We start from the raw sequence: 257817 nt of genomic DNA, 5'->3' as shown, positions 1-257817 counted from the left end.
ATCTAGGTTGGTTCCATAATTTAGCTATTGTGAATTGGGCTGCTATAAACGTTGATGTGGTTGTGTCCCTATAGTATTCTGTTTTTAAATCTTTTGGGTATAGACCTAAGAGAGGGATTGCTGGGTCAAATGGTGGTTCCATTCCCAATTTTCTAAGAAATCTCCATACTGCTTTCCATATTGGCTGCACCAATTTGCAGTCCCACCAGCAGTCTCTGAGTGTACCTTTTTCCCCACATCTTCATCAACACTTATTGTTGTTGGTAAGGAGTTATAGAAGATAATGCTAAGTGAAGTTAGCTAATCCCCAAAAAACAAATGCCAAATGTTTTCTTTGATATAAGGAAGCTGATTCATAGTGGGATAGGGGGAAGCATGGGAGGAATACAGGAACTCTAGATAGGGCAGAGGGGTGAGAGGGAAAGGGAGGGGGCATGGGATAATTAATGATGGTTGAATGGGATGATCATTATTATCCAATGTACATGTATGAGGACACAAATTGGTGTGAGTATACTATGTATACAACCAGAGATATGAAAAATTGAGCTCTATATATGTAATAAGAGTTGTAATGCATTCTGCTGTTATATAAAAATAAAAAAATAAAAAAATCCACAATTAGAAGAGAAAATGTAAATCTTTGTGAGTATGGAATAAAAGCTACTAGACAGTTTTATGTTTGTCATTTCAAATGAATTCAGAATTATGCATTTGGTAAAAATAAATTCAATGGTTTGAGTTTTCAAGCAAAGTCATGTTTAAGCACAAAGTATGTTAAGAAAACACAAAATTCATAAAATGAAATTTTAGTTTTTTAATTTAAAAAAAGTATATATGCAAAATTCCCCAAAAAATGAGTAAGCCAAGTTGTCAATATATTAAACTTTTTTATGGCCAAGTAGGATTTATTCCAGAATTATAAGAATATCTTAATTTTTAAAAACATCAATATGGCTCACATTGATAGATTGAAAGAGAAATGTAGAATGTTTATCTCAATAGTTGTTACAAATTCTAATAATAATTAACACATATTTAAAGTAAAAAACACTTTAAAAAAATTAAAAAGATTAAGGCAGTTTCAAGAACTGATAGATTTCTACCTAAAACCTATAGCAATAAGATTTAGGGGGAAAGCTGTATAGGACTTTGTTTTATATTCAAAAGCAGAGTATGAATCCCCATTATCACTGATTCCATTAAAATAAATTAGTAATATAATAAAAGGTACAAAAATTGTAAAGAAATAAATTAAACACTCATTATTAACAGACATATGATTATACACATAAAAAAACTGAGAGTATCTACAAATAGGAAAAATAACCCGTAGACAGACCCAAGTTCAAAAACTGAACAAAATTAAACCACAATTAGGTCATCATATTGAAATTCCTGAAAACAATAAATAAATAAAATCATTTCTTTCAAATGAAAGAATCAAATCATAAAATGGAATAAGAAAAATTTCCTTAAACTTTCTTCAGAAATAATGCAAACAATAAGAAAATGAAAAGGTTTTCTTCGAAGCTTACTCCTCTGAATTCTACATCCAGTGCAAATAATCTTTAAAAAGAAAGGAAATGCTAAGGCAAGTTTGTATAAACGAAATTTAAGGACATTCTTCACCAACACACCTGCACTGTAAGAAACATTATAGGTTGTTTATCACATAGAAGGGGGAAAAAAACTAAGCTAAAAACGCATCTCTCACAGAATGAAGAGATTCTGAAATGGTAAATCTGTAGGTACATGTAGAAGACATGTTTAATGATGAGTTTTCTTCAAAAACAAGTGGTTGTTAAAAGCAGATAGAATAACAGTACCTTGTGGGGATGATGTAAAATGAGATGCCAAAGGATAAATGGAAATGTTTCATTGTTAAGTTCTGAGATATATTAGTTGTGCAAAATTAATTCAAAGAAAACTAATATGTCAAGAGTTGTGTTGAAATCCCAAGATTAACAACTAAAAAACAAAACAAACATAAAAGATATACCATTAAAAATATATAGATGAGAAGCAAACAGAAATAAAAATATAACAAGGATGTAGCTCAGTGGTAGAACACTTGCTTTGCATGCACAATACCTGGATTCCATGCCCAGTAACCACAAAAATAAAAACACAATTAAATGGACAAACAAACAAACAACACACAAAACCAAGATGGTAAATTTAAAGGTTACCACATAAATTACTTTGAATTTAAATTAAAAAAATTTAGTTAAAAGAGATTTTCAGAGTAGAAGGAGAAGCATAACTCAATTAAGATGCAGTTATCTCAAAATGTTTAAGAAAATATATGCTATATGTTATATTTGAGATGTGAGGCGTCTCCCAAAAGCTCATGTATGAGACAATGCAAAAAGATTAAGAGGAGAAATAATTGGGTTATGAAAGCCTTAGCCCAATCACTGAATTAATCACCTGTTGGGATTAAATGAGTGGCAACTGAAGGCAGGTAGGGTGTGGCTGGTGAAGGTGGGGTGTTGGGCTATGTCTTCAGGGTACATATTTGTATCTGGCAAGTGGAGATGTCTCTCTTTCTGGTACCTGATCATCATCTGAGCTGCTTCCCTCCACCACACTCTTGTGCCATAATGTTCAGTCTAACCTCAAGCCCTGAGAAACAGAGCCCGCTGCCTATGGACCAAGACCTCTGAAACCATGAGTGCCCAAATAAACTTTTCCTACTCTATAATTGTTTTGATTGGGTTTTTTAGACACAACAGCAAAAAATCTGATTAAAACACTATATAATACCATAGTAGTGCCACCTTATCCACAGGGGAACTCTTGTAAGATGTATGAAATCAGACAGTACCAAAATTTCGGTGAATGTTTCACAGGCGATTGAAAAGAATGTGTGCTATATAGTCATTGGATGTAGTGTTTCATAAATATCATTAAGAGATTAATAATGATATCTAAAAATAAAATAGAACAATTACAATATTATGCTGGAATAAAACTGCCCGTGTTGCTACTCTTGTGCTTTGGGGCCATTATTAAGTAAAATAAGAGTTACTAAAACTCAAGCATTACAACACATGACCATCAGTCTGATAATTGAGATATATCTTAAGTGACTAACAGGCAGGTAGTGAATATAGCATGGATGGGTAAAAGGGATATTTCATGTGGAACAGAATATGATGGTAGAAAAGTGTATTGTGCTACTCAAAACAGCACACAATTTCAAATTCATGTATTATTTATTTCTGAATATTTACAAACCATGATTTCTTACAGGTAACTAAAACAGTAGAAGGTGAAAACATGGGTAAGGGTTGGGGTGCTATACTAATGATAAAGCTCATCAGTACTAATAATAGAAAAAGCTGACTTCTTAACAAGGATTATTATTAGTTGTAAGGATCTTTTTCATAATTACAAAAGTGATAGTTCTTTAAAAAATAATAATTTCAACATGTATGCATCAATCACCACTTAGAAATCCAGAAAGCCAAAATTTACAGGAATATTGGGAGAAATAAACAAATCCATAACTGCAGTTGAGGACTTTGATATATTTAAAAATTAATTTATGAAACAGTAAGGTTATTGAAGATTTGATCAACACTGACAGTCAACTTACTCTAATTGATATTTATGAAACACTACATCCAATGACTATATAACACACATTCTTTTCAATTGCCTGTGAAACATTCACTGAGTTTCACTCTATCCTATGTCAGAAAACATGACCCAACACATTTCAAAAGATTGAAATGGTAACAAAATATATTCTCTGACTATCATGAATTTATATTAGAAATCTATATTACAAGTCAAGAAAATTTTAAGATATTTGAAAGTTAAGCAACAAATGTCCAAATAACTCATAAGTAAAATAAATTTACAAGAGATTTTTGTAAATGTTGTGAGCTGAGTGATACTTAAAACAAAACATATTAATATTTATAAATGAATATAATGCCTAGAAGATATTTACCACTTTAAATTATACATTAGAAATATCTTTAAGCAGTGATTATCTAATTTTTTCATCCACACAGATAAATAAGAGAAATAATGCAAAGCATGCACAAAGGTAAGGAAGGATTTCTTAGATCATATTCATTCATAAAATATGAACCATAAAATTTATATTTTTGCTTTATGTTATAACTGGTACATTTTCTTAATCAAAATACACATTCCACGGAAACTGCATGCAGTACATAAGCTCTTAAAGATTTTGGGTCATTTAAAAAAAGAAACATGACCCAATAGAAGAGAGAGTATGAACAGTTTAGATAACTCACAGAAATAGAAGCTTAAGAAATGAGAAGTTTTTAAAAAAGGCTCTCAACTTTACAAATAATCAGAGATAATTATATCTATATCATTGGAAACTGCAACCCTGCTTCAAAATGAAGCAATTGGATCAATTATGTACTGCCAATGGAGATAACTTGATAACTTAGTTTTGAATAACACTTTGGCAATAGCTGGTAACACTCAAGAGATGCATGTTTTACAACACAGGTAGGAATGCCTGTATATATAACTGTATTTGTCCCTGACTCTCTTTCTGTCTTCTGGTTTTCACCCATGAAAGAGTTTCACTATAAAAAGTGTTACAGAAGAAAATTATAGCATGATTATTTGCTACATCAATAATTTTTAAAACCATTTAAAAGTACAACAACAAAAAATGCATAAAACAAAATATGGTAAATTTACAAAATGGAATACTATACAGTACTCAAAATTAATAAACTAGAGCTATACTTAAAGAAATGTTCACTGGAAAATTCCCAAAATACAACTGCTCTGATATCACCTATGAAATATTTAAGAATATGTAACATTCCACATGCTACTTGGGGGTACAGACGTATGTGGTAAAAATTTAAAGCCATAAACCAGACAGTATTCTCAACAAATTCAAAGCAGCAGGTAATTCTGATCTGGGGAGAAAGAGTGTCAGTAAACTATAATTTCTTAAACTGGTGAATAAATGATTACTTTGTGTGGACTTAATTTTTAAAGATTTTTATGTTTTAAATTTTGGAAAATGAATTGTTATTTTTAGTATCCTGACTATATAGGGACTCCCAAAACTGTAAACTTGATTGAAATTTAGATATTAATATTCATAGATCCTGAACATTTTTTTGCTTGTTTGGCACCAGAAATTGAACTCAGGAGCACTCAACCACTGAGCCACATCCCCGTCCCTATTTTGTATTTTATTTAGAGACAGGGTCTCACTGGGCTGCTTAGCGCCTCGCCTTGCTGAGGCTGGCTTTGAATTTGCGATCCTCCTGTCTCAGCCTCCTGAGCCTCTGGGATTACAGGAGTACACAACCACACCCAGCTGATCCTGAACTTTTTTACATGAGAACTATTATAATAGATTCTGCTATTGATATTTATGGAGAAAATTCATAGTCAATATGGACCTGAATTAATTCAACGTTTAAAAATATTCTTTATTTGATTAATCAAAATTGTACTCACTTGAGTTATTGATCCTTTACAATTGGGGAAGCCAAATTAAAATATCAAGTTTCTCAAGCCTCTACACTATCTAGATGTCATCTATTTCTCCTTTGTTCCCCCTCCCTACCCCACTATCAGAGAAAACATTCAGCATTTGGTTTTTTAGGATTGGCTAACTTCACTTAGCATTATCTTCTGCAACTCCATTCATTTACCTGCAAATGCCATGATTTTATTCTCTTTTATTGCTGAGTAATATTCCATTGTGTATATATACCATATTTTTTTTGTTATCCATTCATCTAATGAAGGGCATCTAGGTTGGTTCCATAGTTTAGCTATTGTGAATTGTGCTCCTATAAACTTTGATGTGGCTGTGTCTCTGAGGTGAATAGACAGCCTACTTCTTGGGAGCAAATCTTTACCCCTCACGCATCAAATAGAGCACTAATTTCTAGGATATATAAAGAACTTAAGAAGCTAAACACCAAAAATAAATAAATAAATAACCCAATCAATACATGGGCCAAGGACCTGAACAGACACTTCTCAGAAGACAATATATGATGAAAAAACAAATATATGAAAAAATGTTCACCATCTCTAGCAATTAGAGAAATGCAAATCAAAACTACTCTAACATTTCATGTCACTCCAGTCAGAATGGCAGCTATTATGAATAAAAAACAACAGTAAGTGTTGGTGAGGATGTGGGGAAAAAGGTACAGTGGGACTGCAAATTGGTGCAGCCAATATGGAAAACAGTTTAGAGATTCCTTGGAAAACTGGGAGTGGAACCATCATTTGATCCTGCTAACCTCAATATTTATGATGGCAATGTGTGCACTTAAAAGATACCTCCTCAGTATCCTTATAACGGGATGTTCAATTGACCGTTCTGGATTACAAGTTTAAGCAGGTAAACAAAGTCATTGGGTGGTTGTTTTTTTTTTAAACTTCATTTTATTTATTTTTATGTGATGCTGAGGATCTAACCCAGTGCCTCCCACATGTAAGGTGATTTCTTTCTCATGTTTGTCTTTGGCTCTTCTCTTTTCTCCCTTTTTTTTTCTGCCGGGTATGAGAACACACTGGCTGGAGTGTTTATCTTTAGGCCATGACAAGGGAGTGAAATATTTGGGATGGCAGGGCAGGAAGATAGAAGGAAACTGAGTACTTATTTCTGTGAGTCTTTATGCTCACCCAAAGCTGTCTACTCAACACATTCTGCTTGTGAGGAAAATGAATCCCATTTTACATTGTTCCTCTAGGACATTTTTGTTCTATGATCATATACAATCTATTTATCTTTAGTGAAATTGCATTTATACAAAATTGACTCCTGCCTTAGCTCCCAGCTGGGTCAATTAGTTTATAGAATAGCCAGTTTGTGCTTAGCAGCTGTTCTAAGAGTCACAGTTCACAAATTCTTGTCTTAGACTGATATACCAAGGACATTCATAATGCTTAAGAGAAGGTGAGAGGATTTAGGAACCCTGTAGTAGACTGCTGCCCATTCTCATACCTACTCTTTTCCAGTTAGAACCCTCTCCTTCCCCTCTTAATTCAGATATGTGGAGATTAAGTTGTAGTTAATATAATGACATCTTGTTGGACATGGTGGTTCAGGGCTGAAATCCCAGCAGCTGGGGAAGCTGTGGCAAGAGGATTATGAGTTCAAAACCAGCCTCAGCAAAAGCAAGAGACTAAGCAACTCAGTGAGACCCTGTATATAAATAAAATACAAAATAGGGCTGGGAATTTGGCTCAGTGGTTGAGTGCTCCAGAGTTCAATCCCTGGTGTCCCCCTCCAAAAAAAAAAAAAAAAAAGACATCTTGAATTGACCACCAAATTCTGATTCCTGTTTGCTCCTTGGACATTTGTAGTTCCATTTGAACTTCAGTTTTTGTTCGTGGTGCATGACATAATTGTCCTGTGGATTGCAGAACATTGAATTATTTACTGTGTTTATTCTCTAATCAGACTGAGTATTTGAAAACTCCATTTGAACATATGTACTTATTAATGTAAAGGATGAGAATCAATTCAGTTTCTCATGAGTGGATGACAGTAAGAGAAGAAAATACTTGTCAAGTTCTGTGGAGAGAGTTGAACTTCTAGGAGTTGGGCTGATCAGTTGAGACAAGTTAAATTGAAGTAACTGTCAAGATTTGAATCAATTACTATGATAGTATAAGCTAAAGAGGAGAAAGTGGTGGATATTCTCATCTTCAAAGGATCAGGTTAGATCAGTGCAGATTTGGGAATTGTCTCACTGCTTCAAGATCCCTGCCGTATTATGGATTGGATGAAGGTAAAGAAGATATAGAAAGGATCAATAAAGTTCTGAATACTGAGCTGGAAGAGAGAAAAATATCTTCAAGAAAAAAATATCTTCTGATAATGCAATTTCAGCAGAGGCACCTGAGAGAGGCCTTTGGACCTCTGGTACTAAGGCCTCTGATACAAGGCATCCAGAGTAAAGTATTTGTACTAGGAATGCAAGTATGCATAAGAGTCAGGGCTAGCTGGGTGCCAGACTAAATCCTTATCTGCAACTCTTCTGGTTTGCATACCACATCTGGTGTGGGAAAAGCAGATTTCTCCTGTCTTTTAATCTATTAAGATATTTTCTCAATCAATTTTTTATTACTGTAGCAAAATTCTTGAGGTCAGCAAACTTCAAAAAGTAAAGAGGTTTTATTTAGCTCATGGCTTTAGTGGCTCAAGGAAGTGATGTCAATATTAGCTCAGCTTTTAAAGAGGACTTCATGGTAGATGGGGCACATCTTGTAATAAAAAGTCAGAGAGATTTAGGAATCAGGGTTTTATAAGAACTTGCTCTGGAAAGAACTTACCTCAAAAGATCAGCATTCCCTTCTGAGGGCAGCACCCACAGTGACTGATCAACCTCTCACTAAGTCATACCTCCTGAAGATTCTATCACCTGCTACTTCACGTTATTGAGTATCAAGCCTCCAGTACATGAATAATTGGGGAACACACTAAAGCATGTCCAAAACATGGCCACTGTCTTTAATAACTATCTATATAATTACAAATTTACCATTATTCTCTTTCTTCAAGTGAACTAAAGTTACTGCCTACTGTCACTTGCTTTCAAATTAAAGAACTTCCATCAGTATTTCTCATAAGATTTGTCTGATGCAGTAAGTTATTCCAGTCCTTGTTTTTGAAAATGTCATTATTTTGCTTTCATTCCTAGCCTCTGAATCTATTCACATAATAGCTTTTTTGGAAATAAATGTCTTGAATGGCAGTTTTTCTTTCTGCTTAAAAATGAAATGACATGGGGAATGAGATTGACCAAATTATATTGTTATATTGTATGCATGTATGAATATGTAACAACAAACCCCACCATTATGTATAACTATAATGCACCAATAAAAAATGAATAGCACAAAAAGGAAAACCAATAATCCTATAAAAATAATTTTAAATTTGAACATTAACTGAGTATTAGAATATATTAAGTCATCATTACTTTTTTAAAGTTGCTGAATGTGCTTACACCAAAAAGTGAATCCTCTCCATATTAGATATATATGAAAAAACATTTATGTAGGATATATGACATGATAATGTGGGAGAACAGATGCAAATGTAGATAGGGCAGGATTGGTCACAAATTGATTTTGGCAAGTGACACAAAGGCATATAAAAACATTATAATCTGTACATTTTTTTGTATGCTAACATTCCCTCTAATAAAATGCTAAAGAAAAGCTGCCTAAAATTAAAAATGAAATAATAGAAAATACACTGTAGCAAATCTGGATTCTGATTCCCCCACTCTTTTATTGTTGCTATTTGTTTAGGAATTTGCCTTAAATCTTTGGACTCTGTATGCTTTGCACTGTGTGGCGTCTGATGACCACACTTGTCTTTATTTTTAAGCCTCCCTTTCTAAAGATTCTCCTTAGTATAGCTTAATGATCAGTCAGTGATTGATGGAATATTGTGCTTATACCTCTGGAGGCACTAATGTTTCCACACTTTGCTGATGGATCTGTGTGTGGATTGGGAGTGCTTTCAAAGTTCAGGGAGTTTATAAGTTTATAAATCTGTGACAGTAATTACCTGTCTGCAGCCACCAGGCTTCGTGTTCAGGAAGGCTTTTGTTTTCTAATGAGCCTTGTATATTAGAGCAGACTCCCAAACAACCAGAGAAAGCATATTAGTAAGACCCTCTTTAACTACCTCATTCTCTAGAAACTCCTTTTAATTTTCTGGAGGATGTATTGTTTTGTTGCTGGCCCCAACCATAACTGCAACTTTAGATTATTTCTAATATTATCCTTCCCTGAGATCACAACTGCTTTGCTGTTTTTTTTCTTTTCTTTTCTTCCTGTTTGTTTGTTTGTTTGTTTATTTATTTATTGTAGCAGGGATTGAGCTCAGGGGCACTTATCGACTGAGCTACATCCCCAGATCATTTTATGTTTTATTTAGAGACAGGATTTCACTAAATTGCTTAGGGCCTTGCTAAATTGCTGAGTCTGACTTTGAACTTGGAATCCTCCTGCCCCAGCCCCCAAAGCCGCTGGGATTACAGGACTGTACAATGGTATCTGGCTCACAACTGCTTTTGACAATGCCTCTGAAAATTATTATTTTTTCTGTGATCTTCAATTAATCTACCAGTAAGATAGAAGAGATGTTAGTCTTCATTGAACTCCTGCTCTGCTTAGGTTGAAATTCTACAACATAATCTGGAGGTAGCATGGAATCACCCCTTGAATAAAATCACACAGACTTCCACTATTCTTGTCAAGTTTCACATTTTCTTGAATAAATTTATCTATTTGTTATCTGTCTTTGGTCAGTTTCCAGTCTGTATGTGGTCATTTTTAATAACTCTATCTGCTTTTTTGATATGCCAACATCCTCAGTCACTTATTCCCAAAGTTTCCTAACTTTATTTTTTTTACAAATGTTTCCGTAATCTTAAATTTATAACTTTTGTATATTTAATTGAACATCTGTCCTCAGATTCTGGCTATAACTTTTATTTTCTTATGGACATATTAAATATACCAATTGAGTATGTGCATATATTTGATGTTATCAAACTATTTTTCGAACAAATAGTGAATAACTTGTGCAAAATATGAAGTTACATATTTACTTAGAAATTGTGATAATAGTAAAAATAATCTCAAATCATTTTTTTACTAAAATATATATTTCTTCCCTTTAATTTCCTAGGCTTAAATCATGGGATTTTGTTTTTGTTGACTGTTCTTTGTTTGCATCCCATGGTTTACCCACTTACAAATTCTTTTGTCTCTACCTTCAAAGTTCATGCAGATTGTGACCACTGCCTTTCCCTACACAGCTACCACCCAGGTTCCCATCATGATCAGGTTTTGCCTAGATTTCAAAAACTTCCCAAGTGATCTCTATTGTGGCCATCCTTGCTTCACTTTATTCTCTTCTCAATGAAGGCTCAGTGAGTCTTTTACGACATAAGCCTGATCATGACACTGCTCAGATCTTCCAGATGTTTGCATCTTACTACAAGTTAAAAGTTAAAATCTTGACAAAGGTCTTCGAGGTTGACAAGGTGTTACTTTTCAGTTATCCCAGCTATTCTCATGACGTTTGCTGTTTCACAAGAACTCTCTTGACACTGGGCCTTTGCAGTTGTTCCTCTTATTTAAATGTTCTTTCATTGAACATAATACACTTCCTCATGTCCTTCAAGAGGTGAGGATTTTGCTGGTCATTCTGCAAAGCAGCACTAACCCTTATTTCTCTCCAACACACTAATTATTATTTGACATATTACATACATTACTTGTATTTTTTTTCATCATCTGCTTCCCCCTAGGACGTGGATTACTTGAAAGCTGGTGTTTTTTTTTAATTTTTTTTGCTGTTTTCTCAATATCTATAGCAGTACCAGTCATAACATGAGCTCAGCAAACACTTGTTAAATGTCTTAATGAATGAATGTGCACATATTGAAAACAAACTGTTTGTTCCTGCACAGAACTTCCTCAAACTTATTTAAGTTTCTTCTGTTCTAGTGTTTATTTTTAGACTCTAGTCTAAATGATATCTCCTCTTTCAGTTCTGTATCTTTTGCTTATAGCTTTCCCATAACTTAACTATTTTTTAAGCTTGCAATTTATAGTGTTTTAGATATTACTGGGGGAAAAGTAACTTAGAACTGTTAATGTCTAAATGAAGAGTAAATATTCTCAGCAATATCCAAAGTATTGGGCTGGGGTTGTGGCTTAGTGGTAGAGCACTTGCCTCACACATATGAGGCACTGGGTTTGATTCTCAGCACCACATATAAGTAAATGAATAAAATAAAGGTTCATCAACAACTAAAAAATATATATTTAAAAAATTCCAAAGTATCTATTCTAAACAAATTTTAAAGTTATACTAGTGGAACTTAGTATAACTTTAAAATTTCAAAATACCTAATTTATCCACTACTGGCTATTTTTACAGAGAACAAATTAAGTATGCTCCATGATGGCCTATAAATAAGTACAAAATCACCACATGTTATTGACAATGTGGGTTGTTACTATTATTTGTAAACTATCCTTTCAGTTGCAAAGTGTCATAGGAAAATTAAAATATTTGATGACTTAAAGAATTGTCATTTCTTTTTTAAATGCCATCTGGCTAAGACAACAAACAAATGGTGACATCACTAAATGTTAAAGCTGGTATAATTTTACCCACCAACCAAACCAATAAGCATTTTTTACAAGTTTGAGACTCAAAAATTTTAAGTGAATTGTCCAAACTCATTCAAACTACATTACACCAAGTGATTTCCCTGTCCACTTGTTATTCCACTATATCAGTCTCTTTACTGTACCTCAATTCTCTTTAGTAGAATTCTGAACTTAGCTAGCTATAGCCAGCTTGTCCTTGGAAACCATTCACAAGAAGAAAAGCAAAATCTTAGTGTTCCAAATAAAGCTTAGGTAATATTTAATTGTAGGTGTCAATTTGAATACACAGGATTAAGAATACACAGGTAGGGGGTAAAACATTATCACCAGGCGTGTCCATGAGGACGTTTCTGAATGGACTGAGTAAGGAAGATCTGCCCTGCATGTTGTTGGGCCCCATCCAATTGGCTGAGTGCTTGGCAAGAACAAAAGTTCAGAGGAAAGGTAAATTTGCTTTCTCCCTGGTGCGCAATGCATTTCTCCTACTTTTGAACCTCAGTACTTGACGTTCCTGGCCTTTGGACTTTACTACTTTCATAAGTGGTTCCCCTGGTTCTCAGGCCTTTGGACTTCCACTGAACCGTGGTACCAGCCAGATTAAGTGTGTGCCATTAAGTGTGCTCCACAATTCTCCAGCTTGCAACTATCATATTATGGGACTTCCCAGCCACTGTAGTTGCATCAGCCAATTCCGTATCTCCTATTGGTTCTGTCTTTCTGGAGAGGCTTCAATACGGCAGCTTATAACTCACTTTATTTCTACATATTAGTTAAATCATTTCTGCAAAGAAACTACTTATAAATGGGAAAATTATGCTATTTATAATGAATCAACATTATACTTATATATTCTATCTAACAGTATAATTTTTTAAAAATTTCCTTTTTACCTATGGAAATCTGTCTCAATTACTGAGAAACCTATTTGTTAATTATCTTCTTGGAGAGTAGATTTGAATGGAAATTTTATAACCTGTAGTTATAAAAAATGTCAAATGTTATATAGTCCTATCAATGAGTAGGACATTTGATTTATCACAAAACCAATGTTCTTTAGTTCCACAACTATCAGTATGTCAAAAGGCACAATAAGTATCTATTGCAAAGTAAAAAATAATTGATCCAGAAATAGTTCTTAAGAAAAATACATTTCAATGCTAGTCCCCAATTCTTTGTACACAAATTGAGATAATATTTTGTTCAATTTAAATATAGATGTTAAATAAAATATAGATCAGCTTCATTCAACCAAATATGCCATTTTATTTTATTTTTTTAAATATTTATTTTTTAGTTTTTTAGGTGGACACAATGTATATATATTTTTAATGTGGTGCTGAGGACCGAACCCAGTGCCCTGAGCATGCCAGGCGAGCTCGCTACCACTTGAGCCATATCCCCAGCCCGATGCCATTTTAAATAATAACATTAGAACATAAACATGAGGGCAAGAATGTTTGACACATAGTGGGTACTTCATTCATGTTATAAAACAAATAATAGATTTCTAGCAGCAGGAGTTACTAAGCAATGGAAAAGATTATTATGAGTGGCAGGAAAAATCAGCTCCCCTGGAGGCTCATGTAGGATAATGGTTATTTGAAGAAATAATGCTATTGAACACTTACTAGACAACAATATACTGTAAATATAACATTTATATATACTAGGAATAGAAAAATTTTATGAGTTTTCTTTTACTGCAATATTCACTTTATTTCAATGGGCTGGAAACAAATACATAATATCTGCAAGTGTGCTTGTACTAAAATTCCATCCCTGCTTATTTACCAAGATAAATATTGTTTCTAAAAGTAAATACATTTAATGTCTAATCTAGGATTCCAAAAATATACATCTCCTTCTTTACAGAGGAAAGCAAGGATTCTTTCCATAGTTGTTGCCCCAGGGTGGGTTTCCTGTGCATTAAGCTAGGAAAGACACATTTTGTGTGTGTAAGAAAATATGTATTTATGTACTTACGAGGTTAGGGAGGAAAGTGATGTTTTAGGTCAGTAGTACTGCATCTGGGAACTTCATAGGCAATAAGGGGAACACCAAAGCAATTTATAGAATTTTAGAAAGACAATAAAAGTACTCCCAACAAAACTATATAATATTTTCTTTCATAAATACAATTTGTTTTTTAGGACACAAGTCATTGAAAATCATAGGTCATGAGAAGAGGAAGAGAAAAATTTATGATGGACTTCTTGGTGAAATTGTTTGGAAGTATCATAATCAGTTAGTACATGAATATTCTAGGAAAGGGACCATTAAAAATTCCATTTCTATAAATAATTAATAATCATAATCTGTCTTGTCAAATATATTACCAGCCAATAACTTATATTTGTAGATGATCTTAAGATATATTTTCTTTACAATGTGGGAAAACTATATTATATATTTTCTTCTAAGACTAATTTTTCCAAAACAGCTACTTCCTAAACATACATCTTTTTTTAATTTACATTCTTATTATTTATTTCTAAGCATACATATAGTTAAATAGAGATGTTAAAAATAATAATAGTCACTGAAGCACCATACTCAATAATCAAATAAAAATAGTGGCTGTAGCTCAACGGTAGCACACTTGCCTGGCATGTTAGAGGCACTGGGTTCCATTTTCTGCACTGCATGTAATAAAAATAAAGGTCTAACAACAACTGAAAAAAAAATTGCATGCCCAGGGCTAGAGAATGCTTCAGATATGCACCTATAAGCAAAGAACCAGGATGTAGCGGATGCCTTGGCAATAGGTAAAACATTCCTAGTTGTTTTTCCTGATGGCAGATGACCAATAATTTAGACCACACAAATTTAAGGTCATAACCCATGCCTCTCCTCTTCTTCCCTCCCACATCTTCCCAATATGCAAACTGCGCTATGATTTATGCGTGTGTGTGTGTGGGGGGGGTGGAATGTATGGACAGAAGTGACTCCTGTAGTCTTCTGCTTTTCCACAAGAAATTAACCACTAGCATTTTCTCTCTCCTTATCCCTGAGCTAAAGGAAACACAAAGTTATTTTCCCAAAATAATACTGAAAATCCCTGGGTTGACCTTGTTTAAGCAAAGCAGAATCACATATTAAACATAGTAAAATAACAACCAAGATGTTAGGTAACTTAGCACCATGTAATGAATCAACCATATATAAAACGAAAAAGAAATTAATTTGTTATATTTAATATTAAAAGAAAAAATAGACTATGTCTCAAATGTATTAATGTTGATATCTTCAATTCATATTAAATGACCAATTAAATATTAGTATCATCTGTCAGCTCATGACACAAACATTCTATTTAGAAACACTCTTTTGAAATAATTTTCCATAACTTGAGATTAATGTGCTATTGCAATCTATTAAAAACCATATTTACTCTAATACCATTCTAATGTTTGCTACTGGAAATATCCATATTTTTACCAGATATAAGATGATAAAAAATGTTTTAAAGAAAAGAGATCTTGAATTTATTGTTGTCTCCATGTTCAACATGTAGGGAAAGAGGTGTGAGCTCTCTTTTTGAAAAGAGTGAGGCAAGTTTAGATTTCAGTTTTTATATATTTTTGAGATCTTTCTGAAATAATTTAGTGTGGAGATTTTTCCCTGTGAAATTTCTTATGTGCAGTCCTTAACTGGTGCCAAATCTTTTCTACCACTTACATAGTTATTGTTGTCTTCTAAGTTATTACTCATAGAAACATAAACAGATTAACGTCATTTAGAATCTTTCTTCTTCATCAAACAGCAACAATGAAGTGAAAAAGAAAAACAAAATGTCATAGAGGAAATAAAAACAAAACATAACAAAAACCAAAGCTATGGGATAAGTGAAGTTTTGTTCTAAAGGTCATAATCAAAGTTAGGATAAGGTGGTGTAATCACACATGGTAATTAAAAAGCAATTTCCTGGATGAGTAAAAGTGAAAACATTTTAAGTAAAACTTTCTTTAAAGTAAAACTTTAAAGAAATGAGTTTGTCAAAAGTTGTAAGTTTGATAATATTCTTGGAATCAGTCTAAGCAAGCAAACAACACACACACACAGAGACACACAGACACAAACACACACACACACACACACACACACACATTTCCTAGGGCTGTCAACAAAATACCATTAACTGTCTTATTTGTAACAAATCCAAGTAGTTCTCTCACAGTTCTGGAGGCTAGCAGTCTTAAATTAAGGTACTAGCAGAGCCAAGTTTCCTCTGAAGGCTACTTGAAAACTCTCCCTTTTCCTTTCTTAGTTTCTGGTAGTTGCCTACAATCTTTGGTGCTTCTTCCTTGGTTGAGAGTCGCATTACTCCCATCTGTCTCCATCTTCACACTGTGTTCTCCTCTGTTGGTCTGTGTCCAAGTTCACTTCTTTTTATAAGTATTCTAGTTACTGAAGCAGGATCCACCCTAATTCCAAATTATCTTATCTTTATTTGATTACACATTCACTGTTTCCTGGACATATAAATCCTACCAAAACTGAATCCTTAAAAAATACCAAATATTTCAAAACCAAGAATGAAATGAATTGGTGATAAAAAACTTTAAACAAAGAAAAGTCCAAGGCCCAATGACATCACTGCTGAATTCAACTAAATGTTCAAAAATAAGTAATACAAATTATTTTATAATTGTTCCAAAAGATTGAAGACAAATTAGGTACCCCAAACTCATTCTATGAGGCAAGCATTATACTGATAAGGACACTACAAAAATAGAAAGCTATAGAAAAATATGTTTAAAAACAAGGATTAAAAAAAACATATGCAATAGCACATTATGAACACTTTGTACATGATCAAGTGAAATTCATCTGAGTGATACAAAAATGGTTGGACATACACAAATCTATAATTGTGATACAGCTCATCACCACAATGAAGGAAAGAAACAATATGATCATCTCAACAGATAAATGAAAGGTATTTAACAGAATTCAACATTCTTTCATGATAAAACTCTGAACATATTTGATGCATAAGTAATGTTTTTTTTTCCATTTAATAAAGGTCATATATGATAAGTCATTCATTGACATAATACTGAATGTGAAAAAGCTGAAATCTTTTTCTCTACAATCTATAATATAATTACATCCTATAATAAGACAAGGATGCTCATTTTTAGCAATTTTATTCAACAAACACTGAAGATCCTAGCCAAAACAATCAGGCAAGAGAAAAAATAGAAAAAGGGAAGTGAAATTTTCACTATTTGCAAATGACATTATCTTACATGTAGAAGACACCAAAGACCCCACTCCCCCCAAAAAAAACTATTAGAAGTAATAAATTCAGCAAAGTTTCAGAATGCAAAATCAAAATGTAAAAATCAGTAGCATTGCTATACACTAATACCAAATTATCTGAAAAAGATATCAAGAAAGCAATCACATTACAATAACTAAAATAATACTTAGGGATAAAAGTAACCAAGAATATGAAATATTTCTACAATTAAAATTATAAAATATTGATTAACCAAATTAAACACACATACACAAATGGAAAGATGTGCAATTTTCATGGATTAAAAGAATCAATATTGCAAAAATGTGCACACTATCAAAAGTGATCTACAGGTTCAATATTATCATTCAAAATGTCAATGACATTTTTCATAGTATTCTTCACAGAACTGAAAAGGCAGTCCCAAAATTCATACAGAAGCATAAAAGACCCCAAACTGCCAAAGCCATCTTAAATAAAAAGAATAAAGCAGAAGGCATTATACTACCTGACCTAAAAATATAGTACTAAAGTGCGCTAGTAATCAAAATAGCATGGTATTGGCACAAAACAGACACATAGACAAAAGGAACATATCAGAGCAACTAAAAGTAAATCCACAAATCTGTGACAAATTAATCTTCCACAAAAGTGCAAAGAACAGCATTGAAGAAAGGAAATGAATGGTGTTAGGAAAACTGTGTGTCCACATTAGAAAAATAAACTCGATCCCTGTTATAAAAAGTCAACTCAAAATGGATGTTGGAGACTTAAATCTAAGACTTGTAACAGTAAAAATAAGTACCACCTAAAAGTATGATTTATTAACACTCCACAACCAAAACCAAGAATCTGCTTTAGATTAAAGCTACTGGACATTCCAAAAGAATAGGTAAGTACAAGACTTTATCACACTTTTCTGAGGTTGCATCCCTCTAAAAGCAGAACCAAGGTCAAGATTTGAGTACAGTGCTTGATTAGGGAAGATGCACCAGAGGAGAAATTAACACGGACATAAAGAATGATAGGAAACTAAAAGATGGTGCATTAATGAACAAATAATTATTGAAAGTACATGGGGATTGAATGTTCTGAGAAGTTCTAGACTATTATATAGAACATGCTTTAGAGTTTTCCACTTTCATAAGCCCTAAGTATAATTATAGAGTCAATAATTCTAGAACAACTTGCACACAACTCCTTAGAACTTAAGTAGGAAAAATGTATCCTGTTCTACTATATAGTATCTCTGCTCTGATCAGCAACTGTCTCTTCTGATAAAAGAGACATTTTTAGTATTTTTCCTTTCATTGGCATATTATAAATAAATATAAGGCTCATTTTAATTTTTCAACTACTCTATCCCCCAGTTTAATTTTGTGCAAGACAAGAAATTTCTCTGTCTTCTACCTTTGAAACAGACACATGTACACATTGAAAATCACACACTTTCTGTTTTCACTCTTCTTGTTTCTCTGAGAATGAGTGACTAGAAATTAAAAGGCAATTCATACATAAATATAATTTTATTTTTGCTGTTTTTAATGTAAGATTTATTTCATCATACTTTCAAATAGCAGTGTTAATAGTTACTTCAATTAACAGATAAATATTGTGACTACAGGTTTTCATAATAATAAGATTGTAATATCCTCCTGTGCGTTTACTATCATGTAAGTAATTTCTCTGTGTGTAAAAAAAAAAATGGAAAGTGTTATCTGATCACAAGGAAAAAGGAAAACAACACATATTGTTCTACTAGGTACTGTTATGTTTTTAAGAATAGAATAGTTTATAGAGAAAAATAAGTTAGTTTACCCCTATTACAAATATGAAATACAGAAGTTTTAATTTCAAATGCTTACTTAAATACAACATTTTGTGTGATATGTGCCTTGCTTTCCGATAAAAACAGGGATACATTCTCCACTGTTTTCTTAACTAGACCTTTCAAGTTGAAATAATAGGTAAACATTTAGAAGTTAGCATGGTTATTAAACTGGTAAACTGGTATTTTATAGAAAAGTGCTATAATCAATGGTATATAGAAAACCTTTTATGCAAGGCACTATTTAGTGAAACTTCCTTGTCAATAATCAGTAATAGATCTACACAATAATTCAGACCCTCAATAAGTACTCTTAGATTGAAGATATTAAAACCAATATTGTACTATATGCAAATTAAATATTATAATAGAGAATATTAAAAACATAAGGAGTGCTTTTATATTTTGTCTTTTTAGTTATACATATTTGTACATGCATGGAGTGTAACTTAGTCTAATTAGGATCCCAGTCTGTGGTTGTACATGATATAGAGTTTCACTGTGGAATTCATATATGAACGTAGGAAAGTTATGTCAGATTCATTCCACTGTTTTTCCTATTCTTGTCTACCTTCTCTTTCTCTCCTTCCCCTTTGTCTAATCCACTGAACTTTCATTCTACCTCCTCACCCTTATTGTGTATTAGCATCCACATATCAGAAAAAAACATTCCACCTTTGTTTTTTTGGAGGGGGATTGCTTTTTTCACTTAGCATAAGAGTCTATAAGAAGTGCTTTTAAATTGAAATTGGGAATAAGATAACTGATTAAAAGCATGTCTTTATTTCTCCATGACTGTATACTAAAATAAGTAATCAAGAGTAAATTCTTAGCAGTGCAATGAAATGGAAAGTAAACTGTTAGTAAACCCCAAATTGAACTGTTCTAGGATACATATAAAAGATTGAATACTAAATGCTATAAGCACAAAATCTTAAACAAATATGAAAGAATTCAGGAAAAACAAAACCAAAAAAAACAAAACTACTGAGGGACTGGGGATGTAGCTCAGTAGTAGAGACCAGGCCTAGCATGCACAAGACCGTGGGTTCAATCCCCAGCACCACCAAAAGAAAGAGAAACAAATAGAAAGAAAGAAAAAGACTGATAAACTAGGATTTTCATTTTCATAGCAGCTACATTAAGACTTGATCCAAGTACATTAGAAAACAGAAATTCTCACTGATTTCAAAACATAAGGATTTCCACCAAAATATTTTTGTGCATTAATTTACAATATTTCTTTAGGCAAAATAAAGCATCAGAAAAAAGTGAATTTATGGAGAAAATACTATTGATGTAAATCACTCAAAAAGATATGCAATTTTACAAACAGAAACCTAACAAAATAATTACTGTTTCAATTAAAATTAACACAGTTCAATGTCTACTAGCATTTTTATCCAATATCATAGTCAGGCTTTTGTAGATTTAAATGCTCAGGTCATCATCTGCCTTTAAGATGTAGGTGAGGTGAAGGATATGTTTAAGTAGCATGATTTAGTTATGCCACATTGTATTCATAAATTATAACATCACAGTGGATCCTGTAAAGCTTTACAACTCTAAGTAGTCAATTTATAATCAAAAAGATAGTGATCTTCCAAGGTATGAATTTCCAAAAGACATCAGTTTCATCAAATTTTTTTAGTTTTATCAAATTAAAAAATATGATATTTAAAAACATCTATGAAACATCTTCATATGTAGCTTCATTAGATACATTGCCAAAAAGCACAATTCTTAAATGAATTAAATTATTACAAACTGATTCCAAAGGAATTCACTTGATGTATTTTTTTGCACTTTTAAAACTTTTGCTGATCTTCTCCTCCCCAATACTGAGAAACTTTGTTCTATTTTAAAAGCACTTACATTGGTTTTAACCAAAGGAACTGATGGGTTATATTTACATCACTTTCCTCTTTACCAATGCCTTATATATAATGTTTTTGTTAATTTTTAAAAATATTTATTATATTTTAGTTGTAGTTGGACACATTATTTTTATTTCATTCTATGTGGTGCTGAGGATCGAACTCAGGGTCTCACATGTGCTAGGCAAGTGCTCTACAGCTGTGTCACAATCCCGGCCCCTATATAATGGTTTTTGATACAGAAACACAGTTTTGTAGTAGTCTTAGCACTACTACCCAACTGACTATAATTTTGTTAAAACAAACCTTGCTTCATTTGTTTTCTGAAGAGAAAGAAAGATATTGACAACATGTACCTACACGTACACACAAAGAAGCAGACATATTACAAGTACCTTCAAAGTTGACCTAAATCTTATTATCTTTATCTCATTTTCTATTTGTATTACATTTGTGTGTGTGTGTGTGTGTGTGTGTGAGAGAGAGAGAGAGAGAGAGAGAGAGACTCAGGATTGAACCCAGGGCCTTGTGCATGTGAGGCAAGCACTCTACCAACTGAGCGATATAGCCTATTTGTATACATTTTCAGACAGAGAAATATTAAGAAAATAATTTTAAAATTTAAAACTTTACTTCTTAATTTTTACTTGTGCTTATTTTTATGTTTTTATTAGTGTATTATACACAATATTGGGACTCACTGTGACATAATCATACAGGCATGAAGTACAATTTGTTCCACTTCAGTTCCCAGTACTTCCTCTCACCCTCACCTTCTCCCTCCCCCTGTTCCCTTCTCCACTCAATTGGTCTTCCTTCAATTTATTTATAGTTTTTTAAATTGGTACTTCATAAGTATAAATAAAAGGTGGAATTCACTTGGTACATTCATACGTGTACATATCATAATTTGGCTTTTTTATTCCATAGTTCATCCCTTTTCTTGTCCGTCCTCCCTCCCCCTGTCTCCCCTTTCTCTACTTCACTGACACTGATCTTCCTTCTGTTTTCATGGGATACCCTCCTATTTCCCCTTATTTTCCTTTAATTTCTTAATAACATCTATATTATGAGCTGACATGTAAAAATCTTACATCGATAAAAACATTATCAAAAATGTTTCACAAGAAGTTACTTTATTATGAAAATACAAATCATCATAAATTCTTTTCTCCAACTAGATAAATATCATGTGTGATTTTTCTCTTCTGAGAATAGGGCACAGCAGCAAATTGTGTAGATTCTTTAAAGGAGAAACTCCTGTTTTCAAACTCTGAGCCTCAGATATTAGCAATCCTGCTGGTTCAAAGAGAGATGAATCAGGCAGTCAAGTAGAGTTTAATATAAAAACGAGACTACAAATTTTCATAAATGTATGTTGATTAAAAAAAACAAATAGCAAAATATGAATATTCCTTGCTCTACATTTGTTTCTGCTTTACATATGACTACAAACAGAATCATCCTTTCACACAGTCATGGATTAATGTAACTAAAAAAGGAGAATTTTTGTCAGTTATAGCTTCTCCGAGGAGAATGAGGTAACATTGTTGAGAACATTTTTTGACAACAATCCAATATTTGAAAAGTATAATTTAATTAAAATGATATATAACAAAAGTATCACAAAATCTTTCTTCAGAAACACATATTAGCTCACAACAGAGTCCATAAACGATTGACAGATTTTCTTCAGATGTTAATATTTTCTCATATGGAATATTATTGATAATAAAATGAAGTATAAAAGCACAAAAACAATGTCAATTCAGCTTATCAGGTATTCTTCATCAATAAAATTCAAGTGAAGGTAAAAATGTAGAAGTTACCACATGATCATATTGAATTTTACGGCTACCAAAATAAAAGGAACAGGAAAATACATATTGTAAACTGGTCAGTTGACCACAGAAATTTTATGGAGAAACCTCTCTATATCAAATCATCAATAAATACAATTTTAACTTTCAAAAGGATTAAAATATAGTCTTTTCTTAGAAAATAAATATGACTTTAGCTTAAATTTACATAATGTTAACTGCATTGGAAAATCTAATTTTATTTAGAAAAAATATTGGGAAATCAACATTATTAACTCAGATACGAAGTAACAAAAATAGACTATAAGAAATACAGTTAATCCTACAATTCTACACATAGCCAAAGTCCAGTAACTAACAGAATATCACAGCAGTCAGAATTAGCCTATGTATATTTTCCCATTTCCATTTCAACCTTCTCTTTCAAAGTATAATTTTTTATTAAAAGTATTAAATGTGAATCTCATATCTTCTAAAATTTGAAACACCCAGACTATATTATTATATTTGTTATTAAAATATAATACAAAATTTGTGATTATATAAAACATTTGTTAAGCATATAACTGTATTATTATTAAAACTTTATTACTATAATATTACTTTGATAGATTAAAATGTTAAATACTTACTCAGTGAAGATCCAGTTACAAGTTATTCCTTTCCTGTTTTTTTAGGGTTTATATATTTCACAGGTATAGGCTGGACAACTTCAGTATTTTCCTTTTTAAAATACTTGAAAAAGTAAAATCCAATAGTAGTTAAGCAGATAGTGAATACTTTGCACAAAAAACCTGAAATTTTAGAAATGAAGGATCATATTATGAGTTTATTTAGAATAAAATACTTGTGGAAATAATGTCATTTACCAAGGAAAAGTATAGTTCATCTCTAAAGGTATAAATTCTTCAAATGTAGAATGTAATGTTATAAACTCATAAAAAGTTACTTAAAGGAGATAAAAAATATGCTTCTAAAACATTTCAGATGGTTTATGCATGTACTTCCCCCAAATGCAAAGTGTATTATTAGTACTAGAATGTGTTAAGATTAAAACAAAACAAATTGTACTTTCAGAACTTAACTATCAATATGAACTGGAACCTGCTTATATCACTTCATGTAGCTTTAGTCTTTGAAATATTTACAGTTTTCCAAATATGAATAGAAATACTATGGAAAATGTAAGTGATTTTGTAGGTATTTGTCCTTCATTTTTATGCCTTAAATTTTCAGAAAGTTAATAGTTATTCATAATATTATATAAAAGCATTAAGTTTTGGATGCAAAAACCCTGTCAGTTAAAGTATTAACTAATGTATGGCAGCAAAATAGGAAACATTCATGAGTCTGTACCACTTATAATGACAATAATATTTCATGTATTTTAAGGGAAGAATGCCATTTTTTAAAAAATTGATACAGTTCGTATGCATTATTATTTAGTATATTTTATGTGGTACCGGGGATCGAACCCAGTGCCTCACACATGGTAAGCAAGCACTCTACCACTGAGCCACAACACCAGCCCAGAAATACCATTTTTGTTTTTTATTTATAATTATTTATTTTTATGTGGTGCTGAGGATTGAACCCAGTTGCTTCACACATGCTAGGCAAGCTCTCTACCGCTGTGCCACAACCCCAGCCCCTGGGAATACCAATTGTAGAGAGTTATCTCTGAAATAGTTGTGACAATACTAAGATTACAAAGCAGTAATTAACTGTATAACATTCTCCTGTAGGTACAGTTTTGGAGGATAAATTGAGAAATTATGCTTGTTGTGCTTCCAAGAAGAGAATAAATGTAGCAGGCAAATTATCTGAGGACATTAGGTAAGGCCAGACAACATCAAAATCTTCTGTTAAAAATACTTGACAGAGCTAATGAAAAACAAGGAATAGACAGATTAATATTCAAAGGAAGGGAGAAGATAGTGGGGGTGATCTGACATCTGCACCTGCTTTTGTTTTGAGAACACTTTTTATACTGGATGGGGAGAATGAAAAACGAATTTCTACTCTGAAGCTGGAAATGGTGGTGTACATTTATAATCCAAGTTATCTGGAAGCTGAGACAGGAGAATCACAAATCTGAGGCTCACCTGGGAAACTTAGCAAGAAACTGTCTAAAAAAAAAATCACACACATGCAAAGAAACACAAAAACTACACTCTGCAAGAAACTGCTGCTGAGGAATAGTGCTTCTCATGGTCTAACAAAGAGTGAAAAAGCTGGAGAGAACAAAGACTTCAAACTAAAAGCAAGACATTACTGAAAGCAGAGAGAGCGTAGAACTTTAATACAGCAAAATATTCAGGTTATGGTATGGGTATTATTGGTTTCTTTTAGTCAAAATTAAAGTGGGAGCAAAAGGAAACAAAGTAGATGTCGAAGATTCATAGAATGACTAGGAAAAGAGCAAAAGAGGATGTTTGGGAGAACTGAGAGACCCACATGCTAAGGAGATCAGAGTGGTTAAAGGAAGCCAGTTGCTACATGTGGACAATGAGAAAACTGTCTCCAGTACCCCTCAGAAATGCTTGAAACTGCCCTGTATATCACAGACCCAGAGAAAGAATTTCCCAGGCAGAGTATTCTCAGGGACTGAGCTACAGCACTCTGTAGGACTGATGTTAATGGCAACCTCCAAATTCATCTCTCTGATTTTAGAACAGAGTTCCATAACTATAGTAATGGTTCATATGGGAACAGACTGCTCATGCTGGCAGCAGCATTTGGTGTCTATGTGTTGGTTTTGTTATTTGGTTTTCGTACAAGGGATTGAACCCAGGAGCACTTAACCCCTGAGCCACATCACCAGTGCCTTTTTTTTTTTTTTTTGAGACAGGGCCTCGCTAAGTTGCTGAGGCTATCTTTGAACCTGTGGTCCCCCTGCCTCAGCCTCCTGAGCTGGCAGGATTCCAGGTGTGCACCACCATGCTCATCCATGTGTTGATAGTTTCGCAGGTGTGAGAAATGCAAGTTATAAGATTATGGCAGCTTTGACCAAGATGCAAAGGAAAACCTGGGAAGCTACTCAGAAATTTGCTATAGTGTAAGAGCCCATGCAGAAAGGTCACTATGGAGTAATGCCTACTGGACCCATGAGAGCAAAACCATAGAGGGGACATAGGAAAGGCAGAGTAAGCAGCAGCATAGAGCACCACCAGGAAAACCTGCAATACCAGACTGAAAGAGAAACCGTTTGTGACCCATATTCACCATTGAAGAGCAAAGCATAGGGCAGGGCTGCCTTGGGAACCCAGCCCTCACCACTGTGCTCCCAGAATGCCAGACTTGGATTTTTAAGATTTAATGTCTGCCCCACCCCCTGGTCTCAGTCTTCACAGGGCTGATTTGTTTTTTCTCTCTGCTTCATTATTTCTTCCTTTTGGAGTTGGAATATTTAAAATATGATTTCATGATTGTATTTTAGAAGTACATAATTTTTCCCCATTTGTATTTTATAAAGGCTACAGCTGAAAGAGTTGTCACAAATCTCAAAAGAGACTGTGGGCTTGGGAGTTTTGAGAGATGCTAGAATGAGCTAAGACTGTAACTATGGGGATGGAATGATTGTATTTTTAGTAGGAGAAGGGCAAAAGCCTTGGAGGCCTCCAGTGACTTGCTGTGTATTGAATCTGTTTTGTCCTCCCAGGGTTCATGTGTTAGAAGCTTGGTCCACAAGGTAGCAATGACAGAAGTAAGGAATAGCAGGAGATCCTTAGGACATAGGGGTTACTGTTATCAGAAGGAAATGAGAGAGTTCTCATGAGATACCAATTAATTCTCAAGAGCACATTGTTATAAAGAATAAGTGTGACCCCTGAATGGCTCTCCAACTTCCTGCTTTGACATGCAATCCTCTCCCTCTCATAATACTCCCTTGCCCTGCCATGATTTGATGCAGATCAAGGAACCCTTGCAGGAGCTGGCCCAGTGCTTTTTGAAATTTCAGAATCCAAAATCTTTTTTTCTTTATAAAATTCCAAGCCTCAAGTATTTTTGTTATAGTAATAGAACATGCTCTATAGACATAATGCCTCCAGATTCATCCATATTGTCACAACGGAGGTTTTCCTTCTTTTTTTTTAGGAGCAAATAGTATTCCATGGTATACACATACCACATTGTTGATATCCATTCATCTGTTAGTGGAGCTTAGGTTTGATTCCATGTCTTGATTATTGTGAATAGAGTTGAAATAAACATGTGAGTACAGATATTTCTTCAACATTCTAATTTCATTTCCTTTGTATATACATCCAGGGGTGGAATTGCTGTGACTTATAGTAGTTCTATTGCTAATTTTTTGAAAGCTTCATAACAGCTATACTAATTGACATTTCCACCAGCAATGTTCAGTAACTCCCTTTACTCAATATCCTCAATAGCACTTATCTTCAGTCTTTTGATAATAGTCATTCTAACTTAGATTATATGATTTCTCATTGTGGTTTTAATTTGTATATCCATGATGATTAGTGATGTTGATAATTTTTTTTTCATATACAGATTTGCCATTTTTATATCTTCTTTTTAAAAATGTCTATTCAGATCTGCTTTGGTTTAGATATAGTTTAATTGGACCCCTCACAACCCCCCAAAAAACGTTTCATGTAATTGGAGGCTTCATATTCAGTGTAGTGGTATTTGGAGGTGTCATGGAAAGTGAGGTCTAATGGGAAGCATCTCATAAAAGGACAGCGTGGAAGTAGGGTAGGCAGACTTCCTCCTTTTATAACAACTTTCTCATGAGAACTTCGAAGGGGTTGTACAAGAATTACTTTATGCCTTACCCTCATGACCCAAGGACCTCCCACCAATCTTTACCTCTTAAATGCTCCACAGCACCTCCAAGTACTACTTCCCTGGGAACTAAGCCTTCAATCACATAAACCTTTGAGGGGCTACAATTAAACCATATTTAAACTAGGGCACTGTTATTGTTGACACTACTGTAAATGGGATGCTTTTGTTATTTTTTTAAATAGCTATTTTTAGTCTATAGAATACCACTAATTTTTGTATGTTGAGTTGTGTCTTATAACTTTACTGAATTCATTTACTAGTTAAATCATGTCTTTAGTGAGATAAAAGGGTTTTCTCCATATAAGACCTTTTCATTTGCAAATGGGTAATTTTATTTCTCCCTTCTAGTGTGTATTATATTTTTCTTGTCTAATTTTTCTGGCTTGAACTTCCCATATTAAATAGAATAGGGATGGAGAAAGTGACAGTCCTTTCTTTTTTCCTGACTTTACAGGAAAAGTTTTCAGGTTATCACAGTTATGATGGTAGCTATGGGCTGGTCAAATATGGCCTTTATTATGTTGTGGTACATTTTTTTCTAAATCTAATTTCTGAGTTTTTAATCATGAAATGAAATTGAATTTTGTCAGGTATCTTTTCTATCTATATTGAGTTTATTGTGATTTTTAACCTTAATTCTGTGAAAGCTATTTTCATATTTCAGACTATTTTCAGAGTGACCTGGCACTGAGGAGGCTGTGAATCTGATCCAGGTCCTGGATCCTGGATCTGTGGGTGCCAGCTAATACCAAAGTCTACTAGGGTTATCCTGAACCCAGAAATAACAGGAGCCAGCTTGGGGGCTCTTTAGGCCTAAAATATGTATCTTAAGGATCAACCCTTGAGGTTGGGGCTATAAATGCCAACCTGGCATCTGAAGCTGCAGGTACAAGTCTGATACATGGTATGTACTGAAGGAACTAAACTGGAGTTTACACTTACAGAGGTAATCCCACAGTTGGCATAGGCCTGAGGGCTTGGTCCATGGAGTATTGTTGGACTGGGACCCAGTTCTTTGGGGCTAATCTGGAGTTATTTTTCAATAAGGTAGGCTTGATTTGGGGTCCTCAGCAAAAATAAGTGTTTTCCTAGTGTTCATTTACCCAATGCAGGGTGTTCCAAAGAGCATATGTTGGGGAAAAGGTGATGTGAGTAATGTGAAACTTACACCCGATAGTCTTCAATGTGCATTTTGTTATGTATATGTTACACCTAGGTGCTGTGTTCTTTTACCTGGATTCCTTAACCCTTGCAAAGACATTTTCATGTGTGGAAAATTAGACAAATTGTTTCTATGAAGGAACAAGTATTAGAAAGTTGTATTCTCTCATTTTGGTGATATCCTCCACAACTGTGAATTTTTAACTTAATGATTCAGAATTTATATTTTTAAATCAGAATTATTTAGAATTCTTATAATAATTCTGATTCAAAGAAACTTTGTGTATGATTCCAATGCCCTTAAAGTTTGTGTGTTGGAAATTTAATTCTCAATGTAACCATATTGGGAAGTAGCCTAATAAGAGATGATAGGCTCATGAGAGTTCCATCCTCGTGGATAGAATAATGCATGTGAGTCATTGTAGGATTAAGTTGGTTATTAAAAGTGTGGGTTAGTGATAAATACTCATGAGTTTCAGCTCCCTCCTATGCCCACCTACTCTCTTGCTCACTTCCGCCCTCTCTTCCATGCATACTTTCTCACCATGTGATACTTTCATCATGTTTTAACCCAGTAAGAAGGCCCACATCAGGTGCAGAATTCAATTTTGGACTTCTAGCCTCCAAAACTATGAGATATAATTTTTTTTTAATAATTGATCTACTCTCTGGTAGTCTCTTATAAAAGTATCATAAAATAGACAAAGATATACATAGAGTACAATTTTTAAATGTATTGGTTCTGTTAGTCCATTTAACATTGCTATAATTAAAAGAGGCTCATAATTAAAAGTAATAGTTTATTTAGCTGAGAGTTTCGGATGTTAAAGGGCCAACGGTCCCCCTCTTTGCCTGTATTATAGGCAAACAGCATCATGGAGGGAGTGCATGTGAGAGGGAAAGACTGGAAGTCAAAGTAAGGTCAGACCAATCTCACTCTTTTATAACAATCCTATTGTGAGAATTAATCAAAGTCCCAGGAGAAGTACCTGAATTCTAGGGCAGAGACCCTAGGGACCTAGTGACCTCCAATGAGGTCACTTTTCTCAAAAGTTCTATCCCTCATCACATTGCTGCACTGGGTACCAACCTCCAACACATTAACCTCTGGGAGACATATTCAAACTATTTTAAAATCATAAATAAGATTACATAAAATTGTCACAGTACATATTTTTCTGGCATTTTCCTGTCTTTGTACCTTCTATCTGACTATAATTATGTGCTTTACATTTTATATCTTCTTTTAATAGGTCCATAGTGGGTTCTCCAGTAGTTCATTAACTTTCTCAATTGTGTGTTGTGTTTGAAAAGAGCTAACTATATTATGTCTATCATAAAAATTAAAAATCTCAGCAATGTTTTAAGAATACTTAAGAATAATCCCTAGTTTTATTGAATTCTGACCAAAATTAATTTCTACACATTAAATGTCAAGTGGCTTTTTGATTTAGTTTTCTTGTTTTACCCAGTATTCAGTATGGGTCAAACTTGCTGGGTAACTGAATTTTAAATTCCAAGGCATTACTCTATACTGTCTATCAAACATATATTTATTTGTTTTAAATATTAGAATCTGTAATTATGTGGCTCCTTGAATTACTGGTCCTATACAGTAAAAACACAAAACATATAAATACTTTGAATATTTATTACATAAAAGTATTTATATATTAAGACATACTTTGATTATTTATTAAAATTTTAGAAATTATGTAGCACCATATCATGGTTAAATGACTAAATTAAGATCCAGAATCACTCAGTGAATTTTCCAAATACTAACATATGTAGACTTTCCTAACCACGACCATAGCTTCCACCCACACAACATCCCAGTTCCCTATTTATTCAAGAAATATTGAATGCTTGCTATGTTCCAAGCATTCATACTTAATAAACAAAAGAGAAAATGTGAAGTTATTTAAGTGTGATAACAGTATCTTGATGATCTTTCATGGTATAATTTTTTTTTTTTTGCTCAAATTTATTTAATCATTTACAGTGAAACTGGAAAAGGTCACAAGGTCAAGAAATGTGGTTGTGGATGCCTATACAGGCAGAATTACTTCCTAAATTTAATTTTTACTGATTATAACCCTTTCTTCTGGAATAACTGTGTTAATCATCCTTTTGTTTCTGTGTCAAATGCCTATAGAAAACCTATAGAAATACCTATAGAAACTTTAAGGAGGAACAGGTTTTTTGGTGCACTGTTTCCAGGATTTCAGTCCATGGTTTATTGGCTACATTGTTTCTGGGTCTATGATGAGGGAGAATATTATGTCAGAAGGGTGTAGCAAAACACTTTTTCACTTCATGGAGATAAGAAACAGAGAGATTGGGAGGAAGAGGCCAGGAACAAGATATACTGCCTCAGGGCACACCTACAAGGAACCACTTCCTTCATCTAGGTCACTTCTGAAGTTTCTACCACTTCCCACTAATGCCATCAAATGATGAATCCACTGATGAGGTCAGAACCCTCATGATCCAATTACTTCCCCAATATTCTTAATATTATTGCATTGGGGACCAAGCCTTCAACACTTGAAACTAGGGGGGACATACCAGATCCAAACCATAAAAATAACATAAAACTATTGTGTATTTAACACACTGATCAAATATTTATATAAATTCTATAGTATTTGTTTCCAAAATATTTTCTATACAATCATATAAGCCTACTTTAAATATCAAACTATTAGTTTGTGGTTTATTATTACTCTACTATAAACAAACATAAGTGTTTAAAACAATTTTATTTTTCTAAGTTTCTATAATATATGCCACTTACATATTCCTACCAATAGGTAGGCCATTTTTGTCCTGTTATAGATCCAACAACGTCCTTTGCGTCCACAATGATTAATATCCCGAAAGGTACAAGAAGTTTCTCCTACCATTTTAAAAATGACTGGTCCAGGAATTGTTCCTGTAAAATATTTAATGATTGTAAATTCTCCATAAAACACCATTGATCAGGATCATAATAATTTCCTTTAGAATTTCTACACATACCACTATCATCATCATCATCATCATCATCATCATCATTATCATCATCATCATTTTAAATATATCACTTAAATCATCAAAGAATCACTTCTGGTTAGGATTGTTAACTACTGGAAATAATATGAGTTTTTAAAAACTTCTTATCCCTAAATGTACAAATATATTTGTACATTGCAATCTTTTTTAGAATTTTTGTACATGTTTTTGTTTCAAAGCCATCTCAAAATATTTGTTGGTTTTTACTTGAAAAGTTTAGAATAAAATATTTTGAATAGAGATACCAAATACTGTTTTTTGTGAACTCAGTATATCTTCAAAGATATGTAACTGCAAAATTTTGAATGACCGAAAAATGAGTTGGCAGTGTATATCTTTTATCAAGATACTTAGAAAAATAAATGAAAATGAAAACATTTTGATAAGCTTATGGTAGTCCCAGATTCAGATGGCCTGAGATCCTGAAGGACAGCTGTGCTGCCAAAGGGAAATTTTTACATAATTTCAGAGACAACAGCTCTTCACCAACAACACTTTTTCCTTTCATCAAAAAGTGAATGAGCAGTCACATGCACAGTTTTCCCATAGTCACCAGAATTGTGTTCTCAGAGTTAAACATTGGTAATGGTTGATCAACTTTCTTAAGAAATTATTACGGTGTTGGTGCCCCATGACTCTTGATGTCTGCCAGTTTCCCCATCTCAGTCTTTTTATAGTTGCTCAACGTGAAAAACCTACATCTACCACATATTATTTTTCACTTCTCATCATCTTTTTCCAATACATCATAAATGTTGTAACACAGATTCCAAACATATCTTGGATATACTGATTTCTTTCTTTAGCTACCAACACCCAGATTTCCAATTTAATATGATTCTTAAACTCACCAAAAGCCTCCTTTTTCTTTTCCTCTACATTTTTCTCATAATAATTATTTGCCTTTCTACCAGCAGAGTTCTTAAAATGTACATAAGCTAATATCTATCTTCTGTTTGTTTATATCTACAATATAATCTTTCCAATTCAAAAATACATCAGCCTCACTGACTTCTTTTTGCGGCAGCAAACTGGCCTATGCACTGCTGTTCCCTGTGCTATTTCTTTGGTTACAGATATTTTCTGATCTGTTGTGTCACTGTCCAGCATTAAACTCATGTTCTAATTTTTCCATGTTAAAATGCTAATTTGAATCACACCTATTGAACTAAAATTATTTCTCTGCTCCATATCAGAACCCAACATACAATTTCTACATTTTTGTACTGCGTACTTTACAGCCTTTAATCCAGTCCAATCTTGTTTCTTTACTCTGATGATATTTTTAATCAACTTCTTAAATCAGGAGTTATAATACAGTCATAATGTGGTTTGAAATATAGATCTTGTTATTTAAGAAAGCCTGAAGAAAGGAGCTCATTACTCCCAGAAAAAAAAAAATTAAAAAAAACAATTTATTCTTGAGAATAAGCAAATCTGTAAAAACAACAGATTCAGTATCTTTGGTGATGAAAATATTCAAAAGGACTACTCTAGTTTAGTGACTTCCCTAAAGTGCAAGAAATATAAAGTTAATACAAGTATTTTGTATGAGCTCCTCAACCCACTTTTATGAGATGATGAATATACTCTAGAGCAAAATTCTCAGGTACTCCTCAGATCCAATATAGTGGGTGCATGTTTTGTATAAAAGAACTGGCATTACATTAGGTATTCTGTCTTTACATTAATTGCCTCCTGAATTTTTCAAAACACCTCTCCTATTAACTTGTTTTGTGTCATTTTAAATTATTTAATTATAAATACATATATAAACACATACATATCAAAACTCAAACAACTGGATGTAATAAAAAATAGCTGCTTAAAGTCCATACCAAGTAATCTTAGAATGACATAAGATATCCCCAAGGCCAAAGAATGGAGTTTCCCTGGTACAACCCTGAAAGAAAATAATGAAGATATTATTACCAATGCATAATGTATGCTAGGTTCAATGTTAATTTCTTTTTCTTGTGTATCAGTTGTACTAAGAACCTATGGCCAGTTGGCAGAATTTGATCTGACACATTAAAGGACTGCAGCTCCTCCCATTTCTCCATTTCTTGCCTGTTGCCAACAAATTACAAAGCTCTTTGTGCTTCACAATGAGAAAGAACTTTATGACCAAAATTTTCTGTCTCAGATTCTGTTTGCTTTCTTGAAATAACTAGCTTCCATGCTTTTATGTTATTCATTTGGTCATGTATGTCATTGTCTTAGATTCCTTTCATTTTCTATTTTATTTTCCTATTTATTTATTCAGTGGCACTGGGGACTGAACTTGGGGGTACTCTACCACTGAGCTGCATTTCCAGCTTCTTCTGTATTTTGAGGCAATTTTTTTCACTAATTTGCTGAGGCTGGCCTTGAACTTGCAATCCTCCTGCCTCAGCCTCCACAGTCCCTGGGATGACAATCTTGGGCTACCATGTCCAGCAGCTATGCAGTTTTTATTGTTTTGGTTTTTTGTTTGTTTGTTTGTCTGATTGGTTGGTTGGTTTGGTTTGTTTTTTGATGGCATTAGGGATTGAACCCCTACTAGGCAAGTGCTCTACCACTATGCTACATCTCCAGTCTTTAGACTCCCTTTATGTGGGCATTTTAAATAAACTCTGCTTACTGTTTGCTTCTTTGTATTAAAATCTGAACAATACAGTATGATCAATATTTTCATCTGCAATAACTTATTTAAAAAGATGTAGTATATGCATAGTATTTTGTAATACTTCATTGATATGGGTAGAATACAAATGTAATTCTACCCATATCAATTAAGTATAAATATATATTTATATCTCAAATGCTTACTAACAGGAAAATGAAAACAAATTAACCAACTCTTTGCTAATAATTATATTATTACATAAAAATTAATACTTTTATTACAAGTACATTGCTTAAAAAGAAGTTATAAAAAGCAAAGTGTGACATTTTAGGACCAAACTTTAGTATAAAGCTTTTTATATATAGTAGAAATATTGATTACTTGCTTAACTATGATTCTCTGCATCTTTTATTATATGCAGTTTGGTTAAATATGTAACATGGCTGTGGTTCTCTCTGAAGCATATGTATACCCTCATATAAAGTCAATAAGAAGTATTTATAGTTTGATTTGAGCCATCAGCATCTTTCTGATACAGAAAATAACGTTTAAATGTTTGGTGATTCCCAGGAGTGTCCAATATCAATTTAATGAACTTAAAGATGAAAATTATATACATAAAAATCAAAATTTTAATGAGACATAACTATGTTATAACATAAAGGTGAATAATTCTTTAAAAAAATTTTTCTAAGTTTTGATATTGTGGTTTAAGAATTTCATGGAGTAAACAGAACATTTGTAGGTACTCTTCAAAGATAAAAGGAAGCTTTCATCATCTCTTATGTGACAGCTACCTTTTTTTTTTTCTTTTTAGGCCATATATTTCCTGTAAGACATCAATACTAGACATAGGTTTCTGTCTTACACAACATTTTGTTCTTCCCTTAGTGCTCCCTATCTTAAGAAGTGGACCATCAGTAGATACTCACTTCACATACACACATCCTAGAAAGGGGTCATTATGGACATGATCCTTTTCCTCATCACCACAATCAGCAATCAAATGTTGTGATTGAAACAAAATAGAAAATATCATTTTTTTCATCTATCTCTCCTGTCACCTCTTTCCTCCCTCTCCCCATAACCTCTCTCTTTTGATACTGGGGATTGAACCCAAGGGCACTTAGCCACCAAGCCACATCCCCAGCTCTTTTTTGTATTTAATTATTTAGAGACAGGGTCTCCTTGAGTTGCTCAGGACCTCATTAAGTTACTAAGGCTGGCTTTGAATTCACGATCCTCTTCAGCCTCTTGAGCCACTGGAATTACGTTTTGAAAAGCAAAACAATGTAAAGAGGGTGTACTGGACAAACTAGGGTTCCTAGACCTATGTCCTCATTTTCCCCCATTTCTATCTCATGTCTTAAAGGCCAACATCTTAATTACCTTTTTATTTATATCTCCAGTGTTTCTTTATGTGAGTACAAGTAACTAAAACTGCATATCAGTACTACCCCTTTCTTCACAGAATTTAACATACTATGTTCACTGCTTTGCATTCTGACTTTTTCATGGAACACAGAGATTCTCCTTAACTCATTTTTTTTCAGTCATACAATATTGCATTACTCAGAAATGCTCTAATTTATTCAACCAATCTGTTGTTTTTAGTTTTTTCTCAATGTTTAGGTTATCTGTATCATATATCTTTTTATGTAATATGATTTGTATGTGATATAGATAACCATATTGATGAAAATGTATTTGTTTGCAGAATATTTGCAATAAGGATTACAAGAAGTACAATGCTACCTATCAGTAGATGAATAGATTAATAAATTATGCTATATGGTATGATATATATATATACATATATATACACATATGTAATGGAATTCTATATATAATATATATAATATATAATATTCTTTTCTGTATATAATATTCTTTATATATGATATATAATATATATTGAATATATATATTAGAATTAATATATATATTAGAATTAATATATATATTAATATATTATATAATATATAATATAATGTATATTATATATTATTATTATATTATATATTATATATTATATATTATTATATTATATATATTAATATTAGAATTTATATATATATATACATATATATATATATATATATATATATATATATATATATGAATTCTACTCAGCAATAAAAAGGATGAAGCTATGGTATTTGCCAGTAAATGGATGGAAATGTAGAATATCATGCTAAGTGAAAAAAGCCAAACTCAGAGGTCAAATGTTTTCTATCATATGTGGAAACCCAACTAAAATAAAGGAAAGGGGGGAAAAAGTGTAAGATAATATAAAGAACCAATTAAATATAAATTAATAGGTGAACAAAATGAAGTCAAGTAGAGTACAGGAAGGAGAATAGGAGAAGGGAGGGAATATGGCAGGAAAAAGCCTGGGCGGGGGGGCGGTCATGGACTAAAATCAATTTCCATGCATGTGTAAGTTTGTAAGGATGAACCCATCCACTGTGTGTTACTCTAAAGCTCTGAAAAAAAAAAGTTACCCAGATTTAAAAAAGTAGAAGTACAGTCAGTGTTAGCATAAGACTTATGGCATAACACATTGTAATTTTGTTTTTGTAGATAGTCCTTTATAAGGACTGTACCATTTTGTACTCTCTCAAGCAACATATGAGTATTTGTTTTTATAAACATTCATGCAAATTCTATTATTAAAGTTTTACTCCTATCAACTGGATATATAAGAAAAATAATCACATTATATTTTTAATTTCTATTTCCCCAGAAACTTCTATTATTGGTGTGTCTAAGCATATTTTCATATTTTTATTTATATTTTATTTTATACTTTGTTAATTTTAGGTGCTTTATATATTAGAATGATTAATCCTTTTTACAGAATATGGCTTTCTAATGATAATTTTTGCTCAACTTTTGACTTTTTTTATTTTTTTATTTTATGGAATAAAATTTATCAATATTTAGCCTCTTCTAGATTTTGAGTCATGTTTTAAGTTACCTATTTTTAAAGATAAATAGAAATTAACCAGTTTTCTTTGTTTTCTTCTAGCATTTTCTTTTTTCATATTTAAGTCTTTGTTCTTCTATATGATTTTTTCAGGGCTATGGCATGAGATCTGGATAAGATTTCCCCACAAGTCTATTCAATTAGTTTGAAACCTCTTCCCTAACAGTCTTTTTTTCCCCTGCTATTGAGGGGAAATTTATATATAAAATTTCCATGTGATTAGGGATTTATTGCTATACTTACTATCAGTTTGTTCCTAAATCTGTACTGTTTTTAAATTATTAAGGTTTTATGTTATATTTAGTTTATGAGTCTGATCATTATTTTACTTAATGTTACTTTTGTTTTTTCATAAAAACTTTAGAATCAGATTGAGTAACTTGTAAAGTCTCTTCATATATTCACTGTCAAATTGAAATTACTGATACTTTAAGAAGAATTGAGATAGTTATAGTGTTCAGTCTTCCTACTTTTTTTTTTTTTTTTTTTTGGTATTGGTGATTGAACTGAGGGACACTTGGCCACTGAGCCATATCCCCAGCCCTATTTTTGTATTTTATTTAGAGACAGGGTCCGCCTGAGTTGTTCAGTGCCTCGCTGGCTTTGAACTCTTGATCCTCCTGTCTCAGACTCCCAAGCCACTGGGATTACAGTGCCTGGATGAGCTCTAGCCTTCTTATTTGTTCAAGTCAAATAAGACTTGAACTACTTTGTTCCTGCTTTGGGTACATTCAGGGGTGTATTTATGCATGTTTTCTTTTTCTTTTTTTCTTTTTTTTTTTTTTACTTTTTATTTTAAAAGTATGATAGCCACAGGAAGTTATAAAAATGCTATCTTTATCCAGCTCACCCCCCCATGATGACACCTTAATACAATACAATACAATAACACAACATCAAAATCAAGCAACTGACATTGGAAAATTAGTGCTAACTAGACTATAGACCTTATTCTGTTTTCATTTGTAGCTAATATAGATTTTTTTAAATATTTAAATTAAAATTGTGTGTATGTATGCAGGTAGTTCTATGTGATTTTCTTCTATGCATAGAGACATATAATCAGCATCATTAACAAAATATCTGACATCCCATCTATTCAGTGCTATCTATTTTTGTTTGCAAGTCCCGTGCTCCATCCCTCAATCTCCATTCATGTACTACCCTAGTAACTGATGTTCTCAACTCTGACCCTATAGGGTGCCTTCAGAAATATTTTCATTTTTTTCTCATACAGGCTTTGAACATTTCTTGTTAATTTATAGGTTTTTCTTCTACTTCTCTTCCATTTTCTCCTCCTTCATTTTCTTCTAAAAGAAGACACAAATGGTATGACTCTACTTTGTGTACAACCAGATATATGAAAAATTGTGCTCTATATGTGTAATACGAATTGTAATACATTATGCTGTCATACATAACAAATTAGAATAAAAAAAATTAAAAAGAGCTCTTTTCTCCCATTTTCCTTTTTATCTGATTTTTACAAGAAAATTAAAAAGTGTATTGATTTATATGTTGTCTTACTGAATTTTTATCTAAATGTATTGGTCATTTTTCTTGTGTGATGTAAAGTGGTAATATTGATCTTCAAAGTTTTATTATTATAACTGAAAAGATAATTATGGAATTCAAATCTCACAAAATTTAAGATTTTTATATTTAATATACATTATTTTCAATCAAATCTCCTAGACAGACTGTATCTAAGGATAAATAGGGAATTGGCTTCTGATAAAGCCTTTTAAAGGCCTTTTAAAGACTTAAATGCAAAGTGTCATCCATTTGTCTGCAAATGGTACAACTTCATTCCTCTTTATTATTGAATAATATTTTGTTGTGCATATATTTTTATTTTATTTTTGTGGTGCTGGGGATTGAACCCAGGGCCTTGTGCATACGAGGCAAACAAGCTACCAACTGAGTTATATCCCCTTATTGTGTATATACACCATATTTTTTATTCATTCATCTGCTGATGTATACCTATACTGGTTCTTTATTTTGGCAATAGTTACTACTGTGATGTATATGGGTATTTCTTTTGTATGCTGGCTTCATTTCTTTGGGTTATATACCAAAAGTGGTATAGCCGGATCACTTTGTAGTTACATTTTTAATTTTCTGAGGAGCCTCTATAGTAGTTTCCATAGTAGCTGCACTAATTTACATTCTTACCAGTAGTCTATAAGGGTTTCTTTTACTCAATATTGTTAACGGGCATATATATATTAATAATAGCCATTCTAACAAATGCCGAATGTCTTCTCTGATATAAGGGGGATGTCTCAAAATGGGGTAGGGAGGAAGAGCATGAGAAGAAGATTACCACTAAATAGGGAAGAGAAGTGGGAGGGAAAAGAAGGGAGAAGGGGAATTGCAAGGAAGATGGAAGGAGACTCTCATTATTATACAGAATACATGTATGATGTTGTGAGAAGAAAAAGGAAAAAAAAAAGTGTGTCACATTAGATTGGATAGAGAGAAGTGGTGGGAGGGGAGGGGAGGGGAAGGGGGGATAGGAAGGGCAGCAGAATAGAATAGACATTATGATTGCTGTATGTATATAGGTGACTCTATGACCAATGTGATTCTGCAATCTGTACCATCAGAAAAATGAGAAATTATATCCCAATTGATTCAAATGTATGAATTGCCAAGATCATTGTAATGTCATGTAGCTAATAAAAAAAATAATAGCCATTCTGAATGGCATAAGAGGGAATTTCAGAGTAGCTTAGATTTGCAATTCCCTGGTAGCTAAAGCCATTGAAAATCTTTTCATATATTTATTGGCCATGTGTATTTGGTCTTTTGAGAAATATCTGTTCAGATCTTTAGTCCACTGGTTGATAGACTTTTGTTGTTGTTGTTGTTGTTGTTGACTAATGTCATTATGTAGGTGAAAGAAGTCAGATATATAAAGGCAAGTATTGCATGTTTTCTCTCATTTGTGGAAACATGAAAAACAATGACTGAAAAGTAGAAACAGATAAGGAGAGGGGAGGGTGAAAGAGGAGAAGGTGCATTTTCAAACAAGGCATGATATATGCATGTATAGGCATGTCAAAAAACCCATTAACCTGTACAACTAATGAATTTATAATTATAATTGAAATTAAAAATAAAAATGAAAAAATCCTAAATCTATCACCAGGGAACTATCCTTATTCTAGCTGCCTGATTAAAATTACATTTAATTTTTGGGAGTTATGTAATACCCAGAGCCTCCATTGTTTTTGAAACGCAAAATACAACATATGATCTTTAAAATATTATTTGTAAATTTTATGAGGCAGGACCAAGAAATAAAATGGAGTTTAAACAATAATGTGGAAAAAAATAAATATAAATAAACTTGCAGAATCTTCAGATATTATATATCTGGCATGTATCTTAAATTTCTGGGCTTAATATATTCAAAAAATAAAAGATAGAGAATTTTTACCAGAGAATTAAATTCAGTTAAAAAGCAAGAAGCGAAATTCCATAATGAAAATACCATAACTAGAATTAAGAACTTAATTACTCAACAGGTCAATTTAACAAAGAATTAAACATATATGAAGATAGAATTTAACTTACAGAGCAGAAATGGTTAATAATCACCATACTGTTCAGCGCAACTCTGTAGTAGTCCATTGTATGAAGATGCCAAAATTTATTCATTAATTGTACAGTTAGTATTATTTCCAAATAAGGACTATTATGATTAGTATAGCAACAAATCCTCTGCCTCTTCAAATCTGTCCTACTTCAAAAGAACTTCCACCGCCAATCCTATGTTTCTGAGCTCTCATTACACATTTTTGCATTTGAAGCTTATGCATTAATTTAGTTTATATTGCTGGCACTTTTTGTTTGCCAGGCCTGGACCTCCTAGGAACTCTTCAAGTTTCCCTCTTATTGTTGATCCAGAGAGACTCTACCTTTACTTATCTACCTAGGCCTGACTCTGATTCCTGAACATCCATCTCAATGTGTGTCCCTCTGTTTCTGAGCAGAAATATGTGCCAGACAAATCTGAGATCTGTCAATTCAGAGGTCCTCTCAACACTTCCTATTCTTCATAAAAATTTTTGTGAATCCACAAGCTGACTTTCAGTCCCACTTCAACTTTAGCAACACTTAAACATAATTTCAACTTTACTATTTTTTTGTTTATCTCATAGCTGTATTGGAATTATAGTGTGTGTTTATGTGTTATTTTCCTTATTGTGCTGCCTGATTTTCAAGGGAAGTGAGAAGATTCAGAACTGAGCCTTTGGAATATTATGATCATTTCTTTCATCTTACTGCTGAGAACAATTGCTTGGATATTTCACATCAACTTTAAATAAGGCATATTCAACACTGCAATAATCACCTTCAATCTGAGTTTTCTATTCTCCTTGACTTTACAATCTTAATTAATGGAGTAATCATTCATTCAGTTCTCTAAACTTGAAGTCTAAATATGATCATCTATTTCTGTATATTCCATACTTGGCACATCAAATTAATAACACTCATTATTTTATTTATTATTTTTTTGGTTCTGAAAAAATGGTTTTTATTGTTGTTTTACAATGTACCATGAACATCTCTTCCATGCACATGGGTGAAAATCCTCTACTAAAAGTACTATAGTTAGGTCAAAAGTGTGCTGGTAACAAAAGTGACACCTAAAGGTAAATATCAGCATAAGGTTAAAGTGCCGCATAGCCTTGCAAATGCTTGCTAGGGAAAGCAGGGTTGGGAAGATTCCCATCAGAGAAATCATAATTAAACATCTAGAACATCTTCTAAATCTTTCTGGCTTCTACCTCTGTGCCCCTCACTCCCCTGATACCCATGCTCATCATTTTAACCAAACTAGATAATTCCCAAATATGTTCTGAATCTATCTCTAAACAATACTACTAAATTCTAATTACTTTTCTTTCTTTAAATTTTTTATTTTTTCTTTTTAGTTCTAATTTCTTTTTCTCCATTTCTCTGCTCAGCTCCATCTTCCACACTATCTTCGATGTATCACATCTAAGACATACATTTGATTATTTATACCCTTGAGGTTTACTATTTTCAGTGGCTCCCAGCTATGTGCATAGGATAACACCATTCACAATAAGATTACATAAATGGTTTCCCATGACCAGCCCTTAAATGGCTTAGATGTTTTTGTCTCCCATCATGCTATTCCTGTCTTAATAAACTCCTTGCCACATTTCATACATTTTTGCCTCTACTTTTTCTGCTCATTTTCCCTGTGAAGTTCTTGTCCCGTGTGCTTACACTATAAAAAAATCACTTATGTTCTGAACCAAGTACAAGTCATGCTCTATACTATTTCCCAATGATCCCAGATAGAAACTATTACTTTCCACACTTTGTTACCTGGTCAACCTGTACAGGTACTTTATGACTCAAAGGTTCCTGTTAACCTCTTAAAAAAATAATTATAAAATAATGCCTAATTAGGATAAAAATGAGTATTAAATGGGTATCATATACATGGGAAGAAAACATGGAGAACAAATGTTGGTTGTATTTAGAATAATATATTTATGTATGGAAATTTTAAAAGTTATGTTCCTTTATTGATGACACAGATATTTTCTCATAATTTAATTGGCTAAAATAGAATTAGTCAATAAATAATTATAACCAACAAATTAACTTTAAACTCACAACTGTGTTACAATTAAGAATTTTCTGATTTATTAATTTTCCATGCGTTAGATTAAGTATAATTCTATTGGGTTGTTTATTCAAGGTTTTTTTTTTTTTGTACCTGATGCATAAAAACCTAAAATTTTATATATGTAAGGAGTACTATTTCAATACATGTATACTCTTAATTTTAGGTAAAAATTAAACTAAATGTTACATTTGTATATTTTATGCAAATAAATTAAAAGAATTAAACATATACATAAATTTTGACAATGTAACAATTTCTCCTCTGTTATCATACAATACAGAGAAAATAATTTACTATGATAATCTGAAATATTTCTAAATTCATATTTCTTACGTATTATATTAAAGATAATTGCAAATACTATATACTTACCGGAAGATGATTAGTGTAAGTGGCACATCAGAAAAACTAGCAAAAACAACTGCAGAAAAAACCAAAGCGAAAAACACAGGTAATGTAAGACACTTGGTATCACATTTCCCAGGCCTGGCATCAATAAAATCACCTTCTACATCTGGAGTTGTTAATCCCGCTTTAATGCAAGAACAATTGTAGTACGTCTATGAATATTAAAGATTAAAAACAATGTTTCAGAAATATAGTCATAAAATAAACTTTTGTTATTGAAATAAAAATTGAATCAATAAATGTAGGGCTACTGCAGTTTTACTAATAAATGCCTTACGTTAAATTTGCATTCCTTATTTAGAAACAAAACACTAAGGATAAATCCAAGGTCTTTTACCTAATGAATTATTTTCTTTGTGTGTGTTTGTATGATTATAGTAACTTAGGAAAAGTTTAGCCAGTTTAAGAAATTTTATCCAAAATACTTAAGGTAATTAAAGATATGGTAATGAATAAAATTAAATTTTAACTGGGATATGAAATGTGGTTAGTTACCCAACAGTAAAAATTTTAGAACTATGTTTAAAAGATAACATTTGTCTTTGTATGCAATGATGTCAGGGCTTTTATTTATTAGACACAGTGCATACAGTGACTGAGGCCCAAAAGACTTCCAGGACCAAATAAAAATATTTTAATGTTTGTTTCTTTTAAAAGCAAAGAAAAAATTGAATATGAGTATGTTAGTAAGAAAAGTAATTAATAATAAACCAAGAATAGATCACATATGTTATATATCAACACATTTGTAAAAAAAAATTTTTTGTAAGTGAAGAAATGGGAGCACAAAAACAAACGTATCCAGGGCCAAACAAAGTCATAATGTGGCACTGAATAAGGAACCAATGAAAATATAAATTTTTGATATTTCAAGGTTAATAATTCATGGACGGTAAGTCAGTCATGTTTTCTAAGACCTAATGGAGATCAGAGATGACAGAAATAAGCATTTTATCAATCAACTAAATATATTCTAAGTTACAAAATAATAAGAAAAATAGCAAATTTAATAAATATATGGAACTAAGTTACTATTGAAAGAATAAGAGGAATTAAAGATAATTTCAGTCCAAATGATGCAGAAAATTTTAGTATGAAAATTATATCAGTATTGTGGAGGAAGCTGTTAAGATATTGCTTTTTTTAAAATTAGAACATTATACAAAGTATTTGGATTCATTTTGAAAATATCATACATGTAAAGAGTTTGATTTTAATTCCCATCCTCCCCTTTTCCTTCTTCCCCCCTCCCCATATTCTTCTTTCTATCCTCTACTGATCTTCCTTTCACTCCCTGATTTATTTATTTTTGATTGGCATTTACTACATATGCTTAAAGGTGAAAATTCCTTTTGTACATTTATATATGTATACCACAGGATTTTGGTAAATTCATTCCAGTTTTCTTTCCCTTTCCCTTCCTTCCTTCCTCCTTCATTTTCCTTCTATTGCAATGATCTCCTTTTCTTATGACCTTCTTTATTTTGCTCTAGCTTCCACATTCACTCTTGAATTTCTTGGTCTGGCTTACTTCACTTAGCATGATTTTTTTTTTCATTTCTATCCATTTATAGGCAAATACCATTATTTCAGAAGATTGAAAGGACTAAAACTCCATTGTGGATATATGCCACATGTTCTTGTTCCATTCATCTATTGATAGGTCTCCAGGTTGATTCCATAATTTGGCTATTGTGAATTGTGCTGCTATTAAGCACTTAAGTGGCTATAGCTATACCATGCTGATTTTGGTTCTTTCAGATAAATACTGAGGAGTGGGACAATTGACTCATATGGTGGTTCCATTCCTGGTTTTTTGAGAAATCACCACAATGCTTTCCATAATGGTTGTATTAATCTGATCCTAATACCATGCTGTTTTTGTTATTAGAATTCTGTAGTATAGGGCTGGGGATGTGGCTCAAACAGTAGCGTGCTCACCTGGCATGCGCAGGGGGCTGGGTTCGATCCTCAGCACTACATAAAAATAAAATAAAGATGTTGTGTCCACTGAAAACTAAAAAATAAATATTAAAAAAATGTTCTCTCTCTCTCTAAAAAAAATAATTCTGTAGTATAATTTGAGATCATGTACTGTGGTGCCTCCTACATCACTTTTCTTGTTCAGAATTGCTTTGGCTATTTTAAATCTCTTATTCTTCCACCTGCATTTAAGGACTGTTTTTCTTTTCTAGTTACGGTAAGGATGTCATTGAAATTTTTATGGAGATTGCATTAAATGTGTTTATATCTTTTGTTAGTATGGCGATTTTAATGATATTAATTCTGTTTATCCAGGAATGTGGGAGTCCTTTCAATCTTCTGAAGTCTTTAATTTCTTTTGTCAGTTTTCTACATTTTTTTTTTGATGGACCTTTATTTATTTATTTATATGTGGTGCTGAGAATCGAAACCAGTGCCTCACACATGCCAGGCAAGTTTTCTATATTTTTAAATATGTAGAGATTTTTCATCTCTGTGGTTATATTAATTCCCAAATGTTTCTCTTTTTTTATGAAGTTATTATAAAAAAGGTAGTTTTCTTGATTTCTTTTTCAGATGAATCCCTGTTAGAGTACTGGAAAGCTATTGTTGAGTGTTTATTGTGTATCCTGCTACTTTGCTAGATTCATTTATCAGCTCTAGAAGTCACCTGGTGGAATTTTTGGGCTCTTCTGAATATAGAATGATATCATCAGCAAACAATTACTGGACGTTTTAAATCAGCTTTTTGTTGCTGTGACCAAAATGACAAACAAGAACAACTTGGAGAACAAAGTTATTTTGGCTCATGATTTTACAGATTTAGTCTATGATCAGGCATCTCGACAGCTCTGGGCCTGAGCTGAGGCAGAGCATATGGAGGAAAGGGTTGGCAGAGGAAAGCAGCTCAAGACATGTTAACCAGGAAGGAGTGTGTGTGTGTGTGTGTGTGTGTGTGTAGATTGAAACAGATATATCTTCTCAACAAGGACAAAATGTAAGTCCCAAAGGCATACCCACAGTGACTGACTTCCTCCAGCCACACCCTATCTTCCTACAGTTACCAACCAGTTAATACATATCAGTGGATTAATTCATGGATTAGGCTATACCCCTTATAATCTAATCATTTCACCTCTGAACATTCTTACATTGCATCACACATAAGCTTTTTGGGGAAACCATATATCTGAAACACAATATTCTACTATGGCCCCATCAAGTTCATGCCTATATCACAAGTTAAGATATGTTTAATCCATTTTCAAGATTCCCCATAGTCTCAATGGTTCCAGCATTGCCACAAAGTTTAAATCAGCAATGTATCTGAGACTCAAGGTAAACTCTTAACTGTGAGAATAAAGATCAAAAGATATATATATATCTCCAAGATACAATGGCACAGAATAAACATTTCCATTCCATAAAGGAGAAATAGGGGCATAAAAAGAAGAAATGGAAGTGTGTGAATATGTGAAAAAAATTTGAAGCTGCGTTGGAGATCTCTCAAGGTTAAGAGATGCCAGTACCATGGAACATCTGCAAAGGAAAACTGCATGAATTGAGAAGAAACAAGGCTAAAGAGAGGCCATATGTGATGTAACATTCAAAGGCCATAGAGGTGGAGCGATACAAGCACATTGGGGAGAACATCAAAATGCCAGGCACCCTGATGCTGGATGTGAACTATAGAACTTGTTTATCTAGCTGGATTTCAGTCTTTATTTGGTCCCATTTCTTCTTTTTATGCTTATAGCAGCTCAATTCACAATAGCTAAACTATAGAACCAGCCTATGTGCCCTTCAATAGATTAATGGATAAAGAAAATATACACATGGAATATTATCAGCCTAAAGAAGAATGAAAGTATGGCATTTGCTGGTATATGAATAGAGCTGGAGAATATTATGCTAAGTGAAATAAGCCAAATCCCCTAAAACCAAAAGCCAAATGTTTTTTCTGTTATGTGGATGCTAATTCACAATAAGGGGGTGGGGTGGGAGGCAGCTAGGGAAGAATAGAGATACTTTAGATTAGACAGAGGGGAATGAAAGAAGGGGAGGAAGGATAATAGAATTAACTGGACATTATTACCCTATGTTGCATGTATGATTACACCACTGGTGTAACTACATCATGTACAATCAGAAGAATAAGAAGTTATACTGCATTTATGTAGGATATGTCAAAATGCATTCTAATCTTATGTGTAACTAATCAGAACAAATTTAAAAATTTTGGTCTTTTATTCTTAAGGATGAGAAGCCATTAAAGGGATGTGAATATAAATGACATATTTTAAAGCATCACTCTGGTCACTATGAAATACACAATGAAGGAACCACGAAGACAAGGATAAAAACTGACAAATCGTTAATAAGCAATTGAAATAAGGTACAACACAATAGTTCTCAGGTCTAAGATAATGTAAGATAAAATAATAATTGTCAGACACATCATTTAGTTAGAAAATGAATTTGAAAGGAATTACCAACAGGTTTTAGAGTGGGAATTGTAACCAAAAGGAGGCAGTCATGCAGTGAGGGCCTCCCTGAGATAAACTCTGTCAGTCCAGGGAGGCGCCAGTCCACAGCTCAGGGAGGGAACCAAGAAAAACATAATAGCATAAATGAGCATAAGATGATTAGTCTTTTTCTAACTTACACCCCAAAGCTCCATCTTCCATTAACAGAAAGATCCTTTTGTATGCATGCATTTGGCTTTAAATCAGATCAGGATAACTGTAATGATCATTTATGCCAAAAAATAATCTAGTTAATAAAAATTACAGACTCAAGTTATAGGATCATAATCTGCAGAGAAATTATGGTCAGATTAATGCACAAAAATTCTTAATGATAATATATTTAGTATTCCTATTCATTAATTTTTCCTTGTTTTTTTTTACAAAAAATAGTATTTACACCATGTATAGAATCATGTACCCCCATATAAATGTTACACATCCAAAAATGTTATCATTAATGCATAAGTGAAAAACCAACAAAGTGAATACCCAAGCAAAAATGACCAAAAAACACCAAACCAAAAGCACTTTAGAAAGGTAGCTCATCCTATATATTAAACTATCTCAATAAAGAAAAATGAAAATAAAAGGCCTAGTAAACAAGTTATTTAAGGAAAAACCAATTTTGTCATTTACAAATTAGCCTATATTTAGGTTTATCTGGATAATAGCTAAATTTTATAGTTGAAGACGAGGGGGAAAAACTATATAAGTTCTCTTGAATAGGCTGTGCGTTTTGTTTTGATACTCCAGTGAATTGCTGGAGTACATGTCAAGAACAAAGCATCTGAAAATTCCAAACTATAATTTACAGAATATTCATACCATCAGTTAAGTGATGACCTGATATTAGGAAGATGAACAATCATATATAGCTGCTGATTTAAGCAGCATCTACCCAGAAATGTGCTTTTTTTTCAATGAAATCTGAAGGAACTGATTTTAAAAATGAAAAATTAAAAATGAATAGCAGTTATCAAATGCAATTGTTTCACATTTCATTCCGTCGAAGTCAAACAGTAACAACAATACCATCTTCCTTACTCATCTAACAAATCATTTATCTTTAGAAAAATATAAACAGTCAATGTGAAGCCGAACAGGGATGAAATCCAACAATCTCTGATTATTGAGGTATCAAATGCTTGCAGTTGTATTTACAGGAATCCTGCTATTGTGTCACAGATTATCAGCAATTCTAAAATTTCCTATTCCAACTTTACTGGTTAAACTCTCAGGTGAAGCAAAATGACTTCTCTTTACCTATCTGTTTTTGAATAGGCATGGTAGTTGAATTGTTAACATTTCACTTCTTGGTCCTCTCTTTCCTACTCATGTTCTTTCTATTCTTCTTCTGCAGGCTTCAGTTTCCACAGTGAAATCACTCCAGCTTTGCTCTAAACAGCAAAGGTGATTGCAATGGTACCGTTTTCTTCCTTTGTCTCTTCCTAACACTGTTCATATTCACTCCAGATTGCCACACACTTGTCTCTGTATCCTACTTTTCATAAATGAGCTGGCTGAGCAGAAGCAAAACTGTCTGAAATTCCAGAGTTTTTGAAGACTACATTAACAGGAGGTACTTAGTTAATTTCGTAATTTCTTGTAAGTCTGTTTTCAATTTTAGCAAATTTCATTTCCAGGTAATGCTGCTTCTACTTTCTGAACTTGAGCTTGTAGTATGCCAGTTGCTTTGCCAGATTCTCTGACATGTAGGATTGGGGATTGTGCAATGGGAAAGGGTTGAGGCAAATGAACTCAGTGGCAGTTGTGGCTGCACAGGCAGCAGCTGTAGAAAAAAATCTCCTCAACAACAGAAAGGTGACCCAGTCTTACAGAGAAAAATTCTACTGGCCATATGATTAGTCTTAATGGTCTCAAAGAAAGAAAGCCACCATTTACGAAAATTCAAAGAAATACATGACATATTTTTATAAAAAGCCACTGAAATTAAATAGTAAAATATATCTAATTGAAATAAATAGTAAAAATTGAAATAGTAACTTATATCTAACTCTAACAATAAAAAGGAAGACAGATCTAAATCCGACCATATCAGCTATTATATTAAATGTTATTAGTCTAAAAACTACACATAAAAGACAGATGAATAGCAATGGAGATAAAAGCAAAACCATACCACATGCTGGCTATAGAAAACACATTAAATATAAAGGAAGAAATAAAGAATAGAAATAAGATATACCATGGAAGCAGTTATCAAAGAAAAAGTAGAGTTAACTATGTCCCATCATATGAAATAGACTTGAAGACACAGAACAGTATTACCAGAAATTGAAAGGAATACTCTACAAAGACAAAAGAAATAACCCCTTAAGAAGATACAACAATTATCAATGTGGATGCAAATAGCAGAATCTCAAATACATGAAGCAAAAAGCAAAGAAATAGAAAATTATGCAATTATACTAGGCAACTTTTTTCACATGCATTGTTTATCACTTCATATAATATTATGAGCAAATCAAAGTGACAAGAAAACTGGCTTAAAATTATGATATAAGTAAAAAATTTAAGTAGACTCTTAAATGACATAGTTAGTGGATTTAATATCAAGAAAACAGTAATGATCAATATGTTTCAGAAAATACAAGGATAATAAAATAGCTTAAAGTATGCAGAATTTAACCAGAGGTTTTTAGTCTATAAAAATATAAATGCTAGAATTGGAAAATAGAAGTGAAATTAAAATCTCAAAAAATAGGTTTAATGACAAAGGGAACACTGAATAATGGCAGATTAGTAGCTGGAAAATCGATCAGTGGAAAATATCTACATTTCAACAACTTAAACACATAAAAAGAGATGGAAAACAGAAAGTATCTAAATAATTGGAGATAACTCTATTTAGTCTGTGTGAGGCAAAATTCTAAGATGGAACAAAGATACTCTCCCTCTATTGTGCATAGCTGCATAATCACAAGGTCTGTGAACTGATAGACTTTGCTCCCTTACTGTCATAGTTGATTTAAAGAAAGATAAATTGTCTTGGGTAACCTGAGTAAATGAGCCTGAAAATGAACAAGGTTCTTCCTGAAGTGAAACATTCAAAGTATACCACATAAGGGAAATTGTTTGTGGCTGAACTTGGTGATAGAGGCAGTCATTTGCTAAAAAATGTGAGTAGCTTGTAAAAACGAAGACTGTACCCCAGCAGACAACTAGCAAGGAAAAACAGACTTCATTTTTTCGCAACCAACAGGAACTGGATTTGGCAATAATCTGGATGAATTTAGATGTAAATTATTTGCCAGAGCTTCCCGAAAGAACATAGTCTGAATAACACCTGATTTCTGTCTGTGAGACTCTGGGCGAAGGACTCAGTAATGCTAGGTGTGAACTTCTGACGTTAGAAATGTGAGCTAATAACTGGGTGTTATTTAAACCCACCAAGGCACTGGTAATTTGTTATGTATTTATTAATAGTAGACTAATAAATGGTCCCAAAAAGAACAGGAGAGAGAAAGAGAGAAGAAGCTAATAGCTGAGAATTTTCCAACTGATAGACATTAATCACACACTCAAAGATATTTCATGAAACCCAAGTAATATAAATAAAATGAAAACCACAACCAGGCTCACCAAAGTAAAGCTGCTGAAAACAACAAATGAAGAGAAAAATCTTAAAAGCAGCCAGAGACTGAAGACAATATACTGCTTTGGGGGAAATAATTACTACTCTAGAACTCCATACCCAGTGAAGTTTTCAGAAATCAAGGTGAAATAAAATTCTTCAGGCAGAAAGAAGTATTTCTAAACAAAAGTATGGAAATGTGAGATAGAGGGCAAATATAAGTGAATATTGACTGCTGGAAGGAACAATTGACAATAGCATGCATCATTTAAGATATGTGAAAAAATATGACAAAACAACACAAAGATAGGAGGTTAGTAAATTAAATCCAATATTCTATGGATGTTTCAACGTAAAGAGACCCGAAGGCTTGTTTCTTGTCATCCTTAATGATTTGAATGAGACTAACTTCCCTTCCATGGAAAATGAGTACGGTGCCCCTTGGACTACAAAAGCATGTGACAGAAGCTCCCAACCCGCTATTTTATAATGAAAGTGCTGAAAAGAACCAGAGCCAGTGAGATCATAAAGAAAAGCCCAATGTATCACAAAATCTATATGAGGAAACTTGAGGATTTGGGGAAGCATGGAGTAAATGTGGGTTTCAGAGAGGCAAAACTGCCCAGGATTATTACCATACTAATATCAGATATCTATTTTCAGTTTCAATGAAGCTACAATTTTCTACAGAAACTTTAAAATCTTCAGAGTCACAATATTTCCTACTGCTCTTCCTGCAAACTTCTGTAAAATTTTCAATGAAGAGTATCCAATTCTAGCATTTTAGCCTTGCTCATATATTGAATATGAATATTCACAGAATGATTTCAAAGCTGACATATTTTCTTTCAGAAAACATTTTCCAGAAGGAATTCCACTACTGTCATATCAGTACTTGATTATTTTAAGTATATTGTATTTCTTTTAATTTTCATTTTGTTGACATTACTTTTTGTGGTGTCAACTTTTTCCCATTTGAGATTAATGATAATTCTGCCTATTAATGAATTCTATTCATACCTCATGTCAATAATCATAGTCCATTATTGTCAGTTTTACTTCAGAGCTGTTTTTCTATCAAATATCATTGTCACATGGTGCAGTGACACACACCTGTAATCCCAGTGGCTTGGGAGGCTGAGGCAGGAGGATCTTGAGTTCAAAGCCAGCCTCAGCAATTTAGCAAGGCCCTAAGTAATTAAGTGAGACCCTGACTCTAAAGAAAATACAAAATAGGGCTGAGGATGTGGCTCTGTGGTACAGTCATATGGAAATCTGACTGTGGCTCAGTGGTACAGTCATATGGAAGTTTCTCAAAAAACTAAAAATGGAGCTCTTATACGATCTGGCTATACCACTCTTTAGTATCCATCCAAAAGATTGAAAGACAACATACTTTAGAGGTACATGCATCCCCATGTTTATAGCAGCACATTTCACAATGGCCTAAGTTATGGAATAATCCTAGATGTCTGTCATCAGATGAATGGATAAAGAAAATATTGTATAAACACACAATGTAATTTTATGTAGTTATAAAGAAGAATGAAATAAAGTCTTTTGGGGAAAATGAAGGCAACTGAAAAGCATTATGTTATATCTAGACAATATAAAGAACTAAAAATACTCAACATCAGGAAGAAAATAACACATTCCATTAGTAAAATATTAAGAACAAAAATTAAAACTTTCAGAAATTCTACAGTAGTACATCAGAGTGTTTTTTGTTTGTTTGTTTTTGTTTTTTTGGTACCAGAGATTGAACACCAACAGTGTATTAAGGTTTCCTTTCCCCCATATCCTTGACAGCAATTATTGTTACTTGTATTTTTATTGATCACCCTTCTGACTGGAGTGAGATGGAATCTCAATGTAGTTTTAACTTTCATTTCCCTGATGTTTAAATGTTTGAATAGGTTTTCATATATAGAAGGCCATTTGTACTTTTTGTTTTGAGAAGGATCTGTTTAGTTCAATTGCCCATTAATGGAATGGGTTATTTTCTTTCTGGTGTTGCGTATTTTTAGTTCTTTATATAGTCTAGATATCCTGCATCAGAAAAGTAGTAGCTTGCAAAGATTTTCTCCCATTCTGTGGGTTCTCTTTTCATGCTTTTAATTGTTTCCTTTGCTGTGCAGAAGTGTTTTTTTTTAGTTTGATACCATCCTATTTGTTGAGTCTTTGTATTATTTTCTGAGTTTTAGGAGTCCCAGGGAGAAAGTCATTATTTACCCCTATAGGTTGGAACTTTCCCCTGTATTCTGTTCTAGAAGTTGCTCATGTTCTGGTCTTATTCCTAGCTATTTAACCATTTTCAGTTGACTTTTGTGCAGTTTGAGAGATACGGATTAAGTTTCAATTGTTTGCATGTGGATATCCAGTTTCTCTAGCACCATCTAAAAGACTGTCTTTTCTTTAATGTTTTGGGCACCTTTGTCAAGAATCAGATAAATGTAGCTGTGTAGGTTTGTTTCTACGTCCCCCATTCTCCTCCACTGCTGGGTGTGTCTATTTTGATGCCAGTATCAAGCTGTTTTTATTACTGTAATTATCAATTTAAAACTTGAAATCAATATTGTAATGCCTCTAGCTTTATTGTTTTTCCTCATAATTGCTTTGGCAATGGTGGATCTTTTGTTCTTCCATATGAATTAGGATTTTTTTTTCTTAGTTTGGGGAAGATTATCATTGGAATTTTGATGGGATTACCTGGAATCTGTAGATATTTTTGTTTGTATGTCTGTTTTGACAAAATTAATTCTTCATAGTCATAAACATTGAAGGTGTTTTCAAATATTTTGTTTCCTCAGTTTTCTGTAATTTTCATTGATGAAGGCTTTCATGTTTTTGGTTAGTCTTATTCTTAAGCATGTTCTTTTTAAAAAATGTGTTAGTGCACAATATTGGGTTCATTTGACATAGTTAAAAGAGCAATATAATTGGCTCCAACACAGTCTCTCATACTTCCTCTTTCCCAACCATCCTCCCCGCACTGTTCCCTTTCCTGTTCTTCTACCGGTCTTTCTTCTATTTATTTATAGTTTTTCTTTTTCATTAGTGCATTGTAGATATACATAAAGGTGAAATTCACTGTGAATTCATATATGTACATAGGATAGTTTGGTCAGTCTCATTCTACCATTCTTCCCTTCCCTTATGCCTCCTCTCTCCCTCTCATAACCTCTTCCTCTGCTTCACTGATTTCTTTCCTATTTTCATGTGATGTTCTTTCCCTTTATTTCCTCCTTATTTTTGTTTAACTTCTGCATATGAGAGAAAACATTGAACTCTTAATCTTCTAGGCCTGGCTCATTTCATTTAGCAAGATGTTTTCCAGCTGCATCCATTTACCACAAAACACCATAATTTCATTCCTCTTATTGGCTAAGTAAAACTCCACTATGTATATATACCACATTTTATTTATCCATTCATTTTTTTATACTTTTATTTTATTTATTTGTTTTTATGTGGTGCCGCAGATCGAACCCAGTGCTTTATGTGTGCTAGGCAAGCACTCTACCACTGAGTTACACCCCCAGCCCCTCTATTCATCTTTGATGGGCACCTAGGTTGGTTCCATAGGTTAGTTTTTTTCTTTTTAATGAAAAATATGTTTGTATTATTTAAATGTCTTTAAAATAATGGCACGTTTGAATAAAATGTTAACAATATAAAATTTAATACATGAAGTAGTAAATTGTACGAGATAAGAACAAAGACTAAGAAATATACGTAAAGAGAAGAGTTCTTAGATTCTTTTTCATCCTCTTTTTCTTTTTTTAAATTTATGAACATGGGAAAGTTATGAAGTAGGCTATTGCGAATTGCATTACTATTCAAAATGGTTGCATCTCTAATATGCAATGGTTCCATCCCTATAGAATACAAGATAAAACTAATTCCAAAATCAGTGGAAAACAGGAAATAATTAAAATCAGAGCCAAAATTAATGAATCTGAAAATTTAACAAAAGGATCAATGCAGCAAAGAATTGGTTCCTTAAATAAAAAGATAAGCAAGATTGATAAACATATAGCCAAACTAATCAAAAGAAAATGAGAGAAAACCCAAATTAACAAAAAATAGTAACACCATAGACACCACTGAAATTCAGTGGATCATAAAAATCTATCTGAAAATTTATACTCCAGTAAACTAGACACTCAGGGATAATTACAGATACCTAGAGACATATGACCTAATTAAATTATGAGAATATAGAAAACATAAACAGCAATGAAGTTGAAGCAGCTATTAAAAGTCTCCAAACAAAAAAAAGCCCAGGACCAGATGGATTCTCAGTTGAGTTCTACCAGAACTTTAACAAAGAACCAATGTCAATCCTTCTCAAATTACTCCATGAAATAGAAAAGAAGAGAACACTGCCAAATTCATTGTCCGAAAACATTATCACCCTGATATCAAAACGAGATGAAGACACATGAAGGAAAGAGAGTTTTTGTCCAATATCACTGATCATATAAAAAAATTCTTCATAAAATATTGACAAACCACATTTAAAAACACATTAAGAAGATAGTATACCATAATAAGTGGGTTTAATCCCAGGGATGCAAGGTTGGTTCAACATACACAAACCTATAAATGTACACCACATAAACAAAGTTAAAGACAAAAATCACACAATTAACTCAATAAATGCAGAAAAGCACTTGACAAAGTCCAGCACCCATTCATGTTTAAAACACTACAGAAACTAGGGAGAGAAGGAACTTATTTCTGCATTGCAAAAATGACTTATGACAAACCCAAGGCCGACATCATACTTAGTCAAGAAAAACTGAAAGCATTTCCTCTAAAAACAGGAATAAGACAAGGATGCCCACTCTTGCCACTCCTTCTCTACATAGTCCTTGATACTCTAGCCCTAGAGTATCAGGTAAGAGAAGGAAATTGAAGCAATGCCAATAGAAAAAGAAGAAGTAAAATGATCTCTGTTTGCTGATGACATGATCCTATATTTAGAAGGCACCAACCCCTCTCAGAAAGAAACCTCCACCATAAGACTTCTAGAACTTATAAATAAATTTAACAAAGTACAGGCTACAAGATCAACATAAATAAAGTGATTGCTTTCCTATGCTGCAATAACAAATCTGCTGAAACTGAAATTAGGAAAACTATCTCATTCATAACAACCTCAAAAAAAATTTGCAATTGTACTAGACAGCAGAGCCTGCTTTTCTGAAACTCACTGGGAAATCTACAGATCGCAGGAGGAGAATGACTTGTCCTCACCAAGCCACGATGCACTTGGCACTGGTGCAAACTATTCCTTTTCTTAATTCTTTTTTCTCTTCTAAAAATCAGTATTTCTGGTCTTTTCATCATTACTGGCTCTTCCTACCTCACTTATCATATAGCTATGAAAGTTATTTTGTTTCAGTCTTGGAAGGTAGCTATTAAAGGGATTCTTCTAGTGCAGCATTTTTCTCAATCTCCCAATTCTGTGACATTTAAAAGGTGAAAATTGAAAAAGCTTTTTATGCAATTTTGGATTAAAAACAAATTAATCCACAAATAGGCGGTAGTCACCTGCTCTTCATGAGAGTGTAAGACCTGGGTGGGGGATGGCTCAGACAATAGTAAGTTTGAAGTTAATACAGCAAAGATTAGCAAATATGGAAGTTTTAAAATGGTTTTACTTCATGAAATGCCAGAGGACAGGAAGGAAAACATCTAGTAAATTTGAAGTCACTTACATTTCTGCCATATGAACATTTTCTAACTCAAATATACTTCTGGGATGTCTGATAGGTTTTATAAAATTTCTCATGTGTATGGTGAATTCTGGTAAACAATTAAAGGACTAGTTTCCAAATGTGAGTTAGTGTTATGCAAAATTAGACAAATAGCAAAAATGTATACAGTAGGAATTTTGAATTCCTAGGCAGAAACAAAATCTGAGCAAAAGGTCATCAAAAGGAAGCACTGGTTAACCCCTTGGTATAATAAAGATTGTATTTGAGGGTTTTGGGGGCTGGGTGGTGTTCGGTTGGTGGTGGCAACTTGGTGGCAACTTAGAACAAAGCAACTCGTGCGGGAAAGGAACATCAATCAGATGCCAGTGAAAACGCCTGGCAATCAAGGAGACCTCCTGACTAATGCCTGTCAATCATCAGGACCCGCTGCCCGATCCTGGAGTTCAGCCAACTCCCCTGACCAACTCCAGCAGGACAAGAGACCCTAAAAACACCTTTTTCTGTCCCAACCCCTTCCTTTCCTGCTGTAAGCCCCATAAAAGTCCAATCTGGTCAAGCTTCCATGCGGTTTCTCCTCAGACCCTTCTCCTGTCCATTCTGTGGGTCTGATGGAGTTCCGCCAGGGAGTGATATCTCAATAAAGCCTAGTTAGTCGGCCCTTTTTAAATCGGCCTCCTTTGGTTGCTGCCCACCTCGCCTGATCTGACAAGGTGGGACTAATGTGTAGCATATCACTGAGGCAAACTGTGAAATTTGAAGACAAAATGCTCTTCTTCTTGGGTGGTTTCTTCCCACTTTGCTATCATGGAGGTAAATGGCAATCACTCACTGCTTTAAATGCACAAAATTAGGATGTATAGAGGCAGAGTGTAGCACAGGAATATCTCTTCCACACTCAATTCCCATAAGACTTTTGAGTTTATGGAAATAAAAAACAGATTTTTTTTTACTTCTTTTTAAAATTTAAAAATGAGGAAAACAAGAAACCAGAAAGTTTATAGAGTCAGGAGTACAATATAAAGACTATCTAAAATTTGAACATGTTACTGGAGAAGAAGAAATTTTTAAAAAATTACCTTTGTGTTTTTAAACATTTTAGAATCAGTACAGCCTGCAAAGCAGGGAGAAAAATATTCAATATCATCTCTTCCACAGACAGAAGAATATAATGAAGATGAACATCTACAATTTTCATTGCACGGAGCTGTGAGGTTTCCCAACTGACCTGTTCTATAAAAATGAGATTTAATATAATTATAATACTGTTGTTTTATAATTAATGCATATATCAAGATATAAATGAGATCCATAAAATATACTTACTGAAATAATTTCTTTCTTAAGAATTGTACTAAGGTAAAAATCATATATCATAAAAAGCAAATTTTACAATGTACCATTTGTAATTTTTTGATAGATACATATGCTTGTGAAACCATCATTGTAGTCATATTGACAAACATAATTATCACTCCCAAAAGTTTCCTTATGCCCATTTATAATTACTTTACACATGACTTTGGCTGGCCAACCTTCTGTTATTACTCATTAGTTTGGATTTTCTAAGATTTTATGAAATGGGATCACACAATATGAATAAATTCCTAGGCTTCATTCACACAGTGGTTCTTTATTCCCATTAAATTGGGTTTTTATTTTTTTCATATTTTATTTTTTTAAATTTTTTATTGCTGGCTGTTCAAAACATTACATAGTTCTTGATATATCATATTTCACACTTTGATTCAATTGGGTTATGAGCTCCCATTTTTACCCCATATACAGATTGCAGAATCACATCAGTTACACATCCATTGATTTACATATTGCCATACTAGTGTTTGTTGTGTTCTGCTGCCTTTCCTATCCTCTACTATCCCCCCTCCCCTCCCCTCCCCTCCCCTCTTCTCTCTCTGCCCCCTCTACTGACATTCATTTGTCCCCCTTGTTTTATTTTTCCCTTTCCCCTCACTTCCTCTTGTATGTACTTTTGTATAACTCTGAGGGTCTCCTTCCATATCCATGCAATTTCCCTTCTCTCTCCCTTTCCCTCCCACCTCTCATCCCTGTTTAATGTTAATCTTCTTCTCATGCTCTTCGACCCTACTCTGTTCTTAGTTACTCTCCTCATATCAAAGAAGACATTTGGCATTTGTTTTTTAGGGATTGGCTAGTTTCACTTAGCATAATCTGCTCTAATGCCATCCATTTCCCTGTAAATTCTATGATTTTGTCATTTTTTAATGCAGAGTAATACTCCATTGTGTATAAATGCCACATTTTTTTTATCCATTCATCTATTGAAGGGCATCTAGGTTGGTTCCACAGTCTTGCTGTTGTGAATTGTGCTGCTATGAACATCGATGTAGCAGTGTCCCTGTAGCATGCTCTTTTTAGGTCTTTAGGGAATAGACCGAGAAGGGGAATAGCTGGGTCAAATGGTGGCTCCATTCCCAGCTTTCCAAGAAATCTCCATACTGCTTTCCAAATTGGCTGCACCAATTTGCAGTCCCACCAGCAATGTACAAGTGTACCCTTTTCCCAACATCCTCGCCAGTACTTGTTGTTGTATGACTTCATAATGGCTGCCAATCTAACTGGAGTGAGATGGTATCTTAGGGTGGTTTTGATTTGCATTTCTCTGACTGCTAGAGATGGTGAGCATTTTTTCATGTACTTGTTGATTGATTGTATGTCCTCCCCTGAGAAGTGTCTGTTCAGGTCCTTGGCCCATTTGTTGATTGGGTTGTTTGTTCTCTTATTGTCTAATTTTTGGAGTTCTTTGTATACTCTGGATATTAGGGCTCTATCTGAAGTGTGAGGAGTAAAGATTTGTTCCCAGGATGTAGGCTCTCTATTTACCTCTCTTATTGTTTCTTTTGCTGAGAAAAAACTTTTTAGTTTGAGTAAGTCCCATTTGTTGATTCTAGTTATTAACTTTTGTGCTATGGGTGTCCTATTGAGGAATTTGGATCCCAACCCCACAGTATGTAGATCGTAGCCAACTTTTTCTTCTATCAGACGGCGTGTCTCTGATTTGATATCAAGCTCCTTGATCCATTTTGAATTCACTTTTGTGCATGGCGAGAGAAAGGGATTCAGTTTCATTTTGTTGCATATGGATTTCCAGTTTTCCCAGCACCATTTGTTGAAGATGCTATCCTTCCTCCATTGCATGCTTTTAGCCCCTTTATCAAATATAAGGTAGTTGTAGTTTTGTGGATTGGTTTCTGTGTCCTCTATTCTGTACCATTGGTCCACCCGCCTGTTTTGGTACCAGTACCATGCTGTTTTTGTTACTATTGCTCTGTAGTATAGTTTGAAGTCTGGTATCGCTATACCGCCTGATTCACACTTCCTGCTTAGCATTGTTTTTGCTATTCTGGGTCATTTATTTTTCCATATGAATTTCATGATTGCTTTCTCTATTTCTACAAGAAATGCCATTGGGATTTTGATTGGCATTGCATTAAACCTATAGAGAACTTTTGGTAATATGGCCATTTTGATGATGTTAGTTCTGCCTATCCATGAACAGGGTATATTTTTCCATCTTCTAAGATCTTCTTCTATTTCTCTCTTTAGGGTTCTGTAGTTTTCATTGTATAAGTCTTTCACCTCTTTTGTTAGGTTGATTCCCAAGTATTTTATTTTTTTTGAGGATATTGTGAATGGAGTGGTTGTCCTCATTTCCATTTCAGAGGATTTGTTGCTGATATACAGGAAAGCCTTTGATTTTTGCGTGTTGATTTTATATCCTGCCACTTTGCTGAATTCATTTATTAGCTCTAATAGTTTCTCTGTAGACCCTTTTGGGTCTGCTAGGTATAGAATCATGTCATCTGCAAATAGTGATAATTTAAGTTCTTCTTTTCCTATTTTGATGCCTTTAATTTCTTTCGTCTGTCTAATTGCTCTGGCCAGTGTTTCGAGAACTATGTTGAACAGAAGTGGTGAGAAAGGGCATCCCTGTCTTGTTCCAGATTTTAGAGGGAATGCCTTCAATTTTTCTCCATTCAGAATGATGCTACCCTGAGGCTTAGCATAGATTGCTTTTACAATATTGAGGTATGTTCCTGTTATCCCTAGTTTTTCTAGAGTTTTGAACATAAAGGGATGCTGTACTTTGTCGAATGCTTTTTCCGCATCTATCGAGATGATCATATGGTTCTTATTTTTAAGTCTATTGATGTGGTGAATAACATTTATTGATTTCCGTATATTGAACCAGCCTTGCATCCCAGGGATGAATCCTACTTGATCATGGTGCACAATTTTTTTGATATGTTTTTGTATCCGATTCGCCAGAATTTTGTTGAGGATTTTTGCATCTAGGTTCATTAGAGATATTGGTCTGTAGTTTTCTTTCTTTGAAGTGTCTTTGTCTGGTTTAGGTATCAGGGTGATGTTGGCCTCGTAGAATGAATTTGGAAGTTCTCCCTCTTTTTCTATTCCCTGAAGTAGCTTGAAAAGTATTGGTATTAGTTCCTCTTTAAAGGTTTTGTAAAACTCTGCTGTATACCCATCCGGTCCTGGGCTTTTCTTAGTTGGTAGTCTTTTGATGGTTTCTTCTATTTCCTCAATTGATATTGGTCTGTTTAGGTTGTCTATATCCTCCTGACTCAATCTGGGCAGATCATATGACTTAAGAAATTTATCTATGCCTTCACTATCTTCTAATTTATTGGAGTATAAGGATTCAAAATAATTTTTGATTATCTTCTGTATATCTGAAGTGTCTGTTGTGATATTCCCTTTTTCATCCCGTATGCTAGTAATTTGAGTTCTCTCTCTTCTTCTCTTCGCTAGCATGGCTAAGGGTCTGTCAATTTTGTTTAGTTTTTCAAAGAACCAACTTTTAGTTTTGTCAATTTTTTCAATTGTTTCTTTTGTTTCAATTTCATTAATTTCAGCTCTGATTTTAATTATTTCTTGCCTTGTACTTCTTTTGCTGTTGTTTTGCTCTTCTTTTTCTAGGATTTTGAGATGAAGTATGAGATCATTTATTTGTTGGTTTTTTCTTTTTTTAAGGAATGAACTCCAAGCAATGAATTTTCCTCTTAGAACTGCTTTCAATGTGTCCCATAGATTCCGATATGTTGTGTCTGTGTTTTCATTAATCTCTAAGAATTTTTAAATTTCCTCCTTGATGTCTTCTATAACCCATTGATCATTCAGTAACCTATTGTTCATTCTCCAAGTGATGTATTCTTTTTCCTTCCTTCTTTTATCGTTGATTTTCAGTTCCATTCCATTATGATCAGATAGGATGCATGGTATTCTCTCTACTCCTTTATATTGTCTAAGAGTTTCCCTGTGACATAATATATGATCTATTTTTGAGAAGGATCCATGGGCTGCTGAGAAAAAAGTGTAACTGCTTGATGTTGGGTGGTATATTCTATATATGTCAATTAAGTCTAGGTTATTAATTGTGTTATTGAGCTCTATAGTTTCCTTATTCAACTTTTGTTTGGAAGATCTGTCCCGTGGCGAGAGAGGTGTGTTGAAGTCTCCCATGATTATTGTATGGTGGTCTATTAGACTCTTGAACTTGAGAAGAGTTTGTTTGATGAACATAGCTGCACCATTGTTTGGGGCATATATATTTATGATTGTTATGTCTTGTTGGTGTATGGTTCCCTTGAGCAGTATGTAGTGTCCCTCTTCATCCCTTTTGATTAACTTGGGCTTGAAATCTATTTTATTTGATATGAGTATGGACACTCCTGCTTGTTTCCGAAGTCCATATGAGTGATATGATTTTTCCCAACCTTTCACCTTCAGCCTATGTATGTCTTTTCCTATCAAATGCATCTCCTGTAGGCAGCATATTGTTGGGTCTTGTTTTGTGATCCATTCTACTAGGCTGTGTCTCTTGATTGGTGAGTTTAAGCCATTAACATTTAGGGTTATTATTGAGATATAGGTTGTTCTTCCAGCCATATTTGTTTATTTATGTTACTAAACATGGTTTGTTTTCCTCTTTGATTATTTTTCCCCCCTTTACTGTCCTACCTCCCACTGTTGGTTTTCATTGTTATTTTCCATTTCCTCTTCCTGTAATGTTTTGCCAAGGATGTTTTGAAGAGATGGTTTTCTAGCTGCAAATTCTTTTAACTTTTGTTTATCGTGGAAGGTTTTAATTTCATCTTCCATCCTGAAGCTTAATTTTGCTAGAAACACAATTCTTGGTTGAAACCCATTTTCTTTCAGTGTCTGAAATATGTTATTCCAGGATCTTCCAGCTTTCAGAGTCTGTGTTGAAAGATCAGCTGTTATCCTGATTGGCTTACCCCTAAATGTGATCTGCTTCCTTTCTCTTGTAGCTTTTAAAATTCTCTCCTTATTCTGTATGTTGGGCATCTTCATTATAATGTGTCTAGGTGTGGGTCTCTTATGATTTTGCACATTCGGCGTCCTGTAGGCTTCTAGGATTTGGGATTCTGTCTCATTCTTCAAGTCTGGGAAGTTTTCTCGTATTATTTCATTGAATAGATTGCTCATTCCTTTGGTTTGAAACTCTGTCCCTTCCTGTATCCCAATGACTCTTAAATTTGGTCTCTTGATGTTATCCCATATTTCTTGGATGTTCTGCTCATGGTTTCTTAACAGTCTTGCTGAGCTGTCTATGTTCTTTTCAAGTTGAAATACTTTATCTTCATTGTCTGATGTTCTATCTTCTAAGTGTTCTACTCTGCTGGTAGTATTCTCAATTGAGTTTTTAAGTTGGTTTATTGCTTCCTGCATTTCTAGGATTTCTTTTTGTTTGTTTTTTATAACCTCTATCTCCCTGTATAGTTGATCTTTTGCTTCTTGGATTTGTTTATGTAATTCATTGTTGAAGTGATCTTTCATTGTCTGATTTTGCTGTCTGATGTCTTCCTTGAGACTCCAGATCATCTGAAGCATGTATATCCTGAATTCTTTATCTGACATTCCATCTGCTGCAGCTATTACCTCTTCTAACGTTGAGTTGACCTGCATTGCTTTGGGTCCTTTCTTTCCTTGTCTCTTCATACTGTTCGCGTTCCTTTCTACTTGGTGAAACTGTTGTGCTATTGGATTTTCCCCCTATATATTTATATTGGTCTTGTATAGTTGCAAAGTCTCCCTTGCAGGCGTGGGCGGCGGCTCTGCCCCTCCTCCAACTGGGGCAATGTGCCTACCACGCCGGCAGGCCCTGGGCCTGCTCTGCCGGTCGGTAGCAGGTCTGCCTACCTTGCAGGCGCGGGCGGCAGCTCTGTTCCTCTGCGGGCCGCTAGGCTTGTTCTGTCGGTGGTCGCAGTTCTGCCTACTTTGCAGGCGCAGGCAGCGGCACTGCCCCTCTTCAGGCCTCTGGGGCTGTTCTGCCAGTGGGTCGCAGGTCCGCCTACCTTGCAGGCGTGGGGTGGGGGGCGGCTCTACCCTTCCTCAGGCCACTGGGCCTGTTCTGTCTGTCGTTTGCAGGTCTGGCCTGTTCTGATGGTGGTCACAGTTCCGTCTACCTTGCAGGTGCGGGGGGAGGGGGCGGCACTGCCTCTCAGCAGGCCGCTGCTCCTCTTCTGCCGGTGGGTCGCAGGCCCGCCTACCTTGCAGGAGTGATTGGAAGCTCTGTCCAGCTGCGGGCCACTGGGCCTTTTCTGTCGGTGGTCACAGTTCCGCCTACCTGGCAGGCGCAGGGGTTGCGGGGCGGCTCTGCCCCTCAGCAGGCCGCTGGGCCTGCTCTGTGGGTGGTCACAGTTCTGTCTACCTTGCCGGCGCCTGGATACTTTCTTGAGTGAGCTCAACCAAGAGGTGTCAACATATCACTTCTGCTCCTCCCCAGGGGCCAGAACTTGGTCATGTAAATTGGGTTTTTAAAAAATTATTTATTTTAATTAGTTACAATGGGTCTTTATTTCATCATTTTATGGTAAAATACCTCCGTGGTTCTTGGGCAAATATTAAGGAGTAAAATATTTGGATCATGTTATAGGTGTTTGGCTTTTTAAGAAACTATCAATTTCCAAAGTGGTGTGCTATTTTACAGTTCTACCAGCAATATTCAAGAAATTTGATTGCTCTCCATATTTTTCTTCAGCATTTCATATGATCTTCTATTACCTTGAGACACTTTAATAGGGTTATAACATTTTCCTTTTAGCATATTAAAAATGTGTTTTTAATACACATTTTTCTAGTAACTAATGATATTGATTTTATTCTCATCTGGTTATTTTCCATCTGTGTATATCATTTGATGAAATATCTGTTTGATTCTTTTGTCCATTTTGACTAGTTCTTTTCTTTATTTCTAAGCAATGATAGTGCTTCATATATTCTGAAAACAAATCTTTTGTTAGATATCTGAATTTCAAATGTCCTTTTGAAGTCTATGGCTTGCTTTTTTGTTCCCTAAAGAAGGTCTTTCAAAAAGCAGGCTTTAATTTTCATCAAGTCCAATTTATTAATTTATTTCTTTCTGGATTATGTATTTGGTATCATATATAAAAACTCTATGTCAGATTTTATTGAATACTTTCTCTGCATCTACTGAGAAGAACATTTTGTTTGTCCTTCATTCTGTTAATGTAATATATTGCACTTATTGATGTATATGCACCAGACTCTCATTGAATTCCTATAATAAATCCCATTTGATCATATTGAATGATCTTTTTTCTGTGCTATTGCACTCAATTTTTTATTTTGTTCAGAATTTCTATAGTTTTCTGTTGTATCCATGTCTGGTTTGGGCATATGGGTAGTTTGTCCTCATGGTATAGTTTCTCTTTCAATTTTTTGGAACAATTTAAGAAGACTGGCATTAGTTCTTAATAAAAAGTTTGGTAAAATTCAGCAGTGAAGTCTTCTCATCCTGGACTTGTCTGTTTTGAGAAAATATTATTAACTGATTTAATCTCATTACTTGTTATTTTTTGTATCCTCATGGCTCAATTTTATTGTAATATGTGTCCAGGAATTTATTCATTTTTTTCTGGAACTTTAAAAAATAGTTGGTGCATAGTTGTTTATAATAGTTACTAATAATATTTGTATTTCTATGATATCTGTTCCAATGTCTCCTTTGGATATCTAATTTTATTTATTTGCATGTCTCTCTCTCTCTTTCTCTCTTTGTCTCTCTCTCTCTCTCTCTCTCTCTCTCTCTCTCTCTCTCTATCAGTATACTGAAAGTTCTGGCAGTTTCTTTTCAAAATCTTTTTGTTTCTTTGATTTTTTTTTTAGTCTCATTTTCATTTTTTTGTGCTCTGATCTTTATTATTTATTTCTACCAATTTTTAAATATATTTTTAGTTATAGATTAACACCGTACCTTTTTTCATTTATTTTTATTTTTTACGTAATGCTGAGGATCACACCCAGTGCCTCACATGTGCTAGGCGAGCACTCTACCAACTGAGCTATAGGCCCAGCCCTATTTCTACCAATTTTGTTCACATTTGTTGGTTTATTCCTGCTATTCTAGGTCATTCTATTGGAATGTTAGATTGTTTATTTGAAATCTATGTTTTTGATACTTATTGCTTTAGACTTCTCTCAGTACCATTTTTACTCTATCCTATAGGTTTTGGAATTGTTTTTCATTGGTTTCAAGAAACTTTTAATTTCCCTTATAATTTCTTTATTGTCCATTAATTGTTCAGAACAATGTAATTTACTTCCCATGTATTTGGACATTGACTATATTTTTTATTATTGATTTCCAGTTTTATTTCATGTACTTAAAGAAGATATATATAATTTCAATTTTTAAAATTAATATAAAATTTCTTGAGCTGTATTTTGTGACATAACAAAATACATGGGGTCTATCCTAAATAGTGTTCTCTCTGATAAGAAGAATGCATGTTCTGTATATGTTAGATGAAATGTTCTACAATGTCTGTGGTATATAGTATAGCTTATTTCAATTTTAATTTTTAAAAATATTTCTATATTTTATTCCAATTTGCTATATGGTTTACTAGAATTTCTGTTGATTTTCTGTCTATAGGATCTGTCCACTGGTGAGCATAGGTTATTGAAGTCCCCAACTATTATTATATTGGAGTGCATCACTCCCTTTATATCTAATAATATTTGGTTTACAGAGTTAGGTGGTACAGTATTGTATGTATATACATTTCAGTTGATATAACCTTTTACTCAGTTGATCCATTTTCATTACATAGTAACATTTATATTTTATAGTCTTTTCCTTAAAGGTTGTTTTATCTGATATGAGTAGGGCTACTCCTATTTGTTTCTGGTTTTCATTTGTGTGGAAACCAAATGTGACTTTCCCAGAAAGATGAGTTTCTTGAAGGCAGACTATAGTTGGGACTCCATTCTAATCTTTTTTTAAAAATTTTTATTATTAGTTGTTCAAAACATTACATAGCTCTTGACATATCATATTTCATACATTTGATTCAAGTGGATTATGAACTCCCATTTTTACCCCATATACAGATTGCAGAATCACATCAGTTACACATCCATGTTTTTACATACTGCCATACTAGTGTCTGTTGTATTCTGTTGCCTTTCCTATCCCCTACTATCCCCCCTCCCCTCCACTCCCCTCCCATCTTCTCTCTCTACCCCATCTACTGTAATTCATTTCTCTCCCTTGTTTTTTTTCCCTTTCCACTCACTTGCTCTTATATGTAATTTTGTATAACAATAAGGGTCTCCTTCCATTTCCATACAATTTCCCTTCTCTCTCCCTTTCCCTCCCACCTCTTGTCCCTGTTTAATGTTAATCTTCTTCTCATGCTCTTCCTCCCTGCTCTGTTCTTAGTTGCTCTCCTTATATCAAAGAAGACATTTGGCATTTGTTTTTTAGGGACTGGCTAGCTTCACTTAGCATAATCTGCTCTAATGCCATCCATTTCCCTGCAAATGCCATGATTTTGTCATTTTTTAGTGCTCCATTGTGTATAAATGCCACATTTTTTATCCATTCATCTATTGAAGTTTTTCTTCTATCAGATGCATCCATTCTATTCTTTTAATAAGATGTTTAAACCCATTTACATTCAATAATTACTGATAGTTAACAATATAACATAAATATTTTCTGTACTGTTAATAACTGTTTGTATATCCATTTTTTTATTGTTGTGAATCTTTGTGGTTTGGTGGTTTTCTGTAATGATAGGTTTTTATTTTTTTCCTGTTCTCATTTATATATCTACAGTGAATTTTATACTTCCTTCTGTTGGAAGTTAATATTCTTTCACTTCTAGATATAGAACTCCTTTAATAATTTCTTGTGAGACAATTCTAGTGATGAATTCACTTGGTTTTTACTTGCTTGAGAAAGACTTTATTTCTTCTTCATTTCTGAAAAATACTTTTGCTGGGTACATAATTCTTGTCTGACAGGATTTTTTTCTTTAAATTCTCTCAATATATCATCCCATTCTCTGGCCTACAAGGTTCTATGGAGAAATCTGCTGCTATTCTAATAGGGATTCCTTATTATATGACTTGACATTTTCTCTTGATGTTTTTGAAATCTTTGTCTTTGACTTTTGACAGCTTAAATTATATTGTGCTTTGCAGAAGACTTTCTAGGTTGGATCTATTTGGGATTCTTTTGCGCTTCCCAGACTGAATGTTCATATTACTCACAAAGCTCGGAACGTTTTCAATCATCACTCTGTGATATACGGTTTCTGTGCATTTTTCTCTTTCTCTCCTCCCTTGGAACTCTGACAATGCAGATATTTGTATGCCTAACAGGGTACCATTCATCCTGTAAAACTTTTTTGGTTTTTCCTTTTTTATTCTTTTTTTTCCTCTCAAAATGGGTTAATTCACTTTATCTCAATGAAGTTAGTTAGGCTGTCTTCTCCTCTATTACAAGTTTTGTGAATATTGCCCATTGTATTTATGGATTATAAACATTTTTTTAATATTTATTTTTTAGGTGTAGATGGAAACAACACAATACCTTTATTTCTATGTGGTGCTGAGGATCAAACCTGGATCCCACCCATGCAAGGAAAGCGCTCTACTGCTGAGCCACAATCCCAGCCCAATAAACAATTTTAATGAAAAGCAATGAGTAAAATAAAATTGCTGATCATTTTGCTTTGTCCAAAAGGACAGAATAAAAAGATTGATCAATGGGTACAACATTGGATTTTCATAAAATTAAGAAGTTGTAGTATGCTATTTTATGATGGGTGACTACAGGTAGTGATCCTGTACTATATATCTAAAATATCTAAAAGAAAGGATTCTACAGTCTGAGAAGAGGAATATCTGTGTCAAATGGTGGTTCTATTCCAAGCTTTCCAAGGAATCTCCATACTGCTTTCCAAATTGGCTGCACCAATTTGCAGTCCCACCAGCAGTGTATGAGTGTACCTTTTCCCCCACATCCTCACCAGCACTTGTTGTTGTTTGTCTTCATAACAGTGGTAGTCATTCTTACTGGAGTGAGATGGTATCTTAGAGTAGTTTTAATTTGCATTTCTCTGATTGCTAGAGATGATGAGCATTTTTTCATTTATTTGTTGATTGACTGTATATCCTCTTCTGAGAAGTGTCTGTTCAGGTCCTTAGCCCATTTATTGATTGGATTGTTTGATGTTTTTTGGTGCTTATCTTGTTGAGCTCTTTATATACCCTGGAGATTAGAGCTCTATCTGATGTGCGAGGGGGAAAAATTTGTTCCCAGGATGTAGGCTCCCTATTCACCTCACATGTTACTTCTTTTGCTGAGAAAAAAAACTTTTTAGTTTGAATCCATCCCATTTGTTGATTCTTGGTTTTAGTTCTTGTGCTATAGGCATCTTATTAAGGAAGGTGAGGACTAGCCCCATGTGATAGAGATTAGGGCCTATTTTTTCTTCTTTGGTGCCACAAAGCACAAATCCAACCTTTTCTTAATTTCATAAAGATTTCTTGAAGTGAAATCAAAGCAAAATGAAATTCAATATTTTTCAATACTCCCCTTTTGGGAAGTGTATAATCTATTCTTTCTATTTTCCTCTTTTGACAATAATAATAATTTTAAAAAGGCTTTTCATGGTTTGTAAAAATTCTATCAAGATTTTTAGTAGAGGGCTGGGGTTGTACCTCAGTGGTAGAGCGCTCACTAGCATGTGTGAGGCACCGGGTTTGATCCTTAGCACCATATAAAAATAAATAAATAAAAATAAAGTCATTGTGTCCATTTACAGCTAAGAAAAATTTTTAAAAAAAGATTTTTAGTAGAATTACAAGGAACTGATGTTAATTTGTGGGATACTGATATTTTTATATTTCTTCTTCAAATATATTAACATTCTGTAGTCTTCCTTTTGTTTTGATATCATATCATACATGTCAGCAAAGTTTTTCTTTATCAAGGTTTTGCACATCTTTGATAGATTTATATCTAGATATCTTAATATGATAATTTATGAACAAAAATTTTCCATAAAAATTGTATATTTTTCCATTTGTTTCTTGATAGAATAATGAAATTTAATTCTTTCTGTTCTTGTATTCAGGAAATTTCAACCAACATTAATTCTCTACTTGTAAATGCCCATGAATTTTCAGTTTTCAAATACTGTCTTCACTCTATAGCATATCTTCTCACCTTGTTAGCATGCAGCCTCTGCACAGCAAAACTATTTCATTTTGATAAAGTCTAATTTGTTATTTTTTTATTTTATGGATCATACTCTTATGGTTATGTCTAACAACATTTCACCTAGTTCTACATTCTAGGAATTTTCTACTTTGTTTCTAAAAGTTTAATAGTTTTTCATTGAAATATATGATACACATTAATCTATGATTCAGAAACTTGTATAATGAGTGAAGCTTAAGTCATGCTTTATGACCTGTGACTATCCAATAGCACTGGTAATATTTGTTGAGCATTGGTCTGTCCTTAGCTACTCTTGTTATAGCTTGAAGTAGATGTTTTATTCTCCTTGCTTATTTATTTTCCCAATCCTTTGCTTTTCAATTCTGGTTTTTGTATCCTAATATTAATATCAACCTATGCCAAGTTCTTTGAATTTGTGCATATTTGGCTTAAAAGAGATACTCTCTTTGCATACATTCTCTGATATCCATAAGAAGGCAGACAATCCAATTCAAGAACTCAAGGTAAAATTACCATGTAAAGAAGTTAGTACAATCCCCTAATTGTTATCAATCCTAACACAAAATTTTACTTTTATGTTCTGTGATTTCAATGTGAATTTTCTCTATTAATTTATAACTAAATGAGCAGTCATCACTAGATCTCATAATATTTGTGACCTTAAAATGAAAATTAAAACTGTGACTTATAATTCTTTTACATACCTAATAATTATAAGAGTGATATAAACATGTAAGCATTACTGGATGTAAAATTAATTGCCTGAGAAATAGGCTTATGGTTTCTTATTTAAAAATATAATATACAAAATTGTATTTACCCATCATAATCTTCGTTGATTCCAGCAAATTGGACTGGATGGCAGTGTACAAAAATTATAAGTACAAGAAATATAATTGACAAAAGAGATGTAATGATGATAAATCTCATAAGGGCTTTACAAGACATTTGTAACTTGGACACAATGATACCTCCCAGAAGCTGGCCAAGTGCACATCCTGGAATTAATATAACACCTAAAAAGAGGAGGAGAAAAATACCATTAAAAAATAGTCAGCTGATATCATAGAAAATTCACACATTGATAAATTCCCACCTGTTCTAACATACATCAAGAATAGTTTTAAATTAAAAGAGAAAAAGTTAAAGTTATGATAAATACCTTAACAAACCTGAACCTTATGAAAAATACAAACTTGTGATAGGGTTAAAGCATGGGTGTAACGGGCTCTTGAACAATATGGTAATATTTTACTTCTATACACTAATGGCACTTAAGATATACCAGAAACTTAACTCATGCCAAACTTAAGTGGGGAGCTGTCCTATTGAAAACTATTATTAGCTACTCTCTGTGTTTATGCATTATTTCAAGAGGCATGACTAAAGTGACAGGAGATCTCAAACAGAGATTTGTGAACAAAAATTTCACCAAGCTACCATTGTATTTATAAATTGATTCAATATTGACAATGAAAGTGGGACTCCAGAATAGCCACCATAAGATATGGTTTTCCATTTAAACATAACAATTAGATAAATGAAAACACAGAAAGAGGAGAAAAAAAGAAGGAAATGAAGAAAGAGAAATACAGTTAGAAAATTATCCATGAGGACAGCACAGTAAATGCATACATTGATGCAATCCCTCTGCTACAAATATATAGCAATTAAATTGGAATATAGTAAGAGAAAATTAATACCAAAAATTCAAAACCATCCGATAAAAGTTATGTCATAGAAGGTCTAATAATGACCAGAAAATAGTAAACAACTTCAGAATGTTCAAAAAGATATAACAATGGAGAAGTAAATGACATAAAAATGAAGAATGGGGAAGAATAAATCAGGTGGGTAAAGAAAGAACAAATAAAAAACCTGGACATTAAGAAACAATATTTGTTCAAATAAAAATTCAGGTGGAGACAGAAGGTGGTATATAGAGACACCAGCAATGGTTTGCTCCTCCACAGGATGGAACTTCTCATGGAGATAAGGGGCTGTGGGTTAGCACTGGGAAATGATGGCACAGGAAATGAAACTTGGTAGATTCCAAGACTAAAGAGAGTAACAAAACAAGAAAAGTGGAATATCCCAGCTCCTGGCAACATTTCTAGGTTGGGGAAAGGGGACTCTTCCCTTAATGGGGGCAGAGGTAAAAGAGAAAGAATATAGCCCAGAACACTGCACCCTACAAATAAATAAATTGGCAACATGAAGTCTACACAACAAACAATCTTTAAAGAAGAAATTGCTTCTCTCAGAGTGCTATAGCCAGGAATCATCTTAAGGAAGTTTCTGCTGTTAAGGACTAAACTGCTTTGGGGATCGTAAAACAGCATAATCACATCTCAGGAACCACTTTGACACATGGCCACTTTGGGTAGATGAGAGGCATACAGGACAGTTATAGCTTGGGGGAGATTCCTTGACACAAATTCACTGAGAGCTTTATTTTATAAGGGAGCACGGGCTGCAAGGGAAAGGGGAGTGGAGAGGAGGGCATAGCTGTTCAGCAATGGTGTTGCTTCAAGCAGGGGACAAGTCTGAAAGTGCCACAATCAGGGCTGGCAAATCACTCAAACACAGCCTCCCCCAAACACAGAACTTGGTGGGGTTCAATTGCCCTTGCAATCCTGGGAGACATTCTGGGGATTGGCCATGTCTCATTCATTTGCCACGCCCCCAGGTGCACTTACTAAAATCCTTCAGGGCTAATATATGCCCACCCAGTGCAGTCACATTCTACCACATCTCAACTGGTGAAAAAGGTTTTGCTATAATCATGAAATTGGCCATGCCTCTGGGTGCATGCACAGACTAAAATCACCCAGAGCAAATATATATCCAGTGGGTTTCATATTCATCAAAACTCGGTCAGTGATATGGGCTCACAGCAGCTTGGACCTCAGCCATGCCCCAGGTGCACAGACTAAAAGCGTCTGGAGAGAAAATACCCTGGGCTGAGTCAACATTATCATAACATGTAATTTCAGGATACAGCCCTCATTCTGCCTCAGCTAGTTTGGCAAGACCAGAGTGGAAGGAAAATGAGCTGCAGCTACAACCCATTACCCACCTTCATACCTAGCAGATTACACTCTTAGGAGACCCAGAGAAAGGTATTCAAAGTACCTCCATTAGAAGAATTTTTTTTTACTTGCTTTTCCCTCTGACTGTTCTATCTTTTGTTATGATTGCTTTTTTATTTCTCAGTTTTATTTTATCTTATTTTTCATTCTTTAGTTGGATTTTTCTTTTCTTTCCCACTTTCCTTTTTTTCTTTTACTTTTGATTTCTATTATTTTCCCTCTTCATTCTCTTTCTTATATATTTTTATTTTTAAATTGTATGTGTGTGTGTTTCCAGTGCTAGGTATTGAGTCTAGGGCTTCATGCCACTGGGTAGGTGTTCTGTCTTTGAGCTTCCTCACAGATCAGATGAGAAGAATTAAACCCTGCTTCAGCCAAAATCAGTCCCACTGAAACCCTAAAGGACAATTCTATTTAAAGAAAATGGGATACATGAGCTTCTAGTGGTCAACCTGCCCCAGATGGGTATACATAGATGGAAGCTACTTCCACAGCAGCAGCATAAAGGGAAAACAAAGTGGTGTATGACACTGATGGATGTGGATACTCTACATTGGTTGCATCTGCACCAGGTCAGATTGCCTAGAGCTGATAAGTCTGAAGGTGAGTCCCCCAGAGGGGGAGATAGATTTCTAACACTTGCTTCTCCCATAAAGCAACTAGATCTATAAAAGACTCCAGTCATAGGACAAGAGTTCTGGACCATTCAATGCAACTGAACCAGTATCAGAATCACTTTCAAGTACTAGAGCTATTGTAAGCAGGACCTATGTAAACTTCTAACCCATGATAGGGGCTACCCATAATAGGAGTAATCACAGAGGGTACAACCAATATACTTTGCTGCCAACACCGTATCTTCTGAAGAACCAGAGGGTCCCCATTCCTTCAAGAGATGCAGAGACAGGAGGTCTCTGCAACCTCAATTAAATATATTCTGAACTATAAAACAACAAACAAACAAACAAGCAAAAATCACAAAGAAGCTACAGGGATATTAAACTAGGGAATCTAGTATGAAATTTAACTGAAGATACTCAACAAAACAACAACAAACAGTACCCAAGCTTAAAAAAAAAAAAAAACAAGAAAACAAGGGAATACGTCATCACCTAAAGTTCAGAATTACCACAGTAAGTATGAAAGTGACTGAAATTCTTGATAAAGAATTAAAAGCAATGATTTTTTTTTTAAGTTCAATGTACCTTTGCACCCTTGAATGCAAGATGGGTTACCAACAGCTCTATTGGAGCCACCAGTGAAAATTCAGCTAGGGAGCTCTCTCTTGTTGCGGATGCTCGAACCCGCCAGTCTGATCTGGAAATACAGCCTCAATATGTGCTGACAGTGTTTCTGTCAGTATGCAAAAGATTCAGACTTCGTTAAATTGGACTAAGTGGTCTTCCTCGAATGGATTTCCCAATGAAAGAGAACATGATCGTTCTTTACACATAAAATAAAGTTCTAAAAAACTTTAAAAAAAAGTTCAATGTATTCCAAGAGAATACAGATAGACAACTGAATGAATCAAGTAACATAATTCAGGATGTGAATGAAATTTTTAATAAAATGAAAGACTATAAAAAAGAGTCACAGAAATCTTGGAAATGTAAAGTTTAATTATTCAAATTTAAAAAAACAAACTCAGTTGAAAGCCTCACAAATAGACTAGAGTGAATTGAAGGAAGAATATCAAAACTTGAAGACATGTCTAATGAAATATCATATCCAGACGGTAGTAAAGAAAAAAATAAGAAAGAATAAACAGAGCATACATATTCTCTGGGATATCATTAAAAGACCAAAATATACGTAATCCGAATAGACAAGAGAGAAGAGTTGCAGAATGATAGCAAAGAAAATCTACTCAATGAAATACTGGCAGAAAGTTTCACAAATCTTGGGAAAGACAAGGACATTAAAGTACAGGAGGCATTTAGAAACCCAAGTGCTCATGAAAAGAAAAGTATCTTTCTGTGGATACTATAGTTATAGTGCCAAAAGTGCAGGACAAGAAAAGAACAACAAAATTTTCAGGGGAGAAGCATCAAGTTGTCTTTAAAGGCAGACATTAGACTAAAATCAGATTTTGAGGCAAAAACTCTAAAGGTATGTATTTAAAGTTTTTGAAGGAAAAAAAAAACCCTGAAAGAAAAAAGATCTTTCCAGAAGAACATAAATAAAGGAATTCATGAACACTAGCAGGTAAAAAGATATTTAAGAAACTTCTACACCCAGAAGAGGAAGAAAGAAGGGCACAATTATGACAGCATATGAAAGAACAAATTCTACTAGAAGACTAGACACACAAATGAAAAATAGGAAAGAATCAAATATTATCAGTACATTCAACCATCCATCTTCTGAGATGAATAAGTGAAAAAATAAATGAACACAGAATATTCAAAACAACCTTAAGAAAAGCAATAAGTTGGCAACAAGAATAACCCTGAATGTAAATGATCTTAATTTCTTTAGTGGAAGACACAATCGGGCTGGGTAAATTAAGAAGCAGGATCCAACAATATGTTACCTACAAGTAATTTACCTCACCTGCAAAGACAAACATAGATTTAAAGTAAAAGGAGGGAAATTATATTACAAGTAAATGACGGTGGTAGTAATAATTATACTTACATCTGAGAAAATGGGCTTTAAAATATTGATCAAGGGAAAAGTTCATCAAAAATGTATAATGATAATAAACACTAAATGTTGGAGCACACAATTTTGTAAAACAAACATTACCAGGTACAAGGGGAGAGATAGGCCCCAATACAATAATACTCTCACCAACAGATTCTCACCAGACCCCCCCCCAAAAAAAATCAACAAAGGCATATAAAATTACAAGATAGATCAAAGGAAATTAACAGGCATCTCCAGAATTTTCCATCTAACAGCAATATAATACACATACTTTTCCTCAACCCATGGAAAAATTTCCAAAATAGACCATGTGTTAGGCCACAAATTGAAATAATTTCTTGCATATTTTCATATCACAAAAAAGTGAAACAAGTAACAAAAAGCAAGAGAAACAGAAATTGTATGAACTCAAGAGACTGAAAAACACACAGTGGATAATTAAAAACTCAGAAACCTAAAATTCATTGAATCAAGGGAAAATAGAGCAACATACTAAAACATGTGGAATACAGCAAAAGCAATCATTAGAAGGAATTATTTTAGCATTAAGAGCCTACATCAAAAAATAGAAAGATCTCAAATAAATAATGCAATGATACATCTTTGAAAAATAAAACAAAATCAATACAGGAAAGAAATAATAAAGAGCAAAAATAAATAAAAGATCGTAGCCAACTTTTTCTTCTATCAGACGGCGAGTCTCTGATTTGATATCAAGCTCCTTGATCCATTTTGAATTCACTTTTGTGCATGGCGAGAGAAAGGGATTCAGTTTCATTTTGTTGCATATGGATTTCCAGTTTTCCCAGCACCATTTGTTGAAGATGCTATCCTTCCTCCATTGCATGCTTTTAGCCCCTTTATCAAATATAAGGTAGTTGTAGTTTTGTGGATTGGTTTCTGTGTCCTCTATTCTGTACCATTGGTCCACCCGCCTGTTTTGGTACCAGTACCATGCTGTTTTTGTTACTATTGCTCTGTAGTATAGTTTGAAGTCTGGTATCGCTATACCGCCTGATTCACACTTCCTGCTTAGCATTGTTTTTGCTATTCTGGGTCATTTATTTTTCCATATGAATTTCATGATTGCTTTCTCTATTTCTACAAGAAATGCCATTGGGATTTTGATTGGCATTGCATTAAACCTATAGAGAACTTTTGGTAATATGGCCATTTTGATGATGTTAGTTCTGCCTATCCATGAACAGGGTATATTTTTCCATCTTCTAAGATCTTCTTCTATTTCTCTCTTTAGGGTTCTGTAGTTTTCATTGTATAAGTCTTTCACCTCTTTTGTTAGGTTGATTCCCAAGTATTTTATTTTTTTTGAAGATATTTTGAATGGAGTGGTTGTCCTCACTTCCATTTCAGAGGATTTGTCGCTGATATACAGGAATGCCTTTGATTTATGCGTGTTGATTACGATCTACAGTCGGTGGGGTCGGGCTCCAAATTCCTCAATAGGACACCCATAGCACAAAAGTTAATAACTAGAATCAACAAATGGGACTTACTCAAACTAAAAAGTTTTTTTCTCAGCAAAAGAAACAATAAGAGAGGTAAATAGGGAGCCTACACCCTGGGAACAAATCTTTACTCCTCACACTTCAGATAGAGCCCTAATATCCAGAGTATACAAAGAACTCCAAAAATTAGACAATAAGAGAACAAACAACCCAATCAACAAATGGGCCAAGGACCTGAACAGACACTTCTCAGAGGAGGACATACAATCAATCAACAAGTACATGAAAAAATGCTCACCATCTCTAGCTGTCAGAGAAATGCAAATCAAAACCACCCTAAGATACCATCTCACTCCAGTAAGATTGGCAGCCATTATGAAGTCAAACAACAACAAGTACTGGCGAGGATGTGGGGAAAAGGGTACACTTGTACATTGCTGGTGGGACTGCAAATTGGTGCAGCCAATTTGGAAAGCAGTATGGAGATTTCTTGGAAAGCTGGGAATGGAGCCACCATTTGACCCAGCTATTCCCCTTCTCGGTCTATTCCCTAAAGACCTAAAAAGAGCATGCTACAGGGACACTGCTACATTGATGTTCATAGCAGCACAGTTCACAATAGCAAGACTGTGGAACCAACCTAGATGCCCTTCAATAGATGAATGGATAAAAAAAATGTGGCATTTATACACAATGGAGTATTACTCTGCATTAAAAAATGACAAAATCATAGAATTTACAGGGAAATGGATGGCATTAGAGCAGATTATGCTAAGTGAAGCTAGCCAATCCCTAAAAAACAAATGCCAAATGTCTTCTTTGATATAAGGAGAGTAACTAAGATCAGAGTAGGGACGAAGAGCAGGAGAAGAAGATTAACATTTAACAGGGATGAGAGGTGGGAGGGAAAGGGAGAGAGAAGGGAAATTGCATGGTAATGGAAGGAGACCCTCAGGGTTATACAGTGGAGGGGGTAGAGAGAGAGGAGGGGAGGGAAGGGGAGAGGTGGGGAGGGGGGAGGGTGGAGGATGGGAAAGGCAGAGGAGCACAACAGACACTAGTATGGCAATATGTAAATCAATGGATGTGTAACTGATGTGATTCTGCAATCTGTGTATGGGGTGAAGGTGGGAGTTCATAACCCACTTGAATCAAAGTGTGGAATATGATATGTCAAGAAATTTGTAATGTTTTGAACAACCCACAATAAAAAATTAAAAATAAATAAATAAATAAATAAATAAATAAAAGACAGACTAAAGGAAGAATACAAAAGATAATGAAACAAAGAGATGTTTCTTGGAAAAGAGAAACACAATTTGCAAACATTAATTAAACTAGTCAAATGAAAAAGAGAGAAGACCCAGATTCAGGGACAAAAAAAGATGACATTACAACACATACCAATGAAATTCAAAGAGTAAATAGGGAGTATTTTGAAAACTATATGCCAATTAGTTAGAAAATACAGAAGAAATGGACAAATTTCTAACCACATATGGCCAACCAAAATTGAACCAAGAAGATACAAAAAAACTGAAATAGAGCAATAACAAGTACTAAGATTGAATCAGTAATAAAATATTTCCCATCAAAGAAGAGCCCTTAACTGGATATCATTACTGCTGAATTTTACTAGACTTTTAAGGAAGAACTAACACCAACGTTCCTCAAACTATTCCATAAAATAGAAAGAGAAAGAACCCTTCCAAAATTATTTTATGAAGCCAGTATTACTGTGCTATGAAAACCTGATAAGGACACAACAAAAAAGACAATTATAGATTAATATTCCTGATGAACATAGGTGCAAAAATTATCAATAATACTTAAAAAACAAATTCAATAGCACAACATTGTATGACATGATTAAGTTTGTTGCACTCCAGGCATACAAGTATGGTTCAACATACGTAGGTCAATAAATATAATACAGCTTATAAATACTATCAAAGCAAAAAAAATGTGATCACTTCAGTAGATGCATAGGGCGGGGGGGGGGGGAGGAGTAGAGTCCAGGGACAGTCTTCAAAGCCACACCCCCAATGGCCTTCTTCCTTCAGCCATGTATCACCTGTTATAGTTACTACCTAGTAGCCAATTCCAATTATTAATAAATAAAATGGGTTAATTCACTGTCAGAGCTCTCATAATTCAGTCTTCTCATCTCTGAACATTGCTTCATCACCTAACACATGAGCTTTATTGGGCAGGGAAGGGGGGGGGGACACCCAGACCAATGCCATAACAAAAACCAAAGAGTTGAAAATTCAGTAATCCACATAACTTCAGATTACATTTTAAATTAAATATTTTCATGATGCATATAAAAGTACATAAATAATAACTGTACACAATGGTGAATTCCCAAAGTGAACATACCTATATAATCAGCATATAATAAAAATAGAACATTATCATATGCCCAGAGGATCTTTATTACAGTCTTCTTAAAAACTGGTTTATGTGGTATGCATACTCTTTTGTTTTATTCAGTCAACATCATGTTTGAAATTTTATTGCTTTTTATATTTTTGGTACTGGAGATTGAACCCTGGGATGCCACTACTGAACTACATCCCTCCCCCTCCCTTTTTTATTGTTCTTTTGAGATATGTTCTCACCAAGCTACTGAAGTTGGCCTTAAATTTGTGATTATCCTGCCTCAGTGCCTCTTGAGCAGCTAGGATTATAGGCTTGAATCACTGCCCCCAGCATAATCCATTTTATTTATTTATTTATTTTTATTTATGGTATCAGGAATTGAACTCAGGGGCACTCAACCACTGAGCCACATCCCCAGCCCTATTTTGTATTTTTAGAGACGGGTTCTCACTGAGTTGCTTAGCATCTCACTTTTGCTGAGGCTGCCTTTGAACTCGAAATCCTCCTATCTCAACCTCCCTAGCCATTGGGATTACAGGCAGTTGTCTCTGCGCCCAGCAATCATTTATTTTTATGTAACATAGATAAAGATGTTAGAGTGGAAATAGGCAGAAAATCTCAAGTACTCCAGAGTCTAGAATCAAAGCAGTGAGTGAACAGATGAGCAGAGAGGTGGGTGACAGAGGAAATCCATTAAGACACAAAGTTAGACAGTCAGAGATTTTGAGGGACTTGGAAATTCTGCTTTCTGGTATAGAAAACAGGAAAGAATTTGCTAATCCCAAATCCAGACCAGGGCAGTCAGTGGAGTAGAGTAACAAAGTGAGAAAAAGGAAGGGCAAAGCTTACAAACTTACTTTGGCAACAATGGTAGAAACTCACACTATGTTTAGCTAGGGCAAGGACTACAAGGACACTTTGTGAGATGTGCACAGATTATCTCAAATTGCTGATGAAACCTATGCCATGTAGTCATTTTGAAGAGACCACACCTAAACAACTTCACTAGAAGCAATTATATTTAATCAGTTTTATCCCATTTACAGACAGCATCAAACACTACCATAGGGTGTACCACTGAAATGGGCTGTCTGAGCAATATGTGTAGAAGGATCACTCATAGCTGCAGGTTGCCATTTTCCCTCCCTTCACTTACAAGGGCATAGGGGTGCAGTAGAACAGAGAGCAATTCACTCTCAGGGAGTGTAGCACCTTGGGAGCAGCAACAGCCCCAGTAGTTAGCCATAATTGTACAAGCCACAGTAGATGGCAGAAGCTGCCTGTGCCAGAGCAGTACTATGTGCACCACAGAAATGTCCTAAAGATGTATGCCTTAGAGGTGCTAGCCTCTGTCCAGTGTACTCAGAGGAGGGCCAACAATGGTGTGCCCTGACAGGTGGGAGAAGTCCACCTCCAACCCCTATGTCCTGGTAGTGGCCCATGCATCACAGAAGTGGCCTGCAGATGAACATCCCATAGACATGGCTACTACCAAGAGCACTCACAAGTGAGCTTGCCATTGTGCATTCCACAGCAGCTGGCAGAAGTCACACATACCTAGGCAGCCCACAGCTACATGCCCTTCAGACACCAGCCACCTTTGAACACTCCCAGATGCATGCCCACCAATGCACCTGCCCCCACCAGAGGCAGACACCCCACACCTCCCAGAGGCAACTGAGAGCCACTACCACTGACTACCACATCTCTATTATATTCACATACTCTGAAATCTACTCAGGCAAGTTCACACCTGAACTGACAGCTCTGGGAAGAAGAAACATTTCTACATGAAGTGATACCACAAGACTGCATATCCAACCAGGGAGAGACCTGGCTGCTAGGCCACAGAAAATTAGGGGTTACTCCCTCTGATCCATTCCCACCAGAAAGCTATTTGGTGCACAGACACACCAAAGAATGGAGGGAGCCTCCTAGATTTGCGTCAGAAGTGTGTTGATTAGGTTATTACTTCCCAGTCCACAGAAACTTAGAGGTAAAGCTGAGGTGTGGACAATTACAAAGGCTCACAAACCTCATGAAATCTAAACCAGAAAGGACCAACAAGTCTCTTCATCTCAAATAGCTCAGCACAGAATAACTTACATATCTTTAGAATTTGTGTTTGATATTACAGTTATTACTTTCAGTATTGATTTAATACATTTATCCTTATTATTTCATTTTATATCCCTTAATCCTATTCTATGTGTTTCTTTTAATGTTTTGAAGCATTAATTGAAATTATTCCTTCTTTTTTCATATTTTTCCTTTGTCTGTTTTCTTTTTACAGCAGCTGGTCCTCTTTATACCCCCCGTTTTTTTTTTCTCCCTTTTCATGCCCTATATAGTATAATAATATATTTTTTTCTTTAATACCTAATTTATCAGCTGGTTTTAGAGCATGATTCCCATTTTCCAGTTAGATTAGTAAAGTCAAGAAGAATATTTTCAGGAAGTTTTTTAAGGTCCGTTAGTATATAGCTTCATTCTGAAGTGGTTGCAGTTACTAGAGATTATTAGATCTCACAGTGGTGCTAAAGACTGAACATCACAGCATAATCATGTTGAGAAGTACTGACACTTAGATATATACCGAGGCCAGGGCATGTAGCAAAAAAGAAAGGAGCTCACTAAAAAGTCCCTTGTTTGACAGTAGAAGAGATTAAAACATATAATACTTCCAGTGCACATACAAAAATTGACATAGAGATAAATACACGTTACATGAGAAAACAAGGTGCACTGAAAAGTTCATAACTCTCCAATACTTGATCACATAACTGTCAAAGTGGAGGAAATGATGGGTAAAGAATTTTAAAAGTTAATTGTTAAAAAGATTAATTAATTGAAGAAAGATCTAAGGAATGAACTGAGGGAGAAAATGCAGGATATGAAAATGCACTTCAAAAGGTGAGATTCTGAAAAATCACCAAAAGAAATCCTGGAAACCAAAAAAAAAAAAAATCAAAATTTCCTTTGTTATATTGTTCTTGATAGGGTTGTCTATCAAATTTATGGTAGATTTACAAAACAGAAAGAAAGTGTTTGCTATGTATTTAATTATCTGGAGGGCACTGTGTAAAGTGTGTGTTGATTTTTTTTTTCTTAAAGGTTAAAATGAATCACTGGTGAGGCTATTTTACATTTGGGTTGACGATAAAAAAAGCTCTGTAATGATGGATGTCACCTCACTAAAAATTTAACATCATTTATACTTTCTATTTTCTTAAATTGTGTTTCTATGTAAGTTTTCCATTCCCCTGATACTATTAGACTTACACATGAAATATTTTTCAAAGATGGTCTTATTCTACTAACATTTGTAGTGTGCATTACCATCTAATCTTCTCAGTTATTTTATGCTGTATGTGTTTCTTGCTCAATTTTATTAATGCTTTGTCAATTTTATTAATCTTTTCAAAGAAGTAACTTTTATTCTTATTTTTTTCTAGTGTTTGGAAGCTTTGTATGTCTTCTACTTTGGTTCTTATGACACTATTTTCTTCCATTGTTCCCTTCCTTTTTTTCTTTCCACAGAAGATGCTGTGTTATTATTAAAATAACGAAAGACAGACAGAAGCACTTCCTTGTCAATCTGACCATAACCTGAGGTCTGACCCCATTGTAACCACTATTATTAACATTCATTGTGATTACACAAAAGATTCCTTTTGCTTTCACACAACATTTAACAAAGTTGTGCAACCACACTGAGTGTAAAACAGAAAAGAAAAGAAATTTACAGTCACTATGTGCAGTGACTAGGAGATCCATCAGAACTTTAGTTGATTTGCTTAGAGTACGGAGGGAATGGAGTGTATAATTTCTTGTTAAAATTAAATTTCAATGTATCTTATGGTCATTTCAACCATTGATCTATTATAAGATAGTAATAAACTATCTCAGAGTTTTATGCCATGTATCCTGTGTGCTACAAGTATTCATTGATCCTCTTAGGAAGATTTCCATAAAATAAACAAACTCCTACGTGAAGTCATAGATTACACATTGAATAGAATTTAGATTCTTACTGCACCTGAAAAGAAGGGGCACCCATCTTATAGGTGGTTCTTTAGAAAATTTCAATGTACTTTTCTTGTGGTTTTAGTACACTGATGTTAACTGGTATTTCTATTTTAAAAGCTTCTGATACTCCAAATGATATCAGAACTCATTAATTGCTACTCAAAGTGCCTTCCTTGTGTATTTCTATGAAAAACAACTTAAAATAACTAAAAAGGGAAGTTGCAGATTTTCATACTAACTAAAATGCAGCAAGAGTAGGAAGACATGAAATATATTAATTTAATAGTTTCTATGTTCAATTAAAAATGGTAAGAGGAACATGAGGTTTGAGGAAATTGACAACCTACTGAATTCAGGGGTTGCTCCTTACAGCCCTGGTTATTTGAGACATAGTGACAAGACTAAATGTAGTTCACCAACTGATGGCACTTTATATGCTATCTTGGACATTGCCAAAGCCTGCTTTTGGATCCCACTCCTACCCGAAGATAAAGATCAATTATCATTCATGCTATAAGGCCTCAAATACATGTTTCAGTACACCCTCAGAGGTACCTAAACTGTCTGTAGCCGTTTGCTACAAGGGAGCAGGTCAGATTTAGTCTGAGTACCCCTATATGCTGGTTTGGACCTTACACTAACAGATTGGTTGGCTAGAGGATCAGAAGCCTCAGACTCAATAACACTGACTTAATTATTTTTACACCTTTACTAGAAAAGGTAACTGATAATGTTCAACAAAATCTGTGTAGAGCAGTGACTTGAATCTCTCTGATTGCCTCGAGGCTGCTTTGAACTGGGAACTTCCTATGCAAAGGTGCAGGTCAAGATGGCCCAGTTGCAATGGTGACACCCAGCCTGAGGAGGCTCTGTGCAAAGGTGCACAGATGTTATCACTCTGGACCTTGAGCTCAGACACCAATTTTTGGGGATGGAGAATTCTGAACATAATAAGATAAATAATCCTAATGTCTTGCCAGTCCTATGCCCTTCAGATTGCCTGCTTTGCTGAAACTTTCCCCAAAATAGCCTTTTGATGAAACCTATATAATAAATTTGCCAAGCTAGCTCTGGGGCATTATACCTTTATCAAAGGATACTGTCCCACCTGACCCCAGCTTTCTTTCTAAATGTTTATCTGTTTGTCTTCTCTCAATCCCCCATTGCCCCCTTGCCAGTGATTTCCTGAATTAATGGCTTCAGCTGAGAGATGGGGCTGTGGCAAAAATCCACAAGGCTTCTCATCACATTTTTTCAAAGACTATCCTGAAAGATTCACAATATTCTATCTCTCTGGCAGTCACGAAGAAACTGATGTTTTTTCTTTTCTCCAAACAAAAGGTTGAGAGCATTTTTTCAGGCGCTAGAAATTAAGAGATTTTAGATGTCTTACTTTAGCATTCCACTTGGTCTTTTATTACCTAACCAACAGTGTGTATAACCCACAAATCTACATTAAAGCCAATCAACAAGCTATAGCATACTATTTACCCTGAGGTGCTACAAGTCAAATGAACCCTTTGAGCTACAAGTCCTAATGACTGATGATATTGTGAAGAGGGAAGGAGAGGAAGTTTCCACTTGATGTTTAGGACTAACTGACACGCTAAAACAGTTATTCTGTAAAACAACTATTAACTTATTACTGGCCTCCTGTTGAAACTGAAGCCTTGAAATCTAGAAACCCAATAGCTCTGGGGACTAATATTCTCATTTGGGATAGACCAAATCAGACTCAAAATTATTTGACAATATTTACTTGCCCAATGAAAATTATTTAATCAAGAACACAGGGGTAGTCATAAGAGATGATCTAGCATTCAAATAAACACACAAGTAGATCATGTAGTCTCAGAAGTCCATGGAAATCTCTTTGAAAGGAAGTTGCCCTTGCTTACCCAGGGGAATTATTGTCATAGGAATTAATGACACATTATTTGTATTAATTCTGAGAGAAATTATCTTACAATTGGAGTTATCCAATTAGAAAAGGTGGTACAAAATTTGTCTTTGATTTTATTTGAAATAATCAATGACGCCATCTCAGCCCTGGAAAGGACTCTGGTAAACCTCACTCACTGATCAACATTACAAATTACAGAATTACCCAAAACTTCTTCATTGTAGGCCAACATGGAATGTGCTATTGTTAATGTATTTTGTTATACTTGAACCAGCACCTCAGGCTACATGAAAAGGTTAATAATAGAATATTAAGGGGAAGCCTAGTGCTAAAGGATTTGTTCAGCTGACTGGGTCCAGAATCTTGAAGGTCAATGGATGAGGTCAATATAGTAGGTGGTCTCATTCTATGTCTTTGAAACTTTTAGGTTGAATTAAATACTATAAGAAACAAATTGAATGTATTTAGTTCCAATTTCTGTTGGTTAGGTTAATCAAATCAATAATGTGGTATACTCATGGAAAAATTTTTCATAATGGCCATGGAAACAGAGTTGCATCATGTTTAGGCTTTTTGGAAAATATGTAATTCAACAATGCTAGTCTTTTAATAGAAAAATCTACTGAAATTTTTAATTTAAAAAAGTTTTCTCCACAGGTTAAAATTTGCTTTTTATTTAGCCAAATATTTTATGTCTTTTTTCTTTCTTTTCTAGTTTTGATTTTAACCAAATTTTAATAACAAATACCTTGTTATTTTTCTTTTATTTGTTACACTAAAAGTTACAGCCTGAAACAACTGATTATCTTTACCACTTTCCCATTATTTCTAGACCCTTATAATAATGAATTCCATTAGCAATCTCTTTTGGAGAGCCAAATTCTCAATAACGAGTAAAATTTATGATGTATACAATAGTGATTGTTCTTTAATGTTGAAACATAGAACAACATTGATAAATGAGCATATATCAACAAACCTATTATTACATTGGTTAAAAGGTAAGAAATTAAAGGACACTTCATATTTGTTAATATGGTAATGCAAAAAGTGATGTATTCATAGAATAGAATCCCATAGCACAATTGAGATGCATTAAATAGCTACAGATCAACATGATTCTGAAGAACATAATTTCTGATGAAAAAAGTAGAAGAGTTTGTATAAATTATATAAAAATTTTAGAAATATACTGAATATATATTTTCTGACAAGCAGAAAATGTGAGCAAACATGTATAAAAGTACACACTGTAACTTTAATAGAGTGGTTATCTAAGGGAAAGGAGCAGGAGAAATGGATTAGACAGTGATGTAATGATGTCCTTAAAATTTGATGTGTTAAAAATTATTGGTGATAGCAAAGAATTCAAATTCTTAAATTTTGGCAAATGGTGCTTTTGCAACATTTGCATACATTGCTCTTTTTATTTTCTAATTACATTAAATATTTCATATATGTATATATATATACACACATGTATATATATATGTAAAGTTCATATAATTTTTTTTTAAATCAGCACAGTGAGAAGGAAAATTTACCTGTAAGTGTTGCTGCCATCCTGGGTGTTATTATGAACTGATTTTCTAAATATATAGGTATAAATTCAGAAGCTCCAATCAAAACTAAGAATTCTGAGGCTTTGGACACAGCTTTGCATAAAAACACTGGATTCTTCAGTAGGATCTGAAGTAGAAATAAGTTATATAGTAATTATTACATTTTGTTAGTTAAGACAAATAGATATGCCCATGCATGTTAAAGATCTATAAAAATTTACCTCCCTCAATATAAAGGGAAATAGATATATGTAATTATCAAAAATATATATATGCGGGCTGGGATGTAGCTCAGTGGTAAAGCGTCTGCCTTGCATTCGCAAAGCCCTGGGTTCAACCTCCAGTTCCAAAAAAAACAAAAAAAGAACCCCACCAAAAAAAAAAGATTAATATATATATATACATATATATATGTAATTATACAATGTACAATTAACCCATATACCCATTCTATAAAATGTACACTTTCATTTTTATGTGTTCTCCATACCACCTATAAGTTTTATTTGTGGGCCTAGTAGCTAGTTGCAAAGATTTGGGAAAAACTCTGCTCACTGATATATTTTGCATATTTGTCTAGTTCAGCTTCTGAGTACTATCTTAATTGGGATAGTGTGATATCACTATATTTATCCATCCCCATAAGACTGAATATTTATATTGCCTTTAATTTCCTACTCTAATAAGCGTGGCTATCTTAAAAACTCCTGTGCATGTACTTTCAGTGTAGTATCTGACGGAGGGAATATCTTTGGAATTATGTATCCATGAATGGAGTTACTAGGATATTAGGACTTAGAATAAATACTTCATTTCTCTAATATCCAGATCATTCTGCTGAGGTATCTGTTTGTGTTAGCATTTCAGTATAAACAAGATCCAATTTCTTCATGTATCAACTTACACTATCCAAAATTTTTAGAGCAATTTTTTGGGTTCTGCAAGTCCTTCCAGAACTATTCTATCACTAACAGTCATTGATCTTGGAAAGGCCTATGACTGTCTCAACCAGGTAAACAAGGCTACATGACTTCTGACTTGGTCATAAATTTTGTGTAGATTTTCCAAGAATTCCATATTCATTCTAGAAAATCTCTTGGATTTAGTTTTCTATTACTAATCTATTAATCTTGTCTAGTTTTCTTCTTAGAACAGAAATCTTCAACTTGATATTATCTAATCTGTAAAATTTGAATGTACATTTTACATTATTTAAATCTTGTCTAACAAATATTTTCGCACTTCTATGTTATAAAATAGTCTTTCTTTTTTAATATTGCTTTTTTAAATCTAAGGTATTTAATATGAGGGAGACCAGGTTTCATGGTACACACCTATAATCCCAGCAACTTGGAAGGCTGAGGTAAGAGGTTTGCAAGTTCAAAGCCAGCCTCAGAAACTTAGTGATGGCTTTAGCAACTTAGATCTTATCTTAAAAAAAAAATTAAAGAAGCCTGAGGATGTGGCCCAGTTATTAAATATCCCATTACAAAAAACAAAAACAAAAGCATTCTTTTAAAAAGGAAAAAAAACTTAAAACACTTATGCTCAAATTTTAAGTGCACTTTAATTATTGTATTTTATTTTTTTAAAAAAATGAAAGAGGTTGTGACTAATTGTTGGCTTCTAATATATTGTTAAAGTAGGTACATGTAGTGTTCTGATGAAATTAAAATTTGATAAAATCTTAATGAAATATCATCAATTATAGAAATTATTTATGGTTTGACAAAATAACACTTAGCAAATAGAAACAAGTTAAAATGTTCTTATTTTATACAACTATAGCCATTTATCTTAGGAAGAACTAGACTAATATAAAAATTAAAACAAATATATATGTATATGTGTTAAATATGTGTGTGTGTGTGTATGAACACATTCTACTAAAATAGTGTTGTCCTAAAAAACATTGTTTGTGTGTGTGTGTGCATGTGTGTGTACACATGTGTGTGTTTTTTTTTTTTCTGGAGCATTAAGGAGACAGTCATTTTGCCTAGAAAAATAAGACAAGAAGTGAAAAAGGGATTTTTGTTTGTTTTGGAATGAAGAAAAGAGATAAGGACAGTTTAAATAAATAGTTTAGCATGCACAAATAAGCAGTATAATAACATACTTGATATGATCAGGACCAAGAAAGTGATTAGAATGTGGAGAACATAGGAATAAAATCTGAAAAAAATTAGGTAAGAAAAATCAGTTAATGTTTATTATGAAGGGAGAATAAAACTACCAATGAGCGCTACAAAGAATACTCAAAGATACACTGCACACAGAAGATCCCAAAACTAATCCCAAAGCTCCCAAATATATGAAGATCAATAATAATCAACTGCATTAGAATCAGGACAGAATTGAATAAAGCAAAAAAATCAAAATGGCAGGAAACCACAAACACATATTCATAATAACACTGAATGTAAGTGATCTCAACTCCCCAATTAAAAGATACAGATTAGCAGAATGGGTCAAAAACAAGATCTAATTAAAAACCATTTTCAAGAGACTCATCTCATAGGCAAAGGCACTCATAAGCTGAAGGTAAAAGGATGGGAAAAAATAGTCCAGGCAAAAGGAGTTCAAAAATAAAGCAGAAGAATCTCATATGTAACTAAGAAGATTTCAAGCAAAAAAAATATATTCAGAAGAAGAAAAGAAGGCTGCTGCTGGTAAAGAGATCCATCCAACAAAAGAAGATATAATGATAGTAATTACATATGCCATGGATGTCAGTGTGTACTATTGTATAAAAAAAATACTTCTTGATACTACATCTCAGAGATATCTTACTACAACAATACTAACTGATTTAAATGTACCTTTATCACCAATAGGTCATCAAAACATAAAAGCAATATAGATATTTCTAACCTAAATAATACTATAAATCAAATAGTCCTAATAAAAACTTGAGAATATGTCACCCCAAACAGCTGAATTTACCTTCTTAGCAGCTTATGAAACATTTTTCACAATGAATAATATTCTAGGTCACAATATAAATCTTAGAAAATACAAAAAATAAGAGAGAGAGAGAGAGAGAGAGATATTTAATGCCCATGCATTCTATCAGATGATAATTGAATGAAACTAGAAATCAACAACAAGAAAAAGAATGGAAACCACATAAACACATAGAGATTGAAAAACACTCTTTTAAATGAAGAATGGATCAAAGAAGAAATGAGAGAAGAAATCAAATTCTTAGAAACAAGTGAGAATGGAGATACAACATATCAAAATCTCTGGGACAGTATGAACACCGTTTTAAGAGGAAAATTGATAAAACATTGAGTGTCATCATTTAAAAAAAAATAAAAAGATTCCAAATAAGTAACTTTATGTTCCATCTCCAGACCTTAAAAAGAAATAACTAACTATAAAATAAGTAAAATACATAAAATAATAAAGATCATAGCCAAAATTAATAAAATCGAGAATAAAATAACAATACACAGGATCAATACAACAAAGACTTGGCTCTTTGGAAGATAAACAAGATTAATAGACTCTTAGCCAAACTAACAAAAATAAATATAGAGGACCCAAATAAACAAAATTAGAGATGGAAAGGAAAATATCACCACAGACACTACTGAAATCAGAGAATCATTAGAAACTATTTTGAAAATTTATACTCCAATAAACTGGAAATCTAAAATACACTGACAAATTTCTAGACACATATAATCTGCTTAAATTGAATCAGAAAGATAGAGAAAACATAAACAGACCAATATCAAAATAACAAATTTGAAGCAACAATTAAAAGCCTTTCAACAAATAAAAGTCCAAGACAAGATGGATTCTTATCTGAGTTCTACCAGACGTTTAAAGAACTAACACCAGTCTTTCTCAAATTATTCTATGAAACTGAAAGGGAAAGAACACTCCCAAGTGCATTCTGTAAAGTCAGTATAACCCTGATTCCAAAACCATACAAAGACACATCAAGGAAATAAAACTACAGACCAATATTCCTGATAAATATCAATGCAAAAATCCTTAATGAAATACTACAAACCATAGTAAAAACACATCAAGAATATAAAACACCATAAGCAAGTGGGCTTCATCCCTGGGATACAAGGTTGGTTTATCATACAAAAATACTCTATTTGGGGTAAAATTGGGAGTTCATAACCAACTTGAATCTAATATATGAAATATGATATGTCAAGAGCTTTATAATGTTTTGAACAACCAATAAAAAAATTTTTTTTAAAAATAAATAAATAAATGGAATTCACCAATTAAATATAATTAAGAATAAGAATCAGTTCATCATCCCAATAAACAAAAGTCCTTTGACAAAATCTGGCATCCATTCATGTTAAGAATTCTAGAGAAACTGGTGATAGAAGAAATTACCTCAATATTTTAAATACTATATGTTACAAACCCAAAACTAATATCATACTAAACAGAGAAAAACTGAAAGCATTTCCTTTAAAATCAGAAACAAGACAAGGATATTCACTCTCATCACTTCTATTTAATATAGGCCCTTGAAACTCTAGCCAGAGGAATAAAGCAAGAGAAGAAAATTAAAGTGATACAAATAGGAAAAGAAAACATCAAATTACTTTTATTTTTTGATGACATGATCCTATATCAAGAAGACCCTAAAAGTTCCACCAGAAGATTTCTAGAGCTAACAAATGAATTCATAAAGGTATAGAAGATCACCACTCATAAATGAATAGCTTTTTTATACTCCAAAAGTGACTCATCTGAGAAATAAATCAGGAAAACCATCCTTTTCACAATAATCTCAAAAAAATACGGTAAAATAAAATAAAATACCTGGGAATTAATCTAACCAATGATGTGAAAAACTTCTACAATGAAAACTACAGAATACTGAAGAAAGAAATTACAGAAAACATTTGAAGATAGAAAGACCTCCCATGAACTTGGATAGGCAGAATTAATAACATGTCCATGCAACCAAAAGCAATATATAGATTTAGTGTAATCCCCATGAAAATACCAAAGGCATTCTTCACATAACTAGAAGAAACAGTCCATAAATCATTTGAAAGAATAGAGACATAGAATAGCCAAAGCAGTTCTAAGCAAGAAAAGTGATGTAGGAGACGTCACAATACCCAATCGTAAATTACACTACAGAGTTATAGTAACAGAAACAACATGGTATTAGCATCAAAATAGACATGAAGTATAATAGAATAGAGGAGAAGACACAGAAACAAACCCACATACTTAAGTCATCTGATACTTGAAAATCGTGCCAAAAACATATGTTGGAAAGGAGATAGCCTTTTAAACAAATGGTGCTGAGAAAACTGAATATCCAGATGTAGAAAAATGAAAATAAGTCCCTATCTCTCACCCTGCACAAAAGTTAAAACAAAATGGATTGAAGACTTAAAATTTAGACTATAAAACTTGCAACTTCTAGAAGAAAACATAAGGTCAACTCTTCATCATATGGTGTTGGCACTGACTTCCTCAATAAGATGCCTAAAGCTCAAGAAATAAAACAATGAATCAATAAGTGGAATGTTATCAAATTTAAAAAGTTAGTGCAGCAAAGGAAATTGATTAAAAGTGGGAAAAGAGAGCCTATAGAATGGGAGAAAATATTTGCTAGTTGCTCCTCTGATAGAGGATTAATATCCAGAATACATAGAGAACTCAAAAAACTCAATGCCAAAAAAATCAATAAATAAGCAAAATAACTAATTAGAGATTTCTCAAAAGAGGAAAACAAGTAGCCAAGACATATACGAAAAAAATTTCAACATCTCCAGCAATCAGAGAAATGCAAATCAAAACTACACTAAGATTTCATATCGCTCTAGTCAAAATGGCAATTACCAAGAACACAAATAAATAAATGCTGTCAAGCATTAGGGCAAAAAGTTACACTGATATATTGTTGGTGTGACACTGATATATTTCATGGGGATTACACTGAATCTATATATTGCTTTATATTGATCCACTTTGAGTTGAGTTTAATGCAGAGGTTTAATTTCATTTGGTTGGAAAGCAGTATGGAGATTCCTCAAAAAAGTAAGAAAGGAACAAGCATGTGGCCCAGCTACCCCACTCCTCAGGATTTATCTAAAAGAACTAAAATCAGTATACTGTTGTGATACAGCCACTTCAATGTTTATAGAAACCCAATTCACAATAGCCAAATTATAAAACCAGTCAAAATGCCCATCAATAGATGAATGGATCAAGAAAATGTGGTATATATACACAACAAAGTTTTACTCAACTATAAATAAAGAAAAATAAAATTATGGCATTTGCTGGTAAATGGGTGAAAATGTAGAGCATCATGCTACATGAAATAAGCCAGAGTCAGAAAGTCAAGGATTGAATGTGTTCTCTCATATGTGGAAAGTAGAGCAAAATAAGGGAAAGAAAGCAGGGTAGGGAGATTGGATGTCATAAATACATAGAGAAGATCAGTGAAGTAGAAAAGGAAAACGAGGAGGAGTGGGGAGGACTTGAAAGGGAAAGAAATTTAACCAAATCATTTTATCTGCATATATAAATATGCCAAAGGGAATTTCACCTTTATTTAAAAGTAGAAAGAAAGTACCACTAGAAAATTAATAGATAATTGCTAGAGAAGCTGAACATCTTTTTACATATTTGTTAATTGATTGTATTTCCTCTTCTGTGAAGAGTCTGTTCAGTTTCTTAGCCCAATTATTGACTGGGTTGCTTTTTTGTTTTTTTTGTTTTTTTTTTGGGGGGGGGGTTGGTGTTAAGTTTTTTGAGTTCTTTATATATCCTAGAAAGTAATGCTTATCTGAGGTGCATGTGGTAAAGATTTTCTCTCAGTCTGTAGGCTCTCTCTTCACATTATTGATTCTTTCACTGAGAAGAGCTTTTTAGTTTGAATCTGTCCCAATTATTGATTCCTGATTTTACTTCTTGCACTTTACAGTCTTGTTAAGGAAGTCAGAACCTAGGCAGACATGGTAAAGATTTGGGACTACTTTTTCTTCTATTAGGTGCTCTATTTTCTTCTATTAGGGTCTCTATTCTAGGACCTAAGTCCACTTTGAGTTGAGTTTAATGCAGAGGTTTAATTTCATTTTGTTATATGGCCTTCCATTTTTCCCAGCATAATTTATTGAATAAACTATCTTTTCTCCAGTGAATGTTTTTGATGCCTTTGTATAGTAAGAGATAACTGTATTTATATGGGTTTGTCTCTGTGTTCTTCTATTCTGTACCATTGGTCTATGTGTCTGTTTTTGGTGCAAATACCATGCCATTTTTGTTACTATAGCTCTGCAGTATAATTTATGGTCTGATATTGTGATGCTTCCTGCTTCACTTTTCTTGCAGGATTGCTTTGGCTCTTCTGGGTCTCCTATTTTGCCAAATGAATTTCATGACTGTTTTTTTTTTTTCTAGTTCTATGAAGAGTGACATTGGGATTTTAATAGAAATTGCATTAAATCTGCATAATGCTTTGGTGTATGGGCATTTTGACAATATTAATTCTGCCTATCCAAGAGCATGGAGATGTTTCCATCTTAATGTCTTCTTCAATTTCTTTCTTTAGTATTCTGTAGTTTTTTGTTGTTGTTGTTGTTTGTTTGTTTGTTTGAGAGAGAGAGAGATTTTTTTTAAATGTATTTTTTTTAGTTTTCAGTGGACACAACATCTTTATTTTTATATGGTGCTGAGGATCGAACCCAGCACCCCGCGCATGCTAGGCAAGCACACTACTGATTAAGCCACATCCCCAGCCCCTGGTTCTGTAGTTTTCATTATACAGTTCTTTCACCACTTTTGTTAGATTGATTTCCAAGCATTTTATTATTTTAATGGGGTAGCTTTACAAATTACTCTTTCAGTGGATTCACCACAGATGTATAAGAACATATTTGATTTATGGGTTTTGATTTTATATCCTGCTACTTTGCTGAATTCATTTATTAGTTATAGAAGTTTTCCAGTGGAATTTTTTGGATCTTCTAAATTTAGAATCACATCAGCAAATAGTGATAATCTAGGTTCTTCTTTACCTATTTGTATCCCTTTAGTTTCTTTCTTCTAATTGTTCTGGCTATAGTTTCAAGGACAATGTTGAATAAAAGTGGTGAAAGAGGGCATCCTTGTCTTGTTCCAGCTTTTAGAGAAAATGCTTTCAATTTTTTACATTTAGAACTGTATTGGCCTTGGGTTTAGCCTTCTAGCAATTGGAGAAATACAAATCAAAACTAAGACTTCTTCTCACTCCAGTCAAAATGGCAATCATCAAGAATATAGTCAACAATAACTGTTGCTGAGGATGTGGGGGGAAAGGTACACTCATACATTACTGGTGGTACTATAAATTGGTGCAACCATTCTGGAGAGCAGTATGGAGATTCCTCTGAAAACTGGGAATGGAACCACCATTTGACCCAGTTATCCAACTCCTCAGTCTATAATGAAAGGACTTAAAATCAGCATGCTATAGTGATGCAGCCACATCAATGTTTATAGCAGCTCAATTCACATCAGCTGAACTAGGAACCAACCTAGATGCCTTTCAATAGATGAATGGATAAAGAAAATGTGGTATATATATATATATATACAATGGAATGTTACTAAGCTATAGAGAATGAAACTATGGCATTTGCTGGTAAATGAATGGAATTGAAGAATATCATGCTAAGTAAAATAAGCCAATCCCCCCCAAAACAAAAGCCAAATGTTTTGGTTTTTTTTTTTCTGATATTCAGATGCTAATTCACAATAGGGGAGGGCACTATGAAAGAATAGTGTTACTTTAGATTAGGTAGAAGAGAGTGAGAGAAGAGGAGGGGTATGAGGATAGAAAGGATAGCAGAATGAAACAGACAGCATTACCTTATGTACATATATGACTCAGGAACACTGATTCTACAACATGTACAATCAGAAAAATGAGAAATCATACCCCATTTATGTATAATATATCAAAGTGCATAAATGTATTCTGTCATGTATAAATAACTAGAACAAATAAAATTTATTAAAAATAGTTAAAGAAATCAATAGATAAGTGAACACAAAGAAGAACAGTATAGTAGAGGAATTAAAATAAGGGGAGTGAAAGCAAGGCAGTGGGGAATTGAAGCCAAATTCCTTGAATGTATGATTCTGTTAAAATGAACCCAACTACAATGTATAAATGTAATGCTCTAATTTAGAGAGAGAGAGAGAGAGAGAGAATGAATTTTTTCTACAGAATAATCTGAGGTAGGACTTGATATAATATAAATGTATAATAAAATTATGCAAGTGCCTTAAAATATAAAATTATAAGAATAGAAAAGTAGAATCTCACTATTTGAAAGTTGGCATGTTTTATGCCATCATGATGACTGTATGATAGGTGTGAGTGCTCCATTTCACATCATGATGAGACATTTTCCATGGAATATGGTACTTGTGGTATTATGTGTTAACTTTCAGATTTGTTCTCACTGAATTAAACATAATAAAATATAATGTTGATGACTACTTGTCATCTCATTAAATGCCATATTTATTTCTTCAGGGAAAAATAAACACAAAATCATATAAAAACAAAATTAAAAGAAATAGAATATACCTGATATCAGTTTCTCACACCAACATACTCTTGGTAATGACAGTTGAGTGCGATGGGTCCTGGTTCCCATTATATGAAAATGGAATATTTTAATAAAAAGACTCCAAAAGTTTCATCCAGACTTAAGTTGAACAATTTATGGCTACTTTCTTAAGTCCACTATTAGAAAATTGCAAAGATCAACTTAATTCATTTTTCATATAAAGTAATTTACTTTACCCCAATAGCAGCAAACAAGTCCTTAATACCAGGTCCAAATTTCTTATTTTTAAGCTTGTCACCAAACAAATGAGTCTGTTGTTTACGTTTTATAGCTTTTATTTTTGCTGTACCTATATGTTAACAAGCAACAGGATTTTATGACATGTTCAAATAAGTTAAATACATATATAACACATACATACACACACAGATAAATCCAGTTTGTAATGAAAAGGGACATGAATTATTTTTAAACAATCTAAAGTTAATCCTATTAAGTAAAAGACACATCTTCTAAAACAGTGCTGTTCTAAAGACCATTTTGTGATAATGAAAATTTTCCATATTAACACTGTCCAATACTATAACTACTAGTTATATAAATGCCTAATAAATACTTGAAATATAGTTCCTATTATCAAGTAAATTATTTTTTAATTTAATTTGTTTTAAAATTTAAATGGGCACATTTAACAAATGGCTAACATGTTTGAAAGCACAGTCATAAAACATGAAAAAAATAATATTTGATGTTTCTAAAAACATGTTGTGCCCATGAAATGCACAATCAAGAATCAGATTTCTCTGATGTTACAGGTTTTTTTAGTGCTTCCACATCACTTTACTAGTAATTTAATCTTAAAAACATTCTATGACATAGTGCATATATTGAATCATGCTAGGTAAACAGATCTATATATACTTCATGTTTGAAATTATGAACTCTAGACATAAAGCATTTGTAAAATGAAATAATGAGAAGCAAAAATATTTATTACTCAAATTGTGGTAGACAAATAAAATATTTGGCTGTAGGGTTGTTTCATTTGTTCAAAAAATGCTATCACAAGACACTATATCTCAATGGAGAGACCACTACCAGTAGGAGATGTAGCTCAGCCATGCTCCGAACTCTTGGGAGCTAAGGGGTGGGAAGTACTAAACTTTAATTAATGAATTATATTTTTACATTCACCTGGTATGTCATGTGGAAAGCATAACAATGGTATTACAGCAGACCATGCAAGAAGACCGGCAGCAAAAAAATCAATCGACCAAATAAACTGCCATTTTCTATCACTGTCATCTTCCGCAATGCTTTAATAAAGAAAATTTAATAAAAAATTAAAATGCTTTAATTTTCAGCTTTGGGCATTTTATTAAAAATAAAACCATGCACAAACACACGGAGAAAAATTTCTATTAATTTGTAATTAATTAATTTGTAATCTGTCACTATTGTTTGTTAATTTTTGTTAGCAGGGAGTAGTTGGTAGTCTCCCAATTAAATGATTCTTTTTTGATTTCCAGGATCCTAATTTTTTTCATTGTCCTACAGCAATTAGGAAGGGAAAGGTTCTTGTTTGTCCCTATTTAATTGTTTTCTCCATCAGAAACTATGCATTTAGAAGAGAATCCCTTTAATTCTCATCTGTCCTTAAAACTCATTCCTACCCCTTTAAATTTTGCACTTAGACCTTTATGATAAGCCTCCCTTTTAAGTTGCCCAATTGATTTTTTATGTAGCATTTGACCCTTTAAATCCCATGTACTTTAAAATCACTTACTTCTGCAGTCCCTTCTCTGAACTTTCATATTTGGTATGATTTTATCTTTCCAGTGGTTTGAACAAATCCTCTTTGGACCACCTGTTAGTCAATCTGTCTCTTGCTTTCCCCGTGGTTGTTCTTGCTCTCTCTTTGCTTCTCACAGATCTTGCAGCGGACAGGGTGGGAATGGAATGAGAAAGATCCTGCGTGGGATTTGTTGGCTTTCTCTTGTTTCCCACAGTGATTTTGAGGTTTGAACATTTATTGTCTTCAATTATTGCTAAAGCCATGATTTTAACGAGAATTTTCATAGTTGTGATTTTTTTTTTTTTATCACTTAGGGAGATTAGAGGAAGTTGATTGATATACAACCACCAATGTTTTCAACTCCTCATACATTCAAGACCTTCTGTTCAACCAGTCATTGGTGGAAAATGCTCATGTCTACAGGAACCCCAGTTTGGGAGGAGCTGGTGTCTCACAGGTTACTCTACTGCCGACCAAAACCTGGTCAGTCCTAGTTCATAGAAACTCGCTTTCCATTAAATATGGAAAATGCTGACTCTCTTGTCAAATGCTAACAATATTCCTGAATACAAATTCCAGCAAGAAATAACATGGGATTATTCAATCCTTAGTTCCATTATCTTCTTTTCATTTCTATTTGAATATGCTACATCCAGGGAATTTTAACTCCAGATCACCATTGGAGTTGTATGTTCCCTTGTTGTTTATAATATTCATAATCTTTTTTTCCACTTTTGAACCCAGCTATGTACTCCAACTGTATATAGTATATTATATGTAATATGATTATTACTTTTGTGTTTGATTAGTATACCTAAAAGAATCTGGGCCATAACTTAAAAAATAATATAACGTATAAGCAAAACATGATAGGATGACTGTGTCTATCAGATAAATTTAGAAATCAAGAGATTTTTCTTCTGCCAGAACTAATTGATTGGAAAATGAAATAATATAATGACTCCATACATAAAACTGACAAAATATACAAAATGCTTAGAAATAAGGTTAATGGGATAAGTTCAGTAAAAATATAATAAAACTTTACTGAATGGCATAAAACAAAAGCAGAGATAATAGCATAACATGTCATTTTATTGCATGGAAAAGATAATTATTCCCAACTTGATACATTAATTCAATTCAAATAAAAGTGTTTTAGTTGTAGTCTGAGATTATCGTCTTTACCTAGAAGATAATTTTGAAAGAAAAAAGTCCCTGATATTTGATTAAAAACAATAATTGGGAGTATATTCAAATACTAAATTAAAAATAAAATTTTAGAAATTATAAAAACCTGTAGTTTGACATGAAAAATTGAAAACTATATTGGGCTTACAGACTGGAGAGAGAGGACGGAAACCCATATATACAATGAGGTTTAATTTCTGATAAAGGTGATTTCTAGTATCAGTTAAGAAACAGAATGGTTTATGAATATCAGTGCAATTTGCCCTTTGAAAGAAAAATAGAAGCCTGGACTATGTATCATGTCATATACATAAATATATAAGTAAGTTGCAACTGAATATGGAATTTAAGCATAATTACAAAAGTACTGAAGAAAATATAATCAATTATTTAATGATTCTGTAAAGGAAGAACTTTTTAAGCAAGATGAAAATACTAAAACTTTATAAAAGAACAAATAAATAGCTGAATTTGACTATGTAAGAGCTTTTAATGTTTACATAATAAAAGACTCTATATAACAAGCATAAAGACAGATTGAGGGAAAAAAAGTTCTGTCTTTTATCATATCTATGACTCTTGAAGAACTTTTTTATAAATTAACGAATTAATTGGACCTGGGCATTGAATCCAGGGTCACTTTATCACTAAGCTACATCGCCAGTCCTTTTTATTTTTTATTTTGAGACAGGTTCTTATTAAGTTGTCCAGGCTGACCTCAAATTTGAGATCCTTCTGTTTTAGCCTGCTGAGTTGCTGAGATTATAACTGTCCGTCACCATGTCTGGCTATAAAGAACTTTTATAAATCTATATAAACAATGAGAAAATATAAAGCCAAGAAAGGAAATAAGTATTAAATTAAAACAAAATTAAAAATTATAAAAAAGTATGAAATTAAAAATTTGTGTTTACTGACATACAAAAATGTAAAAATAACATATTTATGGCATCACAAGTGATATTTTGATGCATATATACCTTGTGTAATGTTTAAATCAGGGTAAAAATATTTATCATCTAAAATGTTTATCATTTCTTTAAGGTGAATACATTCAAAATCATTTCTTCTAGTTTTTTTGATATATGCAGTCCATTTTCATTATCTGCAGTTACCAGAATATCTAAGTCCTAGGACTTAGTATCTATTGTTCAAACTTTTGCCATCACTTCCTCTCTGCTATGTTTCCCAACTTCTGGTAACCAATATGATACACTTAATTTCTATGAGGTCGAGTTTTTATATTACACATAAGTGCAATCATATGGTACATGTCTTTCTGGGTCTGGTTTATTTCAACAACATGATTTCTAGTTCTATTCATGTAATTGAAAATGCCAGAATTTCATCCCCTGTAAAGGCTAAATAGTATTGCATTCTATATGGTCCACATTTTCTTTATTCATTCAATAGGTGATGGGCATTTTCATTGTTTCCATTTTTTGCATATTGCAAATTGGCACTGCCATAATCATGTGAGTGCAAATGTCCCTTTGACATGCCGATTTCATTTCTTTCAGACATATACCCAGTTATGGGATTGCAGAATCACATGGTAATTATTTTTTTTTTGAGAAAACTCCAAGTAGTTTTCCATAATAACTATATTGATTTACATTCTGCTTTAGTCAGCTTTTTCATTGCTGTGAATAAAAGACCCAACTAGAACAATGTTGGTGGAGGAAGTTTTGGGGGGCTCATAGTTTCAAAGATCTCAGTCCATAGAAGAGGCTCCATTCCTCAGAGATCGAGGTGAGACAGGACATTATGCAGCTCATATGATGATCAGAAAGCAAAGAGAGACTCCATTCACCAGATACAAAATATATACCCCAAAAGCATGACCTCAATGATCCACTTCCTCTAAGCACACCCTACCTTCCTTCAGTTTCCACTCAATTAATCCCATTAAGGGATTAATTCACTGATTGGTTAAGGCTCTCATAAACCATCATTTCTCTTCTAAACCTCTGAGTCACATACCTGAGATTTTGGAGGACACCTCACATTCAAAACATAACATTCCACACCTGGCCCCAAAATTCATAACCATCTCACAATGCAAAATACATTTTATCCATTTCCAAGAGTCTCTGTAGTCTCAACCATTCCAAGATTGCCCAAAAGTTCAAGCCCAAAGTCTCCTCTGAGACTCAGGGCAAACTTGTATTGGGAGTTCCTGTAAAAATCAAAGGTGATTTGCAAGTATCCAATATATGAAGTACAGAGTACATATTTCCATTCACAAAAATAGGGACATAGAGGGCTGTGGCTGTAGCTCAGTGGCAGAGCATTTGCCTCATGTGTATGAGGCACTGGGTTTGATCCTTAGCACCCCATAAAAACAAAGAAATTTTAAAAAGACATTCTTTCCATCTACAACTACAAAAAATTAAAAAACAAAAATAGGAGCATAGAAAGAAGGGATGGGACCAAAGCAAGGCTGAAATACCCCTGGGCAAACAAGTCCTGTAGTTATGTGTCCAGCATCTAGAAAAGAGCTTATATACTCCACCCCTCTGGCCTTGTTGGTTTTACCCTTTCTGTTGGGTTGTCTCCAATTCCTGCAGCTTTCCTAGGACAATGTTCCACATTACTGACACTTCTTAATCTAGGGGGGTCTCTATTGCAGCTTTCAGCTTCTCCTCACATTTCCATACTTTGCCCTCTCAGGGGTTACGCACAAGTACTTCAATCCTGGGGTACAGCCCCCTAAGCCTTCCTTTGAAATCTTGGTAGAAGCCTCCAGGACCCTCTAACTCCAGCATCCTGCATTCCTGCAGAACTAGCACCACATTGTGGATGCCAAGGTCTGCTGCCATCTCAAGCCTTCAGGGACCCTGGTTGCAGCAGCCTCTGAGTGTCTGGGTGGCTAAACATATTGAAAAACTTCCTAGGCCACCTTGTGCAAAAAAAAAAAAAATTCCTCAAAAGAATTTTTACTTTTATTTTCTTGAATCTGAGATGGATATGATCTTGCCAATTCCTGAGATGCCCTCAAGCCATCTTTCTTAATATCTCTGGGCAAAGTCTTTTGCATTTCTTTAGTGTCAGTAATGTATTCAATGACTGAAAATTCCTTAGCCCCAGTTTTACTGAGGTTTCTGCTCCTGAATATCATAACAAAATTGGCTAAAAGCTGCCAGCAATAGCTATGCTACCACCTGAATGCTATGCTGTCTAGAAATTTCTTCTGCCAGATTAAGAATCCATCACTTTTAAAATCAACCTCATAAAAGGTCTCAGGACACAGGAAAAATGCAGACAACTTCTCAGCCAGAATGTAAGGCCTCTAGCTCAATTACTGATAGTATTCTCCCTTTCCTCTAAATCCTCTTGAGCTCTGTCTTCACTGTTCACAGTCCTATTGGTATTCTGGTCTTCTGAGCTCCCACCATAATCAGCCATTAACCTCTGTTTACTATAATCCAAACATTCCCAGCTTGCACTACTACATTCCTTGGGAATTGAGGTGAGGTGGAACATGGTTATGGAAGAGTGCAAAGGAAGGCAGCTTACATGATGATCAGGAAGGAGAGAGAGAGAGAGAGAGAGAGAGAGAGAGAGAGAGAGAGAGAGAGAGAGAAAGAAAGAGAGAGAGACCCCATTCACCATATACAAAATATATACCCCAAAGGCATGTCCCCAATGACCCACCTCCTCCAGCCATATGCTACCTGCCTTCAGTTTCCACTCAATCACATCAGAGTTAACCAGTCATTTCTCCTCTAAAGCTTCTTGCATTGTCCCACACATGAGCTTCTGGGGGACACCTCACATCCAAACCATAACATAAAGGTTCACTCTTCTCCACATCTTTAGCAGTTGTTATCTTTAGTCTTTTTGGTAATAACCATCTAACTTGGATGAGATGCTTTCTCATTGTGGTTTTGATTGGCATTTCCCGGATGATTAGAAATGCTGAGCAGTTTTTCATATATCTATTGGCTATTTGTAGGTCTGCTTTTAAAAATAGTCTATATAGACATATTTGGTCTTTAGTTCTGCTTTTTGCTATTGAGTTAATTCCACATTCTAAATATTAACCACTTGCCAAATATTTATCTTGTACATATTTTTCTTATTACGTAGGTTGTCTATTTACCCTATTGATTATTGCCTTTGCTGTGTAAAAGCTTCTTCATTTTATGTAAACCCATTGGTCAATTTTTGCTTTTATTTCCTGTGCTTTTGGGGTCTTTTCCTAAAAATCCTTGCCCATTCTAATATACTGAAGACTTTCCATTTTTTCCTAGTAGTTTCATGCATTTAGGTCTTTAATTAAAATTGTTTATACACTTTGAGTTGATTTTTGTAGCTGATAAGAGGTAAGAGTCTAGGTTCATTCTTCTGCATATGGATATCCAATTTTCTCACCACCTTTTCTGAAAACACAGTCCTTTCTCTAATGCATGTTCTTTGTATCTTTGTCAAAAGTTGGCTGTAAACATGTAAGTGTATTCTAGGCTTTTTATTCTTTTCCATTTGTTTGTTTTTCAATCAATACTATAGCTTTAATTACTATAGCTTTGTAGTGTACTTAGAAGTGAAAGTAGTTTAATGCTTTGTTCTTTTTGCTCAACATTAGGACATTTGGAAATATGTTGTGCTTCTATATAAACTTAGGATTGCCTTTTAAGTTCTATGAATAATGCCATTGGTATTTGGATATGTTTTGCATTAAATCTATAGATTACTTTGGGTAGTATGTACATTTTAACAACATTGATTTTTCTAATTCATGAACTTACAATGTATTCTCACTTATTTTTCTGAACCTCTGCAATTTCTATTGCATAATTAATATTATGTTTCATCATTTTAATCATAGAGATCTATCACTTCTTTGGTTAACTTGATTCCTAGGTATTTCTGTAGCTATTGTCTTGGCATTGCTTTCTTGATTTCTAATTCAGATAATTTGCTATTGGCATATTGCAATATTGCCAAATTTTGTGCTTTGATTGGGTACTCTGCAACTTCACTGAATTAGATCATTAGTTATAATCACTTTTTCGTGGAATCTTTGGGACAGTTCTGTCAGATCATGTCATCTGTAGACAATAGTGATTTGATTTCTTCACTTTGTACACCCTTTATTTATTCTCTTACATGACTGTTCTGACTAGAACTTGCAGTATAACATGAAATAAAACTGGTAAAATGGCATCCTTGCCTTGGTCTATATCTTAGAAATATTTCATTTTTTCCTTATATGGTACGATGTTAGTTGTTAGTCTGTTATATACAGCCTTTATTATCTTTAAGTACATTTTTCTATAGCTAATTTGATCGGAATTTTTATTATATAAAGAAATGTTGAATTTTATCAAATGCTTTTTCTGCACCTGAGAGATGATCATATGTCTTTTTTTCCTTTATTTTATTGATGTATATTTATTGATTTGGCTATATTGAACTGTGCATATTGAGTATATTGGTTTTGGTATGTTGGATTACAAATATACATTTGTTTCAACAATTTTTTAAAATTTTTCTTCTTGATTCTCCTTGACCCATTGGTTGTTCTAGAATGAAGTATTTCCATTTATTTTTGTAGTTTACCATTTTTTTCTTGTTATTTGTTTCTAGTTTTATTGCATGGTAATTGGAAAAGATACTTGGTATGATTTCAATTTTTAAAAAGTTTTGAGACTTGTTTTATGATATATCATATGATTTATAGTGGAGAATGGTCTATATGCACTTGCAAAGAGTCTGTATTTGAAGTTGTTGGATGAAATGTTCCATAGATGTCTGTTGGGTCCATTTGGTCTTGGGTGCAATTTAACTCATTTTTTTCTTCGCTGATTATCTGTCTGGATGAACTGTCTATTGCTGAGAGTGAGATGTTAAGCATATACTACTATTATTCTATTTGAGTCTCTCCCTCTACATCTATTGATATTTGCCTTATATATCTGGATTCACTCATATTGGAGGCAAATGAATTTAGAGTTGTTATTTCCTTTATTGAATTGATTCCTCTATCATTGTAAAATGATTTTCTCTTTTTATTCTTTTTATGTAAAACCTATTTTATCTGATGTAAGTACAGCTACTCCTGCTTTCATTTCCCATTTGGCATGTAATATTTTGTTCTGTGTCTTTACCTTCAGTCTATATGTGTGTTCTCAGAGATAATTTCTTGTAAACAACACATACTTGAGTCTTTTCTCCTTCTACTTCTTCTCTTCCTTCTTCTTGACTTTGTATTATCTTATCTGTCATTTGCTGTCTTTCAACTGTCCAATTGAGTCCATTTACATTTAGGATAACAATTGGTTAGATAAAGTCTTACTAAAATGATTTTACAACTTGATTTCTAATTTTATTACACTTCCTTTCCTTCTCCCCTTTTTAGTCTTCCTTCTCATTTAAGTGAATTACTCTAGTCAGGTGTTTAGTTTGCTTGTTTATAATTTTTTGTTTGTCTAATACAGATTTTTGCCTTGCTTTTAACCATGAGGTTTATACTAAATATATTTTGATTACAGCAAGCTATTTTGAAATGAGAGCAACTTACCATGATTGTAAAGTTAAGAAAGGAAACAAAAAAAAATTGTACAAATAAAAATCTCCAAATTTTTGCTCCATTCCTTCTACATTCTGAACTTTTGATGTCCCATTTTACATCTTTCTATGTTGCTTAATACTTAATGTATTAATGCAATTATTATTGTTAAATGTTTTGCATTTTAGTCTTAGTACTAAGGGTATAAATATTTTATATGCCATGTTTAAAATAATATAACATTATGAACTTGTCCATATAATTATTTTTACACATGAGTTCTATATCTTCCTATTTTTTTCTTACTCATTAATATCTCTTTTAGTTTGAGAAACTTTTTTGGCATTTCTTGAAGGATATATCTAATGGTCATACATTGTCTCAGATTTTTGGAAGTTTTTCTCCTCTCTCTTTCATTTCTAAAGGATAGCTTTGCTAGGTATCAAGAGGATAGTTTCTTAAAGTATCTGAAGAGTGGTTTTTTTTTCCTTTTAGTACTGTAAAAATTTCATTCCACTTTCTCCTGTCCTACAAGGTTTCTGCTGAGAATTATACTATCAGATAAATTGGGACACACTTGTCTGTTATTTATTTTCTTTTGTTGATTTGAGAATATTCTCTTTAACTACAAACCTTTGAGAGCTTGATTATAATATATCTTGTGTATACCTGGTTGAATGAAACCTGATGTATGGTTTTTGACCATTCCATACCTGAATAATTGTATCTTTCTCTACGTTTGAGTAATATTTATTATATCTTTAAGTAAGTTTTCTTTACTTTTGACATTCTCAAGTCTTGCTTGAATTCCAATAAACCTAATATTTTCTCTTTTAATCATGTCCCAAACTTTTCAGAAGCTTCATTTTCTCATAATTCTTTTTCTTCTATTCCTACTGTCTATTCAAATAGCCTATGTTCAAGCTCACTAACTCTTCTGCTTGACCTATACTGCTCTTGATGTCTTCTATGTTTTTAATTTAACTTAATTTAGCTTTCAGCTCAAAAATTTATTTTGTTTGTTCCAATCTCTCCTTAAGTTTCTGTCAGCGTACTGGATCATGTATTTGTGTTTTCTTGAGGTACATTAAGTTTCCTTAAAACAGGTGTTTTAAATTCTCCACCTGAGGGCTGGGGACATAGCTCAGTTGGTAGAGTGCTTGCCTTGCATGCACAAGGCCCTGGATTCAATCCCCAGCACCACACACACACACACACACACACACAAAATTCTCCACCTGAGCATTCATCCATATTGGGAGCTATATATGGCCAGATTCTGTGCTTTATTTTGACCTGTACGTTAGGTCATATTTCCCTGGAACTTTTTGATGCTTCTTTGTGTGTGACATCATCTATGAATTGAAGGATTAGATATTTATTCCAACTTTATTAATATGGCTGTGTTTGTGTCTATCTTTCCAGAGTTTCTAAACAGTGTTTATGTTTGACTCAACAGTCACTTCTCCTGTTTGAACACTAGATGGCAACCGAAGTCCAAGTTTGCCAAGAGTCCATTGTTATTGTGATGTAGCTGTTTTAGGGCAATCCAACCTGGTATTGTCCTAAATTTGCAGTTGATGTGTTGTTTAGCATAAATTTGGGGAATATCTCAAAATGATAATCCATCACTACAACCCTTTCCCTGGAGTCAAGGTAGGCCCAAATGCATTGTCCATAGTCACTAGCCTGTGGTCAGGCACTAGTTCTGATAGCTCTGGGCTCCTATTTCATGAGTGGTCACCCATTTCCCTTTTCCTCTCTCAATTATTCTCTCCGTATTGTGCTGCATGGGTTTACGTAGGAATGTGGTGGTCAGTCCAGTGGCCCTCCATACCTCAAAACTTGATTCCACCTTTAGTCAATAGCCTGCCAATACCCCCACGTCAATAGGGCAGGAAGGACCAAGGACCATACAAATATGAATGCCAACTGCTGTGCCCCAAGACTGTTGCAACCAGTCACAGGTAAATTCTGGCTGTAATAAAATTCCAATAAACTAAAATATGCATATAGCTGGCATAGAGCTGTTCTAGGCTCTGTCCATAGGCACTGACTTGGGCATATAGCTATTAGGATCTTGATAGTGTTTGATTTTATTATTCTGACACTGAATTCCAAGTCAAAGTCCTGTCTAATTTTCCAAAATGGATCTTATTTGACATAATCTTGGGCACTATATGCTGCCCAAGGTTGAAGGGGTGCTGGGGAAGGCAGTTTCTATGCCATCAAGGCTGATGCTAAGCTGGATCATACATAAATCTCACTGAAGTAGGGACCTACACTGTCTTGTAGAGGGGCATGACTCGGGCCTATTCCAAGGATAATAACCTGATGTAGGTTGAAACACGTCACTATTCTACCAGGGCACAAGTTTCATAGGTTTCTGCCTGATGTTGGGGTAGTTCTAGGGTTTTTATTTGTTAGCTCTGGGTTGAACATAGGGACCTTTGGTTTTCTTTCAGAATAGCTTTCACTGAAGTCACTATTAATACATCTCCAATAAATAATTAAACAATCTTAAAGTATATATTTTATGTAGCAGAATGAGCAAAATAAAAATTAGAGCATAAATGAATGCAACAAGGAATTAAAAAAAAGAGAAAGTCAACAAAATGAAGAATTGATTTTTTGAAAAACAACAAAATTAGTAAAACTTTAGATAGATAAATTTTAAAAAAAGATGACTCAAATAATAAAAATTTGAAGTGAAATAGAGATGTTACAATGGATTCCACAGATATAAAAGGCTTGTGAATAATTACCTTACAAAAAAATGGGCAGCATAGAAGAATTAGATAAATTTCTAGAAACATAAAATCACCAATCTGGATCATGAAGAAAAAAAAAAAAACATTTGGAAATACCTGTAACTATTAAAAAGAAGAGTTGGTAATCAAAAAACCTTCCAAAGAAAATCCCAGGACAAGATGACTTTGTTGGAGAATTCTATCAAATATTTAATTATGAATTAATAATAATCCATCTATAACATTTCAAAAAATTTAAGGGAGAACACTTAAATTCATAATATTTTATTACCCTTACAAAAAATCATATGACCATACTACAAGAAAACTAGAATAATATTCCTGATGAATATTGGTGGAAAGACTATCCACAATATGCTAGTAAACCAAATTCAATAACATATTAAAAAGATTATACACCATAAACATTTGAGATTGATTACAGTAATGCAAAAATAGTTCAACATATAAAAATAAATCAGTGTAATAATCACATTAACAATATAAAGGGAGAAAAAGCCAAAGATCATGTCCATTGGTTAAGGAAAAATTTTGAAAATATTAAATGAAGAATAGAAGGTAATTACCTCGACAGAATAATAACCATGAAAGAAAAGCCCACAGCTAACATACTCAGTGTGAAAAACAGAAATCATTTCCTCTGAAAGTTTGAGCCAAAGATATCAAGCAAAAAAAGAAATAAAAGGCATATGAGCTGGAAAGGAAGAAGCAAAATTATCTTCATTCACAGATGACATGATCTTCTATGTAGAAAAATCTAAGGATTACACACATATACATACAAACTGTTCAGTAAACAAACTTAGTAATGTTGCAAAAGGTAAATGACACAAAACATCTTGTAATTTTATTTGTGAAAAAATCACAAAACACTGACATGAGAAATTGAAGAAGTTCCATATACTGGAAAGATGTCTATATTTATGGAATAAAACAACATTATAGAAATCCTCTAACAAAGCACAGGGCAAATATCTTAGGGCATTTTTTCTTCCACAGGCAACAAAGTAAAAATAGTGCAATAAATCCAAATTAAAAACTTCCATGTACTAAATGAAACATTAATCAGAGTAGAAAAATAATCTAAAAATGGGAGAAAATATTTGCAAACCATATCTTGAAAACAATAATATCCAAAATACATAAAGAACACCGTGGGCAAAGGACTTGAATAGATACATCTCAAAAGAGGATATATAGCTCTTCCACAGGAGGCCTACACGCTGCTGCTCTGCTGCTGCCATGTCTCTTGTGATTACTGAAAAGTTCCAGCACATTTTGCGAGTGCTCACCACAAACATCAATGGGCAGCAGAAAATAGCCTTTGCCATCACTGCCTTTAAGGGTGTGGGGCGAAGGTATGCTCATGTGGTGTTGAGGAATGCAGACATTGACCTCACCAAGAGGGCGGGAGAACTCACTGAAGATGAGGTTGAACATGTGACCACCATTATGCAGAATCCACGACAGTACAAGATCCCAGACCGGGTCTTAAACAGACAGAAGGATAGAAAGGATGGAAAATACAGCCAGGTTCTGGCCAATGGTTTAGACAATAAACTCCAGGAGGACCTGGAGCAACTGAAGAAGATTAGGGCCAATAGGGGACTGCGCTACTTCTGGGGACTTCGTGTCCAGGTCAGCACACTTAGACCACTGGGCCCAGCGGATGCACTATGGGTGTATCTAAGAAGAAATGAGTCTGTAGGCCTTTTCTGTTAATAAATAGTTTATATACCGATGGCAAAAAAAGAAGATATATAAATGGTCAAAAAGCATATGAAAAGGTGGTCAACATCATTAATCATTAGGGAAATGCAAACCAAAACCATAATGAGATATTACCTCACACCCAATAGTATGGAAGCTATCAAAACAACAAAATGATAACATGAAGGTAGTAAGTATTAGAAACAATGTGGGAAACTGGAGCCCTGCTTATAGTTGGTGCAATTGTAAAATGGCCCAATCACTACACAAAAGCAATGTGAAAGATCTTCAAAAAATTAAAAGAAAATTACCAAATGATCTACTAATGATATGCCATAGAATTTTCTTAATCCTCTAAAAAGAAGGAAATACTGTCACATGCTATAACATGCTCAAAAATTGAGCCTATTTTTCTAAGTAAAACAAGCCAGTCACAAAATAAATCCTACGCGATTCCATTTATATGAAGTATTTAATGCAGCCAAACTTTCAGAAAGAGGAGTAGAACAATGGTTGCCAGGGACTAGAGTAGGGGAAAAGGGAGTTGTTAAATGAATATAGATTTAATTTTGTAAGACAAAAAGTTCTAGATACTGTTGTAAACAGTGTGCATATTTTTAACACTACTGTACCGTACACTTAAAAGTGGTTAAGATGTTGTGGGTTTTTTTGTCATAAAAAAAGCACATGAGAAATTAGTTGTAAGGTTTTCATAATAAGTAATAGTTTTAATTATATCTCAAGCAGTAAAATATATAAATGTATATTAAATTAAATGTACTTAATTTTAGATACTTGTGCATATCAGTCACTTTTGCTTACATTTCTAAAATGTTTATTACAAATTAAATATATATGTTTTGTTATAAGCTATGGTATCTATTCAACAAACATTTTGTGTAACATAATCTAAAAGGAAAAGGAAAAAAATGGCTTACCTTCCGTGCAAGCTGTGATTTTTAGGGGCCCTAAGTAGTGGTGCTCCCATTACATAACCCACACCATATCCCAATGTTGATGAAGCATCCCCAATACCTAGAAAATGAATACTAAATATGAAGCAACTTTACAAACCAGCTTTGTCATGAGATAATAAAAATGACCTAAATGGATTACTTCTGTAGTTTTTTTTTAAATAACATTCTGTGTTAGTCCAGAGAAACAGACTAATAAAAGACATTTTTATATATAGGAGGGTAGAAGAGAGAAAGATAAAAGACAGAAAAAAGAAAGAGATTTTAAATAATTGGCTTATATAATTATAGGACTGAGCAAGTGACAAATTTGTAGAGTAGGCCAGCATGCTGTAAATTCAAGTGAGAGTTGACATGGCAGTCTTGAGGTAGAATATCTTCCTCAGGAAACTTCAGTATTTACTGTTACAGAATTAAATTAATTGGGTCAGTTCTCTCCACATCATGGAGCTTATCTGTTTTGTTCAAAGTCTACAGATTACAACATCAATCACATGTAAACCAATATTATCATAGAAACACTTAAACTAATGTTTGAGCAAACAACAAGGTGTCATAACCTATACAAGTTGGCACAAAAAAGTGACCATTGCACATATCATCCAATCAAATATTAGAGACACTCAGGTAACTTAATTATGTAATTCATTATATCTAACACAATATATTTAATATAACACAAACATATTTATATTGAATATAAGCATAAATTTTGTATATTTCCCTTAATAAAGTTCTATAGGAAGACAATACGTTACACCATCCATCACCTTTGTATACTTCACCTTAGCTGCCAGGGTGGAAGGAAGTAGAAATATAGTAGGCTTGCTGCTACATTACAAAGGAATGTATTTTAGTTGCTATTCAATATAATTAAAAATAAAACAAAAAATATTTGCTGCCACTCTTAACATTAGTAAATGAGTGCAAATATTTTTGGTGAAAGTAGATATAAATAGGAGTATCTTCTACTTTAGTTTATTAACATATTTTAGTAATTTATACACTTTTTTGTCTCTCATGGAAAATCATTATTCCAGTGCAAAATACTACTTAGTCACCTTCATATAAAGTATATAAAATAATTTTGTATTTTTCCTTAAAAATGATATTTAGATAACCCTGTACAAATAGATGATCTAAGCAGGATCAGAATCTATTTCAATATAAAAATGGATAAATTTTCCTGTGAAATATCTAGGGTTACTTATCATAGGACATAGAAGCATGGAATGCTATAAATAGGGTTGACTATATGATGTTCTATTAAATGGCATATCATTTGTCTCCTATGATGAACATGATTATGTTTTTAAATTACCTTAAAAATATCAAAAGACCTAAAAATGATTTTTGTTAAAAGAACTTAATACAACGATTATTTTCAGCACCACAATAAATCTGGTGCTAAAGAGGCATCTAATAATGTCTTATTCTCATTATGAACATCAGGCAACAGCTTCCCATCTGTATCCCCAAAGTTTAAAAGTAACAACTAGGGAGCCAGCGAGCGAGTGGCCAGCCCCACGCGGCAGGTTGGGAGGAGCGGCTGGAGAGAGAAGTTTCGTAAGTTTCATGATTCCCAGGGAAGCATTTGAGAATCTTCATGTGTGTTTTCGACTGACCGCAGCTCATTCAGCCATAGAACAGGTAATTTCAGGCTGCCATTCGCCTGCGGCTTGCAGACAGATTACTCAGGCTCAGTGCCTGAGTGCTTCTTGGAGCCTGCTCTTATCAGAGCATACACCGAGCACAGAGCGGCCGAGTTCCGGCTCCCAGAACTGCCTTGGCCCAGGGCTAAGGAGCCCGCGGAAACTACTTCTTGGAGCCTGCTCTTATCAGAGAATACACCAAGCACAGAGCGGCCGAGTTCTGGCTCCTGGAACTGCCCCGGCCCAGGGCTAAGGAGCCCGCGGAAACTGCTTCTCGGTCCCGGTCCTGCTGAGGGCCGGTCAGGACTCACCCGTTGCTTTGGTTACCCGGAAAAGGGAATGAAATGCTGCCATTTGCATAGGATACCAACATGGCAGAGATCTGATGTCATCAGAAAGCGGCGGAGGAGAGAACTTCATCAATACCAGCGGCGACAGAAACAGTTGGTCTCCTGGTAGGGAGGGTGAGTCACAGACACCCGAGTCTCTCTCGATTTGTCGTCGAGCCAGAGGGGAGGAGCCGGGCCGCCGCCCGCGCCCGGAGCAGGCCCAGCGGCTCGCCGGCGCGGTGGTCGCGTGACCACAATTGGAGAGGGGGCGGAGCGGAGCCGCCACCCGCGCCCACAAGGTGGGCAGACCCGCAACCCAGTGGTACACGGGCGTGGTAGGAGGGGCAGGGCAGAGCCGCCGCCCGCGCCTGCAAGGTAAGCAGACCTGCGACAGACTGGCGGGTCAGGCACAGCGGCCTGCCAGCGTGGTACACACGTCACCCCAACTGGAGTAGGGGCAGAGCAGAGCCTTCACCCGCGCTCAGATCAGGCCCCGCCGGTGTGGTGGTCACGTGACCCCAATTGGAGTGGGGGCGGAGTGGAACCGCCACCCGTGCCCGCAGGGAGAGCAGACCTGCGACCAACCTGCAGATCAGGCCCAGCGGTCCGCAGGCGTGGTAAGAGGGGCAGGGCAGAGCCGCTGCCCGCGCCTGCAAGGTAGGCAGACCTACGACAGACCGGCGGATCAGGCCCAGGAGCCTGCCGGTGTGGTACACACGTCACCCCAATTGGAGTAGGGGCAGAGCAGAGTCGCCGCCCATGCCAGGAACAGGCCCAGCGACCTGCCGGTGTGGTAGTCACGACATCCCGATTGGAGTAGGGGCAGAGCAGAGCCACCACCCGTGTCCGAAAGGTGGGCAGACCTGCGACCGACCAGTGGGACAGGCCCAGTGGTCTGTCGGTGCAACAGACACGTCATCCCATTTGGAGTAGGGGCAGAGCAGAGCCGCCGCCCGTGCCCGCAAGGAAGGCAGACCTGCGACCGACCGGTGGAACAGGCCCAGCGGCCGGCCGGGGAGGTAGGCAGGTCACCCGAATTGGAGTAGGAACAGAACAGAGCCTTTGCCCACACCCAGAACAGGCCCAGCAGTCCGCGGGTGTAGTAGACAAGTCACAACAATTGGAGGGGGGCAGAACAGAGTCGCCGCCCGCGCCTGCAAGGTAGGCAGACCACCACCCGACCCTGCAAGGGAGACTTTTCAACTATAAAAGAGCAATATAAATATATAGGGGGAAAAAACATTTCAAAAACACAACAGTTTCACCAAGCAGAAAGAAACCCAAGCAGTATGAAAAGACAAGGAAAGAAAGGACCACAAGCAATGCAGGTCAACTCAACTTTAGAAGAGGTAACAGCTGCAGCAGATGGAATGTCAGATAAAGAATTCAGGATATACATGCTTAAGATGATCTGGAGTCTCAAGGAAGACATTAGACAGCAAAATCAGAAAATGAAAGATCACTTCAACAATGAATTACACAAAAAATCCAGGAAGCAAAAGATCAACTATACAGGGAGATAGAGGTTATAAAAAACAAACAAACAGAAATCCTAGAAATGCAGGAAGTAATAAACCAACTTAAAAACTCAATTGAGAATACTACCAGCAGAGTAGAACACTTAGAAGATAGAACATCAGACAATGAAGAGAAAGTATTTCAACTTGAAAAGAACATAGACAGCTCAGCAAGACTGTTAAGAAACCATGAGCAGAACATCCAAGAAATATGGGATAACATAAAGAGACCAAACTTAAGAGTCATTGGGATACAGGAAGGGATAGAGGTCCAAACCAAACAAATGAGCAATCTATTCAATGAAATAATACGAGAAAACTTCCCAGACTTGAAGAATGAGACAGAATCCCAAATCCTACAAGCCTACAGGACACCGAATGTACAAAATCATAAGAGATCCACACCTAGACACATTATAATGAAGATGCCCAACATACAGAATAAGGAGAGAATTTTAAAAGCTACAAGAGAAAGGAAGCAGATCACATTTAGGGGTAAGCCAATCAGGATAACAGCTGATCTTTCAACACAGACTCTGAAAGCTGGAAGATCCTGGAATAACATATTTCAAACACTGAAGGAAAATGGGTTCCAACCAAGAATTGTGTTTCCAGCGAAATTAAGCTTCAGGATGGAAGATGAAATTAAAACCTTCCACGATAAACAAAAGTTAAAAGAATTTGCAGCTAGAAAACCATCTCTTCAAAACATCCTTGGCAAAACATTACAGGAAGAGGAAATGGAAAATAACAATGAAAACCAACAGTGGGAGGTAGGATAGTAAAGGGGGGGAAATAATCAAAGAGGAAAACAAACCATGTTTAGTAACAGAAATAAACAAATATGGCTGGAAGAACAACCCATATCTCAATAATAACCCTAAATGTTAATGGCTTAAACTCACCAATTAAGAGACACAGGCTAGTAGAATGGATCACAAAACAAGACCCAACAATATGCTGCCTACAGGAGACGCATTTGATAGGAAAAGACATACATAGGCTGAAGGTGAAAGGTTGGGAAAAATCATATCACTCATATGGACTTCGGAAACAAGCAGGAGTGTCCATACTCATATTAAATAAAATAGATTTCAAGCCAAAGTTAATCAAAAGGGATAAAGAGGGAAACTACATACTGCTTAAGGGAACCATACACCAATAAGACATAACAATCATAAATACATATGCCCCAAACAATGGTGCAGCTATGTTCATCAAACAAACTCTTCTCAAGTTCAAGAGTCTAATAGACCACCATACAATAATCATGGGAGACTTCAACACACCTCTCTCGCCACTGGACAGATCTTCCAAACAAAAGTTGAATAAGGAAACTATAGAGCTCAATAACACAATTAATAACCTAGACTTAATTGACATATATAGAATATACCACCCAACATCAAGCAGTTACACTTTTTTCTCAGCAGCACATGGATCCTTCTCAAAAATAGATCATATATTATGTCACAGGGAAACTCTTAGACAATATAAAGGAGTAGAGATAATACCATGCATCTTATCTGATCATAATGGAATGAAACTGAAAATCAACGATAAAATAAGGAAGGAAAAAGAATACATCACTTGGAGAATGAACAATAGGTTACTGAATGATCAATGGGTTATAGAAGACATCAAGGAGGAAATTTAAAAATTCTTAGAGATAAATGAAAACACAGACACAACATATCGGAATCTATGGGACACATTGAAAGCAGTTCTAAGAGGAAAATTCATTGCTTGGAGTTCATTCCTTAAAAAAAGAAAAAATCAAAAAATAAATGATCTCATACTTCATCTCAAAATCCTAGAAAAAGAAGAGCAAAACAACAGCAAAGAAGTACAAGGCAAGAAATAATTAAAATCAGAGCTGAAATTAATGAAATCGAAACAAAAGAAACAATTGAAAAAATTGGAAGGGGATCCAACATGGTGGCGAGAGGGGAGGCAGCGCTTTCAGTACCTCCTCAACAAAGGGGTCAGAGAGACGCATGGATACGCTTAGATATGACCTGCTGAGAAACTCCTAGCAAAATTCCACTAAAGAGAGACCGGCCGGGAATTGGAAGGATTTTTGGAGGTGACAGTCTGCGCTAGACGAGTGAATCTCCGCCACGCAGCGCAGAGGTCCAGACCCGCCAGCCGCTGCCCGCGCTACTCGGCGACTGTCGGCTGCCTGCACGCGGCCCCCGCGTCAGGGTGGATAGCCCCCGAGGCGCAGCGCCGCAGGAGCGGTGCAGGGACTCTAGGAAGAGGTCTCTCGCCAAGCCTTCATGAAATAGCAAACCGGGAGCTGAAACCAACCAGAGACAGACCAGTCCCACCCCTCCCTTCGGACAATCTGGCAAGGAGCCTGGGGCCCGCCATAGCAGAGTGGTGACATCACCAGAGTTCCGCCGACAGAATTCCTTCCCAGCGGAATCCACATTAGCAGGTGTGTGACTCCCACCCCCTCCAGATAAAAGCAGCCAGGAAACCACCGGGGGCGTGTCTGTAGGGAAGCAGAGGGGATTCCAGATCCCCACCTCCCCTTAACACCAGCTGCGACACCCAAGATCTTAGCCGCCAGTTTCTGGGGGTGTGCCCACCAAAGGGGTCCTGAAAAATTTAACTGTTGGTTCCCAGATCACCCCACCACAGCACTGGGGCTTAATTGAATGACAGAGAGGGTGTTCATCTTTCGGGATATAGGACACGCGGTGGGGCTGCAAGTGTAATCAGATCCTTGGGGAACCCCCTCTGGTGAACAGGACCTGGCTGGCTGGCTAGGAGGAGGAACAGGGGGAGGGGCCAGATAAGTGAAAGGGCTCTGGACTAACAGGATTGAGAGACTCCCAGGAGCCACCGTACAGGGATTTCTGTCAGCACATAGAGGGCAGAAGCTCAGCTCAGAGGGCACAGCTCCGCCTATTGGAAGAGAAGAAAATGGGATTCAGCCATAGAACAGGGGATGCCAGCATGGCAGAGATCTGATGTCATCGGAGAGCGGCCGAGGAGAAAACTTCATCGGTGCCAGCGGCGACGGAAACAGTTGGTCCCCTGGTAGGGAGGGTGAGTCACAGATACCCGAGTCTCTCTCGCTTTGTCGTCGAGCCAGAGGCGAGGAGAGGGGCCGCCGCCCGCGCCCGCAAGGTAGGAAGACCTGCGACCAACCTGCAGATCAGGCCCAGCGGTCTGCAGGCGTGGTAAGAGGGGCAGGGCAGAGCCACCGCCTGCGCTGGCAAGGTAAGCAGACCTGCGACAGACCTGTGGATCAGGCCCAGCGGCCTGCCAGCGTGGTACACACTTCACTCCAACTGGAGTAGGGGCAGAGCAGAGCCTTAGCCCGCGCCCAGATCAGGCCCAGCGGCTCGCCTGTGTGGTGGTCAAGTGACCCCAATTGGAGTGGGGGCGGAGCGGAACTGACACCCTTGCCCACAAGGTGGGCAGACCTGCGACCAACCTGCAGATCAGGCCTAGCGGTCCCGGGCGTGGTAGGAGGGGCAGGGCAGAGCCTTCGCCCCCACCTGCAAGGTAGGCAGACCTGCGACAGAACAGCGGATCAGGCCCAGGGGTCCGCGGGCGTGGTAGACACCTCACACCAATTGGAGGAGGGGCAGAGCAGAGCCCCTGCCCGCACCTGCAAGGGAGAATTTTCAACTATACAAGAGCAATATAAATATATAGGGGGGGGAAAAATTTCAAAAACACAACAGTTTCACCAAGAAGAAAGAAACGCAAGCAGTATGAAAAGACAAGGAAAGAAAGGACTACAAGCAATGCAGGTCAGCTCAATTTTAGAAGAGGTAACAGCTGTAGCAGATGGAATGTCAGATAAAGAATTCAGGATATATATGCTTCAGATGATCTGGAGTATCAAGGAAGAAATTAGACAGCAAAATCAGACAATGAAAGATCACTTCGACAAGGAATTACACAAACAAATCCAGGAAGCAAAGGATCAACTATACAGGGAGATAGAGGTTATAAAAAACAAACAAACAGAAATCCTAGAAATGCAGGAAGCAATAAACCAACTTAAAAACTCAATTGAGAGTACTACCAGCAGAGTAGAACACTTAGAAGATAGAACATCAGACAATGAAGACAAAGTATTTCAACTTGAAAAGAACATAGACAGTTCAGCAAGACTGTTAAGAAACCATGAGCAGAACATCCAAGAAATATGGGATAACATTAAGAGACCAAACTTAAGAGTCATTGGGATACAGGAAGGTATAGAACTCCATACCAAAGGAATGAGCAATTTATTCAATGAAATAATACGAGAAAACTTCAAAGACTTGAAGAATGAGACAGAATCCCAAATTCTAGAAGCCTACAGGACGCCGAATGTGCAAAATTATAAGAGATCCACACCTAGACACATTATAATGAAGATGCCCAACATACAGAATAAGGAGAGAATTTTAAAAGCTACAAGAGAAAGGAAGCAGATTACATTTAGGGGCAAGCCAATCAGGATAACAGCTGATCTTTCAACACAGACTCTGAAAGCTAGAAGATCCTGGAATAACATATTTCAAACACTGAAAGAAAATGGGTTCCAACCAAGAATTGTGTATCCAGCGAAATTAAGCTTCAGGATGGAAGATGAAATTAAAACCTTCCACGACAAACAAAAGTTAAAAGAATATGCAGCTAGAAAACCATCTCTTCAAAACATCCTCAGCAAAACATTACAGGAAGAGGAAATGGAAAATAACAATGAAAACCAACAGTGGGAGGTAGGACAGTAAAGGGGGGGGGGGAATAATCAAAGAGGAAAACAAACCATGTTTAGTAACAGAAATAAACAAATATGGCTGGAACAACAACCCATATCTCAATAATAACCCTAAATGTTAATGGCTTAAACTCACCAATTAAGAGACAGAGGCTAGTAGAATGGATCTCAAAACAAGACCCAACAATATGCTGCCTACAGGAGACGCATTTGATAGGAAAAGACATACATAGGCTGAAGGTGAAAGGTTGGGAAAAATCATATCACTCATATGGACTTCGGAAAAAAGCAGGAGTGTCCATACTCATATCAAATAAAATAGATTTCAAGCCAAAGTTAATCAAAAGGGATAAAGAGGGACACTACATACTGCTTAAGGGAACCATACACCAACAAGACATAACAATCATAAATATATATGCCCCAAACAATGGTGCAGCTATGTTCATCAAACAAACTCTTCTCAAGTTCAAGAGTCTAATAGACCACCATACAATAATCATGGGAGACTTCAACACACCTCTCTCGCCACTGGACAGATCTTCCAAACAAAAGTTGAATAAGGAAACTATAGAACTCAATAACACAATTAATAACCTAGACTTAACTGACATATATAGAATATACCACCCAACACCAAGCAGTTACACTTTTTTCTCAGCAGCACATGGATCCTTCTCAAAAATAGATCATATATTATGTCACAGGGCAACGCTTAGACAATATAAAGGAGTAGAGATAATACCATGCATCCTATCTGATCATAATGGAATGAAACTGAAAATCAACGATAAAAGAAGGAAGGAAAAAGCATACATCACTTGGAGAATGAACAATAGGTTACTGAATGATCAATGGGTTATAGAAGACATCAAGGAGGAAATTAAAAAATTCTTAGAGATTAATGAAAACACAGACACAACATATCGGATTCTGTGGGACACATTGAAAGCAGTTCTAAGAGGAAAATTCATTGCTTGGAGTTCATTCCTTAAAAAAAGAAAAAACCAACAAATAAATGATCTCATGCTTCATCTCAAAATCCTAGAAAAAGAAGAGCAAAACAACAGCAAAAGAAGTAGAAGGCAAGAAATAATTAAAATCAGAGCTGAAATTAATGAAATCGAAACAAAGGAAACAATTGAAAAAATTGACAAAACTAAAAGTTGGTTCTTTGAAAAAATAAACAAAATCGACAGACCCTTAGCGATGCTAGCGAAGAGAAGAAGAGAGAGAACTCAAATTACTAGCATACGGGATGAAAAAGGCAATATCACAACAGACACTTCAGAAATACAGAAGATAATCAAAAATTATTTTGAATCCTTATACTCCAATAAACTAGAAGATAGTGAAGGCATCGATAAATTTCTGAAGTCATATGATCTGCCCAGATTGAGTCAGGAGGATATAGTCAACCTAAACAGACCAATATCAATTGAGGAAATAGAAGAAACCATCAAAAGACTACCAACTAAGAAAAGCCCAGGACCGGATGGGTATACAGCAGAATTTTACAAAACCTTTAAAGAGGAACTAATACCAATACTTTTCAAGCTACTTCAGGAAATAGAAAAAGAGGGAGAACTTCCAAATTCATTCTACGAGGCCAACATCACCCTGATACCTAAACCAGACAAAGACACTTCAAAGAAAGAAAACTTCAGACCAATATCTCTAATGAACCTAGATGCAAAAATCCTCAATAAAATTCTGGCGAATCGGATACAAAAACATATCAAAACAATTGTGCACCATGATCAAGTAGGATTCATCCCTGGGATGCAAGGCTGGTTCAATATACGGAAATCAATAAATGTTATTCACCACATCAATAGACTTAAAAATAAGAACCATATGATCATCTCGATAGATGCGGAAAAAGCATTCGACAAAGTACAGCATCCCTTTATGTTCAAAACTCTAGAAAAACTAGGGATAACAGGAACATACCTCAATATTGTAAAAGCAATCTATGCTAAGCCTCAGGCTAGCATCATTCTGAATGGAGAAAAATTGAAGGCATTCCCTCTAAAATCTGGAACAAGACAGGGATGCCCTCTCTCACCACTTCTGTTCAACATAGTTCTCGAAACACTGGCCAGAGCAATTAGACAGACGAAAGAAATTAAAGGCATAAAAATAGGAAAAGAAGAACTTAAATTATCACTATTTGCAGATAATATGATTCTATACCTAGCACACCCAAAAGGCTCTACAAAGAAACTATTAGAGCTAATAAATGAATTCAGCAAAGTGGCAGGATATAAAATCAACACGCATAAATCAAAGGCATTCCTGTATATCAGCGACAAATCCTCTGAAATGGAAATGAGGACAACCACTCCATTCACAATATCTTCAAAAAAAATAAAATACTTGGGAATCAACCTAACAAAAGAGGTGAAAGACTTATACAATGAAAACTACAGAACCCTAAAGAGAGAAATAGAAGAAGATCTTAGAAGATGGAAAAATATACCCTGTTCATGGATAGGCAGAACTAACATCATCAAAATGGCCATATTACCAAAAGTTCTCTATAGGTTTAATGCAATGCCAATCAAAATCCCAACGGCATTTCTTGTAGAAATAGAGAAAGCAATCATGAAATTCATATGGAAAAATAAAAGACCCAGAATAGCAAAAACAATGCTAAGCAGGAAGTGTGAATCAGGCGGTATAGCGATACCAGACTTCAAACTATACTACAGAGCAATAGTAACAAAAACAGCATGGTACTGGTACCAAAACAGGCGGGTGGACCAATGGTACAGAATAGAGGACACAGAAACCAATCCACAAAACTACAACTATCTTATATTTGATAAAGGGGCTAAAAACATGCAATGGAGGAAGGATAGCATCTTCAACAAATGGTGCTGGGAAAACTGGATATCCATATGCAACAAAATGAAACTGAATCCCTTTCTCTCGCCATGCACAAAAGTTAATTCAAAATGGATCAAGGAGCTTAATATCAAATCAGAGACACGCCGTCTGATAGAAGAAAAAGTTGGCTACGATCTACATACTGTGGGGTCAGGCTCCAAATTCCTCAATAGGACACCCATAGCACAAAAGTTAACAACTAGAATCAACAAATGGGACTTACTCAAACTAAAAAGTTTTTTCGCAGCTAAAGAAACAATAAGAGAGGTAAATAGAGAGCCTACATCCTGGGAACAAATCTTTACTCCTCACACTTCAGACAGAGCCCTAATATCCAGAGTATACAAAGAACTCCAAAAATTAGACAATAAGATAACTAACAACCCAATCAACAAATGGGCCAAGGACCTGAACAGACACTTCTCAGAGGAGGACATACAATCAATCAACAAGTACATGAAAAAATGCTCACCATCTCTAGCTGTCAGAGAAATGCAAATCAAAACCACCCTAAGATACCATCTCACTCCAGTAAGATTGGCAGCCATTATGAAGTCAAACAACAACAAGTGCTGGCGAGGATGTGGGGAAAAGGGTACACTTGTACATTGCTGGTGGGACTGCAAATTGGTGCAGCCAATTTGGAAAGCAGTATGGAGATTTCTTGGAAAGCTGGGAATGGAGCCACCATTTGACCCAGCTATTCCCCTTCTTGGTCTATTCCCTAAAGACCTAAAAAGAGCATGCTACAGGGACACTGCTACATCGATGTTCATAGCAGCTCAATTCACAATAGCAAGACTTTGGAACCAACCCAGATGCCCTTCAATAGACGAATGGATTAAAAAAATGTGGCATTTATACACAATGGAGTATTACTCTGCATTAAAAAATGACAAAATCATAGAATTTGCAGGGAAATGGATGGCACTAGAGCAGATTATGCTAAGTGAAGCTAGCCAATCCCTAAAAAGCAAATGCCAAATGTCTCCTTTGATATAAGGAGAGTAACTAAGAACAGAGTAGGGACGAAGAGCATGAGAAGAAGATTAACATTAAACAGAGATGAGAGGTGGGAGGGAAAGGGAGAGAAAAGGGAAATTGCATGGAAATGGAAGGAGACCCTCAGGGTTATACAAAAGAACATACAAGAGGAAATGAGGGGAAAGGGAAAAATAATACAAGGGGGAGAAATGAAGGTCAATAGAGGGGGTAGAGAGAGAAGAGGGGTGGGGAGGGGAGGGGAGGGGGGATAGTAGAGGATAGGAAAGGTAGCAGAACATGACAGTCACTAGTATGGCAATATGTAAATCAATGGATGTGTAATTGATGTGATTCTGCAATCTGTATATGGGCTAAAAATGGGAGTTCATAACCCACTTGAAGCAAAGTGTGAAAGATGATATATCAAGAACTATGTAATGTTTTGAACAACCAACAATAAAAAAAATTAAAAAAAAAAAAAAGAAAGAAAAAATTGACAAAACTAAAAGTTGGTTCTTTGAAAAAATAAACAAAATCGACAGACCCTTAGCCGTGCTAGCGAAGAGAAGAAGAGAGAGAACTCAAATTACTAGCATACGGGATGAAAAAGGCAATATCACAACAGACACTTCAGAAATACAGAAGATAATCAAAAATTATTTTGAATCCTTATACTCCAATAAATTAGAAGATAGTGAAGGCATAGATAAATTTCTTAAGTCATATGATCTGCCCAGATTGAGTCAGGAGGATATAGACAACCTAAACAGACCAATATCAATTGAGGAAATAGAAGAAACCATCAAAAGACTACCAACTAAGAAAAGCCCAGGACCAGATGGGTATACAGCAGAGTTTTACAAAACCTTTAAAGAGAAACAAATACCAATACTTTTCAAGCTACTTCAGGAAATAGAAAAAGAGGGAGAACTTCCAAATTCATTCTACGAGGCCAACATCACCCTGATACCTAAACCAGACAAAGACACTTCAAAGAAAGAAAACTACAGACCAATATCTCTAATGAACCTAGATGCAAAAATCCTCAATAAAATTCTGGCGAATCGGATACAAAAACATATCAAAAAAATTGTGCACCATGATCAAGTAGGATTCATCCCTGGGATGCAAGGCTGGTTCAATATACGGAAATCAATAAATGTTATTCACCACATCAATAGACTTAAAAATAAGAACCATATGTTCATCTCGATAGATGCGGAAAAAGCATTCGACAAAGTACAGCATCCCTGTATGTTCAAAACTCTAGAAAAACTAGGGATAACAGGAACATACCTCAATATTGTAAAAGCAATTTATGCTAAGCCTCAGGGTAGCATCATTCTGAATGGAGAAAAATTGAAGGCATTCCCTCTAAAATCTGGAACAAGACAGGGATGCCCTCTCTCACCACTTCTGTTCAACATAGTTCTCGAAACATTGGCCAGAGCAATTAGACAGACGAAAGAAATTAAAGGCATCAAAATAGGAAAAGAAGAACTTAAATTATCACTATTTGCAGATGACATGATTCTATACCTAGCAGACCCAAAAGGGTCTACAAAGAAACTATTAGAGCTAATAAATGAATTCAGCAAAGTGGCAGGATATAAAATCAACACGCATAAATCAAAGGCATTCCTGTATATCAGCGACAAATCCTCTGAAATGGAAATGAGGACAACCACTCCATTCACAATATCTTCAAAAAAAATAAAATACTTGGGAATCAACCTAACAAAAGAGGTGAAAGACTTATACAATGAAAACTACAGAACTCTAAAGAGAGAAATAGAAGAAGATCTTAGAAGATGGAAAAATATACCCTGTTCATGGATAGGCAGAACTAACATCATCAAAATGGCCATATTACCAAAAGTTCTCTATAGGTTTAATGCAATGCCAATCAAAATCCCAATGGCATTTCTTGTAGAAATAGAGAAAGCAATCATGAAATTCATACGGAAAAATAAAAGACCCAGAATAGCAAAAACAATGCTAAGCAGGAAGTGTGAATCAGGCGGCATAGCGATACCAGATTTCAAACTATACTACAGAGCAATAGTAACAAAAACAGCATGGTACTGGTACCAAAACAGGCAGGTGGACCAATGGGTACAGAATAGAGGACACAGAAACCAATCCACAAAACTACAACTATCTTATATTTGATAAAGGGGCTAAAAGCATGCAATGGAGGAAGGATAGCATCTTCAACAAATGGTGCTGGGAAAACTGGATATCCATATGCAGCAAATGAAACTGAATCCCTTTCTCTCGCCATGCACAAAAGTGAATTCAAAATGGATCAAGGAGCTTGATATCAAATCAGAGACACGCCGTCTGATAGAAGAAAAAGTTGGCTACGATCTATATACGGTGGGGTCGGGCTCCAAATTCCTCAATAGGACACCCATAGCACAAAAGTTAATAACTAGAATCAACAAATGGGACTTACTCAAACTAAAAAGTTTTTTCTCAGCAAAAGAAACAATAAGAGAGGTAAATAGGGAGCCTACACCCTGGGAACAAATCTTTACTCCTCACACTTCAGATAGAGCCCTAATATCCAGAGTATACAAAGAACTCAAAAAATTAGACAATAAGAAAACAAACAACCCAATCAACAAATGGGCCAAGGACCTGAACAGACACTTCTCAGAGGAGGACATACAGTCAATCAACAAGTACATGAAAAAATGCTCACCATCTCTAGCTGTCAGAGAAATGCAAATCAAAACCACCCTAAGATACCATCTCACTCCAGTAAGATTGGCAGCCATTATGAAGTCAAACAACAACAAGTGCTGGCGAGGATGTGGGGAAAAGGGTACACTTGTACATTGCTGGTGGGACTGCAAATTGGTGCAGCCAATTTGGAAAGCAGTATGGAGATTTCTTGGAAAGCTGGGAATGGAGCCACCATTTGACCCAGCTATTCCCCTTCTCGGTCTGTTCCCTAAAGACCTAAAAAGAGCATGCTACAGGGACACTGCTACATCGATGTTCATAGCAGCACAATTCACAACAGCAAGACTGTGGAACCAACCTAGATGCCCTTCAATAGATGAATGGATAAAAAAAATGTGGCATTTATACACAATGGAGTATTACTCTGCATTAAAAAAAGGCAAAATCATAGAATTTGCAGGGAAATGGATGGCACTAGAGCAGATTATGCTAAGTGAAGCTAGCCAATCCCTAAAAAACAAATGCCAAATGTCTTCTTTGATATAAGGAGAGTAACTAAGAAAAGAGTAGGGACGAAGAGCAGGAGAAGAAGATTAACATTAAACAGGGATGAGAGGTGGGAGGGAAAGGGAGAGAGAAGGGAAATTGCATGGAAATGGAAGGAGACCCTCAGGGTTATACAAAAGTACATACAAGAGGAAGTGAGGGGAAAGGGAAAAATAATACAAGGGGGAGAAATGAATGACAGTAGAGGGGGTAGAGAGAGAAGAGGGGAGGCGAGGCGTGGGGAGGGGAGGGGGGATAGTAGAGGATAGGAAAGACAGCAGAACACAACAGACACTAGTATGGCAATATGTAAATCAATGGATGTGTAACTGATGTAATTCTGCAATCTGTATATGGGGTAAAAATGGGAGTTCATAACCCACTTGAATCAAAGTGTGAAATATGATATATCAAGAAATTTGTAATGTTTTGAACAACCAACAATAAAAAATTTTAAAAAATAAATAAAAGTAACAACTAATCAGGCAATTTAATCCAATGTTTTTTAGACTTTTTTCCTTGGGGAAATGAACATCAGCCTGTATAGACTGAACTGAAAAGACAGACAATAGATGGATAAATAACAGTTTTTATTATTTTAGAAGTATACAGTTTTCCATTTTTCTATATATTTTCAATGTCATTCAGATGACTTGTCTAGAATTTCAAATCTCAAGTCACTCTTCAGAATTAAGTGTTTCAGTGTGGAATTTTTTGTTTTGGTTTGGTTTTTGAAGTGCTGGGAATCAAACCCAGGGCCTCATGCATGGTAGGCAAGTACTCTACCCACTAAAGTACATTCTCAGCTTTCAGTGTAATTTTGAAAATAAGCAAACAAGTTAACACTTAACATACATAATGTTATAACAGGGCCAATAGATAGTATTTTATATCAGTTAAAATATATATCTTAAAATGCAGAAAGTAAATGGGCCAATAATATTAGAATCAGGGTAACTTGCCTAAATAGAAGCCAGAGGAGTGCAAAGGAACACTGTCGTCAAGGAAGGTAATTCCAAGGATATAAAGAGGCATTCTTGCTATTCCCAGCACAATCTGCCCAGAGATGGAGAAATATACATATTTTGATTGGAATGATTCGGATCTGGTGCAAGCATCGAGAATCTTCATTGGATTGCAAATGTCTTTTGAAAAAGATAATTGTATTTTGTTAAATGAATTCAAAAGTTAAATATACAAGAAATATGAAATATTCTTTATCAAACATTTTTCTTCTACAATCTGTTGCCACCATTATGCTTTTATCTTTTAGATATACTTTATTTGTATTGAATGTAGTCCTATGATTAATCATATTCTCAGAAAAACGCTTTAATAAAAGAAAGTTTGTGGGAATGCCAGAAGAGATGCACATATTGTAAACCAAAATTTAAATGTTCACGCATGATTGTATTCACACAATTATATGTGCCTAGGCATTTTTATACATATACATTTATACACAATATAACAAATGTTACAGTCATTTTCCTATTAATTTTGCATCCTGTTCCACAAGATGCAAACTTCTAATTTTCTGAATCATTAAAGCTTACTTTCTGAGTTCAGTTCTATATTCATTTCTTTAGTGATCTTTATATTGAATTTGTCATTCTGATAAAATAATGTCCCATTTTAGACCGATTAACTTCTAGAACATAGGATCATAAGGACAGGATATAACATGATAAAAATTTCTTGTTGCTAGAGTTATTATAAGGTCATTCATCCATGAGATTTAAAGATCCTTTAGTTCACAGGATAGTTCTTATGATTTTTTTTAATTCATTAGGTTATAAAAAATGCTAAATAAATTTTTGTGTGATTTAATTTGCTATTTTACTTTGGTCAAGTTAGGCAATTGTTAGTAAATCATATTATTATGGTTGAAATTTAACAAATACTTTCAAAATATTTTGAAAAACCTAGTGAAGTACAGATTGCAATATGGTATAACATCACCTTTTCATCTGCCTTAGTTTCCATGGAATGATATTCGACTCCATAGCAAATGGGAAAAGGCTCTAGGATTGTGATTAAAATACTGATGGTTCGTTTTATACAGACAAATCGACTTGCAGTAATAACAGTATCAGTTTGGAATATTTTCAACACTCTTTTTAATTTCTCGAACTCCTATTGTTTATGGAAGCCTACCTGCCTTAGGATGCTCATTTTAAAAGTCAAATCTAAGTAAAAACTTTTCATAATTGGATTTTCAAGCATCTATACTCTAATCATCCCTATCTTCCCAGCTCACTTATTTTTGCAACCTTATTTCTGTAGTCCTTAAAACTCATCAGGACTGGTAATCTATTGCCCCTACTCCTTTTCACTAGCCCAGTGTCACATTCCTTCTATCATAATCATCTCAACCTCTGTAGTCCTTTGCTATCTTTCACATCATGCAATCCCTTAGTAAAATTGCAACCCTGGTCAAATTACTTTTTTCCCTACTCTATATTTTCATTTTGAAATTGGTCATGACTGGAGAAAAATACACATCCATTAGAAATCCCACACTGAATTCATGATAAATAAATTCAAGGAGGTCCTTCAGGCTCCTGATAATCATAAAATCTGTCCCTGCCTTCTCCTAGAAAATTCAACTTGTTCATTTCCCTTCTCATAGGGTTCATACTCCCGAGCTTCCACTTGACCAATAGAAAGAAGCTAATTTTTTAATGACATTCATCATATTAAAATAAATAAATAAACAAACATAAAAACTCTATTTAGGACTATAAACTATATGGCTATGGTAAATAGCAAGCAAAAGAGAATTTCAAATAGGAAGGAATAATCAATATTGTGAAATGCTGATGAAAGTTCAAATCAAAACACATAAAATTTCATTATATTAAATAGCATGAATTACATTGGTGAAAATAATTCTGTTGCAGCATTTAGAATGGAAGCCATGTTAAAGTGGACTGAAGAAAGAATGGGAGATTAAATCAGAAAGCAAGGACAATTCTTTCAGAAAACTCACCTGTGAAAATCAGGAGGTTGAGAAAAGTGATGAAAAAGAGGACTACCAGTTATGTCTATTATTGCTGATATTGTTTAATACTAGGAAGAAACTTCAACAAATTACAGTGCCAATGAATGGGACGATTAAGAAGAAAAATTTGCAGAAAAGCGGGGAAGTCTCTATTTCTCACTAAGAGGAATAGTCTCTGGAGAGGCAAGGGAGCACAGAATGGTTAGCAGAAGTCATACCTTTATTCCACAGGAAAGAAGAAGTAAAGAATATCAGCCAATGAATACATGTGGAATTATAAACCCTCTGAAAATAAATTAAGGCAATTTTCCTGTATGAAAGTGTACTTTCCATCCAACACAGAACATCAGAGTTAAGTGAGGAATGTCTTTTAAACTGCTTGTGAATTATGGAGCACAGAGGACTAAAATACAAAAACTTGTTTTCAGGTGAGCAGATCCATTTGAGAGCAAAATGAACAACTGAGGTTGACATCAATGAATTCATTGTAGGATTCATAGGCAGCAGTCTAGTTATAGCTAAAGGAAATTTACGTGGTTCAGTGAAAAGGCTTTCCAGCCAGGGACAAAAACAGAAAAATGAGAAAAGAGAGCTTAGGAATTTGATTCAAGTGTACATAAAATATTTCTAATATTTCATGTTGAGGAATATAAGACAAGCTACAAATGAAGGGAAATTATAATGAGGATCTGACAAAGAAAGTAGGTGTCACTATCCTGGAGGTCCCAGTGAATTTTGCCTTCAACATGTGAGTAAGTGGGAAGAAGTGGGGGTGTAATACCAGAGAGCTGGATAATACATGCTGACGAAGTTCTCATAATAGTGACAGTGCACTGATACCAGGGCACATGTGGATGGTCCCTGAAATATAAAGCTTTAGTAACTAAAGATGAGAATGTGGAATAAGTGTTTCCACGAGTTCATGGAGAAAACTCAGTTCTACCTTTTTAAGGATGTGTGAAGTTCAATATCTGCATGCTGGTTGAGGCAGTCTTGGGGATTGGCATGTCATCAGTAGAGATATCTGTGATAGGCATGGTAAGCAGAGCAAGGGAACAGGAAATGCTGGTAAATGGGAGGCACAGCACCAAAGAGGTTCAGACCACTCAAAAGGGAAGAAAAGCAACTAACTCAAGGGTACACAGAGGACAGAGTAGGAGAGATATTCACACAAGAGGAGAAGGATGTGGGAAAGGGACAAAACAAAAGAATACACAACTCACTGTCTGTGTGTGTACATGAACTAGATGTGAACTTAGAGTTAAAAGTTGTTATTTAATAAATAAACTTTCAAATGCAATAAGAAAAATATCTGTTTAGACAGATGCTTGAAAAGAGCACTTCTACAAATAAATTTATCTTTTATTCAGTTTATTTCGACTTCTGTGGTATCAAGCAGAGTCACCCAGTAAATACATTAAGTATTATTATGTGAATTGTATGCATCTAATCACAAGCAAAAACTAAAATATGTTATCTACATGATATAAACAAGACCTAAAAGGAAGAAAGATCATACTGCTGTACTGCCATGACTCCTACTGAGTACTGATCAGAATTTTTACTATGTATAAAGCAATTGTTTCCTAAGGTTTTATTCTTCTGAACAGAATAAAAGTTAAAGGAAAGTTAGGAATGAAATGTTTTCCATTCCCTTCTTGCCTTAAGTCATTTTCTCATTTAACCATAAGTCTGTTCTATAAATATAAAAAATGCATATTTTATATTTCTTATATTGATATAAATGAGTTATACAGTATATAACCATATTTATATATTACTTTTGTTGTATTAATATGAACTATTTTTGAATTTAATATGCTATAAACACACATCATAAATATACTATAAAGCACTTTGTACATTTCACAAGCATTTATACACTTGTACGGTACACAGAGACCTCCTCCTACCTTTTTTCACTATGTCTTGCTGAACTCAGTTTAAAGTTGCCAAAATGGGCAAATGCATTCCATCACATATATAAACCTGTACATGATAAGAAGGAATCTGATACAGTACTGTCATAAAAAATTCAAGGAAACTTCAAATGCCTTTTTCTGGTGGAAATAGTGAAAAGATGGTAGAATATATATTTTTTTAAATGAACAAAGGGCTGGGATTGTGGCTCAGTGGTAGAGCACTTACCTAGCATGTGTGAGGCACTAGGTTCGATCCTCAGCACCACATAAAATAATAATAATAATAAAGCTTTGTGTCCAACTACAACTAAAACAAACATTTAAAACAAAATGAACAAAGGGAAGAGGCCACCACCTTTCCCGATTCAAGTACTAAGTCAGTGAGCAGGTCCCATTTTGAAATGGTGAGAGTAACCACAAAAAGCTTAACCTTTCTTTATTTGTGTGTAGGCTTGTTTGTATTTGAGCTTCTGTGTGCATTTGCATGTATGTATGTCTGTTGAGGTGAGAAGGAAGAGATTAATTAAACCATATTGTGGAAGACAAAAGGAATCATGAAAAATTCTCAAGAGATTCATAGTTATATATATGAAAATTAACAAAAGAGAAATAATCTCACAAAGTAATTATTCCAAATGTTCTTTCCTCTCCTTCCCAAGCCCATTTGTTAATATGAAGGATATATGATCGTGACATATGTGTTCACTAGGAAACTTCAAGTAATTAATCAATAAACTTAATTATATAAATCAATATGGGTATATAAACAGATAGGCATCATAGACTATTTCGAGTCCCCGAGCCAATGATTTAAATGAATATTGATTTGAGGCACAACAGTATATTTGAAAATATTACCTGAAACTTCTTCCACTAAATGAAGATCTTCAACACTCAAGTATGGATAAGCAAGTAAAAATGATCCAACTCCTATTAAAAAGGAGGACAGTGCAACCCATCTTGGTCTGTTTCCTCTTGCTCCATAATATGCTACAAATATTGCTACCACGCAAGAGGAAACATCATAACTGAGTTTCAAGGCTAATTTCTGCATGGTTCTCAGAGTGTAGTTCTCTTGAAAATTGTTAGTGCTCAGGTCTATAAGACCAAAAATAATACCTAGAATATAAAAAGAAAAATGAAGACAATGATATGCATCTAAGAAACAAAATAGATCACATTATAAACATTTCAAAGCAAACTTAATTTATATTGATTTACCTTTATTTTACATTCCTCTGAATGTTTAAAATCTATAGACATAATTAGTGATTATTTTTCTGACACTAATTGGTGTTAACTTTTAAGAAATATTTGCTAGCTGCATTTTGAAGTTACTTTTTAACTACCTCTATGAGTAATTTCTTGAAGATTATTCTTATTGTATTATTCAGTAGAACTGATCTTTATTTTAGTGTGTTACATTTCAATTATTAAAACATTTATAAGTACCTTAATGAATGTTTATCCACCACCTAGAATTGAAAATGTAATGCTATCAGAATTGTTGAAACCAAACATAATTCAAATTCATCTATGTCTCTCCCCTCCATAACCAGCTTTCTGCATTTGAAGTTTACCATTTCTGAGTACTTTCACAATGTACTTATTCAATGTAAATAACGCAGGGTATTTAAATGGTTCTATACTATGTGTATTTCTATTATTCAGTGTACAAATAGAAAAAATAATCATGCTAAGTTTTTTAGCCAAAAATAAGTTGATATAGGTGGGAAATGGTTCCAAAAGTAATACATTTATTGGAATGAAAGGGAAAGTGGTTACTCACTAAAACTCAAGATAACCCTGCAAGATTGTTTGAGCACAACCTTATGCTATGATGCTCCTGTTGGAACAGCACTCACTACCTTGTTTTTCAGGAAAACAGGAGCCCACTTTCTTCCTAATGTTAGGCAAACCAGCTCAGTCACCTCCTGCTTCTGCTGCTCTTGCAGGTGCCAGAGACAGACCCCATGAGCACAGTGCTGCTGAACAGTACTCCATTGCTGCTGATGGAATCACATTAACTCCCAAATTTAAATCCAGGAATTTTCAATCATCCAGCATTGCTCCTTTGCTAAAACCGCCAACAGAAACAGAAAGTACTAGAGGCTTCCCATTGCCCCTTTTTACATCTATTGCCACAATCCCTTCAGTGGTGACATCTAGGTGAAATAAGACAGCTTTCTCTGGGCATGTCGTTTACACTCACTCTGCCAGTCCACTTGTAAATAGGAGTGAGTTCATGAGGGGAGTTTATAGCCCCCAGGCAAAAATTTTGCAGAGCTTTCCCTTGAGCATACTTGGGACTCATTTTCACCCTTCACTGCATATTTAAACCTCCATAGTAAATAAATAACAATATCATCCTGTTTTTGCCTAACATGTTTCAACTATCAGTCATACAAAGATGATCCCCCAAAAAACACACAACCTAATCAGACACCACATCCATCTCAGGGTAATAATTTTAGTCACAACCTATTTTAGTCACAACACTGAGAAGATTCCTTTGGCCTAAAAACAAAATGGCAATGGTAACTTCCAATAATAAAGCGAATATATCAGAGGCTTAACTAAATTTGTGAGGAATTCCACTGCCAAAGAAACCTCAAGACAGACTTTCAGCTACAATTAGTTTAACAGACCAATACCATCAGTAAACATGATAAAAACTTAACTGCACCCAGGAAAGGAATTTTCTTCAACTCTCACTGTAGATGGGGCCATGGAGGATGATGGCCAAGACTAGAAATATGTCCTGCCAGTAATTGTGACCATGTCTACAGAGGCAGTATTAATTTGCCTTTTAATTCACACACATTCTGTAACTTACACACAAATTTTTAAGGTTGTCTACTTTATGTAAAGTATAAACAAAAGAATAAAATGGGAAGGAGCAAAATAAAAAATTGGAATATATACATATGCAAACATATACGTGTACACAAAAATGTATACAGGATATGTTTGTATGTATATGAATAAAAGGAACAAAAAAGAGAAAATGTGTCACGGCTATAATTTTTTTCACCAAATGATTATAAGATCGCAGTTGTATTAATAACTTTCTTCTCCCTTTACTCACCCTTTTTTCTACTGCTTGATCCCAAATAACATGAATAGTTTCCTATTTCCAAGCATACACCTTATCCTATGAGACAGCATCTCAAATTTGTTGATTTTGTCTACCAGTTAGGGTGTCTTGTGAGTCTTCAATTAAGCTATTATAATGATTGAGACAAGAGTTTCTGGTTATTGAGACAAGTTGGAAGGTCAGTGAATTCCATGAGCATGAACCAACTGCTCTACCTCTTTTTCTGTAAACTGAATTCTCAATCGGATGCAAAATGATGGTAAAATATTATCAGAAGATAGATTAGACATTCATTAAGTCAAATTATGGTAATGCTTACAGATCCCTGGTGTCAAAAGCAGAGCCCACATCCAAATAAGATCTGTTTTAGTGAGGACACATTATTGCCCACTCAATAACAAAAGCAGAAATATATAATCAACTTGCCTTCAGGTGTTTGGTTGGTTTCATCAAGGAATGGGGTTATTTCCTAGATTATGCTGATTTGTTCTTGATTGAAGTGGCAAGGCAGGCTTTTGTCAGTGCAATACCCAAGTCAACTTTGGTAATGGTAAAGCCTTGCATTCAGCTCTTACATATCCTCCATGTTTGATACAAATGTCACTATAGCCAAGAATTTACCAAACAGAAGTAGAATGGCTAGGGAAAGAGGCTGGCTAATAGTCATAGATGTTTATCTACCTCATTATTGAGTGTTCTCTTTAATGGATTTTTCTTTTATGTTCTTTTCTCCTTTTTTTTTTTTTTTTTTTTTTTTAGTAGTAGTAGTAGCAGGGATCAAACCAAAGGGCACCTAAACACTGAGCCATATCCCCAGCTCTTTTAATTTTTTGTTTTTTAAATTTTGAGGCAGGGTCTTACTAGGTTACAGCATAATTAAATGGCGGCTGCCTCCAAACCTGCAATCCTCCTGACTCAGCCTCTCGAGATGCTGGGATTACAGGTGGGCACCACCACCCACACCAGCCCTAATGGAATTTTTTTTCTTGATATTTAAACAGGACAATTGTGTCCATTTAGAGACATGCATCACTTATTCAGCATTCTACTCATCAAAATATTCAAACTCACAGGGAATGGTCAGTATGGTATCTAGACAATGTGAGTTCTTCCTCAACATAGAAATATTTTCAAAGCACAATTAAGAGATTTCTAAAATAAATGTCAGATGCCATTCAAGCATTTATAGTTTAATTTGTTTCATTCCTTTCTTGATTTTGGAGGGATGAATTTTAAAATAATCCCATTTTTAAGTGTTGTTTTTGGTAATTACAATTGAACAAAAGCTTCTAATATTTAAAATATAAAGTTATTCATTATTAAATATTTCAATTATGTATTTATTTCCAACTGGTTTTAAACAAAACTGAAATCAAAAGTTAGAGGACTTATTTATAAAACAGTTAAAAATCAGTATAAGACTCTGAAGTTGATTTATGAAATACTCATCCAAAGGTCCAACATTTAAAAAAATTTCTTATTCAGAAGGAAAAGACAGGTAACATATAACAAGATGAAAAAATATATATGTATGTACATATATATAAAATTGTGAATAAATAATTTAAATTTTGATGTAAAATATCACAACTTATTATGATGCAATTATGAATACTTTCTTAAATTATGAATGATTTTTTTACATATTCAAATCACATTTGTACTTCACAGCTTTCTTAGTTCTGGAAAAACATTATTTTTTCCATGGTATTGTGAAACAAAATTTGTAGTACTTTTATTGCCACAGCAATGAGTTAATTCTATCTCTGAAGTAAAAATCTATAAACCTGTAATAGCATTCACAATAGTTATTTATTTATCTTCAACAGAATTAATTTTCAAAGTTTTCTTAATTACAAAAATCAAATACTAATTGGAATAAACTGATTTTTCTATTTCAAGTTCCTGATGGCAATATTTAACATTTTTAAAAATTATTCAGCAGATTTGTATCATTTGGTTTTCTTGTGGTTGGTTAATATAAACATGGATCTTTGATGAATGGTAAACGACAAAACTGTACATGTCTTTATCAACTTTCTTATAATAACTTTGGAAGTCATTATGCCAAAAATTTTATTAGAAAATAAAAAGCATTACCAAACAACAAAATCAATAAATCATGGTGAAGTACACTATACAATAATGAAAACATCATAGTAGCAAGAGTGCTTACATTATTTTTCATAGATTTTGTAATTGTGCCTTTCAGCTCTTACCTCCTACAAATACTTCAAGTACAACTAAATTATAATTTCCAGAGTTCCCTACTGCCCCTACCAACAGACAGGCAGGCAACTGAATGCATCTTACAGGTTGCAGCATACACCAGGGCAAGTCTGTCTGACATACCAAGTGGATGGCAGAACCAGCAGCACCAACTACTCCCCCAACCACCCAGTATTGTAAGGAGGTAATTTTAGGCACTTCAGATCACTTCATTATCAGGAAAATCCTTTTACACTGTACTGAAAGGAAAATTTAATAACACCATATGTGGACAAAGCATAGGAAAATTATGGGTTATTACTATCAATCTCTTATTTTTTTAATGTTTTAAATCTGTTCTTTTTACTGTCTTTTAGATTGAGCCATTGACAAAGTAAGAACTCTATTCAACACATTTAATTTTTTACACATTGTAAAATGAGACCACAACAAAATTGAAGTGACTTCTATCACCCCAGCTTATTAAGATAAACTAGTAATGATATTTCGTCAAAAGGGAAGGGGGAATAATTATGATAGGCAACTAGGACACAGACATAAACTGGAACTATCTTAGGCAAACCAGAAGATGTATTCAGCCTATTTAAATAGCACATTAAATAGGTTCCCCATATGATAAGGCAATTAATTAAATGAAGCAAGGAATAATTTCATAATGATAAAGAACACAATCCTATCACAATGATTATCAATATATTAACACAACTGCCAAATCATTAAAATAAAGTAAATAAAACAAGAAAATATAAATATAAAGCAAAGAAAAAAATCAATATTCTCAAAATGTTATAGATCAAATAAGAAAATGAATAAAATAATAAAAAATTATCAGGTACCATCTTCCTAGATTTAGCAAATATTAATTTTTTGCCTAATTTCTCATGAAAATTTCAAAATATTCCATTTTAAGATGTAAAATGTTAAGGTAAACTTGAACATGCTCCTTGGATATAGTTTCTCAAACTATTTAGTATACTTTTATAGTAAATTAAGTAATTCAATCCACCTATCAAATACTAAGAGATTTTTGTCTGTTCCTGCAATTTTTGACCCAATTATTTATGTTAAAAGTGTTTGTGTGTATAATTTTTCCTTTCATAACATTTGGATTCATTTGACAAAACCATAAAACCATGGAAGACAATTTGCTCCAACTCAGTCCCTAGTACTTCCCCTTCCTCTCCCCTTCTTCCTCCCATTCCCTCCCTTAACTCCACTGATCTATATGCTATTTACTTGTAGTTCTGTTTTTGTTTTTGTTTTTGTTTTGTGTGTGTGTGTGTGGTGCTGGAGATCAAACCGAGGGCCTTGTGCATGTGAGGCAAGGACTCTGACAACTGAGCTATATCCCCAGCCCCAAGTGTGTTGTGGATGTACACAATGGTGAGATTCACTGTGGTATATTCATATATTTACATAGGAAAGCTAGATCAGATTCATTCCACTGTCTTTCCTTTCCTAAAACTTTTTCCTTCCCTCCAATCCCCTTCATCTACTCCACTGATATCTCTTCTATTTTTTTAATCCAGCACCCTTATTATGTACTAGTTTCTGCACATCAGAGAAAACGTTTAACCTTGGCCTTTGGGTACTGGTTTATTTTAGTTAGCATGATAGTCTCCAGTTTCGACAATTTAATGTAAATAATTCTTTTGTCATTGCAACCCATAGGTACTCTCATTTCATATTTTCACTAACAATAAGGTTATTACTACTTTCAAATATAATCAAATCATGGAACAAATTTCAAATGTCATATATTTAATGGATTATGTCCTATATTTTTTTAAAAAGTAGTTTTATCAGTTTGGGTTCATTTTGGAAATGAGAGAAACTGTTAAAATGCTACAATATAAGGGCTTCAGAGTTAGGGTTTGCATTCAAATGTTGGGAATGCTCAGACCCAGAAAATTCTGGAAGTCACTTAAAAATTCAGGAGAGTTACAGAGAGTAGGTCAGGAGAAACAAAAAATGAAGGAGAGAAGCAAAGAAGTTCAGGAGTCCCTTTAATAGAAATGACTCTCACTGCTATTTTCCTTCAAAAAAAATTGATGCAATGCTAAGTAATCTCAGAAAGCATCTACAACTACAGTAGACAGCAGTAGCTATGTGAGTGATTCTTCAGTGCTCACCAGAATACCCTCAACCTCAATTTTAAATAAACTGCATGCAGACATCTCTGGAAAATGATAACTTTACCTCTCCTCATTTTCAATCTTCCACATCTCCCATGAGTTATTCTCGGTGGAAAACTCTAAAAAAGAATCACGTGGGAAAGGGGATTCTGAAGTGGTTTCCATCTTCTCTGAATTGCAGAGGATATTTAGAAGGTGGGGGGTGAAGGGGGATAAATATAATGATTATGTTAACAACAGACAATCAGTACTGGATTTAAAAAAGAAAATCAACCCTATGCTACTTTGAGATGTTTTTCTGAGAGAACAGAAATACTTCAGGTGAGCCCCAAACATTCACTGGACAGTTTTCTCACTGTGGCACAGGAGGACATGAGAAGGATTGTCCACATAAAGCACTGTGGTCTGACTGAGCTGAGAGAGCAGAAATGAGACTTTAGAGATTCTAAAGAAGCTAAAACTTGAAAAACAGCAACAGAGACAAGGGAGCCTTGCAAAGAAATTTGCAAGGGAAAGACTGCATGTGGTCAGGATGATTCATGAGGGCCTAGATAAAATCCACAAGCAATAGAAAGGATTGACAGCTACTGAACTGAAGATGAATAGATATGTATTTGATAGGAAATATGGTGCTGAAAACTATTACAATCCTTACCTAAAAATAAAGAGTCCCTATAAATATGCTAGGCAATCAAATGAGACACCAAAAAGGATACACTTTAGGATTAAGGATCTTGTACTTTAAAGGATCTAGATCCTGTCCCAAAGAAGACTAAAAACAGGCAGGATTGAGACAATATCCAAAACATTAAAAAAGAAGTGGTGATCCATAGTTTAAAAATAATTTTGATACCTAAAGCTTCAGCAAACACTAAACACAGCCTAACTCCTAGACAGATCAACATGAAAACACTAAGGCCTATTTACTTCAGTTCCAGCTAACCAATGCAGCAAGTCTGGCTTTCAGCAAAAAACTTGACAGGCAAAAAGACAGAAAACACTCTTAAGGAACAAAACAATCATTAAAACCAACTATAGCATAGACTTTGGAATTAGTACACTAAAAATCTAAAATAACTTTGCTTGACATGCTAAGAACTCTAATGGAAGAGTGGGCAAGTTGCAAGAACAGATGGATGATGTAAGCAAGATATGGAGACCCCCCCAAAAAAATCAAAATTCTAGAAATCAAAAACTTTGATGGATTTATTAGTTGACTGTATACAACCAAGAAAATAATCAAAGAGCAAGCCTGAGAATATCCATAGCAAGTACTCTAAATAGGAAGCAATGATGAAAGGGGGAAAAAGAGAATATTCAGGAACTGTGCAACAATTACAAAAAGGGTAACATAAAGTCCAAATATCAGAATGAGAAAGAGAAAAAGGAAGAGAAGAAATATTAGAAGTAAAAATGGCTGAAGATTTTTCCCAAATTAATGACAGATACCAATCCATAGATTTGGGAAGCTCAAAGATAAAGAAGGATAAAAATCTATTCCTTGGCATATGGAATTCAACTTGTAGAATATTAAAGATCAAGAGACAATAAAGAAATAAGCTGAAGAAAAAAGAGTACTATACCTATCAAGAATCAAGCACAAGAATTCCACCAAATTCTACCATAAATCCTTCAAGACAGAAAAATTAGGGTGAAATATTTGAAGTATTGAAATAAAACCCCATTAACATAGGATCCTTTTCTCCATCAAAGTTTATTCAAAATGAAAGAGAAATAAAGATGTTCTCAAAACACATATTAAGAAAAGTGTGGGCTGGGTGCAGTGGCACACGCGTGTTATCCCAGAGGCTTGGGAGGTGAAGGCAGGAGGATTGTGAGTTCAAAGCCAGTCTCAGCAACTTAAGAAGGCACTAAGCAACTCAGAGAGACGCTGTCTCTAAAAAAAAAAAAAAAAATTAAAAAAAAATACAAAATAGGGCCAGGGATGTAGCTCAGTGGTCAACTGTCAACTGCCCCTTAGTTCAATCCCTGGTACTCAAAAAAAAAAAAAAACCAGAAAGAAAAAGAAAAGAAAAAGAAAAGTGTGAGACTGAGAATATAGCTCAGTGGTAAAATGCTTGCCTGGCTTACATGAGACCCTGGGTTCAAATCCCAGTACCCACACACATACACACATAAGAAAATCACATTACCAGAAGAAAATTTTCACTAATGCCTTGCAAGAAATTTCAAAAGAATGTCTTCAGATAAAATGAAACTCAAAATCTCAAACTCAGATCTATATCAGGAATAGAAGAATGTTAGAGAAGAAATAAATTTCTAAATTATTTTAATTTGCTTATTTTAATTGATCTAATAGAGAACTACTGATTCACACTAATAACAGGAACAATACATTATGTGATTTTAGCTCATAAATACATGAAATGAATAACTAAATGAAAATTAAAACATAATATGTTAATAAGCTTAGAATGCAATTAGAACAACACTTACATAAAATATTATTACTTTAAGAGCCAATGATAGAAGAGAGCTATAAAATAAATGATCTAAGATACTTTCTTAAGGAGACAGAAAATTAACTTCAAATTATGCACAATTATGGAGGAAATAATAGAGGTCAGAGGGGAATAAATAAAACAGAAAATGAAGAGGTACTGAGTATCTGAATTAATGTAAGATATATTGTATGTTTGTATAACTATGTTAAAATGAATTCTACTGTCATATATAACTAAAAAGAACCTATAAAAATAAAAATATTTTAAAATTAAAAAATGTAAATAAAAATTTAAAAAAGAAAAGAAAATCAACAGGCAAGACATAAAGAATAAAACCAACAATGGGGGAGTTAAGAAGGTGGAAAAGAGGTGCTCTTCACATGGATCTGTGAGGGAGAAGAGTCATAGTAGCAAAGAAAATACTAAATTCTGAAAATAGGAAAAGGAAGAGCTCTAGGAACCAAGAAGGATTTGACAGGAAAACTGAAGAGAACAGTGAAGCAGAAAAGTAACACAAAGAAAAGTACAAGTGATTTGCAAATTTAGTTCAAGATCCCCGGCAGCAGAAGACACCATAAACAGAAGGTTAAGGAAGAGTGGAAACTGGCAGCCCTGACTGCAGGAAAAAAAACAGCAGTTCTCACAAGCTTCAAATCCAGTAAGGGGTTTGGTATGAAAGTAGTTCCTGCATGGCAAGTCAGCTTTGGAGAGGGGATCCATTGCATCATTCAGCAAACTGTCTGAGTGCTATAGTCAGGGCCATATTAACAAGGCCCTTATTATTGGGAACTGAACTACTTTGGGCTTAGAAAATACAAAGCAACCACAGTTCGGGATACCTGGGGACATCCTACTGCAGTGACTAGATGAGAGATGGCCATGATTGACAATTGTGGAGAGGGGAGGGAATGTCATAAGTTCACTAAGCAGTGGTGAACACAGGTTGCAGAGGGAAAAATGGTCAGTGTTCTTACCTTCTGTGGTGAAGAGCAAAATCAGTCATGAGTGGATTGGGTTGGGGGACTTGGTTCTGAGAAGAGGAACTTGGAAGAGGTTGTTGGATTACTCAATTGCTGAGTGATTGAAATGATTCATCCAACCTCAGATGCATTTGAAGATACACTGTTGTGGTCTGGTTTTTGCCCTACTCTCAGGTGCACCGACTGCAGGTCTCTGGAGGTAATGGTAGCCCACCTGAACAGCTTATAAATCTGGCAAGTATGAGTGGCTCACAGATGGCTCAGGTTGTCACCACATCCCAAATTTGACACAAAAGCTTCTGAAATGATTTCACTCTGCCATGGAAAACATTGCCTTAATTTTGTCTGGTGGGTAAGGCAGAGCAGAACTGAAACTACATACTGCCCTAACTAGTTTAGTCGGAGCTCAGGGGAACACACCTGATTTTAGGTTTGGCTCCCACCCTTTCCCCAAGCCTAGCATATTTCAAATTTGAGGCACTAGAAAGAAGTGTTTCTAGCACCTCAGCAAGGAATTAATTTTTTTTCTTTTTCCCTTTTAACTACTTTATCTAATTTTAGCATTTAAATTCTTTAATTGGATTGTTTTTTCCTCTCTTCTTTCTCATTCAATGTCCCTCCCCTTTTCCCTTTTTCTTTGTCTTTTGTCCCTTCCTTTGCCCTTTTTTTCCCTCATTAATTTGCCCTATATTAATGTTTAACTCTTTATCTCTATTACCTCTGTTCCCTTCTTTCCTGTGATTACTGATGCTGTTCATATTGTTTTTATTATATGTTTATATCTGGATTAATTTTAGTTGTTGTTGTTGTTGTTGTTGTTGTTGTTGTTTTTGTTACTGTTAGTTGCTAGGAATCAAGCTAAGTACTTTGAACATGTTGGGCAGGGGCTAACCATTGAGTTACATACCCACCCCATGTTGAGAGAAGTACTACTTTGCTCAAGCCATGATCTAGTTCTATTCAGACTTTAACAGATATCTCAACACAAAGAATAGGAAAAAGAAAAACTCTCTGATGAAGATCCAGCCCCAAGTAGTCCAAGATAAAGGGAATTTGATGACCCTCTACTGGATGTTCATCCTCTTTGCAAAAAATCAAAACTGTTGTGATCATGTCACACACTCAGAAGCCTCTCAGTATGGGTCACTTCCACAACGTTATAGACTGTCAGTGATACCAAGCCCACAGGAGTAACCACAGTGAGTACATCCAGGATAGTTAATTATCTATAACATACTTGCCTTAAGTACCAGAGGGTTCCTATTCTTGAAGTCCTACAGCAAAGGTAAGTCCCACAGATTCCAAGAAAACACACACAGTTGTAAACCCCACTATCTAATCACAGCTAAGGAAGCCACAGGAAAACTGTAACATGAAGTCCATTTGGAAGTAAATTCAATACTACACAACAAATTAAATCATTGTCAATAAAAGGATGATTATACAAAATTGGAAGAGATATCCATCCCAAGAGATACAAAATTCTCAATCTAGAAATACAAGAAACATGACAAAACTAGGAAACATGACTCCTAAAAGTTCATAATTCCTTGGTAACTAAATCCAAAGATATCAGAAGTAAACAAAATGCCAGACAAAGATTCAAAAGCCTAATGGAAGTCAATGAAGAATACTACAGAACAATTTGATAATGAGATAGCGATTCTGAAAAAGGACAAAACAGAACTCTTGAAAATGAAAACCTCAATAAGTCAAGCAACCAGTCCTGTTGAAAGCCTTTCCAATATACTAGATCAATCAGAAAATAAAAAAAGACTATCAGAAAAAAGAAGGTATGCTGGGAGCCATTAGCCAAGTAGGTATGACAATTTCCTTGCCAGCATACCCCATGTTGCTTAGTGGAAGGACTCGTGGAAATAGGACACTTTGCAGTGACATTGCAGTTAGGTGACCTTGCTCAAGGACCAGGGCGGATCCGGGATTAGGGTGTTCCCAGTTTAGGATAATCGGGTTTAGGGCGTTCCAGCTTTAAGATTATTCCTGCTGGGAATAGGGCGTATCCTGCTGCCTGAGTTCCCCTTGAGTTCTCACGGGATTGAGACAGTATTTTTTGGGAGATAGAAGCCCAGTGGAGGTGGATTTGGGCAGAGAACGTGGATTTCCCCAGAACATGATTGTAGACGGCTGGTGTGAGTTCGGGAATAAAGAGTTGCTGTTTGAATCTACAAGCTGTGTGGTGGCTCGTGATTGTGTGCCCAGCCAGACTGCGGCATTTGTGCCCAGCCAGACTGTGGCAAAGGTAGATGAATGATCACTTTCAGAGAGTAATAAAAACAATAATTTAAAGAAAATTATGATTGAAACATGACAGATCTCTGAGACACAACAGTAAAAAGCCAAATTTAAACTTGTAGGTCTAGAGGAAAGAGTAAAAATGCAAGCTAATGACAAAGAAAATATATTTAGGGAAATAATTCCATAAAATTCTCCAAATCTTGGGAACAAGAATACCCCAAACAGACATAACCAGAAAATAACTTCTCCATGAAATATTATAGTTAAATTTCTAAAAGAACAGAATAAAGAAAGAATATAAAAATCTATAAGAAAGGAGTTCCAAGTCAATTGTAAAGGCAAACCCATCAGAATAACAGCAGATTACTCAGAAGGTCAGGAGGGAATTTAATGATGTATTTTAAACCATAAAAGAAAGGAACAGCCAGCCTAGATTACTTTATCCAGCAAAGTTGTTTTTCAGTTATCTTTGAGATAACTTTTCAAGGAAAGCATAAAAGTATTCATAACCACTAAACTAGCATTATAGAAGATCAAAAAAAAAATTTCTATGCTTAGATGAGGAAAAAAAGATCAGCACGATCACAAGAGCATGGGAAAGAGTAAATCTCATAAGAAGAGCAGGTAAGCCAATGATGATTAGGAAAGAATCAAAAAATAATTATCTCAGTAGACACTGAAACTCTAAGATGACTGAAGAAAAGAAAAAAAGAACATAGATTATTCAAAACAACAAAAACAAAACAACACAATGACAGGAACCAGGGCCAATCTTTCAATAATACCTTGAACGTAAATGATCAGAATTCTCTCATTAAAAAAGCAGACTAATTGAAAAACAAAGACCCAATTGTTTGTTGTCTCCAAAATATCACCCCACACAGACTTAAAGTAAAAGGATTATGAATAATCAAATGGAATCTGAAAGCAAGCAGGAGCAGCTACTTCTATACCCCCAAAAAATTGACTTCAAGCTTATGCTGGCGAGGAGAAACAAAGAAGGTCTATACAGATTGAGAAAGGGAACAATCAAGTAGATACAACAATTGTAAATATATATGCACCAAACATCAGAGAACTCAATTTTATAAAATAAACACTATAAGACACGAAGAAAGAAATAGGCCCCAAAACAATAATGTGGGTGACTTCAATACCTCATGATCACCAACAGATAGACAGACCATCCAGGCCAAAAAAAAAATCAACAAAGTAGAATCAGAGTTTAATTATATTGTAGATCAAATGGACTTAACAGATATCTACAGAATATTTCATTCAGCACTGAAGAATACATATTTTTTCTTCAATATACGGAAATTTCTCCAAAATAGATCACATTTTAAGCCATAAAGCAAATCTAATGAATAGAAATTTAATTTCTTGCATCATATCAGAACATAATGGAATGAAACTAGAAATCAACTGCAAGAGAAACTGCAGAAATTTTACAACCACATGGAGATTAACAATACAGTTTTGAATAAGCAATGGGTCATTTAAAAATATCATGTGGAAATTTAAAAATCCCTAGACTTACATGAAATGAAGGACAATATACTAGAACCTATGGAACACAGTGAAAGCAATAAGAAGAGGGTAGTAAATAGCTTGAGTGCCTACATTTAAAAAAAAGATGTCTTTAATATATAACCTAATGATGCAATTCAAGGTCTTAGAAAACTAACCCAATTCAAGACAATTTAAAAGAAATGAACAAAAGAATTGCAGATTTTAATACTGAAAATAACAAATACCATTGAAAGAAATTGAAGAAGACTTAAATTAGTGGAAAGATATTCCTCATTATGGAGGGAAAGATTTAATATTATTAAAATGGCAATAATCTTCAAATTGACATATCAATTCTATACAAAACCCTAGCTGCCCTTGTTTTAGAAATTGACAAGATAATTCTAAAATGTGTACAGAAATAGAAGGGACCAGAATAACTCAAACTGTCTTGAAAAAGGAAATCAAATTGGGAAGATTCACACTTCCTTTCCAAAATTAAAGCATACTACAAAGCTACAATAATAAAAATTGCATTTTTCTAGAATTAGGAAGGATAGATGTATAGGTCAATGGACCTTAGATGAGAATTAGTAATTCAACTCACGCACAGAGAGTCAATTGCAGCAAAGTGCCTATTTTGGATGATGATAATAATTTGGAGTTGGTGACAACAGTTGCATAATCTTGTGAATATAATCAAATAACTGAATTGTACAGTTTAAAAGGGGAAATGTTTATACAATATGAGTTACATTTCAATTTTTTTAAAAGAAAAGCTACCTTAATGAGGAGCTTTTTACTCTGTGTTAACAAAAACTAAACAAAGCTGGCTTTGTATAGTGTTCCCCAATCCATCTCTTGGTTTGATAATTCACTAGAAAGATTCAATAGTCTCAACATATACTCATAGTCATAGCTGTGATTTACAAAGCATAAAGAGTGAGGAGAAAAGTACATGGGGCAATGTTTGGAGAAAAAGAGGCACTAGCTTCTAAGAGTCCTATCCCACTAGAATCACACAGTACACACTGAACTACCCCATATCAAATTGTAGGAAGCTGTGTGAAGTATTATCTAACCAGCTTTATCCAGAAGGGGAAAGTGGGAAAATTTAATTGCTTAGATGCCAGTCAACCCTGGCAGGTCAACCTTGCTTTCTAAGGACTGCAGTTCAGGCCTTTTACGTTAACTTTTTTCCGTACACTGGTATTTTGGAAAATTGAACAAAAAGTGATTAACTATCTTCTATTTTATTGGAATATAGGTTTTCAAAATAATTTCTAATTGTCTTCTGTATTTCTGTAGTGTCTGTTGTGATATTGCCTTTTTCATCCCGTATGTTAGTGATTTGAGTTCTCTCTCTTCTTCTCTTCGTTAGCATGGCTAAGGGTCTGTCGATCTTATTTATTTTTTCAAAGAACCAACTTTTAGTTTTGTTAATTTTTTCAATAGTTTCTTTTGTTTCAATTTCATTGATTTCCGCTCTGATTTTAATTATTTCTTGCCTTCTGCTACATTTGCTGTTGTTTTGCTCTTCCTTTTCTAGGGCTTTGAGATGAAGTGTGAGCTCATTTATTTGTTGGTTTTTCCTTTTTTTGAGGAATGACCTCCAAGCGATGAATTTCCCTCTTAAAACTGCTTTCATTGTGTCCCATAGATTCCGATATGTTGTGTCTGTATTTTCATTTATCTCTAAGAATTTTTTGATTTCTTCCTTTATGTCTTCTGTAACCCATTGATCATTCAGTAACATATTGTTCATTTTCCATGTGATGTAGGATTTTTCCTTCCGTCTTTTATCATTGATTTCCAGTTTCATTCCCACTAGAGCAGATTATGCTTAGTGAAGCTAGCCAATCCCTAAAAAACAAATACCAAATGTCTTCTTTGATATAATGAGAGCAACTAAGAACAGAGCAGGGAGGAAGAGCAGGAAGAAAAGATTAACATTAAACAGATACATGAGGTGGGATGGAAAGGGAGAGAAAAGGGAAATTGCATGGTAATGGAGGGAGACCCTCATTGTTATACAAAATTACATATAAGAGGTTGTGAGGGGAATGGGAAAATAAACAAGGAGAGATATGAATTACAGTGGATGGGGTAGAGAGAGAAGATGGGAGGGGAGGGAGGGGGGATGGTAGAGGATAGGAAAGGTAGCAGAATACAACAGTTACTAATAGGGCATTATGTAAAAATGTGGATGTGTAACCGATGTGATTCTGCAATCTGTATTTGGGGTAAAATTGGGAGTTCATAACCAACTGGAATCTAATGTATGAAATATGATATGTCAAGAGCTTTATAATGTTTTGAACAACCAATAAAAAAATTAAAAAAAATAAAAAAATAAAAAAATAAAAAAAATAAAAAATAAAAAAAAAAAAAAAAAAGTGATTAAGCTAAACTGATCAAGATAATAGGACAGAAGACAAATATTAGTAATAGCATGAATGAATGTCAGAGTGTATATTGTAACAACAATTACAGACATTAAAGTAATAAGGAAGAATATTATGAACAACTATATTCCAACAAATTTTACAACAAAGATGAAATGAAAATAACCTTAAAAAGCAATTACTAAAATGACATGAAATTTTTTAAAAAAATTTTTATTGGTGAGTACCTATTAATGTAATAGAATTAATGATTTTTAAAACTCTTCAGGAAGAAAATTCCATATTGAATTAGCTGATAAATTATACTAAATATTTAAGGAAGATACAAAAATGTATTAATTTGAGTTCATTTACAGAATAAAAAACACTAAGTCATAACTAAGAACTCATAAAATCAACTCACATATATTACCCAGGATTCTACCAGTAAATATTAGCAAAGCTTATAATTACTTAAATGCTTAAGTTTCTTCTTCCTGGGTCATAGTGAGGACCTGTTGCCCTGGAGCATGCTGAGAATGTACTTTCAGTGGATAACAGTGGAAATAGGTGTGATTGTAGTGATCTTACAAAATATAGGCATTCTCTTTCAAGACCTCCAATCCAGGTGAGAGTAGCCTGCATGATTCCTAGAGGTAAATTCTGTCCACTGATAAGGAAAGCTCAGAATACCAAGATGATCACTCCATGTGGTTCTAATTAAATGTACATATCTCAAATTTCATGGCTAGAAATCTACACTCTTAAACTTTCTTGAAAATCTCCATTTATGTGCTTCCCCATGAGAAAAGCCAGAGAAAACTTCTAGACACTGGGTGATTCTGGCCACCATACACTGCAGGAAATGCAAGAGTCTAGTCCTGGAGAAAGATGTATGTGCTAAGGAACAGAAAAAGCAAGGACTGTGGAACTAAAACATAAAATATTTCCTGCATAATAATGGTTCCCCAAAATGACAACTGTCAAAGCAAAACATTTAAAGTGCCTTCATCTATTTTTCACGTAGCAGATGAAAACGATGAATTTGAAATTCAGAGGTAATAAACTGCTAGCAGTAATGACAGAAAATAAATTGACAGATTGAATCAGATATGCATAAAATCCTTCACAATCTCTTTCAGAAAAGAGAAGAAAGAAAACATCCTAATTAATTGAAAAAAGTCACTCTTTTTTTTTAAGCCACTCTTACCTATTATTAAAGACACATGGAAAAATATTACAAGAAAACTATAGACCAATATTTTCCAGAGAAACAAAAATTCTTAATGAAATTTTAGTAACTTTAATCCAACAATGTATATTTTTTAAAAAGATAATAATCCAGTAAGGAGGATTTATCCTAAGAATGCAAGGTTGGTTAATATTCCAAAACCAAAAATATGATACAATTTGTGAATAAATTTTAAAAGCAATATGATTACCTCAAAAATACAGGGAAAAAAAAAAAACACTGGATGAAATTCAATACCAATTCAGAGCAAAAATTTTCCACAAATTAAGAGAAGGGAAAATCCTCAAACTGAACAGGGACATCTTTCTAAAAAATCTACAGTTGATATACTTAATTTAAAAAGGTTGAATGGCCAGGCACAGTGGTTCATGCCTAAAATTCCAGCAGCTTGATAGACTGAGGCATGAGGATCTCAACTTCAAAGCCAGCCTCAGCAACTTAGCAAGGCCCTAAATGAAAGGAAAGTAACCAAAACACTCGGAGCAACCAAGAGATCTTTTTGCAGCAGTGCAACAGGAGAAAAGAGAGAAAGAGAGAGAGAGGAGAGCATGCGCGCAAGGGAGACAGATCAAGAAAGAGAGACAGAGCAAGAGAGCAAGAGAGCAAGAGAGAGAGGGGCCCAGCAGGAGGGAGTTTTTGTAGCCCAAATCTAATGGGGCCTCTGGGTCTGCAAGCTGCCTTGTTGGCACAAGGAGGTGGGGGGGGGGGTTGAGTGTTCAGCCTTGAGTGGGGGTTGAATGTTCAGCTTTGATGCAAACAGGTGATAAAGGACCAGACAGAGGGGGGTTCCAGTGCGTGGGCCATCCTGCAGCTAACATTTGTTCAGCCTGCCCTGCAGATAACATAGTTCAGCCTGTTCTGCACCTAACACTAAACAACTCAGTGAGACCCTGTATATAAATATGATTTTAAAAAGAGCTGGGGATATGGCTCAGTGGTTAAGCACCTCTGAGTTTAATCCCCAGTACCAAAAAAGAAAAAGAAAAAAAGAAAGGCTGAATTCTTTCTGTCCCCAAATCAACATGTCTTTTTTTCACAATTTCTATTCACAATTTTACTGTAGGTCATAGCCACCACAACAAAGAAAAAACAAAAAGCCTACTGGCCTACAGATAAGGAACAAGGAATTAAAACCTGTTTATGTATAGATGATATGACCATATATGTATAGAATCCTATGGAATCTGCAAAAAGAGCTTCTATAATTAATAAGTTAATTTACCCAAGTTAAATAAGACCTAACTAACAAAACACATCATGTTCAATTATCAGAATACTTTAAAAATTTTAAAATAATTTAAAATACTCAATGTTGTTAAGATGTCAACTTCAGTAAGTATTCTAGGGAAGTAGACAAGTTGACTATAATATTATAAGCAAAATCTTATAATCTAGATCTAGAGTAGCCAAAATAACTTTAAAAGAGAAAAAAAAAGACAGAATGTCTGATGTGTTAGCTTTCTGTTACTATAACAAATACCTGAGATAATCAACTTAGAAATATAAAAGGTTTATTTTTGTCTAAGGTTTCAGAGTTTCTAGTTCATTATTTGCTGGTCCTGTTGTTTAAAGGCTTTCAGCAAGATAGTACATCAAGGTGGGAACACATGGCAGAGACCAGGTCCCACAATCCTCTTCAAGGGCACACCCTAAATAACCTAGAAACTTCCCACTAGACCCCACTTCCAAAAGCCTTTACTACCTTCCAATAGTACTGTTCTGAAGGGAAAGGCTTTACCACATACACCTTAAGGTAACATTTAAGCTTCAAACTATAGCATCCTGCCTCTGGCCTCCAAAGTTTCATGTTCATCTCATGATGCAGAAGGCATTTAGTCTATCACCAATGGTCTCCAAAAGTCTTAACTATTTCAGTATTGCTCAAAAATAAAATAAATAGTTTCTTTTAAGACTTGGGGCAAACATAACTGTACACTCCTATAAAAAAATTTTAAAAATAAAGTTATGTGCTTTAAATATAATGGTGAGAGAGGCATGGGGCATACATTTCTACTCCAAAAGGAATAGGATAGTATTAAGGGGGTTCAGTCCAAACCAAGACTAAAACCTATAAAGGCAACTCTAAACCCTAGTCTTCCTTTCCAGCACAGAGCATGGTGAGATGTAGGCTCCTAAGGATCTGGGTATCCCCATCCCTGTGCCTATGCTGGTTGCAGCCCACATGGCTTCTCTCTTAGGTAGGTTTTATATGCTACCTGCAGCTTCTCTGGATAGGCATTCCACATTGTGGTTATTTCATTTTCCTTGGTGTCTACATCACAGTTTCAGCCTAATTCTCATAGCTGCATACATTACCCTGTCAGAGAATGCTTACAGGGACTCTGATCCTGCAACAAATTTTCTCTCTCTCTCTCTCTCTCTCTCTCTCTCTCTCTCTCTCTCTCTCTCACACACACACACACACACACACACACACCAGTCATTCAAGATGGATCAGGAGAGAGATGCCAGAGCCCAGGCCTCAGCCCAGGACCACTGGCAATAATAGGCAGCTTTACACTGAAGCCCAAGCCCAGGCCTAGGACTGCCCCACTGACCAGCAAACCCATGGCGGAGTACAGGCGCAGGCCTAGGACAGCCCTACTGACCCCACCGGAGCCCAGGCCTAGCCCACCTCCATCTTGGGACACTGTAGCTATTGCCATTGCCCTCCCCATGCAGTAGCTTCCATCTTGGGACAACAGATAGGGCCTGGAGGCAGTTGAATCTCCAAACAGGCAGCCCACCCTTTCAGGCCATCTTTGAAATTGGTTACATCCATGTTAGGGCACCCCCACTGCTATCTTGAGTTACCTCCGATATTGCCACTACCACCTTTAGTTGCAAGATCATTTATTGTGGGACTCCATCTGGGGTCTAGAAGCCCAACACCAAGGTGAGGTACAGGTAATCTGCAGGGACACTACAAGAATATAAGGTAGAAACTGTAATACCTTAGATCTGCACTGCAAGAAAGGAGGACACATAAGTGAAAAAACAAGGAAGGAAAGTGCCTCCAAACAACAACAACAAAAATACTACAATAATAGAATCCATGGACAGCATAGTTGATGAAATGTCAGAGAAGGAGTTCGGAATGTACATAATTAAAATGTTCTACAAATTAAAGAATGACCTAAGTGATCAAATACAGGCAAAAATTGATCACTCTAACAAAGAGATAAGAAAGCAAATACAGGCAACCACTGATCACATCCACAATGAGAAAAAGGAACAAATAACAGGCAACCATTGATCACACCAAAAAAACAGATAAGGGTACAAATATAGCAAGATAGCAACAGATTACTTCAAGAAATAGAGATTCTGAAAAAAGAGAAACAATCAAAGATACTTGCAATGGAGCAAACAATATATCAAATAAAAAATTCAACAGAAAGCATCACCAACAGACTAGATCACTTGGAAGAAAGAATGCCAGAAAATGAAGACAAATAAAGTTGAAAATAAAGTTGACCACACAGTGAAGATGGTAAGAATCCATGAAGAGGACATCCAAGAATTATGGGATAACACCAAAAGACCAAATCTAAGAGTTATTGAGATAGTGGAAGGCACAGAGATTCAAACCAAAGGAATGCATAATCCCTTCAATGAAATAATATCAGAAAATTTCCCAAACATGAAGAATGATTTGGAAAATCAAATACAAAAGGCCCACAGGACACCAAATGTACAAAATTACAACAGACCTATGCCAAGGCACATTATAATGAAAATGCCTAGCATACAGAATAAGGATAGAATCTTAAGGCCGCAAGAGAGGGGAATCAAATCACATGTATGGGGAGACCAATTCGTTTCTCAGCAGATTTTTCAACCCAGACCCTCAAAGTCAGGAGATCCTAGAACAACATATACCAAACTCTGAAAGAAAATGGATGCCAACCAAAAATCTTATATCCAGCAAAATTAAGCTATAAATTTGATGACAAAAATAGAAACCTTCATGATAAACTGGCCTAAACTCATCAATTAAAGGACATAGATTGACAGATTGGATTTTCAAAAAAGACCCAACAATATGTTGTCTTCTAGAGACTCATCTCACAGTAAAAGACATCCATAGACTGAAGATGAAAGGATAGGAAAAAAAAATGTACCACTCACATGGACCTTGTAAACAATCAGGGGCTTTCATCCTCATATCAGATAAAGTGGACTACAAACCAAAGCTAATGAAAAGGGATAAAAAAAGGGTGTTTCATACTGCTTAAGGGATTCATACATTAATAAGACATAACAATCATAAATGTCTATGTCCCAAACAATGGGGCATCTATGTATATCAAGCAAACCCTTCTCAACTACAAGAACCAAATAGACCACAACACAATAATACTAGGTGACTTTAATACACCTCTCTTACCACTGGATAGATCTTCCAAACAATAACTAAACAAAGAAAGCATAGCACTCAATAATATAATCAATAAATTAGACTTACCAGACATATATAGAACACTTCATCCAGCAATAAGCAAATACACTTTCTTCTCAGTAGCACATGGATCCTTCCCCAAAATAGACCATATGTTAAGCCACAAAGCAAATCTTAGCAAATACAAAAAAATAGAGAAATACCCTGCATTCTATCTGACTATAATGGAAAGAAAGTAGAAATCAGTGATAAAACAAAAAATAGAAGCTGCTACAATACTTGAAGACTATAAACAATATGCTATTGAATGATAATGCATCAGAGAAGAGAAAAAAAAATTCTTAGAGGTAAATGAGAACTCCGTTATAACTTATCAAAATCTCTGGCACACTATGAAGGTAGTGCTAAAAGGAAAGTTCATTTCATGGAGTTCATTCATTAAAAGAAGAAAAAGCCAACAAACAAATGACCTAATATTACAGCTCAAAGCTCTAGAAAAAAGGGAACAAACCAACACCAAAAATAGTAGAACACAGGAAATAATTATGGTCAGGGCAGAAATCAATGAAATTGAAACAAAAAACAAAATTTCAAAAAATTGACAAAACAAAAAGCTGGTTCTTTGAAAAAAATAATAAAATTGACAAGCCCTTAGCCTCAAAAAATAAAAATAAAAATAAAATACTTGGGAATCAACTTAACAAAAGAGGTGTCTTAAAGACCTCTACAATGAAAACTGTACAACACTAAAGACAGAAATTGAAGAAGATCTTAGAAAATGAAAAGAAGGAGAGAGATAACTCAAATTACTAAAATTCTTGATGAAAAAGGAAATATCACAACAGACACTACTAAAATACAGAAGACAATTAGAAGCTATTTTGAAAATTTACACTCCAGTAAAATAGAAAACCTTAAAAAAACCAACAAATTTCTAGAGGCATATGACAACCCAAACTGAGTCAAGGGGACATACACAATTTAAACAGATCAATTTCAAGTAAGAAAATAAAAGACATCATCAAAAGCCTACCAACAAGAAAAGCCTATGACCAGATGGAGTCACAGCTGAGTTCTACAAGACCTATAAAGAAGAATTAATACCAATACTCCTCAAATTATTTCATGAACTAGAGAAGGAGGGAACCCTTCCAAACTCAATCTATGAAGCTAGTATCATCCTGATATCAAAACTAGTCAGAGACACATTAAGGAAAGAAAATTTTAGACCAAAAATTCTTGATGAACATTGAAGCAAAAATTCTCAATAAAAATCTGGCAAATCCCATAAAAAAAACATATTTAAAAAACAGTGGGTTTCATTCCATGGATGCAAGGATGGTCCAACATAAGGAAATCAATAAATATAAATTCATCACATCAATAGACTTAAAGAATCATATGATTATATCAATTGATGAAGAGAAGGCATTTGACAAAACATAGCACCCTTTCATGTTCAAAACACTAGAAAAACTAGTGGTAGTAAGAACATATCTCAACATTGGGAAAGCTATCTATGCTAAACCTAAGGCCAACATCACTTTAAATGGAGAAAAAATTGGCAGTATTCACTCTAAAAACTGGAACAAGACAGGGATGCCCTCTTTCACCACTTCTGTTCAACATAGTCCTTGAAACTCTAGCCAGAGCAATTATACAGACTAAAGAAATTAAAGGGATACAAATAAAAAAATAAGAACTTAAACTATCATGATTTGCTGACAATATGATTCTATACTTAGAGGATTCAAAAAACTCCACCCAAACATTTCTAGAATTAATTAATGAATTCAACAAAGTATCTGACTCATAAATTTATTAATACCCATAAATCAAATGCATTTCTATACATCAGTGATGAATCCTCTGAAAGAGAAATTAGGAAAACTATCCATTCACAATAGCCTCAAAAAATAAAAATAAAATACTTGGGAATCAACTTAACAAAAAAGGTGTCTTAAAGACATCTACAATGAAAATTATATAACACTAAAGAAGAAATTGAAGAAGACCTTAGAAAATGGAAAGATCCCCCATGCTCTTGGATAGGCAAAATTAATATTGTCAAAATAGCCATACTAACAAAAGCCCTATACAATTCAATGTGATTCCAATTAAAATCCCAGTGTCATTTATTATAGAAATAGAACAAGAAATCATGAAATTCATTTGGAAAAATAAGAGACCCAGAATAGCCAAAGCAAACCTTAGCAAGAATAGTGAAGGGGGAGGCATCACAATACCAGACCTTAAACTATACTACAAAGCGATTGTAACAAAAACAGCATAGTATTGGCACAAAAATAGATATGTAGACCAATGGTACAGAATACAAAACACAGAGACAAACCCACATAAATACAATTATCTCATCCTAGACAAAGGAGCTGAAAACATAAACTGGAGAAAAGATAGCCTCTTCAACAAATGGTGCTAGGAGAACTGGAAATCCATATGCAGCAAAATGAACTAAACACTTATCTCTTGCTGTATACAAAAATCAACTCAAAGTGGATCAAGGACCTAGGATTTAGACCAGATAATATAGGACTGTGCCTAATAGAGGAAAAAGTAGGCCCAAATCTTCAGTCAGATTAGGCCCCAAGATCCTTAAGGAGACTCCTAAACCACAAGAAATAAAATCAAGAATTAGTAAATGGGATGGAGTCAAACTAAAAAGCTTCCTCTCAGCAAAAGAAACAATCAATGAGGTGAAGAGAGAGCCTACATTTTGGGAGTAAATTTTTGCCATGCACACATCAGATAGAACACTAATCTCCAGGATATATAAAGAACTCAAAAAAATCAACACCAAATAAACAAACAACCCAATCAATAAATGGGCTAAGGAGCTAAAGAGACCCTTCACAGGAGAAGATAAACATTCAATCAACAAATATATTAAAAATGTCCAACATCTCTAGTAATTAGAGAAATGCAAATAAAAACCACTCTAAGATTTCATCTCACACCAGTCAGAATGGCAGTTTTCAATAATACAAACAACAAAAAGTGTTGGCGAGGTTGTGGGGGAAAGGCACACTCATTCATTGCTGGTGGGACTGCAAATTGGTGCAACCACTCTGGAAAGCAGTTATGGAGATTCCTTAGAAAAACTTGGGATGGAACCACCATTTGACCCAGCTATCCAACTCCTTGGTCTATACCCAAAGGACTTAAAATCAGCATACTGTAGTAACACAGCCACCACAATGTTTATAGCAGCTCAATTCACAACAGCTAAACTGTGGAAGCAACCTCGATGCCCTTCAGTAGATGAATGGATAGGTAAACTTTGGTATATATACACTATGGAATATTACTCAGTATCAAAAGAGAATAAAATCGTGGCACTTGCCATAGATTATAAATGGATGGAGAATATCACGCTAAGTAAGCCAATCCCAAAAACTCAAAGGCTCAATGTTCTCACTGATAAGTGGATGGTGGGTGATCCACAATGGAGGAGGGCATGGAAAAAATGGAGGAACTTTGGGCAAAAGAGAGGGAAGGGAGCAGGTGAATATGGGGGCAGGAAAGATGGTGGAATTAATGGGATATTATTATCCTAGGTACATTTATGACTGCACATATGGTCTGATGCTACATCACGTCCAACCAGAGAAATTAAAATTTGTGGTCCATTTGTGTATTATGAATCAAAATGCATTCTGCCATCATGTATAACTAATGACAACAAATAAATTAATTAATTTTTAAAAAGAATTATTTGCTCCACATGATTTTGCTACAGAAAAACCTGTGGATTATTTACAGTAATGCACTCTGAAGAATGTTATCATCTTTTCTCCATTACTAATAAGCAGCCTTAAGCTAAAAGGCTGAAAAAAGTGTGAAATGACTTACTAAAATCTTCAAAGTTCATTTAATATCTGGATATCAGCAGATTTAACACTACTAAACTAAGCAGAAAACATTTCTGACACAAATTTAGAGAATAGTTTGATAGGGACCAAAAAGAATGAATCCTAAAATAAAAATATTAATAATTTATACTTTATCAAAAGCTAAAAGCCTTCTTGTAATACAAAAAAAATAAAAACAACAAAGAAAACTAAGAGCCACAAATTGGGAGAAAATATTTGTAAATATTTATTTAACAAAAGGATTGAATCCAGAAGATGTAAAGAACACTTCACTCAAAAATATGGGGAAAAAAATAACAATTTGGTAAGTGGTGCTTCACAAAAGATGACATATGAATGGGTGAAAAGCACATAAAAAGATTTTAAGACAATTGGTCACTAACAAATATAGATTAAAATCACCATTACCCTCTTAATGTTATGGCTAAACTTAAGGCTGACATTATCAAGTATTAACAAAGTTGTGGAGCTGCTGGAATTTTCATATATTGCTAAGAGGAAGGTAAATAGTATAGACATTTTGTAAGGAAACCTGGCAGTATCTAACATATACACTTATTTTTCCCCCTCATTTTTAAAAATTTGTTCTTTTTAGATATACATGACAGTAGAGTATTGATATACCTAGCCTAGTTATCTCATTAGATCAGAAGCCAGCTTGTCACAAGTTATGAAGGATTCATTTCTGTTTTCTGTAAAAATATCAGGATGTCTGTATGGCCTGGCCATTAGTTGATGTTGTAAAGCTGATTGGAATGCCTGCCCGTGCCCTGAACTCACCCATGTCCGGTTTTCCCTGACCATATAACAACCCTTTCCTAAACCCTAGTGACGCCTCATAAATTCTGGCCTTCCTTGGCCGGATAACGACCCTCTCTGAGTCTCTAAGATCTCCATAAATTCTGATGCCGGGGCCAGCAAAAATGTAAACTTGTGTTATGCTCCTCAGAGTGTTGTTATCTGTAACCCCCCTTTGTGTAACTTTTTGGGCTATAAAACTGGGCCACAAAGAAGCCTCGCCGCTGTCCTTGGCTCCCACGATTTTGATGGGCAAGGCAGCCCAGCCGGTCGAAATAATAAGCTTGTTTTAATTTGATTTTAATTGGAGTCAGTGGTCTTTTCTTGCGTCGTGGTCTAACAGTATATTTTGACATATTAGACATACAGGGAGTATAACTTATTCTGATTTGGATTCCAATGTTGTGGTTGTAGATGATGTGGAGGTTCACTGGTTGTGTATTCATATATGAACATAGGAGAGTTATGTCCAATTCATTCTACTGTCTTTCCTATTCCTATCCCCTCTCCCTCCCTTTCATTCTACTTTGTCTAATTCAATGAATTTCTATACTCCTCCTTCTCCTTATTGTGTATTAACATCCAGATATCAGACAGAACATTCAGCCTTTGGTTTTTTGGGATTGGCTTATTTCACTTAGCATGATAGTCTACAGCTCCATACATTTACTGAAAAAGTCATAAAATCATTTTTTTATTGATGAGTAATATTCCATTGTGTAGATATACCCCAGTTTCTTTATTCATTCATCTGTTGAAAGGTACCTAGGTGGGTTCCATAGCTTAGCTATTGTGAGTTGAGCTGCTATAAACATTGATGTGGCTGTGTCATTGTAGTATGCTGATTTTAAGTCTTTCAGGTATAGATGGAGGAATGGGATAGCTGCGTCAAATGGTGGTTCTATTCCAGTTTCTTCCTTTTTCATTTTGTTTTTAACACTAATGGAGCACAACTTCTCATTCCTCTGTCTGCACATAGTGCAGCGTCACACCAGTTGTGCAACCATATATTTTTATAGGGTAATACTGTCTGTCTCATTCCCCATCCTTCCTACCCCCACACCTCCTCTCCTACCCTCACTTCCCTCTACCCAATCCATTCTTCTCTATACCCCCGACCCTGGCCATTATGGATCAACATCTGTTTATCAGAGAAAACATTCAGCCTTTGGTTTTTGGGGATTGGTTTACTTTGCTTAGCATGACAATCTCCAGCTCCATCCATTTACCTGCAAATGCCATAATTTCATTCTTCTTTAAGGCTGAGCCATTCATCTGTTGAAGGGCATCTAGGTTGGTTCCATAGTTTAGCTATTGTGAGTTGAGCTGCTATAAACATTGATGCAGCTTTGTCACTATAATGTGCTCATTTTAAGTCCTTTGGGCATACACCAAGGCAGGTGATAACTGGGTCAAATGGTGGTTTCATTCCAAGTTTTCTGAGGAATCTCCATCAGCTTTCCAGAGTGGTTGCACCAATTTATATTCCTACCAGCAATGCAACATGTACTTATTACAAAACTTAACATATGACACAATAATTCCACTTCTAGGCATCATTCCCAAAGAAATAAAAACATAAATCCATACAAAATTTGTGTGCAACTACTCATAATAACATTATTCATAATAGACAAAATAACTGGAAACAACACAAAAATCTATGAACTAGTGAGTGGTTATGTGTGGTAATTCTGAACAATGGAATACTAGTCATACTAAAAAAGAACAAACTATTAATATAAAGCATGAATCAATCTCAAAAACATCATGCTGTTAATAGAAGCAAAACACAAAATACTAGAAACTGTATGCTTCCATGCATATTAAATTCTAAAAAACACAAAACTAATGACACAAAGTCAATCAATCATTGGTTAAAATAAGTGATAAGAGCAAGATTTGATAGAAAATGGACATAAAGAAACTGTTAGTGTGATGGAAAGATTCTAAAACTTGATTGTGTTGGTGATGGCATGTACTTATTACTTTCTCTGTATATTAACTAAAACTCGTTGAATTGTATACTTTAAAAATAGTAAATGTGGGGACTTGGGGTGTAGCTTAGTGGTAGAGCAATGGCCTAGCATGCAAGAGACCCTGGGTTCAATGCCTAATACTGAAAAAAAGGCGGGGAAGTATTATTGTTTCTAAATTATACCTAAATAAAATAAAGGAAAAGAATAATGGAAGCGAAGGAGGAAGGTAGGAGGGAAACATGGCATAAGTTTAACTGTAAAGAAACATCACACTCAGGTTGAAGTTCCAAATACAAAATGAAAGAATCACATTCTTTAAATTTTTCAAGTACTTAAGAACCAGAGAAAAATGAGGAAGTGTTCTAGGTTAAAGAAGACTTCTAAAATATGTTAATTAAAAGTAACGTGGATTCCTGGATGGAATTCTGGACCAAAAGGAAAAGCAGACAGTATCATATTTTGTAACACATAGATGGAGCCACTTCATGATAGTGAGGATTGCATGGTGGTTATACAGGAAAAATGTCTAACTTTGAAAAGAAGCATGCTGGACTACAGTAGTGCCCCTCTCCAAAGTTTCTCTCTCCGTGGTTTCAGTCAACCATATATAGATAGATGGATAGATAGATAGATAGATTATGGCCTAGAATGCAAGAGACTATATATATATACAGATATATACATACATGTATATGTGTGTGTATGTGTATGTGTGTATGTATGTGTATATATATATATATTTTTTTTTCCTGAAAATAGTAAACAGAAATTTCCAGAAAACAAATTCAAAGGTTTAAATTGATGAGTAGCATGACAGAATCTCACACTGCCCCACTCAGGATGCAAATAATTCATTTGCCCATTACCTCCATGCTGGATATGCTACCTGGCCATTAGCCACTTAGCAGTCAACTCAGTTATCAGAGTAACTGTCTGGGTATCACAAAAAGAAAGTGAATACAGTATAGCATGTTACTTTGAGCAAGAGAGAAAGAAAACATATATATTACTATAATTTTTCCATTTTACTATTTATTAATGTTTTTAATCTCTTACTCTGGCTAATTTAAAAATTAAACTTCATTGTAGATATGCATGTAAGGAAAAAAATAGTATAAATAGAGTTCAGTAATACTCATGGTTTCAGGCATTTGCTGGAAATCTTGGAACACATTCCCAGTGGATATATGAGACTACCATAAGTTAGTGCTAATAAGGAATCATATCCAAAACAAAGACTATATGTGCAAATAAACAGAAGGTAAAGGAGTAAGTATGGTAAAATTCTAAAAGCTCGAGCCACCAGCAGAAGTTTTTTGTATTTGATGTCCTTTGTGTAATTTTAAAATGATTTCAGGATTGTTTAAAATGCAACTAAAATCATACATATATCAATTGACATACAAATCAAGAACTATACCATTTCATAAATGAAAGACTCAATATTATATTATCACTACACTGAGTTGGTAAATCATATGAAGTTAGTTAAGCGATGGAGCTCAAACATTTATGGCCAACCACTTGTTCAAAATCTTCAATGGCTCCTCATTACCCACCCAATAATGAAATTATATGGAGATAATGCTTGTAAAGCATCTTACATAGTGGGAATTAAAAATCAATTAGTGTCCTTTTAAAATTCACATTCAGATATTTAAAGGCTTTCATAATGTGACCACAATATTTCTTTTCCTTCCTTTTAAGTTTATTTGAGCATTCAATATACATTTATTGAATGTATTCTCTGCCCCATCCACATTAGTAGAGTTATTATATAACAGCAATATATTACTCCCTTTTGGTGCTTACATAAACCATTATCCAGTCAAACTTGTCATTCACCATTCTGAAACAAGCCTTTGTAAAACAGAACACTTATTCATTCATTCATTTCCTTACTCTGTATATACTCATCGACTTCATCCCTAGCTATCAGAACTGTACTTAAATTAGGTCAAATCTCTCTCTTGCAAGAAACTTGTTATAATCTTAAGACAAACTGATGACTACTCATTTATTCTTCTCAAACGGTTCTTTTCTCATAAAACCTTTTCCTTGCAGTTATTTAGACACAGGATTTGATAGCAAAAAGGAGATCAGGTTTGTCAGATTCCGGTGTCATCAGTATAAGCAAGCTAATAAAAGACCTAGATGTAATGGGAGTGATGAGAATTAGGGAAGAGAATGCATGTCTAAAGACTCAACTTCACCTTTTTCAAACATCTGGACAAAAATTAACTTACTAGTCATCTCCAGTATAGACTACCTGAATTCCTATTACTCTCCCTTACTTTACAGATGAAGAAAAAAAAATTCAAATAGAAAGTGGCTTAGCCAGAGTGTCTCAAAATTTGGAGGCAGAAGCTGAAACAAGCTGGCGATTGCACATACACAGTTTTTAATTTCAGTTTCCAAGAGATTCCACCTAGAACTTAAAAACTGGTAGCCCAACCACATTAAATGACAACAACATCCCTTCTCCAACAGGTTATTTGGAGATGAGAGCCCTACCACTCCCAAATTATAGGATGGATTATGTCAATAATGTCCATCAGGAAGTGAAGCAATAACCCAAACAGCTTTGATTCCAATCATACTTTGAGAACAAGTCTAAGAAAACTTCTTCACTCTGGCCCACAATATGACACCCAGCACACACCCTTCTTTTCTCTCCCTCCCTACCAAACCTGCATCTTTAGTCCACCTGACCACTTCTATTAACCAGAATGATCCCCACCCGTTGGGCTCACCTTGAGTGAAGATCAGCATGCTGAAGAAAAACAGGAAGCAGCGAATGCTGTTAAAATGCTCACAGCAGGGGACAACAATACAACCAATGCCACAGGGCCCTTCCTTAACATGATCCGAGTCTGGTGATTTTTTGGGAGGAGATTTCGCCTTTTTCTTCCGAGGAGCTCTGTTAAACTTCGTAAAGGCCATTGGCAACATTGTCAGGTACGGGGAAATTTTCTTGCGATTTCCTAAAGTCTCAACTTCCTCGTCCTTAGAAGTCCTCCTGCCCGATACAGTCTCCAGCTCCACATTCTCTACGGCTTCCTTCATGGTCTCTAGGTGCCCTGCTGGGACCTGGGGCAAGGCTTACCTGGGTGTATCTCCTTAAAAAGTCTTGCCAGCGCCGAATGAACCCCAAACCCCAAACCCACCCCACCTGGGTGGGAGGACTAGGAGGCCTGAGGCACCTGCGCATAAGGCTCGGACCAGAATGTTCCTCCTCCTTGGGCTGGAGGCAAACGTCTGCAGAGGAGTTGACAGTTGCCCTGGGAGACTTCCAAGGCTGTTTTTTCCTTCTTTGCTCCCACTTGAGGAAGAAAAACAAAAATAAAAATAAAGCTAGAACTAGACTCTGAAAACTACTAACACAGGGAGTACTAGATAATGAAGTCAAAAGATTCCAGTTTTTAATACTCACTTGGAAGCAGTTGAAACAGTGAGTATGTCCCCAATTTCCCCCTATTTACTTGCTTGTAGTGTCTTTCCAATAGGACCATCTTGAAACAAACTGAAATTTGCTGAAGGATCAGAAAGGAAAAAAAAAATCAGTAGACATGGGAGAAGGTACTTCTACCACAATAAAAGTCTTGGAAGAACAACAGAGATCAACAATGTACCAACACTGTCCTTAAATGAAAGGTTTCACACACAGAAATTATTGTCCTAGCACTCTATCCCCCACAAAACACCAGAAAAGATTATTAGCTTTCTTCCTAAATGAAGGACTGGGACCCAGAGCATGATTTACTTTCCCTGGTGTAAAAAAATCTTACTGAGTTTATTAGCAGGTTATTAAACTGGGTTTTGTTTTTGTTTTTCATATGAAAACATAACTTCTTAATGGCTTCATTTTCTTGGGCTGAAATAAAATCTGTTTAAGCCATATGTGTGGAGAAGGTGACTTTCCAGGAGAGATAAAACTATATTCTCCAATGAGTTACACATGTTGCCAAAAACAATCTAACTCTCCAACAAATTTTTGGCAACTCAGAAAGTGCTAGCATGGCAGATCTGGAGAAAAATCACTAAGCACCAACTCAATCTGTTAGAAAAAAAAAGTATAATTCTGCCTTTCTTGGGAACAAAAATTTTATTAATGGCAGAAATGGCAACAGCCTCTGGGTAGACATATTGGCAGAGTTAATTAAAATATTGTAGCCCTCGATCAGACATAAATGAGACATAAAGCAATGAGTTTAAAATGAGACATAAAGCAACATATTGATGAGGCTTTCAACTGAGCCTTTTATTTGGGTGACTGAGTTTTCCATTTCAAATATTTGTTTGATTCTTCTTCTGAATTTCTATTGAATTGTTCTTTCATGTTGTGCATTGTGTTCCTAAATTTATTCAGTTTATTTGCATCCTCTTGGAATTCATTGAACTTTTTAAAAAAATCGTTATTTTGGATTCTTGTCCAGCATTTTGTACAATTTGCTACCCTTGGAATCAGAAGACATTCTGAAAGGAAATAATCCAGACACAGAAAGAGAAACATAGCATGTTCTCACATGTGGAGGGTAAAAAATTATCTCAAAGATGAAAGAATAGCTATTAGTAGAAACTAGGAAAAGTAGGAGGTTGAATACTGAGGAACAAAATAAAGTTAAGTAGATGGAATAAGTACTAGTATTTTGCAGCACTGTAAAGTGATTGTACTTTAAAATACCCTATTTCAAATTATGAAAAACTAGAAGAAGTTTGAATTTGCCAAACACAAAGAAATGATAAATGTATAAGGAGTTATAAATGGTAATCACTCTGATTTGATAATTACATGTTGTATACATGTACTAAATCATTATATTCTGTAACATAAATATGGAGAATCAGTATGTGTCAATTAGAAAATATGAAAAATTTAAATGAGAAATTTTGAATTCTGTATTGATGTAAACCAACGGTTCTTGACCAGGAGCAATTTTTCTCTCCAGGCATCATTTGCCTATCTCTAGAGACACTTGATTTTTAGAACTCATGGCAAAGGGCTAGAATGTATCAAAACATCCAGGAATGCACAGAGCCAAATTTGAAAGTTATTGTCTAATTTCAAAGTTCATTCTTATCCTACTATGTAATGTTGAAAATAAAATTTGTTTCTAAATTCAACTATTCCATAATATTTTCTCACCTTCACTGTCATTAAGTCTTAATAAGAAAGGAATGCAAACAAATACTAAAATGCCTTTTCCACTAACCTGTCTTTAGGACATTGGGAAGTCCCATAATTGTATAGCACTTAAAAAGAGGTAAGAATATTACTCTTAATTGGAGTTGATACTTTTTTTCCCCTTCTTTTCTTTTCTTTTTTAATTAGCTACACAAGACATTACAATGATCTTGGCAATTCATACATTTGAATCAATTGGGGTATAATTTCTCATTTTTCTGATTGTACAGATTGCAGAATCACACTGGTCATATATATATATATATATATATATATATATATATATATATATATATATATGGCAATCATAATGTCTATTCTATTCTGCTGCCCTTCCTATCCCCCTGGAGTTGATTCTTGAAGCATGATGTTGAAACAAAAATAAGGCCATCCCCAGAGAGGGCTTCATATTTAGAAGCAGATTACACTGTAGCCTACTAGTATTAGAGGATTTGTAACTGATGTATCAATACATTAAAGGCTCCAAAATACATTTTTAGGGACTTTGGGAGCTGACAGTAATTCTAAAGCTAGAGAAGAGAATGTAAGACCCATTGTTTTTTGAATATTCCTTGACTGATTTGCACCAATATCCATTCAGTTAGAAGTATAGTAACGATCATTTGGTTTCTTCCTGACCTTCTAAGATTTTTTCAGATCTGGCAATAGAAAAGGATTTCCAATATTGGAATCAGAGTGGCAATCACTTATTTTATACTGAGACTCTGCATGATCTTTTATTTGATTAAATGATTTCATAGGTTAAAAACTTTGGAAACTACTATTTTCAAGGTAAACCCTTCAGGATTCTTCATCTTTGAATAATACATTTTAATAAACTTTAATATTTCCTCCTTCATCTTTGTGACCCAGTTATATACTATATTTATTGTGACTCCCGAAATACTTCATGTTACCATTTTGCTTTGACCACACATCTCTATGGAAGCAATCAACTATGCATGTGGGCGGGGGGTGAGAGAGAGAGAGAGAGAGAGAGAGAGAGAAAGAGAGAGAGAGAGATGTCTGAGAAACTCTGTGGAAACTACTACTACCACTAAAGAAATATTTAAAGGGGTATATTTCATATTTGAACATATTTTTGAGGTGAAGATAAAAACAGAAGTATTATGTTAGGATTGGTGTATGCTGGAAAAGTTGTGCCAAGAACAAACAAAATCATGTAAGTAGAAGATATTAATAATCATCACTTTACCCAGAAATAGTTGACTTCCAAGTCATGATTCTAGAAATATCCTTCTGCCCTTTAATATCTGCAGATATCTAAATTCTGAACTGCATTGCTTAACCAGGTAGCACTTGTACTTAATTGAGCATACTGACAGAGATGATCTCCCTCCCTCAATATCTGCTTTGTTTCTTCTTGACCTTTTACTTGCTCCAAAGTCACTTGAGAAATTCATTACACAAGGAAACAATTGAATGACCATGTTGCTGTATTTTTAATATTTGATAATGTTTAAAATATTTTTGTAAAAAACTGGTGTGCTCTCTTTAGAAAGTTTGGAAATTCCTTCTGGAAGCAACAAGCAGCAGTCATAAAATAATACATCCTTATCCAGGTAAGAAGAAGCCTAAGTTAGAAGGTCACAGAATTGCATTTGTAATGTTGCTTAACAACATAACTGCATCCTGTTGGAAGGATGAGGTCTTAGGGAAATTTGACTTTTTAAAGAAAGATATGCCACAAAAAGGAGGGGTGATATAAAAAAGAAATAATAAATGACCCCTTACCAAGTTCTTTTCTATTTTAGGTAGAAAGAGACCTTTGGTATATTTATGTCTCTATGAAATCAAAGCTATGGAGCAGTGCTATTAAATAGAAATAAAATGTCAGGGAATAACATCAGCAAGACAGAAGAATATGAGGTTCAAGCCCTCATCCTGACACAGAAACACCAATCTGACAATTAACTATGAATAAAAATACCTTTGTGGAAGACCTAGAAGTCAACTAAGAGATTACAGACTCTTCATTGAGAAAAATATTGAGAATGGATACATTGGGTAAGAGAAGCAGCCTCACTTTACTCATGTCAAGCCTCTCAGAGGCATTTGGCAAATCTTGATGCTGAGAGAAATCTCCTGAATCCAACATCTCCCACAGGGTAAAATAATAGCAAGTGAGTACCTGGCTTCCCCAACCTTACCAGACACTACCCAGGAGACCTCATTCTGTCTTGCATCATGCAGAACACTGAGGGGATTAACATGACTAAGTCACCTGGGGACAACTAGGATTATGGAGAAGTGGGAGGAACCCACAGCAAAAACAACCAGACATAGGTCCTGGTAATCAGCTCATGAACTCCAACAATAGACCACTTGTGAACTCCATAGCATGACTCACCTATGTACTCAATCAACCAGCTGACATGCACTCCCAGAATCCCACACCATAACGGTTGGTGCCCCAAATGTCCCAATGCATAGAACATTGATGATCCATGCCGGCATCCACAAATAGTACATAGATTTCAATTGTAGGAGCAGATCTTTGCACCAGCTCGACTTTGCTAGAATAGACAAAGGTACAGTACCTTGAGTACCTCAGTGAACTACTTGAAGGAAAATAAACAGGAAGCTCTCAGCACCAGTCTTGCATTTAGGGAGCAAGAGGAGGTACACTGACCTCTAGCCAAATTCAGTGACAATTTTTTTTTTCTCTCTCCTGAAACCAATTAGTAAAGAATAGAGGTAGTGGGCTGGGATTGTAGCTCAGTGGTAGAGTGCAAGCCTAGTATGTGTGAGGCACTAGGTTTGATTCTCAGCACCACATATAAATAAGTAAATAAATAAAGTTTTATCAACAACTAAAAAAATATATTTAAAAAAGAATAGAGGTGGTGATTGTTTCTACAAATATGAAGACAGGAAAATGGGACTCAAATACGAATAATCACAGAAACATAACATCATAAAAATAATAAAATAATAACATGACATCATAAAAATAATAAAACAAAGTACCAGCATCTGACCCCTGGCAAAATGGAGATCTAAGAATTGTCTGACAAATAATTATAAAAATCATTTTAAAGGAGTTCAGAGAGATCCCAGACAAATAGACAACTAAATGGAATTAGGAAAGCAAATATAACAAAATTAAAGTTAAATAAAGAGGTAGAGACTATGAAATATAACTAGATACTGGAGCTAAAAAATGCAATGTCTAAATTGAAAAACTGAATAGCTTTAGCAGCAGAACTGATCAAACAGAAGAAAGAATAAGTAAACTCAAAGACAGAATACTGTAAGTTATCCAGGCAGAGAAACAAACGAAAATAATCAAAAAGAGTAAAGAAAAACTATGAATTTATGGGATGCTATCACACACACTAACATATGTATGAGTTTGGGGTAACCATATCCCTAGGAAATCATAGTTATCATCAAGACCATAAAAGCATACATCTCCTCCCAAAGTTCCCTGCTGTCGCCTTTATTGTTATGATGGTTATTTCATTTGTATTTGTGTCTAGGTGTATTTGTGTGTTTCTATTGAGAACAACTGACTTAAGATGTATACTATGCCAATTTCAAGAACACAATATTTACTATAGTCATCATGCTATACATTACAGCTTCAAAATTTATTTTTTTCCCCATAAAAGAAACCCTGTATCCTTTGGTCAATATCTCCCCATTTCCCCTACCCCTCAGTTGCTGGTAATTCCCATACTACTCTGTTTTTGTCAGTTTGACTTTTTAGAATCCACATGTAAGAGTATGCAGTATGTTTCTTTCTATGATGGCTTATGTTATTCAACACAATGTCCTTCAGGTTCAAACATATAGTTACAAATGGTAAGATCTCCTTGTTTCCTAAAAGTTAACTATGTCTTAAAAAATAATAATGATGTTTCCATATCTTGGTTATTGAAAATAATTCTGTAATGAGAATGTAGATATCTCCTTGAAATTATAATTTTGTTTGGATATATATCCAAATTTTGTAATACTAGATCATGTGGTTATTCTATTTTTATTTTTTAAGGAATCTCCTTCCTACTTTCCATGATGCCTATAGCAATTTACATTTCCAGCAATAGTGTACAAGTTTTCCCTTTTTCTTCACACTCTCACCAAAGAAGCACATATATAATTTAATAATTTTTAGTAACCACCATAAAAAAGAAACAAAACAGGTAAAATTAATTTTAATAATATATTTAAACCAATGTGCCTGAAATATTATTATTTCAACATGTAATCAACATTGTAAAGACCAGTTTTTATTAGAGATATTTAATGGAATAAATATCTCTAATTTTTTTTTCTATTCAGGTTTTTTTTCTATTCGGGTTTCAATATTTAGAGTTTATTTTAGGTTTACATCTTATTTCAATTTGCACTGGCCTCATGTAAGTACTTAATAGCCACAGATATGTGGTGATAGTCATAATGGAGAGTACAATGATAGAGGTTCCTTTTCAGTATTAAAATTTATTTCAGGGTTATTATTTATTTAAATAACAGAATTAATCACTCAACTATGGTTTATTTTCAACTTTACTATAAAATACTTTTTCATTTTTATAATAAATTTACTTTTTAAATCCAAGCTAAATGAATTTGTTATGTTATTTTTAGTCTTAGCATGTATGCAGGCTGAGAAAAGTTTAATCATGGGGTTTTAATTTCATAATAGAGGGCACTACCATACAGCTACAAGAATTGTACTCTAAGCTTTTTTTTTTAATGGATATTTTCTTCTCCTGCATGTTTAACATTATTTTGGGGAATGAGGTACCGGGGATTGAATTTAGGTGCACTCAGCCACTGAGCCACATCGCAGCCCTATTTTGTATTTTATTTAGAGACAGACTCTCACTCAGTTGCTTAGTGCCCTGCTATTGCTGAGGCTGGCTTTGAACTTGCAATTCTCTTTTCTCAGCCTCCAGAGATGTTGGGATTACCAGCAGGTGCCACCACACCTGGCCATATTTTTTTTTTAAATTTTTTATTGTTGGCTGTTCAAAACATTACATAGTTCTTGATATATCATATTTCACAATTTGATTCAAGTGGGTTATGAGCTCCCATTTTTACCCCATATACAGATTGCAGAATCATATCAGTTACACATCCATTGATTTACATATTGCCATACTCGTGTCTGTCGTGTTCTGCTGCCTTTCCTATCCTCTACTATCCCCCCTCCCCTCCCCTCCCCTCCCCTCTTCTCTCTCTGCCCCCTCTACTGACATTCGTTTGTCCCCCTTGTATTATTTTTCCCCTTCCCCTCACTTCCTCTTGTATGTACTTTTGTATAACTCTGAGGGTCTCCTTCCATTTCCATGCAATTTCCCTTCTCTCTCCCTTTCCCTCCCACCTCTCATCCCTGTTTAATGTTAATCTTCTTCTCATGCTCTTCGACCCTACTCTGTTCTTAGTTACTCTCCTTATATCAAAGAAGACATTTGGCATTTGTTTTTTAGGGATTGGCTAGCTTCACTTAGCATAATCTGCTCTAATGCCATCCATTTCCCTGCAAATTCTATGATTTTGTCATTTTTTAATGCAGAGTAATACTCCATTGTGTATAAATGCCACATTTTTTTTATCCATTCATCCACTGAAGGGCATCTAGGTTGGTTCCACAGTCTAGCTATTGTGAATTGTGCTGCTATGAACATCGATGTAGCAGTGTCCCTGTAGCATGCTCTTTTTAGGTCTTTAGGGAATAGACCGAGAAGGGGAATAGCTGGGTCAAATGGTGGCTCCATTCCCAGCTTTCCAAGAAATCTCCATACTGCTTTCCAAATTGGCTGCACACCTGGCCATATTTAACATTATTAAACATCACACCTGATTCATCTTTATAAACAGTATAATTTCATATAGAATTCCATGATATGAATTCACCATAGTTTATTTAATCATTCCAATTTTAATAATCATTGAATTGTCTTCAGATTTTGCTCTGAACTAACTGAAATGTATATCTTTATATTTATATTTTCCTTATAAATCAGTGATTTTTAAAAAGCTCTTCATAGAAACTGTAGAGATCTATAAAATATATCCCCATTTTGAAAATATTAAATGTGAAAAAATGTCTTTGAATCTAGAAAAATATGGATTTAAAATCACTTTGGATGTTTATCAGAAGTTAATAAGTGAAGATAGCACAAAATTTCAGTATAAGCACTGAAATATAGCTACCAACTAATGCAGTCCTTGATGAGTTCAGCAATTCAAGAACTTGAGATATTTTAAGAAACCACTTTGAATTAAACAATGAATGTTTATGAGGTAATATTATGAATCTTCCCAAGAATACCTTTTTCAGCTAAAACCTCTAAACATTAGAAAAATATTCAGCAAAGTAATATGTTTGTGGTGATTCACATAACCCTTTTTAGCAAATGAGTCAGTAAAGCAGATAAGCAATATGATGGAGCAAATAACTGTAATGTGCCTTAGCAAGGAATCGCATCACCAATTACAAGCTATAGAATTTGTACTCACTTTTAGCCAATAATTCTCATTTCCTTAGCTTCCCTAGTGAGTGATTCTTGCTTCCTCTCTTATTGAGAGTAACAACTTTTTGCTACAGTTTCTAACAGGTGGTCTCTTAATAATTATACAGTTAAACCAATGATATATTCCACACAAAATATGAAACCTGCAGGTACAATGCTGAAAGTGATATTAAATATGTGGATGCTATGAATACTATTTTTCTCAATGATTACAGACTTTTTACTTCATGTATTCAGCTTCCTTTTAGTCTTTTTAGTTTACTAATATTAGAAGTCTACCTGCTATATAAATGAAATGCCACATAATTTTTAAAACTCCAAGGATCACAAATATGAGGAACACTAGGGGAAATGCCATATACATAATAAAGCATTCCTAAGACTTTGAATCCATCCATTATCTTTTTTGGGTAAGTCTTCTAAACATTGTGACCATTTGTTACTCATTTGTAAAATTACAATATTAATTAACCCACTTGAGATTATTGGAAGCAATATTTTAAAAGTGTCTCACTCCATTCATGGCATACAGTAAGTACTTAAGCAAAGACAATTATTTGTCACAATTATTAGAATCATGATCCTGTATCTTAAAAGAAAGAAAGAAAGAAAGAAAGAAAGAAAGAAAGAAAGAAAGAAAGAAAGAAAGAAAGAAAGAAAGAAAGAAAGAAGCAACTTCTCTGCAAGTAAGACCCTCAATTAGTTGGAGATGACTCAATTGAAAGGGAAAATAAATCCAAGATGTTTCCACAAAAGGCTATAGAAAGGGCAACACTTGAAGCATAATTGTGTGAAAGTTTTCTAGAAGGATGTACAAGTGAAGATTAAGACAGCTAGAAAGAAAGGTAAAAGCTATGACAATGAGTTGTAAGCTTTCCCGAGGCAGCTTCAGGGACAGCAAAGAAAAGAAAGCTGGACAAAAAGAGAATGTAGATGCCCAGGAATGGCTCCCTGGTTGAAAGCTTTGTGGACACAGAGACACTCAGAAGAAAGTGGGAGAGATGAGGATCAACAATTAAGAAATATATGGTGTTAAATGAACATAAAGCTATTTTTATGGATTAGATAGTATATAATGTTAAAATGGGATTGGGATTGGAGATATTAGATCATTTAGAAAGTCTATAGATGAAGTACTAACAGCTGAATGAGAAGTTAGCTGGTGAAGGGGACTTTTAGAAATGCATTCCTGTTATAGATAATGCCCTTTAAAAATAACTTTTGGTTTAAAACCATTCAGAATGATTGCTAGGTAACATGCTAAATTTTTGAAAAGAAGGAAAACATTATAAAATAAACATGTACTATTGAAGAGAAATTATTCTGACACTAGTTAAAACAATTAAAAAGTATTTTATTTAAGGCTATTTAAAAAAACTGTAAATAAAACAAAGACAAAAGGGGATGTAAGCCCAAAGAGCAGATTAAAGGTGTTTCTTTGTCAATGTGCTATGATGGAATACAATAGACAGGCAACTTATACAGAAAATAAATTCATTTCTCACAGTTCTGGAGGCTGGCAAGTACATGAGCGGAAGGCTTTGTCTGGTGAGGGCCCTCTTGCTCTATCGTAACATGGAGGAGGGCATCACATGGTAAGAGACCACACAGGAAAGGGGTGGGAGCAAGGCTGTTATCATGGGAGTGGATTAGTTACCACGAGAGTGGTTTGTTATAAAAGCGAGTTTGTTTTTTCCATCTTTCCTGGCTCCCTTCTAGGGGCAGAGTCCCAAAGGCCTAACCACCTTCCACTAGCCTCTGCCTCTCAAATGTCCCACCACCTCAACACCATCACACTGGGGACCAAGCTTCCTGCACACAAACCTTGAAGAGACAAACCCAAACCACATCCAAACCACAGCAGGGAGTTATTAGTGGATCAACTTGTCTGTGGTATTTTCTCAGAATATGAGGTTCTGAAAGAATGGGTGTTGAAAGAGTTTGACCTTTGACCTATAGATAGTCTGTAATCACATTTGTTTTGGAACAGTTTATCATCTATTTTGCCAGTAGATAGTTTAAGTTTGTAGGTTCTGTGTCAATTTTTAGCTACCTCTATACACTTCCTTTTCCTTCTACTTTATCAGAGGTACTAATGTTTTAAAGGATTTAATTTGCTGCCATCTAGAGGGCACATATTTCATTTTTCTACAGAATCTAAAAGATACTGATTTAGTCATTTAAAATAAACTTTATCCACCGTTAGTTTTGTAAGTTTTTCACTTTCTTTCAGGAGAATATTTCCAAACACATAATTATGAACCCTCACACTCATGTTCCTAATACTCTGTCTTTTGAGATTTCAGTGAGGGTTATTAGTTATGATCAGTATACAATATATTTTTGTTCTATAATAGCACACAATATATTTGTTAAACTTGAGTCTAAAGGCAAAAAAATTCAAAAGAAAATATTTTAATCTGATTTAATTAAGAATATCCATTTTAAAACATGGATTGATTATATACAAATTAGTAACCAGTGGGTCTAAACTTGACCAAAATCAGGTTTTATATGACTGATGGATAATTTACTTTCAGTAGCCATTTGACTGAGGGGAACATCTATTATCTACTTTCTCTCATTTGTACAATGGGAGAGGTCTTTTAGAAAAGAACATCAGGGATTCTTTCTGGTTGTTCCCTGTACCTCATTATTTGACTATCCCCCCAAAAGAAAGGTAATTTTATCTAATAAGTGAAAATGAAGAAAGAACACTGAGCCTTCAGAATCCTGGCCTGTAGCTACTCATATTCTCTGGCAGGTTTAATTTAGTTTGAAGAAGTGAAAAAAATAAATTTAATCTTCAAGTCCCAGTTGTGCTCTTAGATCCTTAACAGCACTAGAGGTAATATTTTTCCTTACCTCATTTCTGTATATTTTTTCAATGTTCTCACATCTCAGAGGCAAATATCACCACAAACTCCTTAATTTTTGATATATGTGTGTTAAGATAGTAATTGAATTTGGGGAAGTGGAATAAATGGGGATGGTTTCTTTTTTGTGAAATTTAGGGATATGTAGAAATACAAAATTTTTGGACTGTTAGGCAGAAGAGTTACTATAAGTATTAAAATAAATGCAAGATCTGAGACAGTCAGTATCCATTTATTTACTGAAGGAATTGACTATCTTCAAATAGAGGTTGTTTCAAGAAGCTCATCACTGGACACCCTTGTGTTTTCAGAATTTTTTTTTATCTGTTTTAATTAGTTACACATGACAGTAAAATGATCTTGACATATCATACATTTGAATCAGATGGGATATAATTTCTTCTTTTTCTGAGTGTACAGGTTGCAGAATCCATGGGTCATGCAGTCACATATATACATACAGCAATAATAATGTCTATTTTAATCTGTTGCCCTTCCTTTCCCCCTTCCCCACCCCTCCCCTCCCATCATTTCTCTCTACCCAATCTAATGTGGCACACTTCTTTTTTTTTCTTTTTCCTCGCATCGTCATACATGTATTCTGTATAATAATGAGGGTCTCCTTCCATCTTCTATGCAATTCCCCTTTTCCCTCCCTTTCCCACCCACCTCTCTTCCCTATTTAGTGATAATCTTCTTCTCACACTCTTCCTCCTTACCCCATTTTGAGTCACCTCCCTTATATCAGAGAACACATTGGGTATTTGTTTTTTTAGGGATTGGCTAACTTCACTTAGTATAATCTGCTCTAATGCCATCAATTTCCCTGAAAATGCCATGATCTTGTTATATTTTAGTGCTGAGTAATATTCCATATGCCACATTTTTTTTATCCATTCATCCACTGAAGGGCATCTAGGTTGGTTCCACAGTTTAGCTATTGTGAATTGTGCTGCCATAAACATTGATGTGGCTGTGTCCCTGTAGTATGCTGTTTTTAGGTCTTTTGGGTATAGTCCGAGAAAAGGAATAGCTGGCTCAAATGGTGGTTCCATTCCCATCGTTCCAAGGAATCTCCATACTGCTTTCCAAATTGGCTGCAACCAATTTGCAGTCCCACCAGCAGTGTATGAGTGTACCTTTTCCCCTGCATCCTTTTCAGCACTTATTGTTGTTTGACTTCATAATGGCTGCCATTCTTACTGGTGTGAGATAGTATCTTAGAGTAGTTTTAATTTCCATTTCTCTGATTGCTAGAGATGGTGAGCCCTAAAGAGAGAAACAGAAGAAGACCTTAGAATATGGAAAGATATATACCTTGCTCATGGATAGGCAGAATTAATATTATTAAAATGGCCATATTACCAAAAGCACTTTACAGATTCAATGCGATTCCAATCAAAATCCCAATGGCATTGCTCACAGAAATAGAAAAAACAATTATGAAATTCATCTGGAAAAATAAGAGACCCAGAATAGCTAAAGCAATTCTAAGCAGGAATAGTGAAACATGTGGTATCGCTATACCAGATTTTAAACTATACTACAGAGCAATAGTAACAAAAACAGCATGGTACTGGCACCAAAACAGGCGGGTGGACCAATGGTACAGAATAGAGGACACAGAGACCAACCCACAAAATTACAACTACCTTATATTAGACAAAGGTGCTAAAAGCATGCAATGGAGAAAGGTTAGCATCTTCAACAAATGGTGCTGTGAAAACTGGAAATCCATATGCAACAAAATGAAATTGAATCCCTTTCTCTCACCATGCACAAAAGTTAACTCAAAATGGATCAAGGAACTAGGCATCAAACTAGAGATTCTGCATCTAATAGAAGAAAAAGTTGGCCCCAATCTCCATCATGTGGGGTCAGGCCCCAAATTCCTTAATAAGATACCTATAGCACAAGAGTTAAAACCAAGAATCAACAAATGGGATGAATTCAAGCTAAAAAGTTTTTTCTCAGCAAAAGAAATAATATGTGAGGTGAATAGGGAGCCTACATCCTGGGAACAAATTTTTACCCCTCACACATCAGATAGAGCTCTAATCTCTAGATACAAAGAACTCAAAAATTTAAATAACAAAAGAACAAATAACCCAATCAACAAATGGGCCAAGGACCTGAACAGACACTTCTCAGAAGAGGATATGCAATCAATCAACAAATACACACACAAAAAAAATGCTCACCATATTCAGAAAATTTTTGACCTGATTCAAGGTTCTGGAGCATATTCTGAAAACACTTTACATTTTTTAATAACAATATAAAGATAATATAAAATGACCAGTGGACCTAAAATCTAGAAGAAATGAAAATTTAACATTTATTGGCCCATTCTGTGTCTCATTAAATAATCGTACTGGTGCACAGTCCATTTTTCTTCTCATTGCCCTCTTCACCTGTCTGCTATTAGTTCTCATCTCAAAGGAGCTTACCCTGTAGGCTGTAGTTCACATGCTTCCCAGCCCAGTGCATGTGTCTAGGTTTAGCCAGTCTGGGATAATATGAAAAATGGGAAACCCAGGGTATTTCACTTCCTCTGCTATAGTTTGAGCATATTTCTCAAAGGTCCATATGTTGGAAGGTTGGTCCCCAGTGTGTCAGTGTTACAGTGGTAGAACCTTTAAGATATGGGGTCCAGTAAAATATGATTAAATAACTAAGGACATTCCCTGAAAAGGATTAATGCTGGCCTCATAGAATGAGTTCTCATGATAGTAATTAGTTATAAAAAGAGTAAGATTGGGCCTCCCCCTTTCTGGGATCCCTTGTCTCAACACAGTCTCTCCCTCTTCACATGCATTCTCATTAGGATGCCATATGCAATGTTATTGTAAGGGGTCCCACTAGATGCCAAGCAGACAGAACTGCCTGATCTTGGACTCCAGGCTTCCAAAACTATGAGCTAAATAAATTCTTCTTTTTAAAAATAAATTATTCAGCTTGAGAATCTTGTTGTAACAGCAGACAACAAATGCACCTTCTCTTTCTGCCTTTTCAGGTTCTCTGGCAACGTGTTCATCTTCCCCATGGATCCACTTACTTCCATGTTTCTCCTGACGTTCAGCATATTATTGCCTTCTCCCTCCTCCTTCAGCATAGGAATGCTATCACCTTCTACTGCTGCTCATCTTTAAACTGACTCACCGTTCCTCTATTTAATTTCTTAGTCTCTCCATCATCTATTTAACCAATTTTTGATCCTGATATTTACTTCCCTTTTAAAATAATTTATATATTGTCTCTGGTTTTCCTCTGTGGCTCTGATTAATTCTATTACACACACAAACACACACACACACACATATCACATGATTGTGTGTGTGTGTGTGTATACACTTTAATAGTTTGGTTCTGATCCTGGTTCCATCTTCAAACCCTTCCTAAAGGACTTGAAGTATCTCTGGTGAAACTAATGAAAGGCAAGAGAAACTCATTTAGGATCATAACATGATACCATTAAACTTTAAGAAGATGCCCATGTTAACAAGAGTAAGGTTTGACTTGTAGATGTTTCAGATTGAAGGCTATAAAGAACCCACACTTTCCCCTATCCCAACACAACTTCATTGATAGAATCCATTGATTAAGAAGAGGGACTCTGTAGGCAAGGTAGAAGAATGAAGACCTGGGAGACCAGTCGTAAACATGAAGAAGGGACAGAAAAACTTGCTAATGCCAATGTATTTGGATGAGACTGATTGGAAAACAAGCATGTTTTGGCATTTTCAGAAGTCTATAAACATACCCTGTGAAAGGCCAAGTAATAAAATTTTAGGCTTGGAGGGCCATATGGTCTTTGTCACAGCAACTCAATGCTGCTACAGTAGAAGCAGAAAGTAGCTATAGATGATATGTTAATGGATTAACAATGTGTTTCAATAAAACTTTATTTATTTAATTGGAACTAAATTATTATTTAATTGGAACTAAAGCTGCTATAAAGGTGAAGTACAGGGTGCAATGTGAATGCACAAGATCTGTATTAGACCAGATTAAAAAGGATTCACTGCGAAATAACTTAGGTAGAAATCTGAAGAATAAGTAAAAATGTTATCCAAGAACTAGGTGCAAGAAGACTATTTTGACAGATGGAACACCTTATTATAAGCCCTAATTGGAAAGGAACATAGGACCTTCAAGGAATTGAGCTGAGGTGGAAAATGAAGTTAGAAAACAAATGTTCATGATCATGTAAAGATTAGAATATGATTGCACAGAGTAATGAGAATTCCTCAATGAAAGATGATGCAATCACATAAATATGTATTTCACTTTCATTATTATAGCTAGAGTGAAAAAAAACAGTAAGTGATTTGACATGGAGTCAATAAAATATGTGGGGAGATGTGGTTATTTTTTCTAGGATTTCAGAACATGCGCTGTTAAAAACACCAAATGGAGTAGTCTAGTCTTACTTCATGAATACTCAAATCTCTTCCCCACATTAATTGCTCCATCTCCAAATATTAAGGAAAGAAAATGTACCTTTATCCAAATGTTCTCCTCAGAGACACTCTTCTAATGTTTACCAGAATCATCTTGCATAATCAAGATGACTTTAGGCCTTTTGAGACTAGACAAAAGTTTTTGTTTTTATAGATAGAAGACAGAAACAAGATGAAATCTTCGAGTAGTTTTGTTTTGCATTTCTCTACTTGCTAGTGTGAATACAAACTATTATGAATACAAACAACAATAAGTGTTGGTGAGAATGTGGGGGAAAAGGTACACTCATACACTGTTGGTAGGACTGCAAATTGATGCAGCCAGTATGGAAAGCAGTATGGAGATTTCTTGGAAAATTGGGAATGGAACCACCATTTGACCCAGCTATCCCTCTCCTTAGTCTATACCCAAAGGACTTAAAAACAGCATACTACAGGGACACAGCCACATCAATGTTTATAGCATCACAATTCACAATAGCTAAACTGTGGAACCAACCTAGATGCCCTTCAATAGATGAATGGATAAAAAAAATGTACATATATACACAATAAAATATTACTCAGCAATAAAAGAGAATAAAATCATGACATTTGCAGGTAAATGTATGGAGTTAGAGAAGATAATGCTAAGTGAAGTTAGCCAATCCCCAAAAAAAAACAAATGCTGAAGGTTTTCTCTGATATATGGAAGCTGATTCATAGTTGGATAGGGCGAGTTAGCATGGGAAGAATAGATGAACTCTACATAAGGCAGAGAAGTTGGAGGGGAAGGGAGAGGGCCAGGGGCTATTAATGATTGTGGAATGTGATGATCATATTATCCAAAATTCAGGTGTGAAGACACGAATTGGTGTGAAAATACTTTGTATATAACCAGAGATATGAAAAAATGTGCTTTATATGTGTAATAAGAATTGCAATGCATTCCACTGTCATATATAAATAAAAAATAATTTAAAAAAGAGAAAAACAAGAAGAGGGGAGACACCAGTATTCATTAGCATCTTAAAAGCGTCATACAATCACAAATAGTTCTTTATATTCAACCTCAAACACATGGTTCTTATAATTAATTCCTCTTTTCTTATTTAAATAGTTACTCAAGTCTTAAGACAAACATAGATGGTAAAACCATAAAATTGCTGTCAATTTTTATTATCTAAAAATAAATCAATTATATCATTTGACCCACTATTTATATTCCATATTTTTGTATATTTAAATTCCATAAATATGGACATTTAAATTCCATAAATATGGACATTTATTTATATATCCATATACCCCACCTGCATTTTTTCTAAAGTCACTTTTAAGAATTATAGCATAAGCTGGGGTTGTAGCTAAGTGGTAGACTGCTTTCCTAGCACATGTGAGGCACTGGGTTCAAGCCTCAGCACCACATAAAAATAAATAAAATAAAGGTATTGTGTCCATCTACAACTGAAAAAAAAATTTAAAAAGAATTATAGCATAATTGAGCATATTTCAATAGCTCTAACTCTATCAACATACCTGTCTAAAATATTCCAAAAGCCAAACATGATGAAAGTTATCTTCCTCTAGGTATATTTTGCAAAGTATTCTGTCATTACAGTTGAAAAATTTGCTATCCAGTTTTTCTGAGCCTAATGTATACACATATTTATTGTATATGATCTGGAAAACCTCCCACAGTGTGCAGAAATCCTTGATTTTCAGTTCATATGCTATAAAATATAAATCTATAAAGTCCTCCACATTATATAATGGTTACATACATATAAAGTCTTCATTATAAGTAATACAAGTCTCTCATACAATTCCAAAATAATGGAGCCAAAAGCATCATGAACTGCAACCTCAAAAACCATAGGCCAAATGAAACTTTTCTCATTATAATCTGATTATCTCAGATATTTGTTAGTGATGGAAAACTAACACACTCACACACACACACAAAAAGCAATATCAAATATTTTTTACCTTATTAATGAAGAGTTAGCAAAATAATAAGGTTGTCTTATAAAGAATTAGGGAAAGCAAAGTGTTTATACTGTCTTAAAAATAGAAGAGTTGAAAAAGATATTAATTTAAGGTCAAATTTGATTAATATCATACAGGCAATAAAGTAATTTTGAGGGGTCATTTTTATAATGTGGCTTTGAAATACCTCCAAATATCTTGCCTAATTTGATGTTTTGAAGGATTCCCTGCCTCTCTATAAGAACATGGCATCTTATTAGACCCTATTTGAGAGAACTCAGAGTGAACCTCTGTTTTCTGAAGAATGTCACCCCATACCTTTGATTCCTCATACTGAGTTACTGACCTCAACTCCTGGATTTCAAAACTCAAAGGGTGTGACACTGTTTTATTCAGTTTTTTTTTTTTTCTGCTGTGACTAGAAGGATCTGACCAGAACAATTGTAGAGGAGGAAGAGTTTATTTAGGGTCTCATGGTTTCAGAGATCTCAATCCTTAGACAATAGGGTCCATTCCTCAGGGCTCAAGTTGAGGCTGAATATCATGGCAGAATAGTGTGGCAGAGGGAAGCAGCTCACATGGTGATCAGGAAACAGAGACTCCACTCTCCAAATACAAAATATACACCCCATAGCTCCACACCTAATGAACTACTTCCTCCAGCAGTGCCCCATCTACCTCCCGTTACCACTCAGTTAATGCCATCAGGTTACTGATTAAGTTAAGGATGTAACCCAATCATTTCTCCTCCAAACTTTTTTGCATTGTCACACACGTAAATCTTGGGGGGATACCACATCTAAACCATAACAGACACACCCTTTGAGAACTTAGACCACAGCAAAGCTACGTTCTTCAAGCTGCTTCTTTAAATGCAAGGAGCTCAGGCTATAATAGTTTATATATTCTCGGCCTCAGAACTAATCTCCAAAGCCTCCCAGGTTGATACTTGCCAAGTCCTCTATCATCAAGGTACCTCACATGTCATTGTTGATCTTCCCTATGGTTGTCAAGCTGACTTCTCCATAGAACTGCTCATACAAATGTACCTTTTAGTTGGACTTACTCTCCATATAAGTCTGCTTCATTTTTAATTGAGAAGTATACAGCCATAATTTTGGAACTCACCCATTATATGGTTAATGCACCTCACCTATTGGGTATATTCTCTGTGAAGCTTCTTCACATCATCCTTTCCCCTTCATAAGCACTATGAAGCGAAGAAAAATTCTATCTTTGTATGGCAAGAAACCATGTGATTTGTGAAATCATATTTTGATCATCTGATTTTCATCATGGGCAACATCTTTTTTAGGAAATCATTTGTATCTCTTGAATAAAAAACATTTGTATCATTATCAGAAAGATCCATTTGATCCATTTTTTACAAGTTAGCATATACCTTAACAGAGATATGAAATGAAATGTTCTAATTATTTCTGAAGAGAACTCAAACAAAGTACTTACCCATAAAAAAAATCAGTCTCAGCAAGACAATACCCATTATGAAACAACTGAAAGAATACCCAAGTAATCTTATGTGCCTGTTTCCATGATTTCAATAGTTTTTCTTTAGAGTCATTTGATTCTTGGGCTGCCTCCCAGACTCTAGTAAAGAAGATGGGTACACCTCCTCCAAATCCACTTCTAACTGAACTGAAACTATACTTACCCAGACTGCTACCTTTCTCTCCCAACAAGTGAACCCCAAGTGTAATCTCCAACTAGAGGAATTGACTTTCTAGGTGTGCCCAGGTATGAGGAACTTTCTTGAGCACAAGACTCAGCACTAACATGGGAAATTCCTGGCAAACCAAGACAGGTTGATTATCCTAATACAAGCATATTCCTTAATTTTACAAAGAACCATCTCAAAATACAGTGTGACATAACCCAAAGTTTTACTAAAGTCTTTGGAATATGACAAAATAGAATTATCATATAAAAAGAAGAAAGAAAAATTCAAAACCTGAATACCACATCAGAGTTAGCTCTTCCATATATGAGTTTCCTTAAGCATAGTTGTCTAGCCCAAAATTCAAAACAAGGACTTGCCTCAAGGACTTTAGAAAGGGAAAAATGGGAAGTTCTTTCAAATTCTAAAAGGAAACGAAGTTTAGAGATGTGACTCCATTTCTGAGTAGGAAAGAAATGTTTGTTTCTGATGCAGAATAATTTCAGTTCTCATTGTGGCATATCTCTTCATTCCAGAATAGGATAACCTCATTAGGAAAATCTCTATTATAATACTTGTATTTCTTCCTTAAAACAAAGAGGAAATTGATTCCAAATTAATTCTCCACTTACAAAAACTCCTTGAAACTTTGAAGTGATAGTGTATTTCCTCTCCTGTGGTAATGAATATTACTCAAAGGTGTTGCAATAATAGATCCTGTCCCTCATACTCTCTCACCATGTGATATTCACAGGTCTCCTCCAACAGATGGAGCCTATGAGTGTTATCCTTGAATAGGGGCAGGAATGTGAGTACAGCCATAGTGTATCTTCTGTCTATAAGGCTAGGCATAAAGCAAACTGAAATCCCCATCCTCAGTACAAAACATGTACATATATATCAAAATATTTTTTAAAAATTACAACCATTCCTAGCTTGGTACTTGACAAATCAAGAATCAGGTTGACACACAAAAGTAGATTGGAATGAGAGATTTCTCTGCTATCTTCCCTAATTATTGTTATTATTGTTGGTCTTTAATGCTAGGGACAGAACCTAGGACCTTGCACATGTAAGACAAGCACTCTTTCACTGAACTAAACCTCTAGTGCCCTAATTCTTTTCAGTTAACTGCCACTTGAAATTTTAATTATTCAAATTAAAAGTCCTCCTTTAATTTTAATGAATGCAAAGAACTGAAAATCAACAGATTTTTCAAAAAATAATTTTAGTTATTATTGCCACTCACTATCTGATTGCTAACAACATTGTTTCATATTACCCCTCTGTGTGGCACCGGAACATTCATACATCACATGAAAGTAGCACAATTAAGATTCTAGATTGGTAAGAGGTGTACCTTATACTGGAATGCATAAAAGACAGTTTGTGAAACCAGAGACGAAAGTGGACATGACACTCTGACAAGACCCCTTCCTCTGGCCACGAGTTCTCAGTTAGAGTACGTGTGGAGTCAGGATCTGGGAATGGATCGTCTTCTTACTACCCTTCAAAATGTCTATCCACCAGGTTTAGGCCATTGTCTTAACTCATTTTACCCTTAAAATAACATCAAAATGTAGCTGTTAATATTAATCCATTTTACAGATCAGAATGGTTAGAGAAAGAGAGACTGCATTATTTTCCCAAGGTCACAAATTTGCCAACTGTCAGAGCCAGGATTCATATTCTGTATGCCTCTCATATATATTATAAGTACAAACATATATATATATATATATGTTAGTGCTGAGTCTTGTGCTCAAGAAAGTTCCTCATACCTGGGCACACCTAGAAAGTCAATTCCTCTAGTTGGAGATTACACTTGGGGTTCACTTGTTGGGAGAGAAAGGTAGCAGTCTGGGTAAGTATAGTTTCAGTTCAGTTAGAAGTGGATTTGGAGGAGGTGTACCCATCTTCTTTACTAGAGTCCGGGAGGCAGCCCAAGAATCAAATGACTCTAAAGAAAAACTATAATATGTATATTTATTTAAAGTCTTGATTCATTCAAGGACTGGGTGACTTAAACAATAGAAATCCATTTCTCACAGTTCTGGAGACCAAGAAGTCCAAGATCAGGTGTCAACAAGCTCTCATCCTGGTAAGAGCTCCCTTCCTGGCTTGCAGGTGGCTCCTTCTTGCTGTGTTCCTATGTGCCCCTTTCCTTCATGCATGCATGGGAAGAATACAGAGACCTTTCTCTCTTCCTCTTATGAGTCCAGCAGTCTTATTGGATTGCGACTCTCTCCCTATGTCCTTGTTTAACATTGATTACCTTCCTCAAACATCATCACATTTTGGGTGAGGGTTTCAACATATGAATCTGGAAGAGTCACAGCATTTATTCCACAGTAGTACACAACAGAATTTTTAAAAGAAAAAAAAAAACTAGGAAGATTATAAAAAATATCAAATAAAAATGAAGGAGATTATTGCTAATCACAAACATTATTTGTTCTAAATGTCTAATACTGTATATTTAATTTAATACAGAGTTTTTAGAAACTTAGAACCAGAAGTAAGATTATGTCATTTAATTTCATCTTTGTTCTTTTAGACTTACACTTTTGTTAATAATTTTTTGATCCTGCAGTTTTTCTGTTTGCTAAAATCGTCTTTACCTCACTCCTAGCCACAAAAAAACTGTCAGGAAAGAAGACATGATCATAAATCAGTATCTTTCTTTCCCAGTTCTTGCTCTGAGATCTCATCCCTACCATTTTACCAAAAGCAGAACTAAAAAAAAAAGGTACAATTTGTGTCCTTTATAAGCCATGAACCTTAATCTATATTACTGTAAATCACTAAAACTTTTTTCTTCTCCTTTACTCAAGAAAAGAAGTGGATTAACTCCTGATCACTTCTTCCCCTCAAGTAGGGAAAGGCCATTTTACTTAGATTTGCATGAACTATACTGATTTCTCTCTCTCTCTCTCTCTCTCTCTCTCTCTCTCTCTCTCTCTCTCTCTCTCTCTTCCCCCTATCAGGGATTGAGCACAGGGGCTCTTAACCTGAGCCACATTCCCAACCCTTTTTATATTTTATATTGAGATGGGGTCTCACCAGGTTGCTGAGTCTGGCTTTGAACTTGAGATCCTTCTGCCTCAGCCACCTGAGCCTCTGGGATTACAGGTGTGCACTACTATGCCTCGTTAACTGCCTTTTCTCAGCACCTTCTAAGTTTTTATTTTATATACACGTGTATGTATCTACAAATAAAATATCATTTATACTGTTTTCTTTATATATATTTTTATTGGTACTGTTATTTTATTTTTAATGTTTTATTAGTGAATTTTAGTTATACAACATAGGGGGGTGCATTCTGTCATCCATACATGCATGTAAGGTAATGTTCTCCATTTCAGTCCCCAGGACTTCCATTTTCACTCCTTTTCTACCTCCCCTTGCTTCTTTTCCTCAACTCTGCTAGTCTTCCTTCTATTTATTTATTGGTTTCTTTATTTGTAAGTTATGTATATACATAAAGCTGAAATTCCTTGTGATATATTCACACATGCACATAGCATAATTTCAGCAATCTCATCCCACAGTTACTCCCCTTTCCAATGCCTAGTTCCTCCTCCTTGATCACCTCCCTTTACTCTTTTATTCTCCCTTCTATTTTCACAAGATCCCCTCTTTTTATTTTTTTTTTTATTTTTTTTTCCAGTGATAAAGTGATTTTATTTTATTTTATTTTTTTTTGTATATTCAACTGCTCTTTTTTTTTTTAAGATCCCCTCTTTTTAACTCCTTACTTCTTTCTATCTTCTGAATATGACAGAAAACATGTGGCATTTGAATTTCTGAATCTGGCTTATTTCACGGTGAACATGAAAAATGTTCATATGTTCTCCAGTTCCATCAAATGATATAATTTAATTCTTCTTTATGGCTGGGTAATACTACATTGAATATATATATCACATTTTCTTTATCCCTTCATCTGTGGACATGTACCTGTGTTGGTTCCATAACTTGGCTAATGTGAATTGAGTTACTATAGACATTGATATATATCCCTGTATCACTAAACTATGTTGATTTTAGATCTTCTGGGTAAATACCATGGACAGGAATATTTGGATTATATGGTGGATCCATTTCTAGTTTTCTGAGGACTCTCCATACTGCTTTGCAAAGTGGTTGCACTAATTTATAGTCCTACCAACCATGTAAAAGTGTATCTCTCCCCCACATCCTCACCAACAATCATTATTATTTGTATTCTTTTTTTAATTTTTTTTTTAGAGAGAGAGAGAATTTTTAATGTTTATTTTTTAGTTTTCAGTGGACACAACATCTTTGTTTGTATGTGGTGCTGAGGATCGAACCCGGGCCACATGCATGCCAGGCGAGTGCGCAACCGCTTGAGCCACATTCCCAGCCCATTATTTGTATTCTTGATGACTGACATTCTAACTGAAGTGAGATGAAATCTCCATGTAATTTTGATTTTCATTTTCCCTGATTGCTAGAGATGTTGAACATTTTTCAAGCATTTGTTGAACATCTGTATTTTTTTCTTTTGAGAAATGTCTGTTTAGATTATTTGTCAATTCTTAATGTATATAAAATATACTTCAGAAAGAATTCATGTTGCAGTTTCAATAATCTTTATATTTGAATATTTTCAAGTAGCAAACTAAGCTTTCACTTAGAGCAATTTTTTCTGCAGCACACACATAAAAAAAGACAATATAAATTTTGAAATTGGAATATTTAGGTTAATAGTTTCATTAATTTAAGATTCTTCATTTTGATTCATGAATGTAAAAGAGTAGAAAAAATCCAGAACCTTACCTAAAACTTAGCTATAAATTGAAAGTATCCCACAGTGAAATATCATCTCTAGGAAATCATCTTATTGCAAATAATATTAACCTTACCAGCTTCAGGGAACTCCTTTTCCCAGTCTCAAAGACAGTAGATTTAGCATGTATTTTGCATCTCAGTAGCAATTCAATAGGCTTATTGTAAAGTTTTTAGAAATCAGCTCTGATTTCTATTCCCTGACCCCTGCTTATTGTGTATCAGCATCCACATGACCACAGAGAACATTTGGCCTTTGTTTGGAGGGGACTGGCTTATTTCATTTAGCAAGATAATCTCCAATTCCATCCACTTATGGGCAAATGCCATAATTTTATTCTTCTGTATGGCTGATTAATATTTCATTGTGTATGCGTGTGTGTATGTGTGTGTGTGTGTGTGTGTGGTGTGTATCTCACATTTTCTCTCTCCATTCATCTGTTGAAGGACATTTAGTTTGGTTCTACACCTAAGCTATTGTTAATAAAGTTCACTGAATTAGACAAAGAAGAATGAAGGGAAGGGAGGGGAAAGGAATAGGAAAGAGTACAATGAATCAGATATAACTTTCCTACTTTCATATATGAATACGTGACCAGTGAAACCACATCATGTGCAACCACAAGAATGGAATCCTAAACAGAATAAGTTATACTCCATGTATATATAATATGTCAAAACATACTCTATTGCCATGTATATCTAAAAAGAAAGAAATCAGCTGTCATTTAGAATTCTGGTCAAGAACCTCTTGTTTGATACAATGAAAAATAATTGTTCAGTAATGGTATGAGCCACATATGGGAAGTATTGCTTATATATAGTGCTTGATTTTGTCATGGTCATTTTGAGCCATTTGCATGGTTTGGCTTTCCACAGAGACAGAGGGTGGGAGAAGGAGGGAGAAAGTGGAGGGGGAGGGAGAAGGAGAAGAAACAGGACAATTTGAGCACAAAGTGAGGAAATAATTTGTATATAGAGAGAGTCAGGCTCAGGCTCATATTCTGCTACTTTAAGATTTAGGATACTACTGCTCACAAGTGTGTCCAATAGGACAGTAAATCTCTTTACCTATAGACAGTGTAGAGACATATTATTTAATCTTGTCAGTCACAATTCCTCTTCTTCTGTTATAAATACTTAACACCTCTGAACCTGTATCCTTATTGATAAAATGTGGGAATCATGCCTTACTATTGCAGTTTGGGTCTGAAATGTCCCCTTAAGGCTCAAGTGTTAAAGCCTTGGTTGTCAGTTTGTGGCACTGTTGGAAGGTGGAGGAATATTTTAGGAGGTGAAGACTAGTAGAAGGTCATGGAGGGCATGCTCTTGAAGAGGATATTGGGATCCCTGTTCCTCCTTCTATCTTTAGCTTCCTGGCTGGCCACCATGATGTGAGCAGCTTTGCTGTATTACACACGCCCTGCCATGATGGTCTGTCTCACTAGAGGCCAAAGCAAAGGCGCCATGCAAGTATGGAGGGAAACCTCTGAAACCATGAGTCAAAATAATCTTTCCCCTTTGAAGTTGTTTGTCTTGGATATTTATTCACAGCCATGGAAAGCTGACTAGTCCACTGACTTCATGCTGGTGATGAACTTAAATTAAATGTGTAAAATACCCACTCCAGTGTAAAGCACTCAGCAAATGACATAATAACTTAGTAATAACCACCATTGACCAGGAACAAGTAACTGGTTATTAATAGGACCAGATAGAAATCCACAGGCCAAGTTCCTCATAGTGTGAGGCACAAAGTTGGAGTTCAGTACATGTATACATATAGGTGTTATTATTCTAGAGACAGAACCTTCTTGCTAAGGTTATTTCAGTTGGGTACCCAGAGTCCACCAAATGTGAACCATGCATTAATAATAATTGTTCTTTTATGAAAGGAAAAACAAATCTGAATTGTCCCCCTTGTAAATTCTCCTCTTTGTGCAGTCCCATTTCTTATTTATGTATAAATCACTAAAACCAGAGTCAAATCTCTCACTTTAAAAATGGGGGCTGATGACATGGACTAGGGCAAGGTTTACAAGTAGTTCAGTATGTCAAAGGCAGAAAAGAAAGGCAGTGTGCAGAGTTGTGACAGACTGAAATTTACCAGAGCTGAAAGCAAAAGACCTCTGGTCTGTAGTTCAGGAGAGGTATCAATAATGTTAATAGTTCCAGTCTTTAGCACTAAAACCCTAGCATTAAAAATCCCATTTGAGATTGGTGATAGTCTTTCTTGTTGTTGAATTCTGGATGATGGTTTTGCTGTATTTGAGTGATCCACCAAATTGTAAAACCTCAAGAAAGGGCAAGTTGATATGAGCACAAGGTGGTGAAGGACTATAGGAATCCCATTCCATGTCAGCACACATGAGGAATCAGCTTCCAAAAGTTTTCTTGGGTCCCTGGGATGACCAACTATTGCTGTTGTTCATTGGCCAAACTCATGAGGTTATGGGGAAAGAAATATGAACACACTAAGTAGAAATATGGGTAAGGATATTGCAGGAAGCTATACTGGTATCTTTCCAATGGAATGAATTGGCCAAAATAATCAGGTTTTTTTTATTTGTTTGTTTTGAGAATTGATTGTACAAACAACTCTGAGTATTGGGGGACAATTCTCCATGGGTCCCTCTCATGTCTGTACATCTTATATGAAGTTAACACACTGAAGAAATTGTAATTGTTGAGGAGTTTAAACAAGTTACGTGTATAGAAGCATGATTCTAAAGACCTGATGTTAAGTATTTGAGGAAGATAATGAAAAAAGTGCCTATTTAAAGATAAAACATTTTCCATGACTAGTAATTCATCTCAAAACATATAATATGAAAAATCAAAAATAGAGTGGCTTATTTAAAGAATAAAAGAAAAGTAATGAAGTTCTTGGCAGTTAATAATATACTTGAATTGACAGTGAAAGTTTCATCAGATAAATGGCAGAGTTCATATGAAAATAAGAATACTTAGTAATAGCTGGAAAAAAGCCAACAAATGTCAGTGAATAATGCTGTATGAAATGAGATTGCATTCAGAATTTCTTAAAGTTAGTTGTAAAATGAGCGGAGGAGAAAGTTCTCCTGGTGGAACATAATAACAACTCTGCCGTTTGGAATAAAAAGCATATTAACATATGGACAGAACTTATGCTACTGTGGAGATGATGTGATTGCTTGGAATGTTTTTGCTTGCTTGTTTGTTCTGGTTTACGTGAACCTAACCCATCTCCTCTTTATTTCCATTCCTTAGAGTCTTATTATTATTCAGTTTAGTTGAAGTGTTTGCTTGAAGTCAGTATTGATCAGACAAAAGTAACCACATCCTGACAGTTTTCAGATACCTGTGCATCACGTCTCACTAAATACAGTCAAATTTCAAGCCCCAACAGGGACCTACTCGGCAGCATTCTCAGAAGGCCTTCCTCTGATGTCAAAAAATAAACATTAAACAATATATTGTGAATTTAAAAGAGAAGTGCATGCAGATCATCATAAGTTTAACTCTTGTCTCAAGAAAAAAAAATCTGAAAATTAAATGTATATATTGATTTACAGGTCCCACTAGGAAGAGGTGTGTGTGTGTGTGTGTGTGTGTGTGTGTGTGTGTGGTGTGTATTTAAATCAAATGCTAATAGGTCAAACATTCCTCCCAGAAAATAAAATTGTATATATGTATCTTGGTCAACAAGAGTATCTTCCCATTATGCTAAAGCCACTAATCAATTGACATTACACTCATGAGTTAATGTTTTTAAGTAAGCAGATATTAGTGTTGGTTTCTTTTTCATTTTAACTCATTATTTTTTTTCCAGTCATGACACAGTAGTAGGTTTTTCTCAATAATCATTAATCTATACATTCCATAAGCATTCATTGAATGAGAGGCAGTATATTATGGTGTAATATCCACTCAATATATAGAGTGGATATTACAGTGATTAAAATTAATCTACCTGGATTTGTATTTTACCTTTTTTACTCATTAGAACTGTGCAGTGTTTCAGTGCCTTGGTTTTCTCAAATGTACTCTAAGTATAACCGTGGTATCTGTGTCATAGTGGGATTTCTATATTTGCTGTACTTGTATTGAGGAATTCACTTTTCTTAGTCTACAAAGTGACTGCTGGAGATATGGAGTAAGGAATATGAATCAGAGTTAGATCAATGCAAGGATATAAAGACTATAAATTGGGGGAATATCCTTGGAATCAAAAGTATGCATGGCAGATAAGAAATGACATTCTAGGAGAATAGCAACAAGAGCAACACATACAAAATTGTGCTTCTGTGAAAAAGAAGAGCACATTTTGGAAATTTCTAATATATTGCTATGGCCAGAATAAAAGTGATTCTAAGAACAGGTAAGCCTAAGAGAGATGGGGAGAGATTATATCCCATCAGATATGTGTTATATACAGTAATACATTTGCTACAACAAGTTAGATCATAATATTTTTATTTTAATAAGATAGCTTACTTTTTTACTAATCACCATAACTGATCTAGGAGTCATCATAAATAATTTTAAAGTATTATTTTCCTCCTTTAATGAAGATGGTAAATAATGGGAAGAATCTGTGATTCATCTTCACTGTTTGGCCCTCAGAGAAAATGAGAAATAAGGGTCCCACAGTGATTATTACTATTGCCATTGTCACGAAATATTTTGAAGGGATCTGAAGATTTTGGAACACCAAGGAAACATGACTCATCAGTGACACAAATTTCTTTTCCTCTTCTGGGAACTAAATCCTCTTTTTCTTTTTGACATGGCTTGCTTATTGGATGTGATTCTAATCATGTGTCAGTCCCTATCAATCCAGGTTGGCCAATTGAGCACCATTTCCTCTGGAATTAGTGATTATTCCAGGAGCAGATCTGTGACACAAGCAGAGCCCATTAGTTCTTTTCTGACCATTAATATGAACCTGAATGAAAAGAGCTCTCCTTCTGAGACTGAGTGCTCTGAAGATTATAGAACTTTGGCAGCCCCAGAATCAACAGTGGTATCTTTTTACTGCTTTTAGGGGGATCTGCTTGAAACCAATAAATAGGAAAACAGACATTAGATGGAAATAAATAAATAAAAAGATGGTCCCAGGTAAAACAAGTCCCGAAACAGCATAAACTTTTAGTATTATGAGTTATACCTTCAATATTTTTTTTCTTGTTAAGCCAACTTACCTGGACTTGTGATTACCAAAGACAAGAAAGATGATGTAGAATACAAAAAGTCTGATGAAGAAACTATAGCTGGAAAAATAAAATAAACACAGACATCTCTGCACATGTATCTATCATAGTCCATTTCTTTTATCTTGTTAAACATTTCAATAGGTAATTCTATTATATGTTTTCTTAAACAATGATCCAATGATCAAATAACCCTGTCTCTAATTAGATTTTCCTATTTTTTGCAAATGCACTAGAATTCTGATTCTCCTTTTTAGGAATCATATGAGGAAACAGGCAAGGTGGTTAAGGGTATGGAGATGAGGTCCCTGACACAAGGGCTTGCAGCTATGAGACCTTAAATGAATCACTTAACCTTTTCGTGCCTTGACTTTCTCATCTAAAAGATAGGGATAATAATTTTCCCTATCTCATTAGATTATTATGAGGTTTAAATAGGTTAGTATATGTAAGAGGTTTAGAGTGGTACTGGGTACATAATCAACATTACAAAAGATATCATATCAGGATACTTTTAAAGCCATGGCAAAGATCTGCAATATAATTTTCAAAAATAAACAAACAACAAGAATAATCTTGGTAAAATTACTGTGGTCCATAACAACATTTCTGTTAAATGTTGAATTTTGGTTTAACATAGTTCATGCAACTTGGGCTTTCTGAAATATAAACTATTTTGTGCACTTTCTAAAAGTCATTTAGGGTTTTAAAAAGTTAACATTCAAATGGGCATACTTAATCATGTGACAAATAGATTTCTTCCTAAGAACTTTATTTAAGGAAGAATAAAAGAATCACTAATTCAGTTGAAAGCTAGAAGTTAGCAGAGATAATTGCACTTGCCCTTCTACAATGCACCTCTGACATGGAAAATGAGTTGGAAGGCCTTGTTCCATTTTCAACAGTAAAATCAATGATACAGAATAAACTACTCAACCAGATTCAATAAGTAAACAGGTATTAGTCTACCCAATTAATCCTGGGACCCATAAGTTGTGTTTATAGGTAAATTATAGTTTGCAAATTGAAGAACAAATTAGAATTTTTAATATTTGCTAAAAATGAAGGGAAGAGATTAAATGCTTAGAAGAGGCAGAAAACTGGCATTGTCTCTTACTAGGTAAGAGATTTGAGTTAAAGTATATAATCTCTCTGTGTTGCAAGGTCCTTGATCAGAAAATAAATATAATTCTTGGCCTATTTAATATAAGAGTTGCTGTACTGTTCAACAAAAATAATTTGTTATCAACATCTTTCTAAATCTATGGGATGTGATTACAAGTCCTCTCTTCTACATGACTTGGTATCCTCTAGACAATAAGAACCAAATATATTTCCTATAATAGCAGTATCTATCTGTTTTTTCTTGAAACATATTATTTCCCACCTTGTAATGAGCAAATTGAGACACAAAAATTATCAAAAAAAAAAAAAAAAACAGGTTCAAGCTGGGCATGGTGGTGCTCACCTGTAATTCCAGTGGCTCCCTTCGTTGAGGCAAGAGGATCACAAGTTTGAAGTCAGCCTCAGCAGCTTAGCAAGGCTTCTGAGCAACTTAGTGAAACCTTGTCTAAAAATGAAAAAATAAAATGATTTTGGGATGCAGCTCTGTGGTTAACTGTCCCTGATACAAAAAAAAAAAAAAAAAAAAAAAGAAAGAAAGAAAAAAAACTGGTCCAAAATGACCCATAGAACAAATAATAGAGTCCAGATTCAAATCCAGGTAGAGATGTCATAAAAATGTTTTCATTCTTCTCAATACAGGATTTATTGGATTTTTTTGTTTTATTGTTTTTGTTTTTATCAGATGGCCTATCTTATTTTCCTTAGGTCTCACCTGTGTCTATCTATGGCTTTGGCAATCAATTAAGTGCTTGCTTTGACACACACAGACCATGTCCTTCTCCAAGTGACTGCTCAGGACATTCCAATTTTGTGCTCTGAGAATCCTGCAAGATCCCATTGGGCAGACAAACGAGGGTACTCAGGGAGTAATAACCCTGAGTAATCCTCATGCCAAGGGACTGACAGCCTAAGGGCAAATGCTTCTTTGTGTCCATCCTCACTCATGTGGACAATGCTGAAAGGCATACCACATCCTCTTCAGAAGAATGGAATGCCATTACCTTCCACAGTGAGTCACTCAGTAAAAACCTTATCTTGGCTTTTCCTGTCTCTCATTTCACTTTTCTCTCACTGCTGCTATCTGTAACTGTCCCTTAAATAACTACTGTCTCACAAGTTGTGTCATCATTAAATAATAAATGAGGACTATAAAGCACCATGTCCCTGAATGCCCCTTTTCTACTCCCCAAAACCTAACCAAGATACGAGAAAAATAAAAGTCAGTATGGCTGGAATTTCTACATATATATTATCTTAAAGAACACTGGCTTTCTCACTTGTGTGCTGAGAATTAGGGTAAGTTTGTGTGATCTATAGAAAGCTGCTTTCTTGTATTCATGCCTGGAGAACTGCTACTTGGGATGTTAGTCTACAAGGAACAAAGAAAACTAAGCAAATTAATGATGTCACTGCTTCTGTAACTTAACTACAAAATGCCTCTCCTTGAGGTAACTCCTGCAGATCAGAACACTGTGGAGAGATAAGTGTTAATCCAGGCATCTACCCTGGGACAAAGCATTTTGAGGAAAAGGAGGCACTATTTTCTAGTGAGGTACCAGAGACACTATATATAAGAGAATGCATATTCCCAAACCATCACTGCTGGACTTTCTAGTAAGAAACTGAAAGTGTTAGGTGGTAGTTAGTAATGAGCAGTGGGATGCATAAGTCATAGCTTTAAGTTACTCCTAAAGTTTTCTTTAGGTTCCTCCAAAGCAGATGAATAAAAAACTTGTAGCAGAGAGCCTATAGAAAAACATCAATACACACATCTTAAGAGTAAGCAAACAGAAATAAGAGGAGGTAATTGGGGAGCTGATTGGGGAAATACATTAAGAAAGAAGGATTTAGAGTCAAGCAAGATAAAACTAGGAGTTATGGTCCCAAGTGTCTTTTACCTAAGAAAGGGGAATTCTTTGGTAGCACAAGCACAATAAAGTAGCTTGACCGGACACTGACCCTAATACCCACAGTAACACTGGATTGACTTGTAGATGAGGACTCCCTGAATAGGATTGCCACCATGAGAGTTTCAGGGAGGACTGACTAAGGAAAAAAAAAATTCTGCTGCCTGACACGAAGGAGTTGTTAAACACCTGATTGACACAGGTTGGCGAATGAGCACCCCAGTTCTCAAGGCAAACACCAAACACTAATAAGTTCACTGACAGCTCTATTTCCTTTATCATTCTCTGCTTGGAGATGGCCCACTCTCTCCCTTGAGAGTGCTCTTTGTTTAACCCTTACTTTATCTTTGCCTCTTATAAAGTTCTTTTGCATGGCTTTTGGTGTCTGACTAAATTTTCTTTCACTGAGATACAAGGGGCTAGGTTTAGAGCTTCTGCTCCTTCCCTCCTGTGACAAAGGTTTTGCATGGGGCAGACACATGTGCATCTTTCTGGCTGGCCCATCACCACCGGGCCTCCTCCTTAAGCAGTTCTCAGTAAACCTCATGTCTCATATCCCATCTCCAGGTGTCTTCCATAGTCTCTTAGCAACCTATCCCATTGTAAACATTGTGCAAGTCTTTTTTCAGACTTTGCTTTCTGGAAGATCTCAGATATGGTATGGCTATAACTGAAGGTATGGCTATAGCTATAAGGTATGGCTATAACTGAAGAATTATAGGTGACTAGATTTCAACAAAACTAAGAATTCTTAGTATCAAGCAAAAGCAAAGGAAATAGCTTCATTATTCCAGGTGTTTGCACAAAATGAAAAGACAGAAACATGAAAAAATATTCAATTTTGGTCATAAAGAGAAATAATCTCACCAGTAGGATATTCCTCTTAAAAATAGATTGAATAGTTTTCCTTGTTTCTCTTTGAGCTGATTCATCATTGGTGTATAGGGATGCAATTGATTTATGGGTGTTAATTTTATATCCTACTACTTTGATGAATTCATTTGTTAGTTGAAGAAACTTTTTTGGTGGAGTTTTTTTTTTGGGGGGGGGTCTTCTAAATATAGAATCATGTCACTGGAAAATAAGGATATTTTGAGCTCTTCTTTTCCTATTTGTATCCCTTTAATTTCTTTCTTTTGTCTAATTGTTCTGGCAAGGTTTTCAAGGTCTTTGTTAAATAGAAGTCATGAAAGGGCATTCTTGTCTTGTTCCAGTTTTTAGAAAATAAAATACTTGGGAACCAATCTAACAAAAGAGGTAAAAGAACACTAAAGAAATTGAAGAAATTTTAGACAATAGAAAGACCTCCCATGTTCTTGGATAGGCAGAATTAATATTGTCAAAATGGCCATACTACCAAAAATTATATACAGATTTAATGCAATTACCATTAAAATTTCAATGATGTTCTTCATAGAAATAGAAAAAAGGAGTCATGAAATTCGTTTGGAAAAATGAGAGGCCCAGAATAGCCAAAGAAATCCTCAGTGAGAAAAGTGAAGAAAGAGGCATCACAATTCCAGAACTTAAATTATACTACAGAGCTATAGTAACAAAAATGGCATGGTATTGGCACAAAAATAGAATTGAAGATCAATGGAATAGAATAAAAGACACAGAAACATATCCACATAAATACAGTTATCTCATACTAGACAAAGGCACCATAAAAATACATTGGAGAAAAGATCACCTTTTTCAACAATTGGTGCTATAAATACTGGAAATCCATATGTAGTAGTCTGAAATTAAACCACTATAGCTCACCCTGCACAAAACTCAATTCAAACTGGATCAAGAACCTTGGAATTAGACCAGAGTCCCTGTGCCTACTAGAAGAAAATGTAGGCCCAACTCTCCACAATATTGGCTCAGGACCAGACCTTCTCAAAAAGACTCCTAAAGCACAAAGAAGTAAAATCTAGAATCAGTGAGTGGGATGGCATCAAAGTAAAAAGCTTCTTCACAGCAAAAGAAACAATCAAAAACACGAACAGAGAGCTTACAGAATGGGAGAAAATCTTTACCACCTGCACCTTAGAAAGAGCATTAATCTCCAGGATATACAAAGAAAAACCAAAAAAAAAAAAAAAAAACCCAAATAACCCAATTAATAAATGGGCAAAGTAACTAAATAGGTACTTCACAAAAGAGATACAATTGTTCAAAAAGTTATTTTAAAAATGTTCAACATCTCTAGCAATTAGAAAAATGTGAATTAAAACTGCACTGAGATCCCATCTCACTCTAGTCAGAATGACAATTATCACAAATACAAGGAAAAATAAATGTTGGCGAAGATGTGGGGGAAAATGTTCACTCATACATTGCTAGTGAAACTGCAAATTGGTGCAACCACTCTGGAAAGCAGTATGGAGATTCCACATAAAACTTAGAATGGAACCACCATTTGACCCAACTATCCCAATCCTCAGTATATATCCAAAGGACTTAAAAGCAGCATACTACAGTGACACAGCCACATCAATATTTACAGTAACTCAATTTACAATAACAGAACTTTGGAAATAACCTAGGTGCCCTTCAACAGATGAATGAATAAAGAAAATTATATATATATATATATATATATATATATATATATATATATACACACACACACACACACACACACACAATGGAATATTACTCAGCTATAAATAAGAATGAAATTATGTCATTTGCCAATAAATGGATAAAGCTGAAGAATATCATACTAAGTGAAATAAGCCAGTTCCAAAAAATCAAAGGTCAAATGTTCTCTCTAATATGTGTATGATAACTCATAACAAGGGAAGGAAGGAAGGGGAAGTATAGAAGTTCATTGGATTAGACAAAGGGTAATGAAGGGAAGAGAGGGGGGTGGGAATAGGAAAGACAGTAGAATGAATTGGACATAACTTTCCTATGCTCATATATGGAAACACAACCAGTGTAACTCCACATTGTGTTCAATCAACCACAAGAATGGGAAGTTAAACTCCATATATGTACAATATGTCAAAATACAACCTACTGTCATATATATCTAAAAACAACAAATTTAAAAAAAAAATAGATGGGAGAATGACAAAGACTGTTTTCAAGTCTCTTAGGCAAAAACTAGTCTCCATTTGATTTCCAGGCTTATGATTTATCTTGATTTTAGAGAGAATCATTTACTGATATATGCATAATTAAAACATACAAAATATTCTCTGTATCAACCCAAGTCTCTGGACCCCTGACTCTAATAATCAAAATGAGCCTGCTCTAATATGTTTTCTTCTGGTAGGCAAACAAAATAGAAAGAGAGAGGGAAATAGGAAATAATAGAAATATTATTTTTCTTTGTTCATTTGAGACCTGTAAAAGGAGCAAGTAGCTCTAATTATCATTGGTCTATTGGATAGATTTGCTAGGGAACAAAGTTTACTAAGACTGGAAATCAAACTATTTTTTTCTAACTAGGTCTTCCAACCAATACAGGGTTACCTTGGGTCTGTATGTCTTTGAGGTTCCAAATATTTCCTTTTCTGGATAATGAACAACTCCACATAATTTCTTTTATTCTGCTTTCCAAAGCAGAAAAAAAATAATGTTAATCCTGGAGATATTTCCACATATGCTGGACTAGTCTTATAGTTTGCTTTGTGAGGATTACTATTCTCACAAGGTGATTTCTACTCAGCATTACTAAGAGTGCACACTTACATACAACAAATATGACTTCTCTATCTTCTTTGCCAGTGGTTTTCCCATTGTAAAGCTCATATGATAAGATCTACCTCACACAAAGAGAATGAAATTGAAAAACTACACAAGCCTCATGGCCCAATGTTTGGTAAAGTCTAGTCACTCAAAAAATGCAATAAACATTCACTCTTTTTGTATGAATAGAAATGGGAATCTTAATTATTTCTGATTATCCCAATAAGCATTAAAGTTAAATAATAGCTACTACTCAGCACTTACTTTTTTCTTTATCAAGCACTGTGAAAAAGAGTTTTCATGTGTTCTGTCATTAGTCATTTACTCTATTAAGTAACTCTACATATTATCCCTATTTTATAGATAAGGAGGAAAATTAGCCAGATAGGTACCTAGTTTACTAAGGACACCCAGCAAGCAGAATTCAAACTAGGTTACAACCAAATTCATAAGCCCTTAACTACAAGATATTTATAAATATGACTAAATTCTTAATTGGTTAAAGGCTTAACAAAGTTCTAATGAAAACTAGCCCCATAAAAACCACTAACCACTTTTAGAGAACCCTAATCCCCCAACCCAAAAAGTCCTATCAAATTAAGCAGAAATTTTGTTCTGATAATTCAATAGTCTTAAAATTGTTTTTTCATCTTTTAGACATATCACAAAACCTCAAGATCAAAATTAACCAAGTATTCTTGCAAAAAAAAGTAAATTTAGAAGTGCACAAACATTAAATAAAATCTGGAAAACTAAGATGTTTTCAAATGTGTTAATGTAACCTTTAACACAACCAAAAAGCACCAACTTTTTAAATAAGAAATTCTAAGAGACACTATTTATCTATTTATTTGTTGTTTTACCCATACTGGAATATCATATTGTTTTTCTAAGTGACATACTACTCACAGTAACTCTGTTTATTCCTAAAGCAGTGGTTTTCAATAGTGGCCACACACTGTGGTCATCTAGGGAGATTTTAAAATGTACTCTGAGTCCCATCTCGGAGATTCTGATTTAATTGGTCTGGGATATGATCTGAGCATCAGGATTTTCAAAAGATCCTCACATGCTTCTAATATGCAGCCAGGGTTATAGACCACTATCCTAAGGCCCTTATAAAAACCACATATCTATACATTTCACAAAACTTTCTATTGCTACTCTATAAAAAATAAAATTCTGGGTGATTCAGAATTACACTCAAAGTGAACTTGAGTGTAAAGAGGACAATGACTATGAAGAGTCATTGTCCTCTTTACTATTCTATGAGGCACCAACTAGTAACTCAGCCTTGTCCCACAGGGGCTTGACAAAAATGTATGCTTATTTACTACATACGGCAGAACTGCTTGCAACTGGCTGTGATCATCAAACAAGTAAGTGTTCTACTGACTTAGGATGCCCTTTAAACCAGTTAGCCTCTGTTCTTCTGAATAAATTGTCTACTACTGGATAAGTCTCCTAAACACAAAAAGTCACAATAAAGAAAAAGAATGTAGGTTGAAATATCTTGATTTCTCATAACAATAGGATGTCATCTAAAAAGAGAAAATCCTGCAACAGTATGTTATCTAGGTGATATTGATTGATTCTAAGAGTTTTTAATTTGGAGAATAATGCCCTATAAAATGATTAATAATCACTGTACAATGATTTGAGTCTTAGAATATATCAAACACATGGTGGAAGTTCAGTATTTTATGCAACCAACATGAAAACTAAGATTAAAAATTATAACCTTTCTAATTCTTTCAGGGAGCTGATTAACATAAGGAAGTTTATTTAGCTATGCTAAACTTTCTCTGTAATTAACATCTACCTTTAAAAGAAAGATGGTATATACTTTTAAGTACTTCAAATATTTTTTTTGTCTATTTCCATCCTCCAAAAACCACTTAGAACATACTTTCAGTCTACAAAGTTATATCACTTTCAAGAAGCAAAATTGCACACCATACAATAATGGCACCTCAAAATTAGGCATACAGAAAGGAAACTTATGGGGTTGGGGACCCGGAGTGAGAAATAAGGATATTCTACACAGCATGATCATAGTCTGTATACTAGGGAATTGCAAGTGTAGTTAGTGGTCTCTTTAGGAAATCTCTGAGGGATTCCTCTTAGGTCAATTTAGCTGAGGTCTTACCTTGAATGAAGGGTCTGAACAAACTAAGTTTATAGTAGACATCATTCAGTACATGCACCTGTTTTGCAAGGAATAGTGTAACATGCTTTGAAATTGTGGTTTCTGTTTTGATTCTCAGTTCCCTCCCTCACAACATATAATTTTTTCACTTTAAATAAAAACCTGGTCATTTGACCATCTTGCCTAATGGTAGCTTTTTTCCATGGTAGCTTTTTAAATATATACTATACACACACACACACACACACATTATATATTGTACCAGGAATTGAACCCAGAGGTACTTAATAACTAAACCATATCCCCAGCCTATTTATTTATTTAGTTAATCCACAAAATGTTTTATTTACTACCTCTACTTTTAACATATCTTGTGCACTTCTAAACATTTAGAAAGACTATATGTTTCAAATAAGGACTTCAGTTTTTCCACTAGGTACACACTAGTATTGAATAAACTGCACACACGTAACAATGGCTATATCTGAAGTGTCTTCTAAGTAGGATCATTGTGCCCTATAATCCTTCATTTCTTCCATTTCCTTCTCTTATGTCACATGTTATATAGGTACCTGTGTCTCTCAGATGTTATGTAAAAATTTCACTTCCAAAAGCCCTTTTCAGAAGAATACCTATCAATTTTAACCAAAGTGCGCAAAATGGTTAATTTACTAACTTTACTTTTGTCATATACTGACAACCTCTTTAGAGAGCCCAGTGAGCTAGATAACATAAAATTAGAATTCCTTTGTCCAGTACATACACAATACATATAATAAAGCAAAGTTAAATGAACTGCACATCACAGGACAATGGGTAAGCTGAATTTTTCTAGCACACATTAACAAAACACCTTTGCAACTTCTTTCCTTCCACCTCCCTTAACCCAATGAACAAGTATTATGTTCAGGTGGCTTAACAATTTCAAATACAGTATTTCCCATCAGTTTTTAAAAGCTATTTACAAAAAGTTTTATTCTACTTCCACTTTTAATGTAACAAGCACTTCTAAATATATAGAAGGACTAGATATTCCACATAAGATCCTGTCTACTATGTACATACACAGCACTGGTAAATAACATTGCACACGTAGCAGTGATTATAATATGAGATGTCTTCTCCCATTTTGGCCTTGAACCTTTCCATTTTTACTTCCTTCTATTTTCAGTCTAGTGGACAAACACAGGCATGTTAAACATGTAGGTGAACAAATTCATACCCAGAAGTCATTTACAGAGGACACTTCTAAACATTTCCTATGAATTTCAACACAAAATGTACAAACTGTGCTAACTTTACTACTTGTTCATACATTGGCAACCTCTTTAGCATCTAGAGACTAGATGTTGAAAAATTGGGACTCATTTGTCTATTATTTACACTATATATCCAGCAAAACAAAATGCATAAAATATACAGAAAACTGATGTTTGAAAATGTCCAAACACAAATACACTAACATATTACCTTTTGCTCTTGCTTCCCTCCTGCCTCCTCCACATGATTGAAGGAGTACAGATGGTACTATCCTACTCACAGAGGTGGTTTAAGAGTTCCATTATCAAAGGACAATATTTCATATGAATTTCAGTAAAATCACTTTGTAAATATCTTTTTGCTATCTCTACATTTAACATGCATCAGGCACTTCTAAACATCTAGATAGACCAAATGTTTCAAGTAAGGACTCAATTTGTCCACTATGTACATGACAGTCTTGAATAAACTGCACACTTGTAACAACAGTTCCAATTTGAAAATGTCTTCCAAATGTGAGCATTTTGGCCTTTCACCAACCCAGTGGGCTATAATGCTCAAAATTTTCAGAAGACAATCTTTTCTAGGAATTTTAACACAAAACATACAAAATTTGTTTGCCAATTCTACTTTTGTCATAAACTGGCAACCTCTTTAACATGTGGAAAGACTAGATGTAGATTAGACTTGTTTGTCCTTTATATATACTATGTACACAACATAGTAGAACAAAACCCATAGACACAAGGAACAGTGGTTACTCTTGCCTCATTGTAAGTGCACTGGCATGGTGTTCTGGAGAACCAGCACCCAACTGTGTACTACTCAACAGGGGGTTTGACTATTAACAATCCCCCCTCCCCAGAGCAATTTTTCATAAGAATTTTAACAAAAGTAAATTTACAAAATATATTACATTTTACCACTTTCACTTTCAACAGGCACTTAGGAACTTCTAGAAAGTACAGATATTTAAAAAAAAAAATTCTTAGCATTGTCAACTATATATATAGTAATGAGGAATAAAATGCACACACACAAAACAATGTTTATACAAAAAATGTCTTTCACATATATCCAGTCTGGCACAGGACTACCTCCTTTTCATCTTGGAAGTCTTCTCCATGTCCTCTAACCCATTCAACAAATGTGGATGAGTGTCACACTTAAATGTGGTCTAACAACTCCATTTCAAAATCACTTCCAGAAGACATTTCTGATTTTGAAAACAAATGACCATTTATAAGATGTGTTATTTTCTGTTCAGGTCCTTGGCCCATTTGTTGATTGGGTTATTTGTTATCTTATTGTTTAATTTTTTGAGTTCTTTGTATATTCTGGATATTAGGGCTCTATCTGAAGTGTGAGGGGTAAAAATTTGTTCCCAGGATGTAGGCTCTCTGTTTACGTCTCTTATTGTTTCTCTTGCTGAGAAAAAACTTTTTAGTTTAAGTAAGTCCCATTTATTTATTCTTGTTATTAACTCTTGGGCTATGGGCGTCCTATTAAGGAATTTGGAGCCCGACCCCACAGTATGTAGATCATAGCCAAATATTGGCAGCCATTATGAAGTCAAACAACAATAAGTGTTGGCGAGGATGTGGGGAAAAGGGTACTCTTGTACACTGCTGGTGGGACTGCAAATTGGTAAGGCCAATCTGGAAATCAGTATGGAGATACCTGGGAAAGCTGGGAATGGATCCACCATTTGACCCAGCTATCGCCCTTCTCGGACTATTCCCTGAGGATCTTAAAAGAGCGTACTATAGGGATACTGCCACATCAATGATCATAGCGGCACAATTCACAATAGCTAGACTGTGGAACCAACCTAGATGCCCTTCAATAGATGAATGGATTAAAAAAAAAATGTGGCATCTATACACAATGGAGTACTACGCAGCAATAAAAAATGACAAAATCATAGAATTTGCAGGGAAATGGATGGCATTAGAGCAGATTATGCTAAGCAAAGCTAGCCAATCCTTAAAAAACAAATGCCAAATGTCTTCTTTGATATAAAGAGAGCAACTAAGAACAGAACAGGGAGGAAAAGCATGAGGAAAAGATTAACATTAAACAAAGACGAGTGGGGGAGAGAAAGGGAGAGAGAAGGGAAAGCATATGGAAATGGTAGGAGACCCTCAGTGTTACACAAAATTACATAGAAGAGGATGTGAGGAGAAAGGGGGGGAAACAAGGGAGAGAATTGAACAACAGCAGATGAGGTAGAGAGGGATGATGGGAGGGGAGGGGAGGGGGGATAATAGGGGAAAGGAAAGGTAGCAGAATACATCAGTCACTAATATGCCATTATGTAAAAATGTGAGTGTGTAACCGATGTGATTCTGCAATTTGTATTTGGGGTAAAAATGGGAGTTCATAACCCAATTGAGTCAAATGTATGAAAGATGATATATCATGAGCTTTGTAATGTTTTGAACAACCAATAATAAAAAAAAAAAGATGTGTTATTTTCTAACCCTATCAAACATCAGCACCCCCCATGCATCCTATCTGATCATAATGGAATGAAACTGAAAATCAACGATAAAAGAAGGAAGGAAAAAGCATACATCACTTGGAGAATGAACAATAGGTTACTGAATGATCAATGGGTTATAGAAGACATCAAGGAGGAAATTAAAAAATTCTTAGAGATTAATGAAAACACAGACACAACATATCGGAATCTGTGGGACACATTGAAAGCAGTTCTAAGAGGAAAATTCATTGCTTGGAGTTCATTCCTTAAAAAAAGAAAAAAACAACAAATAAATGATCTCATGCTTCATCTCAAAATCCTAGAAAAAGAAGAGCAAAACAACAGCAAAAGAAGTAGAAGGCAAGAAATAATTAAAATCAGAGCTGAAATTAATGAAATCGAAACAAAAGAAACAATTGAAAAAATTGACAAAACTAAAAGTTAGTTCTTTGAAAAAATAAACAAAATCGACAGACCCTTAGCGATGCTAGCAAAGAGAAGAAGAGAGAGAACTCAAATTACTAGCATACGGGATGAAAAAGGCAATATCACAACAGACACTTCAGAAATACAGAAGATAATCAAAAATTATTTTGAATCCTTATACTCCAATAAATTAGAAGATAGTGAAGGCATCGATAAATTTCTGAAGTCATATGATCTGCCCAGATTGAGTCAGGAGGATATAGACAACCTAAACAGACCAATATCAATTGAGGAAATAGAAGAAACCATCAAAAGACTACCAACTAAGAAAAGCCCAGGACCGGATGGGTATACAGCAGAATTTTACAAAACCTTTAAAGAGGAACTAATACCAATACTTTTCAAGCTACTTCAGGAAATAGAAAAAGAGGGAGAACTTCCAAATTCATTCTACGAGGCCAACATCACCCTGATACCTAAACCAGACAAAGACACTTCAAAGAAAGAAAACTTCAGACCAATATCTCTAATGAACCTAGATGCAAAAATCCTCAATAAAATTCTGGCCACTCGGATACAAAAAATTATCAAAAAAATTGTGCACCATGATCAAGTAGGATTCATCCCTGGGATGCAAGGCTGGTTCAATATACGGAAATCAATAAATGTTATTCACCACATCAATAGACTTAAAAATAAGAACCATATGATCATCTCGATAGATGCGGAAAAAGCATTCGACAAAGTACAGCATCCCTTTATGTTCAAAACTCTAGAAAAACTAGGGATAACAGGAACATACCTCAATATTGTAAAAGCAATCTATGCTAAGCCTCAGGCTAGCATCATTCTGAATGGAGAAAAATTGAAGGCATTCCCTCTAAAATCTGGAACAAGACAGGGATGCCCTCTCTCTCCACTTCTGTTCAACATAGTTCTCGAAACACTGGCCACAGCAATTAGACAGACGAAAGAAATTAAAGGCATAAAAATAGGAAAAGAAGAACTTAAATTATCACTATTTGCAGATGATATGATTCTATACCTAGCAGACCCAAAAGGCTCTACAAAGAAACTATTAGAGCTAATAAATGAATTCAGCAAAGTGGCAGGATATAAAATCAACACGCATAAATCAAAGGCATTCCTGTATATCAGCGACAAATCCTCTGAAATGGAAATGAGGACAACCACTCCATTCACAATATCTTCAAAAAAAATAAAATACTTGGGAATCAACCTAACAAAAGAGGTGAAAGACTTATACAATGAAAACTACAGAACCCTAAAGAGAGAAATAGAAGAAGATCTTAGAAGATGGAAAAATATACCCTGTTCATGGATAGGCAGAACTAACATCATCAAAATGGCGATATTACCAAAAGTTCTCTATAGGTTTAATGCAATGCCAATCAAAATCCCAAAGGCATTTCTTGTAGAAATAGAGAAAGCAATCATGAAATTCATATGGAAAAATAAAAGACCTAGAATAGCAAAAACAATGCTAAGCAGGAAGTGTGAATCAGGCGGTATAGCGATACCAGACTTCAAACTATACTACAGAGCAATAGTAACAAAAACAGCATGGTACTGGTACCAAAACAGGAGGGTGGACCAATGGTACAGAATAGAGGACACAGAAACCAATCCACAAAACTACAACTATCTTATATTTGATAAAGGGGCTAAAAGCATGCAATGGAGGAAGGATAGCATCTTCAACAAATGGTGCTGGGAAAACTGGAAATCCATATGCAACAAAATGAAACTGAATCCCTTTCTCTCGCCATGCACAAAAGTTAATTCAAAATGGATCAAGGAGCTTGATATCAAATCAGAGACACGCCGTGTGATAGAAGAAAAAGTTGGCTACGATCTACATACTGTGGGGTCGGGCTCCAAATTCCTCAATAGGACACCCATAGCACAAAAGTTAATAACTAGAATCAACAAATGGGACTTACTCAAACTAAAAAGTTTTTTCTCAGCTAAAGAAACAATAAGAGAGGTAAATAGAGAGCCTACATCCTGGGAACAAATCTTTACTCCTCACACTTCAGACAGAGCCCTAATATCCAGAGTATACAAAGAACTCCAAAAATTAGACAATAAGATAACTAACAACCCAATCAACAAATGGGCCAAGGACCTGAACAGACACTTCTCAGAGGAGGACATACAATCAATCAACAAGTACATGAAAAAATGCTCACCATCTCTAGCAGTCAGAGAAATGCAAATCAAAACCACCCTAAGATACCATCTCACTCCAGTAAGATTGGCAGCCATTATGAAGTCAAACAACAACAAGTGCTGGCGAGGATGTGGGGAAAAGGGTACACTTGTACATTGCTGGTGGGACTGCAAATTGGTGCAGCCAATTTGGAAAGCAGTATGGAGATTTCTTGGAAAGCTGGGAATGGAACCACCATTTGACCCAGCTATTCCCCTTCTTGGTCTATTCCCTAAAGACCTAAAAAGAGCATGCTACAGGGACACTGCTACATCGATGTTCATAGCAGCTCAATTCACAATAGCAAGACTTTGGAACCAACCCAGATGCCCTTCAATAGACGAATGGATTAAAAAAATGTGGCATTTATACACAATGGAGTATTACTCTGCATTAAAAAATGACAAAATCATAGAATTTACAGGGAAATGGATGGCACTAGAGCAGATTATGCTAAGTGAAGCTAGCCAATCCCTAAAAAGCAAATGCCAAATGTCTCCTTTGATATAAGGAGAGTAACTAAGAACAGAGTAGGGACGAAGAGCATGAGAAGAAGATTAACATTAAACAGGGATGAGAGGTGGGAGGGAAAGGGAGAGAAAAGGGAAATTGCATGGAAATGGAAGGAGACCCTCAGGGTTATACAAAAGAACATACAAGAGGAAATGAGGGGAAAGGGAAAAATAATACAAGGGGGAGAAATGAAGGTCAATAGAGGGGGTAGAGAGAGAAGAGGGGTGGGGAGGGGAGGGGAGGGGGGATAGTAGAGGATAGGAAAGGTAGCAGAACATGACAGTCACTAGTATGGCAATATGTAAATCAATGGATGTGTAATTGATGTGATTCTGCAATCTGTATATGGGCTAAAAATAAAAAAAAAAATAGAATGTTCAGATGGTGTAAAAGTTTTAAAAGTTTGTGGGGGAAAGGTGAGAGCAGCTTTTTCATATTGTATACACAGGATTTCTAGAAAAGTCCAGTTAATTATGAATATTCTGAACTCTTTATCTGACATTTCATTAATTGCTCTGTCCATGGGTTCTGTTATTGTAGTATCCTGACTAGTTTGGGGCACTTTCCTCCCTTGTTTTCTTCATATTGCCTATGTGACTTCCTTTCTTGCAGTGTGGATCTGAGGTATTATAGTCTCTACCCTATAATCTTGTAGTATCCATGCAGATTATTTGTACCTCACCTTGGTGTTGGGCTTCCAGATCCTGCAGGTGTCCCACGATGCTACTACAACTATAGGTGGTGGCAGCAATAGCAGGAAATAACTTGAGATAGCAGTGGAAGTGTCCCAAGATGGATGCAACAGCTTTCAGAGATGGGGCTAAAAGGGTGGGACTTATATCGACTTTGGGATGCCTGCTCCAAGATGCAGCTGCTTCTAGGCCCTCTCTGTTGTCCCTATTGTGACTTCTCAGAAGAAGATATACAATCACTCAACAAATATATGAAAAAATGTTCAACATCTCTAGCAATTAGAGAAATGCAAATCAAAATTACTCCAAGATTTCATGTCACTCCAGTGAGAATGGCAGCTATTAAGAATTACAAACAACAATAAGTATTGGCCAGGATATGAGGAAAAAGGTACACTCATACATTGCTGGTAGGACTGAAAATTAGTTCAGCCAATATGGAAAATAATATGGAGTATTCTTGGAAAACTGGGAATGGAACCACTATTTGAGCAGCTATCCCACTCCTCAGTCTATATCCAAAGGACTTAAAAACAGCATATTACAGGGACACAGCCACATCAATGTTTATAGCAGCACAATTTATACTAGCTAAACTGTGGAACCAACCTAGATGCCCTTCAGTAGGTGAATGGATAAAGAAAATGTGTTATATATACACAATGGAATATTATTCAGCATCAAAAGAGAATAAAATCATGGCATTTGCAGATAAATGGGTGAAGTTGGAGAATATAATACTAAGTGAAGTTAGCCAATCCCCCAAAATCAAATGCCAAATGTTTTCCCTGATATAAGGATGCTGATTCATAATGTGGGGTTGGGGCATGGGAGAATCAGATGAACTCTAAATAGGGCAAAGGGGAGGAAGGGGTAGGGAAAGAGCATGATAGGGTAGGAAAGATTGTTAAAATCTGTAAACAAGTCAGGATGGTGCCTGGCATTTTGCCAGAGGGAGTGGTTTGTAAAGTAATGCCAGTGAGCCAGTAAGTGTGGAGATTCCTTATTGGTTGACTGATGTATCTAGTTTATGCTAATTAAGATAAGCTGTGTGGAATGTATAAATACCTCTGTGGTCCTACAATAAACGGCTTCCACTCCTGCTGTATCAACGTACACAAGTCGTTCGTCCCCCCCCCCGCAACCCCCTGTTATTTTGCCCAGCCAGCCGGACTGCGGCAAAGATTGTGAAATGAGATGGACATAATTAGCCTAAATACATGTATGAAGACAGTAATGGTGTAACTTAACTTTGTGTACAACCAGAGATATGAAAAATTGTGCTCTATATGTGTAATAATGAATTATAATGCATTCTGCTGTCATATTTCCATATTCTTTTAATTTGTTATATATATATATATATGTGTGTGTGTGTATATATATATATATATATATATATATATATATATATATATATATATATATATATAACAAATTAAAAGAAAAAAAGGAAAAGGCCAGTTAATCTTCCCAAAGGCATTTCTAATTGGTCTCACATGGTGTGTCACTCTAAGGTTTCTCTTTTTGGTGGAAGAAAGAGTAACCACCTGGAGCCCTGGTCCCACCCACGGCCCTTAGGGGCTTCACACACAGGTGCACATTTTCAGGGACAGATAAGGCCTCTGTTCCAATGTTGTGGGACAAGGTGCCAAGGTGTGGTCTTACAGAATCAGCATAGAGCACCCCACCACCAGGGCCCTAATCTGCTTGGCTCTGGGTCTACGAAAGGCTGCTCAGCTTTAGGCGGGTCCCTATTTGTTTTTGCTTCATTTTCATGGACTTGGGAGACTGAGAAGGAAGAGAGTCTGAATTTGCCTTTCTCTCTGACGTTTCCTCTATCTTAACTCATCAACCAATTTCCAAAGTAAAGTTATCCAGAGGAAGAAGAATGTTCCTTCCAGAATTTTATTTGGATTATCATTCTGAAATTCTTCTGAATCTGAGTATTTATTTACCGCTAGTTCACTAGTGTGAATATCTTCTAAATCAACATTAGCAAACTTTGCACAAAATTTGAATTTATTAGAATTATTGACTTCTAGGTATCATTGCTAGCAATCATTACTTCAACAGTTGAGGATTGGTAGCTGCTACTGAGATTGGCAAGAATGTGACATGGCCATATCATCTGCTGTGTATGAATTAGCTACAGAGTCATCTCTGAAAAGATATAATTAATGTGTTGACTTAAGTACTAAATAGTTAAAAGTTACAATAACTATAAATTGAAGATGTCACTTTTATTTATACAAAGATGAAACTGGAAACTTTAAAAAATCTTTTTTAAAATAGCTTTTAATAACTACTGCTTTTTGTAGACTAACACAGACTGGCTACTCTAAGGAATTACCTTCGTTCTGCACAATCTGACAGCTATCATCAGTTTCACCTCAGCATATTGTTTCCTACACTGAACATGAGGGTACTATAGCACAATAAGAATCACTAACCTCCTGTCATGACAACTTTATTCATATGTTTCTGCCACTCAAATCAGAATTAATTGAAAGTACCATACTTTCCTTTCAGTGATATTTGCCTACAAGACTGGCAAACATAATTAGTTACATTCAAATAGTCCTAATTTTTCAACAGCCTAAAATTTGAAAAGATTTAACATGAAAAGCATTAATCCTTGTAAGTAGGTTATACCTTTTTCTATGTTACCTATAATTAAAAAGCTAATTTCTATGGAATTTTGCCAGTAAGGTAGCTTTACTTGACTTTTTAAAATAAATGCTCAAAAATTATCTTTTCCACCACTCCCAATTAAACCTATCACTATAGAAAGGGAGGAGTGCACGCACGCAAGTCTACAGTTCTATTTTCTGTGGCAGAAGCACTGTGTTTTCTCACATGTGTTCTGGTTAGAGTGTTCTACATGATACCTAGCTCTTCTTCTCAACCTCAGGATGTCCACATTGACCCAGGCAGAACCAATCATGGGACTTCATCTCATTGCACAGTAATTGGTCCAGGGCTGGTCTAGTGACTTAGCAGGAGCAAAAGACTTCACCAAGTCTTCCCTAGTAATTAGGACATTTCCCACCAATGTCCTCACTTCACTGGGTATAAATTTTGAGCTAACAACTATTTTCTTCACTGTAATATGAAAAGAGTTTGTCTCCAGAATGAAGCCAACACAAAGGTAGAAATGGTAGTAGAGACAGACAGAGTTTGATGAGATCATGTAAATCTCTTACACCTGAAGTACGTCTCTTTAGCCAGTAATATGTATCAAGGAAGCTCTTTGTTTTTGTTTGCTTGAATTAATTCATTTTGTGCTTTTATTCTTTCCAATGTAGTGATCTTTAGTTAATTTTGTTTTTCAATGTGATAAAGATCTTAAAGGGCTGGATTGTGGCTCACAGGTAGAGCGCTCATCTAACATGCTCATCTAACATGAGGCACTGGGTTCGATCCTCAGCACCACATATAAATAATATTGACAAAGGATAGCTCATTAAGTGCCATTGGTGATGTAACTTTATATGACTTTATTGTGTGCTGGTGATAAGATGAAACCGAAGTAACCAAGATAATTGTTAGGGTCTGTAAACAAGTCAAGATGGCGCCTGGCATTTTGCCAGGGGGAGTGGTTTGAGAAGTAACACCAGTGAGCCATTAAGTAACCAAGATAATTGTTAGGGTCTGTAAACAAGTCAAGATGGCGCCTGGCATTTTGCCAGGGGGAGTGGTTTGAGAAGTAACACCAGTGAGCCATTAAGTGTGGAGATTCCTTATTGGTTGACTGCTGTATCTAGTTTATGTTAATTAAGATAAGCTGTGTGGAATGCATATATACCCCTCCTGTCCTACAATAAACGGCTCCCACTCCTGCTGTATCAATGTACACAAGTTGTTCGTCACCCCCCAGTTATTTTGCTGCAGCAGGACTGCAGCAATAATGATAAACTTTTAAGAAAAAATTTTATTGTATTGAGTGTGTTCGTATACAAATAGCTTAGTTTTAAAGAACTTAGAACTTAAATATATATTTCAGGTTGAGTATCCTTTGATATGTTGCACAGGTAGTTATATTTTTTAACATCCTTCCTATTGTGAAAATGAGTTTTGGATCTGAGGAACAAAATGTCCAGTTAATTAGAGTCTAAATGTGGCACACAATGTCAGCAATGCCTATTTAAGAAATAATGTTCTGGTTATGTGAGTTTATATCAAGAGAAAAGGCTACTTGATTTAAATTAAAATTATGGATTAAAAAAATAAGGTATTGTGTCCACCTACAACTAAAAAATAAACATTTTTTAAAAAATTATCTTCAAATGTGATTAGACTTAAGAATCAATTCTATTTGAGTTTCATCAATAAATTTCATCTTTTTACTGTTTTCAGGGTATTTAAAAATTGTGTGCTATTAGCATTATGGTATAACCATCAGAAAATTTTTAGGAAAATATTTTATTTTCTTGTTTGTGAATTCTCTCTCTCTCTCTCTCACACACACACACACAAAAAAAAAAAAAAAAATCTTTTTTTTTTAATTAATTATTTTGGTACCAGGGATTGAGTCCAGGGGCGTTTACCCACTGAGCCACATCTCCAGCATTTTTCATTTTATATTTTGAGACATGGTCTCATTCAGTTGCTTAGGGCTTTGTAAGTTGCTGAGACTGGCTCTGAACTTGCAATCCCCCTGTCGAAGCCTCCTGAGTCACTGAGATTGCAGGCATGTGCCACTGTACCCAGCTAGAATAAAATTTTTATATATCGATAATATATAATATATTGATATATAATATATAAATATGTCTAATACACAATCCTCGATATTCAATGATTATTCCTTTTAATTTTTTACCTAGTTTGTCCTATTTTGTTCTGCTTTAAGAAGCAAGTTTTTATCTTACTGTTTGGTTTTCTATATTAAATTCTCAGCTACAGTTTTTTTCTTTGCTAGATTTATCCACGTTCCTCTACAGAGACTTTTTTGATGTGCAATTCGTATTGGATTCTTCAAAACTTTCTTTCTCTGCTTTTATGTATAATTTCCAATCTTTTGCCTGAGTCTCATCTCCATGAAATCCTTAAACCAGGTTAGGGAGAAACACAGTATATCAAGGAGGGAAGGGGAAGGAGCAAATTTGTGTGCCTTGATCATTGGCAGAGGAGGTTTTTAAGCTCCTAAAGCACAATCTAGAGAAGAATAAAAAGCAGGTTGCCTTGTTGCCCTGTGGGAACAGATGTTCTTGGCCAGAGTGCCATAGCTAAGCCTCTCTCCCTGAGGGTACTTGGTATGCCTTACTGCATTGGTGGTAAGCTCAGTAGAGAGATAGGGTATGAATTATCTCCCAGAAGGAAGGACAAAGAGCTGAGCAAACTCCTGATTAACTACAGAACCTGCCAAGGCATATCTCCTGGGCAAGGGAAATAGCAGGCCAACAGGGGCTGCCTGACTCTTGTTTTCAAAACAAGATAATTAGGAAATTTTACTAAATACCACTATGTGTTATTTTAGGTACTCTGCATACTGTGCCCTAAAGCAAATAATTCTGTGTCTTATAAGAAATTATTTCAGCAAACTGTGGAACTTAAAGATTAGCATGTTTCCTCTTTAAATGTCCACAGTGATGCTGCTGTTGGCCTCTAGCTTCCTTAAAAGGAGATCAAATGGTATTTATAAAATGGTTGCTATTCTTCACTAGGACTCAGGGAGAATTATTTGAGATTTTATCAAGTTCTCTTACATTTTATAATTCTCATCATACTGCAAATTGTGCCTCAAAGGGACAAATTTCATTGGGTTATTTTTGTTTGCTTGTTTGTTTGTTTTTGTTTCAGAGAAAAAAATTGTAGCTTAGATGCTAAGGTGACCCCTAGGAAATGACAGTGAGATACACAGGCTAGAACGTGTGAATTGAAGCATACAATTTGACCTGATTTATTGTGTTAAAAAAAGAAGAAACAAAGCTGAAACAATGTATCATGGAACACAAGGGAAAAAGACGGGGGAAAGACTGCCCAGAATATCATACAAAAAAAGCAAAAATAAAACCACAACAAATGAATTGAATTAAAATGTTCCTCAGAGGACTTCATCTGTGTATCTGAAATCATAATATAACTTCCATTTGTTATTATGCTTTTATTACAGCATTCACCAGCTAGCACTTGAGTTCTCCGTGAGATGTACAGTCTGTAAACTGTTGCTGGGCTGCTGCAGAGTTAACGTCCCCTGTTCAAACAGAAAAGAAAAGCAAACACTGGTGGAAAGAGGTCACATAAATGAAAAGAAAAATTGTCTACTCCACTGCATAATCTGATTCAATTGAGTTAATCAGAATTAGAGTTCTGCCAGTTAAGAATGTGCTTACACACAAGACCCAGTTGAACTACTTTCTTGAAAATAACCTATCAATGTAGTAGGATATTTAATCCATTTAAAAGAGAAACACACACACACACACACACACACACACAGAATTTCTCATTTTAAGGTTGAACTAATTGATCACTAGCTAATTGAAATTTTTGGTAAAAAGTAATCATATCAGAATTGCATATGTCTGGATAAAGTTATTCAACTTGTTTAATAGTCTTAGCACTTCACCCAAGTTCTTAGGACAATGGTTTAAATGTGATAGTGCACCATAAATCTTTTTGAATACTGTGGCAAAACTTCGTTTTATCAAATGGTACTTGGTCAGTATCGAGATCCATTCCAACTGAGAATAAGGGAAAAAGTTAAAAGTTACTTTAGATTCTGGAATATAATAGACAAATTTAATTATACTCATACACATGTAATATTTAGATGGTTTCAAAGTAGTAATCATTCATTATTCATTTTAATAAAATATTTTAAAATGAGAGAGAAGTAATTGAAGGGAACTTTCAGTAACTGGACCAAGAACCCCCTACAAGCATGGAGACACCTGTGTGAAGTCTGGTAGGAATTGCTCAGGAGATGGTTCCCTCCATGAGGGGCTTACCCAGCTACAGCTTAAGAAAATGCTATTCTTCTCTACAGTCTGGTATTCCTGATTTTGACTATCTAAATGCCTTTTACCATTTTAATACAGGGCTTTTGAAAACACAATAAATAACAAAGACTTATAGCAAGGCCCCTTAGATCTTAAATTTAACAATATATTTGCCTTAATATATATCTGAAGGAAATTAAAGCAGTATAATCTATGACTTGGACTTAATTTTGAACCATTCTTTCTTGAAGAACAACTTAGTCTTTGAAAGGCTGGAAAATTTGCTTGGTTTCAGCCTTAGTACGGACATTGTTCTTTTCGATTGATTCTCTCTGTGATACATGGTGCCCTCTTCTGGAAAACCAGATGAAGATGTGCTGGCTGAGCAGATTTCTATCAGCACATAGCACTTCTGGCTTCTCTGTCAGAGAGCAGTTGGAGTTCAGGTTATTTACTTTAACCACTAAAACCTACCAACTATCTGTGAACTTCTTTATCAGTTTCTATCACCATTGCACAAATCTGTGCAATTAAGAACTCTTCTTTAGCAAGATTTATCCCATTACATTCACCTTATGTGACATCCTTCCTCTGACACTAGCAGAAAAAAAAGTTGATAATTTTGATGATGTAAGCAGACAAACAAAAGTAAAAGTCACAATTCACAAGAGTAATTTAAACATAAAGCTTTAGAGAATATACCCAAGACACTATAAAACACCTGTTTAGAACTCTACCTCTACTCTAGCATCATCTTTATTGTGCACTGATGTAGAGAACTTAGTCAGATCTCTGGAGCTCTGGATATATAAGGCGTGAAGATCAATTTGAGTGAGTGCAAGGAAACAGAGATAGGAGAGTCCATCCACACCCCAGAGTGACTTCTGTTAAACCACTCAATTTCAACATACACCAGTTTCCTCATTAACTTCTGGAAAGCAAATTTTGCTTCTTACATCATCAGGATGTTGTAAGGGTGTTGTAATATAATGGGCATTGACTTCCTTTGTGGGGAAAATTTGTAATTTATTAAACAAACCTCTTTCCATTAGAAGAGTGGAAACAGGATACAGATCTGACGAACTCACAGAGCCAAAGAGCAGAGATCACTGAGGCAGCCACACAGGAAGCATAGCTCTGTAGCCCATTATAAGTCATTTAGTGTATAATACAGAAATTTTACCACAAAATGGACATACATTATTATACACAACAAGGTAAAGGTTTATGGTTAAAATCTCCTGTAATTTATAGCTAACCCTGGGAAATTTCTTCCTTTAATAGGATATAGAAATCATACTTTAAAAAGATTAGAATTGCATCTTTTTACTTAGCTATTTTGAGTTTAATAAAAAAGGCACACTGTTTTAATATATAAATTGACATATTATAGAAAAGAAATATCACAAATTAACAAACTAGTTAAATTTTCTTAATTTATTTCTGTAACAGTAAACATAGGCCACACGTTCCAAACACTTAAACAAGAAAAGAAACAAGTTAGCCTTTGAATGCAGGGGGACACCTCATGATCTTGGCCGGTAATACTCTTTAGGGACCAGTGCTGCTAGGAAACATGAGAAACATGAAGATTTCCAGCCATTTGGGATGACCATTCTAACTTGAAAATTAAATAGTCCCTGGTTGCAGCATGTCTTAGGAAAACAATAAAATGGCTGGCCATTGAAGCCCAAACCCAAGAATGGCTTTCCAAAGTCCTACATTAATGGTTTTCTCTCAGAAATTAAGTATTTTCATGGGAGAAATTTGTGTCCCCACCTCACCATCCTCTTGGAAATTTATTTAGTCTAATTTATAAAATACTTTCTAACAATACTAACATAATATAAAAATTAAAACGTCTTGATTTTTCTATATTCCATACACATATGGTAGAAAACTAATGTCAAGTAGTACTGGATGAACTAACTCCAAGATGTTTTTTTCTGCTGCCCCAATTTTTCTGTTTTATACATGTAATTTGACATATCTGCCCATTGAACAAAATATTATCTTCTTTGAGTAAAAGATGTTTTCATCAAATGAATCAAAGAAGTATATTGCAATAAACTATATTTCTAATTTTTAACATTGCTAGTTTAGAACAATTAAAATTTTAAAGTCTAAGTTTAGGATTTCTTTTAAAAATATAGTTTTATACCCTGAAATTACATTTAGTTTCTTAGAGTAAATACTAAAAGTACTTAATGCCTTGCATGTTATACTAAATGTTTGTGCTGAAACTGGTTCTACAAAATTACTTGGAAATAATGGATTCTCAGGGTAATTTAAGAATCCTTCCTTTAATTGTCCAAAGGAAAACTTTGTCTGTCTTCTAAATTAATGTAGGCTTTCCCGTAATTGCACATTTGAGATTAGATATAAATGTCATGTAAAATAAACCAAATTTTATCAAGAAATAAATTTTAAGAATTAATTTGTCACCGGGCACGGTGGCACCTGCCTATAATCCCAGTGGCTTGGGAGGCTAAGGCATGATGATTGAGAGTTGAAAGCCAGCCTCAGCAAAAGCAAGGTGCTAAGCAACTCAGTGAGACCCTGTCTCTAAATAAAATACAAAATAGGGCCAGGGATGTGGCTCAGTGGGTGAGTGCCCCGAGTTCAATCTTCCTATCCTGTCTCCCCCAAAAGAATTAATGAGTATATAACTAAACCTCTTTTAGTAGAATAAGATTTCAACTTCATGCTTTTGTTTAATTTGCTCATTTTATTTTTGTATACTACTATTGTCAGTCCCTGAATATGTGAACTTCCAGAAGAGAGAAACTATCTCAATCTCTGCATCTGCTGGGCCTGGTATTGTGCCTAGGACATGTTAAGTGCTAAACTAAAGTATGAAGGATAAATGACCAGATGAATAAAAGATCTAAAGCCAAAGAGCTACATGATCATGTCCCCACACAACCATCTTATATATTATAACTTACATACAGAACACGAAATAACTTCTTATAAGTTTAGAAACATGGGGATTTGTTTTCTCAGTACTTACTTCATTTTGACTTACCACTTTACCTTTGAGAAAACAAGGTTTTTCACTAGGCTGTTTCTGGGATTTATGCAAGATTATATAGCACTTTCTTCATATTTTATCTTCTGTTAAGGAAGTATTATGTGGAACAATTCTGTTTTATATACTTGATTATTCTATGGAATTTTCTTACCATGAGATCCTAAACTACCATTCAGAAAGATGCACAGTGAAATAAGAATATCTAAATTAAAAGTAAGGTAAAAGTTGATTTACTGCTAATTTTGTAAGCACTTTCCATTTACACACTAGGTGGAGCCATTTGCTCAAGCTAGTTGTAGGAAAATTGAGAGCATGTATGTTTAATTCTATATGAACTTGCAGACTATTTTCTAAAGCAGCTATATAATTTTGCATCCCAACCAGCAATGTATAAAAGTTCTAGCGGCTTCATATCCTTATGGGAACTTTATCACTCTCATGTTAATAACCTTTATACCTGTGTGGTATCTCATTGTAGTTTTTATTTGCCCTTCCTTAGTGACTAATGATGTCAAACATCTTTTCCTGTACTTATTTTTTTATCTTATATCTTCTTTTCTCAAATGTGTATTTCAAACTTTTGCCAAGTGTTTATTGAATCATTTGTCATCTTAATGTCAAGTCGTGAGAATTCTTTATATACTATACTACCTAAAAATTCCAGTCCATTACACTTTCCTAAGATAAGTAAAACCATATGTTCAAAGATCAGCATGCAAATATTCATAGCAGCTTTATTTACATTCATCAAAACTGAAAACATATTATCAACTGGGGAAAGGATAAACTGTGATGCACTCACACAATGGAATAGTACTAACAGCAAAAAGGAATGAACTACGTGCAGCAACATAGACGAATCTGAAGTGCAATGATGAATAAAAAATGCCAGTCATGGAAGATTATTTACTATATGTTTCCATTAGACACATTCTTTAAAAGGAAAAACTTTAGAGACAGAAGTTGGATTCGTGGTTACCACTGACAGGGAGTAGAGAAAAGGGAGTGGAGAGAAGAGACTGAGTGAAAAGGGGCCTAGTAAACATTTAGAAAGATTAAAGTATTATACATTATGTTGGCAGTAACAGTTATGTACATTTGGAGAAAATTATTGACTATAAATAGACTGACTTTATTCAAATTCATGGTTGAAATATGATTAGATTTTCATTTTCTGAATGTTGAATATCTTAATATTCAATTAAGCTGACATACAAAAACTTGCCTGAAAGAAAGCAATTATGATTATAAACATTTTGAAGCATTCTGGTACTTTTTTGTGCATCTCTATTTATATGCACATCTTAATTTTTTCTTAATCATATTTTAAGGAAACACAGTGATAAAGTTCTCTAATAAAATTGTACTTATTTGAGAAACTCAATGATGCTAATATGATGATGGGGATAGTATTTTTTTTTTTTTTTTAGAATAAGGGGAAAATAACTGGGCACAGTGGCATATGCCTATAATCCCAGCAGCTCTGGAGGCTGAAGCCGGAGGATCTCGAGTTCAAAGCCATCCTCAGCAAAAGAGTGGTGCTAAGCAACTCAGTGAAACTCTATCTCTAAATAAAATACCAAATAGGGCTGGGGATGTGGCTTAGTGGTCGAATACCCCTGAGTTCAATCACTGTTACAAAAAAAAAAAAAAAAGAATGAGGGAAAAATATAGCAGAACATCCTGGTGATCCATACAAATAAAGTGTCAAAACATGTAGTTCTCTTTTAATTGGACAGTACCTCTTTTGGTTATAGGTACATATTATTTTCTTATTAAACATGAAAATAAAATAAGTATCTTGAAAAATTATTTTTGGTTGTCAATGGACTTTTATTTATTTATATGTGGTGCTGAGAAGCAAACTCAGTGCCTCACACATGCTAGGCAAGTGCTCTGCCACTAAGCTACAACCCCAGCCCTCAAATAAGTGTTTTATTAGAGTATTCTGAGTTATATACATGTATTTTGTGCAAGGGTATATATGTATATATACATACATATATACACATATATACACACATCTACATATGTGTTTCTTTTAAATTAAAGTATCTCTATTTGCAAATCACATAATAAATGCATTTAGTTATATCTACTATGACTCAAACTTTTATAAAGAAATTTTATATTTAAATATATTACATAGAAATCTTCATATGTATTTTACTTGGAGTAGCTGGACTTAGGTTTCCTAGAGGGATGACATCCAGTATATCTGAAAAAAAGTAATGCTTTGTTGGCACTTAAAAGACTATATAAATTCTTATATTAATTCATATAATGAAAAAAATCTAGAATTGTGCAACCTGAGAGATAGCCACGAAAGGAGGTTGGCAGAAAAACTTCAACCACGTGACAAAATATGAAAACATTTTTAAGTGAATTTGTCCTTGGAGATTGAAATAAAATTATAGTCAGTTTCATGGAAGGATATACCATAAATGGATTATAAAATAGGCTTATCGCTCTAAGGCAACAGAATACTAGAATGTTTAGGGTGTGCTTCTATTTAGAGTACTCTGTCTTCTTAGCTCTATATTTTGAAAAGACTGCCCAGAGAACCAAAGTAATCATAATTTTCTGTCACATAAAAATGGAGTTTTTTATATTTAGGGATCCTCAAAATTTCTGAGATACTTTATACAACAGTTTCATATATATCTCCAATAGCTCTTGATCTCACAGCATGTGGAAAATTCTTATTGTTTCTGTTCATATATTCAACAACACATATTTATTGAGAGTCTACCATGTGTGGGAATCCAAGACAGGTACTAGGAAGTAGATCTGAGTCACAGAGCCTGCTTTCCATAAACTGCTTATTCTATATATTCTTTGGGTTTGTTTTGTTTAAATTTTAAGTAGCAAGTGAGATGAAACTCTCAATTTAGTGTTGTTTAGTGTAGTCACAGATATGTGCAATCACCACAAATTGAGAATATTTTATCACCTCACAAAGAAACTTTACATTCTTTAGCTAACACCACCCCCATGCTCTATCCCCCTTGTAGCCTTAGGCAAATATTAACCTAATTTCTGTATATATAGATTTTCCTATTCTGGATTTTCATATGAATGGAATCATATAACATGTGGTTATATGAGTATAACCACAAGTAGCTTCTTTCACTTAAAAATGTTTTTGAGGTTGCAGCATGTATCAGTACTTCATCTTATGGCTGAGTAATAGTACACTGCACATACATACTGCATGTAGTTTATTCACTCATCAGTTGATGAACGTTCTACTGCTTGAAAATTATAAGTGTTTTTATAAACATTCATGTACAAGTATTTGTGAGGATGTGTGTTTGATGAGAACCTTGGGAAGAATGGTTTTATTATTAGGACTATGACTCTTTCAACTTTGAGCACATCTTCTGCCCTCTCTTCTGTAACTTTGGCCAAAGTAGAGTCATGGGTATTTATAACCTCTGTGTGAAGTGATCGTGATGACTTATTTTGTGTGTCAACTTGACTTCACTAAAGGATGGGCAGATAGTTGGTAAAATCATTATTTCTGGGTATATATGTGAAAATATTTTTAGAATAAATTAGCACTTGTATCAGTAGACTGAATAAAGATCACTCTCAACAATGTGGGTCTATATCATGTAATCCATTGTGGACCCAAAGGACAAAGAGGTGGAGAAAGGATAAATTTACTTGTACCATTTAACCTGGGAAATCTGTCTTCTCCTACCCACAGACATTGGGAATCCTGGTTCCTGGACCTTCAAAGTTATACTGGGGCTTATATCATCAACCCTTCACCTGATTCTCAGGCATTTGGACTCAAGCTAAATTACATTGCCAGTTTTCCAGGTTCTGCAGCATGTAGATGGCAGATTATGGGATTTCTTAGCCTCCATAATCATGAGGACTAGAAAGATATACAAACATACATAAATATAAGTGGTAGATATAAATATAATACACATAATAAATATAATACATATCAATATAAACACACAGATGCATTAGGGCTTCTCCATGAAAATAGTTATCCTTCATAGATGCTAATGGTTCTATTTATCTACAGAACCATAATACATTGACACAGACAATTGTATAAACATGGTTAAATTTGGACACTTGATCTCCAACAGGAGCAGGTCATGTGGTATATGACACATTATTACCAAAAGGATTAATGATGGATTTTCCTCACCATGTATACATCTGAGTAGAAGCTAACTGGAAGTACATCAGAATGATGAAGGAGAATGAGGTGGTTGTATCCATGTCATATCAGATGCTTTCTTGACTGAGATGTCATCATAGATCATAATTCACCTGAGGTTAAGTGACTGACTTTATACAGTCTTGTCAGAAATAACCGAACAAATGTCAGCCTCTCTTCTAGTAAAGCTGCTCTTTTGTCTCATAGGACTCACAATAATGGCATTGTTGTAGTATATTTTGTGAATTATGTCAGAGAGTCACTGAAATCTCCTGGCACCAGGTCCTGAAAAAGACAACATGCTGAACAACGAGGAAAGGAAGAGAGATGTGATTAATTGTCGAAAGAGAGAAGCACAGAAGCATAACTCTTCCTCATGACAGATGCTCTAGTCGATGACACAGAGTCAAGTAACAGCATTGTTATAGATATTTGGCCAACTGCTTTAGGCACCATCTGCTCATTTTCCCCCAAAAGACTCATCCCTTTTTCAAAGGTTGAAGGGAAAGTTAAAAAGGCTGTTCAGGCACTTTGCAAATTTTCATTGATTTCCAGAATTGTGAGTCACTCGAATGCAACCCGAAAGAAAATTAACCTCAAACAGGGCAAGGGCTATCAGAGCTGAGTAAAATTAAAAGAAAAAAAGAAAGGGAGAGGAAAAGAGAGGGGAAAAATCTTAAAAAAAAAAAAAAAAAACAAATTTCTGATTATTCCTCTTGTACTTTCTTTCTGAATGTGGTCTGAAAAGCAAAACAACTGAATCAACCAGAATCTGTTCTTGAGATGAACATTTATCTTTCCTGAATGAGCTCCTGTTATCCTTCTTCCTATAACTGTACTAGGGATAGGAATATATAGAGCAAGTTCTAGAAGGGATTGGTAGAGAAGAAAATGTTCAGTCCTCTATTGTAAGTAAAAACAAGGAAGTTCTGTACAAATGCCAGTGTAGCACAGTGGATAAAAGTATTAAAAATAAAGCCAAATTTCACCATTCTAATATTGAGCTGTACTACTTATTAGCCATATGATCTTGAGTAGCTCACTTAATTCTTGGTGCCTCAGTTTCTTCATTAGTGAAGGGGGTAATGATAGTATTTATCTTCTAGGTTTGTTTTTAGGCCTTCCAAGAAGGAATAGAACAGCTGGATGACAGTAATGATTAGGAAGCACCAAGAATTGTAAGGCATAAAAGAAATTATGTGTGATGCTAGAGTTTGGAGATAAGCAACTTCATTTACATTTCAACTTTTTTTTGCTAACTGAAATAAGCATGTGTGTGTGTGTGTGTGTGTGTGTGTGTAGGATTATATACTAAAGAAGGGAGAAAATTAATGAAAGGAAGAGAACTTATTTAAAATAACCACACTGACTGATTAATTAACCCTACAGTTGTAACTTTCAAACATCTATGTAAATAGAACAGCAATTAATAATTGTTTTCTGATCATGTAAGTGTGAAGCCTTTAGAAAATGAGTTCATGATTTCAATTTACAAAGCCCAAATCAATTTGATTGTAAAGCATAGATATTTTCCTAGAGCTACTTACACTAGGATTTTCTGTAAAGTTTCCCCACATATAGGAAGAGCAAAACCAGTTCCAGTCTTTCTTATTGATATACTGTTGAACAATAGTCTTTGAGTCAGAAATTATGAGAGTTGAACTTGACAAACACTTACCTAGTGTCTATAATGGGCCAAGTTTTCACAAACATTTTTAATCCTTACAACACTGTCAGGATGTATTTTATGTGCTGCTTTAAAAATAGGCAAATAAATCTTAGAGAATTATGAGTTTAAGAACTGGAAGAACTAGGATCAGATTTAGAGGAAGTGTCTGTACATGTTTGTGTGTTGTATGCCTGTGTGCATGCATGCACATGCGAACAAATGTAGGTGTGGACAGAATGAAAAAAGCAGGACTAAAGCCAAATTTTCACCATTCCAATATCACGTCAAAATCAAACTCTATGTTGAACTACCGAGTGCAACAACCATAATAAATCCCATGTATAGACATCTACACATTTCCCTTAGTTAAGAAAGAATAAGATTTCAATTTCTATTGCTAAGTTATCTTCCATTTATCTCAGTCCTAATTATCAACTTACTATTGCTTAGATCCAAATAGTCTCTTCACTATCTACTCTGTAACAATGGTGATAAACCATTTAAGCAATTCTCTTTTGCAGTTACTACAATATTAAGCTATTTTTCAGGAGAGAGACAAGGAAGGAAACCACAGGAAAAAGGGGGCCCTTTCTTGTTGCTTATATATAGTTCTATTTGTTACTTATCCATGCCATGTGTGGGGACGTTCAACTGACATCTTACCACATGTACTACTCAGTGGATTCATAATTCCAATCCAGTCCAGTGACCATTTTGCTCAGCTCTTCTGAGTCAGGCATCATACACCCCAGGCTTTTTACCACACTACTCAATAACACACCACACCTGTGTGTACCTGCTCTGCATCCTCAGCCTACCTGTGCCTTCTACTTGCCTGGAGACTTTAGGCTAGCTCTGGCCATAGAACCACATAAATTTTTCTACCACCTACCAGACTGCTTCTCTCCTCGAATCTTAGCTTCGAGGAAGGGACATACTTCCAAGTTTGTTCCTACCTCATTTTAGCCCTTAGAGTCTTTTAGTTTCTCTTACCATCTTAATAGCCTCCTGTGATAATTAATAATTCTTAAAATTTTCCTCTTCCAATTATTGTGTAGCTTCTGTCTCTTGTTTGGACTCTGATACAATCTCTACCAGCCATTTTTCAAATAAGGCAACTTAGCTTTTTTACTGCTATGAATAAGAGACCTGACACAAACAAATTTTAGGAGTAAGTTTATTGGGGGATTATAGTTTCATATGTCTCAAATAGACAGCTCCATTCCTTAAGGTTCCAGGTGAGGCACAACATTAAGGAGGAAGAGCATGGCAGAGGGAAGCAGCTCACATAATGATCAGAAAGCAGAATGAGAGTTCTGCTCAACAAAGACAAAATATATACCCTGAAGGCATGCCCCAGTGCCCACCTTCTGAAGCCACACCCTAACTGCCTTCAGTTACAACTCAGTTAATCCTCATCAGGGGATTAATTCACTGATTGGATTAAGGATCTTATAACCCAACCATTTCACCACTGATGAATGCTCTTGTACAGTCTCATACATGAGCTTTTGGGGACTCCTAATATCTAGACCATAAGGACAACTAATCTATGCTTTCTTCTCTCCCCTAAGTAAAATTTCAGTGTGGCTTTCCTCACTCTCAAGGAAGTTTGGTTTGGAAGAAAACAGAAAAGGAGATGTCTGAGGATAATTATCTTTATATGGCCAATATTTTTAAAATAATTTTTATTTGTAGATGAATACAATATCTTTATTTTATTTTATTTTATGTTGAGGATAGAACTCAGTGCCTTTCACAAGCAAGGTGAGCACTTTACCACTGAGCTACAAGCCCAGCCCACCTAATATTTTTTTTTAACTATATAGTTGAAGGCAATTTCATCCAAATCCTAGATTAAGCACTCTATCCACAGTGCTAGCTGAATAAAACTTTTCTCTTCAGAGTTTTCAAATTTTTCTCACCAAAGATAAAATACAAATTTTTGGCCAATAAACCAAAGAATACTAGGAAAAGCATTTTAGAAAGAAGAAACAAACAAAACATACCCTAAAATTCTAGTTTCAACTTTTCTAGGAAAAACTTGGTAGAGAAATTTTTTGAAGATTTTGTAGACTTTTTCTAAGATTTTATCAAGTGCTAAGTAATAACCTATGGACTACTGTTAATAACAATTAAAATTTTAATGTACTTTGATACTCCTTAGAAAAATTCTGTTATGAATTGAATATTTGGATCATGTAATATAGTTTGAATATGACATGGTGTGGATATAGTTTGCATGTGTTCTGATTAGGTATTTTGGTTACAGCAATGAATAGCTGACTAACACAGAAATGGGTACTGAGAAGCGGGGTCATTGCTGAGTCTAACCTAAACACATGGTTCAGAAGCCATTGAAAGTGAGTTAGGGGAAGAGGAGTTTGCAAAAGTTTGGAGATGCAAGCTGGAAAAGCCTTAGAATGTTGTAAGCAGAACTTAATGAGTTATTTGGGTGGGAACTCAGAAAACCAGAATGCTAAAAATATGGTTAGTACTATGATCATGATGTTTTAGAGGTAAATGAGAACTCTATGGGAAATTGAACTAGAAGCCATTTATGCTACATTCTGGCAAATAACTTGACTACCATGTACTAAGACTTTCTGTGGGGTTGAATTTAAAGGTACTGGGCAAATTAATCATGTGGGAGAAATTTCAAGGAAGTACAGCATTCAGGCAAGGTGTGCATATAGCTAGGAGCTTTTAGACAGTTTTACTGTGATAGGATCAGAAGAAGAGTGGAAGGATTTTTTTTTTTTTTTTGGCCAGAAAAGTACATGTAAAATTAGGCTCAAGAAGGATGTGGTTCTTAAAGATGTGGCATGCATGAGAAGCCAAAGTGCTTTGCACAGAGACAATAGAAAAGATTCTTAAAGGCATTCCAGGAATCAGCAAGTGAAAATTCATTTAAGAGACCAGGCGGGCAACCTACTCACACATGAGGGCCTAGTAAGTTCTTTACCTAGGATTTGTTTTACTGTACTTAGTTGCCCAGGCACTCAGATGCCTCTATAGCTATGGTCCAAAGGGACCCAGAAACTGCTCAAGTTGGTGGCAGACCTTAACATCATCCACGTGGTTCTGGTTTTACAGGAATTTAGGATGGTGGAGTTGGGGGAATCGTAGAAGCTTCCACTGAGATTTCAAAGGGCTAGAAGGCCATGCAGTGTAGCAGCATCAGAATCCCTGTTGGCAGCCCCTGAGAGGACAACACATAGGCTGTGAAAAGAAACCCCAAGATACAGTGGAGACACCTGTAATTACAAGTCCCAGTAATGTGGAGCATCTGCCAAGGGAAGCTTTCAGTCAGCTGTGGAGAAAAAACAGCCTAAGAGAGAGTCCATGCGGGCTTAGGGCCCTAAGAGCATGGCTGTACAAGCCCTTGGGAGGATCATATCTCACTGCCATGTGCCCCAGAGCTACAGAACAGGTTTGCCCAACTGTGTTTTAGTCTTGTTTTGACACCATCCCTTCTTTATGTGTTTCTTTCATTTTTCCCTTTTGGAATGAGAATATTTAGTCTGTGTCATTAATATATTGAATCTATGTAACTTGCTTTTGATCTTTATAGGGCTCACAGATAAGAATTTTCCTCAGAGGAGATTTTGGACCTGGACTTTTGTGCAATGCTGAAACTGTTAAGACTATGGGGACTCTTGGAGATAGATGATAGATTGAATGAATTTTGAATTGTGAAATGGACATGAGCTTTAGGGGGCAAATGTCAGAATATTATGGTTTGCATATGAGATACCCCCCCACAAAAAAAAAACTCATGTGGCAATCAATGCAGCAATGTTCAGAGATGAAATAATTAGATTATGAAAACTCTAATCAGTGAATTGAATCATTTGATGAACTAATAATTTAACGGAATAACAGTAGGCAGGTGGAGTAACAGTAGGCAGGCGGAGCATTGCTGGAGGATGTAGGTTAGTGTGGGTATCCCCTGGGGAATTATATTTTGCCCCTGGCTTTTTCCTTCCCTTCCTTTCCCTTCTATTTCTTCCTTCTCTCTCTCTCTCTCTCTCTCTCTCTCTCTCTCTCTCTCTCTCTCTCTCTCACACACACACACACACACACCCCACTTCCCCAGCTTCCAGGAGTTAAGCGAGTTTCCCCCGCCAATGCAACTCTGAGGGGATGTTACACTTCACCTCAAGCCTAGGGCAATGGAGTCTGCCAACCATGGACTAAGACTTCTGAAACTGTGAGTCAAAAATACTTTTATGCCTCTAAGTTGTCCTGGTCAGGTATTTTGGTCACTACAGTAAAAGGTTGACTAACATATACTCTCACCACCCGACATTCACCTAGCAGTACACTAACCCCTAATGGGATAGTATTAAGAGGTACAGCCTTGAAAAGGAATTAAGTTTAGATAAGATCATGAGGGCAAAACCCATGTGGTGGGATTAGTGTCCTTACAAAAAAAAAGAAAGGAGCAGACCCCAGAGCATCTTCTCTCTGCCATATGAAGACACATGTAAGAAGCCACAATTTTGTAAGCCAGAAGAAGGCTGGCTTACACCAGTAATCCAATTGCAGGCATCTTGATCTTGGACTTCCTAGCCTCAAGAATATTGAGAATGTTATTTTTTTAAACCACACAGTCTATGATGTTTGGTTATAGTACTCTGACCTGACTAAGACACCACTCTTAACAAATTAATGATCTAGTCCTGTTGGATCATGTTCAGTCCTCAGAATGGACAATATTGTCTCAATGTTAGGACTTTGCTTATGTTGGTCTCTTTAACCAGACATACTACTTTCAATATTTTCAGAATTCTTCAGTCTGATCCCAGGGTATTATTCAGATCTCTGCTTAGATATTGTTTCCTTGAAAGCCTCCCCCGTAACTGCATTCTATCATCTTCTGTCTCCAATATATACACACAATATTATAATAGGCTTTCTTTTTATATGCAATTTCAGTCAGCTTTTTTGCTATTGTGACCAAAAGACCCAATGAGAACAATTTTAGAGAAGGAAAACTTTATTGGTACTCAGTTTCAGAAGTCTCAGTCCATAGATGACTGGCTCTTTTGCTCTTGTTTTGAGGTGAGGCAGATCACGAGGTCAGAAAGTGTGAAGGAGAAAAGCAGCTAAGGACATGACAGCAAAGAACAGAGAGAGTGCTCCATTCATTAGGGACAAAATATATACCTCAAAGGCAGACACTACCTACCTCCTCCAGCCACACCCTACCTGCCTACAGTTACCAAACACCCAGCTAATCCCTGTCAAGGTATTAATACACTGATTGGTTTAAGGCTCTCTCATAACCTGATCATGTCACCTCTAACTTTCTAGCATTGTCACACCCATCAGCTTTTGGATAACACCTTATATCAAAACCATAACATGCTTCAATCCCTCAATTCAGAATAAATTATTCAAGGGAAGGAATATCCATCCTACCTAGCAAAAATACAAAGTCAGTTACTATTCTTGGACTGCTTTTAGATTTTTTGGATAAATCTAAATCTACAGTCTCAGACAATTCTCACATAAAGTTGCTCTTAACACGAGAGAAAGATAAAAAGGTTTCAATTATCTCAAACTCACTTTTCATAACTGCAACAGTTGAAGTATTTGGAAAAGAGAAACACTTGCCAAATCACAGCTGTGAGTGGTAATCTCGAAAATTAAATAAAAATCCTTACAAAGACATTATCTGATACTTCACAGATAATCCTTTTAAGAGAATTTTCGTCCATTTTGTGCAAGAAGGTAATTTTTACAAATGAGAGATCTTGACAGAGTCAGACTGGGAGATCTTATACTTGCACTGGAATACACAGGAGGAGAATGACTTCCTTTCTCTTAGAAGTTATCATTGCCTCTGTAAAATTTTAAACACATTTTCTAATTTTTTTTTAGTTGTAGATGGGCACAATACCTTTATTTTATTTGTTTATTTTTATGTGGTGCTGGGGATTGAACTCAGTGCCTCATGCATGCTAGGCAAGCACTCTGCCCTCTGAGCCACAACTCCAGTCCCTTAAACACATTTTCTTAGGGCAGTATTTATCTGGTGTCAGCAAAGAATGAAAGTTTCCAATTTTAGAATTTCTGCCCATATTTGTATGATGTTGATAGAGCAAGAATTTTATGAAAATCTTACTGATGGTTTTATCTGGAAGGTGGAATTTCTTTAAGATATTATAATTTCACTTATCTCTTTCATTGCTCACATCATCAATTCAAACGTATCAGTTTTGTCAGCTGAGAGGAAGAAAAATTGTCATAGACTTTAGAGCCTGATAATACACATACCTCAAGAGAGCTGTATCTGTGTGGGGGAGATGGTTTCTTTGAATTAACAACAAAGAAATAATTATGAAGTGTGCATTCAGGAATAGAATGTTGCTCTTTGGAATGACATTTCAATATTCCATGGCCAATACAAATTAGCTGTTTAAGCCAATTGTATTCAAAGTGTTCTAAATGGCTGCCAAATTATGAAATACATAAAAGAATGTGGAAGAGACCCAGAAACCAGTCCTCAAATCACTTGACAATATTTTTCTAAGCTGTGCCACAAACAGATGGGCACAAAAAAATGTGCTCCTTTTTCCCCATTCATAGTTGTTCTAGAAAAGAAACACTCTTATTATAGAGTCATTTTACAGCTGGTGTCACACTTGGGATTTTGACCATCTCCGCTTTTCATCATTAGCTGCATCATAATAAGCATCTTCACAGTTGCCATATGGCAGCAATATTAAGGGTAGTCAGAGCTAAACTGTCCCAATCCTTTTGAAGCTTAAGACTGCAAACTAGCAGTACAACATGCATAGAAACTAGCCAATTATGTACTCATTAAAGTTCGAAAGCCAAACTCTAATTATATACTGAAGAACTGTGTCACCACAAACCTTTCAATATGGTGTGAAAGGTGATTAAGATAATATCTATCAATAAAGTTCACAGCTGTCCAGTGCTCATCATTTTGTGGCAGATTCTAATAAGCTGAGAAGGGACTAGTAAAGGTATAAAATGTGTTCACCACGTCACTGTTTCTAGTCATTCAAGATTGGATACAACCCAAGAAGATGCAGCCATAAGAAGAAAAATTTTACCTTCAAGTTGCATATGGAAAAGTCAAAGTACTAACAAATACATCCTAAAAAGTAAGCATTTGCTAAATTACATAATTTTTCAGAAGAGCATTTTGAAATATGGACTACAAAGCCTTAGTCACCTTATCCCTGCTTTCCCTGTATCTCTTATATGACACTACTTTTTTTCAGCTATCATAAGTTTGTGTTTTTTTTGTTTTGTTTTGTTTTGTTTTTAACTTTCTTGCTCCCTGTGTGCTTGAGGAGAGGGGTGGCAATTGTTCCTGCAACACATGTGCTTCAGGGCCTTTGGCCTAGCTGTTTCACACACCTGACTGCTTATCACTCACATTTAAGCTGAAGTTTTACTTCTTCACCAGAATGTACCTTCAAGAAGACACTGTTAACACTTCACTCTATTTTATTTTGTACTATGGCTCCTATTGTTACTTTAATTTTTTTATTGTTCAATTGCTTATTTGCTTCTGTATTATTTATTTTCCATCCCCAATCAGTATAAGTGAGCTTGATGAGCACAGAAATCTTGTCTCCCATATTTATTGCTAACTTTCCAGCATATAAAGCAATTCCTATCATACAGAAGTGTTCAGGAAATACTTATCGAATTCATGCATCTTGTTCACTTAGTCTTTAATCAGGAGAAAAAAAGAAAAGACATAAGAAGAAAAATAGTAATGATCTCCGTGATTTAAAATAGCAGTATTTAACATAATCTTATATCTGACATTACAACCTTAATACCTTTCGGAAATACATTGAGAATAAAGAAACATAAGCTAACACATCTTTATCTGGATCAGGTCTATCAAAAATCAACCCAAAAGATATGGAAATGTATATTTTTAAAGATCTCCATTAAAGGAACACATTTAGTAATCCATTTATCTATTTTTCTGGGAAAAATCCCTTGCCTCATTTCACATACACACTCCTTTATAACAATAAAGAGGTTGGGATGTGACTCAGCAGCAGAGCACTAGCCTAGCATGTGGCAGGATGTTTGTCCCCCAGTACCACACAAAAAAAGAGCATAACAGTAATAAAGAGAAGAACAAAACTAAACATTTAAACACATTCACTAAAACATGTAGTAGTAAAAAATACCAATAACCTAGTTCACTTAGAATAATATTTGCAAGGAGTAAATATATTACAAAATAGAGACTAAAATAATATCTTGAATGTACCCTGTAAGAAAAAAAAGTCATCTGCAAGTCTGATTTGGAATATCAATCCCCTTAAAGATTGGTTTGAATTGCATCAATTCTGATTGGCTAAAATGAGCACTATTGGGATTAGTGTCTCAAACAAATCCATTCCTGAAAAATGAAACTGATCATTCCTTTGTAAACAAAGCATCTATGAGAGGGCTGTCACACTGATAATTATTGTATTTTTTAGATAAGTTCTTCTCCATGACTTCATCTCTTAGAAAATAGCAGGAACAAAAGGATTAAAGATTAAATTGGAGAGGGTGTTATGGTTTGGATATGAAGTATTCCCCAAAAGCTCATGTGTGAGAAAATGCTAGAAAGTTTAGAGGTGAAACAATTGGATTATGAGAATCTTAATCTAATCAGTGCATTGGTCCCGTGATTGGGATTAACTGGGAGGAAACTGTAGGCAGGTAGGGTGTGGCTTGAGGAGGTGCGTCCCTGAAGGTGTATCTTTGGAGTATATATATTTTCCTGTGGTGAGGGAAATCTTTTCTCTACTTCCTGGTGCCAGGTCCTAAGCTGCTTTTCTTAACCTTCTCTTCTGCCATGATGTCCTGCCATACTTTGGGTCCAGAGCAAAAAAGACAGCCATCTATGGGCTGAGACCTCTGAAACCATGTGCCCCATAATAAACTTTTCTTTCTTTAAGTGTCCTGTCAGGTCTTTTGGTCACAGTGATGAAAAAAACTAAGTAAAACAAAAGGAGTTTATAAGAAAGAATGATTTAAACAGGTTAATTGGTCATGTTTAGCATTTTTATTTGGTATATGCCAGATCATGACCGCCCTTCAGAGACCAAAAAAAATTTCTATCCTTTTTTTTTATTTTTTTGGTACTGGGGATCGAACCCTGGAGTGCTTAACCCTGAGCCACATCCCCTGCCCTTTTTCATATTTTATTTAGAGACAGCATCTCACTATGAAATAGGTAACCTTAAAAAATATATTTCAAATTGTGGGCAAGAAGTATTTGGGTTGAGCTTTTCACTTCTGGCCATAATGGAGGAGCAAAAAAATAATTACCTTCCCTCCAGAAACAACTTGAAAACTATACAAATATATAGGAAAGGATTTTTAGATATTGGACTACAAGCAATATAGAAGCGTGATACCTAAGAAAAGACGAACAAATGAATTTAAGATTATAATTACCCAGCTTCTTTTTAAAGAGATTGTCTGAACCATGGAGCTGAATGGGGGATTATAAGAAAATATAGAATTTTCTGTGAGAAAGCCAAAAAATCAAAGTTCAATGACTGAGGTAACTGAGACAGTTGGAAGAATTTTATAGGGCAGAATTCCAAAGAGAAAAGAATATCACAGAAAGCTCAAGAAATCTGGAAAGGCTGAATAAAATCAATGGAGCATTAGTTATTCCAAAGTTCATTCATGACTAGAATATGGTCCAACAATATCTGAAGTATAGTTTCCTGGGAACATTCAGTAGAGGTCCAAAAAGTCAATTCCTTAGTGGTAAGGCTGTTATTTTAAAACAAAAGTAACTCTGGATTCATTTAAACAAAGCTTAAAAACAAGCAATAAATTGGCCAAACTAAACTGTAACTAAATTAACTATCAAAGCAAAATCCAACATTTTTTAAAACATGAGAAAAAAATCTAGACTTTAAACAACGTAAAATTCAATGTCCACATCTAATTAAAATATACTGGATACACACACACAATGCTGGGGATTAAATTTAGGGATGCTCTATCACTGAGCCACATTCCCAATACTTTGTATTTTAAATTTTGAGAGAGGGTCTTGGTAAGTTGCTTAGGGTCTTGCTAAATGGCTGAGGTTGGCTTTGAATCTGTATTCCTCCTGCCTCAGCCTCCTGAGTCACTGGGTTTACAGGTGTGTACCACCATACCCAGCTATATGCGATATTTTTAAAAGCAGGAATATGTAACCTGTATAAGAGAAAAATGAGTCAATACAAACTGTTATAAAAATTGAAACAATAAAATTTAAGACAAAGATGTTAAAATAGTTATAATAACTATATTCAAATATTTAAAGAAAAACAGTGACACAAAGAGAAGACGAATAGAAAATATTTTAAAGAACCAAATGGAATATTAGAGGTAAAAATTATCATTTCTAAAATAAAACATTAGAAAGGATTCATAACAGTTTAGATACTATAGAAGTAAGATAAGTGAACTAGAATACATAGCAATAGAAACCATCCAAAATGAAGAGGAGGAAAAGATTAGGAAAAAAAAATCAGAGCATCAATGACCTACAAGATAATACCAAGCAGTCTAACAAAATATAACTGTAATGCTAGAAGTATAGGAAACAAAGGCAAAGAAAAGTCATTTGGAAAAAACTGTGATCCTCCCAAGTGTCCAGATTTAATTAAAACTATAAATCCACTGATCAACAAACCCACACATAATAAAAGAAAGAAAATAACACCAAGGTATATATGAAAAGTAAATCTTTAACACATTCAGATAGAAATACATTATATACAGGGAAACACATATAACAACTAATGAGGATAGAAACTGGAGCCATCATTTATCACTGTGATTGTAGGTTACAAACATCCACTTTAAAAAAAAAAACCCTAATATTTGTGAATGCTTAGACTAGCTTATGACAATAACCCTAGACTATTTAGTTCTTAGCCAGCTTTATATTACTACAAAAATGCATGAGTCAAATAATAAGAAGCAAGGTATATCTGGAGGCTTCATTCCATGATCAACTGGCCTAGTGCTTTGACCTTAAATCAGAAAAATCATGGTGAGAGCATGTAGAAGGGGAAAAACAAAAAAACAAAAAACAAAAAAACTGCTCACTCACCTCCTGGCTGGGAAGCAAAAAAGAGTGAAGAGAGGCTGGGGTCCCCCTTTTCCCTTCAAGGTCATTGTTCCAACAACCTGAATACCTCCCACTAAGCCCTGTCTTAAACTTTCCACCGCTTTCCAATAATACCAAGCTGGGGACAAAGACTTTTAAACACATGACCCTTTGGAGGAAATTCCAGATCCATATTTTTAGCAAGCACCTAGCTAGCCAATTTTTCTGAGTGGTCATGTGACTAAATGTTGGCTGACAGAACATATATGGATACAATTTATTTAACATCCTGGACTGGCCCACTGAAAACTTCCCATTTAATTCTATATACTCTCTCGCTCTCTATGTCTTCTAGGTAGTAGAGGACTCTGATATAGGGGGTGGAAAAGCCAATAGGTGCCCATTGCTGAACTTGGTGAATTAGGTCTATTACATAAATGAGGAATAAACTTTTATTGAATTCAGTCACAGAAATTTTAGGGTTTTCTATTAATAATGTTACCTTACCTCATCCAATATAGTCAGTTTTACAACAATAAAGATTAATACACTTGACTACAGACAAGTCACTGTAAGACAGTATGTTTTGGTGGGCTTTTTTACACATGAAATTGAACAAATTTACACAGTTAATACATGTCAAGTTCAAAATTTGAATTCTAATCCTTTTATATGAAAATCCCTGTGTTCTTTTCACTGCATATAATTCCCATATTTATTTCAATGGCAGAAAAGTCAGAAAATGGAATATGTATGGACTGATATTAAATTAAGATAGAAAAATTTTCTAGTTTATCAGCACTGAGTTCTAAATAATTACCAAATTAAAACTAAATGCAGAGTCTATAACAGAGCTACACATCTGAGAATTAAATACACTAATTTGGCTATTCTCTTCACATTAACACAATCTCATATTTATACTCTCATATATGGGTTTACTTCTCTTATATAGAAGCAGAAAATAACTACCAATAAAATTTCTTCATTTCTACACCACTGAAGTAAACAGCAAATATCTCTCTTTTCGATATTTTATGCTTATAATAGCACAGCCAGTTGCTTCTACTAAAAGATACTTTTGTATTAACATAAAACAAACTAAGGGGTACCACCCTTTCATTCCATGCAAATGCAACATAATGCAAATCTACTAAAATGTGAGTTTTTTCCCCTTTAGCTTTATACAAACTATAGTCATTAGCACATCATCTGAATGCATTGTGTACTCTTCAACACATCTCTTTCCCCCAAGGTACAATATATTATTTACAATGAGAAAACATCTTTAATCTCTTTTAAAGCTCTATTATTTATCTTATTATATATTGCCAAGATTGAAATAAATATGCCCCAAAATGCCCGCCCTTTGTCCTCAGAAATAGTTATCTATCCAACCCAGAGGGAAAATAAAATAACTAAAATTTTCAGTAGTATGCTTTATCCATTTTATATTCATTGCTTTAAAATATGCATATTTTTGATGCAGCAGTTTTGCTTCTAAAATTTATTCTAAGGAAATGATTATGGATAAGCTCCAAGATTTAGACTTAACTTTATCCATTGCAGCAAGTATGTTTACATTGTATATAACCACCTCTGTAATTTTTTCTAAAAAAAAAAAAAAACTAGTTAAGAACCAAAGAAGAAATAATAACATATAAACTTTTAATTTATAAGAGATTAGCACTATAAATCTTATTCTCTTCGTTAGGGATATAACTTGAATTTTCTATGCCATAAACATTCTGAGTTTACGTAATCAAAAATAAGAACTCCTATGCTTTCCCCTGTCTGAATACATTGAAAAATTAAAAGTATGAAAAGCAAATATTTTACTACACAGTACTCATCTTAAAATTTATTCTATATTGAAAATATGTGGCATTGATCATAGAAGTATTCAATGATTAAACACATTTATCTGAAGCAGGTATCAGTACACTAATCTGGTTTATCTTCTTAATCTGCAGAACACTTCTAAATTAGTCCTTAATATTGTTTGTAACAAAGACTTTAATGTGTCCTTAGAAACTCTATTATCCCCTCAGGAAATCATTGACCAAAGGGACTTTAAGTTAATGAACTTCATTTGTGATCCGTTGGTTGTGTGTTTCTAAGGCCTTTATAAACATGTAGAAATTTTTCAAGGTAGTAGTGGTGATCACAACTACTAAAAATATATTATTAAAGATTTTTTATAAAAGATCAGTTTTTAAAAACTAATTTCTAGGCCAATAATTTCTTTTATTATAAATGCTATATTTTAAGTCAGCTCTTTAAAATAGAATGATTAATCTGACTCCCTAATTATATTGTTCATAAATGACACTAATGGGCAAAATTTTTAAAAACCCACCAAGGATATAAATGTCCCTTTGCTGAAGTAATTTTAATCTTTTCCTGAGACATCAAATAAATAATATTTCCAAAAATATTATTATCTTTTATTACTATTATTTTAGATCAAAATAGTATTGCAAAAAAAATCTGTTAATAAAATATATTTCCTAGTTGGAATGGCCTTATCTCTGTTTTTCAAGCATGCTTGTTTGAATGGAAACCAATTAAGAAATGGTACATGTCCTTCAGACACAGATATACTGAAGAGTCTGATTTTCCTCCAGATTTTTAGGAGTTACTCTCTGATTATGAAGGACTCAGCCCTCCCTTCAAAAATTCCCACTATTTTAGGGTCCCAACCGGGCCTAAAAGTTTCAGAAATAATAAAGAGGGAACAAACTACCATGACAGGTGTCTACTCACAGTTTTAGAGTTCTCCAGAGGAACAGAAACAATGGCCTTTGCATAAATATTACAGAACATTGCACAGCATTAGAGTGGAGGAAATGAAATGACTTAGGTTCTTTCAAGAATGTAAAGTCTTAGAGGTTCTGGAAATGGTAGACCAAAGGAACCCACTGTGTAGTTGCTGCTCTCTGAAATTGAATCAAAACAATGGTTCTGCAGTGGCATGAAGAGGGAGAAAGACTGTGGGACAGCCTCAGAAGTCATATCAGAGAGCCAGCAACCAGGTGAAAATCAGAAATATTGTTTTTTAGAATAGAAATAAAATTAATAAGGGCTAGGGTTTTAGCTCAGTAGTAGAGAGCACTTGTCTAGCACTTGTGAGGCACTGGATTTGATCCTCAGCACATTAAAAAAACACTTAATAAACAAAAATAAACGTATTGTATCCATCTATAGCTAAAAATATTTTTTTTAAATTAATAAAAGGAACTGACTGCACCAGTACTAGGTATGTGGTAATTAGGGAGGTTGGGAGGGGAATGTGCTCTCCAATGAACTGAAAGAAAGTTTCTCAGCAAGGTTAAGAAAAGCAGGCACTGTTAGGAATTTAAATTAATACAGCCACTACAGAAATCAGTATGGAGGTTCCTCAGAACATTATGAACATAACCTCCATATGATCCTTCTATAACATTCCTTGCTATGTGCCCCAAAGAACTAAAGTCAGTATTCTATAATGATATATCCTTACTGATGTTTGTAGCACACAATTTACATTAGCCAAGCTACAGAATCAGCCTAGGTGTCTATCAACTGATGAATGGATAAAGAAAATGTGCTATATTTATACAATAGAGCTTTACTCCACTATAAAGCAGAATGACGTTCTGTCATTTGCAAGCATATGGATAGAATTGTCAAGCATCATTTTAACGGAAATAAGCCAGACTCAGAAAGTGAAGGGGCACAGGTGTTTTTTTTTTTCTTCCTGATATATGGAAGGTAGAGGGGAAAAAAAAGTAGAAAAGAGCTCATAAAATAGAAGACCAGTATGATAGATGAAGGAAATCAGGGAGAGTGAGAAAGAGAAGGCAAGAGGAGGCTTTGGGAAATTAAAGTGCTCAAGTATGTTATGTGAATGAATGAATATACTAAAATGAAACCCATTCTGTTTAATTAATTATATAACAATAAAAAATGTCAAGTATTGTGTTCCAAGATTACTCCTATAGCAACTGAAAACACTGTGCATATTTTAAGTAAGCAACAGAATGGAGATTGAACTTGGGTCCTAGGCTTCCTGTAGGTGTGTCTTCAGGGAGTTCTAGAGCAGTCAATATTCATTGTCAAATGAACAAGGAATAAGCTTACTTCGTCATACAAATTTAGTGCTTTGACCACTAAATTACCTACAAATAGGATAATAGTGAAAATTTTTCTTTGTGGTCCAAAGGCAGACTTTACCCTAGTTCAATGCATGTTCCATAGTAGTAGAATTTATTAAGAAGTATACAGGGCCAAACAACCAAGAGCTCACACCACTTCTAAATCTGTACCAAAATAAACCTTTCCTCCTTTAAGTTGTTGACCTTAGTTATTTTTGTCACTGAAGTCTGACTAACACACTCAATGTACTTCTAAATCTCATTTAATATTTGAAAAGGACAACAGGCCTTTGAAAATCAAGTATATGTCAGAATACATTAAAATTCAACTCTTAAATATATATTTTCTCTGCATTAGGAAATAAGTATTTTCTTTCAGAAAAGAGTGGAATAAATTCAATTTTATTTTCAAGTAGTAAAAATTTCAAGTTGGTGATGGTATATTAAAACCTGGATGTATTGAGCCTTATTTCTTGAATGCTGACTATTCATATATTTTCTCTGTATTTTCCAACAAAATATTTAAGTTGCATGTTAATGTCTCCTTGGCCATTCAGTAAGCATCTAACTCACTTCTTTTTTCTTTAGAGTGAGGTAATACTTTGACAGATGACTATTTAAAATACTCTTATTAGTGGTTGGTTGCAAGAAGACAAATTAATGTTAATAGCATGAATAAAATATAATTCAGATAGTGAAGTTCTTATAATTTTTCTGTGTATATGTAGCTCTCCATTATATTGAATATACTTGAATGGGTAAACCAGAATTTTGGAATAAAGATTCTTCAAACAAAGTAATTTTAACAGGAACTTGAGATATACCTATATGATTTTAACATCTAAAAAGGTCCTAGGCAGAAGAAAAATCTTCATTTCTATTTTCAATGAAAGAACTTGAGATTTCACATAACATAAACTGAAATATAAATAGCCAAAAATCTTGCATAATTAACACGTAGTTCTTTTGAAATAACAATGCAAAACAACACTTTGATAGCCAGGAAACCGTTAATCTCTGAAGTATATAGACACTATTATGAATCTATTTTTAAATTCTTAAATAAAATACACTGCATGATCCGTATGTTATCTATTCACCAAAAGGTCATGGTGCACAGAAATGATTGGAGAACTGTCTAATGTCTGTTAGATTGGTGTTCATCTCTAATAGGCAAATACGTTTTGCAGTCACAAAGTCTCAATAGGAAGCTAAAAATACTCCTTTCATATTGACTCAGTAAGCTGCCATATACAGAGTTTGAGGCCACGCTTTTATACCTGACAGCTGCCTTTCTTTCTCAAAAATGACATACCAAAACTGAACATGCTAAATTTATTGATGTGTCAATGGAATATATAAAATGTGAGCTGAATTCATTAAGTTCTTGAGCTTATGCTGTCATTTATAAGGAAAAACAAAAAGTGTATTTTAATTCATTTCAAACATTTACTGGTACATTTAAGTTAAAAATAGAAATTAGCATAAATTAAGTAATCAAATTCAGAAGAGTGTCATCTGGTTGGAACTTTTGAAAAGCTTCCATTTCAGTCATCATCCCTATTGTGGTTTGGATCTTAAATGTCCCCTAAAGCCTAGGTGTTAAGGAATTGTTCACCATTTGGTGACACTATTGGAAGGTGGTAGAATGGTAAAGCCCAAGAGAAGGAGGTTAGGTTGTTGGAGATGTGCCCTTGAGGGGGATATGGGATCAGTTTTTTCTTTCCCTCTCACTTTCTAGCCACCAGGAAGGGAACAGTTTCCTCTGCCACATGATGTACTGCCTTGTCACAAGCTCAGAAGCAGCAGGGCCAAGCCTATAAATTGAAACTTGTAAAACTGTAAGCCAAAATAAACCTGTCCTCCTATAGGTTGATTACCCCTGGCATTTTGTCCCAGTGATGGAAATCTCACTAGCACACACCCCTTTTTCCAGACATAGTTGTTGTGACAATGTGCCAAATCAATAGGAAGAAATATTTGTTTTATATTTCTCACCATGTGCAACTTCACAGGACAAAGTCTTTAGAAATGGATGAAAGGAAGTAGGGTGCACAAGGACCAGACTGTGAAGGACTTTGTAAGGAATTCGGACTGAATTATGAAGCTTTTGAAGGATTGTAAACAGAGGAGTGATGAAGTAGACTGACACTTCAGAAACTCAATCCTGGTTGAAACATTATCTTATGAGGGCTGCAGGGAAGAATCGTTCTTTGTTTTTATTTAATTCAATATTTATTGAACACTGTCTTGGTGCCAGACCTATTCCCAGTTCCTGTAGAAAAAGCCAATTTTCAATGAAGTGAAGACAGAAGAATTGGATTTATTGCACAAGAACACTTCCCATTTTGAGAAGTTATCTCTTGGGACACACTTTGTCTTTAGAAAATGGAAAGGTTGGGAGAGATGGGATCTCTGTCCCATGAGTAAGATACAGTCTTTGACTTACTGATCTCCAGTTTCAGTTTCCTTGGGTGCATACTTGCTGGCTTCTCAGGTTCTAATGCAAATACAGAAAACCAAACCAAACAAAAATTTCCATAAATTCTAATCCTTATATTTCAGACATGACTTAATTCCAAGGGTGAACAAAGTTTAGAAAGAATCAACAAAAGCATTACAGCTCTTCGGGAAGTTGTTCTATCATCTATGTGAGCAGCTCTAAATTTCATGGGTGAATCTCATTTTGTTTGTGACTACAAAAGAAATAATATTGCTGGGAACCAGTAAATTGCTATTTCCAATTGCTTAAGCTCCTCATCTTTGTACAATTTCTTAGCACTTCTTATGGGTGAAAAGAATTTGAATGGGAAATGTAGTCACGGTATAATTGGATCTGGTTAGATATAATCCAAAATATTTAATACTATCTTAAGTATAAAATCTTTAATTCCTAATGATATCAGTTAACTCATTAAACATTATTACAGCAATAAAAAATATAATGCAAAAAGGAAATTAAAAAAAATCAGAAATACCTTCTAGATATAACTGTAGTATTTATCTTCACCACCAGGTGGCACTATTTAGTTTTAAATTATTTTTGTAAAAAAATCTATTAGCATAATACCAACAGCAAAGTATTCAAAATAGTTTAATGTGAGTGAATAATCTTGTCTTGAACAAAAGAATCAAAGAAACAGATTAATGTCTTTCCTTTGTTCCGGCCCCATCCATCTGTACAAGCTGTTGCTTCTTTTGAAATCCATTGAAAATTAAATATGTATAAGATACACACTGGGGGCATAGAGAGAGGAGAATGGGGCCACAAGTGCCCATGTTTGGAAACAGATGGTTTGAAAATGAATAAAGTAATTAATAATGATGATGTCTTGACTGCATAGAGCAGCTGCTGTCCTTGGAACTCAGGAGCTTCTTTTATCATCTCATTTATTGTTCCAATACCAAGTCATGACATCAAGAATGGAGTAGACACACCTTTCATTTTGTTTTATTTTTAGTTGTTTTACCTCCAAACACAATAGACCAAACTCATGTTTAGTCCTATGCATATGCAAAAGCTCTGCAGATTGTTTTAATCATGGAACAAAAACTTCAATACCACCAAATATAAAATTGCTGGTGAGGGTAGGGGAATTCGGAAATATTTGCCATAGAAATTAAGATTCAATAATATTTCTTTATGGGTTAGTTAATATTTAAAATTTGAATTGAGAACGAGATGAGTTATTCAAATAGGATTTGTGCTAGAATTCAATGTATCTTATTACTGAATAAGAATATTTGGAATATTTTTCCTCACTGACACTTAAGTACACTTAGAATGCTGACTTGTGAATACCAAGGCACCTAAAACACTTTTATTTTCTAAGAAACATTAGAATCCTTAAACATAATTTTTATACATGTTAACTACGGAAAAATTTAAATTTTTAAAATCTATTTACTGATTAACTGTCATTGGATAAGAGTACGGCATCTTAAGAAATAGTAATTTTTTTTTAAAAAAAAAGGTAAAGTAAAATATGAATCTTTTACAAGAGATTTATATTCTATACATATACTGGAACAGTGTTTTGAAAAGCAGAAAATAGGAAGGCAGACCTGAAATCTGTTTTGTTTTATTTTGTTTTTTTTTCCAAGTTCTGGGTAGATCCTTTGATCAATAGTCTTCTTCTTTTCCATTATCTAGTGGGCTCCTTCCAACTTTTCACTCCAGCTCCATTTTCTCCTTTACACAATCCATCCCATCAGTGTGTTTCCAGATCATGAGGTCACGGTCACCTCCAATCTCTCTGTCTTTACCATCTTCACTTGATAGAGATCACAAAGATCACAGGATGCCTCAAGGTGAATCAAGCTTTCCAGAATCAATAGCCATGAGATCCTGCTCTCTTCCCTTAAGTAAAACCCTGAATGAAGTTATTACCAGTTTCTACAAGGATTTCTCTCAGTATTCTGAAGTGGTGTTGTGATTTCTTTCTCTAATTCTACAAACCTTTCTTTGTAATGGAATTTCAGGAGAAAGCAATATTCTCCATAAGTCACTTCAATCTATTAGGTACCTTTGTCCTAAAATCGCTACAATTCAGAGTGCACCTCTATAATTTGTATGACATTATTGGCCTGCAAGTGACCTGTCCCAAAGAAACTTGGGGACTCTGATAACTGTAGATCTGATAACTCTAGATCATGAAGTCAGTTCCAATTTGACAAAGAATATATATATATACAAAAGTCACCCTAAGATCTGTTTCAAATTTGGGCTCATTCTTAGGTTAATTCTTGGTCATTGAATCTTTGAAATGATCCAGCAGTCAAAACTCCTTTTGTAAATTCTTACTAAATATGGGAGAGTTATACTTAGAACTCATAGTCATTCCTCATTCTTCATTTCCAGAGTAATACTAGACCCTATTCCCTCTATACCATCTCAAGTCTTTACCCCCTACAAGTATATGAAATTGTAAATCATTCAGAAAACCTTTTATTGAAGGATTACTATGGTCTAGGCACTGTGCTTTATACATTAAAATAATAATAACAAAGTCTAAAACTCAGATCCTTAAATAGATTATGTTACTTTTGAGGAAATATCAAGTAATAATCATCCAGTAAGAGAAGTACTGAGGAACCTAGATATGAGAATAGGAGCTCCAATCTATTCCTTTTTATGGCTCTTTAACTTTTTACTTCAAATTCAAAGCCAGTGCATGGTAAAGGAAAGAGTGTGTTGTCAAAAGAGTTCAAATTCCAGGATTTATACTTACTGCTGGGTGACTTGAACCAGTTATTTAATTCTCTCAGCTTTCATTTCCTCGTCCAACTCATGAGGGTAAACAATGACTCCCTCACCAGATGGCAGGGAGGACTAAATGAGATGGTATTTGGAAAGCATTTAGCACATGCCTGGCCTTCTCTCAGATGCCCACCAAGGACAAGATAAGATTAGCATTTTTTCAGCAGCATTTTGGAGGAACAGGATCTTTGCCTGGTAATTATTCATATACCACCTCATTATTTTTCCACAGCACCTTGGACATAATAAGTCTTATTATTCTCATATCATAAGGAGACACAGAAAGGAGACTTGCCGCATTTTACGCAGCTAGCAGGTTGTTGGGCTAGATTCAAAATCACATCTTTTCACTTCCAACCCAGTTTTTCCTTTATACATTTTCAAGGAAAACAACATTGTCTGAGAAGAGACATCTCCCAGAGGACTTTCACAAGGTGCTCAGAGTTCTGTAGTCCAATTCTGCAACCCACAGGTCAAAGTTGTGCTGCTGAAGCATGCCCTTGTCAGGTTTATGTAGGAAACAGAGAATAAAGCCTCCTCCCTAGGGATGAAGCAGAGAGCTTTTATGTTTTTCTCCACAGAGGACATTTTGCTGCAGGCTGCAGACTAAGAAGGGAAGAATTGAGCTGATTTTTCCTTTGTGCAGTAATGAGATGGGTGAACTCCCAAAGTTAATGGTACCCCAGATGTGATGGAGCAATTGGCATAGCCAGATATGTGGGAGTGTTTCTCTGTGCCTGCTCCTTAGAACAAACCCTCTAAGGAGACAAAAGTTTCCACATGAAAGGCAAAAGAGCAAGCAGTAAATGCCAGAAGCTTATCAAAGGACTCAGAAGTCCTAAAGATCAGTGCTTACCTCTCCTTTCATATGCTACTCTCTGAACTGAAGCCAGCGTTCTACCTGCCTTTGCCTTTGGAGTCAAGTCACATGATGAAAGGCAGATGCGTCAATTTGCCATTAATGAACTCAAGAGTCTGGCATTTATATTAGAAAATTTCTTGATTCCAAACAGTATTTGATACAGAATTTCTAGTAGGTAAATTATCACTTTGTTTTATTTTAGCACTCCCAACTCATCATGCATCTGTGCAAAGAGTAACCTGGTATTGATTTTGGTACATTCACTATTGTGGGTTGGAGATTACTAATTGCTCTACTTCGTTTGCCTTAACTCTTTATTCTGTTTCCTAACCCTTGAACACCATTGAAAAGATATTTGGAAGAGAAGGGGTCATTCCTCACTCTTCATTTCTAGAGCAATTCTAGGAGTACTAGGAATTGAACCCAGGAGTACTCTACCACTAGAATACTCCCCAGTTCTTTTTATTTTTAATTTTTAGACAGGGACTAAGTTGTCAAGGCTAACCTCAACTTGCAATCCTCCTGCCTCAAACTCACAATTAACTGGTATTACAGGCATGTGTCACAGTGCCTGGTTATTTAAAGATTTTTAATTCACTGAATGGGAAATTTGATTCTAAACTCTGTAATATTTTTATGCATATTTTTACATTTTATGACAACATTCTTCAGAATTCTTTTAACAAACATTTAAATTTTTAAAATATTTTTGTATGTCTAGATTGTTTGAAAACAATATCCTTAAACATTTACAACTAAACCATGAGATTCTGCTGTTCTTCAGAATTTTAACTTTACTCTAAATTCTTTTTTTGTGGAATTGGAGGCATTTCTGGTTAGAGTATATGCATGCTTGTGTGTATGTGTGTATATAATAGGAGTCATAAAAAGCATTGATTTCCCCAGTATTTCTACAGAAGAAGGTATTGTGGTCAATACAGGACCTTTCCTATCTTCCAAGCCATAGCTTCTTCAAACCAGCTATTCTCCAAATCAACTATTCTTATACAGACTTTTTGCCTCAATTTCCTCCCTTAAACACTCATGCAAATTAGACCATACATATTTTACCTTAATCCTACTTTTTCCAGGTCAGAGTTTGAGCTGATAAAATTTTCCACTCCCAGTTGCTATTTACAAGCTGTGGAAGCACACCTTGTCTGGGGTTCCCAGTCTCAAAGGTCTGAACACCTTCCAAAGGGGCTGCTTTCGTCTACCACCCTTGTAAACACATATCACCTTCATATCACCAGTGCTTCTTCTATTACTCTCATGAACTCCTTCTATCCTTCTACACAACGTACACATTTGGCTCATATTTTTCCTCTTAACACCTATCAATTGCTGTTTTAGTCAGCTTTTTCACTGCTGTGGCTAAAAGCACCCAACCAGAACAATTGTAGAGGAGGAAAAGTTAATTTAAGGGCTCACAATTTCAAAGGTCTCAATCCACAGACAGCAGGCTCCATTCCTTAGGGCACATGGTGTGGCAGAGGGACTCTGCTCACTTAAGGAAGCAGAGAGACTCCACTGGCCAGATACAAATATATACCCTAAAGCCACACCCAATTCCCATCTCCCCCAGCCACACCAGTTACCACTCAGTTAATCCCTATCAGGGGATTAATCCACTGATTGGGCTAAGGCTATAATCCCATCATTTCTCCTTCAAACCTTCTTGCATTGTCTCACACGTGAACTTTTGGGGAACATTACATCTAAGCCATAACAATTGCCATCATTCTAAGTGACTAATAATGTATTTATAAATTATGAGCCATCTCAATTCTGTGGTAGCCTTACCCTTGCTTAGATGTACCTCTAACTGGTGTCACGTACATGACAGTGAGCTCTCATCAGAATGCATTACTGAATGACAAAAATATTGTTCACTGCATCTTTCTTTCTGACAACAGCCTCTTTACCAGTCATTTCTTGTTCCCTCATCACTTGAGGCATTGATCTCCTCCCTCTCTGGCCCTATAGTCACTCTACCCCTGCCTGCATCTCCCCTTGTTGCCCTTTTGGTTTTAAATGATCCCTCTACTGAATTTAGGGGTTAACTTTTCAGAGATTTACTCTCTCACTTAAGCTATCCAATAATTTGCTAATATTTACGAGATGAAGAAGAAAAGCAATATATAATCCTTTCTTGTCTATAAGTACTTTTCAAATTAGTAGAGGACATAAGAAATTCATTTGTGCTTCTACTCATCTCCTCTTCAAAGAAATGACAATAATCTTTGTTTTGATTTAGCTCAGACTTAACACGGTCTTCTTTCTGGTCATCCAGTTTGTTGATTACAAACTCCATCTCCACACTGTGAAATACTTATGCCTGAAGTACTTATATATCCTCTTTGTTCAACTTCTCTGGATATTCCTTACTTATTATTCAACTTCTCTGGATATTCCTTACTTACTATTCCTATTATAGGAATAGAATAACATGATAAAATAAAGGTTTTTGATGCAGAAATCTCTCCTCATGAAATCATAACGAAATATTCTGCTCTTGGTTTGCTTAAACACCAACACCATAATCCTCGTTATTTAAAAATCCCACTAAACAAATAAAAATTGAAGTGCAATATCAATGATGAAATATTGGCAACATTCAACATGTGGGTTCCATTTAAGTAAACTAAATCAAGTGCTGTTTTCATTTGGTAGTCAGATTATCAAGATAAGGGATATTTTCAAATATAGTAGAAAGTAATTTAAATAAAAATACCACTCAATAATTCACACCCTTCTTTCACCTAGACATTAAATACCTCATTTTTCAACAGGTTATGAGATATCTGTTTTGTTTTTGTTTTTTATGGAGAAGAAAGCATCAGATCAGACATTTTCCACTGCTTACTTAGTGTCCATCACATTCAGAGCAAGGCAGACAAGAATCTGCTAGCTTAAGGGAAAATATAACTCTGGTTGTATGTGACTCATTTTTCATCATAAGAAAGACACAGGCACACAGTGGGTCTTTTGATTATTTGGTTTATTAGTTGGTTGGGGGTCTTGTTGTTGTTATTTGTTTAATTTGTTTTTCTCTTTTTTTCTCTTCATGATTCTGGAGTTTGGGGTTTCTTTTGGTGTGTGTGAAAGTGTGTTGTTGTTTTGTTTTATTTTGTTTTCCTGGAGAACTGATCATAGATAACCATGTTAGTAAAATCATCTGTAATTGGAAACAGCAGATCTCACAGAAGATGAGAGGGCAAGAAGTTAAGCAACAGTAGGAGGAGATCTGGGAGAAACTTAAATTGGTTCAAGTTTGTAGTTCCTATTTTCCAAACAATATATTTATGAAATTATCAGGGTCATTATGTCAAGTAGCTGTTGTTTTTTAGAATTTGTAAAATATTAGACAGATTTCAGAAGATGGGAAAATTGATTCTATTTTAGAAATTAATTTATTAATTAAAATTAATAATAGCCTATAAAACCATAGAATAAAACGTAATTTAGCTGGAAAGAATACTGAGATGAAGTAAAGGCAAAATGACTTGCAAGACTTTTAGAGCAATGGGTGATAACTTGCTTGTTTTCTTAAATAATAATTGTTAAAATTGTATATATGTATATTTGGAACTAGGGACTTAGCCTAGGGACTCTTTTTCATTGAGCTACTTCCCCTGCCATTTTTATTTTTTTCAGACAGAGTCTAAGTTGCTTAGGGCCTTGCTAAGTTTTTGAAGTTGGGCTCAAGCTTGGGATTCTCCTGTCTTAGCCTTAATCACAAATCACTGGGATTAAAGGTGTATGCTCTGTGCCCAGCCTAAAATAATAATTTATGATAAAGTGATAGTTCTGGTATGTTAGGGCAGAGATAGAGATAATAAGATCTTACAAATTTCTTAAGATCCTACATGACATCATCATACCCATTATTATTACAGGAAAGGCAGCTATAGTACCTGCTAATTTATCAAACATAATTGAAAAATGAACTCTAAACTATTTCCCTCCTGCAGTGAAATTTCTAGATAAGCTAGGAAAGAGGATAGAGCAGGGACCCCACACATACTCAGTGACATCATGACACAGTTACATGCACAGACTTGGTATTCAAGCCAGTTAATTTTAAATCCTTATTCTATTTCTTGCAAGCAATATATTCTTGGGCAATTTACACAATCTCCTCAAGATTCCCTTTCTTAATCTGAAAAAAAAAGAAAAATATAACAGTACCACCTAATAAAACATAAAGGCTTAGAAGAGTCACTGTTCAATTAAAGATAGCACTAGGTAATTTAATAATTTATTAACTCACATAGCCTTCCCATTGAATTGTGAGTCCCTCAAGAGCAGACTGTGCTTCCATTACTCCTCCAGGCGTCCATGATATAGAAGAAGAAGCCTAACACTAACTAAGGGTGGAGTATACATTAAATATTTCATATTTAGTATTCATATTTTATACTTAATACTTTACATGGAACAGATATTCCAAGTAAATTGCAAAGAAGAGGAAAAAAGAACAGAGTATGCTGGATATGAGGCAGTTCAAAGAAGGTAGGAAGGGAAGAGATAAGCCTCATTTGACTGGAGGGAAGATCCAGGCAGCCTTCCACTGACTGATAAGAGTTAAACAGGTATGTTATTAAAAGGCACAAGAAGCAGGTTATTCTTGACAAAAGCATCTTTATTTTAGACTCTTGCACTTTGTATTGGAATAGGAGGTGTCTGCAAGAAGAAATTGTAACCTGTTGTAGAAGTACTATGTGTATATGCATTTTATTACTAAGTAGTATAGACGATAGCTGAGACCACATAGGGGCTTTTATACCTCATAAAAACTGAAGGAAAAAAACATATAACCATTCTCACTCCTTCTGCAAGCACTGACAAATGCTTATTATGAAGTAGGTGATAAGGATACAAATTTAAATAAAATCATTCCCTCATCTTCTATTAATAGGGAAGTTCTGACTGACAAAAGAATAAACAAAAAAAGTTAAATAAGTTAGAGGAGAGCTATTGGCATGTAACAACACCCTGACAGTGAGAATAAACATCTTGGAATGGACAAGACTGAAGAAGTGATGCTTGAGGGGCTCAGTGTACCTGGTGGGTAGGATACTCAGGGAGAAAGGAGATCATCAGTTACCAATCTGAGCTTACACACAACACCAAGACTTTGCACCCTGACCTGGGCATCTCCGTGCTCTGATCTGGTATTTCAAATCATCTGCAGCTTTTGGGGGGAATTGTTTTTTCACTGCTCACAGTTTTCTCTCCTTCAGGTTTCAGCTGTCTCCCTGTCTAGTAGTTTAGGTTGCTGGGATTTGCCCTTATGGGTTAACAAAAGGCTGGAGTGTTTGATGGAGCAGTTATCATCATCAATGCTGGAAGGAATCTCCAGGAACAGTTCTCTGTGATTGATACTGCATTCAAGCATCCTTGCATTTGTCTTTGACTTGGATAATGGGAAGCAATTATGCTTACTGAATCTAGAGGTGAAAGAAAGCCCAGAGGACTGAATTAGACCTTTTACATGATGATGAAATTTGACTAGTGATTAGAATAAACTTGACTAGTAAGTAGGAATAGACACGAACATACTTAGAAAATTTAAATTAAGGAACAAAAGGCTCTACTTAGCTATGTAGCTAAAAGTATGGTGGGAAAATGTATTAAAATCAGTATATAATTGTCCTGTGTGCCATGAATTGATAAAATATTTCTTGACCTTGGCAAAAGAAAAATATCACATTCCTAAAAGAATTTCAGAAACTAATAAGTAGAGTGCCATAAAAATGTGTCATAGCTCTACTTTGCCTGTTTTATTTCTCATAAACCACTTACTTCAAATGTCCCTGTTCAACCATAATGTACATACTAAGCTCACTCCTTTCAATTACTTTTTTTTTAAGCTTATAAGTATTCTGTTCTGTTAAAGTCCCATCAATTGCTAGGAAAACCCAATGTCCCACTTAGACTAGTGTTTGTCAATCCATCTGTGATGCTGGAAGTTTTTATTTCTAATCTAGTAAAAACCAATGCATTTATAAAGTACAGTAAAACTTAATTACTAAGTAAATGAAATTACAAGCCGTATGTAAAAACAGAAGTCCAAATTTATTATGACATTATTATTTCTTTCAACAAATACAAATGACTCTGACAAATTTATTTTTATAAAATTTTCTGAATGCTACTTTTGATTTCTTCACTTATCATGAGCCAGAAACAGTCATCGATAAACACAAGTACAAGAACTTAATTTGGAGTAGAATAAACTTCAACCTTTGTGTTCAGGCATCTTTGAGAAACCGCTGTTATGGTAGAAGAGCAGTATTGAAGGATATTAAATGACCAGGACCAGCGGGCAGGAACCTTATGTTCTATATTAGCTCTTCCACTAGCTAAAACTCTTGCATCAGTTTTCTTGTCTGGAAGATTATGAGAATTTTGCAGATGACTTTAAAAATCTTATCCACCTATAAAATTCCATGTTTCTATGACTAAGCTTAAATTTAGAAATTTTTAAAATTATTTATTTATTTTAATTTGTTATATATGATGGCAGAATACAATCAATTCATACTACATACATAAAGCACAATTTTTCATGTCTCTATTTGTACACAAAGTAGATTCACACCATTCGTGTCTTCATACATGTACTTAGGGTAATGATGTCCATCTCACTTCACTGTCTTTCCTACCCCCATCCCCCCTCCCTTCTCCTCCCTCCCCTTAGAAACCAAGTTTTTTGAAGAAGAAAATGAGCTAGATTGTTTATCATGGAGTAGAAAAAGCAGAAATATTGTTAATTGTGTTGCTACTATGTTTGCATGAATGCATGCTTATTCTCCATGATCCACCCAAAATTATATAGGGATATAGACATAATGATTCTGCTACCCAAATGACCACCTTGGCCACCTACAAGTACTTAGAAAGACAACAGTAAACTTCAGAGACATCTATATTTTCTATTGGCATTTCCATGATGATTACAGCTCTGGTGGTGGTGCCAGTTTCGATATATACAAAGATTTACAATATTGAGAACTGGGATCACTCGTCCTACATCTATTAAGCACAGAACAAAAGGGTATAGACTTGAATTTTACTGTCAGTTATTTATATATGTAATGTGCATCTCTGTCTAAAGCCAGCATTGCTCAACTCTGGATTAGTTTACCCAGAAAGGTTATGCACTCTCCTTCTTTGAAGATCATTAATAAAAAGGGACTCTTTTCTTTTCTGAAGTGGCTTGGTAATGACTAATATAAATGCAGAACAATGAACAAGAAGGACTCAGCATTGTGTTTTGTTGTTATTGTGTAGTTGTGTAAGCTTAATGTAAGAAAAAAAATTCGCCAATAATAACATTAGCTTAATTCTTCTGGAAATAATGATATATGTACTCTTCAGCCCCAGTGCCTTTCCTCAGGCTCAGGTAAGCCTCTCAAGTTCTCTGTTCAGTTAGGTACATCCTGGAAATTTCCTTCCTTCACTCTGTTCCTGGTCCTGACTTTAGATTACTTCCTCCTTCCTGTGCCTTCTATCAGATATTAGTCCTTAAGATACAGACAAAGTTAGGAGGTTAGGTAACTGCTTTTCTGGATCACTGAGTATTCTACCCAAGGGAGAAATTATTTCCGGCTTGGTCTTTCTTAAAATGACACATCATAGCCACAGGGGTTCAGAGGCGAAAATAATCTACATCTGCTGATTTCAAGAACCTCAGAAAGGATGAACACTTCCTCAGCAACAGACAGAAAACTGGAAAATTATTACCTAAATTGTCCATCCTAATAAAAATGCCCATCCTACCTAATATGGCCATCCTACAGATTCTGAACAGAAGTAAAATATTGCCTGTGCTTGCACAAAGTGGAAAAAGTCTGGGGAAAGTTCTATAAAGGGTTTGAAGAAGTACATTGAGCCCAACAAGCCTCAATGTTCTATTGCCACTTGGAATCAGTTTTTAATCACTGACTCTGTACTTAAGCATAGGGTGTACGGATTTATTGCTACCTGACTTAGATGAAAGTGTGTCCCAAAAGTTCATTCAGTTCAATTCAGCAGAATATGTCCTAGCACCTATTAAGAGCAATTCACTTGTGTTGAGTAATATAAGTCCTTACACTGCAGAAATTCCAATCTAGTTGAGGAGAAAGACGTACATACACAGATGACTCCAGCGAAGGTCAAACTCTGATAAGTGCAATGAAAGAGGCTCAGACACCTAAAGGAGCCAAAGGATAAATTGATTCCATATATGGAAGGATTGTTAAGTGCTGGAGTTTGAAAAATGGGTAAGTTTTTTTCTTTCTTTCTTACTACAAAAGTAATACACCTTTATTGTGAGAAATAAAAATAAGCCGTGAAAAACACATACAACCCTATCACCTGGAAATAATTTAAAAATTTCTGTATACACATGTGCAAACACGAATACCCTTTAAAAATGAATTATAAATTTATGCTCTTTGGTAATTATATCATTTTCCTTATACAATACATAATTAACATTTTTCTATGCCATTGATTATTCTTGTACAGTAAGTATTATTTATGAATGTCATATTTTCTTTTATTTCTGGTCCTGATTATGGCTGCTTAGAGCTTCTAGTTAACAGGATTCTGTGGCCATGTTCTAAATTAGAAGGAATACCTCATTCAATGTTTCTACAAGTCCAGGTTACACTCGCTTCAAATACAAAATATCAGTTGACTCACTTCTATACCTCTTTTAATGCCACAAAATATTCTATCATATAATTACAAATAAATTTTAACCAATCCTGTATTTTTAGACACTTGATTTTTCCACTTTTTACTGATACAAATAATTCCACAATGAACTTCCTTAGCCCTACGTACTTCCATTTGCATAATTATGTTGTTAACAAAACTTTATGGAATTGTAATTACTGAATCAGAATATATGCACAATTCCAAGTTTTTTTAAATGTTGCCAAATTATTGTGCAGAAAGTTTATACCAATTTAAACACCTTAAAACTGTATGTGGATGTACTAAATTTCTGACTGCATTGCCTAGGCTGGATGTTGTTTTTTTAAATTTTTGTTCACCAGTTGACCTGGTACATGATCAGTTATATCTGT

The 257817-nt window shown here is 34.8% G+C and overlaps 1 protein-coding gene and 3 pseudogenes across 1 annotated transcript; 2 read left to right on the top strand and 2 right to left on the bottom strand.

The window, feature by feature from the left end:
• Positions 1–23608: 23608 nt before the first annotated feature.
• On the bottom strand, positions 23609–238599 carry Slco6a1 (solute carrier organic anion transporter family member 6A1). Its single transcript, XM_046460442.2, has 19 exons — positions 238477–238599; positions 196504–196605; positions 195027–195095; positions 178062–178191; positions 165786–165885; positions 165106–165674; positions 133832–134092; positions 129010–129192; positions 112682–112765; positions 104089–104115; positions 98944–99054; positions 97986–98098; positions 88163–88307; positions 71915–72110; positions 58589–58742; positions 43645–43832; positions 33831–33895; positions 31736–31873; positions 23609–23753 (listed from the first exon to the last, which is right to left on the bottom strand). The coding sequence occupies exons 6-19, from the start codon at positions 165416–165418 to the stop codon at positions 23614–23616; spliced, it is 2118 nt and encodes a 705-aa protein (XP_046316398.2). The 5' UTR covers positions 165419–165674; positions 165786–165885; positions 178062–178191; positions 195027–195095; positions 196504–196605; positions 238477–238599; the 3' UTR covers positions 23609–23613.
• Positions 49318–49903, bottom strand: LOC124103616 (survival of motor neuron-related-splicing factor 30-like; annotated as a pseudogene).
• LOC124103618 (small ribosomal subunit protein uS14-like) lies at positions 75413–75582 on the top strand (annotated as a pseudogene).
• On the top strand, positions 111263–111720 carry LOC124103617 (small ribosomal subunit protein uS13-like; annotated as a pseudogene).
• Positions 238600–257817: the final 19218 nt, after the last annotated feature.

This window comes from Marmota monax, unplaced genomic scaffold (assembly GCF_021218885.2).
Source record: "Marmota monax isolate L192 unplaced genomic scaffold, Marmota_monax_Labrador192_F-V1.1 WCK01_AAM20220418_F8-fsc00006, whole genome shotgun sequence".
NCBI lineage: Eukaryota > Metazoa > Chordata > Mammalia > Rodentia > Sciuridae > Marmota > Marmota monax.
Note: the sequence above shows the minus strand (reverse complement) of the source record. Positions and strands in the feature narration are given on the sequence as shown.

Coding starts and splice junctions, on each gene's coding strand:
- Slco6a1 (XM_046460442.2), bottom strand. CDS start 165,418: ATGAAGGAAGCCGTAGAGAATGTGGAGCTGGAGACTGTATCGGGCAGG. Junction 134,093..165,105: donor CATGCTGATCTTCACTCAAG/GTGAGCCCAACG, acceptor TTTATATTCTAG/GTATTATTTTTGGTCTTATA. Junction 58,743..71,914: donor ATCAACGAAGATTATGATGG/GTAAATACAATT, acceptor TCATTTTTATAG/AACAGGTCAGTTGGGAAACC.